This window comes from Wyeomyia smithii, chromosome 2, assembly GCF_029784165.1.
Source record: "Wyeomyia smithii strain HCP4-BCI-WySm-NY-G18 chromosome 2, ASM2978416v1, whole genome shotgun sequence".
In the NCBI taxonomy this organism is placed as follows: Eukaryota; Metazoa; Arthropoda; class Insecta; order Diptera; family Culicidae; genus Wyeomyia; species Wyeomyia smithii.
Genome location: NC_073695.1, coordinates 11292807 through 11548067, shown reverse-complemented (window position 1 = coordinate 11548067; position 255261 = coordinate 11292807). Strand labels below are relative to the sequence as shown.

At 39.6% G+C, this 255261-nt stretch overlaps 10 protein-coding genes across 20 annotated transcripts; 8 read left to right on the top strand and 2 right to left on the bottom strand.

Annotated features, from left to right (window-relative positions):
- The first annotated feature begins 6008 nt into the window (after positions 1-6008).
- LOC129720949 (rab GTPase-activating protein 1-like) lies at positions 6009-31684 on the top strand. 3 transcript variants are annotated; one of them, XM_055672909.1, is made up of 11 exons: positions 6009-6171; positions 22488-22576; positions 25690-26390; positions 27004-27439; positions 27514-27713; positions 27888-28240; positions 28307-29260; positions 29325-30032; positions 30091-30333; positions 30398-30562; positions 30621-31684. In XM_055672909.1, exons 3-11 carry the CDS (start codon positions 25895-25897, stop codon positions 30822-30824), a joined length of 3759 nt encoding a protein of 1252 aa, XP_055528884.1. In that variant the 5' UTR covers positions 6009-6171; positions 22488-22576; positions 25690-25894; the 3' UTR covers positions 30825-31684. The 3 variants fall into 3 exon arrangements, with proteins under 3 accessions (XP_055528884.1, XP_055528883.1, XP_055528885.1); XM_055672908.1 differs by lacking the exon at positions 22488-22576; XM_055672910.1 differs by lacking the exons at positions 22488-22576; positions 27004-27439; positions 27514-27713.
- LOC129720954 (zinc finger protein ZFP2-like) lies at positions 6304-21669 on the top strand. 4 transcript variants are annotated; one of them, XR_008727321.1, is made up of 6 exons: positions 16482-16857; positions 16921-17039; positions 17097-19778; positions 19842-19960; positions 20018-20148; positions 20206-21669. XR_008727321.1 is itself a non-coding variant. In XM_055672919.1 (6 exons), the coding sequence occupies exons 3-6, from the start codon at positions 19587-19589 to the stop codon at positions 21423-21425; spliced, it is 1662 nt and encodes a 553-aa protein (XP_055528894.1). In that variant the 5' UTR covers positions 16500-16857; positions 16921-17039; positions 17097-19586; the 3' UTR covers positions 21426-21642. The 4 variants fall into 4 exon arrangements, 3 of the variants coding, with proteins under 3 accessions (XP_055528893.1, XP_055528894.1, XP_055528892.1); XM_055672919.1 differs by having other exon boundaries at positions 16500-16857; positions 20206-21642; XM_055672917.1 differs by having other exon boundaries at positions 16505-16857; positions 20018-21638.
- Positions 7686-10630, top strand: LOC129720959 (zinc finger protein 718-like). 2 transcript variants are annotated; one of them, XM_055672928.1, is made up of 4 exons: positions 7686-9023; positions 9084-9202; positions 9259-9512; positions 9660-10630. In XM_055672928.1, exons 1-4 carry the CDS (start codon positions 8883-8885, stop codon positions 10517-10519), a joined length of 1374 nt encoding a protein of 457 aa, XP_055528903.1. In that variant the 5' UTR covers positions 7686-8882; the 3' UTR covers positions 10520-10630. The 2 variants fall into 2 exon arrangements, with proteins under 2 accessions (XP_055528903.1, XP_055528902.1); XM_055672927.1 differs by having other exon boundaries at positions 9259-10629.
- LOC129720956 (zinc finger protein 883-like) lies at positions 12637-14705 on the top strand. The gene is made up of 3 exons (XM_055672921.1): positions 12637-12954; positions 13018-13136; positions 13193-14705. The coding sequence occupies exons 1-3, from the start codon at positions 12811-12813 to the stop codon at positions 14625-14627; spliced, it is 1698 nt and encodes a 565-aa protein (XP_055528896.1). The 5' UTR covers positions 12637-12810; the 3' UTR covers positions 14628-14705.
- Positions 23252-25562, top strand: LOC129720955 (zinc finger protein 761-like). Its single transcript, XM_055672920.1, has 3 exons — positions 23252-23843; positions 23907-24025; positions 24083-25562. The coding sequence occupies exons 1-3, from the start codon at positions 23661-23663 to the stop codon at positions 25485-25487; spliced, it is 1707 nt and encodes a 568-aa protein (XP_055528895.1). The 5' UTR covers positions 23252-23660; the 3' UTR covers positions 25488-25562.
- Positions 31685-47628: 15944 nt separating the features above from the next.
- Positions 47629-118634, top strand: LOC129720958 (ribosomal protein S6 kinase beta-2). 4 transcript variants are annotated; one of them, XM_055672922.1, is made up of 11 exons: positions 47629-47786; positions 48516-48892; positions 109562-109729; positions 110640-110771; positions 110839-110972; positions 111038-111229; positions 111291-111381; positions 111444-111692; positions 111754-111861; positions 111925-112415; positions 116070-118634. In XM_055672922.1, coding segments are annotated over exons 2-11 (1647 nt in total). In that variant the 5' UTR covers positions 47629-47786; positions 48516-48811; the 3' UTR covers positions 116071-118634. The 4 variants fall into 4 exon arrangements, with proteins under 4 accessions (XP_055528897.1, XP_055528899.1, XP_055528898.1 ...); XM_055672924.1 differs by having other exon boundaries at positions 47634-47786; positions 48522-48892; XM_055672923.1 differs by having other exon boundaries at positions 47639-47786; positions 48501-48892.
- A 101-nt stretch (positions 118635-118735) lies between these two features.
- LOC129720960 (tektin-1) lies at positions 118736-120993 on the top strand. The gene is made up of 3 exons (XM_055672929.1): positions 118736-119104; positions 119160-119675; positions 119731-120993. The coding sequence occupies exons 1-3, from the start codon at positions 118959-118961 to the stop codon at positions 120308-120310; spliced, it is 1242 nt and encodes a 413-aa protein (XP_055528904.1). The 5' UTR covers positions 118736-118958; the 3' UTR covers positions 120311-120993.
- LOC129720951 (E3 ubiquitin-protein ligase Bre1) lies at positions 120357-124778 on the bottom strand. Of its 2 annotated transcripts, none has more exons than XM_055672911.1 (6): positions 124665-124778; positions 124043-124483; positions 123399-123947; positions 122065-123338; positions 121804-121995; positions 120357-121743 (listed from the first exon to the last, which is right to left on the bottom strand). In XM_055672911.1, exons 2-6 carry the CDS (start codon positions 124404-124406, stop codon positions 121171-121173), a joined length of 2952 nt encoding a protein of 983 aa, XP_055528886.1. In that variant the 5' UTR covers positions 124407-124483; positions 124665-124778; the 3' UTR covers positions 120357-121170. The 2 variants fall into 2 exon arrangements, with proteins under 2 accessions (XP_055528886.1, XP_055528887.1); XM_055672912.1 differs by having other exon boundaries at positions 122068-123338.
- Positions 124779-132322: 7544 nt separating this feature from the next.
- LOC129720948 (uncharacterized) lies at positions 132323-243326 on the top strand. The gene is made up of 10 exons (XM_055672907.1): positions 132323-132909; positions 207329-207597; positions 235616-237824; positions 237881-238064; positions 239050-239338; positions 239397-239958; positions 240015-240186; positions 240244-240414; positions 240474-240632; positions 241583-243326. The coding sequence occupies exons 3-10, from the start codon at positions 235747-235749 to the stop codon at positions 241898-241900; spliced, it is 3933 nt and encodes a 1310-aa protein (XP_055528882.1). The 5' UTR covers positions 132323-132909; positions 207329-207597; positions 235616-235746; the 3' UTR covers positions 241901-243326.
- On the bottom strand, positions 243225-245603 carry LOC129720953 (mitochondrial sodium/calcium exchanger protein-like). Its single transcript, XM_055672916.1, has 7 exons — positions 245476-245603; positions 245192-245412; positions 244717-245132; positions 244267-244662; positions 243855-244208; positions 243730-243797; positions 243225-243673 (listed from the first exon to the last, which is right to left on the bottom strand). The coding sequence occupies exons 1-7, from the start codon at positions 245554-245556 to the stop codon at positions 243449-243451; spliced, it is 1761 nt and encodes a 586-aa protein (XP_055528891.1). The 5' UTR covers positions 245557-245603; the 3' UTR covers positions 243225-243448.
- Positions 245604-255261: the final 9658 nt, after the last annotated feature.

Genomic DNA, 255261 nt, shown 5'->3' with positions numbered 1-255261 from the left:
TTGACGCTTGGTAGGCTCCGAAAAGTAGAGGCCGCTCTGCCGGTTTTCCAGTGAAGGAGGTAAGTTTTCTAGTTAGCTCATATCTGACACTGTTTTGAAAGCTGATCTGGCTTTTCCTGTTTTTCCCTCGTCGTCGTCATTGGAATCATCGGAGCTGTAGTAATCGTCTCCATTGCTTTCACCACCATTGTTGATATTCCTAAGGTAATTAAGATTTTCCTGGCTTGCAAGGTTTTGTAGCCTTCGGAGATTGATTCAAAGTACTTGGATGTCTTGGCATCCCGAATTTCTGCTTTTTAACCTTCGATTTCCCCAGGACTTCCATCTTTACATTCGCTTCTCCAGCTTGGAGATCCTCCCGTCTCGGCTTCCATCGCCTTCATTTGCTCGAAGTGCAATTGTTTTTCCCGCAGTTCCGTTTCGCATAGCGTCCGTTTTTCCTCTATTTCCATTTCGCGGAAATCTCTGGCTCCCAGTTGCTGTTCGCGTAAAATCCGCTCTAGGCGCATTTGCTTCTTCCTTACTGCCGGTACCCGGATAACTGTCCCATAATGAAAAACAACATGTTGAGAAAACGGCGATTTAATATTATCCGTGAATTTTCGGATTTCCAGCAATTACATCCAGAACCAATGACCATAACAGCTTCATGGCACCACAAGTTTATCGTTGAGAACAAAAAACTATGGATGGAATTGGTTTTACGTTATATAACTTAAAAAAAAGACAAAATGGGACAAAATATGCGGGTACATTTCAAAAGTACTCGCATATTTTGTCCCATCACATATAAATTCAACCAGCAACCGGCAGTATCATTGGCAACGTAGATTGTACTACAGAAAAACAACGTAAGTCTAGTTAATTAAATGACATACTTCTATACGCCTAAAATAATCCAATATACACTAATCTGGATCAAAATTATATGTTTGCAGTTTGTACCACTATGCAGTGGGACTGTAATGCGGGTACTTTCAATATGGGACAAAAACAACTTGGTATTTTTCCATGTTTTTCCATACAAAAGTATCAAATTTAATTTTTTCCAGAAAATATGATAACAATTAAGTCGATTCCCGATGATTACTCAAAAGTGACCAAAATCAGTATGGGACAGTTATGCGGGTACCGGCAGCTTAATGCATTGTTGATTTCCAACCCCTTCTGCTTGATCAACCATCCGGCTTCCATTTCCTCCCCCTTACGTTTTCTTTCCACTTCCATAGCTTTTAGCTTCTCGGTGACGGTTGGAGGAAGGGGCGTATCATTTTTCTTCTCATGGGTCTTCTTCAGCTTTTCCTGGGAAACTGCTTGGCACGACGCGTCGAAACAGTACCACTTCTTGTCCTTTTTCGGCACCGTATTTAAACCCACACAGCGCGTGGGCACAGTTATCACACGCTAAGACAAGACGCGACAGCTGGCTTCTTATATTTCTTTTCGTAACGGTCGAAATTTTTTTGAACGTTCCATACCGTTGATGTCAGAATGATTATTTTTGACAACTTCTGCAGGTCAATGAAAATAAAAAAAATAAAATTGCAATATATAGGCGAATAATACTGAATTTTTATTTATTATTTTATGTTCAATAAAGCATACTTCTACTATCAAATTTTTTCGTCCTAAGTTTCTTGGTACCCAAATTTTTTCGTCCTAAGTTTCTTGGACTTCAACCGAAATAGTAAAGAACAATTAATCAATGCATTTTTAAAGTTATAACAGTGAAATACATTACTCGGTAATATCATGTACCTTGCATACTTTTGCATCATTATTTATGAACAATTATAATAGCTAAATTATGACTTTCCAGCATCACTGCTTTACAGTGAAAAGTAACCTGATTGTATTTTCTACGTGACGATTGCGTTATCGGATTCAGCCAATCAGCAGCCGGTTCAAATTGGTTGCATGTAACGGTGACCAGCTGTCGCGTCTTGTCTTAGATCACACGCAGTAATAACCACATTCTTCGTCGACTTCTTGCTAACAGTTCGCTTCCACTTTCGACTCACCTTGTTTCATCAACTTGTTACTACCTAAATCTGACAAAACGAAAATAAAAGTCTGGCAAAAATTTGGCACTCATTGTCGGATATAATTCCCGCAAAATTTCAAATAAAGATCTTTTTTAAAAAAGGCCGAACCACGGTCCGTTCAGCAATGATGACCTTTTTGCGAGACAACGCGAATGAAAAAGGGCAAAAATCTGTCTCATTTTCAAATATCTGGCAGGTTCTGAGGTTTATCTGTTTGTCTGGCGCGCAAACAATAATCTGGCAAAATCCAGATTTATCTGGCAACGTTGCTCGGAAGGGTCTACATCCAATGGAATATAGGAAAGTACGGAGATGGTTTGAGTCTCAGGTTTTAAGGGCCCTTTTTTTGTCAACATTGATGACGTAGAAGTTCAAAAACAATGTCTAAGAATCAATGTTCGGTACATTTTTTCAAAAAATTTTCACAAGTTAATACAGTTTACGACTAAAAAAGCCTTTCAGTGCCAATAAACAATCCGGAATACAATTCCAAATGGCATTTACTTATTTTTGGAGATCTACGTAACAACCCAAAAGCGCGTGGTTTTTGCCCATTTTCCGCTACTATAACAGACGAGTGTCTTCTTCTTCCTCACCTTTATATACCTCATTGCTCTACATTTACACCGACTACAGTTGGTGCCCACAAACACCAAAACCAAAATGCTCGTAGCCATACAGACGTTCAGTTTACTAGGCGGTCTGGAATGTTTTTGGATACCCTAAGACCTCATTATGACGTTTGCATTAAAAAACAATGGACAAAAATGATCGATTTTTTTCGGGTCTCCATACGCACTGACGAAATTACCCATGCAGCATCGATCATAGGCTGCAACTGTCCAAACAATCAAAATGTACCTGGCAAACATGGACATACATGTCATATCCATACAGCGGCATACAGCGGCCCGTCAACTAATCTTGGAGCTGCAAGCAGCGTTGCCAGGTATCCAGATTTAGCTGGATTATCCAGATTTTTGAACATGTATCCAGGTAGACAGCTTTGATGTCCAATTATCCAGATTTTTCATGGATGATCCAGATTTTATTTTCTCTGTTCCGCAAAAAGGTCATCACTTCAATTTTAGCGCGAAATTTTGCAATTTTGTCACCTCAAATTTTGCGTACCCCAAGACTTTTATCCGAAAAATTAACCTTTCACCCCACGAAATGACTGCCAGATTTTTATTTTGCCTTTTCCAGATTTTTAAAAAAATGACCTGGCAACGCTGGCTGCAAGAGTGCAGGCAATGACACAGCGGCAGCGGCTGAACCAGATGGTCAAGTCGTTTTTCCCGGCGAATCGTGACGTGGCGATGGTGATGGACGACGAGACTCATCTTACCATGGATGGCAACAACTGGCAGGGCAGTTCGTACTTCACTTCCCACACGAAAGAAATGAGATCCGGGGTGAAGTTCATTTCACACACCAGCACAGTAAAAAATTCTGAATATTACACAACGGATTTCAGTGGCCTTTGACGTAAACAACGATTTTGCTTGGAAACTATGTGCAATATGATTTAAATTTGCGTAGAATCCTATGATGGAATTTTCTATCGTAAGCGCGGGAGGTAATACTTTAAATGCGATTCGACATAAATTTTGGCACTTCCAACTGTATTGTTCCTCAGAAGGTGCTTCTGTGGCTGATAACCAGTGAGAATGGAATGTTTTTCGCTCTGGACTGACCGTGAACAGGAAAGTTTATATGCAGTACGAAGTGCTTGCTGGAAGTTGCATCGTTCATCAAAACATAATCCCCCCCTAATCTGATCTGCCTAATCATGGGGGCGAAGACGCGGTGTTTTGGTCGGATCTGGCGTCGGCCCACTACTCGAAGCGATCGTTGGAGAATATGGAGCGACTGAATATCGACGTCGACGTCCCCCAGCTGCGTCCCATCAAGAATTTCTACGGGTAAACCTGAAGCGTAAGATCTACTCCAACAATTCTGTCGCAAAAATTGAATTGATAAATAAAACGAAAAAAGAACTCAAAACATGCCTACGTGCATGTTCTCCTCCGCCATGGCAAATGTTCCAGTTAATTGGGTTGTTTATTTTCAGCAATTTTTCAGCAGTTCAGTTGTTTATTTTCAGCATTTTTTGGGTTGTGATTTTCAGCAAAACGCAAAACGTGATTTTTAAAAATTTTCAATCGTTGTCCTTCAATTTTAAAATAACTCATACATTGGGACCATCACCATCAACGATAGAGAATGTTCTTTTCAGCGACGTGGTACTGCCAAGAATGCACAAAACGTACCCAGTAATGTTAACAAAATCTTGGTTGCTCAGAAACTTACATTCCATTTCGGAAAAAAATGATGCAAAACTTTATATCAGAATTTTTTAGAAGTATTCAAGAAAACGGTACAACGTGATATAAGGACGAAACGGTTAAAATGGTGGAAAAAACTGTACGTCTGATCAGCCTAATCATGGTCCACATAAAATTAATATATATTTTTAAACATGTATGAAACATGCCGAACCCGTGTTGGTATATCAGAATACCAACACGGGTTTGTGCAACAAAGGACCACAACCTCCAACCTGATGTGTTTTACAAACGCACTATTTCCTGAAATTGAGAACAGAAAACGAGTCGATGCTGTCTACGTCGATTTCTCTAAGGCTTTTGATGTTGTACCACACGATTATGCCATAGAAAAACTTAAACGTATGGGGTTTCCAGAGCACATCACCGAATGGCTACACTCATACCTCACTAACCGTAAGGCCTCAGTCTGCGTGAACTCCGTGTGTTCCAAAGAGTTCGTCCTCACGTCTGGTGTCCCACAGGGAAGCGTACTGGGTCCGCTTATAGTTGTCTTGTTTGTAAACGACATATGCACTAGACTGAAGTCCCAGAAGCAGATGTTTGCTGATGACCTCAAATTCTATAGAATAGTATCGGCACCTCTGGACTGTCTGGCTTTGCAAGACGACATCAACGAACTCTCGCTATGGTATTCACAAAATGGCATGAAAATGAACGCAGCGAAGTGCAAAATTGTCTCATTCACAAGACGCTCTGACTCTGTAAACCATACATATTACATCGATGGTAACGTCCTGGAGCGGGTCACTTCTATTCGCGATCTAGGAGTCACAATAGACTCTAAACTCCGATTTCATGATCATGTCTCAATCATTGCAGCCAAAGCGTTTGCAGTGCTCGGACTTATTCGAAGGCAGTCGCTCCATTTCACTGATGTATACATTCTAACAACCCTCTTCTGTGCATTGGTTCGGAGCATCCTTGAGTATGCAGTTCAAGTCTGGGCACCATACCAACTAGCACACGCCGTGAAATTAGAGCGGCTACAAAAGCAGTTCATTCGGTATGCTTTACGCCAACTACCGTGGAATGATCCGGTGAATGTACCTGACTACACCGCGCGTTGCATGCTTCTTAATTTAGAAACTCTCGCAGCCCGTCGAATCAAGCTGCAGAGAACGTTTATTTTCGACATAATAGAAAATGTTATTGACTGTCCAGAACTGTTAAGACACATCAATTTTAATGTACCCCCGCGAGCCCTCCGAAGTTATCCCACGATTAATTACCTTTCCGAAGAACTAGTTACGGACGTGATAGTGCATATAATGCATGTCTGAAAGCATATAACGATGTCAGAGACCTCCATGAACTGGGTATGACGAAAACGGCTTTTAAAAATAGAATTAGAAATTAGAATAAGCTATAATTAGTCTGTACGATTTTTATTCGCAGACGAGAAACAATAAACAAAAATAATAAACTGATGTTACTTTTTCCGCCAGTGCACACAATGCACAAGTCCCCGCTTTTCTGTATCAACCTTGGTCCCTCTGTCTACTGCCCTTTTGTTTTGGCCGCTCTCCTTCATCCACACCGCATTCTGCTCACACTTTTCTGCTTTCTTTCATCCTTTCATTTATCTGCTCTGCTCTATCGTTCATCCGACGTCGCGAGTGTTGTCAAATTTCTTCTTCTCTCATCTTTACGTCGTCTAGAGAAAAAAAAGTGTTCTACTCTGCAGCGAAAAAACACTAGTTCTGTGCTACAGTGGTAATTATTCAAGTGAAATTTTGTGTAAATATCCCGAAATCATCTGGAATTCCACTGTGCAGGTATGTTTGAAGAGTTTGCTTCGTCAAACGAGTGAAATTATGCTTCTTTGAGTTGAAAAATAGCAGAGCAGCATTTTTCCTCAATAATCCATCTCATCGTAGGGGGTGGAGAAAGGTGGAAAACACATAGTTTTCCGAAGATCGATAATGTTTTGATGAAATGTTTTTCCCTAAACGATCGGTAAACATAAAATCTCAACGAAATAGACTGATAATAAAATGATGATAAGCTGTTTCAACTCACTATTGTTAAATGAATTTGAGAAGCATGAACTGATATTTTTGTCAATAGACACATACAGGTGAGTGATCCGCCACTGTGACGGCGCTCGATATTGATTGAATGTCGTTTGATTGTTTCTTTTTACGTAATTATGCATATACAGTGACAGAAAAAGTGTGAAATTCCTCGACGGAAACAAATTGAATGAAATCGGTAATTTGCTGTTAGGCTATTGACTTGCACTGATGACCCCAGAACAAAGAGAGAAAAGCTCTGACTAACGGCGTTTCATACACTTAGCAGTGCCTGATCTAACTACGTTTCAGACTGGTTACATATGGGGAATGCAAATGTTTCTCATATCAGCGCTGTGAGCAATGTTTTTGCTTTTTGTGTGTTGAAAGTTTTACAACTTAGTTCCAAATTCGATTATTGAACATAGTGCAAGATTAAGTTGCAAGGTTACCTCCATCAGTTCAAGCGAACCTGAAGAAACAATTTAAAAAAATAACTTGCTATCAATTCATGTAGGGTACTAGCCACTAGTGATGGCCAAACAGTCAATAACAAATGCTCATACATTATCTATAAGGTGTACAGCTCAAAAAACTAGAAAAATGCCCATTAGGGAACCTATATAGGTTCCCTAATGCCCATCCATGTTTCGACTACTTCGATTGAAGTGGAATGAAAGTTTGCTGGTATGTGAATATACAGTAAAATAGTTGAGTAGCGGTTTCCAGTCAAAATGAATGAAACGTTTCAAGGTTGAACTCAAAATTAATCAACCGCATGCCAAGCACAGACGTCAAGAATAATAACCAGCCGCGTACTAAGACATCGTATATGTACTTCTATGTCAATTAAATGTTCTCAGTCAGTTTTATATGAAATAGGGATCGACCGTAATGTTGATATGTGGTGATTTCGGCTAACGGTCTTGCAGTTTTGGAACGAAAAAAAATTGTACAACATTTTGACACCAGTTGGTATCTTCTTCAGGGAACAAAAAATAGTTTTGCCCCTCGTTCTGTTGCTTTTCAAAGTATATAACTGTATGTCAATACTACCAAACCACACTAAACACACAGTTATATGTTTTTAAAAGCCACAGGACGAGGAACAGAAGTTATTTTTTTCCCTGAGGAAGATTTCAACCAATGTCGAAATCGAAATTTAAGTGTTAAATGTGATTATGAATGAATTTTAATTTTTTGCTAGCTTTTGCGGTTGCTCACTGAAGTGTGCATGCCTGAAAAAAGTAAACCCAATCCAATTCCCACGGATTTCAAAAGTTAGTTAATAATTTGAACTTCGACGGATAAATATATGTTCAGACAATTATCTTTCTTACTATATCTATTCGTAGTTTTGTTACAGCTCACATAATTTGGATACATTGAGTATTTTAAATGCATCATGTGAAACAGACACGTAAAACCCGGTTTTTCTATAATCCAATCTGAAAATATACAGTTAAGATATTTTCAATTTCAATTATTAAAAAAAATCATTGATGATATTGCTGTGTACTTTCGTAAAATGTATTTTGTTTGTTGGCAATTTCTTCTGTGGCACACTTCGATCGGATTATTTCAAGTGAAGATTACTCAAATACATACGTCATATACAATCCTCGGCTTGCTCTCGCTAATCGAATGTGCAGAAAGCGGATTGCGCGGTTATAGAATGGAAAATGCGGCTTGGAAGACGAAGATCATCATGGGTAGCTCGAACAGTTTGAAGGTAAAAAAAACTCGAAGAAGACCCAAACAATTTGGATGTTAATCCAGCGGCAGTCTAGGGAGAGATTTTTGCATGACTGGGCCGAAAAGTTGATGTGAAACGACAATCCCAAGCACAGATCGCAGGATCATGCATCGGCCTCAACACCCTAGTAGGATATAACCGAACGAAATCATTCTTGGGGATCTCTATAGATGTCAGTTGATGCGTTGGTGCTCGCACGTTCTCAATTAAAAGTTCGGTATGGCACAATGATTCTGCTTCACGACAATACCAGGCCTCATTCTGCAAAAACCGTGCACAGTTGGTTTAAATCACTGAAGCGGAAAGTTATGTACCACCCAACATATTTAGAAGGCGCCGTATGATTTTCATTCGTTCAATCTGCAGGCGAAGAATTCTCCGTTCTTTGTCAAAAATATTAATAATTCCAGTGTAATATTATATTTACCATTAACATAATAGAAAAAAATGGTACGAATTATTTCCAATCCCCAATACGAACGGTTCAGTTCACGTTTCGCGTTATCAAACATAATTTTGCCTGACTAGTATTTAGCGTGTATGCTCCAGCACAAGGTTAATACAAAACTTTGTTTTCGTTTTGAGCAAGCTGACATGAGAGTTGCATTGGAAAATTGTGAGGAGAATTCTGTGTTGTGCCCAAAACTTTTTAATAATCGATTAGATTCACAATTCCTGAATTGAAATCGTTCAAATCTCGATCACCGCAAGCAGCAAAATGAGTTTCATAAATTGTTGTAGACTTTGTTTGATGGAACTACTCACAGCTGATGCAGGGTGTTCTTATTATTGTATACCCGAGACAACGTTAGAAGATCGGCCGCTACAATACCTGATACATGACTGTTTCGGTATTTCGGTAACTCAACTAGTCTTTTGCAGCACTTGCTCAATACAAAATTGCGTCTATATTCAATAGATTACAGAGGATGAAAAAGTGAACAAAATCTGCGAATCATGCTACAACGACGTCCAAAATGTCTTCAGGCTAAAAAATCGATTTCTAGAAGCTGATGTCGCTATAAGGAATTTTTATTGGTAAAATTTATTATCCAATACATTTTGAGATACCAAATGAAATCATATTTTTACAGCCAGCTAGAACTTACATTTGAACCAGAGTTTTTTAAAAGTTCTGCGATTTTCGACGAAGAAATAACAGCCTACGAATCGTTACCTGATGCTAAAGAGCACATAAAAGTTAACTCGAATGACTTACTTGTTCAGATGTACACTGATGATAGCCCAAAAAATGAGATCAAAAGTAAAAACAAAACAACTCGCAGGGTTACCAGGAAAAAAGAACCACTACCTAAAGAGCACATTGAAGTTAAGCCGAATGATTTACCTAAGGAGATAGATGATAGCCCAAAAAATGAGATCACTGATGATAGCCCAAAAAATGAGATCAAAAATAAAAACAAAACTCGCAGGGTTACCAAGAAAAAAGAACCACTATCTAAAGAGCACATTGAAGTTAAGCCGAATGTTTTACCTAACGAGATATACACTGATGATAGCCCAAAAAATGAGATCAAAAGTAAAATCGGAACTTCTCGTAAGATTATCCAGAAAAAAGAACCACCTCTAAAGATAATTTTACCTCGCAAAAGGAGTAAAGCCAAAGATAAGATCAGAAGTTTCACCTGTTATATTTGCACCACGGATTTCGATACACTGGAACAGCTGGACGATCATATACCGAAGCACGTTGGACAAGTTTCACCAGTATGTACCATCTGCAACGTAGAGGTTACGACAATGCGACACTTGAACTTGCATATTCAACGGACCCATCACCGAAAGGGAAAGCGTATCCCTTGCGAACCATGCAAACAAAATGGGATTACAAAAGAGTTCTCATCATCATGGCATCATAAGGAACATATAAAGAGGATCCATGAAGGTATTATAACAGTACCGGAAAAAAAATATGTATGTTCTTACTGCGGTAAAAGCTTTCACAAAGGATCCAACATGAGACTACACGAAAACATTCACACGAAAGCGGTTTTATTCAAATGCAAATTTTGTACGAAATTTGTGGGTGTTACTAGGAGTGCGTTGATAAGGCATGAACGCGTTCATACTGCCGAAAAACCATTTAAATGTAACGAATGTGATGCTCAATTCGTGCAATCAAATCAACTTACACTACATATAAAGCACCGTCACAAGGACGAACGACCATTTGCATGTTATCTGTGCGATGGAAAGGTTACCTTTAAGAACAAGTATACCCTTCGGAAGCATATACGAAGCCATGAAACCCCCGGAAGGATCAGGCAGAGTAAAGCCACATGTCATATGGAAACACTTATGTTGGACACCTTTATTGGCGAAACATCGAATTGAAACTGGATCAATGCGAATTGTGTGTTGACAGACTTTTTTAGTTGAATTTTGTAGTTTTTTTTTGTCGATCTTCTAATAAACATATATATGATTTCCTAGAACCATGTTTTTCATTCGTTGAATATTTACCATGTTTTAAAAGGGTTTAACCACATACATAAGACATACATAACACTCAGTAAGAAATCTTCCGGAAAAGTTTGTACAAAATGAACTACTCGGATGGTACCTTCCTTTGAATAAAATCACCGTTTGAGTTGTTTTTGAAGGCAGTGTACCTGCGCAGCCCTGCATTTGTCTCGTTCCTACTCGAAAAATGCTGCATTGATTTTGTAAATAAATAACTTTTTGACGTCTCCTTATGGGATTTACTTTGGGGCTCGATAAAGCCGAGAAAAAGAAAATTCATTTTGTTCATTATTTATCGAGCAGTTTGACAGGGCGAGGTACGGAGTACTATGGGGCAACGTGTACCAGAAAAAAACGCCAGTGTTACGTATATCTTATGTATGTGGTTTAACACTAAAGGCTGTATTAAACTCTTTGAACAAGCGTCAAACATTTGTCACTTTTTGGCAAATAATTTGGTCAAAGAGAGTTATCACTCTTCAATTTTTGAATGTGGCAAACACGGGCAAACAACAATTATGATAAATTTGACCATTATGTCAAAAGGTCAAATATATGACCATTGGTCAAAGACTGTAATACAGGCTTAAGAGTGGGCTCTATTACATTACATTTTCTTGAAAAACTCCGCTGACTCAGTATAGTAGTACAGCAAAATCAAGTTTTCTGATAAGATTTGATAGAATGCATATAGTAAAAGTAACTACTAGAAAGTTAGAATAATATAAAAACAAGGTAACTAATAGCAGTTTTTCCGGTCAATAAGCAAAATGCTCATAGAAATTTCGATTTTACTACCACTACAGCGCCATTTCTTAGAATTTAACATTGTTTCGGGTGTCCCATTCTGTGCTTCCTGTCAAAATTTCATCCATGCATTGAGTTCTGAAGCCCACTTCACCACAATTGGGTTGTTTAGCTATATCAGTTTTTATATTATCTGAAAGATCTGCATTTTCTAAGTAAAGCGTGATTTAAAATTTTTTTCTATCGTTGTCCTTCGCTTTTAAAATCATGATTTAAAACTGCTCGAAATCGCTACAATGACAGTTCGCCCATATACCAACTGTCATTGTAGCGATTTAGAGCAAATTTTCAATCTTCATCTAAAAACCGAAGGATAATGATATAAAATTTTTAAAAATCACGTTTTGCTCAGAAAATTACATCATTTCAGATGATATATAAAAATCGGAAATCCGTGAATAGCTAAACACCCCAATAGGATTGCTTAGCTATATGAGTTTATTATTGTCGCCCTAGTAGAAAGTCGAATTTTTCGACTAGCGACATTCGATTTTTCTCTCAAACCGTACATTATACTTAACGTCGGAAGTAATGCGCTGTATAGCAAATCAGATGCGCTATACAGCGCACTACTTCCGACGTTAAGTATGATGTACGGTATAAGATTAAAATCGAATGTCGCTAGTCGACAACTCCAATTTTCAACTAAATGCATAATATATCATCTAGAAAAGCTGCATTTTTTAAGCAAAACGTGATTTTCAAAAATTTTCTATTGTTATCCTTTGGTTTTCAAATCACGAACTAAAACTGCTCGAAATCGCTTTAATGCCAGTTCACCCATATGTCAAGCCCATATTCAAGCGATTTAGAGCGATTTTTATTTTTCGTTTAAAAATCGAAGGACAATATTATAAAATTGTCAAAAAATAACGTTTTGCTCAAAAAATTACAGTCTTTTACCTGATATATAAAAATCGGAAATCCGTGAATAGCTAAATATCCCAATTGATCATGACTTTGTTAACCACAAAAAGGTACTTAAGCCCGCGGTTGAGAATAACTGGAATAATGCATTTTTGGAGCATTTTTTAAATTTATTATTCAGTAAAAGAAAATCGTACCATACCGTTTTCTTTTGACAACTCTAAATTTCCGACCATTGTTCTGATTTCAAAAAGCTTTTACCTTTAATATTCTTTGCAACCTTATTCTGCCTGCGTGCAATTTAGTGTGTATATTCTGCAAGCACAAGGTAAATACAAAACCTTGTTTTCAGCGAGCAAACGTCATACAGCTACCCCGAAAAGGCAAACTGTTTTGTGCTCAACACTTTCCAGTAATCGGTTTTAATTCTCAATTTATTGATCAAATACGTAAACATCGCGAAAATTTCACTCATCTCGGGCAGCGAAATGAGTCTACTTAACTGTTGTAGACTTTGTTTAGTAGACTTAGTCCAGGCTGATGAAGAAGATGAGCCTTATTATTGTGTATTTGGAACAACTATAGATGATCGGCCACTACCAGATCTGGTGGAGGAATACTTCGGTATTGTGGTAAGTTTTGGAGCGAGTCGTTTGCAATATTCACCTGATGCGAATTGCAACTATCGTTAATAGATTACGGAAGATGAAAAAATAAACAAAATATGCGAATCCTGCTACAGTGACGTGCATAGCGTCTTTAGGCTGAAAAATCGATTTCTGCAGGCTGATGCCACTATAAAGAGTTTTTATTGGTAAAATTTATTATTCAATACATAGTGAGTTTCTAAACGAAATCATATTTTTTCAGTAAGCTTGAGTTCGAACTTGAGGCGGAATATTTGGAGAGTTCTGCTGAAGCCGATGATGACGAACAGAACAGCATTATAGTTGAAGACAACTTCCCCGATACAGACGAGGAAATTAAGGTTGAACCGGATGATTTGTTTCTTGACGAAAATGTCGATGATACCCCAGAAGAGGAAGTCAAAATTGAAATAGAGTCGAATCTTGTAAAAGATGAACAAAAACAATTGCCGCCTAAACCTCGTCGTAAGGGTTGGCGTAAAGGATGCAAAAGCAAAGTCAAGAAGGTTAAATGTTTCACCTGTTATATTTGCACTACGGATTTTGATACACTGGATCAGTTGGATGAGCATATACCGACACACGTTGGACTAGTTTCACCAGTTTGTACCTTTTGCAACAAAGAAGTAACGACAATGCGTCATTTAAACATGCATCTTCAACGGACTCATTATAGGAAAGGGGACCGAATACCTTGCGAAGAGTGCAAACAGGATGGTATTACGAAGGAGTTTTCATCAACATATCATTTACAGGACCATGTGAAAAGAGTTCATGAAGGTATTAAAGAAGTTCCGGAAAGAAAATTCGTATGCTCTTATTGCGGGAAAAATTTCAACCGAGCATCCAACTTGAGACTACACGAGAATATCCATACGAAAGCTGTTTTGTTTAAATGCAAATATTGTACTACATTTGTAGGTACTTCTAGAAGTGGGTTGATTAGACATGAACGCATTCACACTGCCGAAAAACCGTTCAAATGTGATGAATGTGATGCTCAATTTACTCAATCAAACGGACTAACGTTGCATAAGAAATACCGCCACACTGACGAACGACCGTATTCATGTGATCTGTGTCAGGGAGAGGTTAGCTTCAAAAGTAAGTACACGCTTCGTAAGCATCTTCGAAGTCATGAAGCTCCCGGAAGAATCAGGGACGGCATGAGAAAAGATACCGTGGAAGCACCTACTTCTGAACCGGATATAAAGTGTAACTTCTGCCCAGCTGTTTATCACCACGAAAGACACCTGTGCAAACATATTCTGGCTAAACATCCATCCGAAACTGTTCCAATGATTCAGTGCGAAATGTGTGCTGAAGTTGGTAAGAACACTTATTTCATAACGGAGAAAGTTAAAAACATCCACATTGGAAACCATTTGAAAAATCCACCTAGAAAAGTTATACTCAAGGAGCGTCGGTGTAGGGAATGTCCAGCAGTTTTTGAAACCGTCGAGGCGCTTACAAGACATCGTCAGACTCACGTCATTTACGCGTGCAAGGAGTGCGGCAAAACGTACAAAAGAAGAGCTGGTTTGCGCTTGCACTGCCTTTCGGTACATTATGCATCCCGTCCGTATAAATGTGATAAGTGCGATGCAGCGTACGGCCAATTCACGCAACTTACTGCACACATGAAGAGTCATCGATAGGCTGATGTGCTTGGGAATGGTTTTGATAGCATAGTTATTTTTTGAACTGCTTAGAAATAAAGAATACTTAAAAATCTACCTGTGTTTAAAATAAATAGTAGTAGTGAAACAAATTTACAATTTACATTAAAACTAATTGAGGCATTGAGTATCTGACTCTTAAAGCCACCCGGTAGCACGCGTCCTTGGGTTGTCAAAGCGGAAATAACCCTGCGGCTCCGTTTTATGGATTCTGTAAAGCCCAACGTACCTGAAAAATGCTTTAAGAATATAGAAATTCTAAATTCAGTTAAAACTGTTAAAAACGCCTTTAAAGGAAACAAAACACCAAAAATAAGGCAATCGTAAATTTGACTCAGATAAGGCTGATACAAATTTCGAATTCTTTTTATGTCCAGGGTTATCAAAGTTAGCAAAGAGGGTGGCAAAAAATAAATAACACCGAGACGAAAAAAAAAGAAATATCTTTGATCAAAGTTTGTGTGCAAGTTATGACGTTTGTAACTTGCACTCAAATAAATGTATAAATAATAATTAATAATATAAATAATAATGAAATGAACAAAACGGTTTGAGATTTTTTTTTTCTTCGCCTTCCAATATTCAAGATTTTTGAAAGGGGGGGGGGGGGGGGGGTGACATAAAATGCAAATAAAATTTGTAACGGCCTAATTTGAAATTTGTTTTGGTGACAGAAAAAATGGACAAAAATTAACCAAAAAATACATGATTGCGAGTTTAACATGAAACAGTCGAAACTAACACTTAAAATCCAGAAAATGACAACCAAAATGGAGAAAGGAGAAAAAGAGGTCAATGATTACATAAATAAAAAATAGATCAACATATTTTATAACAACTCTGCAGGGCAAATTCAGAAAAAATAACTCCGAATTTAAAAAAAAACTTGAAAAACACCAAGAGACTAACATAAACGTTTTGAAAGCCAACCTACACTAGAAAGTTCATAAGAAAATCCAGCCGTAATTCGACCTAAGGGCTAAGAATCACCAAAATAACAGAGGCAGGGTAAAGCAGAAATTGATTCCAAATTTAGCTAAAAGTTGTTCTATAAATTGATGAATCTGGTTCCAAGTTCAACTCACAGCTTAGCTGAGAGATTTAACAAAGTTTATCAAAAATGATTTCAAATTGGCCTAAAAAACTCTAAAAAAAAAAATTTATCATCATGTAGGTTTACAACAGGTATGAAGAATCTTTCCAGAGAAAAAACGAAAACGACTTTGAAACCAGATCATTCAGAATTTTCATACTAGGCCAATATATTTTTATTTTTATATTTTTGAAAAAAAAAAAATTTCGTGTCCACGTGGACGTAAACGTATAAACGCTGTCTAAAAACCACTATTATTTACAAAACGGCTTAATTGGGTTGTTTAGCTATATCAGTTTTTTATATCATCTGAAAGATCTGCATTTTCTGAGTAAAACGTGATTTAAAAATTTTTTCTATCGTCTTTCGCTTTTTAAATCAAGATTTGAAACTGCTCGAAATCGCTACAATGACAGTTCACCCATATACCAGCTGTCATTGTAACGATTTGGAGCGAATTTTAATTCTTCATTTAAAAATCGAAGGATAATGATATAAAGTATTAAAAATCCACGTTTTTCTCAGAAAATTACACTATTTCAGATGATATATAAAAATCGGAAATCCGTGAATAGTTAAACAACCCAATTTTTTTCTTTCCCTTTCAATTTTTAATATTTCTGCAACCTTTTTTCCACCTTTAAGTTGCATGCAAGTTTCAAACGTCGTAACTTACATACATATTTTCTCGGTACTATTTATTTTTTACTAACTTTGATAATCTTGGTCATATAAAAATCAAAATTTGAATAGGCAGTCTAAATACTAAAAACTACTTGCCTGCCATTTAGCGTGTATTCATTAAGCACAAAAAGTAAATAGGGTAAATACAAATCAAAACCAAACGTCAAACAGCTACCCTGGACTGAAAATTGTTTTGTGCTCAACACTTTTCAACAATCGCTTCTATTTCTCAAGTTATTAATCGAATACGTTAACGTCGTGAAAGTTTTATTCTCCTTGGGCAGCAGAATGAATCTTCTAAATTGTTGCAGACTTTGTTTAGTAGATTTAGTCACAACTGTTGACAACGAGGAACCTTATTATTGTTTATTTGGAACAACTATAGATGATCGGCCACTGCCAGATTTGGTAGAAGATTACTTCGGTATCGTGGTAAATTTTGGAGCGAGTCATTTATAATATTTACCCAATACGAATAACAACTATCGTTAACAGATTACGGAGGATGAAAAAGTGAACAAGATATGCGAATCATGCTACAGCGACGTGCATAACGTCTTCAAGCTGAAAAATCGAATTCTACAGGCTGATGCCGCTATAAAGAGTTTTTATCGGTAAAATTTATTGTTCGAAACATACTGATATGTTCAACAAAATCATATTTTTTACAGTAAGCTAGAATTCGAACATGAGGAAAGCTCGGCGGAAACCGATGATGAACAAAACAGCATTAGAGTTGAATACAATTTCCCCGACACGGAAATTAAAGTTGAACCTGATTTGTTTCTCGAGATGAGTATTAATGATACCCCAGTAGAGGAGGTCAAAAGAAAAATAAAATCGAATCCTAAAGGAGACGAACTGAAACAACCGCCACCTCAACCTCGTCGTAAGCGTAGGCGTAAAGGAAGCAAATCCAATGATAAGAAGTGTTTCACCTGCTATATTTGCACTACGGATTTCGAAACACTGGAACAGCGGGATGATCATTTAACGACACACATTGGACTTGTTTCACCAGTTTGTACCTTTTGCAACGAAGAGATATCGACAATACGTCATTTGAATATGCATCTTCAACGGACTCATTATAGGACAGGGGACCGGATCCCTTGCGAAGAGTGCAAACGAAACGGTGTTACGAGGGAGTTTTCATCAACACTTTTTTTACAGAACCATGTAAAAAGATTTCATGAAGGTATTAAAGAAGTGCCGGAAAAAAAATTCGTATGCTCTTATTGCGGAAAAAAATTCAGCAGAGCATCTACCTTGAGACTACACGAAAATATTCATACGAAGGCTGTTTTGTTCAAATGCAGATATTGTACAACATTCGTGGGTAGTTCTAGAGGTGGGCTGATTAGACATGAACGCATTCATACTGCCGAAAAACCTTACAAATGTGATGAATGCGATGCTCGATTTACGCAATCAAATGGACTAACAATGCACAAAAAGTACCGTCACACTGACGAACGACCATTTTCATGTGATCTGTGCGATGGGAAGGCTACCTTTAAATGTAAGTACACGCTTCGAAAACATCTTCAGAGCCATGAAACTTCTGGGGAATCTAGAGACGGTAGGAGGAAAGATGCCGTGATAGCACCAGCCTCTGAACCAGAGTTAAAGTGTAACTTCTGTCCTGCTGTTTATAGCTTGGAAGTACGCCTGTGCAGACATATTTTAGCTAAACATCCATCCGAAAATGTTCCAATGATTCAGTGCGAACAGTGCGCTGAAGCTGGTAGAAAGACTTTTTTCATAACAGAAAGAGTTAAAAACATCCACATCGGGAACCATTTGAAAAACCCACTCAAAGAAGAAATCCGCAAGGAGCGTCGGTGTAGAGACTGTCCAGCAGTTTTTGAAACCATCGGGGAGCTCAAAAGACATCGTGAAACTCACGTCATTCACGCTTGCAAAGAGTGTGGCAAAACGTACAAAAGACAAAAGAGTTTGCGCTTGCACTATCGTTCGGTACATTTTGCGTCCCGTCCGTATAAATGTGACAAGTGTGATGCAGCGTACGGTCAATTCACGCAACTGACAGCACACATGAAGAAGCATCAGTAGGTAAAAGAGTTTGGAAATTGTTTTGGTAGCTTGCGGCTATTTGTTGTACTGCTTAAAAATAAATAATACTTAAAAATCTACCAAAGTTTGAAATTGTAGTGAAACAAGTTCAGAATTAAACATAAAACTAATTGAGTTATAAATCCTCCTCACATAGGAGACTACCGAGGTCAGAGTAGGAAGGACTAAAACATAGATATCTAACTCTCATAGTCTCCCTTGGCTCTCATATGCCACTCGGGAGCACGTGTCCTTGGTCTGTTGAAGCTGATACACATTTGCGGCTCCATCTCGTTGTCATTAATTTTTTCATTCAACTAGTTCCAGCTCCAACAAGTTTGTTAGTTAATTTTTAACCTTGCAGAAAAAAAATCATTTTTAATCATAAAAAAAAATATATGGAACTCTCAAACAAAAAGTAAGTGTGCTACAGGATTTTCTTGCCGAAGCGCATAAAATGTGTAGTTTAAATGTAACACCGTTTTCTCATTATTATATATCAGTTACAAGGTGTGTAATTTTCTGAGCAAAACGTGGTTTTCAGAAAATTCTTTTTTGTCCTTCGATTTTTAAATGAAGAATAAAAATTGCTCGAAATCTGTTGAATGCATTGAATGACAGTTGGTACATAGACGAACTGTCATTCAATGGATTTCAAGCCGTTTTATTTGTGATTTAAGGACAACGATACATATATTTTTTTTTTTTAATTACGTTTTGTTCAGAAAACGCAGCTTTTTAAGATGATATATAAAAACTTATATATCGAAGCGACCAAATTGTATCACTCCATTTAAAAAAGAAATCATATATGTACATCGAATGAATTTATTGTGTACACTAAATATTATCGTTTTCTTTTGAAAAGGCTAAATTTACAGCCATTATACCGATTCTAGTGAATAAATACCTTTGAAAATTTTCACGACCCTATTCTGCTTACCTTCAATTTAGCGTGTTTTCTTTTAGCACAAGGTTAATAGAAAACCTTGCTTTCAGTGGAGAAACGTCATACAGATAACCCGAAAAGAAAACTGTTTTGTGCTCAATACTTTTTGCAATCGGTTTTATTTCTCAATTTATTAATGGAATACGTGAACGTTGTAAAACTTTCGGTTACCCCGGCCAGCAGAATGAATCTACTGAATTCTTGTAGACTGTGTTTAATAGATTTAGTCACAGCTGATGACAACGAGGAGCCTTATTATTGTGTGTTTGGAACAACTATAGATGATCGGCCGCTGCCAGATTTGGTAGAAGATTACTTCGGTATTGTGGTAAGTTTTGGAGCTAGTCGTTTGCAATATTCACTTAAATCGAATTGCACCCATCGTTGATAGATTACGGAGGATGAAAAAGTGAACAAAATATGCGAATCTTGCTACAGCGACGTGCATAGCGTCTTCAGGCTGAAAAATCGAATTCTACAGGCTGATGCCGCTATTAAGAGTTTTTATCGGTAAAATTTATTGTTCGAAACATACTGATATTTTAAACAAAATCGTACCTTTTACAGCAAGTTAGAATTCGAACATGAGGAAAGTTCGGCGGAAACCGATGATGAACAAAACAGCACTGTCGAAGACAGTTTCCCCGAAACAGACGAAGAAGTCAAGGTTGAACCGGATTTCTTTCTTGAGATTAATAGTAATGATACCCCAGTAGAGGAGGTCAAAAGTAAAATAAAATCTAATCCTATAACAGACCAACAAAACCAACCGTCACCTAAATTTCGTCGTAAGCTTAGGCGTAAAGCAAGCAAACCCAATAATATGAAATGTTTCACCTGTTACATTTGCACTACGGATTTCGAAACACTGGAACAGCGGGATTGTCATATAGCGACGCACATTGGACTAGTTTCACCAGTTTGTACCATTTGCAACGAAGAGTTATCGACAATGCGTTATTTGAACATGCATCTTCAACGTACTCATTACAGGACAGGGGACCGAATTCCTTGCGAAGAGTGCAAACAAAACGATGTTACGAGGGAGTTTTCATCAACACTTAGTTTACAGAACCATGTGAAAAAATTCCATGAAGGCATTATAGAAGTGCCGGAAAGAAAATTCGTATGCTCATTTTGTGGAAAAAAATTCAACAGAGGAACCAGCTTAAGACTACACGAAAATACCCATACAAGAGCTGTTTCGTTCAAATGCAGATATTGCACAACATTCGTGGGTAGTTCTAGAAGTTCCTTACTTAGACATGAACGCATACATACTGCCGAAAAACCTTACAAATGTGATGAATGTGATGCTCGATTTACGCAATCAAATGGACTAACAATGCACAAAAAGTACCGTCACAGTGACGAACGACCGTTTTCATGTGATCTGTGCGTTGGCAAGGTTAGCTTCAAATGTAAGTACACGCTTCGAAAACATCTTCAAAATCATGAAGCTTCCCGGAAAAACAAGAACAGCGTGAGCAGAACTACCGTGATAGCACCAACCTCTGAACCAGAGTTAAAGTGTAACTTCTGTCCTGCTGTTTATAGCATGGAAATCCACCTGTGCAAACATATTCTAGCTAAACATCCATCCGAAAATGTTCCAATGATTCAGTGCGAACAGTGCGCTGAAGCTGGTAGAAAGACTTATTTCATAACAGAAAGAGCTAAAAACATCCACATCGGGAGTCATTTGAAAAACCCACTCAAAGAAGAAATCCGCCAGGAGCGTCGGTGTAGAGACTGTCCAGCAGTTTTTGAAACCGTCGGGGAGCTCACAAGACATCGCCAGACTCACGTCATTCACGCGTGCAAAGAGTGTGGCAAAACATTCAAAAGATCATCTAATTTGCGCTTGCACTATCGTTCGGTACATTTTGCGTCCCGTCCGTATAAATGTGACAAGTGTGATGCAGCGTACGGTCAATTAGGGCAACTGACAGCACACATGAAGAAACATCAGTAGGCAGAAGTATTTGGAAATTGTTTTGATAGTAGGCTATTTTTTGTACTGCTTAAAAATAAATAATACCTGAAAAACTACCAATGTTTGAAACTGTAGTGAAACATGTTCACAATTAAACATAAAACTAATTCGGTTATTAACCCTTTTCACAAAGAAGACTACCGAGGTCAGAGTAGGAAAGACTACAACATAGATATATAATTCCTATAGTCTCCCTCGGCTCTCATATACAACCCTGGAGCACGTGTCCTTTGTCGAAGCTAAACACATTTGCGGCTCCTCCTTGTGTCATTAAAATTTTTCATTCAACTAGTTTCAGCTCCAACAAGTTTGTCAGTTAATTTTTAACCTTGCAGAAAAAATCATTTTTAACCATAAAAAAAAATATATATAGAACTCAAACCAAAAGTAAGCGTGCTACAGGATTATTTTGCCGAAGCGCAAAAATTATGTGTTGGTTGGCTGTACACGATTTCTGATTTTCAAATATATCAGCTAAAGGGATGTGATTTTCTGAGCAGAACGCTGCCGGTACCCGGATAACTGTCCCATAATGAAAAACAACATGTTGAGAAAACGGCGATTTAATATTATTCGTGAATTTTCGGATTTTCAGCAAATACATCCAAAACCAATGACCATAAGAGTTTCATGGCAGCACAAGTTCATCGTTGAGGACAAAAAACCATGGATGGGATTGGTTTTACGTTATATAACTTGAAAAAAAGACAAAATGGGACAAAATATGCGGGTACATTTCAAAAGTACTCGCATATTTTGTCCCATCACATATAAATTCAACCAGCAATCGGCAGTATCATTGGCAACGTAGATTGTACTACAGAAAAACAACATTAGTCTATTTAAATAAATGACATACTTCTGTATGCCTAAAATAATCCGATACCGATACACACTAATCTGGAGCAAAATTATATGTTTGCAGTTTGTACTACTATGCAGTGGGACTGTAATGCGGGTACTTTCAATATGGGACAAAAACAACTTGGTATTTTTTTCATGTTTTGCCATACAAAAGTATCAATTTTAATTTTTTTCCAGAAAATATGATAACAATTAAGTCGATTCCCGATGATAACTCAAAAGTGACCAAAATCAGTATGGGACAGTTATGCGGGTGCCGGCAGAACGTGAGTTTAAAAAAAAATCTTATTTGTCCTTTGATTTTTGAATAGAGGATAAAAATTGCTCGAAATCTGTTGGATGCATTACATCCATTACATAGACCAATTGGTACATAGACGAACTGTCATTCAATGGATTTCGAGCAGTTTTATCTGTGATTGTGATTAAATGACAACGATACATATTTTTAAATCACGTTTTGCTCAGCAAACGCAGCTTTTTAGGATGATATATAAAAACTTATATACCTGAACAACCCAATTGGGTCCTTAAGCTATACCAGTTTTTATATTTCATTTAAAAAAAACGCGTTTTCTGAGCAAAACGTGATTTTTAAAAAATGTTTGTCGTATTCCTTCGATTTTTAAATGAATAATAAAAAACTGCTCGAAAGGTCTTAGGGGTCATCCACATACCACGTGGACAGCTTTGGGGGGGTCTGTGTGATGTCCACGGTCCATACAAATTTTTTAGAATTTATATGGGCAGTTGTCCACGGGAGGGGGAGGGGGTGTTAAAATCATTAAAAAACTGTTCACGTGGTATGTGGATGGCCACTTAGTTGACGTTTCGCCCATGTACGGTATATGAGAGACCTGTCATTTAAGGCATTTCGAGCAGTTTTTTATCCTTCACTTAAAAATCGAAGGAAAACGATAAACATTTTCTAAAAATCACATTTTGCTCAGAAAATCGCACTCTTCCAGCCGATATATAAAAATCAGAAAACCGTTTAAAACTTTAGGACCCCATTGTACAACTTCATTGTAAAAATTTTATATACATCGAATGAATTTGTTGTGTACACTAAATATTATCGTTTTCTCTTGAAAAAAAAAAACAAAATTTACGGCCATTATATCGATTTTTAATTCTAATGAATAAATACTGAAAAAGTTGCTCTTCTTTTAAAGTTTTTTACGACCATTTTCTGCTTGCCTTCAATTTAGCGTGTATTCTTCAGGCACAAGGTAAATAAAAAAAGGTTTTCAGTGTGGAAACGTCATACAGCTACCCCGAAAAGCAAACTGTTTTGTGCTCAATACATTTTTGCAATCGGTTTTATTTCTCAATTTATTAATCGAATACATGAACGTCGTAAAAATTTCGGTCACCTCGGCCAGGAGAATGAATCTACTGAATTCTTGTAGACTGTGTTTAGTAGATTTACTCACAGCTGATGACAACGAGGAGCCTTATTATTGTGTGTTTGGAACAACTATAGATGATCGGCCGCTGCCAGATTTGGTGGAAGATTACTTCGGTATTGTGGTAAGTTTTGGAGCTAGTCGTTTGCAATATTCACCTAATTCGAATAGCACCTATCATTAATAGATTACGGAGGATGAAAAAGTGAACAAAATATGCGAATCTTGCTACAGCGACGTGCATAACGTCTTCAGGCTGAAAAATCGAATTCTACAGGCTGATGCCACTATTAAGAGTTTTTATCGGTAAAATTTATTGTTCGAAACATACTGATATGTTTAATAATTTGTATTTTTTTACAGTAAGTTAGAATTCAAAGATGAGGGAAGTTCGGCGGACACCGATGATGAACAAAATAGCATTTTCGAAGACAATTTCCTCGAAGCAGACGAGGAAATCAACGTTGAACCGGATTTGTTTGTCGAGATGAATATTAATGATATCCCAGTAGAGGAGGTCAGAAGTGAAATAAAATCGAATCCTATAACAGACAAACAAAACCAACCGCCACCTAAATTTCGTCGTAAGCGTAGGCGTAAAGGAAGCAAACCCAATGATAAGAAATGTTTCACCTGTTATATTTGCACTACGGATTTCGAAACACTGGAACAGCGGGATGATCATATAGCGACGCACATTGGACTAGTTTCACCAGTTTGTACCTTTTGCAACGAAGAGTTATCGACAATGCGTTATTTGAACATGCATCTTCAACGTACTCATTACAGGACAGGGGACCGAATTCCTTGCGAAGAGTGCAAACAAAACGGTGTTACGAGGGAGTTTTCGTCAACACTTTGTTTACAGAACCATGTGAAAAAATTTCATGAAGGCATTATAGAAGTGCAGGAAAGAAAATTCGTATGCTCATTTTGCGGAAAAAAATTCAGCAGAGCATCCGGCTTAAGACTACACGAAAATACCCATACAAGAGCTGTTTTGTTCAAATGCAGATATTGCACAACATTCGTGGGTAGTTCTAGAGGTTCCTTGATTAGACATGAACGCATTCATACTGCCGAAAAACCTTACAAATGTGATGAATGTGATGCTCGATTTACGCAATCAAATGGACTAACAATGCACAAAAAGTTCCGTCACACTGACGAACGACCGTTTTCATGTGATCTGTGCGTTGGGAAGGTTAGCTTCAAATGTAAGTACACGCTTCGAAAACATCTTCAAAATCATGAAGCTTCCGGGAGAAACAAGAACAGGGTGGCCAAAACTGCCGTGATAGCACCCGCTGAAAGAGAGTTAAAGTGTAACTTCTGTCCTGCTGTTTATAGCATGGAAGTCCACCTGTGCAGACATATTCTAGCTAAACATCCAACCGAAAATGTTCCAATGATTCAATGCGAAATGTGTGCTGAAGTTGGTAGGAAGAATTATTTTATAACAGAAAGAGTTAAAAACATCCACATCGGAAACCATTTGAAAAACTCACTTCAAGAAGGAATCCGCAAGGAGCGTCCGTGTAGAGACTGTCCAGCAGTTTTTGAAACCATCGGGGAGCTTAAAAGACATCGTGAGTCTCACATCATTCACGCTTGCAAGGAGTGTGACAAAACGTACAAAAAATCATCTAGTTTGCGCTTGCACTATCGTTCGGTACATTTAGCGTCCCTTCCCTATAAATGTGATAAGTGTGATGCTGCGTACGGCCAATTCACGCAACTGACCGCACACATGAAGAAGCATCAGTAGGTCAAAGTGGTTGGAAATGGTTTTGATATAGTTAACTTTTGTATTGATTACAAATAAAGAATACTCAAAAATTAACCTGTGTTTAAAATAGTAGTGAAAGAAGTGAAAATTAAAAACCTATACAACCTATTGCGTTTAACATTGCAATCATTGTTATTTAGTGTCTACAACCTACATATGTCAACAGAATTTTTCGTTTCAGGTTTTCGTAAATTTACACCTCTACAATTGAAAATGCAAATACATCACACTCAACTCGTAATACTCCGCTTCGACCCGTTCCTTCGACAACCACTGCGTTGAAGAAATAGTCAAGAAAAAATAGAACAAATCACAACATTCCCCCGAAAAATCCTACAATAAGACTGTATTGATATTAAACAGCAACTCTCTTGCTCTGTCGTAAAATGGAGCATGGCAAATTAGCCGAACTTAGCAGTACCACGCCTAGCAAGCAAGAAACAACAGCCACGCTTCAATTGAGCGCCGCGCAGAAAACAGACGACAATCTGAGCATTAAATCGTCCGACTCTGTTACCACCAGCGGAGAGTACGAAATAGTTCCGGAGGTTCCAGCGCTTGGGGACGTACTTCCGTCGCCGCTGCTGAACATTGTCCACACTGCTGGAACATCTACTGTAGGTGGTCGGGCGGATCCGGTGCGCGAAACGCGACAATTTGCGGACCTCAATCTAACCGATTGCTTCGAGGAGGACGAAGTGGTAGTGAATCTGGTTGCTGCGGCTCCACCAGCCAAACTGGACGCAATTTCTCCCATTCTAAACATTGAAGGCAACGGAAACGTGTTGGATTTGGAGAAAAATATGGATGAGGTCATACACGAGCTGGACGAAGAACGCACGCTCAGCGCTAGCGATGGCGAGCCGGGAAGTGCAAACAAAAGTAAGTGTCAGAGAGGGGCGGGTGCGGTGAAGAGGTGATCGCTTCTACACAGTCGGGCGAGTTGCTTGGTGTGGCGGTTTTTTTAATGCGATCGTTTTTGTTTTTTTTTTTTTAATGCAAGGCAAATGTGAGTTTGAGGTTCTAATTGGTGGCGATGCTTCGAGTTCACTTTTATTTGGGAATACTTTATTGACAGTGCGATCGCAATCGTTACATGTTCTACGCTTTTGCTTTTAATGCTTTAAATATAGATGTGACAGACACTGCCCTTACGATAAGAAAAGGTCGACAGTACTGTTGATATTACAATATTTAGGTTATTGGTTACGGGGGAAAATTATCACTTTTACCTACAAAAAAGCTAATGGAAACGAGAAAATTCAACCAAACTGATTTATAGTTGTTAAATATCTTTCGGAATTGGAAACATTCGCTACTACTTCAGCTCGAATCAAACTTCTTTCTCTAACAGAAATATTTTGTTTATTTCAAGCTTCATCATTACTAGTGCTATATTTATATGTTCGCCTTTAGTTTTCATCGTTAACAAAAAAGGTCGCTCCCTAAACTAACAATTTCTCGCATTCCCGCAATATCATTTTCTTCCATATAGCACCCGTTAAATGTATTCCCAGTAGCACGTCAAAACCGACAGCGCCACAGTTGTCGCTCCGAGGACTAAAGCTTCGACCGTCTAGCGCCGCCTTCGAGGAGAAATCTCCCAATCTGCTGTCACCGGAAAACCGCGTCGGTCAGTCAGTTTTCTACGACTGTCTCGATTCCAGCCCAATGACCGAGAAAAAAGATGCCATGAAATCGGATCACTACCCAGTGTCAGCAGAGACTGACGACGAACTGTCCGACATTGACCAGGAGTGCACGATTTTCAGCGGGGTGTCCTACCTGGGAGCGACCGGCATCAAGACGCCCAAGTCGGAGAAAGAAGTGCTGCAAAAAGTGGCTGAAATGAACGCCACCCATTCCGCCCAGTCACCACTCGGTATGAAAGTGTCCGTTAGCATTCCGACACGCTCGGAAGGATTGGTGGTGTAAGTTTCGCACCCTTTTGAACGACATGCATGTAGAGAACTCATTTGTGATATCATTTCGTTGCATTCTTAAGGCTTTACGACGGCGAAACTAACACAGTCGTTGCCACCTACGAGGTGCATCGGATTATCTTCTTCGCTCGTGGACCGGCTGGGACGCCGAATCAAGCATGTTTCGCGTTCACTTGGTCGCACGGAGAATCACAGGAAACTACCAGTCACCAGTGCCATGTCTTCAGGTGTGACATCCCGGAAGCGGTTACTCAAGTTAACGGTTAGTTGATGAACGGTGGTTCCCACAGGCACATATTGTTTTCGCACTTTAGCTTTCACTGCTGTTTGCTTCGCTTGTTTGCTATCTTATGAATGCAATTACCGACAATGTTTTATCAAGTTTATGCATAATTTACGAAAGCATCTGTTTTTTTTCTCCTTTGCATTCGAACAGCCTGTTTTGCGAAGGCCTTCCAGCGTGTGCTCCCTTCCAGCATTCCGGCCAGTATGACAACCTCGCTGGCCGACATGACCTCGGACAGTGCTGGCAATCCAATTCAATCGGCCATGTACGAGTTCAGTATATCGTTGGAGATCAAGGAGAAGGACAAAAGTAGCTACACGACAGTTCCCCGCGATGCCAAAGCTAGCTTCCGGCTGAGATGTAACACCGATAAGGAAGTTTGCATCGTCGTCAAACAAATTCCTTCCGAGCTCTATCCTGCCTTGTATATTGAAAGGTGCTTTGGAGTTTTACTCAGCCCAGGGAAAATTGTACGGCAAGCCGATATGCAGCTTTTAGACATGGTTTGTTCTTATTCTTATCAATATCTTAAAAGAATGTTTATCTAATAAAAATTTTCAATTTCAAAGGTTAACATGGGTTACATTAAACCGGAAACAACAACACCCGCGCCGAATCAAATGTCCGCTTCGATAACGTCTCTCAATTCGAGCGCATCGTTTGCCCAAATGCCATACCAAATCCGAGCGGAATGGAAAGCAAACGACAAAGCATTCGAGCAGCTAAACACCGAAACGCAGAAAAAGAGTCTGACTGTAGCTGTTGATCTAGTCATTAAAGGGATCCAAGAACCGGTGCGGTTCGTGATCGAGGCATCGGTCATGATTTTATCACAAAGTGAACTTCGAATAATGCAAAATCTGTTCACCAATAAACGACTGCTGGTCATGCACTATTATCTCACCTTGAAGGAGAGCGGCGAAGGTAACTGGAAGGTGGAATCGATTGATCACTCGGATGAAATCGTAGAACAAATGGCCCCCAATTCACTATCGCTGAATCTCAATTTCAAGACCTGGTCGTTTAAAACGTCTGCTAGCGTGCAGTCGATGGAATTTGATGATTCCAGTCCCGACTACAGCTCCGACGGGGACGAACCACTGCTTAGTGGTACGGGAGAAGTTTCCCGTGACTGTCCGACAGCTCTGCTGGACGATTGGAATGAGATTCTAGTGGAGTGGGATCGCGACAATCTGGATAAACGTCCGCGGAATCTGACGCAGCTGGTCCGTTGTGGTATTCCGGACATTCTGCGCGGTACTATCTGGCAGAAGCTGGCCAACGTGGAAAACAAAACCGAGATGATCGATTCATATCGACTACTGATCACCAAAGAAACAAGCTGCGAGAACGTAATCCAGCGGGACATTAATAGAACTTTTCCGGCACACAAGTTCTTCAAGGAGAGCGGGGGAATGGGACAGGATAGTCTGTATAAAGTGTCCAAAGCGTATGCCGTTTATGATACTGAGGTTGGCTATTGCCAAGGATTGAGTTTTATTGCGGCCAGTTTGCTGCTTCATGTAAGTAGACTGTAAATAATACAGCTCACATTTTTAATAATGTTACAAATTTTCTGCTCAACAGATGCCCGAGGAAGAAGCTTTCTGCGTGCTGGTGGCTCTCATGTACAACTACGGTCTCCGCGATATGTACAAACTGGGGTTCGAGTCACTCTATCTACGTTTGTATCAGTTGAATCGTCTCATGAAGGACCATCTGCCGGATCTTTCTGAGCACTTCTACAACACTGGTGTGGAATCGCACATGTTCGCCAGCCAGTGGTTCCTAACGCTATTTACGGCTAGGTTTCCGCTGTACTTTGTGTTCTACATATTGGACGTTTTTCTACTGGATGGTATTACAGTCCTGTTCCAGGTCGCTCTGACCTTATTATCGGTGTGCAAAAAGGATCTACTCGAATTGGACTTCGAGGGAATCCTCAAATACTTCCGCGTAACGTTACCCAAGAAATGTAGAAGCGAAAACCAGGCCAAACGACTGATGAAACTATCGTTCGAATGTAAGATTAAGAAGTTGAAAAAGTACGAACTCGAGTATATGGCGAAGAAGGAAGAAAACGAACGCAAGGAACGCGAAATGAAACAATACGAACAGAAGTTTAATGAGGAGAAGGCAAAAATGCAACTGGAAATTGTAACTTTGAACGGAAAGTTGGAAGCATTGATAAAGGACGAAAAGAAAAACAGTGGAATCATCATGGACTATAAAGCTATTATCCAGAGACAGGAACACGAGAATAACAAACTTCATCAAATGTTGGATGATCTCACAGTAAGCGTCCTTTGCTTATGTTTTTATAAATTAGTTTTGAAAACTTTTTAAATTTCAGAAAACAGTCTCGGTTTGCTCAAAGTGTTCATCTAGCATACCGAAATCTTCTCCGTTACATAAAAATTACGGAAAAAATCTGCAACATGCGAATAATGAAAATAACAATGATCAAACCATGCATCAAGAAAGTAACCTGGGTCCGCTAGATCCACTACTGATTGCTACCCAGCGGATACGAGAGCTGGAGCTAGAGCTGGCACAGGCTAAGCTGGCGCAAGTCGAAGCTGAATGCAAAAATCAAGTAAGAACTGCTTTTTAAATTCAGCTTTCATACATCTCCTAATATAATATGTACATTGTTTCAGGACCTCCATCATCAACTAAACGCTACTCTTACCGAGATGCAATCGAATCGCAGCAGCTGGCAGCCGTGGTTCTCGAAAACATTGAACTCCATTCAAGAAAAAGTAGTGACAAGGCGAGATGTCAATGCACCTATGCCTACGTTTCAGTCGTATGCTGACCCGAATGTAAGTATCGCAATTCCGAGCCGCTGCTCAAACATTCACAGCCACTTTTCTCTCACAGGTAAAAATGCGTGAACATGCCTCGACGCTCCCCGCGCAAACGCAGCTGCGTAACAAGCTGAACCAACGCCACACTTTAGCGCAAACCTCGTTCGACACGGTCAGTGTTGGGGAAACGGGACACGCTAGTCTAGAGGTACCGCCAGTCACCAGCGATAGCCAGCTGTTTAGAGACTCCGCGCAAAGGTGTCACAGTCTTAAGTGAATCCAGCCAGCAGTGAAACTGCAACTCTAATAAATTTAGCAGAAGAACACTGATAAAGTACTATTTAGCCGTTAACCCCTACCTACCTATAAGTGCAGTATAAGCCATGCAAACATGATCTTTATCTAGAGAATGCTGAACGCGCGTTACATAAGGTTTTTAAAGCTTGTGATCAGGCTCTTGCCAGATTGCGGCTAGAGCTTGGCACCAATTCTTAAACTGAGCTTTTTTCTGCTCTAAAAAAACGAACGTTCAAACGAACTGTGAAATGTGGAATTGTTTCATCCGGTTAATTTATCGTACCAATCTGCTTCTTAGTATTCGCTTTTCTGTTTATGTATCATCATAAACTACGCGTTGTGCAATTGGTTTCGTTAACGTTACAAAATCGTTTGCAGAGTTAGGAAACATTGTTTTTGATCATAAAATCCAGACAAAAATTATTAAACATATGTACTCAGTACCGTACAAAAATAAACTTTACAGAAGTAATGCATTTCATTTCGAATGTTCAAACATATTTCATAAACAAAGAAAATAGGATACTATTAATAGAACACACACAGACTCTCAGTTACTTGAACATGTTATAACGCCTGCAGTTTTCTACTGGGCACTAAGCTTTCTTTATAGGTTCCCTAGTACACACTGTTGTGTCGGTAGCGCTTTCTCCGGAAACATTGTATAACCTTTTAGTAATCACAAAAATTGCGACCACATGGAAAAACACATGCTATTTGGGTAATCTCTTTGTAACTATTAAATCTCTGTTCGACTTAGCATGCGAAGCATCAATAAATAATACATGCGATGTAAAAAAATAAAGTGTATAAGCTAAGCATATTAATCGCTATAAAGAATGTAGGAGTGAAATTTAGATGAAAGAAAACGAGCCTTTGGCATCCCTATATCGAGTAACAGTGAATGACAATGAATTCATGTCCTGGGCTCAAATTAATTTGTGCCCACTGTCAGCAGTAAGATAAAGATGTATGAAAAGAAGCGGTGATATGCTATCTCGTTTACACATATGTTGAGATGTTAGCCATTGAAGCATGACGTGATGCCAAAGGGGTGAAAGAAAACGACAAATTTTTGGTCTAGTAAAAAAAAACAATAGAACTGTTTCATCAAAAACTTAACGTATCTCGCAAAAACTTTACGAAAGATGCAAGTAGCACTTTAGTATAAGGCAAAGTAAGAGACTTTCCTGCCGTTTTTTATCAGATGCACAATATCAGCGAGTTTGTGTACTTCGTACAGCTCGTGATTCCGAGTAGTGTTCGCAGGATTCTACGCTTGAAGACCCTAAGCGCTCGCCTATTGGGTTCCTTCCACGTCCAAGATTCATGTCCGTAGATCGCCACCGAGAGGATCAGCGTCATGTAGAGCGAAAATTTCGTACGGATCTAAAGGTTGCGGAACCGAAACTGCAATTTCGCGGCTCATCTAGTTATCACACGTTTCAAGTGTACCAAGATAAACAAATTCATCAATAACTTTGAAAGTATCCAGCACCAACGCTCGTAGGACTACCACAAAATCTGTTAGTGTTTATGGTAAGTCAAATTCTCGCAGCTTCCCTTTTGAGTGCCATAACGACCTCCACAGCTTTACGATTAACACCGAGGCTGCTGTTGAACAGCAAGTTCAAAAGTCCATCCCCTTGCTTCAGACCATCCAACGTCACAAAAGCGTCCGAAATTTCACTCGCTATGTTGACGCTTGATGTGAAATCCCGTCAAGAGTCGTACGTATTAACTTAAGCTGTTTTGTTGGGAAAGCATGTTCAAGCATAATCTACCACAACTCATTACATTTCATTGAATCGTACGCCGCATTGAAGTTTATGGGCAGATGATATGCCTGCAAGTTGTGTTCCCGAAACTTGTCGAGGAGCTGTCTTAGAGTGAATATATGGATCGTTGTAGATCGTCCCGCCTAGAAACCGCACTAGTATTCACCAACAAAAGCTTCCTGCAATGGCCTCAGTCTACGGAACTGGATGTGAGAAATAATTTTATATGCGGAATTGTGAAGGGTTATGCTTCGAAAATTGCTACAATCTCTTCTTATATATTGGGCGAGTCTTTCCAGCTAATCCGTAGGTAGTTTCTCTTAAGGCCATACTCGGCTTCCACTAAATAAACAGCACTCAAATTGCTACTTCAGGCATGCAACAGTTGTGAAAACAATTAATCAAAGTTTCATGTACGTAGTCTTCATAAATCAAGAGAAAATTAGATTGCAACATTCGAGTTGATCGCGACCACGTCCCGTTTCACCTTAAAAGTTCAGCCGGAAAGTCGTCTTAACCCGCGGCTTTGTGGTTTTTTAGCTCTCTGCAAGCTTTTTTCACCTCGTCTAAGTTTGGAGGATCCTTAGCTTGTCCATCCTCCCCAATTTATCCTGTTTCCCACGATGACTCTACTACCTTCCTCACACTTCAACACCACTTCTCCAACATGGTGTCTCCAACGCTTTCACCACATATTTTCGGCAATACATATTGTCCCTTTTATAATGTTAACTGTCAAAATGGTGGAAAGTTATAACAACAAAACTCACTGAGAAATATGAAGATGTGGGTGAAGTAAAAGTTCGTCAGCATAACATAATGTTTGCGGTAAAAAATGGACAAACATTGCCGATTTTTTATGGGTTTAAACCTAAACGCACTGACGAAACTACCCATGCAGCACCAATCATAGTAACCCATGAGTCAGTAGAAAAAAATTGACAGCTCTATCAGTCGAATTCTAACCGTAATGGCGGAAACAGTGAAGCTTTTCCGTTCAGAAGTGTGCGCGTTCAAAGAACGGTACCCCGTCGCGTCGCAAACGGACATCGTGCGGCAGTTCGTGGACACCGGATACGCCCGTTCCGGCATCTACAACATCTTGGTACAATTGGACAACAATCAGAGCCTCCAAAGAAAGCTTGATTCCAAACAGCCGACGACCCTGAGCGACACGAAGCTCCAAAGGATGCTAAAAGGGAAGACTGAGGGAAAAGTGGCTACGTCGCTGCGTGCGCTTGGCCGGGAGGTCGATGCAACCAGCCAGGCGGTGAAAAAGTACCTGGCGAACATGAACACACATGTCAGAAAGTGGCAGTCCCGTCCACTGGCCTCGGAGCTGCAGGCAATGACGCACCGGCAGCGCCTGAATAAGATGGTCAAGTCGAATTTCCCGGTAATAAAAGGTGCTGCTGTGGCTGACAATCAGCGAGAAGGTGATGTCAAAGCCGCTCTTCTTTCGCTGGCGACTTATCGTGAACGGGGAAATTTATAGTACGAAGTGCCTGTCATAAGTTGCGTCCTACATCAAGAAATACCACAAGGGTGAAGACATGGTGTTTTGGCCGGATCTGGCATCAGCTCATTAATGAAGCGATCATTCGTTGTTTTGCTTTCGTCTTGATTAGACGCAAATTGTTTATCTCCGTTTGATTCGCAAAATAACAATACACGAGTTATCGTACGGGTGTTTTTTTTTTCGATTAGTTCTTGTGTGCGTCTACCTTCCCCGCTACCTAGCCCCGTATCAGAGGTACCGGCAACACGGGTGAAAGCTTACCCAGATGCTTCGAAAGGTCCGTTCGTAGTTTACTTTAGGCCCATAAAGAAGCCTCTTAACATTATACAAATAGGCAAGGACCTGGCAAAACAGTTTTCGGCCGTAACCGAGATTACGAAGGTGAGGCCGAACAAACTGCGAGTTGTCGTGAGTAGCTTGAAGCAAGCAAACGAAATTGCTAGCTACGAGCTCTTTACAAGGGAGTACCGCGTGTACATCCCTGCCAAGGACGTGGAGATCGACGGTGTGGTTACCGAAGGAAGCCTCACGGTCGATGACATTTTGCGTCACGGGGTTGGCTGCTTCAAGAACCCCCTGATTCAAGATGTAAAGATACTGGATGTCAAGCAATTACATTCAGTATCCATCGAAGAAGGGAAGAAGAAATTCCTCCCTTCGGATTCCTTCCGTGTAACATTCGCCGGATCCGCACTGCCGAACTACATCTCTTTGGACAGGGTTCGTCTGCCTGTACGCCTGTTTGTACCGCGGGTCATGCATTGCCAAAACTGCAAGCAGTTAGGTCATACAGCCACCTACTGCTGCAACAAGCACGCTGCAGCAAGTGCGGAGGCAATCATGCTGAGACCGCTTGCAGTGAGGATACTGAAAAGTGTCTTTACTGCGAGGGAACTCGGCATGACCTTTCGGCGTGTCCCGCGTACAAACAGCGCGAGGAAAAAATTAGGCGTTCCCTTAAGGAACGATCAAAGCGCTCTTTTGCAGAAATGCTTAAGAGGGCTGAGCCACCCTCGACAGGAAACATCTTTTCCTTTTTGCCAACCGATGAGGGTACATCTGACGATCCCGTCGAAGGGTGTTCTTATGCCTTGCCAGAGGGATCTAGGAAGAGGAGAATGCTCAACTCTCCTAATCTTTCTCGCAAAGGTCGTAAGATAACCCCTAGCGGAATGACCAATAAGACAACACAGAAAGGAAGCGGTTAAGGAAAACCGAAGCGAGTACCCCCCCCCCCCGGTTTTAATTTCAAATCAAACCAGGAGTACCCAATGCTTCCTGGGGCACCAAAAACCCCTCATGCACCCATTTCTCGATCAGAAGACATAAAAGAAACAGGGTTCATAAAATTCTCTGATATTGTGGACTGGATATTTAAAACATTCAACATACCAGATCCCCTTCAAAACATTCTTCTTGCCCTTCTCCCTACAGAGAAAACCTATTTGAAGCAACTCACAGCAACTTGGCCCCTCATTTTAGCTATCGTATCTTTCGATGACTAATACGACGAAAGAGGTTAGGAATTTTGTCACTGTGTTACATTGGAACTGCAGAAGTATCATCCCCAAATTCGATTTATTTTCACATTTGCTAAACACATACAATTGTGATGCGTTCGCGCTCTGTGAAACTTTTCTCAATTCAAATGACCAACTTAATTTCCACGATTTCAACATCATTCGTCGAGATCGAGACTCACACGGTGGAGGGGTACTTTTAGGGATCAAAAAGTGCTATTCTTTTTTCAGAATTGACCTTCCCTCGATCTCGAATATTGAAGTTGTTGCCATTCAAACAAATATGAAAGGAAAAGACCTTTGCCTTGTTTCGTTATATATTCCCCCATCCGCGCGGATTGAACAGAAGCAACTCCTTGCAATTCTGCTATTGCTTCCCGCACCTTTTTTGATTTTGGGAGATTTTAACTCTCACTGTGCGCTATGGGGGTCGCTGTACGACGACAACCGATCTTCTTTAATCTGTAACTTGATCGACGACTTCAATATGACAGTTTTGAACACTGGGGAAGCGACACGCGTACCTAATCCTCGAGCACGTGAAAGCGTGCTTGACCTATCCCTCTGCTCGACATCACTAGCGTTAGATTGCCAGTGGAAAGTAATCAACGATCCCCACGGTAGTGATCATCTTCCAATCGTTATATCAATTGCTAATGGTTCAACTCCCCCGAACCCAATCTATATTTCCTACGACCTTACACGTAATATTGATTGGAAGTGTTATGAGTCTATTATAGCGCAATCTATCGAGACTCACGAGGAACTTCCTCCGGAGGAAGAATACGCGTTCTTAGCTGGCTTGACAATCGACGCCGCGACTCAAGCTCAGACGAAACCGATACCCGGGGTAACGATTAGACAGCGCCCTCCCAACAAATGGTGGGACAAAGAGTGCTCTGAGCTGTACGTGCAAAGGTCCGCGGCGTATAAGGACTACCGGGAGTACGGCACTGTCAACCTGCTTCGAAAGTACGAGGCACTGGGCAGGCAGATGAAGAGCTTAGTAAAGGCGAAAAAACGCGGGTACTGGCGGCGGTTCGTAAACGCGTTGTCGAGGGAAACAGCGATGAGCACTCTTTGGGATACCGCCAGGCGCATGCGGAACCGTGACGTTTCGAATGAAAGCGAGGAGTATTCAGATCGCTGGATACTCGATTTTGCCAAAAAGGTCTGTCCGGACTCTGTACCGGAACAGAAAACCTTTCGCGACGCGTTATTAGTAACTACGGAAGAGCCTCCATTTTCGATGTTGGAATTTTCAATGGCTCTCCTGTCGTGCAACAATAAGGCTCCAGGGTTAGATAGAATAAGATTCAACCTGTTGCAGAATCTACCCGACTCTGCAAAAAGACGCTTGTTGAATTTGTTCAACAAGTTTCTTGAGCTAAATATTGTTCCGCATGACTGGAGGGAGGTTAAAGTCATTGCTATTTGGAAACCCGGGAAACCTGGCTCTGATCACAATTCATATAGGCCGATTGCGATGCTCTCTTGCCTCCGGAAATTAATGGAGAAAATGATCCTCTTACGGTTAGACAAATAGGTCGAAACAAACGGGTTACTTTCAGATACTCAATTTGGCTTTCGCCGGGGCAAAGGGACGAACGATTGCCTAGCGTTGCTTTCTACTGAAATTCAACTAGCCTTTGCTCGAAAAGAGCAAATGGCTTCTGCGTTCATGGATACTAAGGGGCTTTTGACTCTGTCTCTGTAGAAGTTTTAAGCGCGAAACTTCATTCGCAGGGACTTTCACCAAATTTGAATAACTTTTTGCTCAATTTGTTGTCAGAAAAGCATATGTATTTCTCACATGGCGATTCGACAACTTCCCGAATTAGTTACATGGGTCTTCCCCAGGGTTCATGTTTAAATCCTCTCTTATATAATTTTTACGTCAATGACATCGATGAATGTCTTGCAAATTCATGCACGCTAAGGCAACTTGCAGACGATAGCGTTGTATCCATTACTGGTAGCGAAGCTAGCGATCTGCAAGGACCATTGCAAGATACCTTAGACAATTTGTCTGAATGGGCTCTTAAGCTGGGTATCGAATTCTCTCCGGAGAAAACTGAGCTGGTCGTTTTTTCTAGGAAGCATAACCCAGCTCAGCTGCAGCTCCTACTAACGGGTAAAACGATCTCTCAGGTTTTAGTCGCTAAATATCTCGGGGTCTGGTTCGACTCTAAATGCACCTGGGCTTGTCATATTAGGTATCTGGCACAAAAATGCCAACAGAGGATTAATTTTCTTCGTACGATTACCGGAACCTGGTGGGGAGCCCACCCGGGAGACCTTCTAAGGCTTTACCAAACAACGATATTGTCTGTAATTGAGTACGGGTGTTTCTGCTTCCGCTCCGCAGCAAACACACATTTGATCAAACTGGAACGAATACAGTATCGTTGTTTGCGTATTGCCTTAGGTTGCATGCAGTCGACCCATACGATGAGTCTCGAAGTGCTAGCGGGTATTCTTCCGTTGAAACATCGTTTTTGGAATCTCTCTTACCGGTTGCTAATTCGATGCACAGTTATGAACCCATTAGTAATTGAAAATTTCGAGAGGTTGGTCGACCTTCAATCTCAATCCAGATTTATGACTTTATATTTTGACTATATGGCTCAAGATATCAATCCTTCTTCATACGATTCCTCCAATGTCGCACTTTTAGATACTTCTAATAATACTATATTCTTCGACACCACCATGAAACAAGACATTTCTGGTATCCCGGATCAATTGCGACCCCAAGAGATCCCTAAAATTTTTTTCCAATAAGTTTAAACATGTTAGTTATGATAAAAGGTTTTACACTGACGGATCTAATCTAGATGAGTCCACTGGCTTCGGTGTTTTCCACGAAAATTATACCGCCTCCTACAAACTCGATGCTCATGCTTCCGTGTACGTCGCAGAGCTTGCTGCCATTCAGTACTCTCTTGGGATCATCGAAACCCTGCCCATAGACCACTACTTCATCTTCACAGACAGTCTCAGTGCCATTGAGGCTCTGCGATCGATGAAGACTGTGAAGCACACCCCGTATTTCCTGGGGTAAATACGGCGGTTTTTAAGTGCTTTAACAGATAAAAATTACCGGGTTACCTTAGCGTGGGTCCCTTCTCATTGTTCCATTCCTGGCAATGAATAGGCTGACGCTTTAGCTTAGGTGGGTGCTATTGATGGCGATATTTATGTAAGACCAATTGCTTATGATGAATTTTATAGCATTTTGCGTTAGAGAACACTCAACAGTTGGCAATCATCATGGAACTCAGATGAACTGGGACGGTGGCTACATTCCATTTTTCCTAAGGTATCGACGAAAGCATGGTTCAAGGAGTTGGATGTAGGTCGGGACTTCATTCGCGTGATGTCCAGACTTATGTCCAATCACTATACGTTAAACACGCATCACTTTCGTATAGGGCTTGTAGACAGTAATCACTGCGTTTGTGGCGATGGCTACCATGACATCGAGCATGTTGTATGGTCGTGTACCGAATACTGTGGTGTTAGGTCTGAGCTTATAGGTTCCCTTCGAGCCCGAGGAAAACAACCGAACGTACCCGTTAGAGACATTCTGGGAAGCGGTGATCTCCAGTACATGACACAGCTACACGGGTTTATAAAAAATGCTGGCATTAAAATTTGATTTCTTTTATCTATATGCTAGAATACAATTTCTTTCACAAACTGAAAGAGAATGATACACCCGGCTGGAGACACTAAAACGAAGACTCGGCATCTCTATGTTTACGCAGACACCTCAGACCAAAACTGCTCAAATAGAACATCACTGGGCTGCCACGTACAAATGAATACATTCTGTATAGTTAAAAACAAAAATGTAACACCCCTCCTCTCACCTTAAATCCCCACTAGCTCGTAGTCGGCCGCGAGAATAAAAAAAGGCCTGCCTCTTTTCCCTGCTAATTTAGAATTAAAAAAAAATGTACTTGGCTCAGTTGAACATAAATTGTATCGTGCCAAATTGTATCGTGTCAAATAAACTGTTTAAAAACTAATTAATGAAGCGATCGTTGGAGGAGATGGAGCGACTGACTTATCAATGTGATTCCCAAGTTGGCGAACTCGACCAACGTCCCCAAGTTACGTCCCATCGAAGATTGCTGGGCAAACCTGAAGCGTAAGATCTACTCCAACAATTTTGTTGCGAAAACTGAGGAGAAATTGATAAATAAAACAAAAAAAGAACTCAAACACATTCCCACACGAATGTTTTCGTTCGCCATGGTGAATGCTCCGGTTAACTGCCGGAAAGCCGCGCGCGTTGCTAAAGCAAAGCAAAGCTTTGGTGCTACATTCCGGTGTACAGGTGTACAGGACAATTGCGGGGCTAGTGCTACGATCCTACTGACACTAACAGTCTTTCCCGAGCCGAGACTCGAATCTACGACGACTGACTTGTTAGACCAGCAACGTACCTCGAGACCACCTGGGAGATTTTTTAAGCTGCTATTACGCCTAATATCGGCTAAAATAAAACTTAATAAACTGTTGAACAACAATGTTGTTGTTTTTGTGTTTCAGTATTGTTCATTCATCATCGTTTTCTACTGTACAGTGATTATTCTACTTTCACTCGTTTAAGCACTGTATGGATTGAATTTTGGGTTGAAGCAATATTTATACAGTCGCCGTTCGATAACTGCAAGATTTTTAACTGCAACGCTTTTTAACTGCAAGACCGATAACTGCAATAACTTTGCAGTTATCGGACCACAATCCGTCAAATCTGATGTCATATTTGACATTGAAGTGACGGATCTTGCGGCGGGATTCTAAATGCATTCGAAAATGAAAATTGTTGAATCTCTGTAAACATTTCATTTTCTTCCGATTTCGTTTACTTGTTGTCTCTTCATTCTAGATGGGAGATTATAGTTCTCCCCTATTAATCAATGAAGCAAAATCACCATGTTATGTGGTTCACTTTCCGTAATTATTACAAAAGTTTTCTCTTATAATAATATCCCTCGTGCATTGTTTGGCTAGCTTTCACTACTCAGTGTGGCAGTGCATAGTAGATCACAAACAATATTTTGTGACCATGCGTTAAATAGACCATTTTACGAACCGACAGGGGTCACGGATCCTGCTGACATTGATGTTGCTTTTACTTGCGTTATGTCAGCGGTTCCAAGCTTTCTTTCAAAATTTCATTCATGAATTGAGTTCAGATACGTGTCGTAAAATAGTTTATTGTAGTGATGAACTTTATTTTCGCCTACATATTGGTTATGTTAAGAAGTTACTAAAACGCAATAAATTATGATGCGGAAATATGCATATCAAATTGATTAATCGAAAAGCTTCATTCTGTGCCGAACACGCATCAGTACTGGACGTGTTTGGTGATCGGTCCGATAGAGTATAAAACAAAAGACGTGTGAACAAGTGTTGGCATTGTTTGCCTGGTCAAGTGAAATAAATCCGGGTTCAAGGTCGTGCCTTTGTGCAACTGTTTCGCATCGTGACTGCCAGCTGGTGCGTAAGCCGATTTGGCTGCTGGCTGGATTGTGCTACAGCAGTGGACGAGACACAAACGAGGAAAAAGAAGAAGCCATCAGTGCCAGCGAGTTGTATCGCTGTGTGGAGTGATCTCACACCTGGCTCGCTGCTGGTGGCTGTTTGGTGCTGCTGTATTGGTGCTGCTGGCTGTAACGGCTGCTACTTCGAACGATCGGACAACCAACCTTACTGGAAGGGAGAAATAAAAAGGTACGTGTTCTTGTCAGCGCTAGTGCGCTAGACTTAGCGCGATGGATGTAGATCCCTCGCCTCTCGCGCCACCATCCCCGAACCCCTCTGACCCTGACCCTTCTGTTACCCCCTCCCCTGTTCATTCTTCAGTCCCCCCTCGCCCCAGGCTTTACCCAGACGGAGCCCAGGGCAGCTATACTGTTTATTTTCGGCCAAAGGCAGGACCGAAATCGAAAAAGTTGAACCTCTTGCAGATTTCTAAAGACCTGACGAAGGAGTACAAGGGCGTGACCGAAATTTCCAAGGTCCGGCCTAACAAGCTCCGTGTCGTGGTCGGTAACCTGAAAGAGGCCAACGATATAGCTTGCTCTGAGCTCTTCACACGCGAGTATCGCGTTTACATACCCGCACGAGACGTGGAGATCGACGGTGTCATAACCGATTCGAGTCTGTCCGTCGAGTGTATACTGCAAAGTGCCAAAGGGTGCTTTAAGAACAAAACGTGTCCCGAAGTAAAGGTGCTCGACTGCAAGCAATTGCGGTCAGCATCGATCATCGGTGGCAAAACAGTATACACTCCGTCAGACTCGTTTCGAGTTACGTTCGCCGGGTCTGCACTACCAAGCCACGTCTCGATCCACCGGGTTCGTCTCCCTGTGAGGCTCTACGTGCCCCGCGTCATGAACTGCCTGAATTGCAAGCAGTTAGGCCATACAGCCGCCTACTGCTGCAATAAGGCACGTTGTGGCAAGTGTGGGGAGTCTCATGCGGAAGATTCTTGCAGTGTTAACGCTGAAAAGTGTATTCACTGCGGAGAAAGTCTGCATGAGCTCTCGACATGTGCGGTGTACATGCAGCGCAGGGATAAAATAAAACGGTCTCTCAAAGAGCGTTCAAAGCGTTCCTACGCTGACATGCTGAAGAAGACCGTTACCACTTCTCCCGTTACTTCGAACCCCTTCGATCTGTTGTCCTCTGATGAAACCGATTCTGACGATTCACCAGCGGAAGCATCTTACGCCAATCCTGGGGAGTCTAGAAAGAGGAAAAAAATTTCCTCTCCTAAACTTCCCAGAAAAGGTCCTAAGATTTCTCAAAATGAAATGAAAGTTACAAACAAACCAAACAGTGCTGCGGAAAAACCGAAGCAAACTCCTCCTGGGCTGGCAAATTTAAAGTCCCAGAAGGAGTTCCCAGCACTGCCAGGAACATCTAAAACCCCAGTTGCTCCTTTTACACTCCCAGTTGATGAAACAAACTCTGGATTAGTGAAATTTTCTGACATTGTGGACTGGATTTTTGAAACTTTCAATGTACCCGATCCAATTAAAATTTTTCTTACAGCATTCCTCCCAACAGTTAGATCATTTTTGAAGCAGTTGACTGCCCAATGGCCTCTCCTTGCAGCGATTGTATCCTTCGATGCCTAATTCAACTGCGTATATGAAGGATTCTATCTCTGTCTTACAGTGGAATTGTAGAAGTATTTTACCAAAAATTGATTCGTTTAAAGTGTTGATAAATAAAAACAAATGCGATGCATTTTCCCTTTGTGAAACTTGGCTTACTTCAAATATTGATCTCAACTTCCATGATTTTAATATTATTCGCCTTGATCGAGACACCCCATATGGAGGAGTACTTTTAGGGATTAAAAAGTGCTATTCTTTCTATCGTATTAACCTCCCCTCGATTCCAGGCATCGAAGTTGTCGCATGTCAAATGACAATACAAGGTAAAGAGCTTTGTATTGCCTCAATATATATTCCCCCCAGAGCACAGGTTGGGCAACGGCTGCTCTTTGATTTAATAGAACTTCTTCCCTCGCCACGTTTGATTTTGGGAGACTTCAACTCTCATGGCGTGGCTTGGGGTTCCCCATACAATGATAACCGCTCCTCTTTAATCTATAACCTTTGCGATGACTTCGACATGACTATTTTAAACAACGGTGAAATGACACGTATCCCGAAACCTCCAGCGCGCCCAAGCGCTTTGGATCTATCCTTATGTTCGACGTCGCTACGGTTGGATTGCACATGGAAGGTAATCCTCGATCCTCACGGTAGCGACCATCTGCCTATTCTTATTTCAACTACTAACGGGTCAACTCGCATGCGACCAATTGACATTCCGTATGACCTCACACGAAATGTCGATTGGAAGTTATACGAGGAAATGATTTCAAAAGCGGTCGAGTCGAATCAACATCATTCACCACTTGAAGAATACAACCTCCTCGCGGGCTTGATTCTCGACGCCGCGTTGCAAGCCCAAACGAAGAAATATCCCGGCGTAACGATCAAAGAACGGCCTCCCACTCCGTGGTGGGACCAAGAGTGCTCCGATGTCTACACGCAAAGATCCGACGCGTTTAAGGCCTACCAGACGGGAGGTATACCTGGCGACTATTTACGGTATTCGGAGCTTGATACCAAGCTTAAAAGCTTGGCTAAAGCAAAGAAACGTGGATATTGGCGTCGGTTCGTGAACGAGACGTCGAGGGAGACATCGATGAGCACTCTTTGGAACACAGCCCGAAGAATGCGGAATCGCGTAACGGTCAACGAAAGCGAGGAGTCTTCAAGTAGGTGGATATTTGATTTTGCCAGGAAAGTATGTCCGGACTCTGTTCCTGCGCAAAATATTGTTCGCGATGCGTCTCCGGGCCACGACGCGATAGAATCACCTTTTACGATGGCAGAATTTTCAGTTGCCCTCCTGTCCTGTAACAATAACGCGCCTGGATTAGATAGAATCAAATTCAACTTGTTGAAGAATCTACCCGGCAATGCCAAGAGGCGCTTGTTGAACTTGTTCAATAAGTTCCTGGAGCAAAACATTGTACCGCAGGATTGGAGGCAAGTGAAGGTGATCGCCATACAAAAACCAGGGAAACCAGCTTCTAATCACAACTCTTATAGGCCGATTGCAATGCTATCCTGTATCCGGAAATTGATGGAAAAAATGATACTCCGTCGTTTAGACCACTGGGTCGAATCAAATGGTCTACTATCAGAAACTCAATTTGGCTTCCGCCGTGCCAAAGGGACGAATGATTGTCTTGCGTTGCTTTCAACAGATATTCAGCTGGCGTATGCTCGTAAAGAACAAATGGCGTCTGCGTTCTTGGACATTAAGGGGGCTTTTGATTCCGTTTCTATTGACATTCTTTCGGGTAAACTTCACCGACAAGGATTTTCTCCAATTTTGAACAATTTTTTGCACAATTTGTTGTCCGAAAAGCACATGCATTTTACGCATGGCGATTTGGCAACTTTTCGCATTAGCTACATGGGTCTTCCCCAGGGCTCATGTTTAAGCCCCCTTCTTTACAACTTTTATGTAAATGACATCGACGAATGTCTGGCAAATTCATGCACGATAAGACAACTTGCAGACGACAGTGTAATCTCTGTTACAGGAGCCAAAGCTGCCGATTTGCAAGGACCATTGCAAGATACCTTGGACAATTTGTCTGCTTGGGCTTTACAGCTAGGTATCGAATTCTCTCCGGAGAAGACTGAGATAGTAGTTTTTTCTAGGAAGCATGAACCTGCTCAGCTTCAAACACAATTAATGGGTAAAACGATTTCTCAGGTTTTGGTACACAAATATCTTGGTGTCTGGTTCGACTCTAAAGGCACCTGGGGTTGTCACGTGAGGTATCTGATGAAAAAATGTCAACAAAGAGTGAATTTTCTCCGTACAATAACCGGACAATGGTGAGGAGCCCATCCAGGAGACCTTAAAAGGCTTTACCAAACAACGATATTGTCTGTTATTGAATACGGGTGTTTCTGCTTCCGCTCCGCAGCAAACACACATTTGATCAAACTGGAGCGAATACAATATCGTTGTTTGCGTATCGCCTTAGGTTGCATGCAGTCGACCCATACGATGAGTTTGGAGGTTTTAGCTGGAGTACTACCATTGAAAAACCGCTTCTGGAGCCTGTCTTCTCGTATTCTAATCAAATGTGAGGTCTTGAACCGTCCCGTGATTGAAAATTTTGAAAGGTTAATCGAACTTCATTCTCAAACCCGTTTTATGACATTGTATTTCAATCACATGTCCCAAAATATTAACCCTTCTTCGAATATTCCAAATCGTGTCGACTTATCAAATACTTCTGATTCTACTGTGTTTTTCGATACATCCATGATAGAAGAAACTCGTGGAATCCCGGATCATTTACGCGTGCAGCAGATCCCTAAAATTTTTTCCAATAAATATCGAAACATCAACTGCGACAATATGTACTACACTGACGGATCACTTCTTGATGGGTCCACTGGCTTCGGTATCTTCAATAACAATTTAACCGTCTCCCATAAGCTCGATAATCCTGCTTCTGTTTACGTCGCAGAATTAGCTGCAATTCAGTACACCCTAGGGATTATCGAAAAAATGCCCACGGACCATTATTTCATCTTTACGGACAGTCTCAGTTCCATTGAGGCTCTCCGATCGATGAAAGATGTTAAGCACTCTCCGTATTTCCTGGGGAAAATACGGGAACATCTGAGTGCTTTATCCGAAAAATCTACTCAGATTACCTTAGCGTGGGTCCCTTCTCACTGCTCGATACCGGGTAATGAGAAAGCGGACTCTTTGGCTAAGGTGGGCGCAACAAACGGTGATATTTATGAAAGACCAATTGCCTTTAATGAATTTTTCGCACTTGTACGTCAGAATACGATCATCAGTTGGCAAAATGCTTGGACCAGAGGGGAATTGGGAAGGTGGTTACATTCCATAATCCCCAAAGTATCGACGAACCCGTGGTTCAAGGGGTTGGATGTAGGTCGGGATTTCATTTGCGTGATGTCCCGGCTTATGTCCAATCACTATAGATTTGACGCGCTCCTCCGTCGTGTTGGGCTCGGGGAAAGTGGTATCTGTGCCTGTGGTGAAGGTTATCGCGACATAGAGCATGTGGTTTGGTCATGCCCTGTACACCGTGACGCCAGGTCTAAATTAATAGCTTCCCTGCAGGCCGAGGGTAGACAGCCGGCTGTTCCTGTTCGTGATGTCTTGGCGAGCCGTGACCTATCCTACATGTCCCTTATATACGTTTTCCTGAAATCCATCCACGCCCCAGTCTAGTCCCGTTCCCCTCCGTCTACACCCAACAAAACGACAAGAACACGTTTGAACCTTAAGCACAAAACCAGCAACCAGACCCCGCACAATAGAACCAGGACCCAAGGACTACGAGCCTCTGTCCCAACTCACGACATCGTGGCTCAGCAGAACGAATCCATACATGCCATTCGACGATTATCAGACGACCATTGAACAACAAAACACTGATTGGAAATCCCATGCTAGTTTTAAGTTAGACTTAATTTCAGCTCGTAGTCGGCAGCGAGGATAAAAAATTTGCTTTAGTTTTTAAGTCATCAGATATAATTGGCGCCGTTAAACATTAAATTGTATTTGTGCCGTGTCAAATAAATGTTATGTGAAGAAAAAAATCGAAAAGCTTGCCTATTTTAGTTTTCTGCTATTTTTGCCACTATGCCATTAAAAAAATACATTTCGACATCATTGAAAACAACAATGGTAGTGACGGACCACCCTCTTAATTTTGGCATGTGTCAAGCGTTGCAGTTATCAAACGACGACTGTACAATGTTTTTTCCTTGAGAATATTTGCTCAACACATATTTCAGCGTTAATCAGCATCAGTTAGGGAGGTTTTTGTTCGAATTCGAGTAGACTCAGTCAATGAATAACAGTGTTTTCAATTAGCATTTGGCACGTAATTTGAAGAGTGTTCGATATTAAACTAATCCTAATAGTCTGAACTTCAAAACAATTCCCATTGTTTAGGTTTAGGTATGCGGAAGGGTCTTAAAATAAAATTGCTACGATAAGATTAACTTGCATCCCGTAATAAATTAACAAGATGGTAACCAGCCTGTCTACAAAATTAATGTCTCTAGCCGCCTCCGGTCGACATTATGAATGAATTTCGCGACTCTCCGGCATGTCTCGATTACGGCCAATCTGTTTCATTTCGAACTGCCCCTTTGCCAGTGACTGCTTGCGATGGTAGTAGTTTGCTGTTGCTGCGTATTATTGATTCATTATTCACTGTGTTGTGTTGCGTTTGATCGTGTGCATGTTTTGTGGGGCTTGTGTTGTGTATAGTAAAATCGCTCTACCTACGACGGCGGTTGCCTTCGCTTCGTGTACCGACACGACGGCCTCACGGAACGGAATTTCGTCCCATTGATTAGACGATGGTTAAACTTTGATCGCGACGTACGCGTTTTTTGTGCAGCTCCCGTTAGTCTCTGAGCAATAGGTACCTATATTGTGCTAATTAAAACAGTGCGCGACGTGTGAAAGAATAAAGTAGAATTGAGTAACCTATGAATGAGGTAAAGTGAAGGTTTTTCTTGTTTTTTTTCTCTGTGGTTTTCAATCGAGGGCAGCTCAAGCCGGGGCAAATGTGAATACCGTTTTCACGCGGTGCGACAGTGCTCTAGTGGTGTAGCGAAGGCTGTGCGGAAAATTATTGAAATTCTAGTGCAGAAAAAAAATTGAGCTCGTTTTTACAATCATTAAATTAGAATTGTGCTTCATTCAATAAGATTTCGGGAGGGCAAAAATTGTTTCAGTAAAAAAAGTGACAATTGACGGAAATATGAATGTAACATCATTTATTAGAAAGTCTAGGGAGGCTTCAGTGTTTATCTTATCAAACACTAGATAACCTGTAAGTAAATTTAGATTCCCTGCATCGTTACTTAAGTGACGAAAGTTTTGCCAAAAAAAATAAGCGCAGGAAGGAGCTTGTATGCGTGCGTGTACTCTCAACTTTTCTCTCCTGCCTGCTGCTGCTTTTGCGCTGCACATAAAAACAATCGAACAGGTGTGTGTGCGTGTGTTTACTCGAACGGTGACGTTTGTGTGCGAGTGACAGAACGATTTTGACAACGCAAAAGAACAAAAACAGGCCTTGTCCAATTTCGCCAAATAGTATACCGCGCCATTATTGGGGTTTTGTGATTCGCATTTCTGCCCTCCCGAAAAAGATAATGTCCTGGCTCGAAACAACAAATTCGTGAAAGCGCATCCAAAAGTGTTCTAAGAAAGCATTTTTTTAGATTTAGTTAATTTCTGGTTGAACAAGTGCATTACGAAGAAGCAAATACGTTTGATTAGTTGGTATCCAGTTCCGGATTCCGCGGGGTTTCTATTGGAAGCTGTGTTGAACCGCTGTCGTGTGAGTGTAATGCGGTGCGAAGGCCGTACCTGTAAAGCTCGACAAGCAGTTAAGTGAAAATTCGTGTTCATAAAGGATAATCGCCACTAGAGCGAAGTGTTCCCAATACGATAACTGAAGGAAACCCAAAACAAAAGTTGGTCCTGCGAGAGGTACACAAAAATATACGACACCAAAATGGCTGATGTTTTCGACTTGGAGCTGCACGATGAGGAGAACATTCATGACTCGGACGATGATGTGATCGAGGTCGATGATGTAAGTACTTCCATCCACACCTGCGTTCTCTCCGTCGTTTTCTATTGACTATCCTTGAGATTCGAGCCGCGGCCGTGGGTTTCCATCCTATAGCACGTTGAAAGTTGCGAAAAATTAGCACAATGTTGAAGGACCTGGTACTATGTACACTGGGAAGTCCAAGAAAGGACAACTTATTTGGCTTGATTTTTCTGTTATTATTTCCTCTATTCATTCGGATTCCTGGTTTATGTGGTGAATGTGAAAAATGTACGGGTAGATTTTATAAATTTATTTCATTAAAACTTTATATGACACGGTCAAGCATTTTACTTCTCCACCTCATTTATCTATCCAGAGAACGTAACATAATTTAACACAGTAATACCTGGGGTCGATAAAACAGAATTTAGATGTTGAAATGCTTTCACACATCGAAGTGTGTAGGAATTTTATGTGATTCCTGCTTTGAGAAGTAAAAAAGTAGACTGCCAAAAACAACACTTATCGAACGCGTCTTTTTTCTATTGCATAATACTTTATTTATATACAAAATATATTGTGTGATCTTCTAAAAAGAAGTAATAAACGTTTCTAACCGAAACAAACTGAAAAAATACGCAAAATTTGAAATAAACCTTTTTGATTTAATTGATACTCTAATGAAAAATTCAGGCATTTTGTTCTGAAAATATAATTTTGATTATGAAAAAACTGCCCACTATTTGTAGAAATTTATTCTTACAGTAAAATCTTCTTGGCATGAGAAAAAATATCAATCAAATTACTGCTTTGTTTTTAATTTCTTCATGGTCGGGCCATCGCTGTTTAGCAATCCTTTTGCCAATTTTTTTTTCTCGTGAAAACAAAATTTTTATCTAAAATTTTGTCGAAGACGTCTCATCGATCAAACAAACCGTTCCGGCTCTGAAAATATTTGTAATCATCAATACCATTGTTACATCAACCTTTTTCAAAAGTCAGTCGTGATTCATAAATAAATACATAAATACTAATAGCTTGTGACATCCTCAGCCAACAGGAAATGGTCGATTAAAATATTTGCCTATTTTTGTGAAAATGCTCTACTATGCTTTATCAGAAGTTTTTACCAAATTGTTTAGAGAAAGCTATAAAATTGTGTGATTTTGTATTGTGCCGTGTCAAATAAGTGTTGTGAACGAAAAAAAAGTGTGAAATCAAAACATAATTTTTGCCACTACAAAGCATAAAGGGTAATTTTTAGAAAAAAAAGTCTGCGAGTAAAGAATCGATGAAAGCAGCTCCGAGCTTAGATTATAATTTAGTAAGCTTACTGATCTCACCACGAATGCTCTGCTCCAAGTAGTCTGATTTTATCTTTTTTCAGTTAGAAGGTCATTCAGGTATTTGTGATACATCTGAAATTCTGTTCAAAAATGTAAACAATTTATTTTTGATAGCAATCCGTTTAGGAACTACTAAAAACTATAGCTTGAACTAAAGTCACACATACTAAGTATTAACTATAAGTTGCTAACTTATTGGCTATAAAGAGGGCTTATTGTTGCAATTGAGGATTGCAACGATTTTCGTCGCAAATTGTTAGTAATTTTATTTGTTTCAACACCAGTAAGTCTATGTAATTCGAGTGTACCAAACCAAGGAGGACGTTTCAAAATCATGTTCAGAATTTTATTCTGGATCCTTTAAAGCGTTTTCTTCTTTGTTGAACAGCAACTTGACCAGATCGATACAGCATAAAACGTTGCTGGTCTAAAAATTTGTTTGTAAATCAAAAGTTTATTCTTTGAACAAAGTTTAGAATTCCTGTTAATGAGAGGATATACATCTCGTATATTTGAAGCACTTTGTTTGTATGCTCTCAATGTGCTCTTTGAAAATAAGTTTTTGTTTCATTGTAAATTAGTTCCAAGTACTTAACCTTGTCAGACCAACTTAACCCTCTAGTGCCCAAATTGATTTTTAGACGGACTTCGAAAAAATCACTATAAAGCCTTATAAACATTTTTTAAATCCTTATTGAAGCTTTTTAGAGGTTTGACCGAAGACCGTCTGAAGGCGGTACAGGGCACTAGAGGATTAAAATAACCCCATTCATCTTATAACGTGATTATTGTTTGGTTTGAGAACAGAAACTCGAGGCTTCTAAGGAAAAAATATCAATTGAGTTATAGAAGCATTGGGGGAAATTTTCCATTTTTGCAAATAGGCAAAGAAAATAAACTTGGCTGCAACTGTCTGCAAATGACACACGCCTTTTTCCTTTAACGGAAATTCTTGTGTCATCGCAGAGATCCTTGAGGTGAATCAGGAAGATCTGAAGTAAATATGTTGTACAGGACTGGACCCAAGACTGAGGTTCTGACAGGAAATCTATCAGATTTTGAATTCTGCTAGACAATCTGCAGAGTTCGATCAGTTAGATAATTTTTCAAAATTGTGATTTGAAAAATTGAAATATTGAATGTTAGCAAAAAAAATTATAAAAATTTTGAACGATGTGTGGTGTGTTTTTATAAATCACGTTTAAAATATTTTTTGTGCTCGCGTGTGCATTGGAATGGTAAAACATGTTTTTGTTTTGCCCCCGACGTGATATCACTTCAATTAAGTGTCATTTTACACATCCCGTAGGGTATTTCCACTCCTGCACTCCTCAAGGCCTTTTACGGCAGCGTGGTTGGATCTGGGATGTTTTGGCAGCAGTTTGTTTTGAAATGTTTCCTCTTTCAGAGCCGTGTGCAGCGTTCTCAAACATTTCCTTGAGCGGCATACAATTGATCAGCAGGATTATATCAAGCTTCATAGTAGGATTAAAAGCTGCTTTTTTGTGTTTAGAACGGTTAGAGCAAATCCTAGGCTGTCAGATTACCATAAGAAGAATTCGTGTGTGAAAATGTTTTCAATCTTTTCGGGACAGTACGTAACCAAACAGGACACTGAAGCAGAATCTAGTAACCAAAAGCCGTGGTCGGAAGTTGTACAACGAGGTTTTTACAGAGTGCAGGATTAAATTTTGTTTCCATGAGGTTATTGGGCGGTTTTCTGGACAAAAGTCATCTAGTCACCTGTTGAGATGATGACCCTAGAAAGTTCAAATTCATTTTTGCTGATAAATTCGCAAGATAGCTTATAATTTGGCAAGAAATGCCATGTCGGACAAAACCCCAGGTTTTCGGAACAATGAAAAATCCAGATTCCAAAACATACTAGCAGGAGTGTCTGAAAAAAAAAACGTATTCTCCGTAGATCAAAGTTGGACCCGTAAAGTATTGGCCTGATTAGACAAACTGCAACTGTAGTATCCGTAAAGGACATCAATTTACTAAATATCCATGCAACTGGCAAACAAAAAATTTACACTATCACAGAGGTAAATGGGTTTACAATCAGTTTGTTAGTGAAGTTGAAGGAAACAACTTCATCTTTCAACGTTTTCGTTGAATCTTTCCAAAACTGCTTATTAAACAGACCAACATTGATATGTTTCTTGTGTCCTTTTTAATCAATACCGTGATACGATTTCCCACACACTTGTAATTCGATTGATCAAATTCATTTCTAGAGCCCTTCCAGTTACAGTATGGGGCCGTTTCTTCCCATACCACTGGTTTCAACGATACGAATCCTTGAATAGAGGATAATCTAATTAATCCAATTCAAGCCAACCTTCAGTGGATGCACTCTAACGAAGAAAGTCGATCGCTTGCAATATAACCAGCTCCTCCAGCGTCTAGCGTCGCTATATTGACTAGTGGGTCACCGGATGTTCTCTATACACATTCTAGACAAAATAATGTGCCCCGACTGCAAGAAGGAATCCCTCCTGTGGCGAGCAGTGGATGCGAACAATATGGAAAATATAATCCAAGGGAAAATAAAATCATATTAGTCATTAATTCAGTCTAGACTGGAGTCTCCTTTCTCTCCGTTCGCTTTGTGTGCCGTTACGTTGGTTTGTTGGTCGCAAATAGCGAGAGAGAGAGAGAGAGGCGACAGAGGTAGCCTGTTCTTTATCTGACAGCTCATAAAGGACATCAAATCGCTTGGGACGGGACTTGTTGTAAATGAAGAAAATTTGAATTGAAAAACCCGACGTTCGATTGCACATTCCGACCACGTGCTTGGAGCACATTTTTTTTGTTCTTCCTCTCGACCCTTTATTACAGCGATTTTCGATGTCCACACTCACACTTCCCAACTAGAGCGTGCTCCGGCGATGAAACGAACCGTGATAATACGGGGATGCGATGCGCGAAGTCTTCTTGCCCTCCCCGTCGACCGACCTTCTAGCGCAGCTGTGCCAATAAAGTAGCAGCACCCATCGTCAGGAGCGATTTGGTGCCCGTGTGCCCGTAAATGAAGCAAAAGTAGGGGTATCTACTGTATACTTGCTCGTTCGAGCCACCATTCGTCTATCCAGAGCAGAGGTTATCAACACCGCCGCGTGAGGTTCGCGGGGGAATCGTCTAACTGCGACGGTGATAGGAATTACCTACACACACTCTTAAAACAAGGTAGACAAAGTCTAGGATCAACTTAGACCGCCGTATTTTGGGGAACGTTTCAGTTAAGGTGCGAGAAAGCGTAACGGGTTGAGAAGAGGCAAAGAAGTAAAACTTGTTAAATTAACGAAATAAATTTAAAATTTAAACTCAATTTAAATTTATTTTTGTTTGCAGTAAGTCTGACGTACAATAGTTAACTTCATGTTGTCGTTAACGTACTTAACCACGCGCTAAACGTTCCATCAATTGAGCGTAACATCAATAGTAATACGATTCCGAAAATAGGATAATGACTTATCAACCAACTGGAAAGCAAAAACTCCACGTGAAAACCCATAGCAAGCACCCGTACCCGAAGCAGCATCACCTTTATCACGGCGTGCAGCTTTGTGACGTCAAGTCAGATGACAATTCATAATACGCACTAGTAAAGAGTAAAACCAGTAGTAGTGGCTGACGGGGGTGTAGGCGATGGTGCAATCCAGAAATAGAAATCTTCGATGCGATTTCTGGTGGCTAAAAATAGACCCTTTCGCCGGATCCTACCAACCATCCTTTCATGACAGTGTCATTAGCCCTTCCGCAGCACCACGCCGCCCAAACAATGCCCACCGAAACACGTCTTCTATCCCAATAACCACCACCCACAATTTGTTCTTTTTTTTTTTTCATTCTCCTTTTCCGGACGTTATTTGCACGTGCCTTCGAGTGGGACTCGACGCCACAAAATTAAATTTTGTTTATGCTAACTAGGCCACCGAGCGAGCGCGTGGTTCAATTCAGCCGGTCGGGATTTGCGAGCGTGGGAGGAATACGTGATAGATGAGTTGAAGTTGCGTATGGTGATGCCCGCGAGCGCCATCGACCGATTGGCGTTTAATATCGGTCCACGTTTCCTCCGACTCGACAGCAATGATGATTATCACGTCATTGACATTTCGGCAGTGTATTAGAGTTTGTCGGGATGAAAATATGTGAAATATGTTGCCCCAAATCGATGTTTCAGATTCAGGGAAACATGGTGAAACGAAACACCACATACGATACTGATCAGAAGGATCTGATTGGGTACATTCCTCATTCCCTACACAATCGGTGTCCGGGCAGTAGACATGATTTGTTGTCGAGAGACGCCAGACAGCCGTGCTTCCCACTTGTGTGCGCTCGAATATCCTAGGGGGCACCGCTCCTTTACTTCGCCAGTCACAGACCGGTAGTGTGAGGCCAAAAATAAAGCTGCCGGTTACTCCGATGGCAGTCAGAAAGAAAGGATTGTAAGAGTCGATATTTGTTAACCGGGCTAAAAAGTTTGTCTTTTTTTCACGGCTCGGATGCTCAGCGTAGCTTCGATTCTTTAAAGTCGGGTTCTGTGCTCGAAGGCGCAACCCGCGAGGGAATGAATCATCATCGCATCGCGCAATAATGATACGATCATCGAACAAGAGCAATTAACCATCTTACCATTCTGGGCAAAAGCCATTGACCGGCACTGGCTGAGCCGACACACGCACTGACACAACAGGGTGCCCGTTCATCTGTTTTTTCTTTTTTTGAAAAATAAATAACAATAATACAGCTGAGCAAAAATGTATCTTGTGCCATCGAAGAGTTCAGCGGTCTTTATGTGGTGAATAAGACCGAATGGAATGCGAGATTGCTTATCTAAAAAAATGTAAATTCCACCGTCTGACATATTCGTATATAAATTTATACTGTCGATGGTTACATATTTTCCTTTTTTGATGAAAACGAAAAAAGGTTTTCCACTTCGAGAACTATTTGAAAAATGCAAAATAATAGAGAATTTGAAATATGACTTCGCGATATTCCAGTCAAGTTCGTCAACTCCCAAGTTACCACTGTAACTCATTGACAGAGGTGTGAACCAAGATTACTACCTACGATACGATATTGAAGTCCATTTTCTGTCCCGTATCAAGTAACTATTTGGAGCAGAACGTTATTGCTTTCAACAGAATTCAGCATTAATTGTTTAGAAGTGGTTCAAGAAAAATTTGCCGTGTTTCATCACTACAACTGAATGCCCCACTTCGTCTGCCGATTTGAATCTATTGAACTTCAGTATTTGGGATTATATGCTAGGAATGTTGGATGTAGTAAAAAATATGACTCATGAATAAGCATACCAACTCCTAAAAGAAAAAAATCCGAACCACTTAATCAAAACTCATCTCATCAGTTAGTATAACCCGGACTTATGTCAAACTTTAAATATGTTCGTCAAAGTTTGACTACAATAGGTTCTTTATCTTATTGTTTTAATGTATACTTTGCTTGAAATGCAATTTTCCTTAGTAAATCCGGTTAATTTTAGTATTTTTTCCAAACAGTTTAAAAAACAAAAATAGTGGAAATTTCAAACAATGTTTTCCAAATATAGAGTGTTTGCAGTTTTTGTAGGAACTTTTGGGCTATCACCAGTAGTAAACTATTAGGTTATCCCTATTAGTCGATAGGTGACGCCTGGTCGATTTTAAACGTGATGCTCCAAGCTGAGACATATGGTAAATGAGCTGTTTTGACACGATTGTGCTTTTATTGTGACTTCAGATACTTTTAGTTTCGTAAAAACTTATGATTTCGTACCAAATAATCGTCATTTGTGGAAAGTGTGACCTTCCTTATTTCATCCATAGTAAACGGCGACTGAAGCGCACCAAGAGTTTATTGTTTATCGTCTTCGGAAAAAATCGTACAGACTAATGGTAGTTTATTCTAGTTTCCAATCCTATTTTTAAAAGTAGTTGCCGTCATTTCAAATTCGTGAACGCTACTAACATCGTTGTATGCCTTTAAACATGACCATTACGTCCGTAACTTGTGCTGTGGAACGACAAGCTTATGGCGGAGCCCCCGTATATTTACATATAAATTTTCTATAACGTCGAACACAAACACTCTTTGAAGCTTAGTTCGACGGGCTGCGACCAACATTAAAATCATGCAACGCGCGGTGTAGTCGGGTAAACTCATCGAGTTATTCTAAGAGAGCTGGCGCAAAGCATACCGCATGAACTGTTTTTGTATCCGCTCTAGTTTCACGGCGTACGCTAGCTGGTATTGTGCCGAGACTTGAACTGCATTCTCAAGGATGCTTCGAACCAATCTACAGAAGAGAGTTTCCAGAGTGTATACACCGGTGAAATGGTGCGATTGCGAACACTTTGCCTGCAGTGATAGAGACATAATCTTGAAGTCGCAGTTTCAAGTCAGTCGTGACTCCTAGATAGCGAAAAGAAATGGCCAGCTCTAGCGTGTTATTGCTGATGTAATATACATGGTTCAGAGACTCAGAGCGCCTTGTGAATGAAACAAGAAATTTAAGACCTTCTGCAAACATTCGTTTCTAAGATTCCAATCTAAGGCTTATGTCATTCACAAACAGGATGAATATTGAATATAAGTGGACCAAGTACGCTTCCTTGAGGGACACCAGACGTGAGAATGGATTCATTGGAACATACAGAGTTATCGCTGAGGCTTTGCGATTAGTTCTGAAAATCCCATACTCCAGATTGCTGCCTGTAGACCATTGCTGCACAAACCCATGTTGGTATCCCGCGGTACTGTGGTCTGGCAGTTCTGTATAGCACGACTTGAACTAGTGAGTCAAAAACATTTCCCAGTGAGCAGAGAATCGATATTTTGAAGTGTCAAAATTTTCAAATGCTGTACGTACCTTGTTAACCGGAAACCTGATTGCTGGGAGACTTGTGTCATAGGATTCTACATTCCGAAAGCTTTCCCTAAGTATTAAGGGGGCGTTGTGTTATAGACACTTGGAAGAAATCGGCAAATAATTCAGCTGCTCCAGCGACCGTATTTAAGGTTTTACTCCTATACTGTAAATTGAACGGCATTCCAGGGCCCGCTTTCAGTGACTTTACATATTTCAGAAGGAGGCAAGATTTCGCCTTAGGTTTTTTTTTTACATATTGCAAATATGCCCTATGAGTATCACCGATCTTATACGTGTCTTCCAAATTCCGAAGTACACTGAGGTTTTCTTGGATTTTTGATTTCAAAAAGCTTTCTCTAATTTTCCAAAGCGTAGTTAAACAAAGTTTATGGAAATGCTGTTTGGAGTGAAACAACATCCTTTCAAAGACGGTGATTTCGATGTTGATGACTATCCGCGTGAAGGAAGGCCAAAAATCTTTGAAGATGCTGAATCGGAAGGAAAGCTCGATGGGAATCCATGTCAAATACAGCAACAACTTGCTTCGGTACTAGAGGTTACGTGTCCTTTCTCCAAGCGGTTGCATGCTTTGGGAATGATTCCAAAACAAGGATCTTGGGTTCATTGAGGAAGTTGAACGTCATTTTTTCGCCCGTGAATAACTCCTGTGGGAATAAGGAAGGCTTTTCTTCACTGCAACTTGACGGGTAATGAAAATTGGATTCATCACTTCACCGTCGGCGACTCGGCCGAATATACACGCTGCGAAGGTTATGCTGTGTATTTGATAGGATCAGGTCGAAGTTATTTATTTGAGCTGTTGAAATTGAACGAAACCATTACTGGGGAACAGTATCAGCTGCAACAGATGCAATTAATATATACACTGCGCAAAAAAACGACAATAATTTTTTTTATATGAACTTCCTCACTGCGACCAGAATCGTTGATCTATTGTGAGATATACCCGGGTGTCTGCTGTATCCCGCATTTTTACTATTAGCAATACCGCTATTGAGAAGTGGCATGCTTATTATTAGTTTATCAGTGCTTGTGTGTAATGTGATTTTACCCTTCCTTTTACATGCTTATTGAGCCTCAATACTCCTACCAAATATCACCAATTATAATTCCCCGGAGAAGTTCTGGTCTGTTTTATTGATAAGAGGGACTTATTATTGTAGGAAGTCACAGTAATAGGGACCATTCACATACCACGTGGACAGATTTTAAACGATTTCCCTCCCGTGGACAACTGATCATATAAATTCTACAAATTTTGTATGGACCGTGGACATTACACATACCACCCCCCCCCCCTCCCACAATGCTATCCACGTGGTATGTGGATAGCCCCTTATAGATTATAGCGTAAAGGAAGGGTAAATGGTGGAGAAGCCTGAGAACAAACCCATGCCAAATTCCTTTTTGACATCAAATGGCCTGTTTCTACTGAGATTCGAACCCACGACCATCCGCTTGACAAAGCGGCCTCTGTTACCTTGCGGCTACACAGCTCCTTAATTTTGGCTACAATACAAGCAGAGGCACGAAAAAGAATTTTAATGCATTACAACGCTCGGCCTCATATTGCAAACAGTCGTTAGAGCTTACATAGGAACGCTCAAATAGGAAGTCTTACCTCACCCGTTATATTCCTCATATATTGCGCCGTCCGATTATTTTCTGTTCTATTCGATGGCACACGGTCTGGCTAATCAGCAGTTGTGCTCATAAAAAGACATCGAAAAAAGGATTGATTCGTGGATAGCCTCAAAAAACAAACACTATTACGCTAGAGACCTGAAAACGACCTTAGTGTTCATTTCAAATAGCACCAAGGCGACTTCCGGTTTCTAGAAAAGATCTAAAATTGGCCGAATACCATCGAATATGTGTATTACCGGAATCGGGATAGTGACCAGAGACCGGAAATCAATTCCAGACGCCGTTTTGAAATTCAAGATGGTGGTTTCCAGTTCCCGGAAAATAGCTAAAGATTTTCCAATACCACCTCATACAAGTAGTTTCGGAATCGGGATAACGTCCAGAGACCTGAAAAACCACCTCAGATGCCATTTTGAATTTGAAAATGGCGACTTCCGGTTTTTGGAAGAGAACCAAAGAATGACTGGACACCGGGAAGTCACCATTTTAATTTCAAACTGGTATCTGGAGTTGACTTCCGGTCTCTGAGCATCATCCCGATTCCGAAAATACTCATATTTGATGGAATTCGGTTAATTTTGGTTTCCTTCCGTAGTCCGAAAGTCGCCATTTTGAAATTGAAAATCGAATATGCCTCTGTGGTCGTTCTCAGGTCTCTAGACATCGTCCCGATTCCGAAACTACTCATGTGACATAGTTTTTAGTAAATTTTAGCTGATATCCGGAACCTGGAAGTCACCATCAAAAATTTCAAAATGGCGTCTGGAGTCGATGCCCGGTCTCTTGATCATTCCGATTCCGTAAATGCCCATGTTCGATTGTACTCGACCAATTCTGGTTTGCTTCCAGATACCGGAAGTCGCCATTTTGGAATCCAAAATGGCGTTAGGAATCGTTTTCCGGTCTCAAGATATCATTCCGGTTCTGAAAATACCAATATTGGCGACGTTGTATTATTTAATTGTTTCTATGGCTTCTAGAAGCCCCGCTGGAATTGGTTCCGGGAGGACCATATGGAGGCCATATCTCCATAACACCAAAAATTGGCATGTGGAAATAACTTTATTACCTTTGAACCTATAATTGTAAGATTCTGGTCAAATACTCATAAAATTCCCCAGTATCGGGATATATCCTTGAAAACTTGATTGCCGGCAATGAGAAAATTATTTCGGAGCACCGCTGACACAGATTTTAAAGTAGAGAAGTTACTGTATTTTTTGTTGCAAAAACTAGCAAAATCAGATGAGAATTTTCACAGTTATTTAAATTTCAATTTGTGGGTACCCGGCGACTTCGTCGGGCATGTAAAAAGTTATGAGTTTCAGCAAAGTTATTTAAGAGGACGAAGGTTTCTGGTTGGTATACAGTTTGGTATAAAACTCTGTAGTAGGGTGGGGAATCGTTATATGGAAAAAACCGAAACTTGATCGCAGAAAGCCAGAGCTAAGTTTTTTTTGCTCTATCTGGGGCCCTGAACAATCCTGAATTCATTAGAAGTTAGGTTTTGTCTCCGCTTGGCGCATTGCATTTTAAATTTATATGGAGATTTGTATGGAAAAACCAACTTTTTTGCATTTTCCATTCTAAAGAGCTCATAATGGCTCAAACCATAAATTTCATAACTTCAACTGGTAGGTTTTTTGATGCCTAACAACTTGGCCGAAGACACTAAAGAGCTAGGGTGTGCCAAAAAAATACTAGAGCTGTTCAAAGTTGAGTATGTCGAAATTTATGTTGCAAATCATTCTTTCTGCCAACACTGCCAGTGTACCGGCGTCAGTCAGATTTCCATCAGAAGTAACCTCTGAAACACGTTGTAGATTCAATATACGCCTAGAATATTGACCTTAATTTGTTTGCTTGGTTTAGCTGAGTGTATAAACTCGTTACGACAGGTTATTTCTGATGGGAATCCTACTGACGCCGGTACATTGGTAATGTTGGCAGAAAACAAGATTTTCTGCATTTAAATCGACATACTCAACTTTTAGCAGCTCTTCTTAGGGACATTCTAGCCCTTCAGTGTCTTTTGCAAAGTTGTTAGGCATCTAAAATACTATACTTTAACATAATGTAGTGCATTGTTAAAGAATTATTGAGCTCTCTAGAATGGTCAATGCAAAAAAGTAGGTTTTCCCATATGAATTTTCATACAAGTTTGAAATGAAATGCGCCAAGCGGAGACAAAACCAATCGACTTCAGGTGAATTTAGGGTTGTTTGGGACCCCAAAAGGAACCAAAAAAAACTTGGTTCTGGAAAATCGATCACTTTTCCCCACCCTACTCTGTAGCTATGTGGCGCTAGTATGGATATACAGTCAAACCTGTTTTTGCGCGAGTAATAGGGACCGCACAAAATAAATCGCATAAAAAAAATCATTTGAAACTTCACGTGCAGCTACAAAACAATATTTCCACAACATTATTGGAAAAAACTTTTTTTATGCGGTAAATTTTCCAGAAAAAATAAGCCATTTTAATAATTGTGTTTTCAATTTCTTTTATTTGGGCTGATGACATGATAACACGTTGACATAATATAAATTGTGAATTTGAATTGCATGATCAATAATTAAACTTTTGCTCCCTCAAAATACTCTCCGTTTGCTTCAATTATTACTCTTCAGACCCTAGGAATACGCTGAATATTTTTTCAAACCTGTTTTTTGCGATGGTTGTGGTTGTGGTTAAGGGTTTGGGGTTACTCCAGCCACTTTATGTTTATCATTTTCCCCTTCTCGAGGTCGTGTATCCACGACAAAGCTTTGGAGAGTGCAAAATCGGGATTGTCAAATAAGTTAAGGTCAGAATAAGATTAGAAAGAATTGTGTGCACCAACTAGAAGCCTTCTGAAATAGTTTACTGAAGATCACAACTTTTTAGAAAGTCAAAGTCATATGATGAGTTATCTAGCGCCACATAGCGGCAGAATTCTGAACTAGACTGTCCACCAACCAGAAGACTTCTACATTCTGAACAATTTTGTTGAAGACCGCAGCTTTCCAAAAAATCGGAATCGCGAGATAGCTCAACGTTAAAATACGAAAAATTGCATTAGCAATAGAGCCACGTAGCGGAAAAATCCCCTGCTAAATTATCCACCCCGTATCCTTTTGAACAAGTTTGCTGAAGACCGCAACTTTTTAAGTCGTCAAAAACACGATATATCTATCCCAGGTGCTTCTCGTTCTCGTAGTTAATCATACAGATTTCGCAGCACTCGGACACCCTGTGCTCCCTCAGCTGCTGCAAACGGTATGGTATGGATTTAAAGGAATGAAACAAAACATTGCGCATCGGAAATGCCTGTTCCTGATGGCGTCGGTGGCCGCGACGGCGGCGCCTGTCTATAAGGTGCCTCAGTGCATACATACTGTATAAACTCCGTCGGCAAATTACGCACAACTGTTGGTATGAATGAAGCAAGAGGACACACTATAGGGTAGGGGAAGCTATATCGAGAACTTTCGCGTTCTAGGTGTGTTGTACCGTGATGCGGCGCTCGTTGACGTCGGAGGGGCGAGCTGATGGCGAGTAGCGCGGAACGAAAAGGCTTCTGTTTCTTTGGTTTCGTTATTATTCCGCTTCTGCGTCCGTATCGAACCAACGCTCCAGTTCAGGGTCTCAGTCTTTCACTGAACTCTCGGGCTTATCCAGCAGGTGTCAAGGAACTCTGAACGCACGCATCATACACCTTTCGCTATGTAGAGCCACTTATGAGGGAAGTTCTCTGATGCTTCCCAGTTTTTATTTTATCGCATCAAACATCTCACTCAATGTTAGCAGTCCGTTGTTTCGCATTTACGATGGCTGCGACGTCACTGATGATGATGATGATGATGATGACGTCGGGTGGTGCTTACTGCTCTGCTCTTACTTTCGATGCTGACGGCTAATGATGATTTGCTTGCTGGCTGTTGGTGCTACTGGAGTGTGTACTTGTGCGCATCGCAACAAAAATGTTTACTTAGAAGAAGCAATACACAGGAAAGAACGATGGGATCATCGTACTCTCGGTCAACCGAAAGATTACACTGTACAGGTGTAGGGCACGCAGGTAGTGTAGCGGCGTTTCGAACGGTCGAATTGAGACGGATTGCGAAATTCGTTGCCGAGCAGCACTACGGTAGATGTCCGTCCAGCCACGGGGGAAGGTCGATGAATCATTTATTGTGGTCACTCGCACTCGATTGTCTGCGGCGTATTTCGGAGTGCGCACATGTAAACAGTTTGTTGTCTTTGGTTTGGAAATTGCGAGTTGGTTTCTTTCTTAATACTCAGTAGTGGATCTGTTACAAACATTTGTATAATTTTTGAATTGTCGTATTCGCGAAACCTACCAATACATTGGTAGATTTATCAGCTTTATAGTTTGTTTTTGTTTAAGAATTCTATCTTGATATTTTCCACCTCTCAACATATTGAACAACTTATTCAATAGTGTAGGATCGTGGCGCATTATAATGAATTTCCCCTTTTGGGCAACGTTCGTACCATTTTTCAGAATGGTAAGATTTTTTTGTCCTCGAAAGGTTGAATCATCAAATAGACCTCTCTTCGTGTTGCTAAAAAACTTGCAGTTGTTATTGCTGATTTGAATCGTATTTTAACTTCGGTAGTCGTAGAAAAAAACACACCAAAAATTCGCTGTGCAGGTCACAACAATCAGAGGCAAAACCTAGTATTCACAAACGGACGAGTGATTTCATAATATTCCATCGCGTTACCCCACTGGCTGGCGATAGACGTCGAGCTCACCCACTAATTAGAGAACTGCGACATTGGGAATGACAAAGCGAAGTCTGAAAGGTGACTTGGCTGACTGGAAGAAACTTGCCGCTTGGCGGCCAGTATTGGCGTCAACGGGGTGCGATAGACTTGATGTCGGTCCTTCCTGGCGACAGTATTTTTCTGTTTTTTATGCACTTGAAATTAGGGAGGACACGGGAGGTGAATTTTCTTCCGCAGTGTTATCCACCGGTAAGACTGGTAATTTATGGTGAATCAGCGGAATGCATCATGCTTTTATCAGAGTCGGCATGATTGGTCTCAATTATTTTATCAATATTGTTGAACGAAGCAATCCGTTTTTTCTGAATCTTCTTCGCAATTTTCTCTCAATCAAACTTTTAAAGATCATCTCATGTCGCATCTTTTGTTTTTTTTTTTTTGAAACGATTCACAGTTTTTGGTTGACAGTTTCAAAGTCGGTCAATGAAAATTCATTAAATTTGTTAGCAGCGGCATACCCTGCCAGCCACCACAGAGTGATGTGTTTGCTCTTGGCCCCAAAAACTTCAAAATACGCCTTTCTCTTTCCGTCCGACTGCGTTCGACTGATATGTGCGACGACTGTCACCGTTCCGTAACATTTCATAGCCGTCACCATGGGGTGACGGGTCTAGCCGTTCACATGTCCATATGTTTCTGCAAGCTTACGTAAAGTTTGCCCTCCTAGCCCGGCGATCGATAACCGGAAGAAGTGGCGTGGATTCGGTTTTCCTTATTGTCTTTCCAAACCAGCGACCGAGCGAGCGTAATGCGAACACCGCCGTCTGGCAGTGAAAAGAGAGTGAACTTGCATAATTTGAGTTATCTGGGTCATTTGCGGTGTTTCTTTTTCTTCTTCTGCTTCGATCATGGCTGTCTGGCAAATTTCGGAGGCTGCTCGTGTAGTTTGGTGTACGCGTCTACGCGTGAGAGACGAAATTGAATTACGTCGTCAACATCCGGTTGCTGCTAGACCGGAAAACTCGGGCTCGAAAGTTTGCGAAAGGTGAAGAGAAAGACGGCCCCAAATGGCAAACATCGAGCACCTGTTTCAGCGCCCTACTCCGCGATTCGATCGGTAATTTCACAGTGATTTTAACAATTGCAACGTTTTTTTTCTCTACCTACAATGGGGAGTTTGGTTTCGCCGGCGGGGTGAAAGTATTTTTTTTTTTTCTCGGAACGATTGAATCTTTCGGTGGGTGCGAAAATGTACCGCTACGAAGCGGTCAATAATTCAAGTATTACCATATCGTCTCCAGCCTATGTGGGTTTTTAATTGTTTTACGTTACACTGAGCTCAGTCAATCGCATTCAGAATGAAGAAATGCAGAGGTGAAACAGGAACACTGAGCAAAATTCTGTGAAGACGATAAAGTGCAATGAAATAATAACACAAATTTCTAAAACAGCTCACACAATTGAAAAACTTCTTGTCAAGAATAAGTTTTTAGATGTCTTAAATGGTGGGTTTTAATGTGTGTAAGCTTACTTAGTATTTATTGTATGTGTCAATCCATGTTCAATCCCAAAAATCGAGTAAAACGCGAAAAATCGCGAGTTGTACTCTGCTGATGTACCAAGCATGAGGAGGTTGATGTCTCGGTTGGAAAAGTTGTGTCGCATCCAATTTCAAACTTTTTTTTTCGAAAAATTTAGATGCATTTTTGATCTGTCAATATAGGGTATCGAACGTCTTCGTCAGTGGTTTTTTTCGGCCCCCTTTTGCATAAGATTGTTGCAGAAAAACTGCCGAAGAAAACCACTGACGAAGACGTTCGATACCCTATATTGACAGATCAAAAATGCATCTAAATTTTTCGAAAAAAAAAAGTTATGGTTATGTAAATTTGAATGTGGATTTATATTATAAAAATTATTATTTCTGGGACCGACAACCTTCTCTTATGACTATTTAAAAAATGTAAGTTCAAAAGGTAGACCAAATATACAGCAAAGGACTGCAGAATATTAAAAAAGAAGCATAAAGAACCTAGACTCAAAAGTTATTCTTCAAACGGAAATATATATTACAGCATACAGTTTCATCCAAATCGGAATTTTAATTTGGACAAAATGTCATTTGGCATGGAAATCTCCAAAAAACCGCAAATCGACAAATCTCTCAGAATCAGCAGCTTAGCTTCGCTTGACAGACTGAATGTATCAATGGTTGGTACTCTGTGATTTATCAGAATGAGTAGATCTACACAATGAATCAACTGAATATGTTTGGATGTGACCAACCATTCTCAATGTTACCTTTTAGTGACTCAAAACTTTTGGAAAGATCGATAACGGCACTGGCCACTTCCCTGAAATCAGGTGGGATAACTTTTTTTTTTGTTAGTAGGAAACGGTACGTTGGAACAGTAGTTCCTATCCTAATTTAGTTATTTCCGGTTTATTCTCTGTCCAGCTGGCAGATTAGAGAAGCTCTTAGCTTATCTTTATTTGATATCGGTTTAGACTAACACAGAATGCTGTTGAGGCCACGCACAACTGTGTGTGGTTTATGTCAATTGGGCACAACGTTTTTTCACTTCCTTATTTGAGACTGGTTCAAAATAACAGACAATAGATACTATTGGGGACATGCACAGGTTATGTAATAGGGTGCCAATAGTATGTATGGGAAAAAAACTGACCTTCGCATTTGGTTTAGAAATAAGGCTTGAAAGTTTTGTCTTCATGAAAGAAGTTCCCATACAAAATATTAGCTTGATCAGACTTCGGGGAGCGGTTAAACTTTTATTTCTGTCAACCGATGAGAAAAAAGCACAGGTAGTAATTTATGAAATTTTCAATAACATTTTTTTATGCCGAATGTCTTTAAAATGCATAAAACGTTCTAATCCCACAATTTTTTTTTGAAAAAAGAATCGATTTTCTGGAAGCTAGTAATTTTTAACTTAGCTAAGCTTAACTTAGTTCTGACTAAGTATATTATTGGTACCGTGATAGGGCGACATCCATAAATTACGTAACGCAAAAAACCCAATCTTTGGACCCCCACCCCCCATATGTAACGAAACGTAACACCAACACCTACCCCCCCCCCCCTCCTCATAAAAATTACATAACGCTGAAGAAGGATTTGCTTGATAAAAATGCTCGTTTTTAGAAAGTCTCTCCAGAGATTTTTCGTTACGTAAAGCTGAACTCACCTCCCCCCTCCCCTATGTAACAAATCGTAACGCTTAAGGATACCCCCTCCCCCCTATTAGCGTTACGTAATTGATGGATGCCTCAAGAAGCACAATGGATCAACTGATTCAAATGGATTAATGTAACAATATAGATTTAACCATGTACATATAATATGCGATGAAAAGAAGTATGAAATACATTAAAAAAAAATAGGACATGTGAGGAACATTTCGGTTGACTACCTTTTATACCTGAGATTTTCAAATTTTGAACATGCAGAACATGCAAAAAATAAAAATAGGTTCAAAAAAGTTTTCAAAGTTTCACAGCCCTAGGGTTGTATGAAATGGTGACATGGGACCAGCACTGTAATTAGAGGCATTTTTAGTTACAAATATAGCAGGATTCAGGAGGGGGGTCCAAGGTAGCCATTGCTCAAGAAAAAGGGTTGTTTCAAACTTTTTTTTTGTTCGCGTAAATTTGTCCTTTAAACTTTTTATCAGTTTTTATCGCTTTGCAATGGAATGATAGTAATAACTAGCGTATTACAAAATTGTCCATCATTTTATCTATCCATGTTGATTATTGTTATCCATCATGTGGTTATGGTGTTATTATCGTTTGAAATCTGACAGGACATTTGCCAGTTTCATTTCCAATTTTACAGAATGCATCTTAGTATAGAAAACAAAGCCATAGTCCAACGTCAACAAATGTGAAGTGTCCGTTAGCTTATAAAGACTAGTTTACGATATGCCAGTTGTTGTGCTGCTTTCTGCGGTTGAAAACATGAATTGAAATAAGTTATTACAACACTTTGCAGTGCCAGCTTAGACGCGTCGCTCCCTTCTACAACCGTCCATCGCATAAAGTAATCCGAACCCCAAAGCCTTCTAACAATCCGAAACATTATTGTCAAAATATGGCAAAAATTAAGGTTTGTTTATCTTTTTTAAACGGCTCATTTGCGCTAGAATGGTTTTTTTCAGCTTAATGGGATTTCAGAATTGCGTAATTTTCGTTGCACTGTTTTGTGATGAATGTTGAAAAATATCAGGAAAATTAATGATATATTACAGGCAATATCGAGGAATTCGATTCTGGAAAATTTCTCGGTGCCCTGCCCGGTCAAAGCGAAACATTAACCGCTTTGATGCAAGACTTCCCGAACCTCGATCAGGATGAAATTTTGCATGGGAACTTCTATCGAGAAGACAAAACTTTTGGGCCCTGCCTTTAAACGAAATTTGAAACGTCGGTTTTTTATGGCACCATAGGGAAATGCAAAATTTTACACAGCACTATATAAGGGCTGTTGGGGCCAAGCACAAAAGTGTGTGGTTCACTCGAAAGAAAGACAAGTCATTATACAGACGGGGAATGCGTTTCAAATTTGTATGGAGCCGCGTAAAAAAGTTAACTAAATTTGGTTGAAAAAATGACGTAGAACTGTCCCAAAACGTTTAAACGTTTGACTGAATATGGCAGCGATAATTCTAAAGACCATGTCATAAAAATAATTGATCATTTTATCAATGACTTCGAATCAAAAAAACCTAAATTTACGCTTCAATTGAGTAGAAAACAGATCGATTTCGTTGATCAGTGTCGACCATTTGAAAACCAACCGAATAACTGAACTTATGAGCGGTCGTGCTCCATTCCCATCCTTCAATTCCTCGGTGCACAAAATTTTACCTCCAGCGAGTTGATTTGAACGAAATAGAAAGCTCTCTTTCCCTTTCATGATTTCGCACATATATTTAATATTGCGGCCTAACTATTATAGCTCTATTCATTAATGCCAGTTAGCGCACGCCGACAAAAGACGGCTGGAAAGCGAAAGTAGATCACTATCGCGCCGCGTCACGGTGGAAAAATGCACCCCGAATGAGGTTTCCATGGCAGGCTCTCAGCAGCTTCAGCAGCCGCGCCCATATGCCGGGCGGCTAGCCTCAGCTGATCGCGTTTTGACTGTTGCTGCCTATAACTGCCTGCTGGAAAATGATTGATCTTCTAGCTGGGAACATTCACTTCAACTCGAAGGTAGAGGCGTTTCCCTGTTTCCCTGTTTGTTTGTTTTCTGTTTTTTTGCTTACATTGTTTCCTTGAAGTACATGCAAAGATATATCAGTTAGCATGGGCTAAGGTTAAAGATGGTACTAAGAGAAAGCTCCATGAATCGGTTCAACACAACTATGGTGAGCAGAAAAAACCCGGTATTCTCTAGATCATATCCGGTGTTTGTGAAACAAGTTTACCATACCCAAAAAGTTGAGTGCTCTAAGCCCAGACTGACCTAAAGGTAGCCGAAGTGCCCGACAAGGTTTCAGTAAAACGAGTTCCGGGACTTACGGTTCTCTTTTTCCTAGTCTCTTTTTCTCGCTCTCTATTCAACCGTAGCGTTCGACTATAAAGCAACTAATCGAAGGTTGCATGATATAATGTTGCTGCGCTAATGGTGTGTTTTATTCATGGCGAGAGGCTGATGGATTCGATTGCAACGGAGCATGTACTAAATAAATAAGGCTTATGTGCGCTTGTGGAGTGTCTCGTCAAACTCTAACGCCCACACCTAGTATAGTGTATAATTGCATTACCGGTGCATTTTAGTTAACCAATCAGAAAGGCTAAACCTTTCGAACACTTTTCAATGCCCTAATGTTGCGTTGAAAAGACAAATGTGGTTTGCAAACCTATCGCCCCATATGGTTGGCTAGCTCTAAGCAAATCGCATAGAGTGACCAGTTTTTTTTATGACACACATTCTGTTCGTCATTGACCTACTTTTTGTCGTGTGGTTTTTTCCTCTATCTATGTCTAGTTCTACACAACTATGCTCTGTACGTCGATACAAGCAGACAAGCAGCATGGTAGTGGATATACTACATATGTAGGTATTCCGCTTACCTCTCATCGTTTGGTGTGAGTTAGCAGCACAAACTAAACAAATGGTGCGACCGGCGGCGACTCCACCACACAGCATCGCTGAAGCATAGAAAATGATCATATTTTGACCGTAAAACCCAAAGAAACGATCAACAGCAACGTTAGAACATTGCAGTGAGAACTAGTCAGGAACCGATTTAAAATTCAAATCACCAGGGCCAAACGTCCGGCTTCGGTCGTAACGGAGAATGTTGCTATTGCCGGAGGCCACACTATCGAGCAAGATGTGGAGCCGACATTTTCTCAATGAATCATCGGAGTGAATACTATGTTTGGCATTGTGTGGTGCTCGTAGTATGTAGTAGGAAACTCACGGACTGCAGACCGTTTATGCATTTATATGAGCTTCACCAACAGTAGTGATAGTGGGTACTAGTGGAGGAAACCCCGGAAGCCCGAAGGCTCTACGGCAATGATAGTTCTCCAATTAAGGTCACAGCCAACATGTGGGTTTGTGGGAGTATTATACTTGATAGGTTCTTGAGGGAATGGGAGAGAACGGATCCGTTTGTGTAAATAGGCCGTGTACATTGTTTATTTGAAATTATGCATCCTTGGTACTCGGCGTTGACGACAGGTGCGAATGTGTTGCGCTTGTTTTATATTGTATTACAAATGAGACGCAATATTTTCAAAAATCATTAATGACGTCTCAACATTAAACGAACCACAGATGACGACCAGTAGAAGATGTTTTCGTTATCATACTTACAATTTTCCGGCCTGATCCGCGCTGTGTGTGAAGCACTTTGAAATGGGTCACGGCACTGTTTTTCACTTTTGCTGTGTCATCGCGGATAATATATATGTGAGCTCTAGGCTAAGGTACTAGCGAGTGGATGAGCCACTTGAAGCTAAACTGCACCGAGTTGTAACGGGTGCTAGCAAGCGTGTCGTACTTTGGAACATTGAAAAAAATATATTGAGGTGTATCTATACATGTTGTTGTCAAAATTTGCTAGTTGCTCGAACATAGCTTTGTCCTCTCTTTTCGACAAGCTTTATCTCCCACCCAGAGGTGGACAGTAAAAACTAAATGTAGAACTAAAACTTCATAAAAGGTATTGTTCACAACTTCATATTGAGTCCATGTTCTCTCATTCTCATAGGTTTTATGGAACGAAATACACATGTTCAGTGGGATATAAAACAGAAAGTTTTTCTTTCGAACGCATAAGCAGAATTAAAAACCTTTAAGGTTGAATATCATAAATAAATAATGTTTATAAAAATTAGTTTCCAAAATTCCAATGTCCCAAGTGGATGGCATATTATATTAGGTATATAAAAAATACGTATTCGTTTCTTGATGACAGATATTACATCAGTATGTCTAGTGCATAAAAAACCCTGGAAAACTTAGAACTATGAGTAAATCTGATTTTATCTGGAAAAACCTGGGAAAGCGTGGAAGTGTTTTCAAACAATTAGTGAATTTTTACTATTACATAAGAGTGTTGCCTTGAACATCTAATTTTTTTTTTCATTCCATATTTGCATTAGATTTTCCTAGATTAATGTTTAAAAAAGTTTGATTTTAATTTCTAGCCGGTCGATCAAGGAGCAGAATCTATTTATCTAAATTTAATCTGATTAATCCGACAAACAGCTGAAAGAGATGAAGCATGGTTATTTGTTCTCGACGTTAAACTTGTGGTGCCATGAAACTGTTCTGGTCATTGGTTTTGGATGTAATTGCTTAAAATAGCTGGAAATCAGAAAATTTACGGAAAATATTAAATCGCCATTTTCTCAACATGTTGATTTTCATTATGGGACAGTTATCCGAGTACCGGCAGTACTGTAGTTTTATCACTCTCTGCAACATTTTAGCGAGTGGCAGAAAAATATAACCTTCTCTAATTATATTTTTGGGGCGCCAAAATGTACCATTGATGTTCCACAGAAGTGACACCAGCATATTGGTTTAATTTATCATCATTTCGGATTACCATTTGCTGTTGACACGCGATGATTCCAGTTCTCTTATTATTTATAACAGAATTTCCAACCATTTCCAGCACTACCCAATACGCGTTCAGCGCGACCTCTCAGAAATTGAAATTCGGCGCGAGATGAACGGTACTTTGCCTTTTCGTATGGTACCGGTATGGTTTTGGAATGAAAATGAAGGTGATTTTTTTTGCATGCTACCTTTTTATATCATAACTAGCTGACCCGGCAAACTTCGTCCTTTTAGTGTTTAATTTAATAATTTTTAATATTTCAAATTCATTGATTCCTTGAGATTTGTTTATATCGTTTGAAATGATTGATTTTATCGGAATTACAACATCCTCGACTTTTGGCTTTTGTATATCACCTCTATTCCGGAAATATATTGGGTGCATCTCAGTTATTTATCGTTGTTTTCCAGAAACTGAAAGTGGTCATCTTCAAATACAAAATGGTGTCCAGGGTCAATGCTTGGCTTCTTTATATCATTTCGATTACGAACATATCCATATGTAGTAGTATTCGGTTATTTTCGGCTGTTTCCCGAAAGTTACCATTTTACAATTCAAACTGGTGTCTGAGGTCAATTTTTAGCTCCTTGCATCATTCTGGATCCGGTGATACTCATATTGGGTGGTGTTTGGTCACATCAGGCTATTTTTGAGAAACCGTAAGTCGCCATCTTGGATTTTAATCCCATTTTTAAAGACAATTTCTGGCCCCTGCGCGTCATTCTGGTTAAAGAAACACTCATATTGGGTGGTATTTTGTCATTTTGGCTGTTTTCCAGACACCGGAAGTCGCCATCTTCGAATTCAAAATGGTGTCTGTGGTCGATTCTAGCTCCTGTGTATCATTCTGGTTCCGAAGATACTCATATTGTATGGAAATCGGCCATTTTGGCCGTTTTTTAGAAACCGGAATTCGCTATCTTACAATTCATAATGGTGTCTAAGGTCAATTTTGAGCTCCTCGCGTAATTCTGGTTCCGGAGATACTCATATTGGGTGGTATTTGGTCACTTTAGGCTGTTTTCCGGACACCGGAAGTCGCCATCTTGGATTCCAAAATGGCATTTGGAGACAATTTCTGGCCCCTGTGCGTCATTCTGGTTTACACTTAAAACATTCACTTGCCAAATTTGGTTATATTTGGTTCTCAAGCTGTGCGAAATTTGAGTTGCATTTGTATGAGACCCCTTCCTTATAGAAGAGGGAGGGGTGTCAAACCATTATGGATATATTTGTTACCCCTTAAAACATTCACCTGCCAAATTTGGTCCCTTTTAGTTGGTTAGTACTCGAGTTAAGCAGAAATTAGTGTTTCATTTGTTTCGAACCCCTCCCTCACAGAAGAGGGAGGGGAGTCAAACCATTATAAACATATTTGTTACCTCTAAAAACATTCACATACCAAATTTGGTTGATTGGTTCTCGAGCTGTGCGAAATTCAAGTTTCAATTGTTTGGGACCCGAGATGATTCTCTAGTTATTTCTTCACACATACTGCAAGCAACAGCATAAACAATAGAGTTGCTTTTTACGCGGGGGATAGGTGCCGCGTAAAAAAAACCGCGTAAAAAACCCGCGTAAATTCCGGAATCCGCGTAAAAAAACGCGTAAATTCCGGAAACCGCGTAAATTCCAAAATCCACGTAAAAAAACCAGCGTTAATTCTGCATTCCGAGTGAAGGGAAACCGAAATCCGCGCAAAAATAAACCGCGTAAATTCTGGAATCCGCGTAAAAAAACGCGTTAATTCCGGAATCCGCGTAAAAAAAAACCGCGTAAATTCCGGAATCCGCGTTAAAAAAGCCGCGTAAAAAAACCCGCGTAAAAAACGCATAAAGAGCGACCTTGGTGTATTAGGTATCGTACACAAACTACGTAATGCTAAAAATCTAGATTTCAGACCCCCTCTCCCCCTATGTTACGATAGGTAACGTTCGACATGACTCCCCCCCCCCTTCTAAAATTACGTAACGCTGATCAGCCTGACTCCCCTCCGAAATTTTCAATTTTGAGCAAACATCACAGTTACGTAACTGTCTCTACTAACTCGCCCCCTCCCACCGTAACAATAAGTAACGCAGACTCAACCCTTCTACCCCTCTCCATGCGTTACGTAATTTGCGTACGACGCCTTACAAGTAAACCCACGCTACCAGCACACGCACAACTATTAGCAGTGGCCAAACGGCTGACGATGAACGCGCCTGATCCGGACAGAATCCCTCACATTCCCGGACATGACATGCCGTGCGAGGTGGTTTAAATCATGAGTGCGATCCGCCGGTTTCCTCTATTGGTTTCAATGAGTAGGTGTTGTAACAAAAAAAAAACCATTCAAAATATATTGGAAATCGCCGCTTGTTACGCTGTTGCTTGCCGCAGCTCTGCTTGCTCAATTTATCTTCTTGCTACAGTGGTCGGGTATATGTATATCGAATACTAAATTTCTGCATGCTAGTTTTTAAACGTGACTACTGAAAGTTATACTTCCAGTTGGCGCGTCGTTGTGCATCCTAGCGACTAAAACAACAACAATAAATCGTTTGTACACTTTAGTATCTACTGTCAAGGATGGGAAAAATCGTTCAAATGATAATTAATCAGTAGTCCAAACTGATTCTCTATCGCTTTCGATAATTTCAAAAGGATATGTGGTGAAAAATTTCCACTCGCGATTACTTTGATTTGTTTGTTTCGTTTCGCGCTCTCGATTTTTTTTCACACGTGTAGATAGGTACAACACGCCCAAACCGAGAAGCTAATTTTCTTCTTTTGAAATATGTAAGCGAAAACGAAAGCTGGATGTTCTACGGGGTGTTGTCTTCTAGAAATAAAAATTTAGATACTGGTATTGTGGCCGGGGCGCATCAAACAGATTTCCAAAAAGCATGTATTCAAGTATATTACATGCAAGCTTTCATGTAATATAGGGCTTCGGAAGTTGTTTTCTTCAGCAGGTTCCTGCATAAGATCGCTGTAGAAAACCTGCCGAAGAAAACCACTGACGAAGCCGTTCGCTACCCTACATAAAGTACATGCAAGATTGAGATTTTAATTGCCTTATAGTTTGGAGGTTTCAACCAAGAAATACATTAGAGAATTATCGAGTGACTAGTTTGATACTTTCTATACTTTATGAGTCCAATTTCACATCATTGTGAGACAAATCTTTAGTCGTTGATTCAATATTGAATGTATTGCAAAAATTGCAGCTTAAAACTATTGAACTGAAAAAAAAATCGGTGAGAGAATTTTCGTCTTCAGGAAACGAAAATTTTCAGTATTGATTCTTCTGAAATTATCACTCACGATTACGATTTTTCACTTCTGTAACTAAGCAGCCGTATTATTGTTGATAAATGAAAATCAACAAAACGATTCCATGCGATAAAAAATCGGAAGTGATTCTTCGAGTGAGTGATACTGTCGCTGTGTACAAGAACTCAACCGTAGAATAATATGCTAAAAACTCGAGAATTTGATATGAAATGAGTAGCGTGTAAGCACTCAAACATGATCACTTTGTCAAAAACTAACTTCAGCCCTTTTCAAATGTCAAGATAATTTTTTTCAAATCGGGTATACAAAGTTGCTTAGTTGAGTAAAGCCTACACACCCACAAAGTTTCATTAAATTCTGAGGGGTACATCCAGCCCCTCAGTCGAGTTAGAGCGAAGGCCGCCATATATTGTTGTAGTTTTAACCATTTATAGTTTTAACCATTTATAGTTCTAGAAACCAGAAGTCACAATCTTAAATTTAAAAACGGCAACTGGAGTCCCGCTTTCGAAACTATTTCAGGTTTTTTTCAGATACCGGAAGTCGCCCTCCTGGATTCATACTGCTTGATATTTGCTCATTTTGAACTGCTTTTCAGAAACCGGAAGTTGCCATATTGGATTTCGAAATAGTGTGTGGAGTAGACTCCTGACCTATGAGTGTCGAGAATACACTTATTATTATTTGGTAATTTTCGAATCTTTTTCAAAAATCGAAAGTCGCCATTGGGAATTCAAAATGGAGGTGGAGTTGATTTCTTGTCTTCATGCGTTATCCTGGTTATTCTGGGATTCCAGAAACCGAAAGTCGACATCTTGGAATTTGAAATGACATCCAGGATCGATTACGATTAGTTATGTAATTTTACATTTATATATAACATGAAACACCGGGAAAATCGAAAATTTATTTTGAGGGGCTACCCTGTAAGGGGCCGTTCGAATTTCCAATCTTGTCCCACAGACTCAAAAGAACTTTTTACAACGTTTTTTTAAATGTGACCATCTGTAAAGCTTCACACTATTGCCCTATATCACGTAGATCATATAACTAAAAGCTAAAATCTCTGAACATCTGACAAAAAATAAAATTATGTTCTGATTTATTACTGGACTTATCCATGGGCTCTTAGTTTGATGTTTTTGAGCGAGATCCTAGACTGAATTATACAGAATATAGATTGAGACGATATAATTCTTCGATTCCATGAACTTCCGAAGGATCTTATCGTACAATGTAACATGTACAAATCCATGGGTTGGAGTTAGAAGCTTTTAGGTGAGTTTAAAGGTCTGAACCCCAGGACAGATTGGGGTTGCTGGAGAATTCCTTGAACACGTCGTATGATACGTTCTGATCTGTCAGAAGGTCGTGGAACTCGTAGATCAATTAGGTCATGATATCGATTCTTAGTTGAGCCAGTAAATTAATACTAAATTATTGGTTAACTCTAAGAGTAAAAGGTATAACTAGGCTGTTCATTTCTTTCTCGATAAATGTCAGGTTGACTGCGAGTGGCTCTGTGACAGACTTCAGCTATGTTCCGGTAGTACAAATGCATGCTTATTTTCTGTTTGTGGATTTCAAAGCGGTGTACGACTCCCTGTGACAGACAATGCTTGAACACTGAACTGATTCGATAACAATATAAAATCATGCTTACGAATAGCGGCAAACTACATCCTACAGGAGGTGGAAATGTGCGAATAAACGTCATTGGCACGATTTCTCACAGGTTTGTCAGTTTCTTTTCGTATAGCATTTATGTCATTCGAAGCAACATTAGAGGCGATAAAAAAGGACGTGATATGTCACGATATAGGGTATCGAACGTCTTCGTCAGTGGTTTTCTTCGGCCCCCTTTTGCATAAGATTGCTGCAGAAAAACTGCCGAAGAAAACCACTGACGGAGATGTTCGATATTGTGCGTGTTTTTCATTAAAATTAAAAAAAATCAAAAAGTCGTCATCCTGTTTACCCTGTGAAGCATCAAGGTGTTCAGGACTATAAGGATTTTTTTTAAACATTTTTTTCGACTACTATGAGCTGTTATAATGAAAACGAGCACATAACAAAATTTAGTTCAACTGTGGGCCACACAGTTTATATAAGCAGTTTAATTTCGCGCACTAGTATCTCGCAAATATTCTATTTATTATCTAGTAGCGTTAAATTCCATCAACAGAACCACAGAAACCACAGTACCTAGCGTGAGCACGGTGACATAAATTCAAACGATAATCTCCAGCCAAGCAGTTTTGATCTGCGAAATCTCAGCAACGCTTATATACGGTGCAATGCTGACTGCTGATAATAATATCATTTACGATGATCCCGACATTTCATGCCCTCGTAGAAACACTCCGTTCACGGACGGTGTCTTCAATCAAGCTTCATTTTCTCGGCATTCCTAGGTCTGGTAAATTCCCAAGCAAGGGATGGGAACTCTCACTGCTGGCACGCGAAGCATTTCCACCTGTACGTGTACCTATTAGTTCGTTCGATATCATTCATAAAACGACATAACTAACCGGCCTAGTATAGCATCATCCTCAGCCTCATTCGAGTAGCTGTACGTGCATATGTGCAGTTTCCATTCACCGTTGAATTTCTTTGCACCTACTGTGGGGATGACAATGCGCCCCCTCAGACTCGCCAGCGGCGGTGGAGAACGCATGGGGCATTCGGTGTGCGCTTGATAGTTTGCCCTAGATTCACTCGATGGCGATGGCGAGCAAAGTGCAATGTGTATAAGTCAATAGTTGCAGCACCAGCACCAGTTCACGACGGTTCCGTTAAATGGTTCCTCGTCCGGCAGCTCGCAATCCACCGACGTTGATAAATCACGTTGATCGAGTAGGTGCCGCACCAGCTGCTCTGTGGTGTGGTAGGCGGAAATGGGAAAATTGAAAATCCCACCCGCTGAACCGATCTCAAGGCTGCCTACTGAGCTGAGCCGAGGGTGAGTAGGTTTTACCTGCTGATAGTTCGACTCTGGCCATTAGGTTAGGGATGTGCTAGAAACTGGGGGTATAAACAATTACGAGCTTTGTTTTTTTAACCTTGAAAAACTCTCCGAGTGGCGTTTCCAATTACCAAATTGGTGCATTCCGCTGTTGGGGAAATTTGAGCATCCTATCATGCTCCCCACTCACTGTATATGAGGAAATCGAGGTGTTCCAGTTTCGGGCTTTACATAACCTGCTTGTTGCCGGCCTGTAAACGAAAAAAAAAACGGTTCTCTCCTTCTCTAGGCCAACTTGAGCCCCACATGCCGTCGTGTTTATCTTTTCTCTTTCATCGGGTGTCTATGTCGGCCGGCTCGATGGAGCACCGATAGAACCGTCGTATCTCGGGCAGTCGGCTTGAAATTGCTACATCGTTAAAAAGCCCTTGGAATGCAGTTCTCTCTGCTGAACCGGTTTGGTGAGTTGTTCGGGACGACAGACTGAGGAGGTTGCTTTGCGGACTAGTGCAGCGCGTGCTTGCATAAATAACCCGTAAGACCAAGGAATCACGCGTGCACACGTATATGGGACACCCCGAACCTTGACGGTCGTCATATGTAGATGAAATTACTACAACCCGCGCTCTCCTGGGGCACACGATTAGTGCGGCGAAATTACCAGAGTAAAACGAGCCTGAGCATTAACCGAGAACTGATTGGATTAAAGTTTCAATTAACCGAATGAATTACCGTCGAGTGACTTTATAATTAATTGTATCTTTTCTTTTTCTCCTTCTCTTCTTTCATTGCAGGTAAGTTGCGGTCGCCCACTGGCCATAAATCAGGGTGGTTAAGAAAAAATGGTAGGCTTTACAATGTTGCCTTCGGCATGCACTCTCATGCCAAATGATAGTGGTAATTATTTTTCGAACTTGGTTAGTGAACTGGACCACTGAAGCTTCTGTTATTCACTTACCGGTTAAAAATATTCAGTGTGACGAGTTTATCAATATTATTTCTGCTGGATCTTTTACTGCCGAAACGAGCAAATAACATTGTTTGGTATTGGAATACCATCCGTACTTATTAGGCTAATTGATAAACGTTCTCCGGCAGTTGAGTCAGCAGAAAGGCTTCGTTTTCAATGGCAAAACATTTTGAAGGCTTAAATTGCTTGAATTGATTCTTACAAAAAATATGTATTTATCAGTCTTTTGAAACTTGAAGTGTAGTAACGTGAGTAAAGTTGATTTATCAGATCAAGTTGATGATGATCCCACCTCATCATCGACATCGATTTGAGCTGAACGGCCTATGGCATATAATATGAAATATTATATAAAGACATACAACGTCAAATTTTTCAGCTGGAAAAGAAAGAACGGGCTGATTATAAACACGATCATTGACTATCGAAGGCACACCTATAATTAAAAATAATTAAAAAGATGGCTCATCCAGAATTTTCCTCTCGAAAATTATTACGATTCGATTGGAACCCAATGCACCTGCAGATCAAAATTGGCTCTAAATAACGATGTTAAAATACGAGGGATACTGTAGAAAAACCCTGCGAAACAAATTGAGACATATGATAATCAGGGTTGCCACTAAAATTTTCTTTCTAAAATAATCTGGAAGAATACTGAAATTAAACCAGAAAAACTGATTCCAAAAAAAAAATTAAACCTGCCTAATTATGTGCTTTGAATTCGGCTTTGAATGGGGTGTCCATCAATAAATCACACTTCCATCAGTTTGACTAATAGCTTTCAAATAATACATGGAGTTTTTCCTTCAACTGAATTCTTACGAATCAATCAGCTTAAAAATTTCTCATTTTAAAATATTTTCAAAATAGACAAAAGCAACTGGATCTTGGGCTCTGAAATCTGGATAAAACTGGCAAACATTAAAAAAACGGGAAGATTTTGGGAACCAAATATGAGACTGGATCACTTGAACAAAAAACTGAAAGAATCCAGTTTAAGCTGGAGCATTGGCATTTCTGATGATAACTGACAAACTGCCCAAATTTACACTTGAGAGTACCTTCTTACAAATGTCCATAAACAATTGTATAGGATGGTTGTACACCAGCGACCGATGAGAGATTTGCTTTTCTACTGTAAGGGCGTCTCAAGTTAACACTCCGATACACAGAACATAATTCACTATGAAAGCCGCATACAACCGTACATGTCAGCAGACAGACATCAAATGAACATAACCACCTTGTGCAACTGCTTATGAATGAGTAAATATAAAATATGATTTTATAGTAACACTAATAGTTCAAGGTTCACCCAGAACGTTTCCTTCTTGAAAATTATCGAAATTCGGTTTAAAATTTAATACCAATGTCCAAAAGCAACCGCAGGGCAAAATTGGCTCTAGATAACGATATATAACTTTGAGCCTTTTAAAATACTGATTCTAAAATCCGGAAAAAAATCAAAATCGGCAACTACTGGGGATTTCATGTAACCCTGGTCATATAAAAGCGTTTCGAATTAACCATAAACAGATATCAGTATAAGAGTTTGTGCCGGACTACGGATAATATGATAAATTGAACTGTGAAGTTACTATTTTCACAATCCATCATGGTGTTACAATTCATATAAAAATTGCAGAATTCTTATATAAAATTTATTACGAAGGTACTAAAAATCACCAACATTTGCATTGCGTTATATTTGAATGGCCCCTTGGTTCATTCATGCGTCAAGACAACTAAAATAGGTAACAACGTTTGATCAATTGGGATTGAATTTAGGGGCGTTTATCCGGATTTTGGGGGTGCCTGGGGAGATCGTTCACTGACCCTTCACTGTATTTTCATTGTATTTCATTGGCGAAATAAAATAAGTTGGTCAAATATTCTAGAGAAATGTGTTATTTTACAAGTATTCATGTTTTTATAAAAATCGGTATATGAAACACAGGATCTAAAATAAACTAGATTTAATGAAAGGCAAGATTTTCTGTTCAAATTTTAGATTCTAAATAAATCATTCAACTTATTTGAAATGCGTTTCCTTATAAATATAATAAAAATAAGAAAAGGAGATCAAGTCTGGGGTCTCCTCTACATTTTTTCAATCCATGTAAATCAGGGGTTGGCTATCCCTGGGTGAGTTTGAAGGGAATTCCCCCGCGATTCGATCCCACTCTTCCCTAATTTAGGTCAAACGTGTCACTGTTCACATATGATAACTGCTAAGAACTAACGAAACAAATCATTCTAATAATTTGAAAAATATGGTTGTTGGCGACAGTAAAACGATATACTTCCGCCGTTCGAATATTTGCACACACCTTCATTTTTTATTTGAAAATTTAACATAAAGAGAAAAAGCTCAACAACATATGATTTTCTGCAGGCTGGCAAGGCGAGCATTTATTTCGAGAAGTTGAATTCATAATTTCCGCCGAACTGGAAATTTTCTCGACTCAGCACTGGGGCACGGTGTATTGTTGTACTTATCCTACACATACAAAAATCTAGTTGATCGAGACCGCTATTAGCCCCAAGGCTAAGCGTGCGATATTGATATTGTTTCTGATGTCTGTGTTAGAGAAATGAGGTAGTCGTGTGAGCTTCAGTACAAGCGATCACAGTTGTGTGAGCTTCAGTACAAACGATAACAAACACAATTTGCTATGAAGGTCGCGCATTCATCTATGCAGGCCAACAGAAGACGTAAACTGATCAAATTTTCAGGAAAAAAGACAACAAACACACTTTGTTATGAGTTTCTAACAAAACCGTGTGACTGAAATCATTTCGTCTACCTTTTTGATGTCAATCGTAGAGAATATTTTAGGGGACTTTTGTCCTTGAAACGACGCATTCTGTTCAGCCTAGTGAAAGCTACTAGCAGGAATATACCCCAGTATAGTGAAGAAAGACGTAGTCCTAAGTCGAAACAAAGAATTGCAAACTCGGATATGGATTTTCAAATTTAACAGTCAATTGTAACTGCTAAATTCCAAACTTGAAAAAGTTGGGATTAGGGGGGATCCTACTCTGGAAAGTTGAAAAATAATGAATTATCGTGGTTTTTTTCCGGGTATAAATAAAGTGAAGTGTTCGGATATTTTGGCTATTGACTAAGGTAAGTATACTGAAGTTGCTTTTTACGCGGGGGATACGTGCCGCGTAGAAAAAACCGCGTAAATTCCGGAATCCGCGCAAAAAAATCGCGTAAATTCCGGAATCCGCGTGAAAAACAATCGCGTAAATTTTGGAATCCGCGAAATTTCAAAAGAATCGACTTTCTGTCTTCCAGTTCGAAAACCCATGGATTCCCAGAAAACCAAGTGGCATATCTTTGAAACCATTTGTGGCTTCAACGCACTTCCACCTAAAGTTTCTGCACTTTATTCTGGTGAGAGAATGTCGGGAAAATATACTATTTCAGACTATGCAACAGAAGGTATGAGGGAAGAAATTTTGTGACTGTACCTCTGTGAATGAGGCTGCTGCACGATAGAACTGGCATTTTGTATGGGGACTTCTATTTAAGAAGCCAAACTTTTACTAAACGAAATTCCAAAAAATGATTTGAATGTTGTTTTCGAAATGATTGTTGACTAAGCTACGCAACAGTTATTCAAACAGCACGTGCGTTGCACGGTAAGTGGTATCGCCAATGATAGCAGAAAAACACTTCATCTGCTAAGATGTTATCCCCGATTCTCTCTTTCAATATTCTCTCGCACTCATTTCTCTACTGCAACGCAACTTGTATTGAGAGTAATGTGCGCGCCAAACCACTGTTTGTCTGATGCCGTTTTGTAACATGATACTAATTGACTTAGGTTACTCTCTCTCTCTCTCTTTCAACCTGCCTTTCTCTTCAATATTCTCAGAATTAACTTTTTTCATCGCGGATAACGGCCTAGCTACGCCAATATTGTAAAAGTTTCTTAGAACTGAATGTTAAAATAATGCAGTCTTATGAATGAATATTTTATTCACAAGACTGCATTTTTTTACCTTTTTCGTGAGCAAAAATTTCGAAAATGTGATGAAGTTGGAGATGTGGGTATTATTCGAAACCACAAATTAATATTTATGGATCATCACCGCAAAGTAATTTAAACAGCTAAAAATACGCTTAAATTTAATATGCGTTTTTAGCTCCCACTCTAACTGCAAAGGTATTCTAAAATCATATCAAAAAAAACTATGGTCAAACGATAAAACATAACATCTTACATATGTAATATACAATAGTTTGATAGTGACAGTGTTGAAAATTTTAGCTAAACAGCCTAATAAAACCCAGCATACTATTTGCTTCATTTATGATGAAGTTATAGAGTTCTGCAGTAGTTAGCTCGTTGTCTAGGATCACTCCGAAGTGTCTAACAATCTTGCATTTTAGTACAGTCTGATTTCCTAGCGATGTTACAATATTTTGTTTTAATTTTTCGACTAAATGTTATTGCATTACATGTTCTGACTTTGAGTTGGAGTAGGCTTTTATTGCATCAAGTGTATTTTTTCTTGGAATTCTTCTGCGTCGCTTGTTCTACTGATTTCCATGAAAACTTTCATGTCGTCTGCGTAAATTAATATATTTTTTTAAAGTATGAGTGAAATATCACTTACATACAAAATAAAAAGTAGTGAAGCCAAATACGAATCCTAGGCCACCCAGAGATTAGTTTGCACTTGATGTAATAGTTAGAATCATATAGGAAATAGAAATACTTATCATTGACATAGGTTGAGCAACATTTGCTAGAATTCTAAGAAAATCGTTACCTGGTGCTGCCGATGGCAGTGAAAAAAACGATACACAACCCATCCCGATTTGCAATTAGCAAAGCGTTAACCAGTTTATTCGACATTGTTCCAGTGAAATAGACGGCCACCAACAACAATCGCACGTAACAATTGCGTTTTTTCTTCGAAGAACGTCGTAAAACCACCTATTACAGCAATAAGCCGCACCGCGCTATCTACTTATTCGATTCACCATCAGCGCGGCCCCCGGAATAGGAAAGCCCAACAACGTGCTCGCTCGTGTTCGAGGTTGCAGCGTCGAACTGTTTGTTTATGCAACTCCGCCGCGGTCTTATCACAAGTGTAAACACACGCTTTGCTTGCTCGGTGAGCGCCACTTCTGGTCACGGCATGCAGAGCGAATGCGTTTCTTCGCTGATGTGATGGAAAAGTTGCTGGGCTGAATTGCTATGGGAAGTGTTGGCGGGTGGAAGGCGGCAGGCAAGGCAGGCACACCGTTAAAACCGTCTGCTTCGCCGCCGTCGAGGTTATCACAACCGGACGTTGTGCTGCACGTGCTGCACTCACCTTTCAGCAGTAGACCCCGCCGAGCGAAATCTGCGCGATTATGTTACAACTTTTATCCGTTACACGGAGAGAGTGACCCTTTCATGATGAAACACTGTGTTAATTAATTACAACTTTTTCTTAATAAATACAGTATTTTATAAGTTTTCAGAACGAATGGAAGCTAGTAAATTTTTCTCAAAAGATTTCTCATTTGAGCAAAAATATGTCCAAGAATCAGGAACCCCCACTTAGGAGTCCTAGAACAGTCGCTCTTTTTGCCGACTTTGCACGCCTCACATTACTGCCGGAGCGAGGCGCTTCTGTTTTTGATAAATTTATTATTGTTGTTTACGCGCTTGCCTGGTGTAAACTCGCTCTATAGTCTACACGCGCGGTCAATTTGTTTGCAATTTGCCGCGAGTCTTCGTCGCCAGCTACGCTGCTTGCCCTTCTGCTGCTGCTACTGCAAGCCGAAGGTGGTGACGATGCAAACACACAGACACATTTTTATGCACACGAGCAGCAACAGCAGCACCGCGGTGAGAAAAATCGCCGGACGGAGGGTGTCAGAGGAGCACTAAATGTCAGTGGACGGCTTTCACTTGAAACGCGCAAAACTGGACAAAAAATGAGCAGGAGAATGTTTGGATTAAAAATAGTTTTCAATGCTTTGAAACTATTTCCGCTTGCACGGTTAGTCACCATTTCAATATCGAAACATGCAATATGATAATTCTGATGATGTCATTCGAATTTTTCCGCTGCGTTACACTGCATTGGGCGTTCGTTGGTCCTTAGTAATAACCTATATTGCGTGTTCAAGGAAGCAGTTAAAGTTATTGTACGACTTTCTTTCTCTCCTTACTCGGTTATTTCGAGTCTAGCCGCGCACCAGCTGCGCTGCAGCAGTCTGAGTTGCTGCTGGCAAATGCAACCGCATTGTAACCGGGCTTGAGACGGTCTGGAGCCTGTTGTTGTAAACATGACCTGCCTGAAAATTTAATGTGTGCACTGCACACGGACTTGAGAAACGAGAAATAACTCTTACTGGTTCCAATGTCAGTTACAATTTGCAATAATCGCCCTAGGTCATATGCAGGATGGCCACTCAATCGGGAAAACAGGAAATGCGGGAAAAAGTCGGGAATTGAATTACATCGGGGAAAAGTCGGGAATTTTTTTTTTTTTAATCGGGATTTTGTTACCAGGATTTTTTCAAAGTATTGTGTATGAGAACTGCAAGTTGGTCCCTTAAAAGTCACATTTTTCTTCAGCAGTCAATTTTTTAACCAAAAAGTCACCAAACTTACTTTTTTTGACCCACTGACCAGCTGACTACTTTTATCAGTCCTGCTTTTCAAATTAAATAAATGTTGACACCAAATGTCTTAGTATAGCATAAAACGTCGAAATCTGTTGTTATCTAAAAAAATTGAATGGCCTCTGTGGGACTTCTCAAGATGGTAAAGCGAATTGGAACCGGGGTAGAAAATCGGTCCGGAGTCTGGGAATGGAAGTTGCCAGTATATCGAGAAAACATTTTTAGTGAGAGAATCAATCATAAATTCTCATATGTACAATAGAAACTTTCATTTTCTAAGAGCAATACAAAATAAGTTTCACTGTACAATCTTACTAACATCAGTAGTTATTAGTAGTTATTTGAATAAACAAATTGAGGATAAAATAAGTGGCACACAGTTCTGATTCTCCAGTTTCTCAAATAGATTTTTATTTCAGCCAGTCTTTTTGAAGGAATATTTGGCGAACTCTAGCGAAACTAGCTACTATTTCCGCTTAGAAACTCAATGCTGGTGGGATTTTGGGTTAGGGACAAACTTGCTATGCGGAGCAAGTAGTTGAAAAAAACATTACAAACTTGCCACAAAATAGAGCAAACATAATTTTGGAATTTTTTGAAAAACTAATTTTTGTACATTTTCCAAATTCGTATTTTTCACACTATTTGACTGTAAAAAAACTATTTTTGATGTAAATACAATCAGAAATGTTCTTAGAAAACAGCATAATCGTTTATTTATTTTATTTGTTGTTGTATACGACTTTTTACATGTTTTTTGTTTTGCAACTGATCTTAGGGTACGATGCTGGCCTAACTAGTCAGTCGTCGTTCGTGTCTCGGCTCGAGAGAGACTGTTAGTGTCTGCAGGATTGTAGCGCTAGCCCTGCAATCGTCCCGTGCACTAAACAGCTGACTGCTGATTGTGGCCAATAAACAAAAATACTTTAAATATTCTAAAAGCCAAACTAATTAGCTTGATTGGTGTGATGTTTTCGCCAATGCTGTAGATAATAGTTCTATTTAAAAAATTGATTAAAGATCTCAAAAAGCTTATTTTTTGAATTCTAAGTTGCCAAATGTTACAACGTTGATTATTTGAACACGAATTTGTTTCCTTTTCAACGGTTTCTGCAAGACATGTTCGTGCAGTGAAAGACTTTTAATTTGAAAAACAATCATTTAAGATCTTTTTTCTGATTCCCAGGTTATTTTTCAAGTTTCGAAATCACTTATTTTGAAATGTTAGTCCCCAATATCATTTTTTTATCAGCTTGACCATTTTGAGCGTTGGATGCAAACAAGTTGAAGATGTTGGCGGATGACCAGAGAGATGCAACTTCGATGGACTAGCAAATCAAAATGCTGAAAAAGTTGTGAAGTCACTTTTGTAAAGTTTTGAATCTATGCAACGCGTGATGAACGAAATACAGGTAAATCGCAGTATTTTTTCTGAACGTAAAATAACATTATCTTTAATTTGAGAAAAAAAAACGCAAATCCATGTCACAAGGTTTGTTCCCTAAATAATCAATTCAATCAAAATATTTTTTACTTTTAGGTTAAGTAGTTTTATGTTCACCCTCAACTTCCCAGGACTTTTTCCGATGGTTTGAACAACGAGAAAAAAAAATGTACACAAAGTGCTGTTTTGTTTGTTGTTGTTCTCCTAATAGGTTGTTATGCGTTGAATAAAAACGGTGCTTATATCATATTATAAGAAGACAGATAAACAAACATAATGAATGCACGAAATAGCTAACACGTTTATTGACTGCTTAATGGAAGATTTGCCAATTGGAGAATATCGCAAAAATTATATTTAACCTGTATAAAGGCAAAAGTTGCATTTTATGTAACTAATCAACTGTTTGTGTAGAATGTCCCGAGCAAATTCGGAAAAAGTGACATGCGCTATTACTTCCAATTTTCAGGTTCAACCGTCGATAGAACATAACCTAGTTACCATTTTTGACAATCGGGAATTTCTTGCAATCATGCGGGAAAAAGTCGGGAAAAATGCGGGAACTCGAAAATGTAAAATGAGTGGCCACCCTGCATATGGGAGTAACACTTCCGAAGTCGAAAAAATATACATATATTCAAAGTTATGCAAAAGCGCTTTTGACAGATTCCATAAGATTGCACTTTTGTCATCCGAAAATAAAGTGAAGAAAAAAAATTTATAAGTAGAAGTGACAAACTAGAGTGGATCACCTGTCCTTACTTCATATGTTTGCCAAATATATGTGGGTACCTACTGAATTTGGACTCGCTTTTAATCTAACACATATGAACAAATATAAAATAACTTATTGGAATTGAGTTTCAAAAATCAAGAACTCAAGAGTCATCATCGATTATATTGAAATTTTAAGATGATGCCGTTTGAAGATTGAGGGAATGACTGCAAACACGGCCACATCAACTTTATGCATTCTTTATTTCTCAAGATAACGGCCTGTGAATGTCACTTTTCCTATTCGCCAAGGTATCAAAGCGAAGCATAAAATTTTGTACCACTGCAGTAATTTTACGACCGACCCCCTGCTTCTTACGAGATCATTTCCCCGCGCTCCGGTGGGAATCATGTTTTGAGGTCGCAGTTTTTCGCTATTCATCACCGTTGCTTCTTTCGTAATGCGGCAGAGAAAGCCCACAAATTCCTTCCTTCCTGGCTTGCGATGCACGTCACGATTGCAGTTGCACTAGCCCTAAATGTTAGTTGAACGAGAAGTGGGTGTGCAGTAGTGCAACACCCACCGGGAAGCGTGACGCGCGGCAGTAACTTACACAACAATTTCTCTTCCACAGATAGAGGGCCATTTTCGCTTCTGTTTTGATTACTCTCACTCGTTCGCACTGTGTCTGTGCCGTTTTGCGACATACTGCTGCCCCATTTCCTGAAGGATAAACCGGCTGTCAATGGCGTTCGGTTTCGATTGCTATTACTGTGTCCTGTAATGTACACATAGAAAACAATGTTATTGATGTTGCATTAATTACTGGACTCAAAAAAAATTGCATTCCTTGTAGCGTTCTTCGAAAATGGAATTGATAAATAAAATGTCATATGTTGGAAAAATGGAAATACTACCTAAGACAAAGTTGCAGAGAGCTCTTCAATAAAATGTAGAAAGGCCGTAGATATCCGTACAGGTCCCAAAATTTGCAGAAGTAAATACCGTTTGCTGCGAAGGCCATACACATCCGTATGGGTAGACAGGAAAACATTATTTTTTCTAAATATGTTTTTCAGGACTGCAATTTTGCTATTTACAACTTTGCCGTATCAATTCACCACCATTTGAATCAAATCCACAATTTCATGTCTCTTTCGGGAAAAAACTTGATTTTAAACTATAAAATATTATCAGAAATGGCAGTTGAATTAAAATCAAGAAAATGAAAAAAAATTGAGCAGATCATCAGTATCACGCCGCTCATAGCGGCAAATGGTTGCCGAGATGTGCTACATGTGATAAGTGATAAGCCAAACACTGTAATCCGCGCGAAACGTATATGCTCTAATCGAACTGACCTCGACGTATTTTTCGCCCCTCTACCGAACATATATCGGGTGAAAAAAGCCTGGCAAAAATCTATTGATTTTCGGGTGAGTTTTTCCTACAATTTAATTCAATCTAATCAAACAGGATTTCTGGTTGCGACGATCTAACCAACTGATTTCGCGTCTTTTATCATCGAATTCGGCCTTCAAATTCGCGCGCAGTTTAATCTTCGTTTGCCGGTTTTTGCACTGTCCGCCCGAGGCAGGAACTTTCAAGGTGATGATGACAAAGGTACATTGGCATTTAGCCCGTGACACGTCGTCGATGATAAGGGAAACTGCTCCCGGTTCGGAAACCTTGATAAGTTCTTTGACTTTGATTGGGGACAGCAACGTGAGCGTTACCCGCGGGCAACTTCCGTGTTTATTTTTTTCGTTAGTATATTACCTAGCAGAGAAAAGGATGAAATTAGCGTGTGACGTTTAAAATTCGGATCAACTGTTAACTCATTACCTATATAAAATGAACTGCAATAAACACCAAAAAGCTTGATCAATCAGGGCTCAATAATTAACACTTGGCCTGAAGGAGTGACGTACGACGAGTTTAGTATCGCGAGACAAGTAACTTTTACTGAATGATTAACGATAACAGGATAATCACCCCCCAAATAACATGTTTTGGATTTTGAAGTAGCGCCAAAAAATAAATGGCTGGCTGCGGATATCACCTTATAATAATATGGTGTGTGCCTGTCGTCATAACAGTCAGGTGTTGATTGATATTGAGCAGCAAAACGGTGACGCAAAACCGCTCGCGACGATTGCTGAAGCAATTTTCGTAGCCTCTTGTACCATATTTGTATGTAAATTTACCCTCAATGTCCAGGTTTTGTTCTCAATTAACACATTTTATTTGTGGCCAAAGAAAACAATGAAAATTTGATTCAAATGTCTCACATGCTAATCGATCTAGTTTTTTTATCGGGGAGGAAGAAAATATTTGTTGATTAATTAGACTGTATCGATAAGCTTTAGTGATGAATTGGCATTGACGTAAAAATGTTGTTATGCAAACTTCAATGAAAAAATGTCCACACAAGTTTCTGCTTTTTTTTTTAAATCCTCTAATACTTTGTCTATCCGACTCGCAATTCAATGTGGAACATTCCACGAATGTAAGCGAGTGAACTTTAAAAAACTAAACTAGCAGTTTTTTATTTTCAAGTTAGATAAATGAGGATAATTTTAAATGATAATCAAAACAATTAATTAAATATTGTTGTTGTTTTTGAATATGAAAGGTGACTAGTCTAGTCGTTCCATCATTTTTATTGTGTTTTTTATACGAATAGATACAATTGTTCCATTCTATATTTGATTATAAAGTAGCTTATATATATATATATATATATATATATATATATATATATATATATATATATATATATATATATATATATATATATATATATATATATATATATATATATATATATATATATATATATATATATATATATATATATATATATATATATATATATATATATTTTTTTTTTTTTTTTTTTTTTTTTTTTTTTTTCATTTTGTAACAAAGCATTACTTTCCGAAGTCTGATTAAGCTGAAATTTAGCTTGACGACAGATTTCGAGAAAATGAAACTTTTAAGCCCAACCGAAAGCAAAGCTCCTATAAATTCGATCAGTTAGCAATTTCATATAAAATATCCCAATTTTTATATTTGGCTTGAACATTGCACAGCTAAAGATGTCATTTTGGACTCTTTAGATTCCCTTAAATCACGACTATTTTTTTGAAAAGTGTTTATGTAGAAAAGGTATTGATGATTTCAAATATTCTGTTTGATCAGTCTTCGGAAAAGTGGTAGATATTAACCTTGTTTTTTTCGGAAATAATATATACCTCTAATAAGTTTACTATTTGAAGAAAAAAAGTAATTGCCTCAATAAGCTTATTTCTATGGAAACTGGAAACACATAAGTGGTTTTCTAATCATGGCGAAAGAGAAAAACGTTAGCTTTAAAAAAAAAAAAGAAATAAAAAGAACCAGAACGGCTTGTGTGTGATTGGTATGATGTCTTCAGCAAAGTTGTGGATAGTAATTTGTTCTTACCGAACAAATATACACGGTAAAAAGTGAGAAAGTGGATTTCACATTGGTACTCCTTTTGTTTGTTTGTAAAATTAACCCTGGTCATGTGGGCTTTTCATGGCAAACATAGAAAACAAATTGGAAACAAGTAACCTCTTACCAATCCGGTAGTGAAGATATGTGGTGAGTTTTTTTTATATTTCAAAAGAGGCGGAATTTGAATTTTTTTCTATATACACCGTTAAACAGAAAAAAATTGGAAAAAAATATAATAAATTGAGATATTGCCACTATTCAAAAATCTTAAATGTTTCTACGCAAGCTACGCAATGTTAGTTATACATTGATAATTTTTTGAACTTGGAGAAATAAAGAAAAAAAAAATGAAAATTTTGAAAACAAAATTTTTTTCTTTAAATTTTGTTTTACAGTGCACATTTTTGGGTAGAAATAAAATCTATAATTTTGCCGAAGACACTGTACCAACGGCGAAAAAAAATTCAATATGGATTTACAGTGCATAATTGTTTTGGAAAGAAAAAGAAACCGAGAGCCACTTTGACAGTCGCTTGTTTTAATAGAATTTTTTTTTTTATCAATAATAGGAACTTCAATAATATAGTAGTAATAGTAATAAGGTAATAATAAGGTTCAATAAGAGTCTGACCGTTTAACCGAAGATTTCTCGCGCGTTGCTGTTATAAAAACACATGGCACATCAGAGTAGGTTTCGTTCGCCCGATAAATATCGTGATTGATTTAAGAACCGCAACCACCTTTACAAGGGAGGTTGTATCGAGGTTCTACGATTCGGCTGAAACTTTCAGGGTTTGTTTATCTATATAATAGAGCAATGTTTTGCATATTATCATATTTTTTGAAAAGGGGTAAGTGGGGTAAAATAACCCGCCAAAAATCAATGTCAAAAAACTGCTAAAAACGTAAAATTGCTATAACTTTGAGTAAACTGAACCGATTTTCATGAAAATTGGCATGTTTGTTTTACTCTATAAAAGGAACAAAAAAAAAGTTATTGGAAGTTGCTATCGAGAATACATGCTGAGAAATTTGCATTTTTCTAAAAAAAATGGTGATTTTCACAGCTGTTTTTCTTTCACCAACAGATCTAGGATTAAAATCCAAACATTACGTTTTGTAGTGCAACTCAAGAGCTTTCATTTGATGTATAAAGAAAATGCGCCGTTATAAAGATGCGTGAGAAAATACAATTTTTCTATAACATGTTTTTGACCATTATTTTGTACCCATTGTGCGAGAAGCGTTACTCCGTTTTGTGTCATTGTTTTTCAATTGGGCTGAAATTTCCAGGTTACGTTTGTTTATGCAATGTTATATCGAAATTTGAGGTTTTTGGAAAAAAGGGTAAGTGGGGTAAACAAGCTCTCAAAAATTTTGTGTTCAAAAACTGCTCACATCGTAACATATGTAATTACTTTCGGCTTACTCTCGAAGTAACACGATGAAATGAAAAAAAATGGCCTAACAAGCCAGTCGTCGTATGTTCGAGTCCCGGCTCGGGAGAGACTGTTAGTGCCAGTAGAATCATAGTGCTAGCCCCGCAATTGTCCTGTATACTTAACAGTTGACTGCGAAGTCTGTGTATAATAAAACAGAAGGTCGAGTTCCGATACGGAATGTAGCACCAAGGCTTTGCTCTGCTTTTCAAAAGAATGTGCACGCTTGCTTATAGCAACACAAGCGGCATTACTGCTCACTAAGCAAAATTTCAAAATAATCGTTATTTTTCTGGTCGATGAAATCGTCATCGAGTCTGTTTGTTTGTCTAATTACCTTCCATGGGAAATTTATCAATCACAATGCGCTCTTCGCGAACTGGCTCTTAATAACTACGCAATGTATACTTTTCAAAGAACTGCGGCTGCCGAATTTTACTCTCTCGAGGGAAATCGTGATTGGTAATAGACGAATATTTGAACACTTCGCTTGGATGCTTCTGGTGGTGGACGGTCTTCGCGCACGTCGCTCGCATCGGTTCGCGGTGTTTAACTAAAATAGATACTCATCGTTCATTTTTGTAATGAGCTACTTTTGCGTTGTTACGTTTAGGTTGTTTGATTTGGTCACTTACCACTGTGACATACACCTTTCCTTTCCGTCGCAGTCGTGGAGATGCAGAGGTAAACTTTTCACCAATAACAACGATTGTTACACCACCTTCCTTAAAACATGCTTCCTCACCCTAACGTCAGTAAGGACATGGCCGGCGCTCTTATCGATCTATACGAAACGGAAGCTACTGAACTGTTGTACACTGACGATGGTCCACTAATCCCAAGTAGCCAAATACGTGTTTTTTGTGCAACTCTACTAGCTCACATCGATAACGGAGGAGCAACTACGAAATATCCGGTCGTCAAGCTCAAGCTCAATATAAACTTAGTTCAGTAAATTTGATTCAGATGTCAGCACAACTTTCTTTGTGCTAAGGGGCCATCCACATACCACGTGGACAGATTTTAAACGATTTTCAAACACCCCCCCCCCCCCCGTGGATAACTGCTCATATATATTCTAAAAAATTTGTATGGACCGTGGACATTACACATAACTCCCCCCCCCCACCAAAGCTGTCCTCCACGTGGTATGTTAATAAGGAAGTTTTTCCTGAGCCGAGTGCCTCTTGATGGTAAAATTATTTTTGGAGCCAAAACGGTTTCTTCAATCGGTATAGTGCCCTCGGCAAAAATGTAGATAAAAAATTTGTCTCTCCAAACAAACATACCCGTAAAAAAATTCTTGGGTAAAAAGTTTTTTGGATTAAAAATTTCCCTCCTTATTTGCATTTCTCCGGCAGCAAATAGGGCAACCTTTTTAATCTACCACTTTGAATTTGGTTGATTTTTTGAATTTTTTGAATCACGACTCGTTTTTGAGAAACTATAAATAAAAAAGGTATGCAGAAAAAGTGATCATGATTACAAATATTTCGAGAGGTTCGAGAGAAATTTTTAGAGTAGAGTCAGTTTTTCGGGAAAAAAGTTTTTAAAATTTTGTTATCCGAAAAAGCTCACTTAAAAAATTTTTTTTAGAAAAACTACAAAAGTTTAGCTAAACATTGATGACTGTCCGAGCATAAAGAAATGAGAAACAAAAAAATTAAAATTTTCTAAAAGACGAAAAAAAAATTAAGTGGTAGGGGAAAGTAGGTAAAGACGGACACCCTAAGGTTTAATCTAAATAATTACTTAGGTATTGCTATTTAGATCGCAGTAGTCATACAAATTGAAACTTAAGGTCATTTGTTTTCATAACCATTTTTGGTTTTAGTGAACTTCCTTCAAGTTTAATGTGTTTTGGGTCTTCAAAAATAAGACTACAAATTGCTGTTTTTTGTCATGGTTGGGAAAGACGGACACTTGGGGTGGGTAAGATGGACACTACGAAGGTAAAGGTGGACACTCACAAAAAAGATGTAGTACGTTCAGTATTCTTTTGATTTATGTGTTAAGTGATGGCCATACATTACTCTCCGTTATTAGAGTCCATCTATACATCACGTGAACAGTTTGAGAGGATGGGTTTCGATGAAGGCGAAAATTCTCCGCCTATATGGCCTGTTCTAACTGCTAAATGATTAATATCTGCTGGTTTCTCTCGCGGGTGTACAATGTGAACATCTGTAGTACACAACAGATGCTACATATGAAAATTCTTGGAAAATCCGTGTGTCCATCTTTCCCTACCTTAGTGTGTCCGTCTTGCCCGATCTGGTTGTAAATTTTTCAAACGATCGTAGCTCTTCATCGGAACATCGAAAATCTGCTGGATTTTCACTAGAAAACCGAGGAAAGACTAATTAATCACTTTACTATTGTGAACAAATGAAAACACGTAAGTTTCACGAGTTTTTCACTATTTTCCGTGGAATAGAAATTACATCAAATTGCGCGTTCACGAAAATATTCTTTGTTTTACTTACAAATTTGACAGTTTGCTTGCTGAAAACCGATAATGCAACTCAAAAGCATTAACACACTATAAAAAAGGTATTCGCATCACTCAACTATCATAATACATTCTAGTTTGTGAAATATTAAAAGTGTCCATCTTACCCGCAGTGTCCGTCTTTACCTACTTTCCCCTTTATGCGTTTTTAGTTTTCGAAAAATCGAAAAAAATTTCATTGCATTGTCTTAAAGTACAACTTCTTGAGAACATTTTTCACAAATTTTCAAAAGATCTGAGCAATATGAAGAAAGCTAGAGCGATTTGAAGCGCGCCCACGCGTAACGGCCGCCTTAGCTAAACTTGAAATTTTATACGCGTTTATCTCAGAATGGTGTTTCTCAAAAAATGACCGTGTTTACGATTGCGGTAAAACTACTGAACCGAATTGAATTCCCCGGTCGGTGAACGATTTTTAGTACGCGGAATTCAACTTTGCCGAAAAAAATTGAATGCAATTTGAAGCGCTCAGAACATGACTGTTTTCGGGAAAAATGTTCCCACTTGCACTGAAAACAAAATACTTTTTAAAATGATCGTTCAGATACCCAACACTTCTAAACTAATGAAATAATATCAGTTTTCTGATTTCAGTTGATCTGCTGGGTCTCTATCGTAAATACCGCAAGCCTCTGCAAAACAAGAGGTTTCGTGGAAACGGCCGTTACTCCACGAATAATTGGTATTTCTTATGAAAAAACGTGTTTTTTTCTTGTTGATTGACTGAATTTTCAGAAAATTACTACTTTTATGCAATAGAAAAGGTGCTATACGCTTAAAAACAAGTCCAAATTTTCCTCTTTTTTCTCGAGCAAATAGTATATAACCTCTTAAGTCAAAGTGCTTGATTGGTATAATGTCTTTAGCAAAGTTGGTTTCAAAATTTTGAAAACAGGAGGTACCTGTTTCGGATTTTCTACACCGCTGCTTTCTGGAGTTGGGGGTTATCCTATGATCTTTGCTAGAAAGATTATGGGAGTGCATTATTATCCTCTTCCTAGATCCTTCAGGCAAGTTATTAGGATACATAAAAACATCGGTTAGCAAAAAGAGCATAAGAACAACGGTTGGCAATAAGGAAAGAAATTTCTTGTCTAGGGTCGCTATAGCGCCTCTTCAGCATTTCGCTTCACTTTCTCCTCGTGCTATTTGTACGCGGGATATGTTGAAAGGTCTTGCCGGTAATTTCCGCAATAGAGACACTTGTCAGCGTCCTCGTTGCAAGCGGTGTCAGCATGCAGAAGTAGCACTTATTGCAACGTGCCATGTTGCAGTAAGTAGCTGTATGACCAACTGCTTGAAATTTTGGCAGTGCCTGCGGTACAAAAAGATGTACAGGCAAACAAACCCTGTCCAAAAAGAGGTAGTTCGGCAATGCAGAACCGGCAAAGGTCACCCGAAAGGAATCCAAAGGAAAGCATTTCTTCTCACCTTCTTCGATGGATACTGAATGCAATTGTTGGCAATCCATTATCTCAACATTTTTCATCAGGGGGCTCTCAAAAGAGCCAACACCATTCCGCAAATGACTGTGAGATTCCTAAATAAATTCCTCTCGGTAACCACACCGTCGATTCCTACGCTCAATTAGAAATAAGTTGGGTCAAAAAGAAAAAAAATGTATTGGAAAATAATATATACGTAATAGTAACGTGTAAAAACTTGACCGATCGTTCGTGTCTTATGCCTACACGACCTTGTGGCTGTTAGTTGGATTAATTTTTCTAAAGCTCCTAGCAAGCTGAACAGAACACCGGCGGCAGGCTGAAAAAATCATCCACGCAAAATTATTTATGTGTCCACCGAAATGCGAAAAATTGCTATTTTGTTATGCTAACTATTCTACTATTGAAAATGTAGAGCCCTGCTTGAACGCAAATTTCGATCAATCAGAAAACTTAAAACAAGGCTATAGACCTTTTAATATGGTTATTTTTGGAACCGGAATGATATATACTGTCCGAGAACAGACCCTAAACGCCATTTAGAATTTCAAGATGGCTACTTCCGGTTACTGGAAAATTGGCTCACATAGCAGAATACCTAATAAGGATATATCTGGAATAGAGGGGCTGCTTAGAGACCGGAAATCAACTCCAGATGCCATGGTTAATTTTAAGACCGTTGCTTCCGGTTACTGAAAACAGCATAAAATAATTGAATACCACTTAATATTCAATTAATTCCGGAATCGATATAATGCTTACAGACCGTAAATAAATATTAGACGCTAGCTTAAAATCGTTGGTTGCAACTTCCAGTTCTCGGAAATCCGCCTTAAATATCCACATACCACCCAACGTAGATATTTTCGAACTATCGGATATTTCGTAAACTGACACCGCACTTCATTTTGGTTAAAATTGTCAAATGCCAGCTAATATTATTATTTCCGAAATCAATTCACCAGTCATTAAAAAATTTGAAAAAGAAAGGACTGTTATTTCCCGCTTTATATTACAAATTTGTTAAACACAATCGAGTGTATTCTCTAACCTATTGCAAAAAATACATTGAAATAAGATAGGCTGTCGTAGCTCTTCGGTGACCTTGGGGTCGTGTTTTATTTACAACCTCCTCCATTTTTTTAAACTTTAGTATTTATTTTGTGAGAAAAAAATATTATCTACAACTTTGTCAACGTAAATCAATGAAAAATAACAATAGCATCTATTTGCCCAACATCTATGCAAAGCTACAGCCAAATTATTAATGAAATTGGGACATTTTTTGTTGAATTGCTAAGCATGGATTTTTATTTTTTATGCTGAAGCTTCAAATTGTGAATGTAATTCCATGGCCATATGACCGCGCTATGTAAAACTAAAAAACATACAGCATATGATAAGATAATTTCCTCCAAGGGAGAAGGTCAACATCGAATCGTATCCTTATAGAAACCGACAAACAGTCAATCCGGCTTAACTCGATATTGAATAGACCACTGGGATGAAAAGTATATCCAGTTGTAGAGGTTATTTCTGAAAATTTTTATTAGGAAGAAATCAAAGTAACCAGCATTAACATCAAATTGTAGAATTTGATTTGAAAGTTATGTGTAATAAGTGTTTGCTTGGAAATTCAATTTCTGGTTTTAATTCAAGGTCTACTGATTCAAGAAATGGTCACTTCCTTTCAAATAAAGTTCGAGATTATTTCGGAGTTTAAAGTATTGCTAATTTCAATGGATGGCAATGATGTTGTTCTTGAATCGCTGAATGCTGTTTACGGTGGGTCGTGATCTGATATTGAACTTTACCATGATTTCCTGAACTGAGGATTCATTCTCCAACTCACGGGTGATTTTGAATGGAACCGGACCGATTCTTTTTACAGTTCTGAGTTTTTTAGACTACTAAGAGCCATTTTCCGAAACACTCACTTTTTTACGCACAGTTTAGTCACATTGGTTGCTGGCCTAAAAGTCAAAACAATTTCCCACTGATGTAGAAAATCAAATATTGACGAAAATAGAAATAGATCGGCTGATAGTACAACTACTGCTACTTTTTTCAATTAAATTTTATTGCTCTTTTAGTACCATTTCTCGATAGAAATGAGATTCGTAGTAGCGAAATATGACAAAAAAAGAATAGACTGCCGAAAATTTATTTCACATTAAAATGTCTCGGTATTGCAAACGTAATAAATATTACATGATAATAATCATATTAAAAAAAGGCATCAACTATCACTTCTGACTTTGAGACAGTCACTGATAATTCCAATTCCAGCGTTTATTCCAAACACACAGTACATATCTATGACGTCAGTCCAGGCAGACAGACGGTCAGTAAAAGCTGGTCGTACGAACGGATATAAAGAACAAACGGTACAGAAAAATTTTCGGCTGCTCAGCTTGTACAGAAGGAAAAAAACTTTTTGGAAACACGTGGGGAGGCTCAAGGAACAATCTTTCAGACTGTGAAATGTCAGACTAAATTGTGGCAGAACTCTTAAACGATTTTTTCTTCAATTGTGCCCAAGGCTGATCGAAAACCATAGCTACACCTTCATTCTGCTGTCATTTCTCAGCGCGCAAGACCTCAGCTGAGCGTGAGATGTAAAAAATCGAAAGAAAGTCCAATCGAAAACCTACCGCGTCCGATCTTATAACTTAATCATACGGACTAGCGACATTGAATAATGTTCTGTCACAAAACCATAATCGTAGAGATAAAACCGAGAGACAGCGCAAACAGCCAGTATAGATCATCAGTTAGAGAGTTGGAGGAAGGAAACGGTCCGAAGAAGAATGAACGGGAAAAAATCATCGTCGTCAAAATATTTAGTTTGCACTACCTTGAACTCAAATTTTCGGACCAGAGGCGACACGATTGGGCCTGGTAAACGACCGACCGGCTTTTTGCCGCTGTCATTGTCGTCTTCGTTGGAGCTATTAGCTGCTAGTTATACAAGTGTGTATGTGTGGTTGTATCATGCCTAAATTATTGATTCAAATGTTTACGAATACACATCGCGCTGAGCTGGTGGTGGGAAACGTCCGAATTTTGCGAAAGATGTGTAAGAGCACCACGTCCGATTACGTAGTCTTATCAAACGACCGCCTGGTTTGGAATGGAGCATTCTTGTTCGTTTCTGTATGTTTGCGGATGGTAATTTTAGTCTTGGCCTTGCGATGGTTTGAATGCGAGAGCTCGTACCTACTACCACACTGCATTCAAGTTTAAGATCGTCATTCGAAGAATAAAGAATCTCACCCTGATTGGAATACCGAGTATATTTTGGTAAGGGGAACCGGTTTCACCGCTGTATAATTATAGTTTTGACGCTATTAATTGCACACCATTTTCACCCCAAACCAAACTTTTTACAAAGTTGGGTTCATCGAACTGCCTTCTGTCCTTGACCCGAACGTGCAGACCCGCATTGCCTGTCACTGTCTGATGTAAGCGAGCGGCGAAGACATCGTCCCCGTGTGTCTGTTCTCAAAAAAAAAAAAATCCACGAAAAGTGAGAAGGAAACACACAATAATAAATATTCTGTCGGGACCGGGAGCGCCAAGGACCGACCGAGCAGGCGACAACCCTGCCGCGCAACGCAACAACTGGTGGAAGGTAATATATAAAACCCGACTCCTGAACTCGACCAGAAACTGCACATGTGTTACTGAGCTGCAAACCAAATGCGCATAAAGCAAACAGCTGCAACTCAACAGCCAACGACGAGTTCAACGACTTCACAGCGCAGACTCTGCCACAAATTAACTTCCATATGCTGATCCACTTAATCTGGTCCTGTCAATATGGGCGATAAACAGCGCCCGCACGAACACCCTAAAGGTACGTACGTCTGAAGAAGCGCAGAACGCATCTTCTCTCCGGCCTGGCAGCCGGAGGATAAACTGAAGCGAGAAGTCACGCACCTACTGGAAGGAAAACCTTCATTGTTGTTGTTCCCTCCAGCCATTTGGACGGCTGTCGAGATGAATTCGTCGGCTGTCCCCTTCGATTTCGCGTCATCATGCTCCTTTCTACAAAAACAAAGTGACACATTTGTCTTTTATCAAACTGCGCACCGGAAATTCTGGCTAGTAATGATGAGGTAAGGAGAGTTGTAGCAAGATGTTATTGAATGCTCGAGAACCCATTTCTGATATTTCATAGATTTATTTCTCGTTTGTTTGAAACGGAATTTTAAAAGTCCAATCTAAGTTCGAAATAGCAATAGTCATACTGGGCACAATCATAATAGCGCACACAAAATCTCTAATAAATGTTCCGCTATAAGAGTAAGTTTGAATGCGCCTGAAAGCGTCCGCTAAAATGATTGATAAAAAACAGGCATTCAAAACCTTAAGAATTCGAAAAATACAGTTAGACATATGAACCAAGATAATTTCAATGCACAATATTAAATTAATTGGAACAATAATTGAATAGTCACAAAAAGGAGCTCTCTAAGAAATCGCCACTTTTATTCCGGATTTCGGAACGATCGGGCCGGAACCTTCTTCTAAGGCACCACTTGCCTCCAAAAATAGAAAAGTGGGTCACTCAAATCGTATCAGATTGACCCAAAACTGCGTGAGACCATCAACTGTTTTTTGGTGGAACCTTCTCCGTTACTAATAGACAACCAAAATTTTCACAACAGAAAAATATGCGACAATTAAATCACCAGCTGCGCAATGTTGCAGCGGCAGTCCTAAATATAATCACCCCGAATAGCTTCCGTGAATTTCCGTGTACGAGTGTAGGCTAAAATTACACCGTCGCGCACCCGGTATAGCACACAGGCTGAGACACGGGCGTCCGTGGAAGAAAAACAATGTCTTTTAATCGCATCTCTACCGGCGGTGGAGATGACGGCGACGGCGCCACACCATTTTGCGCGAATGGATAACAGAAAACCGAGCGACGAGATTCTCTGCATTATCTGTGCGCCGCACGGCGAGTCGAATTTATTGCACACATTCTCTTCAGTAAAAAGACTTTAATGCGAAACAGCACCAGCAGTAAGTCGCCTCCCGGTAATATCCTAATAGCCGGCTTTTTGGCCGGTTTCAATAAGTCAGCGTAATGTAAAACCGAATGGGTTTCGAGAAATTATCTCATATCGCCTCGTGGGTTGGGAGGTTTGTTTTCGTGCGCGACCGATTTCTAGAATAAACTCACCAAAATGAGCTCATATCAGTTTTTCTGATGTTGGGATCAAAACTGTACTAGCTATTCTAGTGGTTTGAAAAAATGATAATTTTTCCACTACTACTAAGTAAAATCCACTTACATCTGAATCCCACAGCGACGCAAAAAAGCCCCGCAGCTGTTCGGATCGTTTGGCTGATTTAGAGAGCCAAAAAAAAAAAAAAAACAATCAGAAGCTGATGTTAGACAAAGTGCAAATATCACGTTCGAAATCACACGGCGGTCGCGTCGCCACAGGTTGACGACCCGGAATATGTGTGCGCCCGCTCGGCAGTGTCCTTTCAAACTTTTGGTGTTGACATTGAAGAAAACGGGGAATGATTAGCTTACGGATGGCTTGCTCGTGTCGTGGGATTGGCATTGAGAAAAAAGAGTAAAAAACTGGTTCATTGGCCGGTGCTCTTCATTGCGTACCCCTTTTGTCTGTCTACGACATGATAGACCTGGGCTGTAGTGGATATGGGGGTGTGTACTGACTGATAGAGTGCTCGCTTGTATTCACGACCGTTGGTATTCGCCGGTGCGTTCGTCATCTTCCTAGCGGTTTCTTGTTTGTCAACAGAAGGGTGAAGGTCAACGTGGAATACGTTTATTTATTTTTGTTCGGATCCATCAAGCTTCTGGTAGAATTATTCCGTGCCGATACATTTTCTAAATTAAACAGCTGACAAAAAATAGTACATGCAAATTCGAATGGAATTTTGTTTGGAATCTAGTTTGGATATGTCACTTGTTCGAAAGAATTCAACACCATTCATAACCAAGCTGCGTTTGAACAAAATACCATTACAGGTCAAACTCGATTATCCGGAAACTCGATTATCCGGAATTTCAGACTCGATTGTCCGAATTTTTTTTGTTGGTGTCCGTTTTCAATTTTTATTCCGAAATTTTGCCTTTACCATCGCTTTTGGCATATTTGTTACCATTTAAGTCACTTCCGGCATGTTTGAGACATGTTCGAATTAGGTGAAAATAATCAATGTCCAATTTATTTTTGCTTCTTAAGATTTTACCCCTTTTCGCCTCAGAAATAACTCCAGGTTACGCCACTGCATTATAAAAGAAATACAAAGAAAATAAATATTTATTTTATGTTCGATAATCGCAAAATGTTATGTTGTATGTATTTATCAGTATGTCAGTATGTTTTTGTGTGATTCGATTATCCGGAAAACTCGATTTTCCGGAATGAAATTTTTTTCGATGTTCCGGATAATCGAGTCCGACCTGTATCATATCATCCTGAGAATGTAACAATCATATGTACCAATAACAGTTTCAGTAGATATGAATTCTCATCTACAGCCGGCCGTAATTGTACAAGAACTATTTCGTTGCACTTAAATGTTCCAATCATCCAATTGGCATCGCAAGTCCATATTTATTTTTGTATGCTTTCGGTGGACATAGTATAACATTGTATATTATACAGTAGAAGAATTCTACCTTCACTGAAAATTATAAGCAAGAGTTCTTGGAATCTAAAAAGCCCGTAGCTTTCTTACCAACAATTTCACTATATATTTTTCATTTGTTATTATTATAATTTTTTTCGAAAACATTTGGGATAGAGTAATTTCAAGCAAACAAAATTCTCAAACTCAGTATTTAATTCTAGTGGTTATTCCTTATAATAAAGATCGTAACATTAAAAAAAACCATTGTTTTCAACAAATTTAGGGATTTGATGCGCTTTTCAAAATACGCTCCCGTTTGGGTCACTAAAGTTATCACCACTCTTTCGCAATCCATCTTCTACGGAGAAAGGAGTTCTATTCCCATAACCACCGTGGTTTAGGAATGGCCCCTGATTGCCGATAACCCCAAACTGACTCCAAGGTATAAACATAAAAAAAAGATTATGCTTTTCAATTGCAAGCTTGAAATTTGTCTGCAGCTGATTTTACTGGTATGAGACCAGTGAGCACTGTAATTCAGATAAAAACCAAGCATTAAATAAAGCACTTAAATATCACTATATTCGCTTTAGCAGCTTCCGGTTAATTGCGAGTGAAAATAATTGTCAGCACACTTTTTTCAAAGGAAAAAGTCTACTCATTTTCTAAAATTCAAAGTTTTTGTAATTATTTTAAATTTGTTGTGAAATTTTTAAGACGTCTATTTTTCTATAGCGTTATTAGTTCTGTCCCAACATTTTCTTTTCTTATTTTTATTGTTGATGAAATTTGAAGTTATTACAATTTTTTTTGTTCACACAACATTTATTTGACACTTATTACAAAATTGTTGGTAATAAGTCTAGTATTCAACATACATACAAGGCAAACATTTTTTGGAGGTTAAGTTTCAAAGCATTTATTCATTTACCATTTTAAGAACTAATCATATTTCAGTTATGTACATAAGTTCAGCAGTAATAAAGTTCTTGGTGATTACGATAGTCTGTCTTATGTTTGGGAATGTACTGGTGTGAAACGGTAAATTTCAGTAATAATTCTCTTTCAACTCTATTTTTTTTATCAATTGATTGTTAACCTTGAAGAGAAGCGTTGATTTTGGATTGCCATTTACCGATGACATGGGATGATTCTAGTTCTTGTGTTTCTCTCTGCTTCGCACACACTGCAAGCAGGCAAACTAGATATAACGATCATACACACAATACCGGAACGCTCACAGCTATTAGCAGTTGTCAAATGGCTGGGAGCAAATGTGACTCGACAGACCCGGACAAAAACACTAACATGTTCGGACATGTACAGCGATGCTGTGCAGTTTTGCAGCTCGCCGGTTAGTCCGTCTGCTGTGGAACGCTGCGATCGAATGAGTCGCCTACTAAGCCTTGCTGCGCCGAGCATCCTCTTGCTTAGTAATCTGTTATACTAGGATAACTAAATTTCTGCATGCTAGCTATTATACGTAACTACTGAGAGCTAAACTTCCGTAGGCGTATTGGACTAGAGTGAAAAAACAACAACAGCAACAACAGATTGGTTATAAAGTTGAATCGTCTTTATACTTTAGCACCGGTTGTGCTGGGGGAAAACGCCTTGTTTCAGCTCTGATTGGTCAAAATATGCATTCAACAAGGGTGTACATTTTTCAATAGCACAATAGTCGGGATCAAAAATTCACAATTTTCCGCATTTTGTCGGAAACGCACAGCTAATTTTTCAATCTATTGCTGTAAGAATTAAGAAAATTCATTGGAAACTGACTGAGTTTCAAGCATTTAAAAGTAGGAGGAGGGGGACACAAAACGACTCTTTTGCAAGAGCGGCTCTGACCCGCTCACTCACCGTTCCGAACCGACTCATATGAACGGCTCGTGGTTCATTTTCGTGAACCGTTCGATTTTCCGCTCTTTTCTAAGAACCGGTTCATATGAACGCCTCGTGAGCCGTTCGCCCATCCCTATTTGAAAGTGGACTACTTTCGTGATGCTCTTGATGTGTAGTAACCCTGTATAATTACAACTTCTTAGGAAGTTACCTTTTAACTCCATACCAAGTACGGAGCTCTAATCCTAGTCATTAGTCATTAGTTTTATCAACTATGTTGTACCTAATTAGGGTACAGGTTTACAACAAAACAGTTCTACTCCATCAATGAGTACGAGCAATCCGAAACCTGTGAACAGCAATCGGGGCCCGACACAAAAGACAATCAGTAAGAATGTCGCAGTGGCATTACAGAACCCAGTGTCCTCCAGGCATACAGGTAAAAAAACCTGTATATGTCACCGTAAGACGTAATCTACGTCCAAAAATATGAAGGAAAACTACGCTTTTTAAATTTAAAATTTTTTTTTTGTATATTGTTCACAAAACGTTTTTAAAACGTTCTCAGACAGTTTTTCTATACAGCTAGACGTTTCTGGATACAATGCTGAAACAGCTACGCGCTTTCAGAGAATCACTTTTGAGTCTAAAGAAAAATTCACACGCGAAAATGAACTATGGAGGACTCCACTGCGACCAGTAATTTTGATTCTTTGTGGTATTGTCTATACGTTTCTTGTCGTTCGCACTTTTTGTGTTTTTTTTTCTCTTTTTTTTCGCAAGTTCGCTTATTATTAAAATGTTATCTGCTACGTGTTATAGTTCTTGTATTCACCCAGACTCACTATGTAGTAATCTTCTTTATCGACCTTATCATCGCCTCAAGCACGTTACTTAAAACGAGTTACATGGGTGGATGAAATTTCCGGAGGTTTAGATATAAATTTTCTAGTCTGGAGAGAAGTTTCCGAGTGGAGGAGCCTGTGAATAAACCCATGCTTAATTCATTTTAATATCGAATGGCCTGATTCTACTAATATTCAAACCTATGACCACCCGCTTGTCAAAGCAGACTCTGTAACCTTGCGGCTACGAAACTCTTCTTATAATGCTTATCTGTAAAAAAGCACCTGAAATACAAGTATTAGTTAGAAATACTGCATATTTTTATGTTTATTAATAAGTACACAAATAAGTTCTAGCTGTTTTTTTTAAATACAATTTAATTTTGAGAAAAAAAAAACAGTTACCGGTAGCTACAACTTTGTCCCATCTTTCTGGCAGAGCTCGAATACCGTTACGACAAAAGGGTTCGTCTTTTGAGACTATCCACGAACCAAGCCATGACTTCATATGAGCAGAATCGCTGATTAGCCAGTACCATCAAATGGAATATCCGTCCCGATGCGTTGAAGATAGCCCTTCCTTTTTGCCGCTGAAGCAGTTGCTCTCAAGCGAAAAACAACGTTCTCTTGGCTTTTAATCATGAGGAACTTAATTTCTTAGTTTTTGAATCATTTCCAAAGCATGCAATCGCTTGGAACGGGCTTGGCAGGTAACTCCTTATACCAGGAGCATAGCAAAGTTACAGAGTCCGCTTTGCCTAGCGGTCGTGGGTTCAAATCTTAATAGAATCAGGCCATTCGATGTCGAAAAGCACTTGAGCATGGGTTTATTCTCAGGCTCCCTAACCACGTACCATTCCTTTAACCCATTCCCGGGGCGATAATTGGCGATGTAAGGCAGGAGAAACGAAGCTTGGTATTGTAGAGCACTAAGCGTGTAAAAAAAAGGTAAAAATCATTACAGACAAGCACGAATAAATAATAAACATGCTGATAATACAGCATACACCTGGGCATATCTCACAGTAGATCAACGATACTGGTTGCAGTGAGGAAGTCACAGGAAACAGAAAAAAACTCCTAATGGCTGTTCCTGCGTTTGGCATGGATCTCCACGTTTGTAGACCGGATTTAGGCGCTTCTTTTCTTAAAACATTTAGAGGAAACGTTTTGAAAGGAATCGGGAGGCTTTTGGGGGCATTTGCTCCCTTTGACCCCACCCTAAATTCGGGCCTACAGTCGTCAACATCGTCTATAAAGGGCGGAATCAATCAGAACAAGTTGCTTCACTTAGAGCAGCATTTTCATAAACTTGTTTAGACTCTCGATGCGCTTCAGCCGAATGACTATTATTTCGCACAAAACTAGATATTTTCACACAACTGAAAGTATATGACGACACAATAAAACCACTAACTTGTCTAAAAGTGGTTTGTTCACCATATATTACCATAAACGGCTTGGTTCAGCTGGCGGCATTGAATTTCTCGATAGAAATTGATTTTGTTTTAGAAAATACGCCTGTTTTTCTAAGTTATTTGTAACTCTTCAGCAAAAAAAAAACTATGAAAAAAAAGCATGTTCAATACTACAGAATTTTTTTTAGACAACAAAAAGTTTGGATCAAAATTGCAAACGTAAATTTTAAGTTTGTTTGTTTGTCGACTGTAGCGGTTAATTTTGTAGATTTATCGGCTTAATCAGTCCGTGTATAGAAGCACAAACGATTTTTTGTTTCTTAATCCGACAGGGCACCGAAACTGTCGGATTAAGAAACAAAAAATCGTTTTTGCTTCTATACACGAGCTGATTAAGCCGATAAATCTACAAAAGTAAATTTTAAGTTTAAAAAAGCATCAAAGAAAAATCTAACTTTTTTTTGTTCAATTAAAATAGTTGAAGAGGTTGTTTATAAGACACGACCGCAAGGTTGACGTATAATTACGACAGACTGTCTCATGTCAATGTTTTTCTTGCAACAGGTTTGGAATTACCATCGATTCGTTCTTATGTCGATTCTTAATTGACATGTTCTTAAGTTGAGTTCTGAAAATGGTAAAAAAGGCTGCCGAGATAACGACAGATCGAGAATCATCCATGTTATGTAAATGGCAATCTGCAACCAAGATAAATTAGCTTCTTAGTACCTCAAAATCATTTGATTGTGCAATAAGTATTTTTTGAAGACTCAATCTGAATCACAGTACTGCAAAACAGTATTATTTCTTCGCATGCATTGAAATTTCATATTATTCTACTTATTGCATGATTCATGGTTTATTTTCTACGTATCTTCAAAAGTCCTAATACTTAATAGACCCAAATAGGTTCAATTAGAACGGAAAGTTTTGAATTTGCGAAGTGTTTTTCTCAAAACTATGAATTAGTACTCAGATGAGGAAAATTCATTGTTACTACTTCAGTTGCTGAGAAATTAAATTATGCTTTACGAAAAACTTCGTTTTACGTTCCCATCTTTCCAAGTCCATCCTGTACTTTTGATTCACTGTTTTGTAAAACTGTCCGTCTGCTAGTGTAATTCCGAGAGTGTATTCTTGGAACATTTGCTGTGCAATGCAGTCATAACCGATAGACTTTAGTATCTCGTTGAAGAAACGCTCGAGTTATTAAATTTATGGCCGTAAAGAGCTTTTCCTCATAGTTCATACAGACTAAAATAAATGACAATAGTTTTTCACCATTTCGCGGGAAGAAGTTTCAGATAAATCTTGTCAGTGAAATAATTCCCATGTAAATATCTATTCGATATGTAAGATTCGATTTGTCAGATCACTAAGCGAGAAACAAAATTGTGTTGCTGAAGAAAATGTAACTTTTTCCGGTAGGTGATGGCTAAATACTCAGCTGCCAACGTATAATTGCAAACATGAACTTTAATTAAATCAAGATAAGATCATGTGACATTTAGAGTATGTAAACCCGCGACGCGCGAAAAATATGACTCAACTAACAACCGCTCGGAAAGAGGGGCGTGTTGGTATGAGATTTGGCAGCAGACCGACCCACTGGTTATGATTTTCGCCACTAACAACTTCCTTCACGATTGTGTCTGAAATCTACACAAAAGAATGTTTAGATAAATATGTTTCACTTTTCATATACGCCCCAGCATAAGCACGATGTCAAATTCCAGACCGAATTGGCTGGCTGCCACCAGTGCTTTTGATCGTCTCGAAATTTATTGCACTGTTGTCAAGGCGGAAACTTGTTGGTAGTACACCAGGAAGCCAGCAATTGTTCAGAATTTGATGAAGCCTTTCAGTGGAAAAGCTTCTGAATTCGAAATTTCGATGGAATAAAATATTATATATGTATTGTTGAGGTAGAACACCAACTTTCCCTAAAAATCAATATTTCCAAACGCAACGAAGTCTGGGGTTTTCGATTACTGTTTCTTGCAGGAAATATTGTTTCGTAACACGTCATCTCTGCGGTGGCGGATAGCGGTTTCGTCATCAAACGAAACAAACTGTCGCCCACGCTTCTCGCCCGCTTGACTGGTTCGAGTAACGTGACTAGCGTGGGAATCTTTCCTCAGTATGCTGCGTAGCGCCGATAAAATTATTTTACAGGCTGAAAGCAACACTGCATCGGGAATTATGTTTGCCGCTACTTTCAGCTTGCCCACGCTTGCACATGTCTACAAGGACTCGCTGGACCTTTAGTTTAGTTGAACATGATATAATAATTTTACTCAACAAATCACTAATCGTTCTTTTCACCTCTCTCCCATTTTCACAGGTCGATCTGGAACCAGAGCTCCACATCCACAGCAACCTGGATGCAGAAGGTTCAGAAACTATACCACTCTCAGAAGACATCGTCAACCCGGGCCGGATAAAGCTCGGCCCACAGGACTTCGAATTGAAAAAAGTGCTTGGAAAGGGTGGCTACGGAAAAGTCTTCCAAGTAAGTTTTTCCGAGATCTTTGTACTCTGAACTGAAGCTGGCTCACTCACGTTGATTATAAAACTTAGAAATTGCTTCCAGCAGGAGCACGTAACCTTTTTGCATAAAGTTATACAAACCTCGTAACCTATTGAAATTATATCAAGAATAGTTCACCTGAAGAATGAGGAAATACTCTTCACGCTAACAAAGCATCTACAACGCACGTAATTCATATAGTCAATACATGCTAGAATCACGTTCTACGCCGCAACTTCACGTTCGGATACGTTCATTCATTCAGCAAAAAAACGGGACAAATTATCTGCCCTTCGGTAGCGACCGAAGGAGGAACAACACCGCGCCGGGTTTCTTCGGAATTCGATTAATATTAAATGTGCTAATCATGGCTGACACGCGCTGCAACTTGCGAACAAGCCGGGCTCGTGGGTCATTCCGCGTGGCACCATTATAGAAGAGTCTGCATTTTATTATTGCACAACGCCTGCTCGTATTCGCGCGCGTTTACGCTATAATTATCCGGTCTATGAGTGTGCTGATGGCGTCAGACGTACGCCTCAACACACACGATGGTCGTTTTTGCTGCTGTGTTTCTAGATATCTCAATCCTGGTTCTCATCTCAATTGATGCATCTCCACCGGTCATCCAGCTAACACTAGAGTTCCATTAAGTCCCTGCAATTACTCTGCTTCAATCGCTTAAATTATTGAAATCTAGGTCAGCTTAAGTTTTTATTCCTCTATCGATAATTTTATGTAGACGCAATTATGTGACTATTAACCGTCCGCCTCCATTGGATTTTCAATTTACTTTTTTCCCTCTGTCAGTATATACTTTTTTTATTTTTTTAATAAAAATTGGACAAAAAGAAAGCACACAGTACACTAACTTGACAATTACCCTTTCCAGGTTAGAAAAACTACCGGTGCCGATTCGAACTCCTACTTTGCAATGAAGGTGCTGAAAAAGGCTTCGATAGTTAGGAATCAAAAAGACACAGCCCACACACGCGCGGAGCGAAACATACTGGAAGCTGTGCGGGTAAGTATCTTCTTTGTTTTTTCATCAATGTCTACGTTATTACAAACTTTTTTTTCTGTCTTTTCAGCATCCATTTATAGTTGAATTAGTGTACGCCTTCCAGACAGGTGGAAAATTGTATTTAATCCTAGAGTATCTTAGCGGCGGTGAACTGTTTATGCATTTAGAACGGGAAGGAATCTTCCTGGAGGACACCACTTGGTATGTTGAAGGCGGAAATTAGCTTTAAAAGCTGGCACTTAATACCTGTACCTCTCTCCAACTAGCTTTTACCTGTGTGAAATCATCCTAGCGCTAGAGCATTTGCACAATCTTGGTATCATCTATCGAGACCTGAAGCCAGAGAATGTACTGCTGGATGCACAGGGACACGTCAAGCTTACTGACTTTGGCCTTTGCAAAGAACACATCCAGGAGGGAATTGTGACGCACACGTTTTGCGGTACCATCGAGTATATGTAAATATCTGAGTGTATGTGTGATATATGCGGTCTAAATGTTACTGTTGTACGTTTCTAGGGCACCGGAAATTTTAACTCGAAGCGGTCACGGTAAAGCTGTAGACTGGTGGTCACTGGGTGCTTTAATGTTTGATATGTTAACGGGAATGGTTAGTATCCAATCGTGTTGAAACTAGCGCTTTGTAACAAATTCTAAATTATTCTTCTGCAGCCCCCGTTCACCGCAGATAACCGCAAAAACACCATCGATGCGATCCTGAAAGGTAAGCTTAATATACCTGCCTACCTTGCAACCGACTCGCGCGATCTCATCCGCCGGCTTATGAAACGCCAAGTGTCGCAACGTCTGGGAAGTGGTCCCACAGACGGACAGGCCGTTCGTGCCCATCCATTCTTCAAAAACGTAATTTGGGATGACGTACTAGCTAGGCGATTAGATCCACCCATCAAGCCTGTTCTGGTAAGCTAATGGTCTAGCTCGCAGGGGTTATCATGATTGTAATTAACGATTATACTTCCAGCGAAGTGAGGATGATGTTTCACAGTTTGACACCAAATTCACCAAACAAATACCGGTAGACTCGCCTGATGAATCCACGCTAAGCGAAAGTGCCAACCTTATCTTCCAGGTGAGTTACAGTGATTTGGTTTGAATATTTCAGTTACTCAGAATGGTTCCCTTCTATTTGCAGGGATTTACCTACGTAGCACCATCGGTGTTGGAAGAAATGCAGCAGCCTCGCGTCGTAACGGCCCGTTCGCCCCGGCGAACGCCTCGCCCGCACCACGGTCACTCCCATCACCACATCAGCAGTCACAGTAGTCATCATAACATGCACGCACCCAACAACCGGCTGGTGGAGAACGGTGCAATTACCCTAGCCGACGAGCAGATGCTCAGTATGCCACGATCGCAGTCTGCCCTTACCGGACACAGCAGTAATCATCACTCGTTGGTGCCGCACCACCTGGTGTTCCAACAGCAGCAGCAGCAGCAACAGCAGCCCCATCAGCCACCCCAACCTCACCAGCAATCCGCGGCGAGAAGTACGCAGTTCTTGGCAGGTCCGATCAGTAATCCAACGAATGCGCGACACACGGCAGCCCATCTGCAGCCATTCGCGCCACGGCCTTCCCCTCAGGACGAAATGATGGAAGTTTATCCGGAGTTACCGATTTCATAGTGAGTATAATAATGCCTTACAAGAAAATTGCAGTTAAGTTGAATGATGTTCAACGGAACCCTATAAGGATAGAATTTTTAAACCCCTCGAACCGACTGAGCATTGAATGACTATGACTACAGACAAATACTTCGGACTAAAATATTATTATTAATATTTTTACGAAAAGTATACATAAAATAGTCGCATAAAACCTTGAAAGACTGGACTAGAAATGAAAATACCGAATAAAATGAATATTCCGGGACTTTTAATCAATTTTTCAACTTAATTAATAGAATTCAGTACAATTTTTGATACATAAGTTCAAAAAGCACATTTATCTATATTAGATCCAAATTTACGGCGAGTTAGTAGATATTCATTTGCTCTGGTAAAAATGCATTAAAGGTTAAAATAAGCAAATAAATGAAAAAAATGAAACAGATAAAATAAGACCAGAAAAAGATTAAGCAAAAGCTGAATTATTTGAGCAAAAACAAGAATAGTAGAGAAAGAAACGAGCAATAATAAGAGAGGGGAACCGGAAATAATGTAGAAGACAGAGTTGTAAAGAAATTGAAATCGAAGAAGCCTCAAACATTCTTTTTTTCTATTATTGTTTCACAGATTAAGGTAAGGGGTTAGAAAATTCAGAGAGTATATTAGGCAGATAAATGGATATTAGGAGAAACAAGTAGAGAGAAACATTATAAGCTGAATAAAAAATATTCTTAAAACGTACGAAACGTACACACTTCAAATTTTATTGCCGAGAACAGCAACAATGAGTGCTCGGTTAAAAAAATGACAGCTGTCAAATATTTTTGTAAATCTCGGTTCAACCTAACTGAAATTTCGGCACAAAATATTCGAAATCGCAGTAATGTTACTAAGTTATGGTTTTCATTATTTCTTCTACTGAGTGATAGTTCGTGGAACATTTTTCAAATTAGTAGGGCAATAAAAAAATAGTATTCGAGAAAAATCAGAATACCTATTATAAAACAGCAAAAGAGAAAAAAGAAAGGTAAACAAAACAAAGATAATGACACATGAAATTATATAAACGCGTGAAGAGAGCTAGAGATTGTAAGAGAGAGAAACATTGAGGAGAGTGAGAAATCCATCAAAACAGCAGAAGAAGAGAAGCAGAATTTGAAAAATTTTGGGAAAGAAAATTCGATCATGGTGATTGAATAGAAGAAAAGTTTGTATTTAAAAATTAAAATATAGTAGAGGGGAGAGGGGAGAAGGAAAAAATTTGAAAGGGGAGATCGAGGAACATTAAGAGAGAAGAAAAGAGAGAGGAATTATGAGAAATAGAAAAAAATAGAGGAAACAGTGAGAGAATCGAGAATTAAAAAATAGAGAAATAAGGAGAGAGAAATTTAGAGAGAGAGGAATCGAATAACGACAGAAATTGAAAGAAAGACATTGAAAAATAGAGAAAGAGAGAGAAATTCAAAAGGAGGGAGAGAAAGAGAAATTGAGAGAGAGAAAGAGAAATTGGAAGAGAAAGAGAAATTGAGAGTGAGAAAGAGAAATTAAAAGAAAGAAAGGGAGAACGAAAAATTGAGAGAGAGATAGAGAAATTGAAAGAGAGAGAAAAAAGGATTGAGATAGAGGGAGCGAGAGGTTGAGAGAGAGGGTGAAAAGGATTGAGAGAGAGAGAACGAGAAATTGGGAGAGAAGGAGAAAATGACTAAGAGAGAGAGAGGGAGATAACGAGAAATTGAGAGAGAAAAAGAGATTGAGAGAGAGAGAGAGAGAGAATGGGATTGAGAGAGAGAAAAAGAGATTGAGAGAGAGAAAAAGGGATTGAGAGAGAGAAAGAACTGTTGTGTGTGAGAGAGAAAGAGATATTGTGTGAGAGAGAGAATGAGACATTGAGAGAGAGAGAGAGACATTGAGAGAAAGAGAGAGAGAGGCATTGAGAGAAAGAGAGAGAGAGAGACATTGAGAGAAAGAGAGAGAGAGAAAATGAGAGAAAGAGAGAGACATTGAGAGAAAAAGAGAGAGAGACATTGACAGAAAGAGAGAGAGAGATATTGATAGAAAGAGAGAGATATATTGAGAAAAAGAGAGAGAGATGTTGATAGAAAGAGAGAGGAATATTGAGATAAAAAGAGAGAAAATGAGAGAGAGATAAAAAGAGAGAACGTGAGAGAGAGAGAAAGTGAGAGAGAGAGAAAGTGAGAGAGAGAGAAAGTGAGAGAGAGAGATATTAAGAGAGAGAGATATTAAGAGAGAGAGAGATATTAAGAGAGAGAGAGAGATATTAAGAGAGAGAAATATTGAGAGAGAGAAATATTGAGAGAGAGACATTGAGATATATATATATATATATATATATATATATATATATATATATATATATATATATATATATATATATATATATATATATATATATTTATATTTATATATATATATATATATATATATATATATATATATATATATATATATATATATATATATATATATATATATATATATATATATATATATATATATATATATATATATATATATATATATATATATATATATATATATATATATATATATATATATATATATATATATATATATATATATATATATATATATATATATTTATATTTATATATATATATATATATATATATATATATATATATATATATATAGAGAGAGAGAGAGAGAGAGAATGAGAGAGATATATTGAGAGAAAGAGAGAGAGACATTGAGAGAAAGAGAGAGAGATTGAGGGAAAGAGAGAGACATTGAGAGAAAGAGAGAGACATTGAGAGAAAGAGAGTAACATTGAGAGAAAGAAAGAGAGAGAGACATTGAGACCAAGAGAGAGAAATATTGAGAAAAAGAAAAAGAGACATTGACAGAAAGGGAGAGCGATATTGACAGAAAGAGAGATATATACAGAGAATGAGAGAGATATATTAAGAGAAAAAGAGAGAGAGACATTGAGAGGGAGAGAGAGAGACATTGAGAGAAAGAGAGATACATTGAGAGAAAGAGAGATACATTGAGAGAAAGAGAATGAGAAAGAAACATTGAGAGTGAAAGAGAAAGAAAGAGAGAATGAGAGAAAGCGAGAGCATGATACATTGAGAGAAAGAGAGAATGAGACATTGAGAAAGAGAGAGAGAATAAGACATTGAGAGAAAGAGAGAGAAGGGAAGAGAAAGACAGAGAAGTGGAGAGAAAGAGAGAGAGAAAGCCAGAGAGAGAAAAAGAAGAGAGATAGAGAAAGAACAGAAGAGAGAGAGAGAGAGAGTTAGTTAATTTGGAAGATAAAAGACAAAAAAAAAGATGGAGAGTGACAGAAATGCAGTGAGAGCAAAATGAGAACTATTGTGCAAGAACTGGAGAAAGGTTAAGAGAAACAGAAAGAAGAGTGAAAGAAATGGGGAAATAGGCAAAGAGAGAAACTTAGCGAGTGAGAAAAATAGAGAAAATTCGATGAATAATGCGATGAAAAGGAGATATATTAGAAAAAATATATTTGAAATGCAAAAGTCGGAAATCTGATTTTGAATCAGATATGAGTGCACATCTATCAACTTTGCTGAAATTGCTTCGAATGCGTTTTAATTTCTTTATTTTTTTTTATAAATTTTGTTTATAAACAGTATCTGAAATCAAACTTTTTTTGTCTCTAATTTCAGGCCTAGGATGGAATACAACAATTTTAGGAGGTTTATAATCTAACAAAATACCACTAGTTTAATTTTTTCCCAAATCAACGCAAGCAGGCAATATATTTTGTACGGCATCAACATCAAAAAGTGTGATGCATTTCTGCAAGAGCTGGCAGAGGGTCTACAGAAGAACATCCTTTGACAAATACCAACCAATTCCGGAGTTGTTTTTTTTTTATGTTCGCTTTTGATCCTGGGTGAACGCGATTGGCATTGGCACACACATGTCGGCATACGATAAGCGGGAGACGACTAGTAACATATGCAGGAGAGAGACGTGGATAGGCAATATTTTACGTGATTGACCATTATTGAAAGTGATGCACACAACCACACATACACACACACCAAAAGAAAAGTAGAGGGCGAGCACAGCACAGAGAGAAACTTGTTCGGCAATTCAAATATACGCATGAAAACACTTGGATAGTATGTTGGAGTAGGTTAATCCCTCCCCTTCAGCAGCTGCATAGTAAAGAAGTGCAAATAAAATTGTTGTTAAATTTTCAGTTTTGATATTTGATCTAAGTTTGGTAATTTTCGAAGGCATCAAGTAAAACACGTTGTAATAGAAATTGTGTCTCCTTAACCTGTATTAATACTTGACAACTCACGAAGTATGACTTATTTCCAGTTTGATAATCAACTCTTCTAAAAGAACGGTTCAGAAATCAACGTGTATGAAATTGTTAGTACCGGAAGAAAGAAAAATACACATGTATGTTTTTGCAGAGATACTGTTGCAGAGTTAAAAGAGGGACGTAAGACAATTTAACTTAAAAATGGAAAAATCATGCAAAGCAAACAACACTGTCAAGTGAAACATTCTTTTTTGTGTTTTTTTTTTTCTATCAATTGTTTTTTCTAGTAACACATTTATTTATAAAAATATAAGAAACGTTCGGCCGATCGTTCCTGTAAGGGTGGAGATAACAAAAAAACTACATCTAAAAAACTTAAGTTCCTCAATAATAGACACGCACCGCCAGTCGGTGAGTAGCAGCAGAACAGAACGTTGGCTAATCTAATTATTATACTATACAATTGAGAAGGTGGAAAAATGTAGCATAAACTAAATAAAAACTGTTTAAAGAAACTCATCAAAATCAAATACAAGCATAAAAGGTCACCTATTAAAAATGGCACGATTAGGATTTGTTTTTTTTTTCTTTTTTAGTTTTCTTTAGAACAAATGTAACAGAAGAAATTGTGACTAAGAGAAGGATTTATTTTGTTTATTTAAGCTGTAGTATTGTAGCAATCGCAAACCACCACCATCTGAAATGGAAATCAATAGAAAAATGCAGTGGCGAGTTTGTATAGTTATGAAGCCTAGCAATGTAACCTTCTTTAGCCAAATATCCCTCCAAAAAGTGAAAGTAATAGTAATTTAAAACAAACACACATACACACGCTAGTTCGACAATGATGAGATGAACCACAACGGGAAAGATGCGGTACTCGGAGCAGAGAAAGAGCAAACAAGAGTGTGAAATGACCAATAGTTTAATTTTTTTTTTCAAAATAGACCATAAATAATTACATTTATACTACCCCCCTCACACAAATATAGTGAAACAAGAATTAACCTAATTTTAACGTAACCATTTACCAATAGACAATTGAAACAAGTCTTAATTTTTAAAGATTATGTTCTGAGCTTAGATAATTGAGGAAAATAATCATAGTGTACAATAGCCGATAACAATTGAAAATGCAATAGTCTGGATCAAAGAGAACAAACTTATTTGACTGATTTTAAAGTAACTCTCAACCTTTAGGCTGTAAGGAAAAAAACCACGATGAAACGAAATACCGAAAGAAACACAACGCGCTGGGTGGTGATTTTGTTTGTATAATAGATCAGCTTTAGGGAAAATAAAATGGTAAACTAACTGTGGATAGTCAAACGGTACCATATAAGTCACACCTTCCCATTATTTTTCTGTGCTTTTTTATCCTTTATCTTACTGAAAACTCTTTATTTTGCTCAATCAATTTTGTTCTAATTTTGCCACTGTGTAGTTAGATTAATAGATGAAGCTCATCATCGATATTCGGCGGAATGGAGTTAGTTCCTGTAACTCTGAAGTTTTTTTCAATGAGAACGTAGAGCAAGATGAGATAAAATTCAGATAAGGTTGACTAAATTACTGATGTTGGCTGGATATTTGTGTTCAATCCACATCTGAACCAGGAAGTCAACACGTGCCGCCGCCTAGATAACATAATTGTGTAATCCACAAGCAGATTTAATGGAGGGTAGGAAAAAGAAACTAAGCACTAAGCCTCTAGAATGATGACTTTAATTTCTGATATAGTTTATCTATTTTAAAATATTTTTTATTATCTGTCTTACCTTGTATGTAGCATGAAAAATGAAATGAAATTGAACGAAGTCAAGGTTTTAGTGCAAACTAATCAAATAAAAAACAAAATGCAAGAAGACAACAAAACAGAACGATGAAGAACAGATGTAATGATATATGAGTAAAGAACTTATACAGCGCTTGAAGATTTGAAATTTGACAATGGCTCAGTGTTTTCGATTTTGGCCTCAGCTGCCATATTGGATGACATGCATGAAATTCTCAGAATAAGCTTTAAGAATATTCTTAGTTCTAGAGTTCTCAAAACCCCTCTCTCGTCTTTGAGTGATGAAGTGCGAAACAGTAGGCCGTATAAGTAAAACAACCGTGCTGCGTAAGCGTGAACAATTCTATACCTAGCTGTTTTGCCATGGCAACCGCTTCGGCACTAGCCTAGTTTGTTTATATCGATTAACTGGTGCAGTGTTGAGAAGTTTTCATAATTACAGTCGTTTAGAATATTCCGGTAAAAAAAATCCCATCAATTATGTCTCGCAACAATCTGGTTGACCAAAATTTGGTTATAATGCCACCGACACGTCCCAAATACACACCACGTGATTGGGATCTGAATAATCACACCAATAGCAACTTTTCACTGAACCAGCAAACGTTGGCTGAACGGATTATCTGGTGAGTGTTTGTAGCATACCTAGTTCAAAACCTATTTTAAAGTGTAAATTCCCAGCGAAAGCGAACGGCTAATTGATGAAACCAAATTTACGACGGAGCTGAACAAAAACGAATCGGACTTCCGACTGAAGGAACGAATCGACGATATCAAGTTTCGACTCGATGAGCTGAAAAAGCAGAAGAAGGATGCTCACGTTGAGGAGGAAGCCCTGAAGGTTTACAAGCGGCGTACGATCGATGCCATCAATACACTGCGCGAAATTGCACTGCCACTGACCCAGAAGTGTATTATAATGCGAGAAATGCGCCAGGGTGTTGACTTGGTGCTGGATGATGTTGATAAAGAATTACGGAAGGAGATGGATGTCATAAACGGGGTGATAGAAATACTCGACAGGGTGATGAACGAGAGCGTTGAACAGCTTAGACGATTGCGAGCTACGATCTATTTACTGGATAGAGACCTGTCCAATAAGGAAAAATCTATTCAAATCGACGAAAAAAACATCGAACTACGTCACAACCAACTGGGAATGCACGTGTACGACGGAACGGTTCCCCTGGACCCATAGTAAGTGAAGCATTAACAAATATTCGCCTCTTCACAGTTGGATGCCTTCTTTCAGCAACAACACCGATCCAGAGTGGATCGCGGTTACCAACTCCAACATCGCTAACACAGCCAAAGAGATCAACTCTGCCCAAACTATGCGATCCTACATTGACCAGCTGCTGAAGCAAGCGGTCGAAGATATCCGCCAGCAGGTGGAACGTACGAATGCGTCCTTCGCAAAGCGGATCTCCGAGATGCGCTATACAAAAATAAAGCTGGAGAACATTCACAAGGCAACGGTTCACCAGGTGAACGAACTGACGCGTAATGTTACCAAGCTGGAGAAGGAAATCGCCGAGAAGGAAGGCTACGTTGCGCTGGCCCAGGTGCGGATGGCGAATCGGGCGCACAGACCCGGCTTTGAGCTGTGCAAGGATAACGTCTACAATAGCTTGAAAAAGGAAATGGCCTCACTACGGGAGACCATTGCGAAACTCGATCAGATGCTGGTGCAGACCAGAGCAACACTCAGATATCTACTGAACACCCAGGTAATGCAGGAGGAGGAGATCAATCTGAAAACGTCGTCACTCAAAATAGACGAAGCGGATTGCATGACACTGAGGGAGAGTTTGAATTTTCAAAATTTCTAAGTAGTGTGTGGAGTTTCTTTTTATTTGTGAATTAAGAAAGCGAGCGTTTCTGCAACCGACAGTCTTTCGTTTTATGGATTAATTTATCTATTGAGTTTTGGAAAAGTCAATGCTTAGACTTTCACATAAAACATAAACAGTTTCAGCAGCCTAATGAGCTCGAGTAATTTAATGCTTGCGTGTCGAATTTTCTTCTCAATTTTGTGAATAGATGGTTCCGTATCGATTACATTTGTTGCATTTAGGAAATTTTTATAAGGTTCCTAAATTACACTAGGCTTGAATTAGTTGGGCTATCACTTACGACTGTACGTTACATTGCTGAGAGTTATCTGAGAAAAACTATGCCTTAAATCATTGATACTACAGGAAGGTAAACGATTGTTTTGTAGGTGGAAATGTCTCTAAACTAACGGATTTAAATGAAATGGAAATACATTCTGTGGAACAATAAAACACTAACTCGAAATGACTCTCAGCAAAGCACCATACAATATCTCTAAAAACGGATGATATAAAAAGCTTAATAACATCGGTCACAACTACAAAAACGTAGTTCAAGTGTGTTCCAGTTTTTGCAAACTTCAATGCGAAAACCGAGGCAGAGTTTGAATAAAAAATTTAAAAAAGAAAGTACCTCAGAAAAGAGATAATATTTTCATCGTCAATAATAAGGGCGACAATTTTCATTACACATTTCGATGAATCAATTCAAAGCAAAACTCTAGTGGAGAAACTATTCCAAAATGGGAAACATGATGTACTTGAAAAGTAAACAAAAACCTAAAATCTCTAACGGATCCATAAATTATAAGTATGTCGAAAAAGCTGGTAGGTATGTGATCGACCTTGTTTTTTTCTTACGTGGACAAATACAGCCGATGATAGTCGTTGGCCCCGAAGGCACAATTGCACTTGGGACACTTGCGCTGGCGCGTCTCGTAGCGGGTGCGCAGGCAATCGTAGCAGAACACGTGGAAACATTTGGATAGCACGGCATCCTTGCGTTTGACTTTGCACGACGGACAGGTCAGCGTTTCCTTGTACTCGCGGATTTCCTCCAGCATGACCTCGTCGATCGTAGTTCCGGACATTTCCATCTTCTTCATGCGTTCGGCCTTGCGCTTGAACTGCGCTAACTCTTCCTGCAGCCGTTTGGTTTTGTAGGCTTCCGCCTCCAGTGAGCTGGTCTTCTCCGCCACCACCTGTTGGGCTTCCTTCATTTGGGCGTGATATTTCTCGAGATGAAGCTTCAAATCTGCCGCCGACTGGGCGGATTCGATGGCTTTGCGTTTGTGCATTTCCATTGCCTGTTGACGCGCAACCAGTTCTTTCTCGATCGTGGTCACCGTGTTCTGCAGAATGCGTTCCTTTTCTTCCAGTTTACGCAAAACCACGTGCATCGCTTCAATCTGACTGTCGCGCGTTGTCACCTGAAAAGAAACAAATAATATAAAAACCCTCGAATCCGTCAAGCTTGATCCCTCACTCACCTGATCTTCCAGCACCTGCTTCTCCTCTCGCAGTAATTTGTGCATCTGGTTCGCCTTGATCCGATCCGACATCAGTTTGAAGTTGGCATCGTCCTTCTCCCTCAGCTGCTGAATCAACCGGGAGTTCTGTTCCTGCATGTCTTCGAAAGCCTGTCCGGTCACCTCCATCTCGTTCAGCAGAGCCTCCTCTTCCTAAAAACGAAAAAAAGGGACTCCGATTATTGCGTGGTTAGATTTTGTGCTGTTTCGGGGCTTCTGTACTACATGGGATCCTACGAACGGCCTGTAGCCGCCGCTCCACGCGCTGTCGGGCTGCTTTTGATTTTGAACCTGCTTCTGAAGTTCGTACTTTTGCTCTTCAAGCTGCTTAATTTTCCTAAGTGCTTCTTCGTCCGCTAGCTTTTTCCGATCTTCGCGCTTGCTCTCCTGCAACTTTTTCATTTGATTCTTCAAATCGTCTATTTCTGCGCATTTTTTCTTCTCCGAAGCCATCAGCTGGACTTTATCTCGTTGCTCTTTCGAGACCCCTTTGTACATGTCCAACAGCAGCTTCATCTCTTTCTGATCGTTCAAAGCTTTTTTGATTTGATTTCGCAGATCTCGCACCAAATCAGACTCCGCACATTTGGCACGCTGGTCCTTGTCGCCTTTCGGTGTTCCCGGTGCTTCCGATTTAATCGGCTTCCCATCTGGACCAATTTCCTCTTTTTTAACACCATTCGGGTCGTTACCATCCCCTTCTTCGCCGGATTCTGATTTGATCGCCCCCATACCGGGATCATCGGGATTTTCATCTTTCACCAAGCCTAACCCATCACACGCTCCGGGCTCCTCTTTGACACCGGCAGCCGCAGCAGCTTGCTCGTTTTCCTTCTTTAAATCCGCTTGTTGTTGCTCCTGCAAAGTTGTCAATTTCAGTGTCACATCCTCGAGCTCTTTCCTGAGTTTAACATTATCAGCCGACACTTCCTTATACTTTTTCTTGTAACGCTGCACTTCGCCCTTCAACTGACCGTTATGATTCTGTAAAGAGGTTATTAAATGGCGCATTTCTCGATTAATGGGTGCCGTCTGTTCGTTTGCTGCCATGTTCTGTTCAAACTCAATTCGCAACATCTCATACTCCTTGCGAATCTGTGACAGCACATCCTCCATCTGAATCATGTCACTGCGGACACGCTTCTGAGCAATCAGCTCTTCGCTCTCCATCATCTCGATCTGCCGCAAATGTTGATTCTTGCTCGTCTGCAATTGGTTGCGGCTTTCGTCCAAAAGAGTTTTGATTTGCATTGATTCATTGTATAACACCGAGAATTGCGACTGGAGACATTTGTACTCTGTCGTTTCGACAATTACGGATTCCGGCAGCTGGCGGATGTCCATTTTCAATTTCTCTACCTCTTTTAGTGCCTCTCGATGCTGCAGATGTATCTTGTCTAGCTCCTGAAGTCGATTGTTGGCTAGCTCTTTGTACTCCTCGAGTTCTTTCTGCAAATCCTCTAAGTGCTGCGCGGCTACGCTGGTCATAGAACCCCCTAGAAAAATAAGATTTCATTTAAAAATCAATCATCTAAAATTTATATTTTTCACACTACCTTTGGCGCTACTGGAAGTCGACGAAGAATGCTTGTCCTTGTCCGAACTGGAAATATCCCCATGCAGTTGATGATAGGCTTTCAATTTCTCAATGGCCTCCGCTAAATGATTCTCCAACTTATCATTTCTGCAGCGAACCTTCTCCAGCTCGTACTGCAAGTCATCGATTTGATTTTTCAACTCAGCTGACTCCGTTTCCTTCCCATTTAGTACGTCCTGGATTTCACTCATCTTCAGCGAAATGGTGTGAAACTTCCCATGCAGTAACGTGTTCTGAGTCTGCAGATTTCGATTCTCGGCCATCACCTCAGTGTAGCTCTGTCGCAGCGTTTCATCAATGTCCGGCACGTTAGCTTCCGGATCATCCGATTCGCCCTTCATGGCGAACGTAATCTTCTCGTTTCGCTGCATAAGCCGGTCGAATACCTGAACAATTTTCGCTACCGCACGCTTCGACACCTGCACTCGGTTGGCCAGCTTGTCGTCCAGCTCCTCCTTGTCCCACGTAGATAGTTGCATCAAGAAGGAAGTTGTTACTTCGTTTTCGTCTGTGGGAAGGCAAAATTAAAATTATAAAAAAATCATGTCATAAAAAAGTTCATTGACCTCAAGGTTCAGAAAAGTGATCAATTAGTCAACTTACTCTTATTCTCCGATTCGTCGGCCGTTTCGGCGTCAAACCGCTGCAGCAACACGCGGATGTCCTCGTTCAGTTGGTTCCAGTATCGATTCACCACATTCAGCACGGCATCGTCCTGTGTTTGACGTTTTTCCAGCTGCTCGATCCGTTGGCGGAGTTCCGCCTCGCATCGGACCCGCTGTTCGATGCGTTGGGCCAGTTTCTTGTTCTGAAACTGGAGCACTTTAATGTCCATTTCCTCCAGGGTGGAGATCGGTCCGATCAAGTGCGGTTCGAAGTGAACCTTCTTAATGGGCGGCGGAGCACCGCCACCGCTGCCGGGAGTGGCACCCCCTCCGGCGGAATCATCCGCCGTTCGTTTCGACATGCCGATTGAACAATTGCCACTTTCGGGGCTTGCAGAATAGACACCGAAGACAAGAAAAGGTGAACTAGGAAGACAGACTGAAAAGACCCAATATGAAATTGCCAGGCATGAAACGAAAAGTTTAATTATCGATTTTTCAGAACCCAGTTAACAAGAAAACGTCAAAGAGGAGTGGAAAGTTAACTCGCTTTTTCGGATGTTATTTACTGTTGTATGACACAGCTTTGTGAACTAAATTAATACTTGATTATTGCTTACCTTAACGAGAGCATATATAATCTGATTTTATTTAAATTTTAACAATAATTTAATAATTTCTGCAGACACTCTTCGCAGACCGCCTCGACACATCAACAAAGCGTATAAATTTACGCTATGCCTGGCAGCACTGTATTCATAGCGGTAAATGAAACCTAGTAAAAAAGATATAGAAAATAAGGAAGGGTGGTGAGCATATTATGGAACCTTGGGAGGAGACAGTTTTCAACTGGAAGCAAAAATCATTTTTTCGATACTTCTTCGTATGATCCGTGCAAATTATTCATCTAATTCGTGTTGTTCGAGTCACTTTGCTTTTTGAGCTCGATGTTGCTGTTGAAATTCAGAAAAAAAATGAAAATTCGGGTTTTTCGTGCTTGATTACAAAAGCAAAAATATTCCCTTCTTTTTTTGCATACAAAAACCAACAAATATCAGCAACACCGTCAACGCGAATTCGCTATTAAAATGGAGGGCTTTTTTTCTTTCTTATCTTCATTTTGCTCATTGAGTTTCGTTATCGTCATTTTCTTGTATTTTAATTCAGTTTTCTACGATCGGTAATGGCGGATGGTGGACGCAACCCACCGGTGGAATTTAACACATCCCAGATAACCAAAATTCGTATAAAAATGGCAATATTAAATCCTTTAAACATTCAGTTTCAATTGAAATTGTATAAAGTTCATATAGTAACCAGTTCAAGTTATTTTTTATAATATATTGTTCGTACAGTCCGTGATATATGATTGCATATTGTTACACGTGTAAATGCACAGAAACAAATAGGTTTCATTGCAGTAGAGTTGTCTACAGTCATCTTAATTGCAGAGCAAATTTGTATGATTTTTAATTTGTGTGAGAAATATTTCCAAATGCTGAAGAGCTTGTTCAGCTACAATTCAGTATATATACAGCCAATGTAAAGTTGTTTATGAAATAAACTGGAAATAGATGCACAGGTTAAATCGATACGTATGCATGTATGTCAAAAGAGACGAATCGGCAACGCGTTCTACCAGGAACCTCATGAGCATGAGTTTGAGATTCGAGACTGGCAGTAAAGTAATTGATTACTAAAGAGGTAATTTTCACTAACAATGATATAAAAATAAACGATGAAAAATAAACATAAAAGTGCAAAACATCGTAAGATTTAGATGTGTTCGAGTCGCCTGAACAATTAAAATGTTGTCTAATTAAGATGAATATATATTTTGAATTATATTTATCGTAGCTGTAATAAAGCTGAAAAGGCAATTTTGCAGAAAGACAGAATGTACAATTTTAGCCATGGAATTGTCATACAGGTGCTTATTTAGACTATAAGCCAGCCACTGTTGACTGTAAAAGAGTTTTTCTACAAGTTGTACAAAGAATGAATAATCGCTTCTACAGAATCGAACAGCATGTATAAAAGTTGTTTAAATGGCTGAGTTATTTCTTATTAAGCCCTTGTTCGGCTATTTAGGAAGCCGAATGTAAAAAGTAGCTGATTTAGTTCTCCGAAACCGACTGATTAAGAGCTGATTAAACACTTAGAAATACAGTATTCGACCTATCCGACCTCAGCCGTCAGCTGAATAAGATTAATTATAAAAGCACTTATTTAGCCAAAAAATGTTTCTTGGGTTGGTAGCATGTTTGTAAACACAATAGCCGCTTTAAAAAGTGATCTGGAAAAAAGTTGGAATTTATGAAGCAGGTGACAACTCTTGTTCCTGATGAGAATGACGATGAAAATACATTGTAAATTCAGTTATTTCTAATCTGCTCTGCTATCAGAAATAATATCCATCGACTCCATGGAAAGCATTAAAACCATTTTCAAATAGTTCATCGTACTCAAATCCATTAACAGTAATTAAACTAAAATCACATACTGACTTCTTTCTGATTGGTATATTTTTTATCATTCGGTACAATCACATACATAAGACATACGTAACTCTCAGGAAGAAATCTTCCAAAAAGTTGGTACAAAATGAACTACTCGAATGGTACCACCCTCTGAATAACACTGTTTGGGTAGTTTATGAAACAGTGTACTTGCATTTGTCTCGTTCCCACTCGAGGAATGGTACCACCACATACATAAGACATACGTAATACTGCCGTTTTTTTCTGGTACACGTTGCCCCATAGTATTCCGTGCCCCGTCCTGTTCAACTGCTCGACAAATAATGAACAAAATGAATTTTCTTTTTCTCGGCTTTCTTGAGCCCCAAAGAAAATCCCATAAGGAACTGTCAAAAAGTTTTTTACAAAATCAATGCAGCATTTTTCGAGTAGGAACGAGACAAATGCATGGCTGCGCAGGTACACTGCCTTCAAAAACAACTCAAACGGTGATTTTATTCAAAGGTAGGTACCATTCGAGTAGTTCATTTTGTACAAACTTTTCCGGAAGATTTCTTACTGAGTGTTACGTATGTCTTATGTATGTGGTGCCACCCTCTGAATAACACTGTTTGGATAGTTTATGAAACAGTGTACCTGCATTTGTCTCGTTTCCACTCGAGAAATGCTACATTGATATTGTAAAGAACTTTTTGACAGTTCCTCATGGGATTTTCATTGAGGCTCGGTAAAGCCGAAAAAAGAAAATTCATTTCGTTCATTATTTGTCGAGTAGTTGGACAGGACGGAGTACGGGGTACTGTGGGGCAACGTGTACCAAAAAGAAATCGCCTGTGTTACGTGTGTCTTATGTATGTGGTACAATTGGGTCCTAAAGCTATACCAGTTTTTATATATCATTTGAAGAAGCCACGCAAAACGTAATATAAAATAGTAGGAGGGTGGTATTCAAGACACGACCGCATGACGTTGACTACCGTATTCTTATATTCCATTGAACCAAATAGTAGAGGGAATTGCAACGCTCCTTTTACAAAACTTCTGTAACAAAATTTCGAGGCACCAAAAGGTACCAGTTGCCGATTATTCTCGTTTACTGGTTAGTCCGTCCAGAATTCCAGCCATTTTAGTATTTTGCAGTAGCAATTTATTACTAACAGCCACCAGCATAACTGGTGGAACCGGCACGAGATGACCGGTACTATTTTGTCTTTCCTCCTTTCAGCTGCTAACACCTAGCGCTGTCGTGAAATTAACATCAACACAAACATGCATTCTTGCAAGGTTTTTTTCCGCTAGCAGCAGCATTTTGTAAAACAGAAAATTCAACTAATCGCTTCTATTATAAAACTGCGAGGCACCAAAAGGTGCCAGTTGCCAATTATTCTCGTTTACTGGTAGTCCGTCCAGAATTCCAGTCATTTTAGTATTTTGCAGTAGCTATTTATTACTAACAGCCACCAGCATGACAGGTGAAACCAGCAAGAGATGACCGGTACTATTTTGTTTTTCCTCCGTTTAGCTGCTAACACCTAGCGTCCGTATGTAACCGGTACGATTTAGTAATGAAACTGATGGGGTGAAATGTTCGAACGATACGTTTCATACCAAGGCTTCGTCAGATAATTAGAAAGAAGGAGGGGCTACATAGATGATGGAATGGTAGAGACAAATGTTTCTTGAAAGCTGCGCCGGCGGCGACGTAATATTAACACCAACACAAACATGCATTTTTGTAAGGTTTTTTCCGCTAGCAGCAGCATTTGGTAAAACAGAAAACTCAATTAACCGCTTTTGTACCAAAATTTCGAGGCACCAAAAGGTGCCAGTTGTCGATTATATTGTTGTTTTTTGGTTAGTCTGTCCAGAATTCCAGCCATTTTAGTATTTTGCAGTAGCTATTTATTACCAACAGCCACCAGCATAACGGGTGAAACCGGCACGAGATGACCGGTACTATTTTGTCTTTCCTCCTTTCAGCTGCTAACACCTAGCGCTGTCGTGAAATTAACATCAACACAAACATGCATTTTTGCAAGGTTTTTTTCCGCTAGCAGCAGCAATTGTAAAACATAAAATTCAACTAACCGCTCCTATTATGAAACTGCGAGGCACCAAAAGGTGCCAGTTGCCGATTTCTTGTTTACTGGTTTCCGTCCAGAATTCCAGCCATTTTAGTATTTTGCAGTAGCTACCAGCATTACGGGTGAAACCGGCACGAGATGAATGGTACTCTTTTGTATTTCCTCCTTTCAGCTGCTATCACGTAGCGTCCGCATGTCACTGGTGCGGTTTTGGAATCAGAATGATGGGGCGCCGGCCGCTGTCGTAAAATTAACACCAACAAAAAGATGTATATTTGCAAGGTTTTTTCCTCTAGCAGCAGCATAAACATCGGAAACAGAAAATGACAACAACAATAACAACAAAGTCAGATCGATTGTATCCGTTAGTGTCGACAGTAGATGATTATAGATGACTGCAAAAAAGCGCTCAAAACCTTACCACTTTTCTCTGGTTTTCCCTGGTTGAATTACTTGATTTTCAAATTCAGGGGCCTAACTTCGATATTGACGTTAGTCAACGTCAAAAAAGTCCTATAAGTTTTCCTTCGATTTTTAAATGAAGAATAAAAAACTGCTCGAAATGTCTTAAATGACAGTTCGCCCATGTACGGTATATGGGAGAACATTCAAGGCATTTCGAGCAGTTTTCAATTCTTCATTTTAAAATCGAAGGAAAACGATAAACATTTTTCAAAAATCGCGTTTTGCTAAGAAAATTACACTCTTTTAGGACCCAATTCTCTATTTTTATGTACATATACGTTCCGCTTTTTAAAATATCTCACAAACTTTTAAACACCGGATTAAAAAATAATAGATTTTACATAAGACATGCGTAACACTCAGGAAGAAATCTTCTAAAAAAGGTGGAGCAAAATGAACTACTCGAATGGTACCATACTCTGAATAAAATCACTGTTTGAGTAGTTTATGAAGGTAGTGTAGATGCGCAGTCCTGCATTTGTCTCGTTTCCAGTCAAAGAATATTGCATTGATTTGGTAAAGAACTTTTTGACAGTTCCTTATAGGATTTTCCTTGAGGCTCAAAAAAGTCGATAAAAAGAAAATTCATTTTGTTCATTATTTGTCGAGCAGTTGGACAGGACGGGGTACGGAGTACTATGGGACAGGAGTTCAAACGCTGGGAGGAACAAAAGGTGATAACCAATTGATTGGATGTCAAAAAGGATCATTCGAAAAAGCTCCTAGAGCTCAACAAAAGAGCTCTTTGTACATACGTCGGCCTAGTAACGGGGCACTCTCCGAGTAGTAGTAAAGAACATTGGCCGGGTTCAGGATAACATCTGTCGCTTTTGTAATATGGAAAGCGAGACATCGGAACATCTACTGTGCAGTTGTGGTGCATTATTTGAACGCAGATCAAAGTTTCCTGACAGTGGCTGTTTACAGCCCAAAGAGATTTGGTCTTTGAATCCTGGGAAGGTGAATGGCTCCATAAACCATATTTTTCCTGACTGGGAGCGTGTCGGTGCAGGTACCTGATCACTCAACAATAGTGGTCATTGTATTTTGCAAGGGGACGTATAGCAATTGACAGGGATATATTGCAAAAGTTCACATCAATGGACAACCGCAGACAGACGTCCAAGCTGAGTTCCGAACGTGTGTGAAGTTTTTTGTTGTAGCAATTCGTAGCCAGATAGCGCTACCAGTGACGCCAGCTTCGTACACCAGCGAAAAAAAAATGTATCGTAGCGATAAAGTCATTAGACGGCACTAGTGTACAAGTGATTCATAACGCAATTCTCTTTGAAAATTTACACAGAATTTTCGATCAATGTTGTTCTTGCTTGGACGTCTGTTTGGGGACAACGTAATTCTTATTCCCTAACAAAAAAAAAAAAAAAAAAACTATGGTACAATGTGTAGCAGAGAAAAACGCCAGTGTTATGTATGTGTTATGTATGTGGTAAGTATCAAGAAGCGTTTTTTCAACCAGTTTGTTCACTGTTTAATTGGTGTTGTCTAATAGATATTTTTTAAATTGAAATAGCGCCTAACCAGCCAACAATTAAATAATGGCGTGGAGTATTTCACAAGTTTTTAAAATCTGAATTTATTGCTTGTTCAGCTGATAAATCAATCTGAGCGTTGTGGTAATCCGTTGTTATGTGATAAATCGTGTATGCAGACTTAAATCAACTGTTTTAAAATTATTAGCTGTTTTATTCAGCCCAAATTTTTCGTTGGGGTTCCACAGAAACTTAAATTTGTTTATTCTTTTACTCGAAAAATATGCATCATATTTATCCATTTGTAACTTTTTTGTACGTTGGTAAAAATTGATGTAAAGCTGGGTGTAACTAGTTTGGAGTGTTTTATTTACATGTGCGAAATTTCATGATAATCGGTTCAGTGGTTATTGAGATGTCATCGGAACTACAAGAAAATCGCTAGACAATTTGGCGCCCAATCCCAGAAAATCCGACTGCGACACTTGCGAATTGCCCCTATTCTGGTGGTAAAATCGTTTAGGGAGTCCCACACGATCGAGCTGAAGGACACAGAACATAGATGAAGAAGAAAAAACACAAAAACAAAAATCGGCAATCCCCATAATTCACCAAAGATTCGTCCGGTGGAACGATTTTGGGTCATAATTAAGGCCGAAGTTGAAACTGTCCAAGGTGTTTAAGAACGACTTGGAGTTGAAGAATGAATAGATGAAGGTAATAAAAATGGTCGGCCCCACCATTACACAAAATGTAAATGTGTAGATATAATCCATATGTATTAGTTCATTCCCTGTAAGTTTCAAGAAAATCCGACTTCAAATAAATTAGGTACAGTCCTCAAATACGTACCTGAGTGTAAAATGCTAATCTTCACGTGTAGCGCTGTTTCACTGTTATTCTTAAAATCTAAGACAAGACGCGACAGCTGGTCACCGTTACATGCAACCAATTTGAACCGGCTATTGATTGGCTGAATCCGATAACGCAATCGTCACGTAGAAAATACAACGAGGTTACTTTTCAGCAGTTACTACAGCAGTGATGCTGGAGAGTCATAATTTAGCTATTATAATTGTTCATAAATAATGATGCAAAAGTATGCAAAGTACATGATATTACCGAGTAATGTATTTCACTGTTATAACTTTAAAAATGCATTGATTAATTGTTCTTTACTATTTCGGTTGAAGTCCAAGAAACTTAGGACGAAAAAATTTGGGTACCAAGAAACTTAGGACGAAAAAATTTGATAGTAGAGGTATGCTTTATTGAACATAAAATAATAAATAAAAATTCAGTATTATTCGCCTATATATTGCAATTTTATTTTTGCAGAAGTTGTTAAAAATAATCATTCTGACATCAACGGTATGGAACGTTCAAAAAAATCTCTACGGGGATGACGGCCGTTACGAAAAGAAAAATAAGAAGCCAGCTGTCACGTCTTGTCTTAGCTTAAAATATATATTAAACTTGATGGTTGGCAAACTAGAATTTTATTTATTTCTGCGACACTTGGGCCCTTTTCAAATGTTCAGCTAGAATCATGATTTTGTTTTTCTGTTTAAATATTTCCCCAAATACACCCAGTATCAAATCGATTGCATCGGATCGGCTGAAAGTTGAAATCCCAGTACAACACTCACACACTCATCCACCCTGCACTTCGTGAGCACTCGGCTCCTTTCGTAACGCTCTGTCATTTCCCGGGCTGCAATCGTTCTTTTTCGGTTGCGGCGCGGCAGTTGCTTTTAGGAAACCGTTGGAAAAAGTTTGCTCGTTGAAAGCTGTTCGACATTATTTTAGCGCGCGCGTGTTCTCTTTACTGTTTTTTTTCTCCATTGATGAAAATCAGTGGTCATTAATTTTCCGTTTTTTGGTTGTGACATTGTTGTTACCCTGGACGCTAGGAACGTGAGGGTGTTCGATAAACTTGAACAGTTGTGCGAGAAAAACTCGAGTGAGAACGTACCGTGGAATTGAAATAAAATCTTTGAAACGATAGTGTGTGGTGTCATTTTGTTTGCCCGATAAAACCAAATTAAAGAGAGAAGAAAGTGTAACGTTGATAAAATTGCGAAAAGACAACAGCCAAAATTGATGTCTGCTGAGCAAAAAGTATGATGAAAGAATAAATTTGTTCAATGTTGTGAATTTATGTATCGTGTATGGGGTGAATATTTCGAGCTGCAGAAGTGATCGGAAAAGACGAAAAAGTGTTCTATCTATAGTTAAGCTCCAGCTTGGGAGTTTCCCTCGGCTGCGGTTGGATAACGCCGATAGAAGAACAAGGCTAAAGTGGAAACGACAGAAAATAGGCGATCTGGGACAATCTGCAAAACGGTGAGTGAGCCGACATTATTTCTACCCTCGGTAAAATTTTGACGATTAGTTGCTAGGGGTCAGGCTCTGGAAGAAAAATAGAATGTAGTTTGACTGCCTGTAGAACAGACGTAAAACGAAAATAAAACATTTTCAGAATTGCTGATTTGGGATTGAATTTAGTTGTATGATATGCTAATGAAATTGGAATCACAGATAAATATATATTTTGGAATAATAAATATATCTCAATTAGAGCGATATGTATGAATTATTTATATTATTCGAAATTGTTGATGTTCCTATAACTGGGTGTAGACGTGAACATAATAAAAGTGTAGTAAAACTTAGTTTATGTAGAAAGCGTTAATTTTCATTAAAAATTAATGTATCGTAAATAGCTTCAATAATTTGCGGAAGGCAGTTGATCAACTTTTCTAGTCGGTACTTACAATGTCTTTCTAGGAAAAGTACTAGTTTTTCTACCAACGCGGCCTTCTCGAATACCTTCACTAATTAGGGTAGTTCTGTTTTACGACATGTGGAGAAGATGACAGTGACTTAAGTTGAGCATATGTTCTGTCACTGTTACTGTTGGCTAATACCTTAAGAGGATACATTCCTTTCTTCCATGCGGCCGTAATTGGAATACTCTGGAATGCTTTGTCGTTCTAAAAATAGCCTCAACCCGTTTTTCACGATTCTCCCGATGGTCGGCTTTACCTGGGTGTGTCACGTAACATATTCCCCACCTGCTACTAACGTTTCATTATCATGAGCTTCTTGTTGATGAAACAATGCCTATTATTTTATTGTACTACCCAATGCAATCCTATTTCATTTGATAACATTTGAACGTTGTTCGTAGCGTTCGTTGTCATCCAATAGAGCTTGAGTCCCGAGGGATGAGTCCTGCATTGAACAACTTTATATTTTATATCCAGATTGGAATCATAATTGAGTTATGAAGAGAGAGCAGATATTTGCCAACTCCTCCCTGCTGCAGCATACGTCAAGAAGACCCACATTTCCCTGGATGGAAGTAAAATCAATATTGTTATTGCAGTACTCGTTCTCCACTGCATATCGTTTTCTAGCGGCCCTGACTGACTGACGTGATAGTCCAGGTTTATTTGTATTTTGGTCCGCCCGCTACCCACTATGCTTCTGTCCTCAGAGTTGTCACGTTGAAACTAGAAAACGGTATTCGATGAACTGCCTAGGCAGTTCTGTATATTTGATCGAGCTTGGGTAAGCATTGTAGCAAGCAATTATTGTGGTTTCCAGCTAGAATTTCAGCGAGGATATCAATAACTAGCGAGAAATTACATCATTGTGAGGTAAGGTTGATCTAAACTTATTGAAATCCTGGTGGAAGATGTGGTTTTCGGCGCAGTCAGCTCATACATTTTGGCTGCTTAAGAATTTATCAGGGGAAGGTCAATTGATATTGATCTTGTTAAATTTTCAACGCTCTGCTTCAAGGCAATTTAGGAGGGACAAACAAATTGGCACAATCTTTACAGATCTCAAGGCTGCTTCAGATTTCGTTGACCATCAAATTGATCTCACACTTGATTGTTCATTTTTGAACTATCTGTGTAGGAAATAATTGATCCTGAACGGAAATCGGGACTGCCGCTTTCCCAAACATCACGCTCTGGTTCAAATATTCGCAATCGTTCTTCAAAGTTCCATCTTTTTTCCATCCAGTCATCACTGTTAGTTAATTCTGGGGATTGATATGAATAGTTTTTATAATATTTAGATAACCTGTTAGGTCACTCTCGAAGAGTTTGAGATATCTTTTTGGCTTCTAATTGTATAAGTCAATGGAATGCAAGAAGAGTAAAGTTATGCTTCGGAACTGTGCTTCTCATTGCATTTGTTATTGAGAGAGCAGCTAGCCGTTGAAGTTTTTCCAACCTATCTTGTGCTATCTAGTTTTTGGCCACCAGATCAATGAGGCATAGGTAATTCTTGATCTCACAATTCCGAATAAATCCAATGGATCTTTTTCGGTTTAAGTCCTGCTCATTTCAAGATGGCTGGACAAAGTATTTTTTTTTTATTCTTTTAGCACCAATATTTAGTGGTTAATTTGTGGTTTCGAAATCCAATTTGTGGTAATTTGTGGTTGAGTAATTTCTGAGAAATTTTCAGAAAACTGAGTCAAGCCATCTCTGAAAATGATTTCGCTTCAAATGAATCGGACAACGATGATATATACATCAATCGAAAGCTCTTAATTTGTGGTTCACGAAAATGTAGTTTTTGTAGGCATAGTTCATATTAAAATAAGTAAAAAACTATTATTTAAATTTTTGAACATTGTTTACCTCTTGTTGTCTACACCGTCCGTACGCGGCGTTGGATGAGCATAGTACTGGCACCTGTCAATGTTAGTGCTAGTGGGTTATCTAGAACATATCGACAGTCGTTCATATACACTAAGGTCGTTTTTTACGCGGGGGATGCGTTCCAAATTTGTATGGGTCCGCGTAAAAAACGACTTTTTTGAGTTGCAAGTATAACAAAGAAAACCGTCCTAAAACGTTAAAACCTCGTTTGAATATGATAGTGGCCAATCTAGCAACCAAAATTCAATATTTTAAATTTTGAGTATTTACACCAAAAATTGTGATTTTTTTAAAAAACTGATATATGATCACTCGTGGCCTAGAACGGAAAACGTGATTGAAATGAGGTCGATATCTTGTACCGTTTTTGAGTAATGGAGGAAAGCAACCCGCGTAAAAAAACCGCATAAGAAGCGACCTTACTGTATACGACATACAGTTGTCGCTGCCGTTGAAAGCTTTTTTGTTTTATTATTCAGGGGGTAGTTGTAGTAGCATATTCCTGAGACGATAAAATATCGAATTTTAATTCTAGTCAGGACTCACACCTTTGGGCATTTACCATGCATTTCAACCGTTCCCTACAATTCTAAGGCCCATTCCCGATCTTCAGGCATCATTCCGGTTTTTAAAATGCCCAACAGTCGAATACAGTTGGGTAGTTGGTTACCAAAATATTATATTTATCGAAACAAAAAATGTTTTTTATTATAATCAGGCTGTAATTTATTCCAAGAGTTAAATTGTATGTGCTAATAGATTTTAACATATAATAGATTTTGTATGAGAAAGACCAGATCACTCCCCTAGGTGTATTAATTTAGGTTGTTTTTTTCAAACAATCGGTAAACGGCAAAACTACATTTCCGGAAATGATTCGACCGAAGATCGAGAAAATTACGCTCGCATGTCTACGTAAAACTTCACTTATTTTGAGGAAATTTACGTAAAACACACGAAGGCTTGTCAACTACAAATATCTGCTAATTGATCAACATTTGCATTTCGCAGCAAATCTGCACATATAGTATCCCTGCTGTTTACATACTGTTTCACCTAGAAATACTCAGAGGAAGAGATTCGCGGTGAAAAAAAAAACGCCAATTTGGCAACTGGGTTTCATATGTCAGAGGTGCCACATCTCTTCTCAAAGCGCAATGTTGACTAACATTCGACTTGTATAATCGGTGGTGACGGTGAAAGTCCTTAAGAATAGTGAAGTGCTTCACAAAAACTGTTAAGGTGATATATTTTATGCTTATGTTTAATTTTATACACCTTCACTTATTTTGTTACCTATCCACAAGGTTTGTTGAACTCCGGGTAAAAATCACTCATTCATTGGCAATAGAACAAAAAATCGTATAGAAATTAACACGTTCTTTTTTGTACCTGATTGCAATACCTCTCAATGTGGTGTTACCTTTCTTGTTTGTTTGGCTCACCGCATATCTCTCCCTCTGAGTATCTCTAGTTTCACCATACTCATCGCTATACGAAAGCTTTCTGAGAAAAAATCATCTTGATGGTCTACCAGCGCCGCGTACGGTCGGTGTAGACAACAAGAGGTAAACAATGTTCAAAAATTTAAATAATAGTTTTTTAATTATTTTATTATGAAGTATGCCTACAAAAACTACATTTTCGTGAACCACAAATTAAGAGCTTTCGATTGATGTATATATCATCGTTGTCCGATTCATTTGAAGCGAAATCATTTTCAGAGATGGCTTGACTCAGTTTTCTGGAAATTTCTCAGAAATTACTCAACCACAAATTACCACAAATTGGATTTCGAAACCACAAATTAACCACTAAATATTGGTGCTAAAAGAATTTAAAAAATATTTTGTCAAGCCATCTTGAAATGAGCTTAAGTCCTCACTGTTTATCAAAGGTTTTATCATATTTCCATAGAGTATTTGCAGGGTTTCTTGTTGTTTACTTTGGAAGTGTATTCCAGTTGATTGTTTTGTCAAGTAGTATTCGAACGTCTAAAAGTTCTATGAGCTCACTTTTCAATCTTATGTTATTAAGCTTTTTTTTCTTTGTGTAGATAAAAGGAATTTTCGGAGGATTTACATTCAAGCCTTCCCTATTGCACCAGGAAAAATTATGACTATATCAGCAAATCCAATTATTTCAAAGCCTTTATCCGTAGATTTTTGGAAAAGGTCATTAACTATTAAAGACCACAGTGGAGGAAATATAACACCTCCCTGCGGTCACACTTTTACTGCTTTTACACTTTCGTATGAGCGCCCAAGTTTTGCTGATATTTCTCTTTTAATCTAATGAATGATGCAATTGTCGAAGACACGTTTCTTAATAGTCACAGCCTATCAGGGAACGCCGCAAGTGAAATTTCTTTCGCTGCAAAAGATTTCTCTAGTTTTGTAACAATAGTATGGAGTGCTTAACTTAACGATTTACTCTTCTTACATTCAAATAGATAATTTCCAAGAGGAGATTTAGACAAATTTAATGACTCGGTGTGTTCACCGATTATTTGATTGTTGAAACAAAACGGGAAAGTTAAATTTTGAATGCCGATTACTAAAAATAATGTTTTTGGCGCTTGGTTCGGTTTGGATGCACGCCGACCATTTGGTCCAGAGATGTAGTATGCACTCCGTATTTGGTCAATCGTAACCTAAATATCAAACTTGAATTGACACTGTCGCACAGTTTCACAAACCGGAGTTGGGAGTACCTTAGGGAAGTAAAATGAGACCTTTCCTACTGTGGTATTCATAGAGTTAACTGACACATTCTGCACGAGCAAGAAATGATTTCAAGCACATGAAAATCCGATTCGGAATTCGACCTTTTGTTTATTTATAAACAGACTTCGCTGCCGACTGTTTAGTGCACGGGACAATTGCGGGGCTAGCGCTACGATCCTACCGATTGTTAAAATGCGCCAAAGACTTTCGATTGTATGATCTGGAATGACTCAAATTCCCCGAAGTCGTTACTGATTACGTGCAAAGCACTGCCAGAAGAGGGTGAACTCATCGAAGCCCCTCTAGAGGACTGCAGGAGTAATGTAAAAGCGACCATTAACAGCGCAGCGGAAGGTGCCATATGGTTCGTCAAGAGGAATCGAAGCAACGACTGGTTCGACGAGGAGTGTCAGACGATTCTAGACGAGAAGAATGCAGCGCGCGCACTGATGCTGCAGCAAGGGACCCGTCAAAACGTGATGCGATATAAACTGAAGCGAAGACAGCAGACCCGCCTGTTCCGGGACAAGAAGAGCCGCCTGGAAGAGGTGGAGTTTGAGGAAATGAGCAGTTGTATCGTTCGTAAGAAACACGTTCTACAAGAAACTGAACGCATCCCACGCCGGCTTTGTGCCGCGAGCCAAAATCACCCTGACCGGGAAAACCGGGAAAAAACCTGGAATTGTTTGGAACCGGGAAAAAACCGGGAATTTCACTGAATATTACAAGCCGGGGTGAGATTGTCAGCTATCTCATGGCAATCACTAAAATTTCTTGAATAAGTTTTCTCGAAAACTTGACCAAGAAAGACTGGTCTTCTGACCCGGAAGAAATGGCTGACAGGTCACGGGCTGGATGGCACAATCTCACCCCGGCTGCCAGTATATTTAACTCATTTCTCACAGTGCTTATATCAGTTTTGTTTTTATTCATCTTTCTCTTGGAAGCTAACTTGACCACGGTAAGCTCCCAGGAAGTAGCTGTCAAACGGCTCGAATTTTGCCTAGAGCAATTGGTTCACAAAGACAGGGTGGCCACTCAATCGGGAAAACGGGAAATGCGGGAAAAAGTCGGGAATCAAATTACATCGGGAAAAATGCGGGAAAAAGTCGGGAATTTTTTTATTTTATCGGTATTTTGTTCCCAAGATTTTTTAAAAGTATTGTGTTATGAAATTACAAATATTGGATAAGTTTGAAGTACAGGACTGCAAGTTGGTCCCTCAAAAGTCACATTTTTCTTCAGCAGTCAATTTTTTAACCAAAAAGTCACTAAATTAACTTTTTTTGACCCGCTGACCAGCTGACTACTTTTATCAGTCTTGCTTTTCAAAAGAAATAAATATTGACATCAAATGTCTTAATCTGAGCGGGGGCCTAGTGTGGTTGGTAACGTCTCCGCCAACCACGCTCGACGCCTGGGTTCGAATCCCACCGCCGACATAGGTGTCGATGGTTGTGAGGTGGCGTGATCCACTCACAACCAACCCTACTGGTCTAGATTCAATCCTAGCCGACACCGAGAGATTTTCTGAGGCGAAAAATCTCTGGGATCACGCCTTCCATCGCATGAGGAAGTAAAGCCGTTGGCGCCGGTCCGTTAATAAACGGGTCGTGAGTTAGGGACCTGGGTGTGGAGTCGCCTCCCTGGGCGTCGGGAATTGGCCACAATAGTGGCGGAAATAGACCGACGGAAAATAAGCGAGAATAAAAAAAAAAAATCAAATGTCATAGAATAGCTTAAAACGTCGAAATCTGGTGTTATCTAAAGAAAATTGAATGGACTCTGTGGGACTTCTCAAGATGGTGAAGCGAATTGAAACCGGGGTTGAAAACCGGTCCGGAGTCAATGGTAGTTGCCAGTTTGTCGAGAAAACGTTTTAATTGAGAGAATCAATCATAAAATCTCATATGTACAAAAAAAAATTGTTTCAATTTCTAAGAGCAATGCAAAATAAGTTACACTGTACAATCTTACTAACATTGCTAGTTATTTGAATAAACAAATTGAAGATAAAACAAGTGGCACACAGTTCTGATTCTCCAGTTTTTCGAATAGATTTTTATTTCAGTTAGTCTTTTAGAAGAGATATTTGGCGAACTCTAGCGAAACTAGCTACCATTTCCGCTTAGAAACTCAATGCTGGTGAAAATTTGGGTTTGGAGCGACCTTGCTATGCGGAGCAGTTAATTGAGAAAACATTTGAAACTTGCCACAAAATAGAGCAAACATTATCTTGAAATTTTTCGAAAAACTAACTTTTGTGCATATTTTGAATTCGTATTTTTCTGTAAATTATACAATTTGACTGTAAAAAAACTATTTTGGATGTAAATACAATCAGAAATGCTCTTAGGAAACAGCATAATCGTTTTCGAGGTTTTTCAAGAAAACATTTTATTTATTTTTTTTTGTTCCTGCATACAACTTTTTACATGCTTTTCGTTTCGTAACTGGTCTTAGGATACGATGCTGGCCTAACTAGTCAGTCGTCGTAGGTTCGTGTCTCGGCTCGAGAGAGACTATTATTGTCTGCAGGATCGTAGCACTAGCCCTGAAAGCGTCCTTTGCATTGAACAGTTGGTTGCTGAATCTGGCCACAGATAAACGAAAATACTTGAAATATTTTTAAAGCCAAAATAATAAACAAAACAACGAAAAAAAACTTTTGAACGAAAAGTGCTGTTTTTTGTTATGCGTTAAAAAAAGGGTGCTTATATCATATTTTAAGAAGACAGATAGACAAACATAATGAATGCACAAAATAGCTAACACGACTGTTGAGTGCTTAATGGAAGATTTGCAAATTTGAGAAGACCGCAAAAATTGTATTTAACCTGTCTACCATGGGAAGGCAAAGGTTGTATTTCATGTAACTAATCAACTGTTTGTGTAGAATGTCCCGAGCGAATTCCGTAGAAGTAATATGAGCTATTACTTCCAATTTAGCAGAGGCGTCGCGTGGCTGATTTTGTCACATGTGCACCAAATTTAATTTAAGTTCTCTTTCCTCAAATGAAAGAAGTAATTCAAACCAAGGTGTACGACACATTAAATTGAAGAGTTTCGCTAGTACGATTACTTTTTTATAGGTTATCATATTTCGATAATTGCATATGCCCGAATTTTAGGAAATAGGGTACCTGTGCAGTGCACATGTTGCACAGGTGGACCCGACGCCACTGCAATTTAGGGTTCAAAAATTGACGTTCAGCCGTCGATAGAACATAACCTAGTTACGGTTTTTGCCAATCGGGAAAAAGTCGGGAAAAATGCGGGAACTCGAAACTGTAAAATGAGTGGCCACCCTGCAAAGATAATCTCGCGGGAACTGTAGTTGACAGATTTCGCCAAGAATACTCACAACTGTTGAGTATGCATTCGACGAATACATTGCTGACTTCCTACCGCCGTAGCGAGAAACGCCTTGATACTTTCTGTAGAGATCTGATAGCTGGTTTAGGCAAGAAACATCCTAACTTGACCGTGTTTATTAAGAAGATTTTCATCCAGCAGTTGATGTACGATGCAGTACAGGCTGCCGGTGTTGAAGACGAAATTGATATCACCAAGTCGTAAATCCATTACGCTCGCATTTCACATAGCCGATATGTTGAATTGTTGAAGACAAAGAAGAAGGAGAGTTCAGATCAAGATGAAGAAGCCAGAAAGAAGAACGCCACGGCCCGTGCTCTTGAAGCTAATGTGTTTAAGTGTAATGTGAAATAATGTGTTTTAAGTGTTGTGAGAAACTGATTGGTCTGATTAATATAAATTTTGTTTTGCAAGAAACTTGTAACATAATTCTTTTATATATTGAATCTTAGGTGGTTGAGGTAAAAACGGTTCTTACAAACTCAATTTGGCCTAGGAGTCCCCGGTAATGAGTATTATATGCGTTGTTTATAAGTTCTTAAAATTCTACGCCCTTGCGAGCGGAAGGCAGTTAACCGGAACATTCGCAAGGGCAGACGAAAACATGCGTGCAGGCATGTTTTCAACCTTTTTCTGTGTTTTTTTTATTAATTCCTCTTCCGTTCTGCGCTTCAAGTTTGCCCAGAAATTCTCGGTGGGACGCAGCTGGGGGACGTTGGGCCGATTCGCCGACTTTGGTACCACATCGATATTTTACCGCTCCATCTCCTTCAACGATCGCTTCGAGTAATGGGCCGACGCCAAATTTGACCAGAACATCGTATCTTCGCCCTTATGGTATTTTATGATAAACGACGCAACTTCTGGCAGGCACTTCGTACTATAAATTTCCCCGTTCACGGCCAGCCCGGAGCAAAAGAAGAGCAACTTTGACATCCCTTTCACGCTGATTGTCAGCCACAGCCGCACCTTCTTGGGGAAATATACTTCACCTCGGTGCTCAATTTCTTCGTAGGGGAGGTAAAATACGAAGTGCCCTGCTAATCGTTGTCATCTAGGGTGAGATAGGTCTCGTCGTCCATCACCACTGCCACATCGTGATTTGCCGGGGAAAACGACTTGAGCATCTTAAACCGCTGTCGCTGCGTCATTGCCTGCAGCTCCGAGACTAGCACCAGTGGACGGGACTGCCGCTTCCTGACATGTATGCCCATGTTTTCCAGATACTTTTTCACTGTTTTACCGCATGCACCAACCTCCCGGCCAAGTGCACGCAGCGATTTAGCCACTTTTCTCTCGGTCTTCCTCTTCACCATCCTTTGAAGCTTCTTGTCGTTCAGGGTCGTTGGCCGTCCGGAACTGGGCTTTCTTTCGATGCTTTGATCGTTGTCCAATTGTGTCAATATATTGTAGATGCCGAACGGGCATACCCGGCGTCTACAAAGTGCCGCACGATGTCCGTTTTTGACGTGGCGGGGTACCAATTTTTTACCGCAAACGTTATCCTCTTGGAAAAGATGACGTCCGTCACATTTTTCGAATTTCTGCAACAATATCTGTGGATGATAATAAGCCTGAACACGCTTAAAAAGTGACCATATTAGATTGTAAATCGATAATGGGATGTAAATCGACCGTCACGCTTTTTTAATCCTTAACTGTATGAAAAAATGCTGAATTCTGAAGTATTAATAACCGGGAAAAATATTTGAACGAACCGGGAAAAACCGGGAAAAAACCGGGACTCCTAGGCGCAGAGGCAGATGACCAAGACGGCAGGAGGAACGACTTCGTCAGCACAGCGGATGAGGTAGACATTTCGACCCCTACGATAGGTGAAGTTAAGGATGCCATCAAGCTGCTGAAGAACAACAAATCAGCTGGAAAAGATGGCATCGCAGTGGAGCTTATCAAACTGGGCTCGGATAGATTGGGTTCCTGTCTGCATCAGCTGACAGTCAGGATCTGGGATACAAAACAGCTACCGGAGGAGTGGAAGGTGGGAGTAATATGCCCAATTTACAAGAAGGGCGAGAAGTTGGAATGTAAGAACTATCGAGCGATCACGATTCTCAACGCAGCCTACAAACCGCTCTCCTAGATCATCTTTCGCCGTCTCTCGCCGTTAGTAGGGAGGTTTGTTGGAAGTTATCAAGCCGGTTTTGTGGGTGGGCGATCGACAACAGACCAAATCTTCACGCTGCGGCAGATCCTCCAAAAGGGTCGCGAATACCAAGTCCCTACGCACCACCTATTAATCGATTTCAAGGGCGCCTACGATACTATCGACCGCGTAGAGCTATGGAAAATCATGGACGAAAATGGTTTCCCTGCAAAACTAACAAGACTGATCAAGGTCACGATGGATGAAGTACAGTGCTGTGTGAAGATTTTGGTTGCGTTATCAAGCCCGTTTGAAACACGCAAGGGACTTCAACAAGGCGACGGTCTTTCTTGCCTGCTGTTCAACATTGCGCTTGAAGGTGTAAAGAAACGTGCGGCCTTAAACATGCGGGTCTTCAATAAATCCAGCCAGTTCATCTGCTTCGCTGACGACGTGGACCTTGTCGAAAGGACGTTCCAGGCGTTTGCTGAACAGTACACCAAACTGAAATGTGAAATGTGAGAGCGGTAGGACTCGCATAGGCAGTAGCGTAATAATTGACGGAGATGAGTTTGAGGTGGTTGAAGAATTTGTATACCTCGGATCTTTGGTAACGTCGGACAACGACTGCAGCAGAGAAATCCGGAGACGTATTGTAGCTGGAAGTCGTGTTTACTTTGAGGTCTGGTAAACTTCGCCCTCGTACCAAGTGCACCATGTACAAGACGCTTGTAAGACTAGTAGTCCTCTACGGGCACGACACATGGGTAACGCTCGAGGAGGACTTGCAAGCTCTGGTCGTTTTCGAACGACGTGTGCTTAGGACTATCTTCGGCGGAGTATATGAGGATGGCGTATGAAGGATGAACCACGAGCTGGCGCTACTCTACGGCGAACCCAGTATCCAAAAAATCGCGAAAGCTGGAAGGGTACAATGGGCGGGACATGTTGTAAGAATGCCGGACAACAATCCCGCAAAAATGGTGTTCGTCTCGAATCCGGCCGGTAGAAGACGTGGAGGTGCATAACGAGCTAGGTGGTTAGACCAAGTGGAGCAAGATCCTGGATGTATGGGACTCTCATGAAGTTAGAGACAAGCTGCTATGGACCGAGGACGTTGACGTAACATTGTGACGCAGGTGAAATCCTCAGGGATATTTAACCAGGAAAGTGAGTAGTGTAAGCCTGCCAAACCGTAGTTGGAATGGGTGGAGCGTTCGCGACTAAACGAAATTTAGATACGTTTAACGACATCCGGTTGAGTTGACACTAGTCAGCGAAGGTTTTTAATTGCTGTTGCAGAAACAATTCGTTCTTTGGTTGTTTTATCGTGTAACACAATTTCAGGTCATCGGCATTGGATAGTTTGGAGCACGTTAGAATAAGGTTGAATCGGTCATAACAGCAAGAACAGAAATGGTCCAAGCTGACCTCCCTGAGAAACACCAGACCAAACCAGGAAAGGGAAAGGTGATCATCGGTTTTGACGAACACATTTCTTCCAGTTAAATACGATTCGCGTCAGACAAGTAAATTTTCATTCATGGCAAGCTTGTCAAAATTGGCTATAGCAATCTGATGATTCATTTTATAAAACACCGCAATCTTGTTGGCCGTTTTCTAATTGACGAATTACAAACGATGTGAAGTAAATAAAACATAAAACATAAAACCGTACTGATCCGGTGATATTTATTGTACATATCTTCTGAGCCAGCTAGTGTGCGCACTGCGCATACAACGTTTTAAGACAAAAAAAGGAATCCCGTCTGGACTGCATCCGATGGAACACTTCAGAGTCATGCCTGCTGCCTTCACCATATCATCGGTGATAACGATTTTCAAATCAGATGCCGTCAGTCGGGTAACATTTCTGGGTTACGTCTTGCAGATCTAGAAGCTCGTTGGTAAAGATGCTGCTGAATTATTGTCGGAAAAGGTCGGCAATATCCGCAGTAGATTCAGCTTCCAGCAAACTATTAATCATCGTAGAGGGCAATCCGGTTTCCTTACTTTAGCTGTTGACGTACCGCCAAAATTCCTCGGGGTTATCCTTGAGGTCCTGATAAGCGTTGTCTAGATGATCGTTCAGTTGCTCATATTCCGCGTTTGCTGATAGAATCCGTACGATACTCATTGTGTCGTCGGAAAGCGATCAACGAAAGAATACAACAGGCTAAAATGGCTAATGCTGATGTCTGTTGAAAATTTTCTTCTACACAGATTACAACATCAGAGTAGTTTCAGTGATTATATAATTGATAGATTTGCTCGTCAAGGAGATCGTAGAATTTGCTGTACAATTGAATGCTTACCTGAGAATTTGCAAGAATTGGGATGTCCAGATGTTCGAAGACGTTTTTTTTATAAATAAAATTGATTTCTCATAGATTTTAGAACAACACAAAATCTTTTTTTTTTATTTTTTTCGTTCATATTCATCAAAATAAGACAAACACTTTGGATAGTCCAAAGTAAAATTTCGATTGAGTATCACTATAGATTGTAAAATTCTGTGTTGCACCTCCACAGAGAGTGTTATGAAGATGAGAAATATGTCTTGTATGACGATGAGAAATATTACCATAGAAGACAAATATTTTTCATCACACTTTGTGACTTTGAAAAAAGCTTGTCAAATTTAATATTTCATTTGCAACCTGTTTGCGGATTGATTGATAAAAGTTCAGAAGTTAACCCTTCTTACGACCTGTTAATGAAAAAATGCAGCAATTAAATTGATCAAACAAACTATCCAAAAGTTCAACCGCCACTAATCGCTCCAAAAGCCACAAAACCATTAAACATCAAACGACATAACTAACATTCATAATAACCGCAGCTTTTGCGGTTGCGATTCTAATTTGCCAAAAGTTTCACCTTCAACCGCGTGATAAAGTTTTCGTTCGGACCGAATTGACGACGGTTGGCGCGAAATGAAGGAAATCCGGTCGAACTGGGAAAGTCCCCGTGTGTTGTCTATCGCCAAACGGCGGAAGTGGCGGAGCCAATAAATCATTTCCTTTTTCCACCACGACGAAGTCTTTGGATTGGAGGCTCTTCAACTCCGATTGTTGTCATTCCGGAATCGTTGATGACAACGACCGACACGATCACCGGGATATTCAAACTCGCGCGAAACGCGGAGAAAGTTTAGGATAGAAGGTCCACTACCGCTGCTGTCAGTAAGATTATAGTCGGACCGTAATGCTAATTTTTTGCATAAAGTATTAGTTTCAGTTTTTTTCTTTTCACCGGTACAGCGAACGAACAAGAAGTTTAACTGTCACGGCAAGTTTTTTTATCAGAAGTTTGATCCAATCATTATTGTCTGCATAATATACGAGTAGCGTTAACAACTTAGCATGATTGAAGAGCGGATGCAAAATCAGGTCGTATAGATATCTGTCTAATGGTACGATCGGCTACGATAGTTCATACAATTTGTCCCATTACCTATCCGTCAGCCGCAGCAACGCTTTGTGAGACTAATCCGCATACCGCGTCATCCAACAGACGACAGGCCCGGTGCAGCGAAAGCGATTATCTGCGGTAAAAGTGACGAAGTGTCCCATCTGCTAGTTATCGCTACCGGAATAACTGGCACTAATTTCGATTATCCCACTTGCTCTTTCTGCCACCGTTGGCGGTAAAATAAGGTGGCACTTGAGATGATATCCCACTTTGAAAGGAAAAAAAGAATGTTGACAGCCCCATTAAATCCATGTAATTGCCGCTGCAAACGGTGAAACCGACAACCGTTAAAGTTTTTAGCCTTATCTTTTTGATAGTGACAACTGGTTGTTACACTTGTCTCATTAGTGGCTAATTGGTGTTTGGATTGGAAAAAAAAAACTCTGTCGGTCGTTAGATAATTTTTATTTGCTGACACTGTTCTGTAAAATTACCTATTCATGCAGATCGTTACGTCACACTCCAGCATCGGTTTACTGAACTTAACTATAGTCAACTGTCACCGTCCAAAACGGACGCTCAATGGGGCGGATATCAGCAGCCCAATTATATTTCGTACTGCAACTGTTTTTCTATTCATATCTTTCACTGGTGCTTAACGCTGCCAGTGAAATTCTCTGCCTCCGGAATGACGATAGTGCCAAGCCGGTGGGGTGGCCATGGAGCGTCTTATCATTTCCAATAACCGGCAACAACGCGTCAAGCGAAAGACCGGCAGTAGTAACTAGAAATGACTCATTTGAACTCGTCGTGTCTCGTGCAAGTGTGTGCGGTACACTATCACCCGATTCGGAAACTTGCTCGATAACCGTCGCATCACGAAAGTGCATCACTGCGCTGGCTGCAGACCAGACCATATTGCGGAGATCGTGAACGAGACAACGCGCGATCGCGCGGAGCTGCGCCGTGTTTCCAAATCGAACAAGTCTTATGGTTAACAGTAATAACTCCTGCAAACCAACCTGGTTTGGCTTGGTTGTGGCGGCTTATGGTAAAACGACGACGACTGCAACTTTTGCGGGTTTTATTGCCGTTGACCTTTCCGGCTAAGAGAAAATTGAAAGTCTCGCAGTTTTGGCTTAGAGCAAATTTGCGCTTGTTCGCAGCGCATGGTATAGGAACTGTGAGCCGCACTTGGAACGTGTGATTCAATTACCATTTACAAGTAATTTATGTTAGGAACTGAGTGGGATAAAATCGATTTTTACTCTTATAGACTATCGTAACGAGAATAATCTACATCTAATGTATTGTAGTCCCTTCCGGCAAGGTTTAACAACTTTCAAAGGTTTTGTGGACAAAATTTGATTTATATGTACTCGTTTCAAATTTTAATCCCACCAAACAACTAATTAGATGAGTGTTGCGATCGACATCGACAATAAATCATCGACAGTAAACCAATTTTCATAGTTCATAATATTTCATCATAGGGACTAACTTTGATAAATGAATTTTTCTTAAATATTAGCTGAGTACTCGATCTTGCTCAGGATTGGGATTCAATATCAGCTTTTGCTCGGAAATTGATATTCTATGTTACTATTGAACTTGAAATTTTGAACCAGATTGTTTGATTGAAGACTTGTTTATAACAAACCCATTCATTATCAGTAAAACCATTGTCTTATGTCCATTAACACCTGTGCCAAGTTTGGTAGAGACAGGTCTAGACAGGGGTGATACATTCAAATACACTTCCACTATTATGTAGATTGATTTCAGAAAGTCTTATCTTGTTAGATCGATTTTAAATTAATTAATAAATCAGTCTTAGAAACTTTTCCTAACGTATTTTCAATTCTCCGCCATAAATTATCATTTTTATTAAGCTTTACACTAGCTTTTATTAAACTTTCCACTTAAAAAAATCTCAATCTTGGGATCAAAAATGGTGTTCCATATTGCAAAACATATGATCGATTTCCACGGAGCTCCTGAAACCGGAAGTAGCCAACTTGAATTTCAAATGTCTTCGGATATTGATTCGCGGTCATTCTGGTTGGAGAAATATCATCATTAACAGGTTTTAAACAGCTTCCACGGATTTTCTGCATCTTAAATTTAAATAGAGCTTCGAACATCATGTTCCGGTCTCTAGACATCAACTTTCGGTTTCCAGACATGACCGAGAGCCCAAAAATCGTGGAATTTATTAAAAAAGCTTTCATAATGATCGAATAATCTTGACCTAAAAAATCAGACTCCCTTCTGCTTCATTGCCCCCCCCCCCCTTTTAAGAAATCTATGTTGGATATACAAATTTGGACTTTTATATACAGAGATTTATAAATTTATTTCGAACATGAAATTGAGATGCATCAATCATTACTTAGATAGGGGGACTGTCATCCTCACTTTTGCTTCGAGTTTAATGGAACTTCAAATGTAGAAAAACAACCATAACTTGGCCTAAATTTTTGAGTTGCTTCTATGGCCAATATGGATATTGGCTGGGGAAGTTTAAATATTAGGGAGTATTCAAATATTTTTTTTTAGAGTTTTAGATTGAGCTCTCTCGCAAACGGAAGTGGCCATATTTGATTAAAAAATACAACGATATTTGGTTCCTGCACGTAATCCGGATTTCTAGGCCATGTCCTGGTTTCCAATATACCAATGTTTGAGGTATTTCAATATTTTCTTCAATTTTACTTATCGTTCCAGTCGTCAGCTTAAATCCAAAAATTTAGTATAAAATCGTTATTTGGTCTTTGGACGTCTTCTCAATTCCGAAAATATCCATATTACATCCGATCCGATTTTCGTAAATTCCAAAAACCAGGATTTGTCATCTTGACTTTTCAATTAGTTGTCGAAATTTGATTTTCGGCTTCTAAACGTCAGCCTGGTTCCGGAAATACCGATAATTGAGCGCTTGCAAACATTTCCTACAGTTAATACATCTCCCAGAAACCGGAAGTCGCCATTTTGGATGTAGAAATGGTTTCGAACATCATATTCGTTCTCTGGACATCATCTTTCCAATACGTTATCGTCCTTTTCGGTGTCCTTTTCGGTGTCATGCCTCAAGCAAGCAAACTAGATAATTGTTTGTGGGCTAGAGTACCACGTGTTCATTCCAGCTCACGCAGCGAAGATCTGCTGGAGGCTGGAATGAGCCGTTTTAGGAATTCCAGCCTACAGTCGGTAAACATACTGGATTGCAAGCAATTGCATTCAGTATCGCTGTTTTCATGCGACTTTCGCCCTAAAAACTGCGTGTTTCGGTGTCATGCCTCAAGCAAGCCAATCAGATTACTGTTTGTGAGCTTTTCATGCGGAAGTACCATGTGTACATTACACAGCGTGGTCACCGACTCGAGTCTGACCATGGAGGATCTGCCGAAGGCTGGAATAGGCCGTTTTTGAGGATTCCAGTCTACCGTCGGTAAAGATACTGGATTGCAAGCAATTGCACTCAGTATCGCTCGACAATGGTGTTAAAACTTACACCCAATCAGACTCTTTTCGTGTGACTCGCCGTGACTGCTCTGCGGGCTTTGAACTGGTGGACAAGGTGCGATGTGTGTCTACCCGTGCACTTGCTTGTACTCGGAGAACTCACAGAAATCATCCGCGGAAAGAAACACGCGGATGATTTTTGTGAGGAGGTGTTGAAAAATGCCTCTATTCTGTGCAGACTCCGCATGACCTGCTCACATACCCCGCGTACAAACAGTGCCAGGACAAGATTAGACAGTCTCTGAGTTCTCCCCAAGGTATTTACCGAACCTTGGTTTCTGGGGTTGGATGTTGGACGTGACTTCATTCAAATGATGTTTCGGATTATGTCCAACCACGAGGGGTAAACGTACATCTACTGCGTATTGTGCTCACGGACAGTAATCCTCACCTTCGTGGATTAGGGTATCATGACATTGTACACGTAGATTGGGTGTTTGCTGATTTCCGTGGTGCCATATTCCTATTTTTGGACTTCGTCAGGGCCCGAGGAATACAACCCATGTCCCGTTCGTCATACCTGGCTCAGCGGAACCTGGCATACATGAAGCTGCTTTGTAGCTACCTGAAAAGCATTACAGTGCCCATATAACAATAGAAACAAATTTAACCATCGATACAAAAACATGCTAGTTTAGTTCTAGATTCAGTTTACGCTAAGATACCCTAGAAATAAGATTAGTAGTTGTAGTGTAATCCACTTGTAAAATGTAATCAACTTCGAGAGAATAACTGTTATGATGAGCAAGAGGAACCAGTGATGTGCTGAAAGACCTAAATTCTTTTTAAACGTGTATCGTAATAAATGGGCACTAATAACAACTGCAAATATATTGATAGTAATGCGTCACGATATAGTAACCGTAACCGTTTCTTGAAACAAATGGTCTACAAATACGATAAAAGTAAAGGATGTTTCGTTATGTCTTCAAGAATCAATTTGGGAGTTTTTTAAACTATTTTTATATGAAAGTATTCAGAGGGTATGACTTTTCATTCCAATTTTTATTCACCATGATTTTTCTTAAATTTTCGTCATCATGATGATATTTATTGTTTAATTTTGTTGTGATGTGAAAATATTTTCTGTCTGTCAATTTGTTGAAAATCAGTTTAACTGTTGAATCCGAAACACCGGAGAGGATAAATGCACCTTCCACCTTCTCACTTGCTGGTGTCTAGTTAATCAAAGTAATGCATAACTTCATCAGACATACAACACGTGACCTACCGCCGTCATACATTTCAATGGTATCCCCTAAGCCTGCTGGGTGGTAATCCGAGTCCAGCGCTGAACCCCACAGAACGTCACGCGCTTACCTCTCAAGTGTCACTTTATATGTAAATAAGCAATCTATCGGCTTTCATGTTGCACTGTTTGCATTGTCAAGTGTACTTCTTTTTTCTCTGCTAACATCAGCCAACCCGAAATTCGATATTGCGATAGTGGTGGCCCTGGCTGGTGGCTACCAGTCACAGCCTGGCGTCCCAAGTCTCGGAAGAATAGGAAATGTCCTTGGATGAGATGCGCTCCACAAGCGGTGCATCGGTGGTTCATCGTCAAGCTCACACAAGCACGAACAATTGAGCAAGTAATCGCTCCAGCCAGTAGGGGGAGCTAGCTGTGCATCGCAAAAGCAATCCTTCCACGTTTCACTTCGCGGTATCGGTGGCCATTGTCTGTCTGCCGGCGGTTTCAGCTTGACGAGTTTTGCTGCGGTCGAGCGGTGAACAGTATAACTTCAACGGATGCTCCGTTGTTAGATTCATTGATTCCAGACTTATTTGTTGATGTGGTTACCAATGCACGTTGGTGAAATAGGAGGGGTTAGACTGTATGAAACATTGGCACAGTTTACGAGATAAAACCGCTTTCCCTTGGCTCACTGGTCCTTGGCAGTGGCTGGAAGAACGTTTTCAGAATGTTGTCATTATCATGCTGTTTTTTGCGTGGCTGCGGCCTCGTTTTTTAAAACACTGTTTGTCTTGTCTTCGTGCCATCTCGAAGCAAGTGATCATTTTCACCATTTTCTTTTGTAGCGAAATTGATGGCAGCTGTTTCACTTTGGCAGCATCCCGCAGGAACACTTTCTGCTCGAAGAGGGTAAATTTACAAACACGTGAGAACACGAGAGGCGTTTGCGATGTTCGCATAACTCAAGCCAAGCCATAATGGGAGTTGTTGACTGCACAGGTTTTACCGCATTCCTCGTAATTTAGCTTCTAACAAGCTTACTGAAGTAGACAGATGTAATTTATTGTCCTTCGGGGGATAATCATTCGAATCTATGGTTCGTCTCGAGTTTTGACGGTTGGGTTGCTCCGAAGAAAATAATTGCATTAGTCAGTGAAATAATGGTTGTCGATAAAATATTTCATCTCTGAAAATCTTTTAATAGATAAAAAATTCAAATAAGCCACATTTTTGATGCCCTTTTCAGGAACAACTGTAAAGCTTTCCCACGTCCAGTGATGAAATGCTCAGACACGACTGTCTCTGACCCAGTCAGGATTGAGTTTTCATATTTATTTAATTTTTATTCGAGTTATAAAAACAACCCTGTGTTGTTTCCAAGTTGAGGTGAGTGGAGACAATGCTAATCTAGAGGTTCTTACATTATAAAAACTATGATGATTGAGAGTTACTTACTACAGTTTTTTGGCGGCAGGTCGTTAAAGACACGTTGTCGAATCTAGAATACGTCTCTACATCATTCGATTTTGGGCTAGTCTTCTCCAATTGCCCCTAACACCCGCCGATCCGGCGTCTCATCCACACTACACATCCAACGAGTACGGGGTCCACCTTGGAGTCGCCGACCTCTATATTATTTGCGCTGGTCGACCCTCCGACATTCGTGCCACGTGGTTAGCCCACGTGATACTCTGACCAAGTATTGATGAAACAAAATTTCCTTTTAACTTAAGATCTGCTCTCTTCCTGTCCTTCGCTGGAAAGCTAACTTAACTTTTTTTCATTAAGATTAATTTTTGAAAAAGGCTTATGTAAAAATAATATTGTAAATTAAACAGGCAGTTTCGATTAGAAATTGCATCTGGGTATACTACCAGAATGTGTGTGGGACTCAAACGTAAATTGACGATTTGTTCTCGGTCGTTTCTAACTGCAAGCTTGATGTTATCATATTGACTAAAACCGGACTTAACGACTGCGTTAACTCGATTCACCTATTCGGATCTGGTTACAACAGTTTTCGTTATAATCGTAACGCAAATAATAGCAATCAAACTTCCTTCGGCGACGTGCTGATTGCTGTATCGCAACACTATATTAGCGAACAACGAGGTGCAACATTCGAACAAATTTGTGTTATAATGAAGTTGCCAGATTTTTGGCTGTTAAACACCGCACAGTGTACATCCCACCCGATCGAAGCGGTGTTCTGTGAAATCATTCGATTTTGTTTGGAATCGAAGGTCCTCCTCCTGCTTGGAGTACCCCTCTGCACAGACAGCATAAACGTCACCAAGAATTAAGTTTGCTAGTTCCGTTCATTGTAGGCTGAATAGTACTTTATATAAAATTGGCGCATGGAGAATGGAGGAATCAACAGCCCCGGATGAAGCGTGTGAAATGTTTGCGAAACACTTCGCGTCAGTCTTTGAACAGAGGACAACTAGTGATGTCGATGCGTAACCTGTTGCTTTCGACTTCTTGAATCTATCCACCTTCTAAGTCACTCTAACTATGGTGCTTTCAGCAACGAGAAGTTTTAACACTTCGCTTGCTCCTGGGCCGGAAGAAATTCCATCAGTAGTGTTCTGTCGGTGCTCAGCTGCCTTAGCCGATCCCATTGCAGCAAGGTAAATTCCCAGCACTATGGAAGGAGTCATTTCTGTTTCTTGTCTTCAAGGCTGGGGACAAGCGAGACACAAGAAAAGAAACTATCATGGTATTACTAGTCTCACGGCGGTGTCCAAGTTATTCGAGATTATCCTGAGTGAAGTTACCTTGACTCGTTTTACAAACTACATCTCAACTGACCACCACCTTCAACTGATTTATTCCCGGACGATCAGACAGCAGCTACCACCTTCTAGATTCGACTAGTACATGGAGGATCCGATCAGCTTATAACATGGTGGAAATCGAACATGACTGGAAGAACTCTTCGGGTGCAACTCGGCTCATGTATCTCTTCGGCTTTCGTCAGTACTTTCGGGGTACCGCAAGGAAGCAACCTGGGCCCACTTCTGTTTACATTATTCTTCAACGATATGTTAGCTCGGTTGGGAATTAGAAGCAAGCTCATTTATGCAGATGATCTTAAACTGTATGTTTACTCGATCGAGGATTGTCATTGTCTTCAGGCTTTGTTGAATACTTTTGTTGACTGGTGCCATTGTAAAATACTCATTATTAGCATGCTTGTCATTCTCCTCAGTATGTGAAAGGAGAGGAGAAAAAATTCACCGCGCACTTCCCTTCCAGTATGTGCCCGCGTGTAGCAAATGCTTTCACCACACTGCTTCTTTCTCCACTGCAAAGTGTCTCAACCAGCTTACAGAGAGACAAACACACTTCCAGCTCACCCCACATCTGATAGAAACGAGAGGGGTGAATCACTCTACAGAGAAAACGCAGAAATACATAACAGTGTCCACTGGCGAGTAATCCGGAAGGTGAAGAAAAACCTACCGGGCAAAAATGTCCACCAGAGTAAATTCGACCGGCACGAGCGGCACGAGCAACGCAGTCTATTTTTTTTTCTCAATCTCTTTTCCTCTTCTGCCATGCTCAAGAAACCAACTGTGAAACGCACCGCAGATAGCTCTGCAGTGTAATTATTGTGCGTAATGTCCACACGTGTGAGAAAGTACGCCATAGTTCATTAACTCGCAAGAGAGAGATTTCAGATTTCACCGCGAGGCGTTCAGGTAGCTCAACAGATAAAAATCGTTTGTTGCTCTCTTCTAGCATGAGCGTATTGATTTGCTCTTTAGTGTGACGGCAGTTGTTTCCGCAGTGCAAGATGTTCTCCTGCACTCTAGAAGTTTTCTGAGAAGAAAAGACAAGCATGATCATTAGTGCTCCAAAAAGTGTGGTTGATGACATGACGTTTCACCACTCTATATACCTAATTCTATACAATTGCTCTATAAAATAAGTTACGATTCGCAGAGGAGATCGTATGACTGATCTTGGTTTTCTACTTGACCCAAAGCTGATCTTCAATCTTCACCACGTCTCGATAGTATTTAAATCAATCTGAAAACTGGGATTCATCTCCAAGATAGCATAGTCTGAAAGCGCTGTATTGCTCACTAGTGAGACCTATCCTAGAACATGCTTGTATCGTCTGGTCTCCATTTGATTTTGTTTGGAAACATCGGATCAAGTGTGTCCAAAAAAGATTTGTTAGAATAGCTTTGCGTACCTTCCTTGGCGGGAACCATTAAATTTGCCGCTCTATCTACAGCGATGCATGGTGTTGACCTTCAACACGAAGCTTCCAAGCAGTGAAGTGGACTGTCCTCAGTTACTCGCTCAACTTATTCGTGTTCCACGAAGAATATTGAGGCAGCCAACCCTGTAACAGCTTAGCTTTCATCGAAGCCTGTATACCCTTACTAACACGCAGAGAATCCTGAGTAAGAATACCCAGGATACCGATTAACACGGTGACGGAATCGTGAAAGGAATAGCAAACACGATCCAGAGGATTCCCACTCACGATTCTTATTCAAGAATCCTAGAGCCATATACAGGGCATTCCTGAGGATTCTTTTTTCCGGAATTCTTTTCCAGGACGCTCACGAATCCAATGTGAGGAATCCTAGAGAATTATGCGAATCGTATGTGATCGTCCAGGTAGGTATCAAGAACCGGAATCGGTTAGGGAGAGTATGAATGATTTAGAATGTGCTTTACTGTCATGTTTTATGTATACTAATCTAAGTTTTGTTCATTAAGATGCATGAGACTGCTGCAGAAAACCTCCCGAAGAAAACTACTGCCGGAGACGTTCGAGATCCTACATATTTTTTGGCTTTTTTTTTTGTAAATAGTTGACACTTTCTAAAGAATACCGGCAACCCGCATACTCCAACAAGGTGCGAAAAGTTCTTTACAGCTTTCTACGCCGAATTTCGGTTAGTAGATCAGTGATGTAAAAAGAAATCCCGTTTTTCAATTGAATTTGCAGAGTGTAGATTGATACTGGAAGGCTCTGTTTCTCTTTCTCTTTTTTCGATATGTGTGACCAGAAACGAAAAAACTGTTTTTAAAATATTTGATAAACTTTTTTGGCGAAAATTACCAGATTAAAACTACTAATATCTTTCAAATAACGACCACTTCATTCATATCACTGCTTTGTTATTGTATAATTTAATAGTTTAATCTTTTAATGTACTGAGCAAAAATTAAAAAAAAAACACTGTTCCCTTTTTTAAACGTTAAAAGTGTTTTTTTTTCTTCATCTATAATTTATTTGACACGGCACAAATACAATTCAATGTTTAACGGCGCCAATTATATCTGGTAGCTTACTTTCTAAAGTATCTTAATAACTGAAAGCAAATTTTTTATCCTCGCTGCCGACTACGAGCTGAAACTAAATCTAACTTAAAGCTAGAATGTTTTGTATCAAAAGCACTGATTTGTTGTTTGATGGTTTTCCATCGCCATAGGTAAGTAGCATATTGAATATGTTCCGCTGCTGGGCCAAGATATTACGGACTGGCATATTGGGTTGTCTCCCTCGGGCCTGAGAGTATCGTGCGGGTCTAGTTGCTGTTTCCGGATCCGGGGTCTTAACGTGTTCTTGCCGTTTGGTTGGATGTAGGCGGAAGGGAATAGGATTAAACTGGGGCGTGGATGGATTTCAGGAAAACGTATATAAGGGACATGTAGGATAGGTCACGGTTCGTCAAGACATCACGAACAGGAACAGCCGGCTGCCTACTTTCGGCCTGCAGGGAAGCTATTAATTTAGACCTGGCGTCACGGTGTACAGGGCATGACCAAACCTCATGCTCTATGTCGTGATAACCTTCACCACAGGCACAGATACCACTTTCCCCGAGCCCAACACGACGGAGATGCGCGTCAAATCTATAGTGATTGGACATAAGCCGGGACATCACGCAAAAGAAATCCCGACCTACATCCAACCCCTTGAACCACGGGTTCGTCGATACCTTGGGTATAATGGAATGTAACCACCTTCCCAGTTCCCCTCTGGTCCAAGAATTTTGCCAACTGATGATCGTATTCTGACGTACAAATGAGAAAAATTCATTAAAAGCAATTGGTCTTTCATAAATTTCACCGTTTGATGCGCCCACCTTAGCCAAAGAGTCCGCTTTCTCATTGCCCGGTATCGAGCAGTGAGAAGGGACCCACGCTAAGGTAATCTGAGTAGATTTTTCGGATAAAGCACTCAGATGTTCCCGTATTTTCCCCAGGAAATACGGAGAGTGCTTAACATCTTTCATCAATCGGAGAGCCTCAATGGAACTGAGATTGTCCGTAAAGATGAAATAATGGTCCGTGGGCATTTTTTCGATAATCCCTAGGGTGTACTTAATTGCAGCTAATTCTGCGACGTAAACAGAAGCAGGATTATCGAGCTTATGGGAGACGGTTAAATTGTTATTGAAAATACCGAAGCCAGTGGACCAATCAAGAAGTGATCCGTCAGTGTAGAACATATCGTTGCGGTTGATGTTTCGATATTTATTGGAATAAATTTTGGGGATCTGCTGCACGCGTAAATGATCCGGGATTCCACGAGTTTCTTCTATCATGGATGTATCAAAAAATACAGTAGAAACAGAAGTATTTGATAAGTCGACACGATTTGGAATATTCGAAGAAGGGTCAATATTTTGGGACATGTGATTGAAATACAATGTCATAAAACGGGTTTGAGAATTAAGTTCGATTAACCTTTCAAAATTTTCAATCACGGGACGGTTCAAGACCTCACATTTGATAAGAATACGAGAAGACAGGCTCCAGAAGCGGTTTTTCAATGGTAATACTCCAGCTCAGACCTCCAAACTCATCGTATGGGTCGACTGCATGCAACCTAAGGCGATACGCAAACAACGATATTGTATTCGCTCCAGTTTGATCAAATGTGTGTTTGCTGCGGAGCGGAAGCAGAAACACCCGTATTCAATAACAGACAATATCGTTGTTTGGTAAAGCCTTATAAGGTCTCCTGGATGGGCTCCCCACCATTGTCCGGTTATTGTACGAAGAAAATTCACTCTTTGTTGACATTTTTTCATCAGATACCTCACGTGACAACCCCAGGTGCCTTTAGAGTCGAACCAGACACCAAGATATTTGTGTACCAAAACCTGAGAAATCGTTTTACCCATTAATTGTGTTTGAAGCTGAGCAGGTTCATGCTTCCTAGAAAAAACTACTATCTCAGTCTTCTCCGGAGAGAATTCGAAACCTAGCTGTAAAGCCCAAGCAGACAAATTGTCCAAGGTATCTTGCAATGGTCCTTGCAAATCGGCAGCTTTGGCTCCTGTAACAGAGATTACACTGTCGTCTGCAAGTTGTCTTATCGTGCATGAATTTGCCAGACATTCGTCGATGTCATTTACATAAAAGTTGTAAAGAAGGGGGCTTAAACATGAGCCCTGGGGAAGACCCATGTAGCTAATGCGAAAAGTTGCCAAATCGCCGTGCGTAAAATGCATGTGCTTTTCGGATAGCAAATTGTGCAAAAAATTGTTTAAAATTGGAGAAAATCCTCGCCGGTGAAGTTTACCCGAAAGAATGTCAATAGAAACGGAATCAAAAGCCCCCTTAATGTCCAAGAACGCAGACGCCATTTGTTCTTTGCGAGCATACGCCAGCTGAATATCTGTTGAAAGCAACGCAAGACAATCATTCGTCCCTTTGGCACGGCGGAAGCCAAATTGAGTATCTGATAGTAGACCATTTGATTCGACCCAATGGTCTAAACGACGGAGTATCATTTTTTCCATCAATTTCCGGATACAGGATAGCATTGCAATCGGCCTATAAGAGTTGTGATCAGAAGCTGGTTTCCCTGGTTTTTGGATGGCGATCACCTTCACTTGCCTCCAATCCTCTGCGGTACAATGTTTTGCTCCAGGAACTTATTGAACAAGTTCAACAAGCGCCTCTTGGCATTGCCGGGTAGATTCTTCAACAAGTTGAATTTGATTCTATCTAACCCAGGCGCGTTATTGTTACAGGATAGGAGGGCAACTGAAAATTCTGCCATCGTAAAAGGTGATTCTATCGCGTCGTGGCCCGGAGACGCATCGCGAACAATGTTTTGCTTAGGGACAGAGTCCGGACATACTCTCCTGGCAAAACCAAATATCCACCGACTTGAAGACTCCTCGCTTTCGTTGACCGTTACGCGATTCCGCATTCTTCGGGCTGTGTTCCAAAGAGTGCTCATCGATGTCTCCCTCGACGTCTCGTTCACGAACCGACGCCAATATCCGCGTTTCTTTGCTTTAGCCAAACTTTTAAGCTTGGTATCAAGCTCCGAATACCGTAAATAGTCGCCAGGTATACCTTCCTTCTGGAAGGCCAAAAACGCGTCGGATCTTTGCGTGTAGACATCGGAGCACTCTTCTTTGATCGTTACGCCGGGATATTTCTTCGTTTGGGCTTGCAACGCGGCGTCGAGAATCAAGCCCGCGAGGAGGTTGTATTCTTCAAGTGGTGGATGATGTCGAATCGACTCGACCGCTTTTGAAATCATTTCCTCGTATAACTTCCAATCGACATTCCGTGTGAGGTCATACGGAATGTCAATTGGTCGCATGCGAGTTGACCCGTTATTAATTGAAATAAGAATAGGCAAATGGTCACTACCGTGAGGATCGAGGATTACCTTCCATGTGCAATCCAACCGTAGCGACGTCGAACATAAGGATAGATCCAAAGCGCTTGGGCGCTTGGGATACGGAACCCCAAGCCACGCCATAAAGTTGAAGTCTCCCAAAATCAAACGTGGCGAGGGAAGAAGTTCTATTAAATCAAAGAGCAGCCGTTGCCCAACCTGTGCTCTGGGAGGAATATATATTGAGGCAATACAAAGCTCTTTACCATGTATTGTCATTTGACATGCGACAACTTCGATGCCTGGAATCGAGGGGAGGTTAATACGATAGAAAGAATAGCACTTTTTAATCCCTAAAAGTACTCCTCCATATGGGGTGTCTCGATCAAAGCGAATAATATTAAAATCATGGAAGTTGAGATCAATATTTGAAGTAAGCCAAGTTTCACAGAAGAAAATGCATCGCATTTGTTTTCATTTATCAAAACTTTAAACGAATCAATTTTTGGTAAAATACTTCTACAATTCCACTGTAAGACAGAGATAGAATCCTTCATATACGCAGTTGAATTAGGCATCGAAGGATACAATCGCTGCAAGGAGGGGCCATTGGGCAGTCAACTGCTTCAAAAATGATCTAACTGTTGAGAGGAATGCTGTAAGAAAAATTTTAATTGGATCGGGTACATTGAAAGTTTCAAAAATCCAGTCCACAATGTCAGAAAATTTCACTAATCCAGTGTTTGTTTCATCAACTGGTAGTGCAAAAGGAACAACTGGCATTTAAGATGTTCCTGGAAGTGCTGGAAACTCCTTCTGGGACTTTAAATTTGCAAGCCCAGGAGGAGTTTGCTTCGGTTTTTCCGCAGCACTGTTTGGTTTGTTTGTACCATTCATTTCACTTTGAGAAATCTTAGGACCTTTTCTGGGAAGTTTAGGAGAGGAAATATTTTTCCTCTTTCTAGACTCCCCAGGATTGGCGTAAGATGTTCCCGCTGGTGAATCGTCAGAATCGGTTTCATCAGAGGACAACAGATCATAAGGGTTTGATGTAATGGGAGAAGTGGTAACGGTCTTCTTCAGCATCTCAGCGTAAGAACGCTTCGAACGCTCTTTGAGAGACCCTTTATTTTATCACTGCGCTGCATGTACACCGCACATGTCGAGAGCTCATGCTGACTCTCCCCACAATGAATGCATTTTTCAGCATTTTTACTGCAGGAATCATCCGCATGATTCTCCCCACACTTGCCACAACGTGCCTTATTGCAGCAGTAGGCGGCGGTGTGGCCTAACTGCTTACAATTCAGGCAGTTCATGACGCGAGGCACATATAATCGCACAGGGAGATGAACCCGGTGGATCGAGACGTGGCTTGGTAGTGCTGACCCGGCGAACGTAACTCGAAACGAGTCTGACGGAGTGTATACTGTTTTGCCACCGATGATCGATGCTGACCGCAGTTGCTTGCAGTCGAGCACCTTTACATCGGGACATGTGTTGTTCTTAAAGCACCCTTTGGCATTTTGCAATATACACTCGACGGACAGACTCGAATCGGTTATGACACCGTCGATCTCCACGTCTCGTGCGGGTATGTAAACGCGATACTCGCGTGTGAAGGGCTCAGAGCAAGCTGTATGGTTGGCCTCTTTCAGGTTACTGACCACGACACGGAGCTTGTTAGGCCGGACCTTGGAAATTTCGGTCACGCCCTTGTACTCCTTCGTCAGGTCTTTAGAAATCTGCAAGATGTTCAACTGTTTCGATTTCGGTCCCGCCTTTGGCCGAAAATAGACAGTATAGCTGCCCTGGGCTCCGTCTGGGTAAAGCCTGGGGCGAGGGGGGACTGAAGAATGAACAGGGAAGGGGGTAACAGAAGGGTCAGGGTCAGAGGGGTTCGGGGATGGTGGCGCGGGAGGCGAGGGATCTACATCCATCCCGCTAAGTCTAGCGCACTAGCGCCGACAAGAGCACGTACCTTTTTACTTCTCCCTTCCAGTAAGGTTGGTTGTCCGATCGTTCGAAGTTGCAGCCGTTACAGCCAGCAGCACCAATACAGCAGCACCAAACAGCCACCAGCAGCGAGCCAGGTGTGAGATCACTCCACACAGCGATACAACTCAACTGTCAACTGATGGCTTCTTCTTTTTCCTCTTTTGTGTCTCGTCCACTGCTGTAGCACAATTCAGCCAGCAGCCAAATCGGCTTACGCACCAGCTGGCAGTCACGATGCGAAACAGTTGCACAAAGGCGCGACCTTGAACCCGGATTTATTTCACTCGACCAAGCAAACAATGCCAACACTTGTTCACACGTCTTTTGTTTTATATTCTATCGGAGCGATCACCAAAAATGTCCGATACTGATGCGTGTTCGGCACAGAATGATGAGTTAAAAGTGTTCTCTTGATAATTCAGCGGAATCCCCAATAAGAAAAAAAAATCACCGCAATTCGGTTGGCGTCGAAGTAGAAAAGGGTAGTGAATTTTGTCGAAAAAAAGAGTCAACTCTTTACTATATCTTACGCAATGCGCAAATTATCACACAAGAAGCCGTATTGTACTGTTTTTCTTCACAAATCGTTACGCAACCTCACATACCTATACATGCAGCCATGCAACACCTCCAAGCGACCAGACAAATATTAGCCTTTGTTTACGCCAACCTTCTTAAGTGGAGCAACTACCGGATAACCTTTCGCCTTGACAGCAAATGAAATATGACTCCTTAGGAGTACACGGGTGTTGCACGTGGCACGAGAGTTTGCCCTTCGGAATCGTCCAATGATAGGGACAAATTGTGGAAAATAATCCCTACCTGTCACGACAGGGGTCCGCAACTTTGCAAGCTCCGAACACGCCAATTCGGCATTATTTTTGTCTGTTATGTCTATGTAACCTCCTGTCTGGTCTCGAGGTACGATGCTGGTCTAACAAGCCAGTCGTCCCATGTTCGAATCCCGGCTCTTAAGAGACTGTTGGTTTCAGTAGGATCGTAGCGCTAGCCCCGCAATTATCCTGTACAATGAACAGTTTACTGTGAAGTCTGCTTATAATAAACAGAAGATCGAGTTCCGATACGGAATGTAGCACCAAGGCTTTGCTTTGCTTTATGTCCGGTTGTATGTGAACAAACTTTCGCTCTTAGGTCGGTCAGGCGGCTCTTCGGGCTCACTAATCAACACCATAAATATCCAAGAAAGAATCACAACAAAGCTCAACACAGGCTGAAATTGGATATCTTTCAAGGTCATTGCTTTGCGCTAGTGTTGTTTTGCCACTTTTTACATTTCCCCAGTGAAACAAATCAGAACAAAACAAAACAACGGATGGATGATGTTTACCTAGAGATGGTTAAAAAAATAACACTGGTAGAGAGAGACAGAGGAGAACCAACAGGAAGAATTGTTATACGTCGGCAATTTTGACGCAAACAGCAAAACAGGTAGCGCTACAAAACGGTCTAACCTAGCCAATCATGACGCCGATGACGGCCTGGTGAGAGGCGAAACGATATTGATTGATCTCGGGGAAAACTTTCCTTCCTTTTGGTTGATTGCTTGGTAGGGCGGGCGTTGAAGGTACATTGTAGCAAATAGGTTATTTATTTTGAGGTAGGTATAAAACAAAAGAAACCCTAATGAAATGATACTGAATTCTCGAAGATTCCATTATTCAGGTGCAAAGGTAGCACATCGCATGCCGTAAAAGCTTGCCTCGTCATTCTGCAACCAAAGGATTGTTTCATACCGGATTAGCTAGCCGGAAAAAACGAAACACTATTTATGATGTTCTGTAAACTGTGCGGTTCGCGTGCGGATCACAGTTGCATTTCACCACATCCTAACAAATCCACGAAAATTGTACTGTTTACCAACTTTGATCCGTGGGAAAACATTTCAAGCGGTTAAGAATGGAAATGTTTATCCGAAAGGTGACCCCGCACTAACGCAACTCAGCTTTCGTCAACCGTCAGTTGAGTTGAGGAAAACATTGACGCCATCTTTTCGAAAAAAGGTTTACGAAACTACGTAGGTTTTGTTACCACGGTCAGAGCTGCAGGCGCCGCGCACAGTCAGCTGTCTGTCGACCAAAATAACGTAAAATCGGCAACCGGTGCGGCCAGTGGAAGGCATTTGTGTGCCGGTTGAACAGATATCGTTTGAAATTGATGGAAAAAATCCACGGTAACTGACGGAAAACTAGGCGAAACAAAAGAGCAAAAACGAATTGCCATCGCCACATTACCCAGTCCGAAATTGTTATGTGTGAGCCCAAAGTCTGCAAGCAAAAACAAATTGAAATGAGGAAAGTATTTGTAAAACAGAAGCAAAACTAAACGGTTCGTTAAACAAAATTTTTATCAATTTGATTGAACATCGGACGAGGAAAAATGGAATGTCGAATTCGATTGCACGCGCGTGCATAACCGATTTGATTCGTTGGTCAAATAAAACAGTTAGTGGAAGACCACACAAAAACACGCCTCTTTGGTTTGGCGGGGTCGTTGCTGAAGTCTCCACCGAAAGCTTTTTTTACGGATCGGAAGAAATGGAGCAGATCGACGTTGTTTCAATTCAAGACAATGTAAGCTTTTGCGGGGTAAAACAAATTGGAAAAAATATGGCAGGTCTTTGATCGAAAAAATGTATAACATTTAAGTTTGCCTGAATTTCTTCTTCCTGGACTTTTCACCAGAATTTGTGTTATAATTTTAAGTATCCTATGCACAAGAGCATAAAATGTATACAAATCTCATGAGAACAATTTTTCTTTCTATTTTCAGGTACGTCACACATTGCGTTACTCGTTAATATTTAGAATTTATACATGACGGGCTAATCAACCATTGGGACAGTCGTGAGCTTCATCATGACAACTGGCGTATCAACGCCTCATAAATCTAACCGATGTGTAGCAACTGCTGTGCTCAACTGAAGACACCGTGAATAACACATTTCCTGGAAAATGATTATTTCTCCTCATCTTCAACCACCAGTGGAAAATGTTACGTAACGACCGGCGAAGTATGATATACCTTTCTTTTCCAAAAAAGATGCATAATCGCTTCATGACAGGCGTTATACAACAGCGAACGGTTCTACGTTTGGGAGAAATCAAAACTCGCGATGCATGGGAGCCGAACAACTACAACTGTATGGTATAACGCTGTGCAGCGTTTGTCCATTTGTCAAAACAGATTTTCATGCAATCTCTCGCAAGATGTTCTTCATTCGACGAAGTTGCAGCCTTTCCAACGGGCGAAGAGTGTATCGAGTCTACTGATTCGTTCCTGCATGTGTACGAAAAGGGTTTATTTATAAACAGCATCGAGTTTACGCAGAAAGCATACGGAATTTGTCATAAGTCTGTGTACTCTGCTGCAGCGCGAGATAGTTCCTCATATGAGTTACGTCTTCTTAACTGGCAGTTATGTGTCTAATTTTCACACAGTTTAAAATCCCGTACGCTTTCGCAGACCTCGCGACTGCTGCTCACTTTTACCCCATGCATTGGATCTTTAATTGGTTTAAATCGAGAACAAACGCATCGGAACAGAAGGGGGATCTCCTCGTGTGTATGCAAATGTGCTTATAACTAGCGGAGCACCCCGTTCCACTTTTCGGTCAGATAATTCTGTGCGAAGCACCCTATTATCCAATTTAGTGCAGACTGCGTATAGATTCAACAAGACCGCGATCATGTATGGCCCCGCGAAGGCAATAATCAAGTTACTCTCGAAACACGAGAGAGATGTTCGCGAAGCTGTGATTTTCAAGTGAGGCAAACTGAAGCGGCGACCAGACGGCTTCAATGAATTGTGATGCTCAGCCATTGTTAAATTGATGTTGAAGATTTCGTCACCAAAATTGATCGAGAGAAATGTTTTCAAAACATGCTCTACCTGATAGCGATATTAAGCAAAGTTTATTGATAAACAAAATGAAAATTTCACCAGCAGCTGCAACGTTCGACTGTAAATTGTAGCTGCATTTTTTGTGGCTAGGAGAGTAGGTGGGTTCTCCGTCGTTGCCGATCTGGGAAAAATCTTGCCGCCGCGGAAGTTACGCTCGATGGGGGAACTATAAAACGAGTTGTGAGTTTATTTTTAAGTGGACCGCCGCTGATTGCTGCTCTGCTGTTTACACTTCGTCTGTTTGTGTGTTTTTTTTTTGTTATGTGCCAGTATAGCCGTCTATGTATATATGTTTTGCCTTGATGCATGTTATTGCATAAATGTTACTGTGCTCTAGAGGCAAATGACTCCAATTTAATGGTAGCGATGTAGAGTTTAATGTTTATATCGTTTCAATAGCAACACGATGGCGTCCACAAAACTCGGACACATGCGTGGAATCGGTAAAAAATGCTTTAATATTAATGTTCAACTATGCTCGGAGTTGTCTGTTGAATGTCGACACATCCTATCGGAAACATTATGAAACACTCGCATCGGAGTTTGGTTTCTTGCAATGGAAGATGAACATTGAATGACACAACTTCGTTATTTTCCTCGCACTAACAGTTAACAGTTAGTAACTACAAGCGAAGCGAAAGATTTTATCAGTCGTCAGATACAGATACGCCAAATAAAGGAGGATAATGTAGTAGAAGAAGGAAAATGTACGTTCAAAATTTCAACTTTGTGCTAATAGACACAGCACTTGTGCGCATAGACATTCCTCAGTACTTTGACAGCTTTGGTTTTGGACGCACGTGTTTTCCAAAACAGCTCCGATTGTGTTTTATTTTTCGATATTTCGCGGACCCCGTCCGTCGTGCAAGTTTTTTTACATCATCGTTTCCGCTAACGGAACACCCCTGGACACGAAGTGACCTCTACGGTCGACCGAACCTTTGTCATCAACTTCAAGGCAGTCCCAAACAGGCTCAAATGCACCGACATCTCTGACTTTATTGTGCAGAAACTGAATTTTCCCCCGACTCAGGTCAAGCACCTCCAAACCACCAACGGCCGTGTCTACGTTGGAACTGAATCCCCCGAGATAGCCCAGAACATGGTCCAGAGCCACAACATGCAACACGAGCTGGAACACGACGGAAAACTCTACCGCATTCCTCTATCCATGGAGGACGGTACAATTGAGGTTAGGATCCATGACATTCGACCGAAAATTACCAATCATCAACTGGTACAAAGGATGAATGAATACGGGCAAATTCACTCTGTGCGAGAAGAGACCTGGAAAAATTTTTGGCCTGGTGTACCTAACGGCGTTCGTATTTTACGAATGGTCCTCTCCAAACCGATCCCATCTTACGTACACATCGATACAGAGATGTCACTCGTCACCTACCGCGGGCAAGTGGCGACGTGCAAACACTGTAACCGAAATGTACACTTTACCCAAACCTGCGCTGAATATGCTAAATCATTGCGACCATCCGTCAATGACCGCCTCACTCTCGCGGACGTCGTCAAGAACTCCAACAGCGTGAGCAGCGCTGACGCTGCAAACTCGGCGGAAAACAGCTTCGATCCCTACGTGGATTTCACCGAAATCAAGCGAGCTAGGCGCAGTAAAACCAACAAAACTGTCGACAAAAATACACAACGGGACCGATCCAAATCCGCCGTTTCAATTGCTAGTCAAATTTCCATCTCCTCGACCGAATTCCCAACGGAGATGCCAGTGAGCGGGCTCGGCTCGGAGAATGTCATATCCCCAGAGTCTGAAGCGGCATCGACATCTCACAATACAGAAGACACCAACGAAATGGACACAGCGGACACCAACGGCATCGAATCACCACCTTTCTTCGGTTTTCCCATCACTGAACTAAATAACAGCAACAATAAAAGGAAGCACAACAAACAACAGCCAGCTACAAACAACATCGATAATGGGAACCGTCCTACACAGTCCATCCCCCGTTCCCGATCCCCATCAAGAACAAAGGCCAAAAACTAAAAACACCCTCTAGCACACCCCCCTATACACCTACAGACAATCCCCACCACGCTCCCAACCACTCCAATAACAATAAAAATGGATAATTCACCGCATTCATCACCATCATCATCAGAATCGATTCCGGATGTCCAAATTAGGTCTCGGAGAGATGCCTCGCGTTGCAGTGGAACCTTCGTGGTCTACGCGCTAACAAGTGTGAGTTAAAGCAACTCATTGCGGACTATCAACCTACTGTAATAGCCATCCAAGAAACTATGGTCAACGCCGAAACTATACCCGCAGATTTCATTGGGAAGGATTACGCACTACTGGTTGAAAGCGGCCCCAGCCATACGTGGACCCATGGGGTTGGCCTGGCAATCCGCGAAGGGATCCCTTACGAAAGATTCCAGATCCAGACCACCTTGCAGGCGATAGCGATTCGCATGGAGATACCCACAGCTGTTACAGTGGTTTTAATCTATCTTCCGCCTAACTCAGGACACATCGGTGACCAACTGGCAGAGCTCCTCGAGCAGCTGCCTGAACCAGCTTTGGTACTAGGGGACTTCAACGCACATCACCCTGCATGGGGATCCTGTCGTGCAGACACCCTCGGTCGGTTTATTGCCGAAAAAGCTCTAATGAGAAAACTCGTGATCTTAAACGATGGTTCTCCTACCCGCTTGAACCTTGCTAATGGCTCCATGTCATCGATCGATCTGTCACTCTGTTCGGACTTACTCGCCCCGAAACTAGTCTGGAAAATCCTACCCGACACACACAACAGTGATCACTTCCCTATCGGAATATTTTTCCCCGGGTGGTCACAGTCTGCAAAGGCTAGGCAAAAATGGCTCTACGATCCTGCAGACTGGAGCCAGTTTGAACGGCTAACCTCAGCTTCAATCCGACCCTGCGCTCTGCTCGATTTGGACACCTTCGTAGAGCGGATACTGTCGGCAGCAAAAGCAAGCATTCCACAGACAAGCCGAAAGACGAGTCCCAAGGCGGTACCATGGTGGTGCCCGGAGGTTAAAACCGCTATCAAACTTCGAAGGAAACTCTGCGAGCCCAACGGCGGCTTACTGACGACGAACCGAGAAAACTTGAGGCCCTGCATGCGTTCCAGCAAGCTCGAGCAACCGCAAAAAAGGCTGTCCGGGACGCCAAAAGACAATCATGGGAATCCTTCGTGGCCAAGATCTCTCCTACAAGTTCGACGTCGGAATTGTGGCAGTGCATCAATACACTGGGTGGCAAACGCCGCCATAACACTAAAGCTATTCTAGGCCCATCAGGTCCAACTGACGATCCTGCAGAAGTTGCTGAAATACTGGCTCACCACTACAACGAAAGGTCAGCAACCTCCAGCTACCCAGAAACATTTCAAATAGCAAAGGCAAAAGCTGAGCGCAGTTTCTCTAACCCTGCGACCGGTGTATATAAGGAATACAACGCGGATTTTACCCTCAGTGAACTCATCTGGGCGCTCGATAAAGGGAGAAGTCTCTCCACAGACCCGACTCAGTCGGGTACCCAATGCTAAGACGGCTTCCTTTGTCAGTAAAAACTGCACTTTTGGAGCTGTTCAACCGGATCTGGCACAACGGTGTTTTCCCGAGCAGTTGGCGGACTGGTATCGTCATCCCAATACCCAAGCCAAACTCAACCGAAACTGGACCGGCGGCCTTTCGACCCATTACACTCATAAGCTGCATATCTAAGGTCTTCGAAAGGATGATTAATAGGAGACTAACTACGGGACTGGAAGCCAATGGACGACTCGACAGACGACAACATGCCTTCCGATCCGGCCACGGGACTGACACGCATTTCGCGAACCTAGAAAGGTACCTACCAGACAAAGACGAACACTGTTTGATCGCGTCACTGGATATTTCCAAGGCGTATGACACTACCTGGAGGCATGGCATTCTAAGGACTTTGAAGAAATGGCGTGTATCAGGACGGCTATTCAACATACTGGCCAGCTTCTTATCGAATCGTACGTTTCAAGTAGCGGTAGCAGGGCAACTATCAGAGATACATACACTAGAGAACGGAGTCCCGCAAGGCTCTGTTTTATCCGTCACTCTATTCCTCGTGGCAATGCAACCGGTTTTTCAAGCTGTTTCTAATGGAGTCCAGATTCTTCTCTACACTGATGACATCTTGCTGGTTGTGACTGGCTCTAAAAAACAAAGGCTAGGTCGGAAACTACAAACTGCAGTCAACGCGGTCGTCAAATGGGCAAAAAGCATCGGCTTCGCAATATCGCCGACCAAATCAACCATCTTTTATGGGAGCGCCAATCTTCGCCGACAACCAAAGAAAGACGTAACTATTGACCGCATCCCTGTTCCAAAAACAAACCAGCTTAAAATCTTGGGAGTTATATTAGATCAAACGTTCAGCTTCAGAGCCCACTGCAGGCTGACCGTTAAAAATTGCGCCACCAGACTACGCATTTTGACCATTGTTGGAGCAAGACTACCTCGAGGTGCCCGTCGCTCACTTCTGTAAGTAGGATCGGCGATTATCACATCACGCTTACTTTATGGAATGGGAATAATTAGCAGAGGAGACTCGTACGTGAAACTATTAACACCAACATACAACCGGATGGTCAGACTCGCTTCCGGAGCCTTCGTCACTAGCCCTACACTCGCTATAATGGCCGAAGCCGGAGTACTGCCTTCCGACCTGCTTGTTCTACAACTTCTAGCACGACTAACAATCCGGCTGCAAGAAAAAAACTGCGATGCTTCGAACCTCCCAGTGGTCCGCAGAACTAGAGATCTTTTCACTAGAAAGACCAATTCGACCATTCCCAACACCTGCCGACGGCCAAGATCAACAGACCGTGAATGGAATGCACCGAAACCGCTTATAATATGGGACGTGAAGCAACAAATCAGAGCTGGTGACCCTCCAGATAAGGTTCGCCCCGTAGTACATGAAGTAATTGAGCTCTATACCGACGGGTCCAAAGGCGACGAAACAGTTGGGTCAGGCTTGTTCGGGATAGGCATTTCAAAATCGGAAGCACTACCACAACACTGTAGCGTTTTCTCTGCGGAGGCTCACGCTATTAACATGGCACTTAAGTTTCGGCACTCAACCCCAATAGCCATCCTAACAGATTCTGCTAGCTGCCTATCTGCTCTCGAATCCGGTAAATCTAGTCATCCCTGGATCCAAAACATCGAGAAGGCCATACGCAACAGAAACGTCCAGTTCTGCTGGATTCCTGGCTGACCATCTGGCGAAACAAGCCAGAAATAACAACCCACAGAAAGTCCCCATACCAGCCATGGATGCAGTAAGGGAAATCAAACACACCATACGACAGCAATGGGACCTCATTTGGCACGCATCACGGGACATAAAACTACGCGAGATTAAACACACCACCAACCCATGGACCGACAGCAAAAATGCAGCAGACCAACGGGTGCTAACACGACTCAGAATCGGACACACTAGGCTTACTCATGGGTTCCTGATCCAAAAAGCTAATCCACCTGAATGCGAATGTTGTGGAACCACTGTGGACGTTCGGCACATCTTGCTGGACTGCAGAAAATATCAAGACGCACGGATAAATGCCAACATCGATGCATCGAGTCTTCAAACAGTTCTCAAGAACAACACAGATGATGAAAACAAAGTTATAACGTATCTCAAAGAATCCAATCTGTACAACCAGTTATAATATTATATCTTCAGACACGAATACACAATATGTGTAAAGTGTCTTTAATAAAATTAATAATAATAATATAATAGACATTCCTCATTCCATCTTCAATTAATTACTGCAGGAACAAAAACGTTAATCCTATGATCAAATTTGAACAACATTGGAGGATTGAAAATGTGAGATAATTAAATCTACATGAAAATTTTCAGTCAAATCAGCACCAGACGTGCGGGTGATTGTTTCGACTGAAACCAATCTAGATGAATTAAAGAATAATTTTGCGATTGTTTTGTATAGCAAAGCATTTTTTTCGCTCGTGTGTTACCAGCGGTTGATTGTGATTCACCTAAATTGCACAAAGGACCGTGGTGTCGAAAAACGTAAAGCTTTCCATTTAATTTCACTAAGCTGGTAATCGCAGTCTCGGTATACAACGAAATCGAAGTAGCTAAAAGTATGAGGCCGACATTAGAAACAATTGAACACCTCTCTATTACATTGCATGATCATTGAATGTAACAGGTATTGAATTGAAACAGTCATACTGGACACAATCATAATAGCACGGGGGAAATCTCTAGTTAATTACCGACTGTGACAATAGCGATATCGTCGTTTCAAATAGTTATACTACGCAAAATCCAGTTGTTTTGTTGTCATCGCATGTAAATTATTCTCGAACGCGGGTTATAAACAAAACATTTTCAAATGCGGATCGTGTCGCATTGAGTCTGCTGATGTGTTAGGAAATGTGAATATTTGCAGTTATTGGCAATGTAAAAACTGCCTATGGAATGTGAAAATTGGCAATGTTTATATGCATTCAAAGTATTCTGAAGAATTAAAAAAATGCAGATACACATATTTGAAAAAAAATTCCTTGAATTGGTTGACGAAGCGCCAGAAAAAGAGGCAAGGAAGACAAGGGTTGTTCACATTCCACAAGAACAGAAAAATTGTCATTTTCTAAATCACTCGTGGATGATCGTGGTCCCCGTGGTTCTGTGGTTAGCGATGTCGGTCGGCTAGCTCTCCCACACGGTTGTGATATCGGGTTCGATTCCCGATCGAGTCGAGGATCTGGAAATTTTCTCGACTCAGCACTGGGGCACGGTGTATCGTTGTACTTATCCTACACATGCAAAATGTGCCAAATACAATATCGATAACGAATTCTCTCAACTAATCTAGTTGATCGAGACCGCTATTAGCCCCAAGGCTAAGCGTGCGATATTGTTTTATGATCGTGGACGTTGATCAAACCAGGAAAAGTTCGAAAGCTAAAATGTGTATCCCCAATTAATTACAATAATTCTTCGAATGATAGACGCTTAGATTACGATAGACTATCTTATATCATCATCAATGTTAATAATTTGTATCCAACACTAATAAAATAACTCCAGAAGACAGCCGGAAATATTTCTTGGTCATTTTCTAGATCGGAAGTTGCCACTTTGGATTCCAAAATGTCATCTGGACTTGATTTCCGGCTTCTGGGCATCCACCTGGTTCCGACTATACCCATATTTGGCAGTATTGGGCCATTTTGGATATTTTCCAGGAACCGTAAGTCAACATCTCAAATTTTAAAACGGCTTATAATCGACATCAGATGGCATTTTAAATTTTTTGCATAATAAAGGCTTGTTGGTTTTCAAGATTTGATTATGCGTGTTGGCGTAGTTTGGATGCAGATAATAACGTGCTGCGACATGAAGATGAAGTCAAATTTATAACCGTTCTAACATTTAAAATAAAATATAATGAAAGAACAAGAAAATATCAACTCCTCAATTAGGTATTAAATTTGTCCTTAAAAGGACAATTTGTTGTTTAATTGAATATCAGATATGCTATGTCCAACAGTGGGAATAACGCATTCTTCTGATAGCACAGTGGCAAGTTGTTTCCACACTGAAAATTTGACGGCCCATATATTTTGAATGCCAGTATTCCAGAAGGTTTGTGTGTTGTCAAAATAAAAGAACTTTTCATTGGCGGAAGTGCCGGCTGCCCGCTACCGCACAAAAGCAGCTTTTTCTAGAGGAAGTGCCGCTACACTAGCTGGCCCTGTCAATACGGCTGCCGCTGCCGCAAAAAGGTAATTTTTTAGTGGAAAAAGTGCCACTGCTTCCATCGCAGCTGATGCTGCCACTACCGCTGCTGGTATCCGCTGCCACTTGCTGCTGTGGCTCAGGACTGTCCGAGTCACTATCCAGTTCAGGAAAAAGCGCGAGAGCCTGCTTAAGCCAAATAGTACTTTCCCGGTTAACTGGGTATATAACTATGTCGACCGTGCTTGGAAAAGCAAGCATTAAACGATCAATCAGAGGTCGAATTCTGCGTTTTAACATGGCTTGACAATTTTCAACGAAACAATACAGCCAAATTATAATTTTCTCCACTTAGGCGGATGCATAGATGATTTTACAATTGATTGATGCAAGAGCGAAGGAAATCAATTGAATTCTTACCGAGTGATTAGCATTTGGAATTAGACATATTTTTAATCTTTTTCGTTTTAAGATTTCCGTTTAGTTCTACGTCAAAACATCGTGAATGTAACTTTAAATGAATAATAACACGTCATGGGAAAAAATAGAAGGGCGCCTGAATGTAAGATAGTTGAAGAGGCTTTTAATGTGACGTGACCGCAAGCTAAACGTGGATAGTTTGTCTTATGTTATAATGTATTTCTTGCAATGGGTTTGGGAATACGACCGATTTATTCGTGTTGACACTGGACAGTGGTCCAGGAATGCAATCTAGCGGAACAAAATTAGAAACTCCCGATCGTGTTGATTTTTTGAGATAGTGTTTTCGGCAACGTTCATGAGAATCATCAAGAAATATTTCTGTATGAAAATATTTGTACTAAACTAGTACTAATTTTTTTTCTTCAGTTTTTCAATTTAGAAGGATGGTTTCTTTTACAAAGTTGTTTATTAGTCAATAATGTGAAACTCTTCCAAAGTCACCACTATTCAAGAAGCCAGAGTGTATGAGATATTGATTTTTTTGCACAATATGGACAACAAACTTTTATTTTTGTGTTTTTGTAAATTTTTAAGTGTATTAACGAACTCTTTGAGTTTCTAATTATAAATCTTTGAAATTTTGAACTTTACCAACGAAATAGGATGGCTATGACCTGTAGTTTTTGAGATATTAAAAAAAAAACGAAAATTTCGAATATTGGATAAAAAATATTACGTTTATCTTGATTTTGTAGAATTTTACAAAATTACTCACAGAGTAAAAGCTCCAAGGAGTTCCGGGCTGAAATTTTGCTTAGACACACCTAGTTGAATATTCTTTCAGCCCTGAGAGTTTCAGGATGCGCTTTTGTGTGCTTATGGAGATATGAAATTTAAAAAAAATCATCGAAATTTTTGTTTTTTTTTTTAAATTTCTCAAAAATTACAGGCCATAGCCATCCTAATTCTTTGGCAAAGTTCAAAGTTTAAAAGATTTTTAATGAGAAAACTCATAAAGTTCGTTAGTACACTTATAGAAATTTAAAAAAAAATAAAAATAAGCTTTTTTGTCCATTTTGTCTAAAAAATCAATATCTCATACACTATGGCTTCTTGAATAGTGGTTACTTTGGATGAGTTTTATATTATTGGCTAATAAACAACTTTGTAAAAGAAACCATCCTTCTAATTTGAAAAACTGAAAAAAAAATTAGTACTAGTTTAGTACACGTTTAGTACAAATATTTTTATACAAAAATATTCCTTGATGATTCTCATAAACGTTGCCGAAAACACTATCTCAAAAAACCACTAATTTTGTTCCGCTATATTGCTTTCCTGGACCACTGTGCACTGTTGAAAGAAAAACGAAAAAAAAGTTATATTTGCAACACAATTGAACTGTGTACACGCAAAAGTTGGACTGTGCGTAACCACATCAATATTGCGTCTTTTCAGAGCATCTTTTGTACTGTTTCGGAACCAGTCCAACGAATGTGTGTTGTTCATAACGCATTTGGTGCTCTAGCGAATGTTCAATGTATTGGACAGCTCAAAATCAAAACACTTGAAGTATTAATCGGTGCTAGTACTGCCATGATGATTCGTACTGGTATTGGTAATATTTTCCAGAATGCTGCTATCGTTAAAGCAGTGCAAGCAGTAATCAATACCGACGATTTCGGTACTGACTAGGTTAACGCAAATATGAACTGATCGATTCACTATCATGAATCCGGTTATTAAAAAACATCATCAAATCAATAACAATTAAAATGGATTTGTTTAAAACATTTTGCATTTAACGATGATTCTGGTTTTATTCACATGCATTCGGTTCTACGTTACTGGCACCAGCGTGAGTAAATTCTATTGCAATAAGGCTCGCTATTGGCCGTTTTCGGTTGCTGACGGTGATTAGGGATGCACGAGCCTTTGATACGCACCGACTCGCGAAAGTTACCAGCGGTTTTTTGAGCGCCCCAAAACTGATCGTTTGCCCCCGAAACATCACGATTTTGTGTATATCATACATATTCTGATTTTGATCTCTGTCAATGTATTCATTACGCAACTGTTGCGTTATCCTTTCGGCACATTTGTTGTGCAAAAGCCAGAGCATTTAATGTGCGTTTTGAGAGGACACATCGTATGATGTAAGCTTGAACCTTTGCGTGTAGTAACAGTTAACGGTTTCAGTATTGTTGACTGTTGAAATCAAAGCAGAAAGAATTTTTGTTTTGCGAAGGTATGGTCGAATTTTTCAGAGTACAGAGCTTCACCGGAAGAAAGCCTGATCCCTCAACCTGCGAAGATGCTCCAACCTGCAGAGCCCTGCGAAGTATATGTTCATTGGCAATTTACAATGAAGAAAAATTAGCTTCTTGGCATCTTGATCGTCAAGTAGTTAAAAATTTCTTATTACTCGCATTGTACTCTAGTTTTTTTAATGTAGTGAAAACGGCCAAATAAATGTTTCGTTTTCTCATTCTCGTTCTGTCATCTTCGTGGCTTCTCTTTTTCTAAGAGTTTCCAGGTAGCAAACGGAAATCTTAACTTTCTTTCTATTTCTAAGACAGTATGCAACATACGGACGGTAAGGTCTGGTCGCGGCAAAGAAGGAAAAGGCAAAATCCCGTTCATAATATGGACTTCATCCCGTTCATAATATGGACTTCATTCCGTTCATAATATGAACTTCATATCGTGCCGGGCTCTGATACTGGATCGTCCGTCTATCTGCTAGCTCCTATGGCAAATGGCAATCTGCAATGGCAAGAAATTAACCAAAATTGTCGGATGTGCGACACACCAATGGCGCATCTAGGCACCCCAAAATCGTTTGATAATTAAGTAGTTATATTTTTTTGTAACTCTCCAATGACTGACCAGACTGACACTGAGGGTTTTGCTAGATATTAAGCTTTGTTTTCAGCTCCAATTGGTCGAAATATGCATTCGACAAGGCTCTAATTTTTTTAATAGTACAATAGTTAGGGCCACAAGGTTCCAGAGTTACGAACAAAATGGTCAAGATTCAGCATAAAATACATGGAAAAATTGCTAAAGGAAAAAAGTAACGTCTTTTTTCACACGTTTTTTACGACGATTTTTCAAATAACGCAATTTCATTTACGTCCTTTTTCTTAAATTATACAATTTTTTTGCACGATTTTTCGTTCTTGCGCTTAACAGTTACAGTAAGTAACAGTAACGATAACAGACTATAGTAGCGCGTTTTTTACACAGTTACATTTGCACACCGTTTTTGACACGATTTTTTACAACGTTTTTCCAATTAACGCGGGTTTACACATGGTTTATTTGCACGGTACGTATCCATCGTGTAAAAAAATGTTTTACTGTAGAGAAAAGAAGAAATGTATTGTGTGATCATGTTAAAAAAACGAGAAGACGTTGGAATTGAAAAGATTTTCGTGGACGGCATACTATCGATCAGGCGGATCAGTGCAAGCACCGTAGTGGAACTTAGGATCGGAAGCTGTTCTTTCGAAAGTGTTGAGAACTATTAAGGCAAACTTAAGCTTGTCGGATTATGATATCATCATAAATTCAGTGTCAGCCAAAGCACCGATACTGAAGCAGAATCAATGAAACATGTACGTGAAGATGGGTTATGGGCAGATTTCCTTACAAATGCTTTATAAAGCCACTAGTTGAGGTTATGTCCGTAGCAAGTTCTAATTCGTTTTTGTTAATAAATGTGCAACACATGGAGGGCAAAGGGCTACAAGTACAATGCAGAGCTGTGCGTGCAGAATTATTAGCGAATTTATTATTTTGCAATAACAATTTCAGCAAATTGTTTCCAAAATTCAGAGCTTGTTTCGATGCAACGGAGCAGAATAATTAACCTAATTGGATTGTGGACCATTTGTTGTATTTTTGAAATAGAATATTTAAATTATTTAATTCAATTTTTTGTTAGATAGCTAACTCTCAATTTTAAATAAACTTGAATTGCTATTGATTAATTTTGGCCCTAATAGAAAATTGCTTCTGACAAGTTTGAACTAAGTTCCTTCATTCGTCTAAATTCTTTTCGAGTTATGTTAACGGTTGCTGTCCTCCTTTTAGCTGCACTTATGCATAAGCAAAATTTTCGAACCGAGCTGCCGTTCTGTTAGTTTTCCCTTTACTACATTACGCAGCTAATAATAACCCTAACTTATTGCACCGTTTATTTAGACCATCTCAGCATACCTCCGCATATTTTCAATGCTTTTCCCTTTGCGACGGTGCAATGTTTCGTAGAAGACCACACGCACACCATACTAGTCAACCACAACTACGCCGCTGATGATACGTCAGTTTTCTTCGCACGTCTTTTCAAAACCAGCGCCTGTTTCAAATTTAGAACCTAACCTTCAACTGGTGCATGACTCGTAAAACATCGAAGAAGTTGAAAATAGTTTGCATCCTGAAAAACAGTATATTTACTACACCTTTGCTTAACTCAGAGTCAGCGACAGTGACTAGCCGCTGTTCGTAAAACGGATTGGCCCAGGAAGCGAATGCCAGCCAACTCTTTGATGCTGCAGCTCTACGTGTGGAAACGTGTGGAAATAGATCAAGCTTCACTAGGAATTTGTCCCTGCCGCCGCCCGGCCGAATCATCAACCCCGTGTGCAAGTTTTGTGGACTTTATCAAAACTTTACACGACCACTCTGGGGAACTGCCGTTGTCGAGAGCTGCAAACAAAAAGACGAAGCTCAACAAGGAAAAACGAACAACCACGCTTCGACAGGCGCAAAGGCAAACAAACATTAATCTTGACTTTTCTCACCCGCCCGCGGCGAAATTGGAGCAGCGCTGAATAGGACTGCAGATGCACGGTGAACAAAATATACCATATATATTATCCAAGCAACGGTTTATATCGAATGTTTTTATTTTCTTTTGGATGCGGTTGTGTTTTGGAATGATGTGCACGGACAATCTCTATTTAGGTTACCAATTTTGTAATTCTGCAACGCTTGGTACGGTTTGATCATGGCTGATGAATTTGGCGTTGCAGCTCTGAGTCGAGCTGAATAAACAACTTTCTTTCCAGACGTTGTAAAAATCAATTTACTCTACCCAGCCAGACTCATTATCAGAGAGGTCACCAAAGGCAATCTCCGTATTTTCCACCAGATGGGATAAATACGCCAACTGAAAACAGCTTTCAATAACCTCTTTCTCATGAACTGGCAAGTCTGGCCAGCGTGGAAGGGTTGCGTTAACGCGATAAGTCGCGGTCAAAAGTGCACAGATACAAAAGTGTTGGTCTCTTTTCACTCCGCATACCAGTGGTAATCCCCCAAAACAAATTCAATTAATCATGGCCCGAAAACACACAACGACCACGTAGAATTCTCCGTCCACACAACACCTCTGGGAGTTCTTCGCACCGATTAAGGGCTCTTCCCACTGCTTCCGTCCCGGGACCGGGCCGGGACCGGGCCTTGGCTGTTCCGTGTGTCGTCCGGGCTCGTTTTAGATTGATTGCGTGCGTTCTTATGAACGCATTCACACCGACGCGCCGTGCCCAGACCGGGGCAGCGTTGAGTTGCCGTCGTGCTGCCGCAGTGCGAGAGAAAAACTATCGTTGCCGACGATACTTTGTGTTGGGCGGAGAGTGCACGGAAGGCACTCGGGTGGATGCGTGTATGTTGTAGTGACATATTTCGCGCGGAGTGAGCTGCGGTATGAAAAAAAGAGAAAGACGTTCTTTCACATACACACATCAACATTTCTCAGCCAGAGCGCAGCGCAGGCACGGTTCAAGCACGGCGCAGTGTGAATGCATGAAAAGTCCCGGACGAGCCCGGTCCCGGCCCGGTCCCGGAACGGAAGCAGTGGGAATAGCCCTTTAACTAACTACGAGCGGCGGCGGTGTGATGTCTGGATGCAAAGAGTGTGGTGGGCACCACCGTTCCGAAACACCGTGCAGGAAAAAATTGATGCTCGAGCACGAAAATGCCATGTCGTCGACAGTGCATATCCCAGACCCATCATGTTCTGCAAAGCAGCTGCATTAATTTGAGCGCGCTATTAAAAATATGCCCGCTTCTTCTGAGCGCAGTAGATTTCACTTGCCGTGCGAGGAATGCGAACAATTTTTCGGTGATCAGGATGAGGAGCATGAGAAGGATGCTAGGAGCCTAACTAAACATATTAGTTGTTTTTTTTTTCGCTGACGTTTTTTACCCATGCACGCATTTATTAAACTGAACTTTTAAACAGACAGCTACAAGAAGTAGAACTTTGTGTCGCTAATTTGAATTAGTTATGTGTCATAAACAATTTTTAAATTTCCGTGAAATTTTAATGCATCTTGATGGTATAACAGTATTTGGAGCGAATTGGTAGCGACTTTAGTCGAATCTAATTATAACAAAATTATGAATAACGTTTAACGGCGACTGGAACAAAATGTCAGCGATGCTAAAGATAAATGTTAGTCGTTTGTGGAAGTAATGAACTTTTTTCAAATGGGTTGTTTTTATTCCAATTTAAATTTTTATTTGTGAAAATCCTATTTGTGAAATTCCATTTCAAATCTTTTATTTGTTAAAATCAATTTATTGTTAATCATTCAACATTAGGACCATTAGCGTAACATTTCTTCTCTTTGTGTATCATACCCCTTACTTACTTTTTGCTACCATCTCAATAGGTTGTAATGCTGCAAAATTCGTAAAAATTGGAAGTAAGTTCATGAAAAAAATGTGAGCAAAAAGTTCTAAAGATCAATCGAGATTAAGTTTAGAAAAGTTAATAACACTGAGTTGAGTGTGGTTCTATTGGCATTGCCACAGTAGAGGGGTGATTTTGAGGAAACCCACACAGAACCAGCGGAATCTGCACCAACAAAAAGTTAGCTAGAAGCGTATACAATTTTATGCGAAGAAAGAGATTCCATGTTTTTTACTTGTGCCTCAAGAAGATGGAAAAGTTGCTTGCTCCTTCTGCTGAAACTTTTAAACTGTAGAATACTCTGACAAATCGAACCGTAAAAATATACATAAAAGTCGGCATGATTGTGAACGCCCGTAACAAAATTATTAGATGCGACTGTCTTTGATCTGAATGAATGTTGAATGTTGGCTCTAACAAATGATGAATATCTTTGCAATAAGTTCTTTGGAGCATCCGCCAATTTGTCGCTGAAGAAATTTATAACTTGAAACTACTAATCCGATTGAAGAAAGTTTTCTATACATGTTGAATGCAACCTTTTCAAACAATCTTTTATTTTATTTAATTTTTTCAAATAAGATTTTTTCAAAGAATCTGCGATTTTTTTAATATTTTGAAGGTTTTTTGAGCATTTTCAGCAAGTTGAAAGATATTCTTCTGAATCTGCGTCCGTGGGTAAATTTGAACCATTCTGATTCGGGATTAACATTTCAAAACAGTATTCGTTTTGAGGCTACAACTGCGTGTTCCAGTAACGGTGGTCTCATAGCTTTCTGATATTCAATTTCATTCTGTAAATGTTACAACAAACTTACAGTTTACCGTTTTCATCTTCTAATACTTCGAACAATGCGAAAAACAAAAAATAATCATCGTCAAACGCTCGCCTTTTGGTGTAACGTTTACCCGGTAAGAAACTGCAAATTATTATGAAGAGGCCAGGAAGAAAGTTGTAAGTGCTTCTCCACTATGAGTGTAAACCAGCAATTTTGCAACACAGTAATTGCCATTCTTCGGTGCAGCTGTTAGGCATCGAATGAACTATTATACTGTTTACCATGAGAGGAATGGTGGTTCACTAATTGTGAATAAAGTTTATATTATTCATATTAATTGCATTGTAAAGTTAAAATATGTTCGGGGAAAAAATAGTCCAATCTACTCGCGACCCGGAAACGACGATGCCTATGGAATCGAGCACTAAGACCCCCGCCATCCAGAGTCATACCCATTGAATTGGGTCGAAGCTGCTGTTGCAGGCGGAAGTCTATGTAAGCGTTGGTTGAACCGGTGAATCATTTCATTTATGCTGCCTCTTTGATCGGGATGTAATTAGATCAAGCCTTTCTAGCCTTTTTTCTCAAATAAGCGGCGGTAGTAAAACGGTCCCATGATTGGTGTCTTATTTCGTTTTCAGTGCAAACAATTTTAAGGTAGGCAGTTAGATCTGAATGTACTGTTATAATCGAACCATTTTCTTCAGTGGGCGGTTTGTTGCAGTTTTGAGTGTTCCAGCCAGCAGGTTTGTTAGGCGTATTTATCTATCGGTGGCTGCCTGGTACCCCACGACTGGTGCATGCTGCGCACTTTGAAACACCAAAAAAGTGGGTCTGAGTTTCCCCATACCCGCCACCTCTTTCGCATGATCGCTTGCACGAGCACCAGGGTACAGCTGGCCAATGCTTTTTAATTGCATTCCGTGATGAGCTTATAAACCCGACATTGGAATCGTTTATTTCAAAAGTATTTAAGTCTTTTTTCTCGATCAATTTTTTCCATCAATTGAAGTTTACGCTACACGAATGGATGTTTGAAGCGTTTATTGGGTTTTCCAAATAATGCATCCAATTTATATGCGGAGGAGAGTTCAGCCGCGTTGGTTTCAACTTTCAAGGAAGAAGAAAAACAACACTTTTTGTGATTAATTGGTATCGTCATCTTGCTCGTGCGACTGGCCATGCCATTTTTTTATGACTCCGGTTCTGTTGCGCGACCACTTTTGTGATGTTTTTTTTCTCGTATTAATGTTATTTTCGTGCTGGTACGGTTCGCTGGTTGTCTAATGAAATCAATATCTACTCATCGTGGTTTTGCTCCTCGTCATCCGGACAATTCGTGGTCCGCGTTCGGCTAGACACGGCGGACAACGGCCTCTAAAACCGGTACCACTAGCACCAGAGCGCGTTTTTTGATGCGCGGTTTCGTCATCACCGTGCACGAAATAAGCCTAGGAAGAATCATTTCCTGTATCAAACTGTTGCTCTCAAGCTGCAAAATTACACGGGGTTGTGTCGAAGACACACCGTAAGTGATGTAGGGTGACGTTAAACCAGTTTTTGCATCAGCATGCTTGAGTAAATTAATTAATTTCGTGGTTCCTATAGAGAACGTTTGGTTGTTGATAATGGATTCGTGAATCTGGAATATGATAATCATAAAAAAGATGTCATCTAAACAGCTGGTTTGAATTGTCATTCTCAGTTTCAAGCGCGGATTTCTCATACGAATGAAATAAAAATATAATAAATTATGAAAATAATTAAATTGGATAGGAAACAAGCAAGGTGGGTTTACGCTTGTTAGAATAGAATCATAGATTTTATAGCTTTGAAGCTTAGGGCTCCGTGTCTGAAATGAAACTTTCTGACTGTTCGAATACCAAGAGCTAAGTTTCCTTTTTTTATTGAGCATTTTATTTCATTGAGCAATTTTTTGCTACTTTTTTTCAATTTACGATTTGATTATGCGTCGACAGATACTACACAGACAGAAAACACAGATATATTGTAACGAGAACGCTGCCAAAATTTGACATGTTATCAACTCGATCTCAAGTTATTGCTCTTGAAGTACGCTCAGGAATACCAAATAAGGTAGTGGCACCGGAAAAACGAGCTAGTCAACTGCCGCTCTACGCATATTTGTCTCATGTTCCAAATCAAGCAAACGAGAAAAACGATTTCAAAGTTTTACAATACTTTCATGCATTGCGTCAATATGTGCCAAGTGCAATTATAGGTTTTAAACCAGATAAACCCTGCAATATACTGTTTTCAATAAATCTTGTTGAATGTTTTTCGATTTAAATATTTTTTCCATTCAAAAAACCCAATAATGCCGAGAAATTTGTAATCCAGTAGTTAATTTCTACTCGTATCAGTTCCACCAACTGCATTAGACGTTTCCAAATAAATGTTCATACTGGAGAAACGAGGCTGTTTAATTTTTCAGGAAAATGATAACGCTAATCTTGTTCTGGTTATATCCAAGTGACGATATTCAAGATATAAGTTCAGTCGGTTAAATAAGTATTAGATGACCTACCATTAAACAGAGATGCAAAGCAAAGCAAAGCCTTGGTGCTACATTCCGATTCGGAACTCGATCTTCTGTTTATTTATACACGGACTTCGTAGCCGACTGTTTAGTGTACAGGACAATTGCGGGGCTAGCGTTACGATCCTACTGACACTAACAGTCTCTCCCGAGCCGAGACTCGAACCTTCGACGACTGGCTCGTTAGACTAGCATCGTACCTCGAGACCAGCTGGAAGACAGAGATGACATACCATTAATACAAGCATATCCATTTTGAGATTGCACATTTCTATCATATTTGAGCGTTCTTGAGCTTTCGTTTTTTTGCTCACACACAGGAACGCTTTTAGCCGTCAATTTGTATGCATATCGTGCGTTTATCTTCTTATGCTCGGAAAACTAATGCATTTAGATGACAAACCAGCTCACAAGTTTAAAGTATCCCTAACAATAACAGAAACGTGCCGTATTTTTTATGCATAGAAAATCATCGATGGGACAAATAGACTCGGTATTGTTTTTGAGGATTTTCGGAACAAACAATATTATTTAATAATGTTTTCCAAAAATATACATGAAAATAGACTCTTTGGTCGTGAAAAACGAAAATCGACTAAAAGTAACATGGGACAACTAACGTAGAACGGCCGTTAAGGCTAAAGGGATCTCAAAAGAACGTGTATGTCATACTATTAGTGAATGTTTACACATGAAAGAGCTGTGCGCGCGATGGGTGCCGCCGCGTTTCTTAACAATTTCTTAAAAGGACCCACGTTTCAAATTATCGTCAGAGAATCTGGCGATGATTACGCACAATAGGAAGGAATTTTCGCGGTGATTTGTAATAATGGATGAAACATGGATATATCGTAACACTTCTGAGTCCAATCGATTCCACATAGCACTTTGTTGAACAAGCTGCATATGCAGTTCAATTTCTTCTCTACCGCCGTGAGTCTGATGGAATCGTACATCGTGGACGAAAGCAGACAGTTTTTTGTGGTGATCGTCGCTTTAACTGTGTCGATGTGTAGTCTGGCGTTCCTCAAGGTTCTGTTCTTGGTCCTCTTTTTTGTTGGCATATCAACGATCTACCGACGGTAACATCGGGCGACCCGGCTCTAGTGTGTGAGAGTTAGTCAGAATGATGAATGCAGATCTCGAACGAGTTTCAGATTAGTCTCGACGAAATGAACTACATTTTAATCCGGTTGAGAGTAAAGCACTATTAGTCACAAACCGACATCGCAGAACCTCTACTTGTCAACATCTGCAGTGATCAGCGTTGCCAGGTATCCAGATTTAGCTGGATTATCCAGATTTTTGAACATTTATTTAGGTAGACAGATTTGATGTCCAATTATCCAGATTTTTCTTCGTCAGAAGCAATTTTCAACAGTGTTAAGTTGAGAATGAGATAATAATAAATTTTAAGTTTCCATAATGAGTTTATACCCTTGGTGAAAACGGAGGTAACAAATTTCAAAAAATGATACATAATCTTACGCTACTGGACAATGATACAAACAAAAAAACAAAAACGCGGAATGGGATGAAATTTTTCCCTTTTTATATGTTTACAAGTCGCAGTAACCGATTGGAAAATTATCGTATCGCATCCACCCGAATAATAAACTTTGTAATTTGATTATCCGAACGATTGTACTATTAAAAATTCAAGCCTCGTCATAATGCATATTTTAGCCTCTGATTGATCGCTTAATGCTTGCTTGCTTGCTAATCAGTTCACTAGTGGATGGTGCCTAGGACGGTCCTACCTAAATAGCAGTGGGTAGCAGCAGTAGCGGCAGCGCTTCTGGTAACAGCGTAAGCGGTAGGTGTAACATCGCTTAGCGGTAGGGCTCAAAAGTTTCGTCTTCTCGAAAAAAGTCCCCATGCAAAATTTCATCTTGATTGGACATAGGGAACACGTGCCTCAAAGCGGTCTAAGTTTCAACTTTTTGATCGATGAAAATAATGCACAGGTAGTAGTTCTTAGAAATTAATCAAACGTCGAGTACTGGTGTTACCTAAAAAAAAAAAATAAAAAAAAATCGAGTTTCTGGAGCTTTGAATTTTTGAACTGGGAAAGTGTATTGAATATCAAAATAAGGATTGAAATGCAATCGATGAAATATTCATCACAATAGTTTTGAACATATCCTATATTATGGTACGACATTGCTAGCATATTATATGCGACATTTCATTAGGGTTTTTAGTCAAAATTTCGAGAGAAATACGGCAAAAACCGAATTTGAATAGAGTATTGAAGATAATGCTCGATTTAGCAATAAACCCTCCTCGCTGATTTTGATATTCGACATAAAAACAGTTCAAAATTTGTATCGGCTTTTATATGCATTATTAGATCGATTAGACGTTAAAATATAAAAAGTACTCTTCCACCAAAACAACGTTCCTGCTCATTCTACTCGCCATAGACCAAAAATTGAAGAAATTGCATTGCGAACTGGGGGATTCGCCAGATTTCGTCCCGAGTGACTATTTCTTGATTCCACTCGAATAAAGTAGATATGCTAACTCTCACGAGACAGATAAATCACGTATGCGAATTAGTCGAATTCTATTATTACAACATTCCGCCTTGCTTGCTTGTATATCTACTATAAGTATTTACTAAAGGTTGAATGACTAAATATGTGGTTATATGTGCAACTTCACTAGCTTAGGTCATTCACGGAAGTGCAACTATGATGTGTGCTGTTGTCAATGCTCATGCTCAATCTTATTATCTCTCTCATTCTCTCTCTCTCTCTCTCTCTCATTCTCTCTCTCATTCTCTCTCTCTCCCCGTTTTATGCCAGTGTTTTTTGTTTTGTTTATGCATGCTGAGTTTTGTTTAAAATGGCGTCGAAACAAGGAACCTTGTGCAAGCGCATTGTACAGTTCTAGCTAAATTGTACACAAATTCTCAAATGTTCACTATTTTCTTTGGTTGATAATTAATGCACCTTCATTAGAAATTAATCGGGTTTTCTTCAAGTGCATCTACCTTTTTGATATAAGATTCCTCAAGAAAGTATCTTGGAGCCGATTTCATATATGGGTCATTCCATTCGTCACGACCATCACAGATTTCGCTGAAAGTTGGAAGAGCTATTCATCTAGTGTTACTTTGAGAAAATCCCACTTTGGTGTCGATTGGAACATTCCCCGTTTTGTGGAACCCTCTGTTTGTTGCTAAATAGCGCATTTTTTTGGTCAGAACCTCTTTGTTCTCTTTTTTCACATTTTATAGACGTGAGGCGCCATCCACATTCCTCGTGGACAGCTTGTTTTGTAGGAGGGGGGGGGGGGGGGTGGAAAGGTCTATGTAATGTCCACGGTCCATACAAAATTTTTAAAACTCTATGCACATCCACGGAGGGGGAGGGGGGGGGGTTCAAAATCGTTAAAAATCTTCCACGTGAAATGTGGATGGCCTCTGAGGTATTCGAAAAATACTGATAAAGTGCAGTTTATTTTTGAATACAAAAATAAACTATATGGCAACACTTCCAATCAAAAATAATATTTTTCTGGATTCCTTCGCTTATTTACTTCAAGAATCACCTACCAGTATTTTTGAGTCGTCTTACGTCTATAAATAGAAAAACTCATTGAGAAATTCAAAACTTTTTCCATGAAAATGTCTTAAGTCAAGAATGGTGATGATGTTCGAGAAACACGACAAAAAAGAGAAAAAGGGAAAAGCTTTCGCGTCATATGCAGTCGGCTGCAAAAAAGTTTAGATATATTTTCTTCATATCTGCAGAAATGAAACATGTCTCTTAATGTATCTAATTTTTTTTTACTCATAAACGAAAAGTTCCTATTCGCGAACCCACCACTTTATTGTCAGCAAGATAATTTTAGGTTTAAGTATAAATTTCATTTTATTCGAATTGAATAAAAACTGGGAAAATGGTGCGCGGTTGTCTGCTGGTAGCGATGAATATGCATAGTACAAAGTGGATATTTGGTGTAACAATGTGATGTTTGTGCAGGGAGTGCTCACACATGTTTGGTTGATTTATTATTTATTTTTGACAATGCATAATCTTTCAAAAATTGGCCACCTTTTCACAAGCATTAAATATGAGTCTGTTACACGCAAAAGTTCAAGCTTTAATCATCCAATGTGTCCTTTCAATTCGCACAGAATTTGCTCTGACTTCGCACAACCAATGCGTGATACGCATAACGCAACAGTTGTACAAGGAATACATTGACAGAGATCAAAATCAGAATATGTATCATATACACAAAAATCGTAATGTCTCGGTAAACTTAGACTTCGGGCGAACGATCAGTTTCGAGGCGCTCAAAAAACCGTTCTTTACTTTCGCGAGCCGGTGCGTATCAACGGCTCGTGCATCCCTAAAAATCGTCAGCAACCGAAACAGCCAATGGCGAGCCTTGTTGCCGCGGAAGTTATTGACGCTGGTGCCAGTAACACAGAACCGAATGCAGGTGAATGAAACCAGAGTCATAATTAAATGCAAAATGTTTTGGTCTAATCTCATGTTTTTGTTTATTGCTAATGAATGAATGATGTTTTCAAATGACCTGATTCATGAAAGTGAATCGATCAGACAATAATTTCTTGAATGGAGTCAGTACCCAACTTATCAGTATTGATTGCTGGTTGCACTGTTTTAACGATGCCAACCTCCTGAACATCGGCTGATGCTTTATAAGTGTAGTGGTTTGGAGCTGCCCAATACATTCAAAACACGCTAGAATATCAAATGCGTTATGCCCAACGCACATGCGATGTACTGGTTCCAATTTTAATCAGTAAATGCGCTAATTCCGCTCATAAATGATCTGGTTACGCACACTCCAACTTTTGCGTGTAGAAATAGCGAAGCAGTATTTTTACATTAGATTTCTCTTGCGTTCATCGGAGATCATCTAATGGTTTATGACGTTGGACTAACGTCTATATCGAAGTTAGGCTCCTGAATTTGAAAATCTAGTAATTCAACCAGGGAAAACCAGGGAAAAGTGGTCTGGTTTTGAGCGCTTATATATCAGCCATTTCTTTTCAGAATTTCGAGGTTTTGGCATCAACCGATCAGAAATTCTTTCACGGTTGAATTTATGTAACAAAAATAACCTATTGTTCGAGATACACTATTGAAAAATTGATAAATCACATCGATTGTCTAAATCATACCGAGCAACCAATCACTACCTTTCTTCACAAGCACAGTCGACACTAACGGATACAACCGATCTGACTTTGTAAACAGTCTCGCAGCTTTCAACCAATAACGAGCTCGCTTTCGGTAGCTGCAACAGGTGTTTCAACACTGTTTTAAAATGCTTCTTTTATCATTACCACTGAACAGATTCTAAACACCAATGGCTTGATTGATAGGGGAAATATTGCGCAAGATTGTCATATAATAATTTAAATATGTTTTCGATACTAAACTAGATAAAAGTTATGTTAAAAGTCGTGCACATTCAACCAATCACAAGCTCGCTTGTCCTTTGCTCGCGGATGGCTTTTTGCATTTGGCTATATAATAGCCTGCGTCGTCTCATAGCAGTCATCAGTTACGAAGTGGAAGGCCACTAGAACGGTCCTGAATAATCAGCAGCGGTGGCTGATTCCAGTGGCGAAACTGAGCTGCAGCAGAACCAGAGCGGTGGTATCAGGCAGCAGCGGCGGAGGTAGTGGGCAGCTGCATTTTTTCATTTAGTTCGGTTCCCCTTCGATCTGAGTTGGACCCCACCAGCGGTAATCCAATTCAGATATCGTTGGGTGAAAAAAGCCAGAAACTGCACGAGCCAGCACCGCCACTAGGAAAGCTACCGCCATTTAGTGTGTGTGCAGTGTGCACATATAGCGTATGTGCATCTGCATTGCTATGACATTTGCGATGATAGGGATGGCGCTGTTGCGTGTGTATGGCTAGCTATAGAGATAAGTGACTTTCCACCTACGCACACTAGGAAACGTGTAAACCCGTGTAAAGTTGCTTTTGTTTCCTCCCCAAACTGTAAATCACCGCATCGCGTTGCTGCGACTTTTATCACTTTTTAACACTTTTGGTCGATTATTCCTATTTCTGATCACGAATGAAAAAATTCATTCGGAAACAAATTTAAAACATATAATGAGTGTTCAACTGAATATTTGTCCAGCTGCTAAAAACATAGTATTGCAAACAAAACAGCCATTTGTAAATATTTTCCTCAACTAGTGGCACTAACACATTCGTACTTAAAAAGGTCTATAGCGTGTGTAAGACATTAGCATGTGTAGCATATTATGGCTATTGCGTGTATATCTTCAGCGTGTGTACGGATAGTTGTAGCGTGTGTGTGGATAGTTGTAGCGTGTGTAATGATTAGTTTTAGCGTATGTATGGATAGTAATAGCACATGGTTGAATAGCTTATGCGTGTGTATAGATAGTTGTATCGGATGTATGGATAGGAATAGCGTGTGTATGGATAGCTTTAGCATGTGTGTATAAAAAACTATAGCTACAGCGTGTGTATGAATAGTTTAACCGTGTGTATAAATAGTTATAGCATGTGTGTGGATAACTATAGCGGGTGTTTATCGAAGATTATTACTGTCATTAAAAATATTAAAGCGTCTTAACGAACACGGTTGTGAATTTGATTTTACAGCAGCGATTTTAACTTCTTCAGCCAGTCTTTATCGATCAAGGAAAAACTACTGCCTATGAATGAACACTTATTTACTAGAAATTTTATTTAGATCCAAACAGGTTCTTTGTAGTATCATAAATTATTGATAAAAAGAGTTGCAAGTTTTCTTAATGAGCATTCATTAAATTTTCGTTTTTGTTTCTCGGTGCGCGGTTTTGATTTTGTTTTCTCGCACACAGAGAAAGAAACTTGTCGCTATCGTGAAAAATAACAAAACAATTAGAAATGCTCTAAATCACAATTGAAGAAGTTAAGATATTTTCCTGTCACTCGCCAAAACCTTGATAACAACTACCAAAAAACGTGTGATTGAGCTCTTGCTATATTAAGTTATTGAAATAAACGTATTTTTTTTAAATACATGAAGTTAAATGCTTGGCTGGAGCTACCCTAGCATGAGTTCTATCGATTTAATGTCAAACAATTTTTAAATTTAAAATTTTCGTTTGAATCGTTCTGGGCTTCAATTTCAGATAGTTTCGTTAAGTTTGCTTTTTGCTTAGATAGGAAAATTTTACCAATTCGCTCAATTAAATGATTGTCTTAATAGTGCAGCTACGAACAAAGGTTTGATTCGAATATGTATGAAATGACAGCGATTAAATAAAAGATATCCATTCTTTTAGTATATATTATTATTTATAACGTTTTAACGTCTCAGCGTTTAGAAATGCACTGTTAGATAAAATTGCAGCAAATACTAGAGTTGCAATTCACTCTATTATTTGTTTTAATGGAATATAAGAATACCGTAGTCCAACGTCGTGTCTTGAATGCCACCCTCCTACTTTTTTTGAAATAGTAGTTATACTTGTTGTTACCGAAATGCTGGTAGAGTCCCTCTACAATTATGGGTCAGTCAACGTGTTGTCTGAATGTTCAAAAATAAATATAAAATCGGGAAGTTATCAACTATCAATGTTTTACTATCTATCTCTGTGTTATGATGTGTACTTTAGATCAACAATTTGTTCCACTGCAGCTGATGTGTTTAAATCGGCTGAGAAGAGAAATATTACTTCCATAACAAAAGACACATTCATGGGTCATTTTTGATATTCAAAATCATTTAGTCTATAAAATCTTCAAAATACATCACAAAAGTTATTTTATTGTTGTAAATGCTTAATAATAAGTTATTTTATTCAGTCCTAATGTATTATCATGCAAAAGTAATAAAAATAGCCAAAATATGGACTGACCCACAATTGTTCACCGCAAAATGTATCATTATTACAATTATGGATCACTTCGTTTAATGCACTGGGTAGAATTATTGTTTTTTGTGACACTTGCAAATTTAAATCATTTCTATTGTATTAATAAGGTTTTACCTGAGTGCAAAAAAATACCGTGGCTAATGAAAACTGCTCGGTTTCCTGAGAATAGACGTATTTCAGTAAAAGTGACCAATAATTGTAGCTGACCCACAATTGTGGAGGGACTGTATATGTTCTTTCATCGGGTTAAAACTTACGTGCATTGTTGCTCATACAGTTTACATTACATTTTTTCCTTTGTACCGTTTACCGCAATCATTAACGGCACTAATTACAAAGTGTCCTTAATTAACAGAAAGAAAATAATTGAAACCATACGCATCGGACTTAGCGACGCCCGGTAAATGACCCAAACGGAGGCACTAATCCGTTTCTTGTACAAACTCCACGAACAGACAGACACAGACAGTCAGCAAACATGATCATTTAGCGCCAAAATGTGGAGCATGGACGATAATGGCAAAACTAGCGGAACAGTGCTCAAGAAAATAAAAACAGGAAAAAAACAACGGCAGCAGAGCCCCTTAGAATAGGCAGGTTTCGTTGCAGCAAAGCTTACCACCCGCGCGTGCGTTTCTTGTTATATCATTCATTCGAACGAAAGTAAAAACATTCAATTTAGCAGCGAATATTGATCGATTCGTAAACAAACCCCGCATTCGAGACCGTAACCCCTCTGGCACACATACGATTACCCATCTCCGCCGCTTACTCAACGAACGGAGCTAGTGATTGCGTTTCTTGTTGCTGAAGCGATGAGTCGGCCTGGGCCTAATGTTATATGAGCAGCGGCAGTGAAGCAGGAACCCTTTTATTTGCATTCGTTCAGCTGTTCAACCAAAATAAAAGAACCGCCACACATTAATGCGTTGCACGTTCAATGTTTATTATGATGTTATTGTGTTGTCCTCCCGGTCTTTTGTGGAATGCTGGTCGTTTCTCTATGCAGCGATCGTTCGTTGCGAAGTCGTGGAATCATCACCGGATGCGATGGGAAGTAACAGTTAGCGCGGAAGGGCACTTGGGTACTAGAAAGAGGGATACAGCAACGTCGTTGTCGACGGTATCCAAATCGGGAAAACAGACTTCATAATGGGTAACGGGTTGCATCCTCCGCGAGTAGACTCACGCGAAAGGAAGTCGTTGAACTGTTTTTTTTGTTGTACTTTCCTATCGGATGCGTGGCATTGAAATTGGTGCCTATTGACAACGACCGGTGGATCCACGGAATCGTTCATGCGCAAGAGAAGAACCACGTAACAACGCAGTCACTTGTGCTACCTTTTACTAGAAAAAAAGTGTCATGCCATGCCTCAGTAACGTTTATGTATGTTTCTCGAAACGAATTGTTATGAATCGTGCGCTTGTTTTGTTGGCTTTGCCACCTGTCGTTATGTTGAAGGCACACTGAGAAAACTGTTCTCTGGTTAATACCGCGACATAGATTTATTCGAGAACCGATCAACTACATGCTCTGTGGAAGAGTTTGAAATGTGCTTGTCACGTCCACCAAATTAGCCCAGCGTGGGAAAAATCTCTTCATATTTCTAATTTTCCCATAGTGGGCATCGAATCTGTCTACCTGCTCCGGCAATGCGGCCTGCTTTCAAATGTGGTGAAAAAATACCGGCCGGGAAAATGACGAATCAGAAGAATAGAAAATGAGCTAATTAGAGTTTAATTCAAAGCTCAAAAGTACCGCTCGCTGCATACCCGCACAATTACGTTGCTGCTGCTGCTGCAATCGTGATCTAGAGCGAATTCCGCGGCTTTTGTATTGTGTGGTTTCGTGAAAGGCCGGCCAGACCCCCGTAGCAGATGTGGTGGCCATTGGGTCTTATTTTCGGCACCGAAATCGTTGAGAAAATTCATCATCTAAGCACAAACGAGCGATAATTCAAACAGAATTTATCAACGGGGTCGATGAGAATAGGGCACTTATCGGCTCGTGATAACCAAACAAGAATTGAATAGGAAGATTTTTTGTTTTCATATCTTTTTTTATTTGATAACCTCAAGCGGAAATGGCGATTATTCATTTTGAGAGGTAATGAACACTAATTAATAGGTGGACTGTACACTGTTCATTTACAAATTTCAAATTTCATGGCAACAAAACAGAGTAAAATTTGTATCTCAAGCGGTAACACACACATTGCTAAGTGAAGGGTGACACTGTTAAATAAATCAATGATAAGACGCATAGTGAAGGGCGATACCTTCAAGAAGATAATATGGGCTTTTGAACAAACATAACTTAAATCATTTTTAATGATATCATGTAAACAATAATTTTGTCTCAACGGGAATTGCACATATAAAGCTTACTTGAAGCAATTGAGTTATTTTGTGATTCGAAGTAAGAGGAAAGTAAATTTTATATTGTTATACTGTTTTAAATATTAAATATGAAACTTATGTAATACAAAATTTTTTTAAATATTATTTTATTTATTTGAAAGATTTCCTTTTCCTAAGATTCAAGTTCAACCAATTTTTATGGAATTTGTCATAAAAATTTTCCCAACAACGCCACAAATTTTTGTTATTTTGGGTGTCAAGCATGCCATTGAAATTGAGAAGTTATACAAAAGAAAATATCCAGAAACAAGATTATCACATACTTTTCAATGATGTTTTACGTTCAGGACTTCATTTTGTTGTAGGCCAATGTTGGTGGTAAAGAAAGCCATTTATCGGAGGAAATTTTTTTGGAGTGTGAAGTTTTGAAAATATGGTTTCAATTGAATGTTGAATTAAACCGGTGGCCTAGTCTGTTACACTATTCACCAAATAATCGGTGTTAAATTTACGGAAACCTGTTACCCTCTTTACAGAAATTCGTAGGGAAAAAACCTAAATTAATCCACCTAGCGGTCAGACCCAGCCTTTCTCATTCAAACTTATATAAAATTGTTATGAAGTTTGTTATTTGTAAGCTTGAGAGATGACTCGTTCGTATAACACTATTTATGTTCGAATAAGTCGTGTAATCTTTGAGATAATAGAATTTCGTTGTTTTATTAACAATTCAATACATAACGGTTGCTTAGTTCGATTATAATCAAATGAAATGGGAACGTATAGGGCAGCCAAACTTTGAAACCACGTTCAATCATAATTCATCAGTTAACCCTCAACTAGCCCGTTCATCTGATAATACTATTGATCAAATCGGTTTTGTACTTTCTGAGATAATGAAGTTTCGTGATTTTCACAATTCGGTACACTACAGACGAAGTTACAGTTTGATTACAGTAAAATTCAATAGGGTGTCATGAGTCAGCTAAACCTTTCATTTGACACTAATTTCGTGAAAATCGGTTCAGCCATCTCTGAGAAAAATGAGTGAGTTTATGTATTCTTCGGAATATGTTTCTTCTCATAGCTAGATTTCACATTTCTAAACATAACAGGCAAAGTAATAGTCCGATTGCAAAAAATCAATAGGGTCTTATGGGGTAACTAGACCTTTCATATAACACTGATTTTGTGGAAATTGGTCCAACCATCTCTGAGAAACATGAGTGAAACTAAACAGTCTTCAGAAGACGTTTCTTTTCATAACTTTTGAACCACATATTCAACCTATATAAAATTCAAAAGTTAAGTGTTTTTAAGATAGCCCGTTCATTTGATACCAATTTTATTGAAATCGGTTGTGTGTTTTCTGAGATATTGATGTTTCGTGACTTTTACTATTTTTAAACATAACCTCTAAAATAAAAATCCAATTACAATGAAATTTAATAGGGTCTCGTGGGGCAACTAAAACTTTCATTTGCATATAATTTCATTAAAATCGGTCCAGCCATCTCTGGGAAAAGTGAGTGAAAATGAAAATCTGCACATACACACACAACCACACACACACACACACACACACACACACACACACACACACACACACACACACACACACACACATACATACATACGTACATACATATAGAAAATGCTAAGCTCGTCGAATTGAGTCGAGTGATTTATGCCATTCGGCCCTTTGGAGCACTTTCATATCTTCGGTTTTGCAAGTGATTGCTATACCTTTCTAGGAGAAAGGCAAAAAGTTAAAAAAGTTATTAATTAGGAGTCAAATATTCGTGCTGAAGAAATAGCGAAATAAAAAAAATGACTTTGAATTTCGTACACTTCAACCACGAGCAATACCGGAAACGTACGAATAGCACAATACCAAATTTAAATTTCGTTGAGGCCATATGTTTTGATCAAAGCAGTTACAGTTTTAAATAGTCTTTGAATTTCGTTTCTTTTCATAACTTTTGAACCACATATCAAATTGCTATGGAATTTCTTACTTGTGAGTTCGAGAGACAACCCGTTCAAATGACACTAGATATGTTCAAATAAGTCGTGTGATCTTTGAGATAAAAGACTTTCGTTGTTTTTATAATTTAATACATAACGGTTGGAATAAAAATACGATTATAGTCAAATAAAATGGGAACCTATAGGAAAGCCAAACTTTTCATTTGACACTAAGATTGTTGAATTTAGTCCAGCTGTTTTTGGGAAAACGAGTGAATTTGAAAAGTCACCGGAACATGTTTCTTTTCACAATTTTTGAACCACGTGTTTGATCACTATAAAATTCATCAAGTAACCTTTAACTAGCCCGTTCATTTGATACCAATATTGTTCAAATCGGTTGTGTACTTTCTGAGCTAATAAAGTTTCGTGATTTTCACATTTTGATACATTACAGACAAAGTAACAGACTGATTACATTGAAATTCAATAGGGTGTTATGAGGCAGCTAGACCTTTCATTTGACACTAATAGTCTTCGGAATATGTTTCTTTTCAAAGCTGGATTTCACATTTTTAAACATAACAGGCAAAGTAATAGTCCAATTGCAAAATAAATCAATAGGGTCTTATGGGGTAATTAGACCTTTCAAATGACACTGATTTTGTGGAAATCGGTTCAGCCACCTCTGAGAAACATGAGTGAGATTGGGAGAGCGTTACACACACACACATACACACACACATACGCACACACACACACATACAGAAAATGCTCAGCTCGTCAAACTAAGTCGATTGATATACGAGATTCGACCCTTTGGAGCACTTTTATGCCTTTGGTTTTTCCAGTAATTGCTATACCTTTCTAGTAGAAAGGCAAAAACCTTTCAACTCTTGTAACATAATGAGAATCAATAAAAATAACAACTATGTTATGTAGGTTCAAAATTTTTTTTACACGCCCAGACTCGCGTAATTCGACACAGTGCTCAATTAACAAAAAAAAAAAAAAAATCACCCAATAAATTATCATCTTCAATTTTATCTCGCTGTGACGATCATCGCACTATAGCGATACAAGCATTATTATAACGATCATAGTTTTCGGTTACGACACATCTTGCCGAAACGTACAACGACAGCGATGAAATAAGAAAGAGAAAAACTGTCGGTAGCTCTCTAGAGCTACGAGAGACAAACTAATCACTTTATCATTACATATCTCGGTAAATTTATTCACGGTGCGAGGTAGCATCGGCATCTTAACCGGTGGGAATTTAGCGTTTTATCCAGTGACGCTAGCAGCGCGCAGCTCAAAAACAATGGGTGGCGTTGTTTTGAATCGTATAATTATGCAATTAGCGAATAAGATCTGGCATTCAAAAAGAAATGACCGACATTGGAAGGATCTTGAAAAACTTTGATGGCTTGCAGCAATAGGCAGACATGTCCGGAAATTTCGAAATCTCTCACGCTTTACGTCATAAAGTTTTGAATGTGAAAAGCAGAATAAACAGCAACAGAAACAACAGTAAAAGTGCACTAAAAAGACGGCTTTCTGTTGCAACAATATTACGCCTGCGGCCAGCTCAATTATCACCGCCAATACTGTGGCTTGCTGGCTCGTCACGGTTGCGAATCCGTGAGTTTGAGTTATGATGAGAAAATAATTACCATATAGCACTCATGAAGGAAATGTCTGTTTCCAATTAATCCACGCCGGTTGATGGTTTCATAGACTGACCGCTTGAGGTTTGTTTTGGTTTCAAATTTATATTCGCAACAGTAGCATTCCAGTCACCCTACTCATCACCCCCCAAAAATCGCGCGCTGAATGCAACGAAGGTTTTCTCTACCCGGCAGACGATCAGTCGCTCGATCGGCGAATAAATCCTCCATGTACAGACAACTAGCTACACGAATCACCTGATGAATATTCAAATTGGTTGGCCACCGTGACCGAAGAGGGTCTTTCATTTGTGTAAGGTCTACCGCATCTGAATTTCCTCCACACCAAAGAAGTTACCATTACGTGAATCGTGCGTCTCGTCTCAAGGTTGCGATCAATCATCTCCACACATCGGCGCCGGATGCTAGAGTTCCGTATGCGGTTGTGGAAGCACTCATTACTGCCACAGGAACTAGCTGCCGTCTATCGCCTGCGGCGTCGTCCGGGTTCATTAAAGTAATGGTCACTCCCACAAGGGCCGCTTAACGAGCGGCTTGGCTGGATGGGCGGAAAACAAAATTCGCACCCACGGGCCAAAGAACTGGGCAGGAGCAGCAATTGGCAGAAATTTCTGTCGATCGGCTCGATTACATGGGATGAGTGCATCGGCACATTTTATTTGAAAGCGTTCGGCAGACATTCACTTTCGTGATGGTGGTTATTCGTTTAATTAGCAATTAGTACGGTTTTTGAAAGGCCAGTTGGGGGATTCCTTTTTCTTCACGGTGAGGTACCGATACGATTGTGGCGGTGGTGGTGCAATTGTGCTGCTCTGTTTTGTAACGATGTGGGCTTGCCGTGATGCTTTTATGTTGGATCCCTGTTTGCTTTGCAGCAGTGTGGAGAGATTGGTTCTGGTGGTGCAGTAGACATGCTAATCATATGACAGCGGGGTTCAAATAGTGCATTAAGCTGATATAAATTGAAAGTTTTTTGTTAGTTTTTCTTCGAGCTCACGTAGGTCTTAGAAAATCTCCCTCCCTTTTTCAAAGTCGGAAGCACTATGTCCAAGCGCCATCTGTCAAAGTCAAATTGTTCAGTATCAACAGGGAAAGACTTACGAACGATTGGAAATCGTTAAAAGTCAAAATTTGTGCGCTCTGAAGAATGTGTTTTGCCTGTTACGGTCATTTTATGGTCGTCATAATCGACCTGGTGAAACCACAACTGGAGGTGTTATTACCGAATTTCGCACCAAATTTACTGTGTTGGAAGATAAATCATTGAAAATAAAAACAACAGTTTCGTGTGATTTATGAACTTGTGGAATCATTAGGTCGTTTTTCTTCAAAGACGACCTTGGCGAACGGTTTCGATCCATTATCCGTGACTTTTTATTGCCCAAATTGAGAGATCTGAGCATGGTTGACATTTGGTTTAAAAAAAAGATGCCACACAGCACGCGAAACAGTAGACATTGTAAGGTATGAATTGGTGAGCAATTTAGCTGTTTTGGCCTTGTAAGTTGGACACCAATTTTATGCGATTTGACACTCTGGACTATTTTTGTAGGACTATGTGAAATCGTTGGTGTACGTGGAAAAACGCGGACAACACAACTGATGCCTTACAAGACAGTTTATAACATGTGTTATTGGTGGATTTCAGGCTGAAAATGCTGGAAAATGTGGATCAAAATCGAACCTTCCGTATAGACTATTTGATAAGTGGCAGTGTTCAAAATTTGCATGATGTAATCCTTAAATAGTAAGTGGCAAGAACCAACTTATCGATTCCAATAAATATTTGGAATACATAATGCATTTTCAGATGTTTATGTTCTCTCTCTTTTCTTTGGTCGATTATCCATAGGCTCCATCACCCTTCGTAACCCTCTTTTTCTCAACCCTTCACTCCGCCAATTATTGATTCAAACCACTTTCTATTTCAAATCAACCATCTACTAGACTACCGATTCACCCCCGTAAACTAGAAATCGTCATCTCGGGCTTCTGAATGGCATCGGACATCTATATTTGGTGACAAGTTATCATATAATTTCTGGAAATATCTATGTTGGGGAGTATTTAAATATTTTCATCTACATTCTTGCAAAAAAATCGAACACTGATTTTCAGTTTCTGGGCATAGTCCCGGTTCTAGAAATAACTGGGGTTGTATTTGAACATTTTTTTAGATTCACACGTTTTTCCCAAAAAATGCACGTTTTGAGCGCTAAAAATTGCATTAAAATTTTTTTGCGGCAAAATGTAACTGTATGTTTCAAAAATGCGATCGTTCAAGGACCGGCGAATTTAATAACGAAAATTAAAAAAAAAAGATGAAGGTAATCGGTTCAGTAGTTTTCCCGCAATCAAGATCACGGCAAAGTCATTTTTCGGAAAACACTATTCCGAGATAATCGCGTGTAAAGTTTCAAATTTAGCTTATGCGGCCGTGGCGAGGCGCGCTGCAAATCGCTCTAATTTTCTTCCTATTGCTCAGATCTTTATGAAAATTCGAGAAAATGTTCTCAAGATGTTGTATTTGAAGATAATGCAATATTTTTTTTCGGTTTTTTTTTAAATAAAAAAGTATATAACCCCTTAAGAGTTTTTCTACGCGATTTTTTCAAATTACGCGGTTTTTATACGCATAAAAACACCCCAGTGTACAGCTTTCCAGAAACCGAAATCGCCATCTCAGGGATAAAAATGGTGTCAAACATCATATCACGGTCTCCGGAAATCAACCTCTGGCCTCAAGATTTAAAGAAATTAAATCGATTTCATTTAAAAAGTTCCCATAATTTACGAAACTTTCGACTTCACCTTTCTAACAGGGGTACGATCCTTTTCAATGATATTTTCGCTTAGCCTCTATTAGGGGCCATCCACATACCACGTGGACAGATTTTTGACGATTTTTATCCCCCCCCCCCCCGTGGACAAATGCCCATATAAATTCTTTTTTTTTGTAAGGACCGTGGACATTACACCCCCTCTCCCCCAAGCTGTCCACGTGGTATGTGGATGGCCCCTTAGATGTTTTCAATGCTCTGGTATTTTATTCTGATATCGGTTTGCTTGCATCTGAATTCTGCAGATACAATTGTCAGCTTTCACCCTTATTTTGTGTCCCTCAAGGTTGTGCCTTGGGCCCTGTTCTATTATGGGAATTGTACGGTATATGTGAGAACTGTCATTTAAGGCATCTCGAGCAATTTTTTATTCTTCATTTAAAAATCGAAGGAAAACGATAAGACCCCCCAAGCTGTCCACGCGGTATGTGGATGGCCCCTTAGATGTTTTCAATGCTCTGGTAATTTATTCTGATATCGGTTTGCTTGCATCTGAATTCTGCAGATACAATTGTCAACTTTCACCCTTATTATGTGTCCCTCAAGGTTGTGCCTTGGGTCCTATTCTATTATGGGAATTGTACGGTATATGTAAGAACTGTCATTTAACCCTTAAATGCGCACGGTGTTAAAAAATCATCTAAAAACATAAAATCTTTGTTTAACAGGTTAACTGCTCTAAAACTAACCAATATGCATAAAAAAATTGAAAGATTTACTTTTTAATGTGCAAATATTACCATGTTGTTTTTAAGCAACACTGTGACTTTATCGCAGAATGAAGTCGAAACATTTACTTTTGTTAATAGTAACTTTAAAATTGACCTTTTGTTAGTATAATTACTGATAATTCAAACATTTTCACCAACCACTAACCTTATTTTAAAATTTATTCTCAAAGACAGTCAGCACCAGTCAGGAATCTCGCCATGTTTTTTTTTCGTTTCCGAGATTTTGACACCAAAACTAAAAACTAAACATTCAAATACAGTACTTCCAGCTGTTAAGTTTTCTTCGTTAGAGTCTAGAGAGTTGTTCTAATGAATTTTATTTCTAAAAAATACTAAAATACGTATATTTTAAAACGTTTTTAGTAGTGTTGTTTTAAAACAACATTGCGCATTTAAGGGTTAAGGCATTTCGAGCAATTTTTTATTCTTCATTTAAAAATCGAAGGAAAACGATAAAAAAATTTTTAAATTCACGTTTTGCGCAGAAAATTGTACTCTTTTAGCTGATATCTAAAAATCAGAAAATACGTAACGCTTGTGGGCCTGGAGGCTCAAACTATTAGAGCTACGTAATTTATGGACGCCATCCAATTGATTCATGGAATAAAAACAGAGTGAAAGAATATTAAAAATAAAATTCAAAAAAATATAAAAAATTTACAACAAAAGATACAATAAAATAAAAGCAATATAAACAATAAAAAAATATAAAAAATAGAAACAAAAAAAGTAAAAATTCAAAACAAAACAAAAAAAAATAAGAAAAAAAATCAAAATTAAAAAAATTATTAACAAAATACAAAAAAAAATAAAAGAAAGTAACAACATTAATTACAGGTCAAACTCGACTATCTGGAGACTCGATTATCCGGAATTCAATTTTTTCGGTGTTCGTTTTTAATTTTTATTCCGAAATTTTACCTTCACCACCCCTTCTGACATATTTGTTACCATTTATGTCACTTCCGGCATGTTTGGTACATTTTAGAATTAAGTGAAAATATTCAAAGTCCAATTTTTTTTCACGATTGTTGCATCCGCTTGCAAGAAAGCATATGTTTGCATACTGTATGACGGAGGAAATATGTACCTGGCAGCTCTTATCATATTTTATTCGTACGATGAAAAAACTAATACACGCACACCGGATGAATTTGTGATGGAAGAAATTAGTTACATGCGTAAAATAAGTGACAGTATGTTTTTTTTCTTCAATGGAGACGAATGTGAATTTTAAGGAACAAATTTGTTACAAAAAAGAGAATTTTTTACTTTTGGATTTTGCAAGTGGTTTTAACGGTCAATACTGGGTAATCGGAATCTCGTAACATGTGCCAAATATATGCAAGATTGGATGAATTATTCAGATGTTATGCTTATTCTCACGTTCACGAAAAAAAAAACGCACGGGTTGAATAATTCAAAGGACGGAAATAACTTCTAAATTATTCTAATTATATCGATCGTATATTGTTCGCATCTATGTTCGTGCAAATAACTCACAAAAAAGCGTATTTCATGAAAAACTGGAATTTTGTAAACTTAATATCAAAATATACGCTAAAGTCGCTTTTTACGCGGGGGATGCGTGCCGCGTAAATTCCGGAATCCGCGTAAAAAAAACCATCGTTAATTTTGTATTCCGAGTGAAGGGAAACCGAAATCCGGGCAAAAAAAAAAACCCGCGTAAATTCCGGAATCCGCGTAAAAAAAAACCGCGTAAATTCCGGAATCCGCGTAAAAAAACGCGTAAAAAGCGACCTTAGTGTACCTTTATCATTTACAATTACTATTAGCATCATATTGCATCATTGGAATTTGATTATTCTCAAAGATGTAGAAATTGAAAAAACATTTCCCAAATTTAATTTTTAAGTTAAAATTTACATTTCTCTATCCAGGACTTTATCGAAGTGATCCGTTTTAGTTTAATATACATAGCTTCTCGTGCATTCGAGGTCGGACTCGATTATATACAGACTCGATTATATATTGACTCGATTATGTATGATTCGATTATATACAAAATTGTATATAATCGAATCATAAAAAAAAATATTTTTTTTCAATTTTAAGTATAACTTACCTAAAGCAGCAATGTCGTATAGGGATCGACCAAAAATACGTTACGCTTGGGGAGGTAGAGATCTGACGAAACGTCGCAATCAATACTTAAAATTTTGAAGATCTATACGAAGAGCGTTACCTAGAGGAAAGAGGGGGTCGAAAATAGTTTTTATTTACGGTACGTAATTAATGGACGTTCCCTTCAGTCCAATATGACGTAACGCAACATTTTTTGACCCAAAACGTTGGTTTTTGAGCCATAATGTTTCAAGTAAAGTAAAGCTGATCTAAAACAGAAATATCGCGAGGGAACGTTTACAAATTATGTAACGCTCAGGAACCGGGTAAGCGTTGGCAAAGTGTTGCAACCCATACGGAAAATTTAAACAAAAAGCATGGCAAAGGGGGAAAGGAGATCAACAATAATTATTCTTGCGTTACGTTATAAATAAGCGCTTCCTTATTGATTCATAAAAGTCCGTTCTTTGTCTTTTTTCAAATGATACACAGTCTTTTTTTAAATGATACACAGTTGCTTCAGCGATGTTGTATTTTTGTTGTACGTCACGAACCGACAGACCTTGTTCGAGATCGTAAAGAACTTTTGCTTTTTGAGCAAAAGTTAAAACGTTTCTTCGTTTCCTGGCTTTTACGTAAGCACTCGCCATTTTTTGTTTTGAATTGCTTGAAAACGCAGCACAACAATATCAAAACTAAAAGAGTAAACAAACACAATACAAACTGATCAAAATTTTTCTTAAGGTTTGCTGCAATCAGCCATGTTTAAAACACGCACTACGGAGAAAATATTTAAAACACTACACGGCGTGTATTGCAACTTGCACTGCGTAATGTGTAAGAACGACCGTACACGCCGTGTAGTGTTTCTATGCAAAAGTGGCACCCGTGCAGCACGGTGTAGTGTTCTTGCCATGGCTGACTGCAATAACATAAAGAGTAACTACGAAATCTATACATTCATCAATTTTTGTAAGAAAAGTTTTTTGCGACTTTAAGGGGGTTAGTCAAAAAAACTCTACTTATTTATTTAAAAACAACAAAATATGTATGCAAAATAAACAAAAAAAAATTTTCTGATTCGATTATACATATATACATATATTTTTGTAAGAAAGGTTTTTTGCGACTTTAAGGGGGTTAGTCAAAAAAGTTCTACTTATTTATTTGAAAACAACAAAAGATGTATGCAAAATAAACAAAAAAATTTTTTTTTCTGATTCGATTATATATGCATATATTTTTGTAAGAAAGGTTTTTTGCGACTTTAAGGGGGTTAGTCAAAAAAGTTCTACTTATTTATTTAAAAACAACAAAAGATGTATGCAAAATAAACAAAAAAAAATTTTTTTCTGATTCGATTATATATGCATATATTTTTGTAAGAAAGGTTTTTTGCGACTTTAAGGGGGTTAGTCACAAAAATCCTACTTATTTATTCAAAAACAACAAATTATTTATGCAAAATAAACAAAAAAAATTTTTTTTTCTGATTCGATTATATACAGGATTCGATTATATACAGTGAAAATTTTTCGGAGACTGAATATAATCGAGTCCGACCTGTATTAAATTAATTTATTAATTTCTCTTATTAGTACAAATATATTTTTATATCTGTTTCTAGTAGTTGATTCGGTAGTCATATGCCTAAAAGTAATGATTCGATCGCCTAAAAAATACACAATGAACAGAAATAACCTTCAAGGAAGCAAGGAAATGATACCCTCTGATGATATTTTAGTCAGTCGTGTGAATAAATGAACCACTAAGCTCTACAGTCATTTTTAAGTTGTAAGACATTTTTATTCTAGTCGCCCTGATGTTATCTTATTTTTAACCGACCGTTGAATATTCATAGTTTTAATCTGTTCGATAGAGCTGTACAGCCGCAATGTTGGCCGATTTTTTTCTGTGTCCGCTGGGTCTCAACAAACTGAGTTTCGAAAATAATATTGACAAGCAGGTTATAAAACGGCCTCCCACTACGTGGAGTGAACTTCGTTTTGCAATTGAGCATCTTATTGATTTCATCTATGATCTGTTTCACCTACGATCGTAGGTTTGATTTTGATTGGCATCTGAAAAAGTCATTCATCTGTCTCAGTGCTGTAGTGGACGTGAAACAGAATGAAATCTCCAAAGTATCCAAGCCGTAGTCTGGGAATGGGACCGCTTTCCTCTATGTCTATGAACTTTCCCCACGCCAAAGATCTCCGATGCATAAAAACTGTGCATTGATTTATTAGCGCCGCATGTGTCAAGATTTCCGTGACTGAAAAGAAATCGACGGCGGCAGTGCACTGCGAGCCCGAGTTGTGCTTAGTTTTGCCCAAGTTCGACACAGTTTACCCACGGAGACGAAGGAGAACTGCTAATTGAAATTTAATCCACTTTCTTACCAGAGAGGCCGGATTGTTGCTTTTATTTATTATTATGGGGCCACGTTGAACGCGAGAGGATGCATGTACATATCGACCGACCGGGTGACTTGTAAGCGACACGACTTCGAATGTGCATTCGCCGGTAACGAACTTTCGCTGCTCGCTGCTATCGTATTCGGTGGACATTGAGGTCACCCTATTTGTTGTTGCTGTTATTGTGCCACAAGATTGTGAGCTGTGGTCTCCTGGTGATCACATCCTGGTTTTGGTCACGGATGACTTTCCCTTTCCAAGCGTCCTTTGAATATTAATTTGATGTTTGGATTTTACTTGAGCCTTTTCTTCTTTTTGGTTGAGTGCAGAATAGTTTCAAATAATCATAACGATTGTAGTGTTTTTGGGCTTGTTATTTTAACATGGGGCGTTTGACAAACCCATTTCTATTTTTAGACCACCGAAAAGGTATTCCAACTCCATTAATAATTCAGAGAAGAACGACAAAAATCCATTCGCCAAAGCAGTGAAAGTGTTTACGTTTCGGCCTGTCAACGAAATCTCTCTCTAACTTACTTTGGCAGTTTGTCTCATCCTGCTTGCTGGAACCGTTTCGTGGGTATGTGCATGCTGTTTGGATGTTACGCTGGAATCTGTGGCTTGGTGCCGTTGGGACGAGCCAAGGGCTCCGTAAATGTGCACATTTGTTGAATTAATAATGGTAATGGTAGTGTGTTAGACGAGAGTAGGGTCGACCGTTTTGGATCGTCTTGTATCTCAATGAAAATTTCGGAATGGGTGAACCACCCAGTCTTTTCTAACAGAGATAATAGTAGAAATGTGTCAGTTTCAGTTTGTTGAAAGAATCCAAAAAATCATCGAACAATTATTTTAATTTTTTCCGCAATCCCTCAAGCAGCCTCTCAACGCAATGACCAACCATCGAGAATTGCATTTCCGCTCCACTCTCGAGTGATTCATGCTTCCTCAAAATAACAATTTTATCTTTTCCCTATTTTTTCAGATCGCCATCTCGAGTGTCGAAAGCGGTTTTTTGCGGTGTTCTCTGCACAGGTTGAACTAACTTGACCTGCGCCTGACCGTTGAACCGTTTCTGCTGAATCGTTCGTTCCATATACGGTCAACTGGAGGACGTCCTCGTTGTTAAGCAGCGTAATAATTGCACCTAGCAGCAGCAGCTGCTGCTGTTGCTTATTTCTACATCTCAATACTATTGCCACTAGAGCTGATGCCGGGTCACGTTGAGCTTCGGCGAAAAGTTAACAATAAGAGGTAAGACTATACCGTAACTATCCATCAGTAGGGCCTTCTAGCGGTTTGTTTCAATAAGCCTGACTCACTCTAGCACCGTTTATCCCAATGCAGCTTATTAGACGAAGGTGCCACTCAAACGTCATTTGGTCTGCTTAGCCAATTTGGAGATCCCAATCGACCGTAAAGGTCGCCGTGAAAATTATTGACCAGTTTGACTGGACGAAACTGCGCGTGTATAGTAAAAGAGATATCATGTCACCAAATGAGGTGCCGCTATTATAAACTGGCGTCTCACTAGACTTTCAGAATGAATTCATTGATCTGTAACGATTTATTTCCGCTCCCAGAGATCAACAAGTTTCGGCGAGACACGAAGCAATGGTTTGTGCCATTCAGCGCAAAACCGCACGACATGAACCATGGCTGTGCCATTCACCTGTCACAATGAATAATGGTGACTCCTCTGGAAGCCTATTGCTGGGGCTGTGGACGCATTCATTGATTGCGCTTTCGAGGTGGTATCGGAAATGTCATCTTTTCAACAGGCTTTTAGCATGCCACGGGGATGCGGTCGCAGCTGCAACATGCTGCCAGTCCTTGGAGAACCATTATCTTGTTGCAGCTCTGTCTGAATTATTTGTTGCGTTGATTGCATGAGAACATGGTGTGATCAATCCTCGAGAGGGTATTGAACTGTTGAGCAGATCTATCGAAACCAATGAGTAATTATTAGCACTCAGGAAGTTAGTTTTTATAATACTAAACTGCATCACGTTAAACATTAATAAGTAAAGTGATACCTTTCTACCATTAATCACGACTAAAAAATGCTCAACAGATTACACAAAATTGAACTCGTTACATAACAAGTGCTGCTCTCAGTACACACAGAGAGAACCCCTAATGCGACAGGGCGGTCCTCAAGTGGTCCTGCGGAGATAATTTGTCTCAATTTTCCCTCTTTTTTAATGACTGCACCAGTTGCTGCTTATCAGCAGCGCAGTCACCCTGCTGCCTGGAAGCGGTAGCGTTCCTAGGGGCGTTCGTGGAATTGCGTCCCAGATGGTACGGAGATTGTGTTTCGAAATCTATCTTGCGTTTTTGCTCACATTGTCGAATGGTAATTAGTTTATTTTGCTTCGGTTGAAACTGACAAGCTTGTTAGAATTGTCCGATTGCGTAGCATAATTTAGCCTTGTATTTGTTAGCTACACAACAATGTTTTTTTACATTCTGACTTCAACGTTCAAAGCAATGCCGACTATACTCAAAGCTCTCATCTTCTCATGTTTTTTTGTTCAAGATACTGTTTTATTGTTTCATGAGTATCGTATCGAGTATCGTAGAAAAAAAAACACAATGAAACTAAAGTTGAGATTGGGTTAACGAACGTTAGTTTTTCATCGCTAAATTCATTTCGCTGAAATGCTATTTAGGTTGGTATCGGCTCTAATTTTTTACATGATGGTTCTTCATATTGAAGAGTATCTTACTGCAAAAGATTTGTTTTTATGACTTCATCCCCCCGGACGATGTTAGGACAAACCTGAGGAGAATAGAGCTGATACCTCATACTATTTTAACAATCTTCGCCATAATGAGTAAAAAATTGAGCTTAAGTCCATAAAGGTCGAAGAAAACCGAGAATAGTCATATCGCTATTTTTGCTTTAATGGACTTGATTAAGTGAACTTGTGAAAATTAACCGATATAAGAGCAATAGATAACAGCCACATCATTTCTTTTTTTTACAATTAAGACTAACTAATTGATACAACAACAATCAGGATTTATTCCCGAGGCATCAGAAAAACCCGAAAAAAGTTATGTAAACAAACAGAATAATTACAGATACAGGATAAAATCTACTTGAATGATTGTTTCTCAGGTGTATTCGAATGTAACTAGGATGTTAAAATATCACCCAATATGGATATTTTAGAAACCAAAATGGTGCTCAGATTCCGGAAATCAACTCCAGATGCCGTTCTTGAAACCAAGATGGCGACTCCAGATTCTGGAAAACAGCCTTGAATGGCCAAATATCGCCTAGTACGGGTATTCTCTGAACCAGGATGATGCCCAGATGGCAAAATCGACTTTAGACGCCACTTGCGGTTCTGGATAACAGACTAAAATGGTCAATTACCACCCAATGTGGGTATTTAAGGAATCGAACTGAAATAGCAAAATATCAACCAATATGGATATATCCGGATGATGCTAGCCGGGAATCGACCCCAGTTGCCGATTTTGAACTTAAATGGTGACGTTCGGTGCGTTTGGAGTAGTGGGGTATTATCAAATCGTCAATATCTTGTCAACTTTGTTACCAAAATTTTCCAATTGAGTACTGTAAGGATAAAAAACAGTTTGTCTAATATAACATTTTCTTGTTCAATATTGTGTCAGGTTGGAAATGTTTTATGGACATGGAAAAGTTAGTTGTTATAAAAACTTTTTCCTTGATAGTGGATTTCAAATTAATTTATCCAATATTTTAAAATAGAAATTCAAACAATTCTCGAAAAACCATATCCTAACCATTTTTCTTTACGTGGAGAAACTTTGTGAACCTAAAATTCAGATCTTTATTGAAAAAAATCAAAACAATCACGAATTACTCATTTATTTTTTTTTCCTTGTGTGAACACATCACTGCGACCAGAAACATTGATATTTTGCGATATCGCCCGGGTGTTTGGTGTATTCCGCACTTATATTATTAACAATATCGAGAATAAGTGACATGATTATTGTAATTCGTGCTCCTGTGTATGCCCTTTTTTATACGCCTTCTATTCAGAGTCTCGCAGACTCCAGTCAATATTATTGCCAATTACAATTCCCTGGAGAGGTTTCAACTGACTAGTTTTATTGTAAGGGGAATTTTATTTTTGTCAAGAGTTGTCAAGGTTTTGTAGAATTCAGCGCGAAGGAAGGGTTAATGGGGAGCCTGAGAAAAAACCCATGCTTAAGTCCGTTGACTTCGAATGGTTCTGATTCCACTAAGATTCGAACTCACGACCACCCGCTTGTCAGAGCGAAGTTCGGATGACACCCCGTCAAGCATACAGACGCGAGGCATAGTACGCTAGGCATAATGGATAGCAGGCATACCTCGTGTCCCGGCCCCATTGCATGGATCGTGGATATGCTGCCGTAGAATCACGAATATCTAACGAAGGCGTAAATAACACAGTGCAACAAAAATTGACTTTTTTCTGCCTTGGCTTCTATATATAATTTTTTTGTGTATTTTTATGCAAAACTGAATTTCCCCGAGTTTGAACATATTTCAACTTAAGGGGCAACAATGGCGCCACTTTGAATTTTTGAGAAACCGGTAATTTTTGTGGTTTTTTCGACACCATTTTGTTTTGAGGCCAAATATCAAAATTCTAAGAGTTTGTCCATCCTTTTACCCATCTTTTGAAAAAACAGATCTTAAATCGGACAAAAACTGAGCTCAAAACGGTGATTCTACCGAACCGGTTTTGGCATAGTTTTAGTATATTTCACAAAGCAAAATAGCCCGTTGGTTCTTTTTAAGCACGTTACGATTCAGAGTAGGTTTCGTTCGTTCGATAAATATTGTAATTATTCAATCGCGACAAAGACAAACCCTGCATGGATGCCAAATCTATTTCTGTTTCGCCGGGTCCCTTTTTTTTCTTTTTAATAAAGCAGGTGTTTTGGCTTTTTCGTCATACCAGTGGTCGGCACGCTCTTGTTTGCTTTCGGAGAAGGTAGTTCAGTTTCGCGCACGGTATTTTGACTGCGTTCAGTGTGACTATCTTAATACAGCGCTCTATCGGTTATTTGAGCTGGTACCAATAGTTTTCGTAGTTTACGGTCGACGTGAGGTTGTTGCGTTTTACGGAATCCTTCGTTTCTAGGTGAATTTGAATTAAGTTCACGGCATTAAACGCGAAGTTTGGTGTGATACAGACTGTTAACGATTGGTAGGTTGCCGAAGAAAACTAGATCGTTGCGCGGTTCTATTTATATCGTCTCCTGGTGGCCGGTTGCCCAGAGACCGAGAAGTAACCATATCGTGCGCGAATTTGTGCAGAAAAGATCGCACCATCAACCTCGATGGATCCAGATCAATTCCTTTCCACTAACACTAATTCCTTCCTTTGATACTTGTGGATGATGCAGAGGATTCCTCGGTCTCTAGTAACAACAAGTATTGAACTAACACTCCCGATATCCCTTCCTCTATTGATCTGCATTGGGCGTGGCCAGCTTTGTTATTGACCAGTGAAAAGAAAGATCACCAGGAATTGTACACTAAAATTGGTTTGCTACTCCTAGGCACCATTTTGACGGTTCTTTGTGCAATTTCAGCTGATTCTGGTCAATCGCGGGCAACACACGGGCGATCAAATATGCTATGCTATGCTATGCTATTTCACAAAGCAAAATAATATCGATTATTTCTGAGTATTAATGGTAATTCGCTAATATCTTAAAGTGGTAGTCAAATTATATCTTATTTTGAGTAAAAAAGTCTCAGAAATCGCATGGTAGGTGTCTGATCAACGTAAAATGTCGATTTTGCCCCAATTCCCCTACAATACAAAAATAGGTTTATCTGCTGACATTTAACGTAGATCAGACACCTACCTTATATGTTCAAACTCAGGGAAATTTATTTTCGCATCAAACTTCATCAAAAAATCATACATAGGAGCCAAGGCAAAAAAATTGTTGCACTGTGTATTTAAAAGGAGACTTGAGCTTGACGGGATTAGTTTACCATCTTCAGTGTACAACAATTCAGTAGCTTCCGCTTCGTATAGATTGATAGCGGCGCCGGCCACGCCCTCACGGTCGTTAGGGTGAGGAAGGATGTTGTAAGGAAGTATATGTAACAGTCGTTATTTTTTTTTTTTACACAACATTTATTTGACACGGCACAATACAAATTAGTGTTTTACGGAATAACAGTCGTTGCTGTCGGAAACCGAAATAACCTCTGCAACTCCACGACTGCGAAGGAAAGGAAAGGTATGTGTCACCGTTTATTACCAATCACGATTGACAATAGACAAATATTAGAAACACACTGCTGCATACTTGCAGGAAAAAGAGCAAAATTAATGGCAGCAACAACTGATTTATTTTTCACTATGATCATCTCTTTTCCCATATAACTTCAAATTCTCCACATGTAACTAGATGATCTAAGCAACTTAATTAGTTTTTCTCGAATATATTCCTAAAATGTAATTGAAATATCAAAACAAAACAGAACGATTCGAAAACGCGCTATGCACCGTTGGCAGGATCGCCAGTTCCCTCCGGCGTAAATAATTCAAAAAAGACTTACAAAAATTTATGAAACTTGTTTCTCTGGTGTACAGCGATGTAAGCGATTTGGATGTTGAGATGGTATGTTTTTTGTAAAATTTGGTTAGTTTATTTGATGATGTGTAGTTGTAAATTTGAGTTATTATCCTCTTTCAACTCGTTTATTAAAAAAAAGGATTGGTAACCTTGAAGAGTAACGTTGTTTAATTACCTTGATGTGCTATACACGACACTCACCCTAAGAAGCAAAAAAAAAATGCAATGTTCTATATCAGCCGCGAGCCGATATGGATCACCACGCGGAGGACGACAAGGAGAACTAGGTCAGTTGTACACATGCGATAAGACTGCATCGAAGCGATCGTTCTGCCTTGTGTTATGTTGATGTTTACTTTTTGATCCACTGCGTACGTTCTTTCTCGGCTCGAGATTAACCAAAACAATAACGTTCAATGATTCCGGTACCAAATTAGCAATTGCCAAAATACAGAAACCGTCACAGCCGTCCTAGGCGTCTGCTTTAGTAATTCACTTATGTGTTATTAGAATTGATTCATAAAATGCAAACGTTGCATTTAACACCCTATATAAAGAGCTAAGATGATCCTGAATAAATCAGTCTAGAAGTGCATTCATACCCTGTTTGATTTCGCTGAGCTCCTTCGGGATACCTCAAACCGAAGTCCCTACTAAGTGCACTCTGGAGTAAAATCCAGACAATGCACGAACTGATCGAATGTCCACTTCCGTTTAGACCCTTCGACGGTTTCAAAATATTATACACAGGTTCGCTCCAAAAGCTGAAACCGGGAAAAAATTAAAGATTTCAGCTATTCAACCATTCCTGTGAATTTTGATGTTCATAGCCATTACCGTTTTTTCCGAGACTTTAATGAGTTTACTGTTAACATTGAAGCGACAAACACGGCGAGCAGTTTCTATACGACACTCTCACATAAGTTGACGCGTTTTGGTAATGACTAGGGGCACTAAAAAATTCATAGGAACGGATAGATAGCTATAATCTTTCATTTTTTCTGGTTTGAACATTCGAAATGTACTTTTTTTCATTTTGTCGACCGTAATCAATATAAATCATGTCACGACCAGTGATGGAAAAAAATCACATCTAGAGATTTTGAATACATATAAACTAAGCCTATGCGTTGACATCATCGTCAGTATGCGAATGAATAGGTATCGGTGTTGGTGCACTCTCTTTACCTTCCGTCTTTTTTGTTATTAGTGTACACCATAACACGTGGTTCTCAATATAGGTATATGAAGGTATTTGTATTATGGATGATCATTAAAAAAGTGTGGGAATCCAACGAAATACCAGAACAATGGAGAGAAACCTTGCAAATACCCATACCAAAAAAGAAAATAACCAAAAGTACATCGGATTTTAGAAGAATTACATTATGCAACTTAGGTTACAAAATCTATGCTACATGGTTAGTAAAAAGGCTGAAAGAATACGCGGGAGAACCTGGTTATCACCAAGCAGCTTTTGTCAACAATAGGTCCACAGACGATCAGATGTTCTACGCAAGGAGGTATTTATAAAGTTATTGGAACAGTGGAGAAACATTAATTGTTGCATCATTGGACATAAAAAAAGCGTTCGATACAGTGAAACTAGAATCTATGGAAAGTATACTTCAAGGACTGTCAGTACCACAACATATCATTGATCGGGTTAGACAGGCGATTAATTGCGAACGTACAAGCATCTTGTGGAAAGGAATAGAATCTGAACAAATAAGGAAGGCTAGAGGCATTAAACAGGGATGTCCAATGTCGCCATTTATATTCACTCTAATTATCCAGGAAGTTTTACATCAAGTTAAGAGAAAATTTCCGAGATTGAATTTGCTGGAATTACACAAGAAAGGTCTACCAGTTGTTTTAGCTTTCGCGGATGATATATTGGTAATAACAAAAAATATAAAAGAGATGGAAAAATTCATTAAAATTTTGAAAGAAGAGTTAAAAAAAGTAGGGTTAGAAATGCACTCCGAAAAAAGCAAAATTCTAATAAGAGAGCCTAAGTCAGATAGAAACATACCAGATAACCTAAAGCTAGATAACGAAATGTATCAAGTAGTAAAGACAATGAGATATCTGGGAACCTATTTCACCGGAACACTGGACAGACCGAACACAACTAGAATCAGATGCAGACAGGCTATAAATAATACAAAAATAGTTTTGGAGTTCATGAAAAGAATGAAACCCAGCTGGCACATAGCAAAACTGATATATTTAACAGTTCTATCTCTCGCAAAAACGTATGGACTAAAATCAGCGGCTTCAGTCAAAAGAAACTGAAAATCTGTTGCCAGGTACGAGCTTCAAATTGTTAGTGAAATGTTGAAATTATCTAGAGATAGACCTAAGGGCAGAGTTAAAGTTTCAAAGCTACTAAACGGAAAAACGGCAATAAACAGAGTACGAGTTATGAGACTTAAATATTGGGGTCATATACAAAGGAGAGAAGCAGGACATCCATTGAAAATAGCAGAAAAATTAGTATTTAAAGAGAAGAAAAGGGGAAGGCCAGCAAAAACTTGGAATGACACAATCAATGAAGACAAATCTAAATTAAATGATATTACTGAAGTAGGATGGCACAATCTGGCAATGAACAAAACAGACTTCAAAAACAAAGTGGAAGAAATTTATTATAATATAGAAGGCAGTGAAGAAGAATCTGGTTCTGAAATCGAATAAGTTATGAATGAAACCATAACTGTAAAACAAAATTTGTCGGAATTAAAGAATATCAAAACATTATTCATTGGTTATAGAAAGCATCAAAATATAATTCCTAAATCACATCACTCAAATAATCAAGCTTTTTTTTACAAAACAAAATTAATAGCTCAATGACATGATGTATTGCAGTCTTCTGATCTTAAAATCTACTAGAAATAAAACACTCAGAAACATCATACACTTATTTTATGATCAATATGGCCTTCTTATAATCAGGGTATAGACGTTATTTTTTGCGCTTTCTACTTCAAAGGTTTGCAGTTTCAGCTATGGAAGACACTCGGCTGGCATCTTCTTTACATGCCCTAGTGATTCTTGTTGTATTTTGTAATTCAATTATATTAATCTCACATTATATGTTCATTATCATATCTATATTGTTTCGATGACTTTGTACGATGAATGGTTGTTCTAATAACTGATTTTAATTCATGTTTCCAGCCGCAGAAATCAACACAATAACATGTCGTGAATTGGACAATGATATGTCGTGAAATAGACTAATATTTATTTCATCCATTTTATTTAAGCACAACATAACGGACACTTTCCATACATTGAACAAAACTAGATAAATTCTTCCTATACCGCCATACAAACATCATTTCATAATATTATTATTATATACGGGTCGATTTCTTTGATACGGAAGTAACATCAAATAAATCGAAAGTCTGAACACAATAGCAGAATCCCAATGACTCTACTATTGTTTTCGGGCGGGGCTTGCCGACGGAAAAAGGATTTCGGAATGCGCTGCAAGTACTCAGTCATTCTGTCATGGATCTTTGGAAAATCGGTAGAGCTAACACCTTCTTGATCCCAAAACAAAGAAAATTGCAGAAATGAAATTATACTGCAGCTGTCTTTGTTTCACATTATCACTGCCAGACAGTGGGAGAGAGATAGGTTCCACACACACATGAAGGTATTTGTACGATGTGCACCAAGCGAATAATTCTCATCTATTCGTATTCATTTGGCTGGTGATCGTGATTTTTTTTTGTCAAAAAGAGAGACTGAATGACAGTGCATATTCTCTTACTCTCGCTCTACTGAACCGCTGCCAAAGAAGTCCCTTTCAACTAGGGATGGGCGATACTGTCTGAAGTATCGATACCTGAGTACTCGAATACTTTTGCACAAAACGATACCAAGTATCGTGGTATCGGTATAGAAAGTATCGATGCCAAAATACTCGATGCTTTTTGCCGAAGTATCGATACCGTTGGTATTGATACTGGTATCGCCTATCCCCAATAGAAGGCATCGGTGGTATTGATATCGTTTCAAAGTATCGTTGGCAAAGTATCGATACCGTTACTTATCGCTGACAACGAGTATCGATGCCAAAATACTCGATACTTCGGCTCCATGTATCGATACCGTTGGTATCGATACAAGTATCGCCCATCCCTACTTTCAACACACTTTTCCTCGCACCGCACCACACTCAGTCAGCAGTATATTCTCTTGTTTCTATTCTTCCGCCCCCTTACGACGGGTCACGAATGAAGAAAAAAAACAACGAGCGACTTGCTTTGCTGTGACTTCGACTTCGCTGGCTGATATAGTCTAGTTGTGTATCTGTTTGCTTCGAAAAATCAATGCACTAAACATGTATTTCATTACGGACTGAGAGGATTCAAGTTTAGTCGCAATCTGTACAGGTTATGATTTGTGTAGATGAAGATAAAGCGAAGATTGAGTCATATTCGTCCCATTTCCGTCACTGGTCACGACCAAGCATCAAACTTGTAAATTCGATTGAAGGGAACTATGCAGCGCGTTGTTGGTGGTAGAATGAATGAGTTGGAAAAAGAGGACAGATTGTAGGTATACAAAAAGGCGTTGTGCACAAAGTACATTAGTTTTTCGTAAACTGTACAACAGTCAACAAGCACTAAGTTCAGACGCAGCTCAAAATAATTTTGCATTTTTGATGCCAAACGATGCCAAATACTGAAAAGTTTCATCGCACGAAAACCCGTTTCAAAATTCACAAAAAATCCAGAGTTATGATTAGAGTTATGCAGCTTAACTCTTAATGTCTCTATAAAGGTAGTAAAAATAAGGTTTTAACAACATGCTCATAATATGTGCATATAAGACCAAAAAATGTTCAATGAGAATGGGAAATCTTAGAATTTGAAATCTTAAAATTTTCTTACAAGTAATTTATAATTGATAAATTGCAAAGAATGCTTAAAATAGAAATTACAACTTTAAAAACAAAATTTTTTCTATCATTATTAGCAACGTTTTGGTGAGTGGCAAAAAAAAATAGTAACTACTTCAATTCAATAATTTTAAGGCGCTGAAAAGTGCCATAGCTAGTTTGTTTAATTCAGTGTCATTTTTTATGCATTGCCATCAACCAACGACACGGGACGATTCTAGTTCTCTTGTTGATTCTTCGCACACACTGCAAGCCGGCAAATACATACCAAAAGTAAGCAAACGATCACATACACGCTACCAGAACACGCACAAATAATAACTACTAGCTATGGACAAACGGCTAAAAGCAAACGCGACAGATCCGGACAGACTCACTAACATGTCCGAACATTTTCAGCTAATTTGTTTTACAATGGTGCCGTAGGACTTAATTCTACGCCAAATATTCAACTTATTTTTGAGTTTAAGAGTTGTTAGTTCTCTACAACTTGTTCTTTGCAGTTTTTTATACAATTCAATGGTTCTGAACTATAATACTTCGAATGAAGCGTATGCAAACATGCATACGACCTCTTTATAAATATTTATAAACGCGTGCAAAATGTTACTAAAATCAAATGAATAAAGTGTTGCTCCTTTCCAGGTCATTTCAGCCAGAAACGCTGTTATGAGAATTTCCTGATTACCTTATGCAATTATGCTTATAAATAAACGCCGTGTCAAACAAATGTGGCGTTAACCCAAAAAATAGCCTTATAAAATTACTTTCTCAGTCGAAGTCCACTTTTTCGAAGGTTATTAAAGCAAAAACAATAAAACTGCTTTTCATACTCTATCGGCAGCTCTCATAACCACTTGAAAATTAGTGTTAGGCTTGACTAGCTTTATTGCGTACTATTAAGCAATAAATCTGATTTAATTCTTTGATAGTTGCTTTTGTTTGTTTGGAGGTCATTATTCGCAAGAAAAGTATATATGTTATTTTTTGCCGGTGAAATAATCAACCAAACGTTACCATTTTTTGGCTGAAATTTGTGCATCCGCTAATGTATTTTCGTGTCACTGTATTCTTATTGAAACTAAATCTATTGAAACTTTGAATGAATCTCTATCGAAGTGTTTTTGTGTAATCAGGATCCTAGCTACGCTCCAGTTGTTACATCCGTATGACATAACTTTACAACAAAGCTAGTTGTTGTTGTTGACAAAGTTGCCCGCGCCTGTCTGCCTTGGGCAGAAGAAGTCTTTACAAACTCCCGCTCCTATCGAACCACTTCAATCGAACCAGATGGCCTTAAGGTCACTTGGTTGAAATTGAAAGGGTTTCATTTCTCGTTTTTTTTTCTCCCGAAATGACTACTTGTAGATACTTTGGGAAGACACGACAGAGTCACAGCAGGGGCCTGATTATCTCCTTTTAGACGATTGATTGCGATCGACTTAGACGACCTCCACAACAGGATGGCGATCATTTCGGTTGTCGTGATTCGGAGGAGAAAGGTTTTATTTTTTTTTCGGGCTCTCGTAACACCTCAACTTCCTACGTCGATGCGTTTGGGACCTTGCGGGTTTTTTTTTAATAGCTGGTTCTTTTTTATTTCTTTTTTTTCCGCGATCATCTCTCCATTGGGCAGCGTCGAACGGATGTAAGGGAAAATTTACGTTGACTCGCAGGCTCTAAATACGCACGCAACATGGACGAGAGCGAAACGACCTTTCAAGGTAGTTTGGTACGGCCAGGGGTTTTTATGTTGTCTTTTCTGCGAAATGTTGAGCGTGTACGGCTTATGTGATCTTCCCACGGAGGAAGCTTTTAAAGGGATGTGCAATAAATTCGCGACTCGATAAATTGCTGCCCGAAGCGGTGTAATGAATCGCTCTGTGCTGGACTAATGAAGAGTTATGGATTTCGATAAGCTGATACTTCTTACGCTTGCAGGAAAATGCTCGATTCGATGAGTGTGTCACGCGCCTATTTGTGTTCGTCAAGCTTGGGCGCAGTTTGGTCACGGAAGCCACGCTCTGTCAGCTTTATAAATCGTCTAATCTGTTTTGAGCTTCGCTAACCCTTCTAATGGATGGGTTAATTTTTTTTCTGGGAAAAAAGAGGTGTCGCGTCTTTGCGTGAAACAATGGAACAATTATACTGCTTGTTGTTGTTGTTGCGTTGCGTTGGCCTGCGCAGGTTGTAGATTTGTGTTGTACAGCGGCTATGAGCATTGTACTTAGTTTATGATGCGCACAGTTTTGCATTTTCATTTCGAGGCGGCGCAGAGACGATATTCCGGTCGTTTTGTTTTCGTTCGCAGAAAATCCTCTGTATATCATTGGGTGGGTAAATGGAACAAAGCGAATAATTGCAACTGTGGGTGGCAAATGGTAGCTCAAGCGTTTGTCAACTTTGAAACAGTTGATCAAAGCATTAATTTGTTTTGCTTTTTTTTTTAATGTGTTTCGGAGTTATTCAACTGCTAAATTCACGAAAGTAATAAACACGTCTCTAGAAAAATTCGTGTCTTAATTTCGTATGTATCCGGCATCGGGCCCCCTGGGTCATATTCGGCGTGTGACTCGCTGCTGCAGGTTCTCAGATTTACAGCTTGATTGTATTCAAATGTGCGAGAACTTTTCCAGCTTTAGTGATTCAATTCCGAGATAAAAATGTTAGCAAATGCAATATATATTAGATAGTAAATAATTCAATGAAAAAAGGTCATTTGACATTGTTTGGCAACATCGTGCTTTTATGATGCTGATGATTGCCGGGGATTGTGGGAGAACTCTTTTTTATGTTGATGATGATACTGATTCTTAGCTCGGTGAAACGTTTTATATCTGACGTACATTTCTAGCTGAAGGAGTGTAAACATTTTGGAATTCATTTTAAATGGCTTCAGCATTGAAATGACCTCGAGTTGACCGTCATTCTGTGGTCGCGCTTTATGAACATCAGATAGCACTAATGTTGCGTAATTTTTATGTTTGGCTAAGCTAAGCAGTTCTTGATCGTTTGCACGATTGTCTTAGTTTTTGTTCTCACGAGCAATACTTTAGATTGCATCTGGAGTGTCCCATTTAGTCTGATTAGAAAATTACTCCATGGGAAATATCGTTATAACCTTTACTACTTATATCATATATATGAAATGAAAATGAGAACCGTTGGTTTGTTCAATAAAAAAATGAGATTTCTATCCTTTCACTCCATTGCATGTTCAGTCAAGAGTGTCATTACTTTTCACTGTAGCAAAGTATCAAAGATTAAAACTACACCGGTAGTAATGAAACGCATGTTTTACAATAATTTCCTTACACTTTTATGTTGCGCGTTCAGCCCAACTGCAATTATTCGTTTGATGATCGTTTTTGCCGTTTATGCTGTAGTGATAAAAACATGTATGCATATCTGATGGCGAAGCTCTCTCTTTTCCGTGTACAGAAAACAAAGCGATATGTAAACTAGACTGTCCTTTCCTAACTTTCATTTTCTTATGCTATTTTAAGTGTAGCTGTGCCGTATAATGACACATCGTATTTTGTCGCATAAATCCTGTGCTTCAATTTCATTAAACTTATAGTGAATCAGTTTTTAGTTCCATAATACGAGCACTTACCCTCTTCTTATCGGCCGCACAGTCGGAAGTAGTACTAAAGAAATCATAACACTTTAGCTTCATCATCGAAGCAATAACATAACTAAAAGAGTGCTTCCTCTGCTCTCTAAACATTGTTTGTCCACTCTGGAAACATCAATTCTGATGAATTTTATGTGGTATATACGTACACAGTCACGCTGTCTCGGAGTGGTGGGTATCACTTGACAGAATTGTCTTCAATTATCTTGAAAAGAAATAAACGCGTCGTGTTTTGCAATTGGGCGCTTGCGTTTTCGCTGTTTTGTTGTTGTTGTTGTTGCAAAAACGAATGCCGAAAAGGTGTTGAGTCGCGTTTTAGCAAAACATTCGATTGCATAAATGTTTACCGAGCAAACTTAAGTCAATAAAACAAGCCGGTTACCGCAGATTGCATGATAACACAAACCATTATTTTTTTTCGCTGTTTCTCTTCCTGATCTGATTTTGGTCAGATTAATTAAGTTTCAACATTCATTTCCATCTCGATCCGGTAGCATGAAAGTTTATTCCGCAGCGTAGTTCGCCAGTCACCTTTCCGGTGCTTGAAAGTCAATTCACTATTCGGTTCGGTTGAAGAAAAAAAAAACCTAAGGTCAACAGTCTGTCTGCAGCAGCGCGGGCTCTGCCTGGTGCTTTGTGCTCGAAGAATAACAGCGTCGAATTTTGTCCCCGTGCTCATGCAAATAATTGGATAAGTTATGGTTTTTGTCACCAAGGTTGAATGCATTTCGTGTGCTGTGCTCTGCTTTATTATAGGGTGAATAAATCTCGACCCCCCCCGAAAAAACCGGGACGAACGGAACGAACGAAATTAATCGTACACTGAAAATGAGGACACACTTTAGAATGACAAAAATTATAGACTTTCAAAGTTCAGCTTGATTTTGACGGCGATGACAATCGGAACTTGGACTGCGGAGGCGGGTTATGACCGTGACTGTAAAAGTACTGCCTCTTAATAATGGGAAGCCTTGATCGAACAACTGAAAGTGAAATTGTAAGGTTGAATGTTGTGCGGAGGTGGTTCGAAAAGCTGGATGGTATGAATGACAACATATTAAGGATATGTTCTTGAGCTTTTTGTTATTGATCGCTCCCACATGATATTTACATGTTACTAGCTCACTCAGCAAACTTTGTGCCGCCGATTTTTTTTCTTTAATTAATTTAAAACATTTTAAAGTGACTCCATATGGTTCCAAAGAATGACCTTGCGATTTATTTACACTCTTCAAATTCATGGCGAATCGGTTATTGGATTTGTTCGAACTCAAAATGACAATCGTTCGAATTGATTGGTTTCATCGTAGTGAGAGCATCTTCGCTCTCGAATTGTATCGTTGCTTGTAATACATTGGTTTTAGATAGAGAATCTTGTCTCATTATATAATTTTGGTTGGTTTAGGTTTCGAAGCATAATCCGTTGGATAGTTGGTTACTTCTTCGTAATCATTCTTCAATCTACTAATTCATTCATAAAATATGTAAGAATTTCGTTCTGAAAAAAGATAAAAAAAGATAAATAGTCGACATCTTTGTTTTTCGCCGCCAGGATTACAAGTGCACTCAAAAATGGTTCACATAATCCTGGACGATATTCAAAACTACATTCGTAATTGGTAAAGGGAAATGCCACAATAGTCCATCAAGGGCTATTAAAATAAGATTTTCGTGGTTATTTCTCTTTATCAAAAACAAATATTACCTACAATCGGTTCTTGTTGTTGTAAATATAAATTTATTAATTGTTATTACAACAAAAAATTAGAAGGGCAAATCCACGACCGCAAGGTAAACTACACAAGGCTGTTTGTTACATCAAATGCATCGTAGCATTCAACAATGATTGCGAATGAAACATCGAAACAAACTTCTCCTTTTCAATAGTTTTTCGAATAACAGACGCCAATATTACGACAGACGCTTTTGTATCGATATGTTTAGGTCAATAGCTTTTATCTAACACTACAGGGTGCGCCAAAATTATTGTAACAAAAATGCAAAGTCAGTTTGCGGGACGATATTTTTTTACCCAGAAAACGATTTCAACAAATTAATCAAAACTGGACCTTCTTGCAAGCCGGTGACCCGGCTCACACGAAGAAGACCTTGGACTGGTGCAAGACCAACATTCATTCTGTCATCACCAAGGTTGAGTGACCTCCAAACTCGCCAGATCTCAACGTAATGGACTTCTCGATTTGGGGGATGTTAGAAGCAAAGGTCTGCTCAAGAAATCACACAAGTTTGGACAAGTTGAAGAAGTCTTTGCTCAAAGCTTGGAAAGAAATTCCTCAAAAAGATATTCGGTCCGCCGAATCAGCTAATCATCAGATCTAAAGGAGGACACATTAAATGAGCTGGTGTTTTTTTTAATGTTTTTACTCAATGAATTATTTTTTTTAATTTTCTCTTTTGCCAAAAAATGTTTAACGGTCCTCTGTTTCTTGTTGCAATAATTATGGCTCACCCTGTAATAAAATAACTCAAAAAATAATGGTCCTGAAATAATTCTAAAGTTTTGGCTTCTACCCTTACCTACTATGAAAGAAACATAACTTTCACTCTAAAATCATCCCTTTCCAAATTTGGCTTCATTTGCTGGTTTAGCTCTCGAGTTATGCAGGAATTTAGGTTTCATTTGAGAGTCCTCCCTTCCAGACTTGCTCCCAAAAACCTTCACATGTCCAATTTGGTTCCATCTGCTTGATTATATTTTAAAATTTGTGTTCCCTTTATATGGGAGCTCTCGTTTCTAGAGAGGAAAGGGGTCTCAAACCAGGACCTTCCCCGGCCCCAAAAACCACTACATACAAATTTTCACACCGATCGGTTTAGTTATTTCCAAGAAGTCTATATGGATCAGACAGACAGACAGACAGAACTCCATTTTCATATATGAATAAATTACTTATGAGGGTGTTAAAGAAAAGGTATAAGTGAAAAAAAGTGACAAGAATGGGGACTGGTGGGACTGGTATGCGATTATAGGCAGTATATATAGTGCATGAAACGCTCTGAAAAGCTAACTGACTTTAGTTTTGAGAAAATTTCAAATCAAAAAGTTACAAAATTTTGAATTTATATCTTTCAGCCCAAAATACATTGATTCACAACCTATCAAACTTAATTTACAATGCATAAATACTCTTGTAAATGTAGCATAAACCATCTGAAAACACTTGAAAGAATGGAAAAAAAGAACTCCGAATTCTGCTCAAAATGGCTGAAATACGTCACTGAAGGCTAGAAATAGGCAACAATGGAAATAATGCTTCAAACACTTTAAATGAAGATACTGATCTTCAGGATGGCCACTCTACCGGGAAAAACGGGAAAAGCGGGAAAAAGCCTGATCAGATTTCAAATCACCGGGAAAAAAATACAGGAAAACCGGGAAATTAGGCTTCACGTTGGGAAAATCATCCTCCTTCATGTTTGCCGTTTCATTTGTTCAACAGTTTCTGAGGAAATATCAACATGAAAACCTGTTTTTTTTTTGCACGATGACCTAACTGGCATGATTCTGCCGGTTAGGGGAAAGCTGGTTGTTGGTTTCAGCCAAAGTCGACAACGGCTTCGTAGCAAGATCTGCGTATTTGACGCAGGCTTGGTCAGGTGGATAAACTTACTGCTTCCTGACATATTGTCAGATTTTTAAAGAAGTCAAAAAGTAACCAGCGTCGCGGGAGGCGTATTGAAACTTCTTGTGAATAGTGTTCAACATCGCATCGGGTAGAATCCAGTCAAAAGTCGGATAGGACCGGAAACTTCGAGTCTCGATTTTATTTCGAACCGGACCGGAACGGAGCTACCCGGTTTGTACTTCTCGATTTTTGATATGATTTTAACCACAAGCAGTACATTTATATTCCGGATCACGTTAATTGCATTTGCTTGCAAGTGACATATTTCAAAGAGAATATATATCAAATATTTTTAACAAACTGTGTTTGTCTGTCATGTTGCGGAAACTAGGTCAATATCTGCTGAAATTTCGTTACTAATATAAATAATCAAGACTCTGTTATTTTCAACATTCTCCATATTAAGTGTTTCGCAGCAAAAAAAAAATAGTTTTTTTATTCTGTTTTCGACCTTTGGATTTTGTTGGGGAAAGACGCCACCTTGAAGAGCTATTTGTTGAAGATTTCTCAGATTTTTTCTGTATCAAAATCGAACAGTAGCTAATAACATTTTTTTTCAAATTGTTTATTCAGAGTGTCAGTTGAATTTATTATACGGAAAGCGCGAGAAGGCGAAGATTGTCAACGATTTTGGGATAAACAGGGCGAAAAATATGCAACAAATCACTATCAAGGTACTTGCTAACGTCGACGATCAGCTAAAAACGATTAAGAAGAAATGTTTTTCATAGTTTTGTAACACTATTTTTGCAAGGCATAAATAAACATGTAAAAATTGATTTTTTCTCATATATTTTAAAAATAAAACACCGGGAATTTTTTTAAATATCATCGGGAAAACCGGAAAAAAACCGGGAAATCGAGAATTGATATTGAGTGACCATCCTGGCATCTTGAATTTAGTACAGAATAATAAAGTAGCTCTAACGACGGGAACAGGCCAAAAAAAGATTCAGAATCAGCCTAACTGATAAAAAAATTTTGCTCACAGCTTAGTTAGAAGTGCCTCAAAAAAAAAACTAGGAAAAATGATTCCAATTAGCCTAAAAAATTTCTTAACGCTGTACCTAACCCGCCTTTACTCCCCTTGAGTTTTGCACGCGTAATGTGGACGACTCCTTAATTAACGTACAAACTAAAACAGAAGGGGTCCTAAGTGAAAGCCTTGAGGAACACCAGAAGTAACTTGAATAGGTTTTGAAATTTGTCCGTTGAATTTAATTTTTTGTTGGTGGTTGGATAAATACGATTCAAACCAATTCTGGACTGGTGGCTCAATGCTTATTTTCTGCATTTGATATTGTTATATTATGTTGTTGTAATTCATTAAAATCCATCTGACAGGGTACTTGTCACAATCGACTGCTTAATACTAACATAATGAACTATCACAAACAGGCTACTTAACACTACGGGAGCATACTCAATGACGTAGCATTCATGGGGGGAAGCAGGGTATGATTGTTTTGTGACCAGCTATGACAAGGGGGGAGGGGGAGGTTGGATTGAAATCGATGTAGCATTTTTTTGAAAGACTTTTTTTTTGCAGATAAAATGCAGCGGGAGCTGTCGAAATCTTTTTATCTGTGACATTCCGCAATCTTCTGAAAGCTTTCCTGAAAGCTCCCCTTTTCGCCTCAGAAATAATTTCTGGTTACGCCACTGCATCATACAAGTAAAATAAAAAACGGAAATATTAATGTAATGTTCTTTAAACGCAAATTTGAATATATTTTCTGTGATTGGAGTATCCGGAACGATTTTTTTTTGATGTTCCGGATAATCGAGTCCGACCTGTACTCGATTGTTTTCAAAGCTGGTAAGTGCAGCGATTTATTTTTTTGGCGAATTCGTGGATATTTTCTGTGTTTCCTACGGACATGAATCGTACGAAGTTGTAGAAACAACGTTTCTCCTTGTACCATAAGACAAGTTCTGCAAGGCAGAAGACAATTATATGGAGCGCAATCAACATGATATGAAATGCTGTCACGAATGTATGAGTTATAAACAAATTGAATTTAACGCGATATTTTTTTTAAATGTTACAGCTTATTTTTTTACGTTTTTCATAGGAGGAAGGAGTTACTTTTTTTCCAGGGTGGGTTGACATTTCGTAATTAAAAGCTGAAAGAAGAGAGGGGAGGGGGGTGATATGGTTGATGATCGTGAAAAAAATGCTACGTCATTTAACGCTCTAGTGCTCCAATTAATTTTCAGACGGACTTTGAAAAAATCACTATGATTTTTGATGAACATTTTTTAAGTATTGATTGAAGTTTTTTAGAGGTGTAACTGAAGACCGTCTAAAGGCGGCACTGGGCACTAGAGAGTTAAGTATACTCCCTAAGTCTATTTTTAAAAGATGCATCAGTAATAATAAAATAGAAAGAATTTGCAACTGTATTAAAGCTGGCAGATTTGAGAGTTTATCTTACATGCAGAAGAGAACATTTCTTACGAGTTTTTGTTGCACTGATTCGATTCTAGCAATCCAGGAGGTGTGGAATGGCGAGAATAGGCCGCATTAGAGAGAACTACACCGATCTATGAAAAAACGGATCGCGGAACTCGTTGGCTATCTTGAACATAAATCTGAGTTGTCGATTAGCTTTAGATATAATTTATTCCGTAATCCAAAATAACACCCAGACCTCAAATCTGTGTCACTCTCGAGAGAGGCTGACCGAGCATGGTATATTCATACAAGATTGGATTCTTTGTCCAGAAGAAGGGGATGATACTACATTTCTGAATGCTAGAAAGTTTTTAGAACACTATTGGCTGAAAATATCCAGTAGTCCCTTAAGCTCAATGCAGTCCGCAGTATTTCTCACAACCTCGAAAAGTTGAACGTGATTGGCGCACAAAATACGCAACTATCCGGAAGTAATAGAGAAATAACATTGATAAACAACATGAATACCAGCGGTCCAAAATTTCTACCTTGTGGGACTCCAGAGTCATTTGTACACTGTGCAGAAAACCGAACTTTTATCTTCCCATAAGAGTGTTCTAGAGCAGTGTAAACTGCGTCTATTTGGGCACCGTTACTCGTGTTTCGCAAGCAAGTCGACAAGAATTCGACTGAGTTAGTTGGTAACGATCGTTTCTAGTAAAAACTATAGTGATTCGACGTCATGTATTGTTTGCAGCTGGCGTCGTTAACAATTATTTCTATTGCCTATCGCCTTTCTTGTGCACGGGAGGCATATTTGAAATTTGAAGAGTAGCATTTGTATATCGAAGCGATCATTGCTCAAGTCCATACAAAAAGTTTCTACGAGGTTTCCACTTACCACTGCTCTTAGGACTAAAGCAAATTCCTGAATCTTCAAGTATATTATAGGCGTATCTCAGTAATCATCATCCTTACAAAATTATGTGTTCAAACTTGCGTAAAAACAGTCTAACAGCACCTACTCAACATATCGCCGCACTGCATGCAAATACGCAAACCAAATCTCTGAAAGTCGCTCAAATCCATTTTCGTGCTGATTGATGTCCTAGAAACAAACCAGTTGTGAGCATGCACATAAAACAACACACTCGGTTTAGCTATAAAGGATTGGTAAAATCAGGCGGTGCCCACCGTGTTGGAGTCATGTTTGAATTTCACGACAAGCAAGCACGCAATATCTAGCAGATCCTGAGCTACGAGAGTCACTTCGGATGGCGGCTCCCTTAACGTAATGAAGAGATTTTTTTTACTATCGAAATCTATATTTGAAATAAAGTTCGTACCAGTTCAGCAACCGACTTTTGCTGGTGGTCATGATGGTTCGGTCTGTTGCACATGGAACCGCTCCTCACAGATGGGCGTAATTGGGTGGGGTCAGTATTTCGCTGAATCTCTTGCAAAACAATTGGACTGGAAACAAAAAAAACTGCGATGATACCGTAACGAAAGAAAGCTGTGCTTAATATGAGATTGCGTGAAATATGACCCGCAGTTCAGAAAAGCAAGACACGATCGCCGCTGCTGCTGCCGCCGCGTGGTCAGCATCATCATCATCGTCAACATTTATCACTCGATCGTAAGACGTGGAGAGTATTTGCACTGTGGTCATGATCAGTGCACGAGTGATAATGGGAACGTTAAACGAGTTAATTCGAACCAGGCAGACCCGGCAAGTCTGGGGTGCAGTTGGATTCGCCTTTTTTGGGAGGATGTATGATTTGCAACCGTCCGTCGTCGCTGTCGTGAGTGACCTACTTGATCAGCCAAGGTTCATGCGCAGACGGCGTATCGTAAATGGTCTACTGCCATTTCTTTGAACGTTGCTGCTGCTGCTGTTCAACTGAATCCGAAGAAACAAACATTGACTGAAATAACACTTTTAACGAATTTTTTCATGTACACACAAAGCATGTTGTTTCATCCGTACATCCTCGATGGAATCACCAATCATGATTAAACTTACCATGTAGTGCACCCTCTGTATTGTAACCTTTTAATATTGAATACCGAACTCTCGTAGTCGGAATTGCTAAACAGAGCAGCAGAAAAAGTTCTGCCCGAAGCTAGAACGGTTAACACCCTGCTACAAAAGACCCAATCTGATTGAGAGGGTGCGTAAATTGCTGTAGTAATTGAGTTATTCTCCCTCAAATCTCCCCGCAGCAGATTCGCTGAAAATCCCAATCAGATATGGTGTGTTGGTGCATATACTGCAGCATGTTTCACTCCCCTATGAATAATTACAGCTTACTGTTGTCTTATCCCAGACAGAGAATGTAAACACGCATCTATTCATCCATCCAGCTCACGCACTAATGTGCGGGTTTTTGACTGCGGAAAGGAAGAAGGGAACTTCGTCGGTTGCGCCCGCAGGCGAATTTAATCAAGAACGGCACGGGCGGTGGCGGTACGCTACGTCTGCGTTGTGCACGCACACAAACAATACGGAAAGGTCATCTCGATGGAGTTGGATGCGATTTCGTTATCGAATGAATGAATCGCAGCAATTCAGCCTCTAAAGCGAGGCTTTTCCACCACTACACAGCAGATATGGGAAAACTATGGGAGGATGTTGTTGACACATGGTTTTGGCTTTGCGGAACCAACATGGTTTGCTCGAATGAAACGTTCGTTCCCTTTTCCTGGCGGTTTTATGTTGTGCAAACTTTTGCCACGTGATGGAAAATCCATAGCAAGTAGAGCCGGTGATGTAGATTGTATCGCATTTGTACTATTATTTATTACATTTTGTTCAACGTGGTGAAATCTACAGTGACATGCGTTCGTTTAGACGCACCATGTTTTTCATGGGTTTTTCTAAGGGAATCAGTCGGCTAATACTTTGTAGCTCATCCCTTATTCTTGATGACTTCAAATACTCCTCTGGGCATTGAATTGACAAGGTTATGAAGAGTATCTACAGAGATTTGTTGCCAGCATGAACGTATGCATGATTTAAGGTCATTTACTGTGTTGAACGGGCGTCCATTGGCGTAAACTCTTGCAGCCCATATACCCCAAAGGTTCGGGTTGCAATCCGGACTACATGCTGGCCAATCAAGTACAGTGATATCTTTTTCTGGAAACCAGGCCTTGATTTGTCGGGAAACATGAATAGAAGCGTTGTCTTGCTGAAATACAATAGGTTCATCCATATGAACCTACAAGTATGGAACCAAAACGTTTTCCAGAAGCTTATAGTAGTTGTTGGAATTCATTTTGGTGCACCATGGTCATGCAGCAGATAGGAAGCTTTTCGTCATAAGAAAATCCTCCCCATACCATAACCGTTCCTCCACCAAAAAATCGCTTGGATCGAGTGACATTAAATTCCTCCAAAAAGTGCCAGTATTGACTGTAACAAACCATTTCTCATCAGAAAAAAATTAACCTTGATAGCCCTGACTATTTACATAATGATCTTATGAAGTTCGAAGATGACACAGTGATCTTCTAATAGCAGACAGTTTTGGTAAAAAACATATGCGATCAAAAAAAAAAAAAAAAAAACAGAGCTGGAGAAAACGAGTTAGTGGTTAACCCTCTAGACCCTAGACCCTAGGGCTTCAGTCAAACCTCTAAAAAGCTTCAATAAACACCTTGAAACTGTTTGTAAAGATTCATTATGATTATTCCGAAGATCGTCTAAAAACTAACTTGGGCACTAGAGGATTAAAGTTTAAAGTCTCAAAAAGGCAGAATTTAAAACTTTAGTGTTGATAACGAAACGATCATGAATATTGAAAGAGTAAATATTTTGGTTTCATGTTATATGAGAAGCTATGAACATGTAGATTACTGTAAGGAAAGCCGCGAAAAAAAGTCTAGCATTCTTATGCAAAATAGCCCCATACATGACTTTCGATAGTAAAATTCAAGTGCATACGACAATTATAGCGCCACATTTCGAATACTGCCCATCGATGCTTATTCTAACTAAATAATTATAAATAATAATTCAAAATAAAGTGATGAGATTGATTTTAAGATGTGATAGAGTTTGCATTAAAAATGCACAAAAATTGCCGATTTTTCAAGAAGAAACTACACATACAGCATCAATCGTAGTAACCCATGAGCCAGCAGAAAAAAATTTACAGCTCTATCAGTCGAACCCGTCGAACCCTAACCGTGATGTCGAAAACAGTGAAGCTCTCCGTTCAGAAATCTGCGTGTTCAAAGACGCCAACGTGCGGCACTTTGTGGACACCGGATACACCCGTTCCGGCATCTACAACATCTTTGCTCTATTGGCCAACAATCAGAGCATCGAAAGAAAGCCCGGTCCCGGGCGGCCGACAACCCTGAGCGACAAAAAGCTCCAAAGGGTACTGAAGGGAAAGACCGTGGGAAAAGTGGCTACATCGCTAAGGGCGCTTGGCCGTCGGAGGTCGGTGCAACCGGCCAAACAGTGAAAAAGTACCAGGCGAACATGGACATACATGTTAGGAAGCGGCAGTCCCGTCCACTCTCGGAGCTGCAGTCAATGACGCGGCGGCAGCAGCTGGTTAAGATGGCCCGGGGAATTTTGACGTGGCAGTGGTGATGGACGACGAGACTTATCTCACCCTGGATGGCAATGACTGGGCGGGCGCTTCGTATTTTACCTCCCTCACGAAGGAAGTGAAATCCGAGATGAAGTGAACGTGGAAATTTGTAGTACAAAGTGTTCGTCGAAAGTTGCGTCGTTTATCAAGAAATACCATAAAGGCGAAGACGCGGTGTTCTGGCCGGATCTAGGTCGGCTCACTACTCGAAACGATCGTTAGACGAGATGCAAAGCCGCCTAACGTTCCCCCTGTGCGTCCCATCGGGAAGTTCGGGCAAACCTGAAGCGTGAGATCTACGAACCACACGAACTAAGAACTTTAAAACATGTCTTCACTCATGCTTTCATCCGGAAGGACACTCGTAAGGGCGTAGATGTTTTTTTGCAACTTAGCTAGTACACTAAGGTCTTTTTACACGGAGGATGCGTTGCAAATTTGTATGGGCCGGCATAAAAAGGACTTTTTTGAAGTGCCCATATAACGAAAAATAAACTGTCCTTAAATGTTTGAACCTCGTTTGAATGTGATAGTGGTCAATCAAGATGTAGTATTTTAAATTTGAAGTACAGGCCATGTTCGATTTTGGCAACACGTGTAAATTTTAATTTTTTATGATGCCTACCGGAGGAAATTCAATAGCCAATCATACAACCAATCCGAACAGTGTTGTCCGATGCTTATCGAACTGGAGCGACAATTCAATTCATCGCTTAGATAGTTGCTAGTGGCAACCAAAGTTTTGAACCGTGTCAAAATCAAACGAGGTCTGTATTTACACCAAAAATGATTTTTTTATGATCACTCGTGATTGAAACGAGGTCGATATCTTGTACATTTTTGAGTAATGGAAAAAGTAATCCGCGTAGAAAAAAATGTGTAAAAAAAGACCTTATTGGAAATTTATCAGACTCTATTATCTGTCTTAGTTTTTTATCACCATCTGAAAAAAGTCCATTTTTTTAATGCAAACGATAAGATGGCGCCAGTTTCAGGGTGTCGAAAACCCCGAAAAAACTGGAAAATCAATGGATGTCAGGAAATTCATTCTCCGATCAGGGAAATCAGGGAATATCAGGGAAAACTGGAAAATATTCAGGGAAAAAATTTTAACCGAGAGGCGATTCTTTTTTAAACGACACTCTAGCGAAAAAACAGATTTTTATAGCATAAAAGGCTAATTCGGGATCACTACGGTTCGGTTTCATATACAATTGAATACTTTTCTCACAGGGATTTCGGATTTGCGTTGATCTACGTTGTCCTTTTCTGTGCCGAGTGCTGGAAAATATCAGGGAAATTAATGTTATATTTCAGGGAATATCAGGGAAAATCGGGGAATTTGATTTAGAAAACTTTTTCGCCACCCTGAGTTTTGAGGGAATGCTTGTGCTGGTTGTCTGCTCCAGCAAAGGATTTGATTTGAGAGCACTATTGTGACATTTGGAACGGATCATCAAAAAGAGACAAGAAACGCTAACGACATGAGACTACCAAATTATACGCATAACTCACTAGTCTCACTAGAAAAGCCCAATTCTCAACGCTACTGCAGGTACCAGTATCAATATTGTATTAGAGGCAGAGAGCGGTGGCGTATTCCGTCACAAAATTGTCTACGGGCGATGTGTATACCACATAGTAACAGTAACGCGAAACGCGAGCGATGAGAAAATTCAATTAGACGACAGCCCAGGAAATCTTGTTACAACATCTGTTCAACAACCAGTCGCGCGCGGTGTCTAGCTCCGGGGTTTGCGTGATTCGCCATCGCATCGCATCCTCCGAGTTGGTACATGGTAGAAGCCTTTTGTGCCGTACACTATTGTGTAGGATTAATGAAATAGATTTTTTCGCTTCCTTACTACTTAGCTCCTCGGTTGTTACATGAAAAGTAATATCGAAGGAAGTACAATTTTGAGATTTTCTTGTTCAGAGTTTTCCGTTCACGTGGCGTCTGAGCTTTAGTCTAGACAGTTCGGTTGAGTATGGTTGGTACCATTATTGTGATTTTCTATAAGGTTTTGAGGAAGATTGTGGTTTGGGATGTTCATCTTTACACCTTTCAGTATTCATATGTTAGTATTAAAAAGTACAAAAGATTAAAAAAATGAGCCTTCGATAAATTATGATTGAAGGTTAACATTTAAGCGACTGCTGTGAACGTAGAATCCCTGTACGCCATGCGACGGTCCGAGAGAATGAATTTTTCATCGCTTTCTACTCACGTTCCAGCCGAGTCGAGCGTAGGAAAAATATTGGAACAGATATCCGTGAAATGAAGCGAAACGATAAATCTGAAATTGAATTCGCAATTTCATTCCATTACTGGCTTAGCCATATGGACTACAGTCGAACAGCTTGCTGGCCTCAGGTCACGAGTTACGGGAGCTTAGTCAACCGTAAAAGCCGCAATCATCAAACGACAGCATCGACGACGACACGGATGAGTCTTTCGTCGATCGTACATTCAGTGCCAATACGGTAAAGTTTTTTTTCTTCTCATGTCTTTGCTCTCTACGAAAGGAAATCGTAACATCGCATATCTGAAAGCCATAAAAGCAGGCAGTTTCACCTCCGAACACTGACGCCAATTCGTGTCAATTAAGAAAGTCTTTACCACCAATAATTACTTAATTCACTTGTCGCCTTAGGAATAGATAAATAATTGCAATGTATTTTCCTCGTTAGTTACAGCTACACCCGCATTGTCTAGCGAGCAACTCTATATGGTATCCGTACTTGGCCAGTAGGTTATGTCATTATCGAAAATAAGAACGGTCCATATTGATACGACAGCACAATTGGATTCGCCAGTCTCCTCAAGCCGTTGAATGTAACCTAATTATGTAAAACTGTATGTGAACACTGCTGGCATACATTTTTAGACTAGCGAATAATTACTGCGCTAATTATCCTGAATACTCATTAGTCGCTAGCCGGACAGCATTGACAAATCGGAAGTGGGTATCACTATCGGAAAGTTGTCCGGCTGTTGCTTGAAGTTATTATTGTGTTTCGATTGACAGCTATCCATCAAGTTTATTTTTCAATCGTAACCAGATTGATTTCAATCAGGCGTGTGAAATCAATCACACGTCAATATCTCACACTTTTGTGCATGGACAGCTAGAAGGCTAAGGTTAATGAGTTGTTTCCAAGTTATTTGTGTTTATTTATTATCCAGAACTTAATTAAAAATGCTCTTAAAAATAACTTTTTCCCGAAACATGTAACAATTTCACACCACATGCCTCTATTTTTTCACTCGTCTGCTCGACACCGATCGATAAGATAAGCTCGAGCGGGGGCGCAGCAAAGCCTACCCGAAAGCAGACTGTTTTGCGCACCAAACCGATTCAAACCGTTCAGGCTCCTAATCCCGCTAGCAGTATTTATTTCTTTCAAACACTTTCAAACGGCCTTCGTATTAATCTGGTTTTTCTTTTCCGAATATTCTTACAGCTTACACTGCATCACACAGTTAGCTAAGATGTAACCTAACCCGGTCTGTGATCTGTGACTACTGCGCGCAAGTACGCAAAACAAAAAAAACCTGACCACCACCCCAATAAGGCGGAACAGAAGTAGCCGAAATGGACACCATACAGGAAGTGATTGTAACGAAACCGGCTGACGATGAGCTGCAGGTGCCGGTGGAGGGAACAGACGCTGCAGCAGCACAGCTGCACGAGACGACAAGGTCCTCGCAGGATTCTTCTTTCAATGTACCGGACTACCACTGTTCCTCTCTGGTCGAGGATGGAGCAGCGGAGAAGCAGGAAATTAAAGTGACTGATATTATCGAGCTTATCGGCGACGGAGGCGATGGCGAGACGCAAGCTATGGCGGACGTCGATGCCATCAAGGTGCTAAATGGTGGCGACGGTAGCGACAGTGGAGTGGAGTTTGGAGGAGTTACGGGTTCGCTGAACGAGACCGGTATTCTGCAGAGAGCACTGAGCAATAATAGTGCCGGTTATGCTAGCAGCTGCTGTGGCTTGGAGGAAGGCAACGGTGTCAGTGTGTCATGTAATTCTAGTGTGATAAGCTACAGCTCAGATTTGTATGATAAGACCGGCAGTACAATTCTTTTGGGCAGCAGCCGGTTGAGTAATGATTACTGTGCCAGTGAAGGTGGCAGCGAAAGTTCCTCAGTCACAGGAGGACCGGTGAGTTCCCCTAGGAAACCTGGCTGTACAACTAAGAAAAAAGTTGCCATGAAGGAACCTTTAACAAGTCGATCTCCACGCAAGTCATCCGAAAGTGGCTCGTCTTCAATCAGAAGCAGTTCGCGATCCAGAACTTCTTCGTTGGGACGATCAGTTTCTTTGAATCTAAAGACACCTCCAAGCTCGGCGCTGAATGTCAGAGAAAGAGCTAGGTCGCGTGAGAAACTTAATGCTTCCAGTCTTAGTGGCAGTAAGACTGCCTCTATAACACCGAAACTATCGGCTCAAACCAAGCGACCAACGAAGCCAGATTCTCTACCAACAGGGATGAAGGAGGGATCCCCAGTAATTCAAAGAGGCAATCTATCAAGGACACCATCGGTTACTAGGGGCCGAACTCCAATTGGAACTCCTACAGACGATGGACGCTGGCCGTCGGTTGGGGGTAAAGGTAATGCTGCACCGAGATCTAACACTCGTGCCGGATCGGTTGCTCCGGAAGGATTATCCATTAAAACTCGTGTAGGCATCCTTGCTCTAGAAGGTAAATCAAGTAGTCCATTAGATAAGTTTGGAACACTTCCTCGTCGGCGCAGGGAAAGATCTGCTGAAGACATAAAAGCTGGCAGCCCTCGCAGCGGTTCTATGACTCGGGAACAGAATCGTATGACGACGTCACTTATCAAAAAACTTCCCTCGACAACCAGACCGGATCAGGCGAAAACTATGCCCAATTATCCCAGACTTGCCAGTGTAACCAGAAAGCTAGTCCAGAAAACGAAAATCTACCACGAAACCAGTGTACAAACGGCGATCACCTGCAAAGATGTAGAGGACGCCTTCAATGGAAAAGCGAAAGACATTCGAGTCGATGCTGTTGAGAAATGTCAAAAATCTACTCAATCGGACATTCGTGATAAGGAGATGGAAAAGTTGGAGGAAAGGGTGAAAAAGCTAACCGCAGAATACTCGGCACTGATGACCAAGCACTCGGAGAAGAGTCAAATGGTAACTGCATTGGAGCAAAAATTGTTGAAAGAACGCGAAGAGAAGCTGGCAGCCCAGAAGGAGTTGCAAAACAACAGCGAACGTGTTCTTGGAATGCTGGGCTCGGTGCAGGGTATTCCGAATGTAGACCAAACAAGCGGTGAGTGCGACAGTTTACTAATACTGGAATCGCAACTGCAAATGTCCGGCTGTGTACTGGAGAAAAAACAGGAAGAAATCATTCGGCTGCAGAACATTTGCCGAACGCTGCAGATTGATATGGAACGATCGCTGAAAAACCAGGAGGAACTATTGAGACAGAAGACTGAGGTGGAGGAGGAATCTAACGAGATGCAGGATTTCCTCCAGGCGGAGAAGGCATCCTGCGTGGATGCACTGAAGGAAGCTGAGCTGGAAGTATTTCAACTGCGGCAATCATTAGCTCAACGGGAAAGCGAAATCGAACGGCAGCAGGAGGAGTGCCGCCATTTGGTTCGGATTGGCGAACAGAGACGGTAGGTTATTTATTAAAGTGTTTGTTGTTCACACTAATTTTTGGTTTGTTTTGCAGGCAAGAGTTCCTCGGAATGCAAGCTAAGTATAACGCGTTGGAAAGCCGATCCAAAGATATACTGCTGCAGCAGGGGGCCGCTGTTTCCGGTGCATCGGTGGCACTGTCTGGTCTCGGTTCGCGTTTGGATCATTTAGTCGAGCAGTTGATTGCCTCCTACAATATCTCCGAGCAAGATCTGGAGGTGAGTGCAAACATGTTTAGTCTATTTTTATATGTCGTTATCAGTTGATAGTCTTTTTTTTTCTATTCTGCATTATACTGTCTTTGACTAATTTTCGCACTATAGCTAGGTCCCATTATCTTTCCGCCGATGGGGGAACAACTGTTGCAAGCTATGGTTAATGAGTAAATATTAGCTAGATTTTCAAAACACTGGAACGTAAACGAATGCGTTTACGGAATGCGTTGCTGATAGCGACTTTGAATAGTTATCGTTAATTTAAGTTATCGTTAGAATCTAAACAGTCGTCTTCTTCGCAACAAAGTTTACATGGAAGTGAGGTTTATTTTTCCTACGTAGTCATGATTATATTTTTACTCAAATTCTATACTTGAAAGTTAAAAAAGCTTGGAATTTTAGATTAAAATTTTACCGACATTTTTTTTTCCAATGTCATGCAACGTTTTCTGTATCGTACACCACCAAACAACGAATCTTTAGCTTTCTGCTTCTCAATTGAACATTTTTCTAGCGATCAATTTCTCTCCTGGGAAATCTTCGTAGACTTTTACACAGTGTATAATCAACCGTTAATAAGCTACTTTCTTTCACTTTCATATGTAATGTGTCCTTCCGTACTAACACCATTCTTGTGATTCGTCATACCCCTCCTACACGATCCTCATGACAATTTAAAATTCATGTTCCTAGCGACTACGTGCCGTGCGGTAAGTTGTGCGAAAGGGTTTTTGTGTTGATATATTTCACCACCCGCCAAGAGCTCCTGTGCTGAACTTGAATCCATCGTACTACTCCTTGTATGGTAGCAACCCGTGATAGTCTCTTCCTGAGCATGTTTTTCTATCTCAAGAGTGAGTAGTGGATAGTGTAATTACAATACCTTTCGCTGAAGACCAAGTCGCCTAAATTTGAAGCATGATTTGAGTGATTTTGATTCCACAGCAAAAAGAAAATTTCAAAACAAACAACGTATAACTCTTTCCAGGACGTAATTTATCACAATGAGGCTTACACCAACAGTAGCAGTGGCGACGGCAGCCCACAGTCCGAACAGCCTGCCGTTAGAGACAACGATCAGCAGCAGCAACGACAGGATGCTTCTTCCAAGCCAATAGCTTCCAAAAAAGACGTTCCACCGCTTTCACCCCAGCGAGGTCAGTCATTTATTACGGCTGTGATCAGCGCTATCAAAAATGCCACCAGCAAGACAGCCGTCCTGAAATCGAGTGCTTCCGCTGGAGCTTCCAAAGAAAGAAAAGAGCCATGCGGTCATGGTAAGTCTATTCAGAACATTTGTAAAACCCAGAAATTGAATTGTTTTTTTTTTAATAGAATCTGACTCAACGGAAATGCTGGATTCAGAAACCGAACCTTGCTTGATGATGGATAATGTACTGGAAGACGTGGCCATGCCCGATTCGCATTCACACAACATGGTTTCCTCATCGACACGTATTTCACAGATCGAGATGCCTTCCTCGCTGGAAAGCGGTGCCAATGGGGTGATGATGTCCCACGACGAATCGCTGGATAATTTATCACAAGCCATCACCAATAGGCAGCAGATCGAGCTGCAATCAAGCATTATAGCGAGTGGCCGATCGCCTCGGTACCGTCAGTCCTGTACGGGTGGTGGAGCTTCAGAGCAGCAGCGGGCTTCCACAGGGGCCGATCACACGACCGCTAGCCATTCGTCCTCGTTGGAGGATGACGATAATAGTTGTTGCGCGGAAGCTTCCGTCGCCGAAATGCCATCCATTTGTGAATACTGCAATGCCCAATCGCTGGTCGATCAGGTCATCGATGTGGACAATCTGATCACCAAATTGCTGAAGGTGTTGCGAATCGTACAGATGGATAACGATCACTGTATACAGGAGTTGATTAGTCACAAGTATGAATATTTTTATTTTATTTTATTGTGTTTCATCATGTTTTTTCAATTCTTAGGAATAAGCTAGCTTTAAGCAACGAAGAGATTCAAGACCGTGTGAAAGAGTATGAGGAGCTTAACGGCAAGCTGCAGGACGATCTCAAGGATGCTACTCAGCAATTGGCTGCTCGAGGAAACGAAATCGCCAAGAGCAAGGTGGAGCTGCAGGTTCATCGAAAGGAGATTGATGTAGGTTGACTTGTATTTCGGGTGCTGAAGTTATGTTTTAATATTTCATTCCCGCAGAAACTGAACGAAGACATCTGCCAACTGAGTACGCTATGCAGTAGCAATAACAAAAATGCTGGATTGACGATAAATCGGGAGGATATAATCAGTGCATTGAAATTGTGGAACGAAAATGACTCAATCCCGGAGAAAGATTTGATTAACCACGTTGTACAGGCGTGCCATGAGGTAAGAGCTGAGTGTAGAGTGAGGCGAGCTTTCGATAATTACTCGATTACGATCTTCAGATTCCCAAACTGAAATCTCGACTATACGAAACGGAACAACAGCTAGCGAGTTTAGCGAGCGGCGAGAAGGGTGGAGCTAGTCTAATAATGACCGCTGGATGGCACCAGGCACTGAACGAAGCAAAGCGGCAGTACGAAGCGATTGACCGGGCGCTAGAAGTAAGTGGAAAAATTTCTAACATTGTAGAAAAGATACTTGTGCACAAATTTTTTAACTAATTGTTACAGTTTATAACATCACTCGTTTACACCGCTTAGATTGTAGCTCTAAAATAGAATAGTTTTTATTTTCTTGAGATATTTAATATGTTATATTCTGTAGATTAGGAAGAAAGAGATAATTGAACAATCGGATGTATTGTTTAGAGGCTGTTATTTTGTCGTTGTTGTTACTCTAAACTTTTGGGCAGGGTTAGGGGTGCTTATAATTGTAAATTGCTAAAGTTCCTTATTCAATTTGTTACAATGAAATAAAATCTTTTTGTTACAATTTGTTTTGATCGTTGAAGGAAGTGTTTTGTTTGGAACCGGTTTGCTTGCACTCCTTTCTGCTAATTGAGCCAAGACTCAATTAATGTCAATCCAAACTAAGCTTTTGATGCGCTATTCGAATTGTTAGAGCTCATGTAATACGAGCAACATGTCTCGTGTCGTGATTTTTATTCTGTTAATTGTGAATTATCTGTTGAATCTTAATATTTGTAAATGTTGTATATTTTGTAAAAATGAGTATTAATTGCGTCTGAAAAAATTGGATGTGAAACGGTTTAGGCGATTGTGTTCTAAAAGACACTTCCATTCGCAGAGTTATAATACTCAAACCAGAAAAGACTTCTGGATAAGTGCGTTTCAACTCTCGCTGATAAAAAATTCATTACATAATATATTTGAAAGTAAAGAATAATGACATTAAGTTGAGTTATACTAATGTTCAGCAAATTTGAGCAGGTTTAACTGTTAAAATCACTGAACGGCTTCATATGAAAGGTTACATTCAAATCACAGTATTTCTTACCCCCGCATTTCCCACTGGTTCTCCCGCATGCACAAAACTCCGGAACCCTCACCAACCGTCGACGAACGAACTGTTAATCAACTCTCATCTACAGACTCTCCATAGCATACAATCGATTGTCCAGGAAACGCCAGTCCTGATGGAACTGCAGCGTGATCTTGAGGAAACAAACTTCCAGGCAATTCCGTTGGTATCGCTTCCGACGCATCTGGTTGCCAACAATCACAATTTCCAAAACGGGAACGGACTGATGTCGAGTACGACCAGCAACGGTACTGCAGATTGTATCGATCTTAACGCCAACCAGACTACGGGCAGTGCCATTGCTAATGGCGTCGCAGTTAATGGGAACGGTTCCCCTGCAGCTGGCCTGCAGCTCAACCAACCTGACATTATCGACTCGACAGCATGAACCTGCGCAGGTAAGTTTGTTCCGTAAGGTGTACGTCGTGCACACTGTCTGTGACGGTAGCTAGTAAGTGTCAGCTGTAGTGCTGAGGGATGTTAAGCTTAAGATTTAAAAGTATTGTGATCAGAACTTTAGTAGAACTAATAAATTATTTCGAGTTTAATAACCGTAGCTAACATGAATTCGAATATTGGATGTAGAAAAAAAAAAACAATAAACTTATAGTTAATAGAGTGAAGCAAACGATTAGCTAAGTAGAATTCTAATGTTTTTCCTTGTTCACATCCAAAGTGTACATGTTCCAGGTTAGCAACAAAGCTGGACCGATTTCACAATTTACTTGACGATTTTATATATTTGATACTCATCAATTACTGGTCCGCATTTCTGCGCCGGTCGATTACAGACGATCGTCTCAAATTTTTCTCGATTTTGCACGTTAATCAATTGCTCTACCATACCTTCAGGAATCCGACAACCGCTCAAATATTAGATAATTGAGGCATCCTTATCATTACCTCTTGAGGCATAACAGTCTCATGATTGATTCATGGCACTGCTACGCTTTGATCGGAGTAAAACAAGTTACAAAATTAGGAGCGGTGTTTGGACTCTTCGCGGTATTTTTGTCCCTCAGAAGTGCACGTTTGCATGCATCCTGCAAACTGATAGGACCTTTTCTCGGCACTTGAGAAAAGTATCTTCGCTATCCAATGACGCGCACACACACACACTCAAACAGGCAGAACATAAAAATGTAGTAAACGGCAGTTTTTAGACGCAGCTTTGAGCTGGTCGCTGGGTAAGAGCCTCTATTCTGGACTTCTCTCAATTTGCACAGACGGTCAAACTTTACGAAGACTAGAAGCTTTTTGCGCTTTTTCACAATTGAGCTGCAAAGTCGAGAAAACGGTTTCAGTACGATCGAAAATGCATCTTAGAATACCCGGTAAACGTCCATATTTTGGCTGTCATATTTTGTAGGTGGTAAGCGGATGGCCTTTCGCATTGAGCTTATTTATGGCAACCATTGAATTATTGAAATAGCTGTTTCTTTTTCTCGTATTTGATGATATGTATAAATCCGCCCTTTCATTCCTATTTTTGTAACGTTTTTCTTACTTATAATAAAAGTGTATATTTTAAAAGGAATTCCAATAATAAGCTGATAGGTTTAGTTTTTTTTTATCATTATTAAAAGCAAAAATTAAACGTAGGTAAGCGAATAACAGTTGTTCCGAGATAATGAGAGAAATGTGTTGTTGTTGAAGTATTGTGAGATAAATATGCCATTCGACAAAATTTTAAAAACCGAAACTAATCCTATCATAGATCCAGTAATTTATTGAAATCGATATTTGATATTGAAAGTAAACTACATCTACTGTAATTATTCAATAAAACATCTCTATGAGACGAAAAGTGTCTAGTTTGCTGTGTATCATTGAGTTTGTGTCGTATCACATTCTTGTTGTTGTGCTTCTTTGCAGAGTTCATTCTCAGAGTTTTGAATAACTTTTAAAGTAAGTGAATATAGTTATGCCGAAGCTTTCAATTAACAAACTCTCCCTCATTGTGATGATCCGTCCCGTAGGGATGAATAATTTCCAATTCCCCCAGTACACAGAACAGGAAGAACACTAAATAGATGACTATCATGATCAATCCAACACTTCGGCGTGCTTGAAATCCAGTTAACAGTGATACGAAGAGAAGAGTAGCCAGCAGCTGGAGTAGGAAGGCCTCTATGTTCTCACCCATCGCCCCTTCTCGAGACTGAAAAGAGTGATCATTAATAGAATCCTTGCTATCAACTTTCAAGAATAACATACGAAGGCCACGTGGTTTGCTTTTTCGAGTGCCTTCATCATCATAGTGCAACCGAGTCCTAGACACAAATCTAAATGCAAATTCAGTGTTTAGCTCTAAGCAGCAAACGTTTAAAAGTAAACCTTACTAAATAATGGTCCACCCATACAGGCGGCGAATGCCATTTTCCCATAGCCTTGCTTCGCCAGAGTAATATTGGAGAACAGGTCCCCGATGCTGTTTCCCCAAGCTAGCACCGAAAGGCCCAGCATCGACTGCGATAGATTGAGCACCAGTCCGATGGTAACCAGCAAACTGACCACTTCTTGGGCGACTACGTAGATAATTAGGATCGATCCAACGAAGGCCAGCAGCGCATAAACCAGATGATAGTGTGGCGGTCGATCAGTTCTTGATGTGAAGAAAATTGTCACTATCGCCATCAAGCTGAGAATAACCTGCCAAGCCCACACAGGAATGTTTAAAATACTTTTGGTCATATCTACGATAAAGATTAATTAAAGGAAAGGAATAATCAGGAAGAAAAATAATCAACGTACAGCCTGTAATTAGAACAAACAGCAACGGAAGCGTCAAGCAATGGATCATATTCAACAACTTAGTCCACCCGTGTCGCTCCATAGTGTAGTCCACTACCGGAATTATCACACTTAGAAGCAAACGGACCGGTATTTGTAAAATTGTCAGCGTTCTCCTGAGATACCCGGAGGTTTCCCATTCATCCCGTTCGATAGGATTCATGTTATCAAAGAAATCTCGAAACAAATTTTGATTTTTCGATGGACGCTCAAAGTGACCGAATATACTGATCCTGTTTTTGGTTACGTCTAGCTCAGACCCCATGGAAGGGTTTCTAGGCCGAATGATGACTTCCGTTTCCTCTCGCAACTGATTGTAGTATGGATCATCTTCCGGTTCGTCGCCACTCAACGAAACTAAAACAAGAAAACGTAAACCAAAATTGACTCAACATCACGTTTGATTATTACTTCTAGAAACAACGGTGCGCAGCTTCCTCTTGAGGATAAAAAACTCTACCAAAACAGTGGCAAGGTAGGCCACATAAACGGTAACAACGACAACCGCATCGAAAAGTGTGAACCTCTCATCGTACGCGCAAATCGTAATCCATCCGACTACGAATACAAAGAAAATTACATCCCGAACCACAGCGATCGGATCCATCCGGAAGGGTTTAATGATTAGAATGGTGGCCCCAACAACACCGATCACGAACATCGCCGCACCGAGCAGCTCACCGAACATGAGCTCTGTATCGTTCGAAGGATTGCTCACGGCCGTAAACAGATCTGGTGATCCATTCCCGAAAGCCAGGATGGTGACACCAGCGACGCTTTCGCTGATTTTGAGAGTTTTCGAAATAACCGCCAAAACTGGACAGAAACTGGGAAATTTTCTCTGATTACAATGAAGGGTACCATCAAGGTACTTATGTATACTTACTACTGATCGGCAGTTGTCCCCAGCACCGTGAAATAGACTAGCAGCCCGAAGAACAACAGCGTGGTTCCCAGTCGAAACATGGTAATGTTCTCGTACCCAATGGTACAGTACAAAAAGTAAGTGTAATCGAAAAAATATACATCTTCTCGGCACGATTCCGTTCGTATAACAAACTGGCATTTCTCTGTCGGATCCAGGTCATGGATTTTATTGCAAGATTCCTGTGGTAAAATAGTAACGATAATAATTATGATTACTGAAGTTAGAATCTGACAAACTCGTACTAAAATATCTCCCGAAACGTAGGTACTGTGTCTCAAATGGCGCACGATGGAATCGGAAAGATTTGCGTAAAGCGTAGACATTATACTAGTGGCACTTTTTGCAAGGGTGTAAACAGTTCAGAGTAGAGTTTGTTATTTTCAGATTGCTTATAATTGAATTTGTCAGTAGGAAGTCATAGCATGCTGATGAAGCTGCATGTTGATATATTGCTATCCAATGTTTGTATCATTCATTTTGCTTGAAAATATGCAAATAGTGTTTCTCAAAATACTTATATCACTTATATCTATGAAAAACTGGGGTACACATTCCGTCACCCTTGCCAGTCCGAAGACTTCGCAGCGAACTGTGAGTGTGCTTTACAATTGCGAGGCGAGCGTTACGATTGTACTGAGTCTTTCCCAAGCCGCGATTCGAACATAAGACGATTGGTTTGGTAAACCATCGTCGTACTTTGAGACCAATTGAGTGGCGGGTTTGGAAAGTTAAGTTAGCGATAGGCTGAAACATCAATTCGTGACTCCTGCAATAAGCAAAATTGCACTGAGGTGTTGGCTGAAATTGTACCAAACAACTTCCTTCGTTAATTTAGTTTGTGTAGTGATTAGTGACGTATGAAACAAGAACACATATGCTCATCGAGTAATGACAAGCTGCGATATCCATTAAAAAAATGAGTCAAATTAATGGTTTTAATCGTGGAAAACTGTTTTATCATCATAATAGAAGAAATTATACCGTTTTAAAACAAATTACCCTTCCATCAAACGAAGGTACGAACCTTCGAATCATCAATAAGTTTCTAATTAGTCTCAAGGTTTACAAGATACGATCGAATGTAGAACCGGTGGAGTGTGGGGAATTTACAACAAAAGTCGACGGTTTGTTTTAGATATTTTTTTTCTGTTGGGAGGGTTTTTGGACCACTGCGTTCATTTATTTGAACTATTGTGGTATGCCCCGGTTTGCTGTACTGCGCTTCAAGCTTGTCTACCACTTATTAAGGATATGGACAAATTAAAACTGAAAAACCTAAATTAATCCACCTAGCGGTCAGACCCAGCCTTTCTCATTCAAACTTTTATTTGTAAAAATAGATTTACATGAACGCTTTAATCCAATAAATGTATAGTCACTCTTTAGGTTCTAAAATATTGATGTTGTAATCTATACATATAAAAATGCAGTCCGGTCTGTCTGTCTGTCTACCTGTCTGTCTGATCCATATAGGCTCGAAAACTACCGAACCGATCGACGTGAAAATTTGTATGTAGGGGTTTTTGGTGCCGATAAAGGTACTATGAATCATAGTCCATGATAGTTTGAGACCCCTCTCTCTCTCTGCTGGAAGGGAGGGGTCCTATATAAATGAAACATAAATTTCCGCACAACTTAAGAACAAACCAAGCAAATGAAACCGAATTTGGCATGTGGATGTTTTGAGGGGTAATAAATATGTTCATAATAGTTGGACGCCCCTTTTTTTCTGTAAGGGAGGGGTTCCATACAAATGAAACACAAATTTCTGCACATCTCGAGAACTAATCAACTAAATGGAACCAAATTTGGCAAGTGAATGTTTTTAGTGGTCAAAAATATGTCCATAATGTTTTGACACCCCTCCTTCTTTGGAAGGGAGGGGTACCATGCAAATGCAACACAAATTTCTGCACATCTCGAGAACTAACCCAGTAAATGGAACCAAATTTAGCATGTGAATGTTTTTAGGGGTAACGAATGTGTTTATAATGGTTCGACATCCATACAAATGAAACACAAATTTCTGCTCATCTCGAGAGCTAACCAACTAAATGAAACCAAATTCGGCATGTGAATGTTTTTAGAGGTAACAAATATGTGCAAAGCACAGCTCAAGAACCAATCAAGAAAATACAACTAAATTAGGTATGTGAATGTTTTTAAAGGTAACAAATATGTCCATAATTGTTCGACGCCCCTCCCTCTTCTGGAAGCACATGTTTCTGCACAAATGTCTGCACATCTCGCGAACTAATCAACTAAATGGAACCATATTTGGCAGGTGAATGTTATTAGGGGTAACAAGTATGTTCCATAATCGACCTCAGGCAACATTTTGGATTGTAAGATGGCAAGTTCCGGTTTCTGGAAAACAGCCAAAAATGGCCTATTTCCTTCCAATATAATAATATCCGGATCTAGTATGATACATAGGAGCTAATATCGACCACAGATAACCGTTTGTATCATTCATTTTGCTTGAAAATATGCAAATAGTGTTTCTCAAAATACTTATATCACTTATATCTATAAAAAGCTGGGGTACACATTCCGTCACCCTTGCCAGTCCGAAGACTTCGCAGCGAACTGTGAGTGTGCTTTACAATTGCGAGGCGAGCGTTACGATTGTACTGAGTCTTTCCCAAGCCGCGATTCGAACATAAGACGATTGGTTTGGTAAACCATCGTCGTACTTTGAGACCAATTGAGTGGCGGGTTTGGAAAGTGAAGTTAGCGATAGGCTGAAACATCAATTCGTGACTCCTGCAATAAGCAAAATTGCACTGAGGTGTTGGCTGAAATTGTACCAAACAACTTCCTTCGTTAATTTAGTTTGTGTAGTGATTAGTGACGTATGAAACAAGAACACATATGCTCATCGAGTAATGACAAGCTGCGATATCCATTAAAAAAATGAGTCAAATTAATGGTTTTAATCGTGGAAAACTGTTTTATCATCATAATAGAAGAAATTATAACGTTTTAAAACAAATTACCCTTCCATCAAACGAAGGTACGAACCTTCGAATCATCAATAAGTTTCTAATTAGTCTCAAGGTTTACAAGATACGATCGAATGTAGAACCGGTGGAGTGTGGGGAATTTACAACAAAAGTCGACGGTTTGTTTTGGATATTTTTTTTTCTGTTGGGAGGGTTTTTGGACCACTGCGTTCATTTATTTGAACTATTGTGGTATGCCCCGGTTTGCTGTACTGCGCTTCAAGCTTGTCTACCACTTATTAAGGATATGGACAAATTAAAACTGAAAAACCTAAATTAATCCACCTAGCGGTCAGACCCAGCCTTTCTCATTCAAACTTTTATTTGTAAAAATAGATTTACATGAACGCTTCAATCCAATAAATGTATAGTCACTCTTTAGGTTCTAAAATATTGATGTTGTAATCTATACATATAAAAATGCAGTCCGGTCTGTCTGTCTGTCTACCTGTCTGTCTGATCCATATAGGCTCGAAAACTACCGAACCGATCGACGTGAAAATTTGTATGTAGGGGTTTTTGGTGCCGATAAAGGTACTATGAATCATAGTCCATGATAGTTTGAGACCCCTCTCTCTCTCTACTGGAAGGGAGGGGTCCTATATAAATGAAACATAAATTTCCGCACAACTTAAGAACAAACCAAGCAAATGAAACCGAATTTGGCATGTGGATGTTTTGAGGGGTAATAAATATGTCCATAATAGTTGGACGCCCCTTTTTTTTCTGGAAGGGAGGGGTTCCATACAAATGAAACACAAATTTCTGCACATCTCGAGAACTAATCAACTAAATGGAACCAAATTTGGCAAGTAAATGTTTTTAGTGGTCAAAAATATGTCCATAATGTTTTGACACCCCTCCTTCTTTGGAAGGGAGGGGTACCATGCAAATGCAACACAAATTTCTGCACATCTCGAGAACTAACCCAGTAAATGGAACCAAATTTAGCATGTGAATGTTTTTAGGGGTAACGAATGTGTTTATAATGGTTCGACATCCATACAAATGAAACACAAATTTCTGCTCATCTCGAGAGCTAACCAACTAAATGAAACCAAATTCGGCATGTGAATGTTTTTAGAGGTAACAAATATGTGCAAAGCACAGCTCAAGAACCAATCAAGAAAATACAACTAAATTAGGTATGTGAATGTTTTTAGAGGTAACAAATATGTCCATAATTGTTCGACGCCCCTCCCTCTTCTGGAAGCACATGTTTCTGCACAAATGTCTGCACATCTCGCGAACTAATCAACTAAATGGAACCATATTCGGCAGGTGAATGTTATTAGGGGTAACAAGTATGTTCCATAATCGACCTCAGGCAACATTTTGGATTGTAAGATGGCAACTTCCGGTTTCTGGAAAACAGCCAAAAATGGCCTATTTCCTTCCAATATAATAATATCCGGATCTAGTATGATACATAGGAGCTAATATCGACCACAGATAACCATTTTGAATTCTAAGATGGTGACTTCCGGTGTCTGGCAAACCGCCGAAAATGACCAAATATCATTCAATATGAATGTTTTCGGAACCAGAATCACGACCAGATGACAGAAAAGAATTAAATACCACTCAATATAAGTATTTCCGGAGCCAGAATGTTACAAGAAGCTAAAAATTGACCTCAGACACCATTATGAATTGTAGAATGGCAACTTCTGGTTTTCGCAAAACAACCAAAAATGGCCGATTTCCGTCGTCTTTACCACTTTTAGTTTCTGGAAAACAACCAGAATAACTAAATACCTCCCAATATGGGTATTTCCGGTGTCAAATTGATGCCAGAAAATCTGCCGAAAATGACCAAATATGAATATTTGATTATATTCAGAATTTAGGCGATGTACAGAAGCCAAAAGTCGAGGATGTTGTCATTTTGATAAAACCAATCATTTCAAACGATTTGTTATTTGACTTTGATCATATCCTATGGCCGATTCGTCGTGCATTTGCAGACTTTAAACACATCGCAAGGAATCAATGAACGTGGAACGTTCGAATAGTACGATACCACATTTAAATTATGTTGAGGCCACATATATCGATCAAAGCAAGTATAGTTTTGAATAGTCTTTGAATTTCTTTTCTTTCCATAACTTTTGAGCCACATATCAAATTGTTATGAAGTTTGTTATTTGTAAGTTTGAGAGATGACTCGTTCGTATGACACTAGTTATGTTCAAATAAGTCAAGTAATTTTTGAGATAATAGACTTCCGTCGTTTTATTAACAATTTTATACATAACGGTTGCTTGAGTTCGATTATAATCAAATGAAATGTGAACGTATAGGGCAGCCAAACTTTGAAACCACGTGTTCAATCATAATTCATCAGTTAACCTTTAACTAGCCCGCTCATCTGATAATAATATTGATCAAATCGGCTGTGTAGTTTCTGAGATAATGAAGTTTCGTGATTTTCACATTTCGGTACATTACAGACGAAGTTACAGTCCGATTACAGTAAAATTTAATAGGGTGTTATGAGACAGCTAGACTTGATAATTGACACTAATTTTGTGGAAATCGGGTCAGCCATCTCTGAGAAAAGTGAGTGAGTTTAAGTAGTCTTCGAAATATGTTCCTTTTCATAGCTGGATTTCACATTTTTAAACATAACAGGGAAACTAATAGTCCGATTGCAAAACAAATCAATAGGGTCTTATGGGGCAACTAGACCTTCCATTTGACACTGATTTTATGAAAATCGGTCCAGCCATCTCTGAGAAACATGAGTGAGATTAAACTGTCTTCAGAGCACGTTTCTTTTCGTAACTTCTGAACCACATGTTCAATCTTTATAAAATTCAACAGTTAAGGGTTTTCTAGGTAGCCCGTTCATTTGAAACCAATTTTGTTCAAATCGGTTGTATGGTTTTAGAGATAATGATGTTTCATGATCTTTACATTTTGATACATAACCTCTAAACTAAAAATCCGATTACAATGAAATTTAATAGGGTCTTATGGGACAACAAGACCTTTCATTTGCAATTAATTTCATGAAAATCGGTCCAGCCATCTCTGAGAAAAGTGAGTGAGAGTTAAATTCTGCACATACACATACACACACACATACACAAACATACACACACACACACACACATACAGGAAATGCTCAGCTTGTCGAACTGAGTCGAGAGATATATGCCATTCGGCCTTTTGGAGCACTTTTATACTTTCGGTTTTGCAAGTGATTGCTATTCCATTCTAGGAGAAAGGCAAAACCTGTTGGAAGTAGCGCTTCAAGTTGGCCTTACAGGAAAAACCTAAATTAATCCACCTAGCGGTCAGACTCAGCCTTTCTCATTCAAACTTATTCTTTATAAAAATAGATTTACATGAATGCTTAAATCCAATAAAGGTATATTCACTCTTTGGGTTCTAGAATATTGATGTTGTAATTGAAGTATAAAATATGAAATTTGACGTAATGTTAGTGCTTAAGAAATAGCGGAATAAAAGAAATGACTCTCAATTTCGAACAATTTAATCACGAGCGATGACACTAGTTATGTTCAAATAAGTCGTGCAATACTTGAGATAATAGACTTTCGTTGTTTTACAAATTAAAACATAACGGTTGCTTAAGTTTGATTACAATCAAATGAGAAGGGCAGGGCAGCCAAACTTTGAAACCACGTGTTCAATCATAATTCATCAGTTAACCCTTAACTAGCCCGTTCATCTGATATCAATATTGTTCAAATCGGTTGTGTAGTTTCTAAGATAATGAAGTTTCGTGATTTTCACATTTCGATACATTACAGACAAAGTTACAGTCCGATTACAGCAAAATTCAATAGGGTGTTATGAGTCAGCTAGACCTTTCATTTGATACTAATTCTGTGGAAATCGGGTCAGCCATCTCTGAGAAAAGTGAGTGAGTCCAAGTAGTCTTCGAATATGTTTCTTTTTATAGCTGGATTTCACACTTTTAAACATTACAGGCAGTGTAATAATCCGATTGCAAAATAAATCGATAAGGTCTTATGGGGCAAAAAGACCTTCCATTTTACCATTGATTTTATGAAAATCGGTCCAGCCATCTCTGAGAAACATGAGTGAGATTAAATAGTCTCCAGAACACGTTTCTTTCCATAACTTCTGAACCACATGTTCAATCTCCATAAAATGCAAAAGTTAAGGGTTGTTTAGGTAGCCCGTTCATTTGAAACTAATTTTGTACAAATCGGTTGTATAGTTTCTGAGATATTGATGTTTCGTGATTTTTACATTTTGATACATAACCTCTAAACTAGAAATCAGATTACAATGAAATTCAATAGGGTCTTATAGGGCAACTAGACCTTTCATTTGCAATTAATTTCATTAAAATCAGTTCAGCCATCTCTGAAAAAACCGAGTGAGATTGGGAAAGCGTTACACACATGCAGAAAATGCTCAGTTCGTCGAACTGAGTCGAGTGATTAACGACATTCGGCCCTTTTGAGCACTTTTATACCTTTAGTTTTTGCAGTGATTGCTATACCTTTCTAGGAGAAAGGCAAAAAGTGAAATGATAGAAATGACTTTTAATTTCAACTTCAATCCCGAGCAAGGCCACAAACATTGAAATAGTACAATAACGAATTTAAATGATGTTGAGGCCTTATATTTTGACCGTAGCTATAGTTTTAAACAGTCTGCGGGTGACGTTTCTTTCTATTTATAACTTTCAAACACATGTTAAAACTTTATGAAATTCATTGTTTAAGGGTTTGAAAGCCCATTAATTTGAATACAACTATGTTCATAGCTTCTGAGATATAAGAGCGTTTTTCACATTCTGACGCAGCGCCAAAACTAAAAGTTTGATTACAATGAAATTCAATAGCAACCTTAGTGGCAAGTAGACCCTTCATTTGACACCAAGATAGAAAGAATCGGTCAGACCATCTCTGAGAAAAGTGAGTGCGAAAAAGAGGTGCACATACACACGTACACACCCACACACAAACATATACACCTTTACATGCCTATATGCAGAAAATGCTCGATTCGTCGAACTGAGTCGAGTAGTATATGACATTCGGCCATTTGGATCACTTTTCTACCTTTTAATTAGCCAGTGATCGTTAGGAGGAAGTCAATATGTTTACTTTCATTATGTGATTTCACATTTTCATGAACAACGGACAAAGTTACAATCCGATTGCAATGAAATTCAATAGCAACCTATGGGGCAACTAGACCTTTCATTTGACACTAATTTTGTGAAAATCGGTTCAGCCATCTCTGAGAAAAATGAGTGAGTTTAAACAACCTCAGGATAACTTTTCTTTACATAACTTTTGAACCATATGTTCAATCATTACGAAATTCAAAAGTTAAGGGTTCTGGAGACAGCCCGATCATTTGAAACCAATTTTATTAAAATCGGTTGTGTGGTTTCTGAGATATTGATGTTTCGTGATTTTTACATTTTGATACATAACCTCTAAGCTTAAAATCCGATTACAATGGAATTCAATAGCAACCTATGGCGCAACTAGACCTTTCATTGGCAATTAAATTCATGAAAATCGGTCCAGTCATCTCTGAGAAAAGTGAGTGAGAAAAAAAAGTTGCACATACATACACACACACACACACACACACACACACATACACACATACATACATACATACAGAAAATGCTCAGTTCGTCGAAAGGGGTCGAGTGGTATATGACATTCGGCCATTGGGACCACTTTTATAACTTTGGTTTTTCCAGTGATTGCTATACCTTTCTAGGAGAAAGGCAAAAAGATAAATAAATTTTCAAAGATTTGTGATTATTTTGGTGTATTAAGTTAGAGTTTGTCAGTGGTTCAGTCAACAAGTAGTTCTTGAGCTCTCTGACTTCACGATTCTAGCCTTCGACTGCAGGGATTCAATGATTGGCAAAGAAGAAATACCAGTTGAGGTTTTTATCAGATTTGATTTCGTCCCCGCAAAATTTCTGACGATCAACATCGATTAACGAGCAACTTATTTTGGATGTGTTCCTGTAACCATCAGAGTTTTTAAACCGTGATCGGATGAATATACGTGCAATCCTGCAGAGAAAAACAAGGATGTCGACTATTTGAATTAAAGCTTGATTTTTATTTATTATTTAGTCGTACAAAATGGGACATATCTTCATCATGAAAAACACGGAGAAAATCATTTTGCAGCAAATTTATTGACCTTTGAGGAAAAATACAGAAAAAATATTCGTCTGAGTTTCAGATGAATTTTGTGTTTTATACCGTTCTTCATCTTCCTGTACAGTGGAACTGTCAACTCGACACGCTATTTTCTTCCACCATCTATGTAAATCAGCTGTTTTTATACGTTCTGTCACTTTTCTTCAACTTGCTCCTGATAATCGCCCAATATTTTTCAATTGGACGAAAATCTGGGTGATTTGGTAGATTGATAGCTCTTTCGATAATATCAATTCCATTCTCCTTGTATCAATCCATGACTTCCCGGCTGCAGTGTTAGGCCAGAACTTAACTGGACCGTCATGTGATTGAATGAAAGGGAAAATCCGCTTCTGAAGACACTGTTCTTTGTACACCTGGTCATCAATGGTTGATCCGGTGATGACAACCTTGGTTTTTTGCCACAGCTGCAGATCCCCTACCACACCATCAGCTTCCGAGCCAACTTGAATTTAAACACGAATTCGAACAATTACACAAAAACAAACACGAATTTAAACCGCTTAGCGACCTCACCTTGCGCTTGGACATATAGAATTTTTGTCCTGGGAGCTGAGCAAAATCTATTTTTACATATGTCTCAGGTGCAGCCGTCAAATTTGGCAAGAGATGTATTCCAATTTTCTGCGTTTGTGCGGGTGCACAGATGATTTTCCAATCGAACACGGTAAGAATGGAGGAAATCATTTGGAAACTGACTGAGTTTCAAACGTTTGAAGGCGGACAATTTGCGTGACGCTCTCGATGATTTTTGGAATTAAGACGTATTCCCGTCTAAAGTGTTCGTGAAAATGATTTCATAAGGATTTCTCTTCAA

What these genes read in the sequence shown, in the direction of transcription:
- LOC129720958 (XM_055672922.1), top strand. Translation starts at nt 48,812, where the DNA reads ATGGCTGATGTTTTCGACTTGGAGCTGCACGATGAGGAGAACATTCAT. An exon ending in GCTACGGAAAAGTCTTCCAA is followed by an intron (nt 109,730 to 110,639) that starts GTAAGTTTTTCC and finishes TACCCTTTCCAG; the next exon opens with GTTAGAAAAACTACCGGTGC. An exon ending in TGCGGTACCATCGAGTATAT is followed by an intron (nt 111,230 to 111,290) that starts GTAAATATCTGA and finishes GTACGTTTCTAG; the next exon opens with GGCACCGGAAATTTTAACTC.
- LOC129720954 (XM_055672918.1), top strand. Translation starts at nt 19,587, where the DNA reads ATGGAATACGTGAACGTTGTAAAACTTTCGGTTACCCCGGCCAGCAGA. An exon ending in AAGATTACTTCGGTATTGTG is followed by an intron (nt 19,779 to 19,841) that starts GTAAGTTTTGGA and finishes CATCGTTGATAG; the next exon opens with ATTACGGAGGATGAAAAAGT. An exon ending in GCTATTAAGAGTTTTTATCG is followed by an intron (nt 19,961 to 20,017) that starts GTAAAATTTATT and finishes TACCTTTTACAG; the next exon opens with CAAGTTAGAATTCGAACATG.
- LOC129720955 (XM_055672920.1), top strand. Translation starts at nt 23,661, where the DNA reads ATGAACGTCGTAAAAATTTCGGTCACCTCGGCCAGGAGAATGAATCTA. An exon ending in AAGATTACTTCGGTATTGTG is followed by an intron (nt 23,844 to 23,906) that starts GTAAGTTTTGGA and finishes TATCATTAATAG; the next exon opens with ATTACGGAGGATGAAAAAGT. An exon ending in ACTATTAAGAGTTTTTATCG is followed by an intron (nt 24,026 to 24,082) that starts GTAAAATTTATT and finishes ATTTTTTTACAG; the next exon opens with TAAGTTAGAATTCAAAGATG.
- LOC129720953 (XM_055672916.1), bottom strand. Translation starts at nt 245,556, where the DNA reads ATGTCTACGCTTTACGCAAATCTTTCCGATTCCATCGTGCGCCATTTG. An exon ending in GGGACAACTGCCGATCAGTA is followed by an intron (nt 245,133 to 245,191) that starts GTAAGTATACAT and finishes AAAATTTCCCAG; the next exon opens with TTTCTGTCCAGTTTTGGCGG. An exon ending in TATGGGTGGACCATTATTTA is followed by an intron (nt 243,798 to 243,854) that starts GTAAGGTTTACT and finishes ATTTGCATTTAG; the next exon opens with ATTTGTGTCTAGGACTCGGT.
- LOC129720956 (XM_055672921.1), top strand. Translation starts at nt 12,811, where the DNA reads ATGAGTCTACTTAACTGTTGTAGACTTTGTTTAGTAGACTTAGTCCAG. An exon ending in AGGAATACTTCGGTATTGTG is followed by an intron (nt 12,955 to 13,017) that starts GTAAGTTTTGGA and finishes TATCGTTAATAG; the next exon opens with ATTACGGAAGATGAAAAAAT. An exon ending in ACTATAAAGAGTTTTTATTG is followed by an intron (nt 13,137 to 13,192) that starts GTAAAATTTATT and finishes ATATTTTTTCAG; the next exon opens with TAAGCTTGAGTTCGAACTTG.
- LOC129720951 (XM_055672911.1), bottom strand. Translation starts at nt 124,406, where the DNA reads ATGTCGAAACGAACGGCGGATGATTCCGCCGGAGGGGGTGCCACTCCC. An exon ending in GACTTCCAGTAGCGCCAAAG is followed by an intron (nt 123,339 to 123,398) that starts GTAGTGTGAAAA and finishes TTATTTTTCTAG; the next exon opens with GGGGTTCTATGACCAGCGTA. An exon ending in CGTTCGTAGGATCCCATGTA is followed by an intron (nt 121,996 to 122,064) that starts GTACAGAAGCCC and finishes TTTCGTTTTTAG; the next exon opens with GAAGAGGAGGCTCTGCTGAA.
- LOC129720959 (XM_055672927.1), top strand. Translation starts at nt 8,883, where the DNA reads ATGAGTTTCATAAATTGTTGTAGACTTTGTTTGATGGAACTACTCACA. An exon ending in ATGACTGTTTCGGTATTTCG is followed by an intron (nt 9,024 to 9,083) that starts GTAACTCAACTA and finishes TATATTCAATAG; the next exon opens with ATTACAGAGGATGAAAAAGT. An exon ending in GCTATAAGGAATTTTTATTG is followed by an intron (nt 9,203 to 9,258) that starts GTAAAATTTATT and finishes ATATTTTTACAG; the next exon opens with CCAGCTAGAACTTACATTTG.
- LOC129720949 (XM_055672908.1), top strand. Translation starts at nt 25,895, where the DNA reads ATGGAGCATGGCAAATTAGCCGAACTTAGCAGTACCACGCCTAGCAAG. An exon ending in AAGCTGAATGCAAAAATCAA is followed by an intron (nt 30,334 to 30,397) that starts GTAAGAACTGCT and finishes ACATTGTTTCAG; the next exon opens with GACCTCCATCATCAACTAAA. An exon ending in AGTCGTATGCTGACCCGAAT is followed by an intron (nt 30,563 to 30,620) that starts GTAAGTATCGCA and finishes TTTCTCTCACAG; the next exon opens with GTAAAAATGCGTGAACATGC.
- LOC129720960 (XM_055672929.1), top strand. Translation starts at nt 118,959, where the DNA reads ATGTCTCGCAACAATCTGGTTGACCAAAATTTGGTTATAATGCCACCG. An exon ending in TTGGCTGAACGGATTATCTG is followed by an intron (nt 119,105 to 119,159) that starts GTGAGTGTTTGT and finishes GTAAATTCCCAG; the next exon opens with CGAAAGCGAACGGCTAATTG. An exon ending in ACGGTTCCCCTGGACCCATA is followed by an intron (nt 119,676 to 119,730) that starts GTAAGTGAAGCA and finishes GCCTTCTTTCAG; the next exon opens with CAACAACACCGATCCAGAGT.
- LOC129720948 (XM_055672907.1), top strand. Translation starts at nt 235,747, where the DNA reads ATGGACACCATACAGGAAGTGATTGTAACGAAACCGGCTGACGATGAG. An exon ending in TTCATCGAAAGGAGATTGAT is followed by an intron (nt 240,187 to 240,243) that starts GTAGGTTGACTT and finishes TCATTCCCGCAG; the next exon opens with AAACTGAACGAAGACATCTG. An exon ending in CGATTGACCGGGCGCTAGAA is followed by an intron (nt 240,633 to 241,582) that starts GTAAGTGGAAAA and finishes TCTCATCTACAG; the next exon opens with ACTCTCCATAGCATACAATC.